The sequence below is a fragment of the Coregonus clupeaformis genome, chromosome 19, assembly GCF_020615455.1.
Source record: "Coregonus clupeaformis isolate EN_2021a chromosome 19, ASM2061545v1, whole genome shotgun sequence".
Taxonomy (NCBI): Eukaryota; Metazoa; Chordata; class Actinopteri; order Salmoniformes; family Salmonidae; genus Coregonus; species Coregonus clupeaformis.
In genome coordinates this window covers 26,974,254-27,198,707 of record NC_059210.1, presented here as the reverse complement: position 1 = coordinate 27,198,707, position 224,454 = coordinate 26,974,254, and the positions used below count along the sequence as shown (strand labels likewise).

Below are 224,454 nucleotides of genomic sequence, written 5' to 3'. Positions count from 1 at the left end.
AACTGGTTACCAACGTAATTAGAGCAGTAAAAATAAATGTTCAGTCAATCATCATTCAGGGCTCGAACCACCTAATTTTATAAAGGGAAATAATGCACGCTCTAGAATGTCCTTCAAGCCAATCAGAAAGGAGTATTCAACAATGCCATGGTATAAACTGTATTATAAAATGGGTGGTTCGAGCCCTGAATGCTGATTGGCTACTACAGCTAAGGGCTTTATCCAGGCATTCCGCGTTGTGTCGTGCGTAAGAACAGCCCTTAACCGTGGTATATTGGCTACAGTGGGGAGAACAAGTATTTGATACACTGCCGATTTTGCAGGTTTTCCTACTTACAAAGCATGTAGAGGTCTGTAATTTTTATCATAGGTACACTTCAACTGTGAGAGACGGAATCTAAAACAAAAATCCAGAAAATCACATTGTATGATTTTTAAGTAATTAATTTGCATTTTTTTGCATGACATAAGTATTTGATCACCTATCAACCAGTAAGAATTCCGGCTCTCACAGACCTGTTCGTTTTTCTTTAAGAAGCCCTCCTGTTCTCCACTCATTACCTGTATTAACTGCACCTGTTTGAACTTGTTACCTGTATAAAAGACACCTGTCCACACACTCAATCAAACAGACTCCAACCTCTCCACAATGGCCAAGACTAGAGAGCTGTGTAAGGACATCAGAGATACAATTGTAGACCTGCACAAGGCTGGGATGGGCTACAGGACAATAGGCAAGCAGCTTGGTGAGAAGGCAACAACTGTTGGGCGCAATTATTAGAAAATGGAAGAAGTTCAAGATGACGGTCAATCACCCTCGGTCTGGGGCTCCATGCAAGATCTCACCTCGTGGGAGCATCAATGATCATGAGGAAGGTGAGGATCAGCCCAGAACTACACGGTAGGACCTGGTCAATGACCTGAAGAGAGCTGGGACCACAGTCTCAAAGAAAACCATTAGTAACACACTACGCTGTCATGGATTAAAATCCTGCAGCGCACGCAAGGTCCCCCCTGCTCAAGCTAGCGCATGTCCAGGCCCGTCTGTAGTTTGCCAATGACCATCTGGATGATCCAGAGGAGGAATGGGAGAAGGTAATGTGGTCTGATGAGACAAAAATAGAGCTTTTGGTCTAAACTCCACTCGCCGTGTTTGGAGGAAGAAGAAGGATGAGTACAACCCCAAGAACACCATCCCAACCGTGAAGCATGGAGGTGGAAACATAATTCTTTGGGGGATGCTTTTTCTGCAAAGGGGACAGGACGACTGCACCGTATTGAGGGGAGGATGGATGGGGCCATGTATCGCGAGATCTTGACCAACAACCTCCTTCCCTCAGTAAGAGCATTGAAGATGGGTCTTCCAGCATGACAACGACCCGAAACACACAGCCAGGGCAACTAAGGAGTGGCTCCGTAAGAAGCATCTCAAGGTCCTGGAGTGGCCTAGCCAGTCTCCAGACCTGAACCCAATAGAAAATCTTTGGAGGGAGCTGAAAGTCCGTATTGCCCAGCGACAGCCCCGAAACCTGAAGGATCTGGAGAAGGTCTGTATGGAGGAGTGGGCCAAAATCCCTGCTGCAGTGTGTGCAAACCTGGTCAAGACCTTCAGGAAACGTACGATCTCTGTAATTGCAAACAAAGGTTTCTGTACCAAATATTAAGTTCTGCTTTTCTGATGAATCAAATACTTACAGTGGGGAGAACAAGTATTTGATACACTGCCGATTTTGCAGGTTTTCCTACTTACAAAGCATGTAGAGGTCTGTAATTTGTATCATAGGTACACTTCAACTGTGAGAGACAGAATCTAAAACAAAAATCCAGAAAATCCCATTGTATGATTTTTAAGTAATTAATTTGCATTTTATTGCATGACATAAGTATTTGATCACCTACCAACCAGTAAGAATTCCGGCTCTCACAGACCTGTTAGTTTTTCTTTAAGAAGCCCTCCTGTTCTCCACTCATTACCTGTATTAACTGCACCTGTTTGAACTTGTTACCTGTATAAAAGACACCTGTCCACACACTCAATCAAACAGACTCCAACCTCTCCACAATGGCCAAGACTAGAGAGCTGTGTAAGGACATCAGAGATACAATTGTAGACCTGCACAAGGCTGGGATGGGCTACAGGACAATAGGCAAGCAGCTTGGTGAGAAGGCAACAACTGTTGGCGCAATTATTAGAAAATGGAAGAAGTTCAAGATGACGGTCAATCACCCTCGGTCTGGGGCTCCATGCAAGATCTCACCTCGTGGGGCATCAATGATCATGAGGAAGGTGAGGGATCAGCCCAGAACTACACGGTAGGACCTGGTCAATGACCTGAAGAGAGCTGGGACCACAGTCTCAAAGAAAACCATTAGTAACACACTACGCTGTCATGGATTAAAATCCTGCAGCGCACGCAAGGTCCCCCTGCTCAAGCTAGCGCATGTCCAGGCCCGTCTGTAGTTTGCCAATGACCATCTGGATGATCCAGAGGAGGAATGGGAGAAGGTAATGTGGTCTGATGAGACAAAAATAGAGCTTTGGTCTAAACTCCACTCGCCGTGTTTGGAGGAAGAAGAAGGATGAGTACAACCCCAAGAACACCATCCCAACCGTGAAGCATGGAGGTGGAAACATAATTCTTTGGGGATGCTTTTTCTGCAAAGGGGACAGGACGACTGCACCGTATTGAGGGGAGGATGGATGGGGCCATGTATCGCGAGATCTTGACCAACAACCTCCTTCCCTCAGTAAGAGCATTGAAGATGGGTCGTGGCTGGGTCTTCCAGCATGACAACGACCAAACACACAGCCAGGGCAACTAAGGAGTGGCTCCGTAAGAAGCATCTCAAGGTCCTGGAGTGGCCTAGCCAGTCTCCAGACCTGAACCCAATAGAAAATCTTTGGAGGGAGCTGAAAGTCCGTATTGCCCAGCGACAGCCCCCAAAACCTGAAGGATCTGGAGAAGGTCTGTATGGAGGAGTGGGCCAAAATCCCTGCTGCAGTGTGTGCAAACCTGGTCAAGACCTTCAGGAAACGTACGATCTCTGTAATTGCAAACAAAGGTTTCTGTACCAAATATTAAGTTCTGCTTTTTGATGAATCAAATACTTACAGTGGGGAGAACAAGTATTTGATACACTGCCGATTTTGCAGGTTTTCCTACTTACAAAGCATGTAGAGGTCTGTAATTTGTATCATAGGTACACTTCAACTGTGAGAGACAGAATCTAAAACAAAAATCCAGAAAATCCCATTGTATGATTTTTAAGTAATTAATTGCATTTTATTGCATGACATAAGTATTTGATCACCTACCAACCAGTAAGAATTCCGGCTCTCACAGACCTGTTAGTTTTTCTTTAAGAAGCCCTCCTGTTCTCCACTCATTACCTGTATTAACTGCACCTGTTTGAACTTGTTACCTGTATAAAAGACACCTGTCCACACACTCAATCAAACAGACTCCAACCTCTCCACAATGGCCAAGACTAGAGAGCTGTGTAAGGACATCAGAGATACAATTGTAGACCTGCACAAGGCTGGGATGGGCTACAGGACAATAGGCAAGCAGCTTGGTGAGAAGGCAACAACTGTTGGCGCAATTATTAGAAAATGGAAGAAGTTCAAGATGACGGTCAATCACCCTCGGTCTGGGGGCTCCATGCAAGATCTCACCTCGTGGGGCATCAATGATCATGAGGAAGGTGAGGGATCAGCCCAGAACTACACGGTAGGACCTGGTCAATGACCTGAAGAGAGCTGGGACCACAGTCTCAAAGAAAACCATTAGTAACACACTACGCTGTCATGGATTAAAATCCTGCAGCGCACGCAAGGTCCCCCTGCTCAAGCTAGCGCATGTCCAGGCCCGTCTGTAGTTTGCCAATGACCATCTGGATGATCCAGAGGAGGAATGGGAGAAGGTAATGTGGTCTGATGAGACAAAAATAGAGCTTTTTGGTCTAAACTCCACTCGCCGTGTTTGGAGGAAGAAGAAGGATGAGTACAACCCCAAGAACACCATCCCAACCGTGAAGCATGGAGGTGGAAACATAATTCTTTGGGGATGCTTTTCTGCAAAGGGGACAGGACGACTGCACCGTATTGAGGGGAGGATGGATGGGGCCATGTATCGCGAGATCTTGACCAACAACCTCCTTCCCTCAGTAAGAGCATTGAAGATGGGTCGTGGCTGGGTCTTCCAGCATGACAACGACCCGAAACACACAGCCAGGGCAACTAAGGAGTGGCTCCGTAAGAAGCATCTCAAGGTCCTGGAGTGGCCTAGCCAGTCTCCAGACCTGAACCCAATAGAAAATCTTTGGAGGGAGCTGAAAGTCCGTATTGCCCAGCGACAGCCCCGAAACCTGAAGGATCTGGAGAAGGTCTGTATGGAGGAGTGGGCCAAAATCCCTGCTGCAGTGTGTGCAAACCTGGTCAAGACCTTCAGGAAACGTCACGATCTCTGTAATTGCAAACAAAGGTTTCTGTACCAAATATTAAGTTCTGCTTTTCTGATGAATCAAATACTTACAGTGGGGAGAACAAGTATTTGATACACTGCCGATTTTGCAGGTTTTCCTACTTACAAAGCATGTAGAGGTCTGTAATTTGTATCATAGGTACACTTCAACTGTGAGAGACAGAATCTAAAACAAAAATCCAGAAAATCCCATTGTATGATTTTTAAGTAATTAATTTGCATTTTATTGCATGACATAAGTATTTGATCACCTACCAACCAGTAAGAATTCCGGCTCTCACAGACCTGTTAGTTTTTTCTTTAAGAAGCCCTCCTGTTCTCCACTCATTACCTGTATTAACTGCACCTGTTTGAACTTGTTACCTGTATAAAAGACACCTGTCCACACACTCAATCAAACAGACTCCAACCTCTCCACAATGGCCAAGACTAGAGAGCTGTGTAAGGACATCAGAGATACAATTGTAGACCTGCACAAGGCTGGGATGGGCTACAGGACAATAGGCAAGCAGCTTGGTGAGAAGGCAACAACTGTTGGCGCAATTATTAGAAAATGGAAGAAGTTCAAGATGACGGTCAATCACCCTCGGTCTGGGGCTCCATGCAAGATCTCACCTCGTGGGGCATCAATGATCATGAGGAAGGTGAGGGATCAGCCCAGAACTACACGGTAGGACCTGGTCAATGACCTGAAGAGAGCTGGGACCACAGTCTCAAAGAAAACCATTAGTAACACACTACGCTGTCATGGATTAAAATCCTGCAGCGCACGCAAGGTCCCCCTGCTCAAGCTAGCGCATGTCCAGGCCCGTCTGTAGTTTGCCAATGACCATCTGGATGATCCAGAGGAGGAATGGGAGAAGGTAATGTGGTCTGATGAGACAAAAATAGAGCTTTTTGGTCTAAACTCCACTCGCCGTGTTTGGAGGAAGAAGAAGGATGAGTACAACCCCAAGAACACCATCCCAACCGTGAAGCATGGAGGTGGAAACATAATTCTTTGGGGATGCTTTTCTGCAAAGGGGACAGGACGACTGCACCGTATTGAGGGGAGGATGGATGGGGCCATGTATCGCGAGATCTTGACCAACAACCTCCTTCCCTCAGTAAGAGCATTGAAGATGGGTCGTGGCTGGGTCTTCCAGCATGACAACGACCCGAAACACACAGCCAGGGCAACTAAGGAGTGGCTCCGTAAGAAGCATCTCAAGGTCCTGGAGTGGCCTAGCCAGTCTCCAGACCTGAACCCAATAGAAAATCTTTGGAGGGAGCTGAAAGTCCGTATTGCCCAGCGACAGCCCCGAAACCTGAAGGATCTGGAGAAGGTCTGTATGGAGGAGTGGGCCAAAATCCCTGCTGCAGTGTGTGCAAACCTGGTCAAGACCTACAGGAAACGTACGATCTCTGTAATTGCAAACAAAGGTTTCTGTACCAAATATTAAGTTCTGCTTTTCTGATGAATCAAATACTTACAGTGGGGAGAACAAGTATTTGATACACTGCCGATTTTGCAGGTTTTCCTACTTACAAAGCATGTAGAGGTCTGTTATTTGTATCATAGGTACACTTCAACTGTGAGAGACAGAATCTAAAACAAAAATCCAGAAAATCCCATTGTATGATTTTTAAGTAATTAATTTGCATTTTATTGCATGACATAAGTATTTGATCACCTACCAACCAGTAAGAATTCCGGCTCTCACAGACCTGTTAGTTTTTCTTTAAGAAGCCCTCCTGTTCTCCACTCATTACCTGTATTAACTGCACCTGTTTGAACTCGTTACCTGTATAAAAGACACCTGTCCACACACTCAATCAAACAGACTCCAACCTCTCCAAAACGGCCAAGACCAGAGAGCTGTGTAAGGACATCAGGGATAAAATTGTAGACCTGCACAAGGCTGGGATGGGCTACAGGACAATAGGCAAGCAGCTTGGTGAGAAGGCAACAACTGTTGGTGCAATTATTAGAAAATGGAAGAAGTTCAAGATGACGGTCAATCACCCTCGGTCTGGGGCTCCATGCAAGATCTCACCTCGTGGGGCATCAATGATCATGAAGAAGGTGAGGGATCAGCCCAGAACTACACGGCAGGACCTGGTCAATGACCTGAAGAGAGCTGGGACCAGTCTCAAAGAAAACCATTAGTAACACACTACGCCGTCATGGATTAAAATCCTGCAGCGCACGCAAGGTCCCCCTGCTCAAGCCAGCGCATGTCCAGGCCCGTCTGAAGTTAGCCAATGACCATCTGGATGATCGATCCCCGGGACCACCCATACACAAAAAAAATGTATGCACGCATGACTGTAAGTCGCTTTGGATAAAAGCGTCTGCTAAATGGCATATTATTATTATTATTATCCAGAGGAGGAATGGGAGAAGGTCATGTGGTCTGATGAGACAAAAATAGAGCTTTTTGGTCTAAACTCCACTCGCCGTGTTTGGAGGAAGAAGAAGGATGAGTACAACCCCAAGAACACCATCCCAACCATGAAGCATGGAGGTGGAAACATCATTCTTTGGGGATGCTTTTCTGCAAAGGGGACAGGACAACTGAACCGTATTGAGGGGAGGATGGATGGGACCATGTATCGCGAGATCTTGGCCAACAACCTCCTTCCCTCAGTAAGAGCATTGAAGATGGGTCGTGGCTGGGTCTTCCAGCATGACAACGACCCAAAACACACAGTCAGGGCAACTAAGGAGTGGCTCCGTAAGAAGCATCTCAAGGTCCTGGAGGTGCCTAGCCAGTCTCCAGACCTGAACCCAATAGAAAATCTTTGGAGGGAGCTGAAAGTCCGTATTGCCCAGCGACAGCCCTGAAACCTGAAGGATCTGGAGAAGGTCTGTATGGAGGAGTGGGCCAAAATCCCTGCTGCAGTGTGTGCAAACCTGGTCAAGACCTACAGGAAACATATGATCTCTCTAATTGCAAACAAAGGTTTCTGTACCAAATATTAAGTTCTGCTTTTGTGATGTATCAAATACTTATGTCATGCAATAAAATGCAAATGAATTACTTAAAAATCATACAATGTGATTTTCTGGATTTTTGTTTTAGATTCCATCTCTCACAGTTGAAGTGTACCTATGATAAAAATTACAGACCTCTACATGCTTTGTAAGTAGGAATACCTGCAAAATCGGCAGTGTATCAAATACTTGTTCTCCCCACTGTATATACAACACCCCCCCGGGCCTTATTGCTTAAGTACCCCTCAACCACATGCTTACTTTAGAATTTTTAGATCGATATTGGACTGTTAGCTAACTTTACTGCTAGCTGCTAGCTTTGTCGATGCTGTTTTGATTTGAACATGCTGTCCTTGGGGAGCTCATTCCGGGGATTTCCTCTGAGGTTCCCCCTCGATCGTGTAGTGCTTGCTATATAATTTTGTAGAATACTATACTCCACACTGTAGTATCCCTTGATTGATTAAATAAAAGTTTACTATTTAAAAACACAATACATCCACAAAGAATAACGAGAATAACACCAAAAATAAAAATATTTCCATAGTTGTCCTAGTTCAAACATGTTACACATTTACAGCTAACCCACATGAAAAAATACTATATTATGGTCTAAATACTGTAGTATAACTATATTTACACTGAACAAAAATATAAACGCAACATGCAAAAATTTCAAAGCTTTTACTGAGTTACAGTTCATATAAGGAAATCAGTCAATTTAAATTAATTGATTAGGCCCTAATCTATGGATTTCACATGACTGGGAATACAGATATGCATATGTTGGTCACAGATACCTTTAAAAAAAGGTAGTGGCTTGGATCAGAAAAACAATCAGTATCTGGTGTGACCACCATTTGCCTCATGCAGCGCGACACATCTACTTCGCATAGAGTTGATCAGGCTGTTGATTGTGGCCTGTGGAATGTTGTCCCATTTCTCTTCAATGGCTGTGCGAAGTTGCTGGATATTGGCGGGAACTGGAACATGCTGTCGTACACATCGATCCAGAGCATCCCAAACATGCTCAATGGGTGACATGTCTGGTGAGTATAGAGGCCATGAAAGAACTGGGACATTTTTAGCTTCCAGGAATTGTGTACAGATCCTTGCGACATGGGTCTGTGCATTATCATGCTGAAACATGAGGTGATGGCAGAGGATGAATGGCATGACAATGGGTCTTAGGATCTCATCACGTTATCTCTGCCCATACCATAACCCCACAGCCACCATAGGGCACTTTGTTCACAGCCTTGACATCAGCAAACCGCTCGCCCACACGACACCATACACGCTGTCTGCCATCTGACCGGTACAGTTGAAACCGGGATTCATCCATGAAGAGCACACTTCTCCAGTGTGCCAGTGGCCATCAAAGGTGAGCATTTGCCCACTGAAGTCAGTTACGACGCCGAACTGCAGTCAGGTCAAGACCCTGGTGAGGACGACAAGCACTCAGATGAGCTTCCCTGATATGGTTTCTGACAGTTTGTGCAGAAATTATTTGGTTGTGCAAACCCACAGTTTCATCAGCTGTCCTGTTGGCTGGTCGCAGACGATCCCACAGGTGAAGAAGCTGGATGTGAAGGTCCTGGGCTGGCGTGTCCCCAGCACAAGGTGCACCTGTGTAATGATCATGCTGTTTAATCAGATTCTTGATATGCCACACCTGTCAGGTGGATGGATTATCTTGGCAAAGGAGAAATGCTCACGAACAGGGATGTAAAAAAATGTGTGCACAAAATGAGACAAATAAGCTTTTTGTGCGTATGGAACATTTCTGGGATCTTTAAGTTCAGCTCATAAAACATGGGACCAACACTTTACATGTTGCGTTTATATTTTTGTTCAGTATATAAAAGAGGACTCACTCACCATTGTTTGTTTTGTATAATTGATATCGGCTGATAATGGCTGTGAAATGCTAGGGGCTCAGTCATGCAGCCATTTTGAGTCTATTGATCTGTTCTCCTTGGCACTTGTAGTGTTAATGGCCACCTGTTTACATTTACATTTTAGTCATTTAGCAGACGCTCTTATCCAGAGCGACTTACAGTTAGTGAATACATTATTTTAATAAAAAATTTATACTGGCCCCTCGTGGGAATCAAACCCACAACCCTGGCGTTGCAAACGCCATGCTCTATCAACTGAGCTACCTCCCTGCCAGCCATTCCCTCCCCTACCCTGGACGACGCTGGGCCAATTGTGCGCCGCCCATGAGTCTCCCGGTCGCGGCCGGCTGCGACAGAGCCTGGATTCGAACCAGGATCTCTAGTGGCACAGTTAGCACTGTGATGCAGTGCCTTAGACCACTGCGCCACTCAGGAGACCTGTTAATGCTAACTAGGCCTGCTTTATTGCTATGCTTGCTACTTTTGTTAGCTTTGTATTGCTTGCTTACTTGCCATGCTATGCTATGTAGCCATTGATAAATTAGCCTACTGCAGCATGCTATTGAACCCCCTTTCTGGCCATTCATTGTTAACTGCTGCTTTATTTATGCATAGGGTTACCAACTTATATGCTTATTGCATTTACATTGTCATTGATTATTGTCATTAACAGCCAATTAATTATGTATGTTCATTGCTGTTATTGTCTGTTATTATTTGCACCTTTCCGTCTCCTTTTAGACAAACCATACTCTATACAAAGCCAACCAAGTCTCAATTCAAGACAAGTCTCATGTCAATAACTGTCACTCATTCCCTGCCATGTATCATCTCCATTACCTTAATCTATAAAGATTTTTAAACTGAACTGCATCTCTGCCTCTGCCTGCTCTTTAACTGGAGTCCCACAGTAGATGGGCATCACCATAACCCTCACCCAAACTTCAATCAGTTACAATCGTGTAACTGAAGAATATTGTGACAGGCTAGGAACCAAAGTTTTGGTCAGTTTCCCTGGGCACCCTTATTAGGGGAGGACATGCAGGAGATGTATAAAGGCACCCCTTGGTCATGTTCAGGCATGGGTCCTCAGATCTTCAAAAAGTTCTACAGCTGCACCATCAAGAGCCTGCTGACTGGTTGCATCATCGCCTGGTATGGCAACTGCTCGGCCTCCGACCGCAAGGCACTACAGAGGGTAGTGCGTACAGCCCAGTACATCACTGGGGCCAAGCTTCCTGCCATCCAGGACCTCTATACCAGGCGGTGTCAGAGGAAGGCCCTAAAAATTATCAAAGACTCCAGCCACCCTAGTCATAAACTGTTCTCTCTGCTACCGCACGGCAAGCGGTACCGGAGCGCCAAGTCTTGGTCCAAAATGCTTCTTAACAGCTTCTACCCCCAAGCCAAAAGACTCCTGAACAGCTAGTCATGGCTACCCAGACTATTTTCTAGGGTACATAGTTGGGTTACTTTGGATGAAGTATATAAGCAACGCAGGTGTGAGATGTTAAATGCTCATGTTAATGTGTATAAGAAAAGGGATACTGTTGACTCTTCTTTTGATGCTGTTTTTACCAAACATGAGATGCATTCAGCATTAATAGGCTGTGGATATACAGCCCCAGGTCATGATCAGTTATGCTATGTAATGTTTAAGCATCTACCTGAAAAGGTCATACATGTTCTCCTGGGATTATTTAATACGATTTGGAGTGAGGGGGTTATACCTTCTGGTTGGAAACGTGCAGTAATATTACCTTTTGTAAAGAATGGTAAGGACCCTTCATGTGCTGATAGTTATAGACCAAGCACTGACCTCTAACTGATGGAAAAGATGATAGACAACAGATTGTCATATTTCCTGGAACATAGAGGTTTATTGAGTCAATGTCAAAGTGGATTCCGTAAAGGTAGATCTACTTTGGATGCATTAGTAAAGATGAGCAATGAAGTTGAAAGAACTCTGGTCATGAAAGAAGTAATGGCTACTGTCTTTTTTGAAAAGGCTTATGATACTATGTGGAGAGGCCTACTGATTAAGATGGAAAGACTTGGTATTGGTGGGAGATTATATAACTGAGTTTTGGCCTTCTTATTTAAATCACTCTTTTTGAGTTAAAATAGGATCAATTTTATCTGATGCCTATGGAGTAGACAATGGTATTCCTCAAGGCAGTACTATCAGTCCTATTTTGATCAACATTATGATTAACGATGTGTTTTCGAATGTAGGTAGCGGTATTGGGGCTTCCCTATATGCTGATGTGGAGCTATTTGGAAGAGGGGAAGGAATGTATCTCGTGATTAAATCTATTCAACAAACTGAGTTACAGGCCTCCTGTAGCTCAGTTGGTAGAGCATGGCGCTTGCAATGCCAGGGTTGTGGGTTTGATTCCCACGGGAGGCCAGTATGAAAAATGTATGCACTCACTAACTGTAAGTTGCTCTGGATAAGAGCGTCTGCTAAATGACTAAAATGTAAATGTTAAATGTAAATATGTGAATGGATGATCTCCGCATGTGTGGTTCCCACCGTGAAGCATGGAGGTGGGGGTGCTTTACTGGTTACACTGTCAGTGATTTATTTAGAAAATATATTTTGATTTGTTTAACACTTTTTTGGTTACTACATGATTCCATATGTGTTATTTCTTAGAAAATAGTAAACATAAAGAAAAACCCTTGAATGAGTAGGTGTGTCCAAACTTTTGACTGGTACTGTATATATTTATTATTTTTTGTATCTTGTAATTTTTTTGTGATAGGTATTACTGCACTGTTGGAGCTAGAAACACAAGCATTTTGCTGCACCTGCAAATCTGTGTAAGCAACCAATAAACTTTGATTTGATTTACAGTATACTACAGTCATGTCTGCAAAAACACTACATCCTACAGTATGATGCAGTGTTTATCCAGATTTTGGATGGTGTTCTTTGGGTCATAGGCAGCATTCCTCCTCCTCCAAACACGGCGAGTTGAGTTGATGCCAAAGAGCTCAATTTTGGTCTCATCTGACCACAACACTTTCACCCAGTTCTCCTCTGAATCATTCAGATGTTCATTGGCAAACTTCAGACGGCCCTGTATATGTGCTTTCTTGAGCAGGGGGACCTTGCGGGCGCTGCAGGATTTCAGTCCTTCACAGCGTAGTGTGTTACCAATTGTTTTCTTGGTGACTATGGTCCCAGCTGCCTTGAGATCATTGACAAGATCCTCCCTCTGGGCTGATTCCTCACCGTTCTCATGGTCATTGCAACTCCACGAGGTGAGATCTTGCATGGAGCCCCAGGCCGAGGGAGATTGACAGTTCTTTTGTGTTTCTTCCATTTGCGAATAATCACACCAACTGTTCTCACCTTCTCACCAAGCTGCTTGGCGATGGTCTTGTAGCCCATTCCAGCCTTGTGTAGGTCTACAATCTTGTCCCTGGCATCCTTGGAGAGCTCTTTGGTCTTGGCCATGGTGGAGAGTTTGGAATCTGATTGATTGATTGCTTCTGTGGACAGGTGTCTTTTATACAGGTAACAAGCTGAGATTAGGAGCACTCCCTTTAAGAGTGTGTTCCTAATCTCAGCTCGTTACCTGAATAAAAGACACCTGGGAGCCAGAAATCTTTCTGATTGAGTCAAATACTTATTTCCCTCATTAAAATGCAACTCAATTTATAACATTTTTGACATGCGTTTTTCTGGATTTTGTTGTTGTTATTCTGTCTCTCACTGTTCAAATAAACCTACCATTAAAATTATAGACTGATCATGTCTTTGTCAGTGGGCAAACGTACAAAATCAGCAGGGGATCAAATACTTTTTTTCCTCACTGTAACAATGCAACACCACACCACTTTTTGGGTAAAAAGCTGCGGTATAGGGTTGGAGAAATGTAACCACACTCAAATTCACAGACAGAGCATTAGATACAAGGACTGACCATCCATGATATACAAATTATAGTTTTAACCATGTTTTGAGGCTATACAGTGTTTGTTTACATTTATATTGTTTACAAACATAGGAGTAAAACAAGGTTATATTTGGGGTTCTGATGGGGTAGTCGTACAACAGTGGAACTAAGCGCATTTGCATGTTATATTGTTCTAGAATCAATGGGTATATATCATTCTCTTGTAAGTCAAAAATGAATGTAGCAACTGCAGATTGAAATTGAAATTAATATTGACTATGACGAAAATAGTTCCCTATAAATAGCCTAGATACACTATAGCCTAATTATGAAGGGCATGATAGGCCTAGGCTACATTTGTAAATATGTTACATTTAATAGTAACACAATAAAACATCTAAAAAATAAGCATTACGTTCTCTTTATGACTTGGTGGTCTACAGTGTAGCAAATATATACAGTATATACACTGAGTATACCAAACATTAGGAACCTAGCACCTACTACCATACCCCGTTCAAAGGCACTTAAATCTTTCGTCTTACCCATTCACCCTCTGAATGGCACACATACACAATCCATGTCTCAATTGTCTCAAGGCTTAAAAATCATTATTTATCCTGTCTCCTCCCCTTCATCTACACTGACTGACGTGGATTTAACAAGTGACAACAACAAGGGATCATAGCTTTCACCTAGATTCACCTGGTCAGTCTATTACACCGTAAGAACATATGTTCTTCTTAATGTTTTGTATACTCAGTGTATTACAACTACATTTACAGATTTTCAGTGCGAGTTTGTGATTATCAATGCATTTTCAGCCAAGACCACAAGGGGGCTTATTGATCCATTCGCTTCGTTCTCCTTTCCTTCCCACCCTGAAAGCGAGTACCCTCTTTCTCCTCTCTTCTGCCGCACTCGTGCAGACTGCTGAACAGAGGAGCGTTTCAGGGACTGGTGAAGATTGCTTTGTTACAACCTCTATTGCCTACCCACCTGTGTCGCGGACTGACCGATGCCAGTAGTATAACAGACCTGTATAAAGTAGCTCGCACTGAATGGAATAATATCTCTTGGTGATCCGGCTTTCACAAATGTGGGATTTGTAATAGGCTACTGAGCTCTTGTGACATCGTTGGATTGAACAGTACTGCCTCTTGGAAGTGGACAAAACATGGACTAATTTTGAATCACAATGGGATTAAAACTATTTCTTGTCCTCGGTTTATTCTGCGTCACCTCAGGTAGGACACACATTTGCCATTGACCATAATGTCTCGTAGCTAATTAATGTCAACGACAAAGACTAGAGGCACCCACTTTACAACATAAATGATGATAGGCTATCATGAAACGGGGTTGTCAATTGTCGTGTAGTTTAGTATTTCTCCTATCCATTTTCATCTATTATTAAAAATTGCCGTTTTAACCTCTTAAGGATGGGACCCTTTTTTTTCAATTTTCGCCTAAAATGACATGCCCAAATCTAACTGCCTGTAGCTCAGGACCTAAAGCAAGGATATGAATATTATTGATACCATTTGAAAGGAAACACTTTGAAGTTTGTGTAAATGTGAAATTAATGTAGGAGAATATAACACATTAGATCTGGTAAAAGATAATCCAAACACATTTTTGGGGAGTATTTTTGTTATTTTTATCATCATCTTTGAAATGCAAGAGAAAGGCCACAATATAATATTGCAGTTTAGGCACAATGTAGATTTGGGCCACTAGATGGCAGCAGTGTGTGTGCAAAGTTTCAGATTGATCCATTGAAGCATTGCAATACTGGATTATATTGAATCAAGTCTGCCCAAATGTGCCGAATTGGTCAGTTGATACATTTTCAAGTACATAACTATAGAGAACATACAAAAATTATATGGTAATACAAAATGTAAGTTTACACACTCCCAGGAATGTCATACATGATGGATCATTAGCTTATACACTAACTTTCACACATCTAGATGGCCGGGTGGGGTGGGTGTGGAGCCAGAGACAGCAAGGGTTCAAACTGTAGAACCCAGTTCCTACATTTGAATATAAAAATGGATTTTATCAAACAAAACTATGTTACATTTTATCTCTGGGACCCTCAGGATGACAAATCAGAGCAAGATTACTGAATGTAAGTACATTATTTACCTTCAGAGGTGAATGTATCAAGCCAGTTGCCGCGCTAAGTTTTTTGTTGTTGTGCACTCCTCAAACAATAGCATGGTATTTTTTACTGTAATAGCTACTGTAAATTGGACAGTGCAGTTAGATTAACAAGAAGTTAAGCTTTCTGCCCATATAAGACATGTCTATGTCCTGGAAAGTTTGCTGTTACTTACAACAGTCATGCTAATCACATTAGCGCACGATAGCTCAACCGTCCCGTATACGGGACACCGATCCCGTAGAGGTTAAATGTCAGCTGTATTTCTGAACACTTAGATGCGCATCTACCCAGCATCAATAACCTTTCAGGACAGGTCACTGACTATGCTATGAATTGTGTCCATCATGCGTAGCCTATTGTGTTTGTGTTTCTATCAATAAGTTTTAGGTTTCGGGGTTGATCCTGCTCTACGCATCAATGTTTTCGATGAATTGACGCTTGGAGAGGGTTTTGATGGAGTTAATCAAGTCCAGGGCTTTCACAGCGAGTCTCGGGCGTTCCACTTTCAAGGTAAGATGCTCCCATAAAGACACCTAATATGCTATAGACAGGGCAACAATGATTGATTGCAGTTTTTTCTTTATAAGAATGAAGTCCAAACTCATCAAACATGGTAAGGGAAAATACTTTTTTCGTACTATATAATATTAGATTGACTAATGGTAAATGGGTGTTGATGCTCTTAGAAGCTCTCACATAGAAGGAAACCATTCAATTTATGCATATTCTCCACAATACAACCTGTTTGCACAACCATCTCTTTTGACATTACATTGTGTTGTCATTTTCTCTCTGAGTGAGGCGGGGGGCCCAGGATGCCACCTGCCCATAACAAAGGACATCATTCCCAGTGAGAGGGGGTGGGGGGGCAGATCGGGGCAGACACAGACATGCAAATTATGATGGAAAGACTGGGCATAATGAGATTAGTCAGCAACAACACCCCGGGCTCGTGGAGATGTATGGAGTGTGGATGACGGTGAATTGGCCACTCTATGGGCCCCAGTCAGACTGGCCCTTCAATGATCCCCCTATGTCTGAGGTAGATTTAATTATGGGTTGTCTAGTCTGAACCTGTAATAGTTTATCAGAGATAGGAGCCCTCTTGTAAGAATATCACTAGAAGCAATATCCATGTTTATCCCATTTTAACATGCTAGTCTTGATCATCTGACTGGCAAAGTGGTGGTGTATTGGACAGAGAAATGCCGTTTGTCACAGGAGTGCTGCTGGTGTCACGCTCTAACTGTAGGTTTTACTGCTCTGCCCTCGGACAGGCACCTTTTAAAATATCACTAAATAATACATCGTTTTAAATTAGGGTAAATCCATTTGAATTCAATTACTTTTTGACAGCACCCCTTTTGTTTCAAACGAAACCTTCCATATACGTTTGGCCATTGTAGAAGTGCTAAGAAAGTGACATTTTGGACCTGAATGCCAAAACATTTAAGAGATAAAGGTACACAAAGTTGACCTATTTTGCATATCCCACCATACCATGAGACATCCATGTCTTCATCACTGGAAAATATAAACTGTTGAGATTGATATAATTAAAAGCCACAAACAGTGTTGTCAAGTGCACATTTTTTTGTGGGGAAATATACATGACGGTGGGTGGACCTGCTGTCATATTTGTGGTCATAATTAGAAGTTACAATTTCAATTAAATGTACATTTCATTTTACATTGGTGTATCAGCTAAATTGCAGTGGTCTGAAGGGATAGGTTCATTCTATTTCTATGATTGAAATGACACCCACCCTGTATTCAAGAGCATGTTGTGTTTCAAACGATGGCGGGCACAAAACTAAAACTTCAGATTATGTGAAATAGGGTCTAAGCTACAACATATGTGAATATGAAAAAATATATAAAGAGTTTAAGCGTTTTTAGATAATTTAAATTAAAAGTTTAAAAAGTAAGACATTTTATTCTAGAAATAATACAATCGTTTGACAACACTGTTTTAAGCTTTTAAATGACATCAAACTCAGCCGTTGATATTTTCCAATGACGAAGACATGGATGTCTCATGGTATGGTGGGGTATGCAAAATGGGTCAACATTGAGCACCTTCATCTCCTGAATGTTTTGGGATTCAGGTCCAAAAAGTCACTTTCTGACCACTTCTTCCATGTGCAAACATGTTTGGAAAGAATTGCTTAAATCAAAAGGGATGCTGTCAAAAAGTGATTGAATTCAAATGGATTTACCCATAAGTGTTTCCATGGTAAAGTTCTCTGGAGAAGAATATCAACCAGTACACATTAACAGATAAAGCTCTATGCATCCAGATCAATGTCTACAAAATTTGGAGTTATGCCTTCAAAAGGAACATTTGGCATCTTATAGCACATCATCCAATACAAAAGTGATGAACATTGATGTTATAGGAATATCTCATTTCCAAATCCTACTACACATACGTTTACAAATTGGTGCATTCAACTTATGATAGCCAGGGGGTGGGGGGGGGGGGTAGAATGATTACTTTTATACTATTCCAGGTATTCCTTAAAGAGGTAGGGTTTCAAGTGTCTCCGGAAGGTGGTCAGTGACTCCGCTGTCCTGGCGTCGTGGGGGAGCTTGTTCCACCATTGGGGTGCCAGAGCAGCGAATAGCTTTGACTGGGCTGAGCGGGAGTTGTGCTTCCGTAGAGGTAGGGGGGCTAGCAGGCCAGAGGTGGATGAACGTAGTGCCCTCGTTTGGGTGTAGGGTCTGATCAGAGCCTGAAGGTAAGGAGGTGCCGTTCCCCTCACAGCTCCGTAGGCAAGCACCATGGTCTTGTAGTAGATGCGAGCCTCAACTGGAAGCCAGTGGAGTGTGCGGAGGAGCGGGGTGACATGAGAGAACTTGGGAAGGTTGAACACCAGGGGGGCTGCAGCGTTCTGGATAAGTTGTAGGGGTTTAATGGCACAGGCAGGGAGCCCAGCCAACAGCGAGTTGCAGTAATCCAGACGGGAGATGACAAGTGCCTGGATTAGGACCTGTGCCGCTTTCTGTGTAAGGTAGGGTCATACTCTGTGAATGTTGTAAAGCATGAACCTGCAGGATCGGGTCACTGCTTTGATGTTAGCGGAGAACGACAGGGTGTTGTCCAGGGTCACGCCAAGGTTCTTTGCACTCTGGGAGGAGGACACAATGGAGTTGTCAACCGTGATGGCGAGATCATGGAGCGGGCAGTCCTTCCCCGGGAGGAAGAGCAGCTCCGACTTGCCGAGGTTCAGCTTGAGGTGGTGATCCGACATCCACACTGATATGTCTGCCAGACATGCAGAGATGCGATTCGCCACCTGGTTATCAGAAGGGGGAAAGGAGAAAATGAATTGTGTGTCGTCTGCATAGCAATGATAGGAGAGACAATGTGAGGATATGACAGAGCCAAGTGACTTGGTGTATAGAGAGAATAGGAGAGGGCCTAGAACTGAGCCCTGGGGGACACCAGTGGTGAGAGCACGTGGTGCGGAGACAGATTCTCGCCACGCCACCTGGTAGGAGCGACCTGTCAGGTAGGACACAATCCAAGAGTGAGCAGCGCCGGAGATGCCCAACTCGGAGAGGGTGGAGAGGAGGATCTGATGGTTCACAGTATCAAAGGCAGCCGATAGGTCTAGAAGGATAAGAGCAGAGGAGAGAGAGTTAGCTTTAGCAGTGCGGAGAGCCTCCGTGACACAGAGAAGAGCAGCCTTAGCTGAATGACCAGTCTTGAAACCTGACTGGTTTGGATCAAGAAGGTCATTCTGAGAGAGATAGCAGGAGAGTTGGCTAGAGACGGCACGCTCAAGAGTTTCGGAGAGAAAATAAATAAGAGATACTGGTCTGTAGTTGTTGACATCGGAGGGATCGAGTGTAGGTTTTTTGAGGAGGGGTGCAACTCTTGCTCTCTTGAAGACGGAAGGGACATGGCCAGCGGTCAAGGATGAGTTGATGAGCGAGGTGAGGTAAGGGAGAAGGTCTCCGGAAATGTTCTGGAGAAGAGAGGAGGGGATAGGGTCAAGTGGGCAGGTTGTTGGGCCACAAGATTTCATCTGGAGAGAGAGGGGAGAAAGAAGTCAAAGCATAGGGTAGGGCAGTGTGAGCAGGACCAGTGGTGTCATTTTACTTAATAAATGAGGATCGGATGTCGTCAACCTTCTTTTCAAAATGGTTGACGAAGTCATCCACAGATAGGGAGGAGGGAGGAGGAGGATTCAGCAGGGAGGAGAAGGTGGCAAAGAGCTCATGTCTCCCCCTGCCTATCCTCTGATTTAAACTTACTGCTCTGTAGCCCTGCCCAGCAGGCCATGGCTAGAAGGGATCCAGCTTTTGTCAAATTAACATCAGATTTTACTTTTCGTAGCAGGTTAAGATAACTTGTTCATCAGGTTAGGATAATTAATGTAACAGGTTAGGATAATTAGGTGAAGGTTAGGAAAAGGGTTAATTTGACAAAAGCTGTAACCCTTTTAGCCATGTCCCTGCCAGCACATTTATGCATAGTGCATCAACATCTGCAGCTAGAGCCCCTCCTCTTCTTTGTAATGTCCCATCCTCTGCTATGCCACCCTCTCTCCTCCAGTTCGCCATTGATGTCACAAAATGGAAACATGACTCAGACTCCCGCGTACGTTCTTCAGTGTGCCTCTTTGTCAATACAGCCCTTATTTCTCTGGATTACCTTTGAGCTGAGTTTAAGCACATTCAATTACCCACCCGGCAGAAAGGAAAGCGCTGTGTTATTTATGGCTGCTTCTGCCTGCTGACATCATTCATTTAGGATGTTTCTGTTAAGTAAGTGATGCTGGGTAGAGGCACGGTGCGGAGCGGCAGGCAAACTTTCTGGCCTCTGTGTAGTGTAGTCACTGAGCAGGCTGGATATAGAACTGTCTGTCTGATTGGGGTTGATAGACTCTAATCCGGATGTGTGGCTCTGACTCGGCTAACATGGCTGCAAGGGGTCATTCCTACGCTCATTAGAAAGCAATCTTAACGTATACAGGGCTGTGGCTGCCTGTTTCTCTGCCTGCCTGCCCATGGGGATGGCTGGTATCTCTAGGAGGCGGGAGAAGGCGAGGAGAAGAGAGGATTCTGGAGGTGGTAAAGAGGGGAGGAAGATAGGGAATGTTTGTGTGTGCGCTAGCTTGCATGCACACGTGTGTGTGTAAGAGAGAGGAGGGAGGTGGGGATGGCATTTTAGAACTACCCCCCTGCAGCAGATTATCTTTGAAGGTATATGTCAGCAGTACAGTGAGGCGCAGTACAGATAGAGAGGCAGGCCTCAGGGACTGGTATGATAAAGCTGGATGAAGGAATGTCCCTGGCTATGTCAGTCGCACCTAATTGGGGCAGGTGGCACCCTGGAGAAGGAACTTCGTTCATCCTATGTTTTAGTTGCAAACAAGACATCTTAATGACTAAAATAGGTTTCAGAGTAGCTCCCTCTGTGCTACGTACGAAGCACACCCACAAACAGCACTGAACTCCTATCAGACACAGTCTTATTAACTGATGCTGGAAAAGCAGTCTGCCATGGTCACGACAGCAAGCAGTCAGTAAGCAGTGTCCTATCCACACAGCTGCATGCACGTGAACCCAGAGCCCTGCGTGCCGTGTGTTGCTTTTGTGTCACCAGCCAGCCAGAGCTGTGTCAAAGAGGCATTAGTTATTGTGGGATGGAAGAGACTCATTTATTATAGAGCAGCGCTCCCTGTGTGTGTCTGTGTGTCTCTGTGTGTGTGTGTGTGTGTGTCTACCAACCAAACAGGAAGCATCTTATAGGCTAACCTCTGGGGCTACAGACAGCTACTTAAGCTATTCCGGCAGAAACACAGCATTCCCATCTGACTGTTTCTATGTGGAAGGACTTGTGACAGTAACTTGGCCCACGAATCAAGGTGTTTTTAGCCCTCTCAGGCCAACCTGATCCTTTGTTCCAGAAGTGCTGATGGTGGTTGGGGGTATTTCTGTCACCTCCGGGCCACCATACACCATACATATACATAGATAAAGGACTGGTGGCTGGCTGACACCAGCTCAAAGACTCTGAATGTCAGACAGTCAGTGGCTGGCGGACTGACGGTCAGTGCAGAGTCGATCAGAGAGTTTTGGATAAAGTGCTGCCCAAGCAGTCCTGGAGGTGCCCTTGGCTCAGTTTAGTGTTTGTTTCAGTAGAGTGGACACACAGTAGATGGATAGACCATCCTCCGAATGCAGATTGCCTGAGCCGGCTGGAACCGGCGCTGGTATTGGATTATTCAGTCAGAAGCTGTAGGCTAGCCAAAGGGGGGTAATGGAGGGTTTGGAGTTGCTTTTGAGTTTATCATTACTGTTATCTCTCAAAAGAGAGTGAGACGTTCTTGCGCCCAACCCTCCCACGCAGATACCTCAGCCTCACCGCCAATGTTTAAAACAAAGAGTGTTTGGGGAAAATGCTGTCATTTTCTAACTGGCGGTGTTACACAATGTTGAGTGAGGCAGGAATGTATTTATCGGCTATCTGTGGTATATTTCTTTATTTGTTCTCTATTATGGCCGTTTGGGGATTTTTAGATGTTTGGACTGACTGGTCCCACTTGGTCTTTCCGTGCTAAACATATTTTATGCATGGTTCAATTTTGAGAGCTGAAGAGATTACATATTTGTGAAATGTTGGAGAGGAGTTGTTGTAAATACGTGGGCAGTGCTATTTTGTTCCAGTGGTCCACTTGATAAAGTAAACACTATCCTCATTATTTAGATCAAGAAATTGCTGTGATCTTTAACTTGCTATTATTGTTGGACTCTTGTTCTGGGTAAAGTCAGGCATCTTCATCATTTGAAACCAGGGCCACATATCACTTATGGAATAACTAAATAAATATATATATTATCTACACTACTGATCAAATGTTTTAGAACACCTACTCATTCAAAGGTTTTTCTTTATTTTTACTATTTTCTAAATTTTAGAATAATAGTGAAGATATCAAAACTATGAAATAACACATATGGAATCATGTAGTATCCAAAAAAGTGTTAAACAAATCAAAATATATTTTATATTTGAGATTCTTCAAATAGCCACCCTTTGGCTTGATGACAGCTTTGCACACTCTTGGCATTCTCTCAACCAGCTTCACCTGGAATGCTTTTCCAACAGTCTTGAAGGAAAAGCACCTGTTGGCTGCTTTTCCTTCACTCTGCGGTCCAACTCATCCCAAACCATCTAAATTTGGTTGAGGTCGGGGGATTGTGGAGGCCAGGTCATCTGATGCAGCACTCCATCACTCTCCTTCTTGATCAAATAGCCCTTACACAGCCTGGAGGTGTGTTAGGTCATTGTCCTGTTGAAAAACAAATGACAGTCCCACTAAGCCCAAACCAGATGGGATGGCATATCGCTGCAGAATGCTGTGGTAGTCATGCTGGTTAAGTGTGCCTTGAATTCTAAATAAATCACTGACAGTGTCACTAGCAAAGCACCCCCACACCATAACACCTCCTCCTCCATGCTTTACGGTGGGAAATACACATGCAGAGATCATCCGTTCACCCACACCGCATCTCAGAAAGACACGGCGGTTGGAACCAAAAATCTCCAATTTGGACTCCAGACCAAATAAAAAATGTCCACTGGTCTAATGTCCATTGCTCGTGTTTCTTGGCCCAAGCAAGTCTCTTCTTCTTATTGGTGTCCTTTAGTAGAGGTTTCTTTGCAGCAATTCAACCATGAAGGCCTGATTCACACAGTTTACTCTGAACAGTTGATGTTGAGATGTGTCTGTTACTTGAACTCTCTGAAGCATTTATTTGGGCTGCAATTTCTGAGGCTGGTAACTCTAATGAATTTATCCTCTGCAGCAGAGGTAACTCTGGGTCTTCCATTCCTGTGGTAGTCCTCATGAGAGCCAGTTTCATCATAGCGCTTGATGATTCTTGCGACTGCACTTGAAGAAACTTTCAAAGTTCTTGAAATGTTCCATATTGACTGACCTTCATGTCTTAAAGTAATGATAGACTGTTGTTTGCTTATTTGAGCTATTCTTGCAATAATATGGACTTGGTCTTTTACCTATAGGGCTATCTTCTGTATACCCACCCTACCTTGTCACAACACAACTGATTGGCTCAAACGCATTAAGAAGGAAAGAAATTCCACAAATTAACTTTTAACAAGGCACACCTGTTAATTGAAATGCATTCCAGGTGACTAGCTCATGAAGCTGGTTGAGAGAATGTCAAGAGTACAAAGCTGTCATCAAGGCAAAGGGTGGCTATTTGAAGAATCTCAAATATAAAATATGTTTTGATTGGTTTTACACTTTATTGGTTACTACATGATTCCATATGTGTTATTTCATAGTTTTAATGTGTTCACTATTATTCTACAATGTAGAAAATAGTACAAATAAAGAAAAACCTTTGAATGAGTAGGAGTTCTAAAACTTTTGACCGGTAGTGTATATCTATTTCATCTATAGATGTTACCCAGTGAAATAATCTTGTCCTTGAGAGGCTGTTTACATCCCTGTACAGTGTACACTTAAGGAGTCACAGTATACAGTGTACATGTGTACGGCGTAGGAGTTCATTCTGAAAATACTGGAAGATATGGGAGCAATTAGAAAGGATTGTGTGATAGTTAGGTTACTGTAGGGCAGGTTTTCAAATGGAGCTTTAAAGGCACCTGTTCCAATTGGTAAACCTATGAACCATTGATTAGATTGGCATTACCCCCAAGCCATAAGATTTCTAAATAGTTAACATTTTATATTTTAGTCATTCAGCAGATGCTCTTATCCAGAGCGACTTACAGTTAGTGACCAATTAGCTACCCGGACTATCTGCATTGACCCTCCTTTGCGCTAACTCTTTTGACTCATCACGTACGCTGCTGCTACTGCTTATTATCTGTCCTGTTGCCTAGTCACTTTACCCCTACCTATATGTACATATCTACCTCAATTACCTCGTACCCCTGCAGATCGACTCTGTACTGGTACCCTGTGTATATAGCCATGTTATCGTTACTCATTGTGTATTTATTCCTTGTGTTATTATCTTTCTATTATTTTTCTATTTTTCTCTCTGCATTTTTGGGATGGGCATGTAAGTAACTATGCACTTGTTGTTTACGAACCATGTGACAAATAAAATGTGATTTGATTAGCCTCATAATACTAATATTTCTTATACAATTGGAGGGGAGCATTCACCGTTGTGCACAGACTTATAGTTCAGACTGATACAAAAAAGTAGCATTACTCAGTTACAGAGTCAATCGCCTGGTGTGAAACCATTAAAGCTGTATGCATCCTGCAGATAAGATTAGTGTGCTGGCTAGGCTACCACAAAGCTCTACTTCCCAGGAACCCTCTCTGAGCCTGATGCTTTGAACTTCTCACTCTGTCAATGCATTTCTTGATGTCTGAAAATGAGTGTTTTTTTCCCCTTAATTAGTTCAATGATAGCATTGAAAGCGGTGCTGATGTGAGATAAAGTATGAAATGGATGTTCCTTTCCAGGCTATTTAGTGTCAGTTTCGCCCATGTTAGAGCAGGTGGTCGCCCCATGCAGACACCTGCCAATACCTAATCGACTGATGGCTCCTGCCTTGCAGTGCAGTGCATGGGGATGGGGCCTAGGGTATCGATTTGGCAGAGAGGGGGGAATCTGGCCCTTTCATCCACTCCTCTTTCATGTGGAGGGTTTTTGGGAGGGTTACTGGTAGGGTACTGTCTGGTGCTAATCTTATGCCCTGAGTGAGCAGCACCGTCGCAGGAGTCCTATCTCAGTGCTTTTGATGCAGGCATCTCCAAAGACAGACGTGCTCATCAGTAAGTCTGAGAGAGGGGTCCATCTAGCTCCCTAGAGCCCCACCCTGCCCCATCCTCCCAACCAGCCCATCCCCCCATTCGACCCTCCCCACCCCCCATGGGGAGGCAGGCTGTGTCCTGAAGAGGAGACGCTACCACCAGATCAAAGACTGATGGCTTGCTGTGGAACCCTGGGCTCAGTCCCAAGGCCCCTCGGCCCAAACTGCCCCCTACCTCACCTTCCTTCTGCCCCTCCATTGTGCCTGGGATTGAGATATCAGTGTGGTCCCCTTGCCTTGCCCAGTCACACCCACCATGCTAAGGTCTGGCACATTACTGACTAGCACAGCACTGTACCATCTGCGGGCTGGAGCCTTTTGCTTGGGTTCAGTTTTGTTTTTCAAGTCTGACAAATGGCAGATTGTATTTCTGTTGTTATTATTTATTTTCACTAAACCATTATGCGTCACCCTATTTGATCTGTAATTACGATTCAATGAGGTAGTCCACTAAGACACCTCAAAGCATTAATAATTTCCACCAATGTCCTACATTATTATGAAGAGTGGCCACTTAGATTTAATTATTCATTCAGAGGCTTTCTGTTGCTACCATCAGGTTACTGCTGGGCAGACTACTCTGGTACATGTCACCGCTGCATCTGGCCCACCTCAGCCAATGACACTTTAATGACACTAGCGGTAGTGAGAGGATGCAGTCTAGCCTTGCATCTGTCGAGTGCACCTAAAAACCAGACAACCTTTTTGTTTTGACAGAAATGTCTCAAACATGGCCTCCCCATGGAGTAGCCTAGCCAGCAACCGACAGATGCTAATGCTAGCAGCACACGTTACACTCCTTCCCTGAAGACTGAATAACGTGTTTCTCTCCTATCACACGCATCGTCGACTCAACTCTGTGTGCTCACCCTGCACAGTACCAGCCTTCATCATGGCCTTGTTAGCATTTGCAGATTGCATCGTGTTAATTCTCTACTCCCACCATCTGGAAGTTTAATGTTTATGCGCTGAGGAGAGTAGAGGCAGCGATGCTAGCTTAGCTTCCCGTAGCGCTAAAGAATGCCATCCTGCATGCGTCCCCTGGCTGGGAGTGAACCCTTTGATGTGATCGCTTCTGAGAAATGTCATAATTTATTGATGCTTCCATTAAAGTAGCATAGACGTCTGGGTAGAGTCAGGGGAGAGGGTGGCACACTGGTGGGACTGGAGAACAGAAGACTAGCTAGGCTACACAGAGATCTGAAAATAATATAATATGTAATATACTGTATATATACAGTGGGGAGAACAAGTATTTGATACACTGCCGATTTTGCAGGTTTTCCTACTTACAAAGCATGTAGAGGTCTGTAATTTTTATCATAGGTACACTTCAACTGTGAGAGACGGAATCTAAAACAAAAATCCAGAAAATCACATTGTATGATATTTAAGTAATTAATTTGCATTTTATTGCATGACATAAGTATTTGATACATCAGAAAAGCAGAACTTAATATTTGGTACAGAAACCTTTGTTTGCAATTACAGAGATCATACGTTTCCTGTAGGTCTTGACCAGGTTTGCACACACTGCAGCAGGGATTTTGGCCCACTCCTCCATACAGACCTTCTCCAGATCCTTCAGGTTTCGGGGCTGTCGCTGGGCAATACGGACTTTCAGCTCCCTCCAAAGATGTTCTATTGGGTTCAGGTCTGGAGACTGGCTAGGCCACTCCAGGACCTTGAGATGCTTCTTATGGAGCCACTCCTTAGTTGCCCTGGCTGTGTGTTTCGGGTTGTTGTCATGCTGGAAGACCCAGCCACGACCCATCTTCAATGCTCTTACTGAGGGAAGGAGGTTGTTGGCCAAGATTTCGCGATACATGGCCCCATCCATCCCCTTTGCAGAAAAGCATCCCCAAAGAATGATGTTTCCACCTCCATGCTTCACGGTTGGGATGGTGTTCTTGGGGTTGTACTCATCCTTCTTCTTCCTCCAAACACGGCGAGTGGAGTTTAGACCAAAAAGCTATATTTTTGTCTCATCAGACCACATGACCTTCTCCCATTCCTCCTCTGGATCATCCAGATGGTCATTGGCAAACTTCAGACGGGCCTGGACATGCGTTGGCTTGAGCAGGGGGACCTTGCGTGCGCTGCAGGATTTTAATCCATGATGGCGTAGTGTGTTACTAATGGTTTTCTTTGAGACTGTGGTCCCTGATCTCTTCAGATCATTGACCAGGTCCTGCCATGTAGTTCTGGGCTGATCCCTCACCTTCCTCATGATCATTGATGCCCCACGAGGTGAGATCTTGCATGGAGCCCCAGACCGAGGGTGATTGACCGTCATCTTGAACTTCTTCCATTTTCTAATAATTGCGTCAACAGTTGTTGCCTTCTCACCAAGCTGCTTGCCTATTGTCCTGTAGCCCATCCCAGCCTTGTGCAGGTCTACAATTTTATCCCTGATGTCCTTACACAGCTCTTTGGTCTTGGCCATTGTGGAGAGGTTGGAGTCTGTTTGATTGAGTGTGTGGACAGGTGTCTTTTATACAGGTAACGAGTTCAAACAGGTGCAGTTAATAAAGGTAATGAGTGGAGAACAGGAGGGCTTCTTAAAGAAAAACTAACAGGTCTGTGAGAGCCGGAATTCTTACTGGTTGGTAGGTGATCAAATACTTATGTCATGCAATAAAATGCAAATGAATTACTTAAAAATCATACAATGTGATTTTCTGGATTTTTGTTTTAGATTCCGTCTCTCACAGTTGAAGGGTACCTATGATAAAAATTACAGACCTCTACATGCTTTGTAAGTAGAAAAACCTGCAAAATCGGCAGTGTATCAAATACTTGTTCTCCCCACTGTATATACACACAATATATATACAAAAGTATGTGAACACCTCTTCAAATAAGTGGATTCAGCTATTTCAGCCACACCTGTTGCTAACAGGTGTATAGAATCAAGCACACAGCCATACAATCTCCACAGACAAACATTGGCAGTAGAATGACCTTATGGAAGAGCTCAGTGACTTTCAACGTGGCACCGTCATAGGATGCCACCTTTCCAGCAAGTCAGTTCGTCATATTTCTGCCATGCTAGAGCTGCCCCTGTCAACTGTAAGTGCTGTTATTGTGAAGTGGAAACGTCTAGGAGCAACAACGGCTCAGTTGCGAAGTGGTAGGCCACACAAGCTCACAGAATGGGACCGCCGAGTGCTGAAGCACGTAGCGCGTAAAAATAGTATTTCCTCAGTTGCAACACTCATTACCGAGTTCCAAACTGCCTCTGGAAGCAACGTCAACCCAATAACTGTTTGTCGGGAGCTTCATGAAATGGATTTCCGTGGCCGAGCAGCCGCACACAAGCCTGAGATCACCATGCGTGATGCCAAGCGTCAGCTGGAGTGGTGTAAAGCTCGCTGCCATTGGATTCTGGAGCAGTAGAAACTCATTCTCTGGAGTAATGAATCACGCTTCACCATCTGGCAGTCCGACGGACGAATCTGGGTTTGGCGGATGCCAGGAGAATGCTACCTGCCCGAATGCATAGTGCCAACTGTAAAGTTTGGTGGAGGAGAAATAATGGTCTGGGGCTGTTTTTCATGGTTCAGGCTAGGCCCCTTAGTTCCAGTAAAAGGAAATCTTAACGCTACAGCATATAAATACGTTGTAGACGATTCTGTGCTTCCAACTTTGTGGCAACAGTTTGGGGAAGGCCCTTTCCTGTTTCAGCATGACAATGCCCCAGTGCACAAAGCGTGGTCCAGAAATGGTTTGTTGAGATCGGTGTGGAAGAACTTGACTGGCCTGCACAGAGCCCTGACCTCAACCCCATAAAACACCTTTTGGATGAATTGGAATGCCGACTGCGAGCCAGGCCTAATCGCCTAACATCAGAGCCCGACCTCACTAATGGTCTTGTGGCTGAATGGAAGCAAGTCCACGCAGCAATGTACCAACATCTAGTGGAAAGCCTTCCCAGAAGAGTGGAGGCTGTTATAGCAGCAAAGGGGGGACCAACTTCATATTAATGGCCATGATTTTGGAATGATATGTTCGATGTTTGAGTCCACATACTTCTGGTCATATAGTGTGTATATATATATAGTGTGTATATATATATATATATATATATATATATATATATATATAAATGTCAGACTTGATTTGCCCTAAAGTAAAATGTATCAACCCATGAATTATAATCTGCACAATAATTCACATTTCCCGTTGCTGCTGATTTGAAAAACGGGTAAAATTAAGTTCCTGCATCTGTATGTAAAATGCAATCAGGTAATAATAGCAAGGATAACAGCAGTACTGTAACCAACATCTGCAACAATGATAGATAACCTGTAATGAATGCAAACACATGGAAATTAAATGAAATGAATAATGCTAATGTTTTTGAATTCTCAAGTGCTACTGCAATATTGTATTTTTAATTACCAAACTGCAACTTGTTATTTTCCTAGGTTCGTCCAGGGAGGTGAAGGCCCCTGAGGATGTGTCTGCGCGGATGCTCCAGAAGCTGAGGGGCCGGACTGAGTTCACCGTGCTGGTCACCCTGAAACAGGAGCACCTCAACTCTGGGGTCATCCTCTCCATCCACCACTCTGAACAGAGGTACGCCAGAGTCCTTACAATACGTACTGAATACAATGCTGGAGTCCTCACAATACACACCGAACACAATGCCAGAGACCTCACAAAACACAATGATCAGAGTATGAATGGCTCACCTTTGCAGTGAAGTCCTTCTTAAAATATGGGAGTGTCATTTGTGTGTAGAATGTGTTGAGGGTACAGTGCCTTGCAAAAGTATTGGCGTTTTTCCTATTTTGTTGCATTACAACCTGTAATTGAAATGGATTTTATTTGGATTTCATGTAATGGACATACACAAAAAGTCCAAATTGGTGAAGTGAAATGAAAAAAATAACTTATTTAAAAAAATTAGTACAAATAAATAACAGAAAAGTGGTGCGTGCATATGTACTCACCCCCTTTGCTATGAAGCCCCTAAATAAGATCTGGTGCAACCAATTACCTTCAGAAGTCACATAATTAGTTAAATAAAGTCCACCTGTGTGCAATCTAAGTATCACATGATCTCAGTATATATACACCTGTTCTGAAAGGCCCCAGAGTCTGCAACACCACTAAGCAAGGGGCACCACCAAGCAAGCAGCACCATGAAGACCAAGGAGCTCTCCAAACAGGTCAGGGACAAAGTTGTGGAGAAGTACAGATCAGGGTTGGGTTATAAAAAATATCCAAAACTTTGAACATCCCACGGAGCACCATTAAATCCATTATAATTTTTTTTGAAAGAATATGGCACCACAACAAACCTGCCAAGAGAGGGCCGCCCACCAAAACTCACGGACCAGGCAAGGAGGGCATTAATCAGAGAGGCAACAAAGAGACCAAAGATGCTGCAAAGCTCCACAGCGGAGATTGGAATATCTGTCCATAGGACCACATTAAGCCATACACTCCACAGAGCTGGGCTTTATGGAAGAGTGGGCAGAAAAAAAACATTGCTTAAAGAAAAAAATAAGCAAACACGTTTGGTGTTTGCCAAAAGCCATGTGGGAGACTAACAAAACATATGGAAGAAGGTACTCTGGTCAGATGAGACTAAAATTGAGCTTTTTGGCCATCAAGGAAAACGCTATGTCTGGCGCAAACCCAACACCTCTCATCACCCCGAGAACACCATCCCCACAGTGAAGCATGGTGGTGGCAGCATCATGCTGTGGGGATGTTTTTCATTGAATTGAAGGAATGATGGATGGCATTAATACAGGGAAATTCTTGAGGGAAACCTGTTTCAGTCTTCCAGAGATTTGAGACTGGGACGGAGGTTCACCTTCCAGCAGGACAATGACCCTAAGCATACTGCTAAAGCTACACTTGAGTGATTTAAAGGGAATCATTTAAATGTCTTGGAATGGCCTAGTCAAAGGCCAGACCTCAATCCAATTGAGAATCTGTGGTATGACTTAAAGATTGCTGTACACCAGCGGAACCCATCCAACTTGAAGGAGCAGGAGCAGTTTTGCCTTGAAGAATGGGCAAAAATCCCAGTGGCTAGATGTGCCAAGCTTATAGAGACATACCCTAAGAGACTTGCAGCTGTAATTGCTGCAAAAGGTGGCTCTACAAAGTATTGACTTTGGGGGGGGTGAATAGTTATGCACGCTCAAGTTCTGTTTTTTTGTCTTATTTCTTGTTTATTTCACACAAAAAAATATTTTGCATCTTCAAAGTGGTAGGCATGTTGTGTAAATCAAATGATACAAACCCCCAAAAAATCCATTTTAATTCCAGGTTGTAAGGCAACAAAATAGGAAAAATACCAAGGGGAGTGAATACTTTTGTAAGCCACTGTACATACAGTATTTGTGTGTTTTTGTGTAACTGATAGATGCGCACACACACACACACACACACACACACACACACACACTACAGGTTAATTTGTTTAACTGTGTGTACATTTGAAAGTATTTTGTCTGTTATGTATTTTTCGTTATTTGTCGGACCCCTGTAAGACTAGCTGTCACAATTGGCGTTGGATAATGGGGATCCTAATAAATTAAAAATCTTATTTGATACCTGCAGTACTGACAGACCAGACTTAACAATTCTGTACAGACAAAGCAAATTACCCTGTACGGCACGCTATCATTTTATTCCAAGTGGTTGTGAACAGAAAAGTGATGAGCCTCCCTTCCCTTCCCGGTTAGTTAGCATGCTGATCTGTTTTCCATTAGCTAGCTGTGCAGCCAACAGATCAGACTGGTAATCAGAATGCCACATAATGTGTTGATTGAACTGTGTATATTAAAGTCAGTGCAAAGTAAAGACCTCACTGCGATGTTAATGACTTTCCCCAGCTCTGATAAGCCAGGCTGTGTGTTCACTTCAAGCTACAGGCTTGGTTTAGAAATGGTTTGCTGAGTGATCTCGGAAGGCAGCGTTACAGGATTTGTGCAGCTGGTATATTGTGCAATGCTGGGGGAGAATAACTCATTAGATCGGATTGTAGATAAATAAACTCCACCGTTACAGTTCCTCTTCTAAGTGGTTGTTTTTCTTTTGTTTAATGCTTTGAAGCGAGTAGCTCCAAATAAGTCTCTGTCTTTAAAGCCGGAGCTGATGACTCTTTATTGGCAACTCTGGCAGCTCTTTCTATTAGTGTCACTTCATATGGGTAATCTCTATGGACTGGACAGATGGAAGGCAGGGGTTTCCTGGAATACCAATGTACCACTGTCCCCATGAGTTTACTACTCTCACTCACATCACATGGTTGTACTAGTGTTGTCTGGTGTTGTGTCTCGCTGAAGCTGTCCTTAACAGCCATAGAGTAGCATTAAACTTGCACATATTCCTGGGATTGGCTCTTGAAAGGGTTAGCAGATCTACAGAGACATGTGTCATGATTCTTTGAAACAGGGTGAAGCATTTATATTTCACCATGGAGTGAGTGTGGTGTGAGATCTACTTTACTGAAAGGATTTGGATTCTGGGAATGAACTGGAACTGTTCAGCTGTCTGTAGAACTATGGGTGTGTTCTGTCCTTTATTGTATTGCCTTTTACCTCTGTTAGTGATGTTGAGGTTGAATTGGGTAGAATGGGATGTGTGTGTGTGTGCGTGCCTACATCCGTGCGTTTGCACATGTGTGTATGTGCATAGCAATTCCTCTCTCCATATTCCAATTCCTTTTTCCATCCATATTCTGTCTGCTCGTCCCTTCAGGTTCCTGGAGTTGGAGAGCAGTGGGCAGCGCAGTGAGGTGCGTCTCCACTACCGCACCAAGGGTCAGCAGGCCCACACTGAGGTGTTCCCCTACAGCCTGGCAGACGGACAGTGGCACAAGGTCTCTGTGGCGGTCAGCGCCTCCCACATCATACTGCACGTCGACTGCAACAGGTACGCTTCATGAACAGAGCCATAATAATGACACTAATCATGTTTCATTTATTCCAGTATTATTTCCATTGTAAGCTACCTAGGGCTGGGCGGTAAACCGTAAAGAAACCCCAGATATACCGGTATTCATTCATGGACCGTTTAGGATTTTTACTTTACCTTCTATAACGGTATTTAAATGTTTGATTTGTTGCATTAAATAATTTGGTAAGGACTCGAAAAAATGATGGCAAACATCAGTTTTATCGGCAGTAAGAAAACTGCTAAGCTGAGAGCTACTAGCTAACTTTCTAGCACAACAAGTCAACAACTTCGGGAGGGAAAGCTTGCAAAATAGATCCACAGAAATCCGACTGTGTAAATGATAACAAATTAGTGCACGATATTAAGACATTTCAGAAAATTCTGGAACTGAATTGAACAAATAACTATGCAAACAAGACTGTCATACTGTCAAAAATGAAAAATACTGTGATATGATATTTTGGCCATATCACCCAGCCCTAAATATACTTATAAGTAGGGAGTAGGATGACAGAAGAGGGTGTTTTTAGTGTTAGGGGCATTATTACTATTCAATTTATTCAAATATTATTGTTACAAGTTTTAGTGGTTGTAGTATTAGGTGTGGTGTAGTTGGCAATTATGTTTCATGATGAGCGGTAATCATGTTTTGCTGAACCCTCTGTGTTTTGTTGACCTGTTTCTGTTTTTCTGTCTCTGTAGGATCTATGAGAGGGTAGTGGAGATCCCGTTCATGGACATACCTGATGACACAACTTTCTGGCTGGGACAGAGGAACAGCGCCCATGGCTACTTCAAGGTAAATATTACATATTTTGTAAAGCTGAAAACTCTTAATGGTGGTTTATGTTTGATGGTGGGCGTCATAAACGGTGATGATGCTGCTTGATAAATTATTCAAATCATTGAGGAGAAAATTAAGCGCGTTGGCTCATGGACCATTTTCCCACAATCCACCATGGTACGTACTCCCCACCCCCTTCCCATCCTTGGTTGTTCAACCATGGACTTTATTTATAAAGTCTGGGAATTTAATTGGTCACATTTCTCAAGTTTGCCAATGTAAATTGTGCATTCTTTTTCTCCCTTCTCTCTTATTAAGAATGAATTGACATGTTTGTCCCATATATTGTTTCCCCCCTTGTTTACTGCTGCTGTGCATTGCCTGCGTAATTATCCCAGGAACACTGATTTGCTAGAAATCGGTAAAAGCCTTGGCCTGGACCGTGCTCATTAAACATGCTCCATTGTTTATCAGACTTGAAGATGTATTGCCCCTCACAGCGGTTTAATCCCCTCAGGAACATCCTTCCCACAGGGAGAAGTTAGAGTATAATGTCAGCTTATCGGCTTTTACCTATTTTAACCACACTGGTGGTGCTTTGTGTTTGCTGTCGGGCAAATTGATCACCAGAATGTGTGTCTGTGCGTGTGTGTGTACGTACATGTGTGTGTGTGCATGCGTGCGGTGTGTCTGTGTGCGTATTGTGTCTTTGTGTATCGGTCTGTGTGTGTGTTGCTTCTGGCTGTTGCATTTCCTTAGCGTTAATTGGCAGATGAAAGAAGACTTGGAGGTCACCCACTAATCTTGACGTTTGCCCAACACACCTTTCCCTCCCTGCTTCTGAAGCCCTGATTAGTGCTGGGAAAGGAAAGCCACATCTCTTCTAAAGAGAAAAAAAACTCCTTAATTAACGATCAGATACACCCCCCCTTCCCTAGTCTAATGGGTTTTCTGCTTTCCACTGAGTCTAAATTACCAGGAGATGGAAACATGTTTAACAAAACACGACTCATGCCTGCTTCCATCTCACCTGATGTTGCCATGAGGAATCAGCGAATTGGTTTCTTTGGATTTGAATTTATGGCCAGTAAATTGAAGTAGCAAGACAATTTAAAAAAACTATTTCTCATAAGTTGCGCAGCTACAAAAAATCCATTCAAGGAATGGAAGGGGCCAGGTTTCCATGGTTACTGAGTGTCTGGATGTGTGGTTTGACCACAGGACGAAAGGCTATCAAATTAAGAGACCTATGAATCAAATTGAAACTGTATCTCATAGTTATGCTTATCAAAGGAAATCAGGAGAAAACAGAAATTGCTATTATATTCATGACTCCCGTATCATTGGTTCACTTTGCATCCAATTTCAGTCCAATTATCTCACCACAAATCAGACTGTACCAGTCCAGAGAACACATTAACTCAGAATAAACTTGTCAGACTGCCTCCCCGATATTGAAACACACATTTCCAGTAACATTCACTAAATATTTCATACATTTGTTTACTGATAACAGTATTTATTGAAGTTGTGCAAGATTTGAAGATGATGAATCGTGTGTGTGTGTGTGTGTGCATGTGTATGTATGTGCCTGCATGCCACAGTAAATGAACAATAAACTAGGCATATAGACCAAGTTTCATCCCTGTTATCTCTCCTCAACCATTCCTATTGCACATTAGTTTCCCTAGCTTCTCTTTATATAACACCATCCACTGCATTGATGATGGCTCTCCTCTCATTTCAGGTGCTATCTGTGATCAAGTAGGACACATTTAGTCTGAAGAGACAGTATGCTCTGTGCTGGCTGTAACTAAGTCTGTGTTTTTTCTGTGTGTGTGTCTGCAGGGTGTAATGCAGGATGTTCAGATACTAGTCATGCCTCAGGGATTCATCTCCCAGTGCCCAGATCTCAACCGGAGTGAGTCCACACTTATTTTATTATAATGTTATTCACCTGTAACATTAAGGTATGTGTACACATGTTGGATCTGTGGTCGGTTCTTTTCTAGCATGCCCAACCTGCAATGACTTCCACGGACTGGTGCAGAAGATCATGGAACTGCAGGATATCTTAGCCAAAACATCCAGCAAGGTACTGGGATGTATCCTGGTCATACACCTTTGTTGTCAAGGCTGATAGCTTAGGCTATTAATTTCTGCTTCAACAAGTTTCCTTCACCATCAAAGATGCAACCATACTGGCTATGATCTACCTCCATACTGGCCATCTATGGTCTACTTATATGAATATACTTTGATCATGTTGTACAGTGAAGATCTCCTTTAGTGCATGGTTGACTGTAGCGGGGCTTGTAGTAGGACTTGTTTCATGTGTAAAGAGATGGATGATATGCACCGATCTGAGGCTCACTCCCCCCTCTAACCTCCCACTCCCTCCCCCCTTCCTCCCTTTGTATCTGGGCTTGGCATGGCCAGCTGTCCAGGGCGGAGGAGAAGATGAATGGTCTGGATGGATGCTATTGTGAGAGGACCTGCAGTGTCAAGGGGGTCGTCTACAGAGAGGACGAGTCCTGGACAGATGGCTGCAGGAACTGCACTTGCTCGGTGGGCTGTGTGTGTGTGTGTGTTTCAATGGCCCCATTGTAGACCATGCCTTTGTTTTGGGCTTCAGTTCATCAAGTGTTGGTGGGGAGGTGGGGCAGTACCCCATTGTTGATGGCTTATGTTCTCTTTACTGCATTGGATTGAGAGGAGTGTTGCCCTAGATACCCAAATAAAAACAGGACAGAAAACAAGAAGGATAGAAAATGACCACGGTAACTTGGATTAGACAGATAGAGCAACAGGACTCAGCCATGCTGGCATACCCTCTCAAGGGTCTACTTTCCTCTTCACCAAGCGAGAATTATTCGACAATTGACTTTAAATACTTATGAGCAGGCTGGGGTTATTTATCAACAGACATATTTCACCCCCTGTCACTCTCCCAGCTATAATACATGAATTCCTCTCTATGCCACTGAACTAGGGATGGGGGTTTGAAATAATTTCACTATTTGAATAATATCATGAATTTATGTTGGATATCCGGATATTTTGGAAATAAATGTTTGTTTTTTTAACTTAAGTTTTTAAGTTGAGCACTGCTGCGCAAGGGAGAGAGGTTGGTGTTCTATTCCTGCAGCTGTGGTGGGGCTGTGTGTGCGGGAGCGAGCAGACGAAGGGAGAGAGAGAGACGCAGTAGCCGACTCGGCTACAGCCAAGACTAGCTAACTTGTAGCAGCCACAATGTTATTTATCATCCCATATAACAGTGCCTGTCTTGACTGGAGTAGCCTAGAGAAGCTAGCCAGCTAGCTAAGTTAGCCAGCTATAGCTAGCTAGGCTAATTGAGGCCACACGCTTCCCAACCCCATTCAGATAAAACAACAGCCTACCTGTTGCTTGCTCATTGTAGCCTACTCCTTCTCATTTTGCTAACTTTTAATTCCGTACTTTTATTCCATCTTGCATGGCATTAGTGAACTCTCACTCCACTTGCTACACATTGAGCCTCTTTGCCGCTTTGATTGGCCAACATAAACAACAAGCTACACACGTGAAGGCTACCGGTGGGCTACCAGTCTTTTTATGGAGCGCACATCATAAAAACTACATTGAAAAGTTTGTTGTTATATTAAATTAATCATTTGAAATGTCATGGTATATCCTTGTATGTAACAATGTCACATGGATATTTTAATTGACTTTAGAAAAAGCCTTTTCAGTGTTCAAGGTTAAAGGTCCAATGCAGCTGTTTTTATCTCAATATCAAATCATTTCTGGGTAACAATTAAGTACCTTACTGTGATTGTTTATTTCTCAAGCAAGAATTTTGCAACGACCGTCTGGGAGTTGTGAGGGGAAAACTAGCTGTTATTGGCAGAGAAGTTGTCAGAACGGCGACAGTGAAATGCGGTAGGCGAAGTCACACGCAGGACACAGAGCTACTGGAAACCGTACTTTAATGAAAGTAGCCAGTGAAAAGAAACTGTCTCCAACATCGGAGAAAACAAACAACCCGCACACTGCCGATGACGCAAACAATAACACACAACACACAATGCACGACAGAGGGTTAAATAGGGAATACAATACAACATAATGGGGAACAGGTGTACACAATCAGACACAACAAGTCAAACACCGAAACATAGATCGATGGCAGCTAGTACTCCGGGGACGACGAACGCCGAAGCCTGCCCGAGCAGGGAGGAGGAGCAGCCTCGGCTGATTCCGTGACAGAAGTTTAGAACTCTCTTTATTATTGTTCTATTAACTAATTTACCACCTGGTGATGTCATCAGGCAGGACAAAACTCCATCCCACCAAAACAGGCTGAAATTTCAGGAAGTCTTTTCAAACAGCTTGTTCACAATTTCACAGTATTATTCCAACCTCATAGTGTGTAAATATATATAAAACACAGGAAAATCACATTTTCGACTACACTGGGCCTTTAAAATAGGCCTACAGTGCCTTGCAAAAGTATTCATCTCCCTTGGCGTTTTTTCCTATTTTGTTGCATTACAACCTGTAATTTAAATTGTAATTGGACATACACAAAATAGTCCAAATTGGTGAAGTGAAATGAAAAAAAGTACTTGTTTCAAAACATTCTAACAAATAAATAACTGCTAAGTGGTGCGTGCATATGTATTCACACCCTTTGCTATGAAGCCCCTAAATAAGATCTAGTGCAACCAATTACCTTCAGAAGTCACATAATTAGTTAAATAAAGTCTACCTGTGTGCAATCTAAGTGTCACAGAACAGTATATACAGTATACACCTGTTCTGAAAGGCCCCAGAGTCTGCAACACCACTAAGCAAGGAGCACCACCAAGCAAGTGAGACCATGAAGACCAAAGAGCTCTCCAAACAGGTCAGGGACAAAGTTGTGGAGAAGTACAGATCAGGGTTGGGTTATAAAAAAATATCCAAAACTTTGAACATCCCACGGAGCACCATTAAATCCTGCAAAGCTCCACAGCGGAGATTGGAGTATCTGTCCATAGGACCACTTTAAGCCTTACACTCCACAGAGCTGGGCTTTACGGAAGAGTGGCCAGAAAAAAGTCATTGCTTAAAGAAAAAAATAAGCAAACACGTTTGGTGTTCGCCAAAAGCCTTGTGGGAGACTCCCCAAACATATGGAAGAAGGTACTCTGGTCAGATGAGACTAAAATTGAGCTTATTGGCCATCAAGGAAAACGCTATGTCTGGCGCAAACCCAACACCTCTCATCACCCCGAGAACACCATCCCCACAGTGAAGCATGGTGGTGACAGCATCATGCTGTGGGGATGTCTTTCATCGGCAGGGACTGGGAAACTGGTCAGAATTGAAGGAATGATGGATGGCGCTAAATGCAGGGAAATTCTTGAGGGAAACCTGTTTCAGTCTTCCAGAGATTTGAGACTGGGACGGAGGTTCACCTTCCAGCAGGACAATGACCCTAAGCATACTGCTAAAGCAACACTTGAGTGGTTTAAGGGGAAACATTTAAATGTCTTGGAATGGCCAATTGAGAATCTGTGGTATGACTTAAAGATTGCTGTACACCAGCGGAACCCATCCAACTTGAAGGAGCTGGAGCAGTTTTGCCTTGAAAAATCCCAGTGGCTAGATGTGCCAAGCTTATAGAGACATACCCCAAGAGACTTGCAGCTGTAATTGCTGCAAAAGGTGGCTCTTCAAAGTATTGACTTTGGGGGGGTGAATAGTTATGCACGCTCAAGTTTTCTGTTTTTTTTGTTTCACCCCAAAAAATATTTGGGAGGCATTTTGTGTAAATCAAATGATACAACCCCCCCCAAAATCAATTTTAATTCCAGGTTGTAAGGCAACAAAATAGGAAAAATGCAAGGGGGGTGAATACTTTCGCAAGCCAATGTAATTATTCGAATATTCGAAAAATAACCGTGCACATCCCTACAATGAACTCCTCGAATGAGCCAACGGAGTGGATCTGTGGCTTTGCACCAGCAGATGAGGTATACTATGAGGAGATCCCATATTGCTCAGTACATTATATTGGTGTAATGTGAGTAAATGTACATTTCTTTCACTATACTGCACCTAATTACTCTCGACAGATGATCATTATCGTCTGCGATTTGTTCCACCCTGCTCGTCCAATGAATCGTCGGTTCTCATAGACTTGTCGCGTCCCCGATGCAGACTGCAATTACGCCATTAGATAGACATGTTCGTTACCTTATGGGTGGCAATTAGCCGTGAACTTTCTAAACTAAAAGGTCACAACATTAAGATGGTATCAATTATAGTGGATGAGTCAAATCCAGGTTTCTTTGAGTAGAGTTAAATTCTCGGGCAGGAATGTGGGTGAGTTACAGAGCTAGAGATAAAAGCACCTCATACTTATTAAATCCTTAAAACTGAATATTCCTCTGACCTCTCCTATAGAGACTCTATGGGAAGAAGGTAGGGGCATCATTTCAGCTTAACCTAGGGTATGGCAAAGTGACAGGGAGTGGGGGGGGATATTTTTAAAAAATGGACGCTCATTTAAAAACTCTAAAATGCAATTTGGAGAATAGCAAAACAAGCAAAATTGACTCCAGCCATTATCACTGTGTAGCAGTAGCTTCATTCACCTCAGTCAATAGGAGACTTACCATTCTACAAACACATGTCATACAAGAATTAGCTGCCTGCTATGCACTAGCTCAGCACCGGGATTAAAACTTTAGTTTAGTTTCAAGTCAAGTCAAACAGCATTTACCTAGCCAAAGCCATCTACTACAGCCATCTTTACCTCTGCAATGTGTTGAGAAAAAGTCCCGCTGGTCCCTGTAGCTGTGTAGATGTGCTCTTCCACAGAGAGGAAGAGGCAATGCAAGAGGTTTCACTCTCACCAAAATCTGTCCAAAATAAGCCCAATGCATTTTATTGGATAATTTTGGACCTAAGCTTGTCGCCTGCCTTCCTGCCTTTGGGACAACGACTCCCATTGTTAGGGCAGAGACATGAGCCTCTCATCATTATATACAGATCTCTGCTCTGCATAAAGCGAGCCAGACATTACAAACAGCCGTCTCTCCCGCTGCCAGGCGTCCGCATGGTCCTAAAGTCCCAATTGACGCCTGTGGAAGAAGGTTGTGTTTAATACTGTTGCCTGTCAATTTCAGTGACTTCCTGTCTTTTCTCTCTCCCACAGAATGGCACAGTGCAGTGTGAGATCATCTCCTGCCCTCCCCCTCAGTGCCCAGCGGGCACCATGCCTGCCTACATGAAGGGCGCCTGCTGTATGGCATGCCAACGTGAGTGAAATGTCTTAACACACACACATGCACAGATGGACGTACACACATGGACGTACGCACCCAGATGGACGGACACACACACACACACAGATGGACACATGCGTATGCACACACATACACACATAAACACTCCACAAAGGCTGCTTGACAACTAACCACAGCTCTGCATTGCTAAGCTGCTCCCCAACACGCCTCCTGAGATGCTCCATCCTTTTGCATATACATTATTCAACAGCCAGCTTCTCAACACAGGTGGCCACGTTGACACAAATGGGAACCAGACACCAGTGGTCGCAGGATGTGAGATTAACTAGTTCCTGTTTACACTAGACAGGATGATGCAACTGTATGAGCCGGAGGAGCTCATCTTGGACTTTCAGATAGAAAAAAAAACTTGTTTGAAGTTGAGGAATTAAAACATGAAAAACATGTTTATCTGGAGAAAAAAAAAACGGAATTATGAAATGGATGCTGTTGGAGTAGCCTTGTGTCTGGCTGAGCGGACCATGAAACATTAAGATAAATGTCTGTATGTTTTATTTGATCAATAACCGCTTAGCCTGTGGATGTGTTCTTTTCAGATAAATAATTCTGTTTCAACACGTATCTACACAGAGAGAATGTTTTTCTATCAGACTCTGAAGCTAGCGCTGCATTCTTATTATCCTCCTACAGTGCCTTGCAAAAGTATTCAACCCCCTTGGCGTTTTTCCTATTTTGTTGCATTACAACCTGTAATTTAAATGGATTTTATTTGGATTTCATGTAATGGACATACACAAAAAAGTCCAAATTGGTGAAGTGAAATGAAAAAATAACTTCTTTAAAAAAATTCAAACAAATAAATAACAGAAAAGTGGTGCATGCATATGTATTCACTCCCTTTGCTAAGAAGCCCCTCAATAAGATCTGGTGCAACCAATTACCTTCAGAAGTCACATAATTAGTTAAATAAAGTCCACTTGTGTGCAATCTAAGTATCACATGATCTCAGTAAATATACACCTGTTCTGAAAGGCCCCAGAGTCTGCAACACCACTAAGCAAGGGGCACCACCAAGCAAGCGGCACCATGAAGACCAAGGAGCTCTCCAAACAGGTCAGGGACAAAGTTGTGGAGAAGTACAGATCAGGGTTGGGTTATAAAAAAATATCCAAAACTTTGAACATCCCACGGAGCACCATTAAATCCATTATAAGAAAATTGAAAGAATATGGCACCACAACAAACCTGCCAAGAGAGGGCCGCCCACCAAAACTCACGCACCAGGCAAGGAGGGCATTAATGAGAGAGGCAACAAAGAGACCAAAGATAACCATGAAGGAGCTGCAAAGATCCACAGTGGAGATTGAAGTATCTGTCCATAGGACCACTTTAAGCCGTACACTCCACAGAGCTGGCTTTATGGAAGAGTGGCCAGAAAAAAAACATTGCTTAAAGAAAAAAATAAGCTAACACGTTTCGTGTTCGCCAAAAGCCTTGTGGGAGACTCCCCAAACATATGGAAGAAGGTACTCTGGTCAGATGAGACTAAAATTTAGCTTTTTGGCCATCAAGGAAAACTCTATGTCTGGCGCAAACCCAACACCACTCATCACCCCGAGAACACCATCCCCACAGTGAAGCATGGTGGTGGCAGCATCATGCTGTGGGGATGTTTTTCATCAGCAGGGACTGGGAAACTGGTCAGAATTGAAGGAATGATGGATGGCACTAAATACAGGGAAATTCTTGAGGGAAACCTGTTTCAGTCTTCCAGAGATTTGAGACTGGGACGGAGGTTCACCTTCCAGCAGGAAAATGACCCTAAGCATACTGCTAAAGCAAGACTCGAGTGGTTTAAAGGGAAACATTTAAATGTCTTGGAATGGCCTAGTCAAAGCCCAGACCTCAATCCAATTGAGAATATGTGGTATGACTTAAAGATTGCTGTACACCAGCGGAACCCATCCAACTTGAAGGAGCTGGAGCAGTTTTGCCTTGAAGAATGGGCAAAAATCCCAGTGGCTAGATGTGCCAAGCTTATAGAGACATACCCCAAGAGACTTGCAGCTGTAATTGCTGCAAAATGTGGTTCTACAAAGTATTGACTTTGGGGGGTGAATAGTTATGCACACTCAAATGTTCTGTTTTTTTGTCTTATTTCTTGATTATTTCACCCCAAAAAATATTTTGCGTCTTCAAAGTGGTAGGCATGTTGTGTAAATCAAATGATACAAACCCCCAAAAATCAATTTTAATTCCAGGTTGTAAGGCAACAAAATAGGAAAAAATACCAAGGGGGGTGAATACTTTCGCAAGCCATACAGGGCCTTATCACTCATATCTTTCTCAATTTCTCTTTTCAACAAAGAAATGGATTTCAAAGAATATTAGATTTATTCACCTCCACATTTCTTTCCTATTGGCAGAAATGACATCCATAGTGAGTGATGTGTTTACCTTTAAATAGCAATAGGAGCACTATAGTCCCTGAGAATACATTCCTCTTAAATATGCATGCTGTATGTCACACATTCAAAGGTTCTCTTAACGTTATGTTTCGTCTCAATAAGGCTCTTGTTATTAAGAAGAGCTGGTTTCGCTGTATGACATATATATTTTTAGAGGCCTGGGTTGCACAGTACATCTTCTCAATTGTAAATTGAATTAACTTTAAACTCACTGCAAAACTCACACACACACACGTCATCAACACACACACAAACACTCCCAAGCTGATCCATGGGAATCAGACTCAGTCAAACTCTTCATACCATATTCAGTTTGACTCTTTATCAAAGGGAATCCATTAGCTTAGCTAGCTAATCAGGCTGTGTTGGCATAAACACTCCCTCTCCCTACCCAACTCTGCACTGCGTTGTGACGGACGGAGGGGGTTGAAAGGCCTGTAAGCATCCTAATCTGACATCAACACACTGGTATAAATCCTCCTTAACTCTGCCGTCTCTGTGTACAGCACTGAGGTAGACAAAGACAGGGCTCATTAAGCTTGCTTTGGTGTAAGAGACACAAAGGAAGACTCCCTTTCCAAATTAAAACCTTATCTGTTCACCTACTGTACATTACCTCCTCACGGAGCGGGAGGCAGGGAGCTAGGTTCTGGTTCTGATGAGTTGTCAAGAGCAATGTTTAATAGCTTTTTCAAAACTTCATCAATGCTTTTCCTGGTAATCAATTTATTCAGTTTGACTAGTTCTTGTGCAGATATAATAATTCACAGTTTGATTGATGGGTAAATGGCTTGGGGTTTAGGGTTTGGCCTATATAGTGCTTTCCTCCAACAATTCTGATAACCAGGTAGCCTATCCACTCAAACCGCCACATCAAACTGACATATTTAATATGATTTTCTGCCCAAGTAAGATTATCACCTTTCCCACAGTCATACTGTATACCAAGTGATGTTGAAGTCCAATGCTCCCATTCTATTTTCTGATAAGAAAGATTTTCATGTCTGTCCCTATGTGGCTTCACCACAGCAGGTTGCCACAGACTACCACAGTATACTGAATATTGCCTTTTTTTTGTGCGCACGCCATTTGTGTGTGTATCTGTGTATGTCTATTTCCAGCGGTATGCCTGTTCAAAAAAGAAGAGTTGGTGGAGGGAGATCAGAAAGCGGTGCGTGACAACTCTGGCAGATGCCAGCTGTCCGAGTGCAGGGTGAGTACACTACAGGCCTCATGAAAACATACTATTGGTGTTTTTCTACCTACAGCACTACTTGGTTTAAACAAACTCCCACAACTCCCACGAAAAGACACAATAATTCAAGCAACCAAGCACTTACAGTGTATTAATTTCCATCACAGGGTGTATGACAGCTTCATTAAATAGTGATTCCAGACTAGAGCTGCTCTCCTCAGGCCAGAGGCTAAATCAAGCCTGAATGAGAGACTGCAGTCGGCCGTCAACATTAGCTACATTTATTGATCTGTTTTTTCTTATGCTCTCTATGGGGAAAGTAAATGGGCAGAACTGAGTAATTGAGTTTCCAGGAGGGGACCAAACCGTCACAGCATGACAATCACTGTTTTGATCAATCATCATCAAATATATCTCCTATATTCCTGTATGACCATATAGATTGTGCAGTGTGAGACTGATGGCTGTATGTTGAGATCACACACCTGGCCCGTTGGCAGCCCTTGCTTTGTGACTGAAACTGCTTTCTTATATAGCTACAGGCACAGACACATATAGACACAGACACAGTCACAGACATAGGCTGCAGATCAAAGGACTGTGTAATGGGGATAGTGTCAGTCATCCTGGTCCCACAGTCTCAGGCAGGCCGGCGTTCTGGGTAAGCAAGCCTAAATATCTTATATTGAGTGATAATTGTTTTTCTTTCGTTTTTTTCTTATATAAACCTAAAAATGGCTTAATACAAGTAATATATCTTATTTAAAGGTATCTTTCAAGATATTTTACCTAATAAGACGATTAAGCTGCTGGTTTTGGGAGTTTTCTTTGGGTGGGGGGTGGGGGGGGGGCTGACTAACATAGAGATACAACTATTTGATTTATCTTTATAGTGGCTGAGCTAGCCTTGTGTGGAACGTAGCTAGTCATAGATGTGTTCTGAGTTGGTTTATTAGGTTGGTTTTCTCTGGTTGAGTGTTTCTCGGTCGTGTGTTAATGATGTTAATGATCATGAATCAGCATCAGTCAGGTAGGCAGAGCGGAGAGGAGCCAGGGCATTGAAGATGGATGTTAAAGAGCTGGTGGGAGAGGGAGCTCCCTAATCACATTTACTCTGTCTAATCACACAATCGGGGACAATTACACTGGTTTCATATCCTTCTCTGTTCAATTTGTTATCATAAACCTCAATAGATAAGTGAATCGACATGCAGAGTCTTACTACAGCGCAGCAGCGCTAAACTAAACTGAAATATGTATACGTTACTGCTATTGACCCATCATTATGTAACTTTAGTTGGGAAGTTGTGCACAGTGGAGAGGGAAGCACACAATGGATGCCTAATTGCCTCTGATTAAATTCTAGCCTTATCAAATCTGTGGGAAACCAGCAGCTGAGCTAATCTAACCCTTATGAGGTTGTGTCTCATATTGTTTCTCATTGTTTCCTTGTTACTAGGACACGACTATGCATCAGGTCGTCATGACTACCCCCTGTCCTGAGCTCAACTGTCCAGAGTCCGAGCAGGTCAACCTCACCGACAGGTGCTGCAAAGTCTGCAGAGGTATTGAAAAATACACATACCTGCCTATAAAGGCATTTCACTGTACTTGTGGAAGTGACATTAAAACTTAAAACTTTATATCAGTGGTTTCCAACCAGAGGTACTAGGACCCCTGGGGGTACTTGGCCTATCCACAGGGGGTACTTGAGAAGACTCATGAGACCATAGGCCTACTGGTAACATACAGATGAGGGGGTACTTCAGGGGTACTCCTGGCAGAGCAAAATTCAGTTGGTGGTACAGTAACCGAAAAAGGTTGGGAACCACTGCTCTACATTACAGATGTAAACCTAAAAAGAATCAGCAAATAATTACAGGAACCATTGCAAAAAAAAACACCTGGACTCTATTAAATCCAGTCTGAGAGGAGTGACCTGTGTGTAACCTCTGACCTCTGTGCCCTAGGTCATGACTTCTGTGCGGAGGGCCACGGCTGTGTGGAGCACTCTGACTGTATCAACTTGGAGGCTGGGGCCCGCTGCAGCTGCAAGGATGGCTTCCACCCGCTCCGAGATGACAACGCATACTGTGAAGGTACACAAAGGATTCTAATAGAAGAATAATAGAATTGATAACAAACACCTTCTATTGAACCGTTTCCCTCCAAGACTGGCAGAATATCTTTTCATTTTGTGCACTTTGGTTGAACTGTGAGGTATTTGTGACAGCTTAATTATTTTGTTGCAAAAAATGAAATCTTCCAACACATTGAGAGATGACATACTGTTAGACAGACTGTCTGCTGTAATTTGTGTAGAGGTATTAGTCATAGGTACGGATGCTGCGTTCACGTGCTAGTCGGAACTAGGACACTCGGAAATTTCCGACTTGCTAAGTGGTTGTAGTTATATACAGTACGTGCAGCGTTCAACCAGTTAGCAAGTCAGAAAGTGTCCGATCCAGGGACTTACTTTCACTGACATACTCAAATCATTGTATGCTTTTGTCTTCTTTTGGTCAGTCTCTACTCTGTATTGGTATGAAAATACAGAACGCCCCCTAGCTGTGTTTGTCTCACTGCCAAGAATGCATGAGTGATTTTTCATGAGCAGAGACCCTCATAAGTAGTGCTATTCATCATGTAGGCCATAATATTCATTGCTGATTGCAGGCCACACTGATGTTTCAGGCCATGGTGTTAACTCTAGTAAAACACATGGGGCCAATTCCAACCATCGATGGCCACTATATTATTCCCAGCTGATCTCTCGTTAAACCATCAATACGTGCTAAATTCACCCGCACAGCTGATCTCAATTGCAACCATTATTGGTTACCACATTACCGCTCCCTAAAAGCTGATGTCGGTGTTACATTAGTCTTGCGTGCTACCAAAGTCTTTCAAGATATTTTCGCCATCTGGTGGGTATTATCATCGAAACAACTTGGACCTACTTTTTGAACAGACTAAGGGCGATTGATCTATTTGACAATCATTCTGTACAACTGAAATAAAGTGTTTCCTCATTTACTGCAGCAAATCTACTGTGGCAATTTACCCGACACGTTGTATGAATGGAAAACTAATGCTGGTGTAGCTCTTAACATTTGATTTGTTTTCAGTTTATGTAATCCATTAAATACAACTGTCTCTAAAAGAAAATGGTCTGGTTCGGTTATTTCTTATCAAGATAAAATATCCCTGGACTATTCGAAATGTGTAACTAAATCAAGTTGATTGAGTTTTATAATCTATATTTTTTTATCAAATGAAAATGCAGGCTGATAGTTATTTCAAATGGCATATATTATATTATTTTGCAATTTAAGGTGAAACGTTTTAATGAAATATAGACCTACTAGTTCTATATTCTCATACTCAAATAAGATTTTGTTTACGTTCATCAGCCTTACGATTTCCGGTGCTCCTGATAGGTCGATATTTCATTGGGGCGGGAGTAGAGAACAGACGCAGCTGTCATAATCACTTGACACGGTAACAACAAGAGATCAAATGATCTGCTGGGTTTTTTCTTGTGGGTTTTTGGTTGCAAGCAAGTCTGCTTTAATACGCTAGTGCATGTAATCTCTCTGTTATTAGCGTTTGAAGAAATCCAGCTGTAATGCATAGCACATCGCTACATTCTGCCTGTTGGTTGCAATGCACCCAATGTGTTTGATCATCTCATGATTGTTTTCTTATAAAACAGATGCTTTATACTCTATGGCGATTTGTCCCTCCACTTTTGAAGATTGGAAAATGTGTTAATACTTCAAGGAAATTTAATCACATGGACTGCCTACTACAACACATGCAAATAAACATGCTATAACATACACGTCTTCGCCGGTCCTTCCCTTCCTCAGTGGAAATTCCCACATACGTCTTTGCTTCTTACTTTACGGAATCTTCCTGAGATGATCAAAGAAGTGACTACTTCTCCATCTGCAGGGCTGTAAAATCTACAGTGTTTACCCAACTCATAGTAATACATGTGTGGGTTCCCGTAGCTAAATCTATGGATGACGTTGATGACTAGTGCAAATAAGCCATCTTGACTCCATATCCCTTTCATCTTCGTTGCTTCACTCCGTGCCTGTATGCATACATGCCCTACTTTTACCAAGCTGATGAATTCCCTCCAACGTCTCTCTTCTGTCACCTTCAGCAAGATCAGTGCGATGTATTTGGTTACATGTTCATTGGCTCTGATAACCAGGGATGGAAAGGCACGTGTTAAAAAGAGAACAGCCATTCCTGACCTCCTCTCAGTCTGTTTTAACATGCTAAATATGACCAGTTGGTCAGGTAATTACAATGTATCAGGGAATCTGCATAATTGAAGATGCTATCAGCCCCCTGTCTCAAATTAATGGAGTGTAAGGTCTCTGGGCTGCAGGTTAAGCTCCTGCCGCACGGCACCACCACCACCTCAACTCACCACCTCCCTCCACTGCATACAGGCTGCACCGCTTCTTCAGCCAGCAGAGACTGGTGCTTTAGCCCACTCTAAGTTGGAGGGAAGAAGTTTGGTAAATACTTGTAAATCTAGGAGGAAGACGTGTCCAAGGTCCTGCACACCCATGGTAAACGTGAAGGTTGAAGTTGTGTGCCTATTTCAATGTAGGTTTTGGCTCTATTTCACTTACATGTACTTGTAGCCAGTATCCCCTGAGACAAGATGCTGAATCATCCAACAGCAGTATTGTGGTATGTTTTTTGGAAATGGATAAGCTCTATAGTTGTTTCAATGACAGTCATTCAACACAGTGGTGGTTAGAACCAGTCGACAGACACAGACTCTTCAGACCAGCAGCACGACTCATCTCGAGAGTGACCAAGGTCCCTGTATGAAATTGGATGGGGGTGTGAAGAGAATTTCTTCTGAAACTGCAGAGGGACAAAATTGACTCAATTTTCTGATGTTATTCTCACAAAGCAATTGATTTTTTGAGGGGCTTCTGGAAATCACTTACTCTATGAGAATTGTGCCCTGCAAAAAGAAATGGAACCGCCAACATAGTTGTTTTGAGGATCACACAAGTGTATGAGAATGTTGGTGTTCATATAATAGTTGGGACAAAGGTAGCTACACCATTTTGCTGGTGAGGGTTGGAGTGCATCAGTATACAGATGGAAAAGCTGTTTGTCAGCCTCAGTATCAGACCACAGAAGACATGAGATGGATTCCAATAGACAGGCTTATGTGCTACACACAATATACATAATGTACACAATGTACATAAAGTACACCGTGTACACATACAATTCCCTTCAGCCATCAGGTTGGCATCAGATCGGTCTAGTATCTCAGGAAAAGACAGACACTGGCTCTTTAAAACAGTCCTAGGTCACTGATGTGCTGAACATAGCCTATGAGATCACTCCTGTGTAAATGTTTTATAGAAGCAGTGGTAGCAGAGCCTCAGGGGGAGACTCTCCTCTCCCAGTCTCTCTCTGCTCATAGAGTGCTGTTCTCTCAGACAGAAAAGCACAGGGCCCCATTCCCTCAGAAGGCAGTCATGTAGAAGGTGTATCGTCCAACACAGATCCATGTGATGGGTAGTGTATTAAACATCTCTATTAGAGTGAAAGCCAAGCTGCTGTGGCCAAGTGACAGACTGTGATTGGCTCTAGATTGAGTAATCTGTAAAGCGCCCAAGGTTGAAGCTAATATTAGTATTGTAATACCACAGGAGAAAAGGCAAGGAGCAGCTCGCATTGTTTTCTTATACTCAAATCATTGTTTTCACGTTATTTTCTGGGGTATCTGAAAATGAGTATTGTGCCTCTTTTCTTCTAAGACCTCCATTATTTAGATGATTTACTCACACAGGCTTAATTACACCATTTTGTTCAAGATCAAAAGGACATCATTCTAAATGCTTCTCTATTTTGACCATCACTATTTGCACATTGGTGGCATTAAAATGCAAACCAATCAAAATTGATCCAACTAGAGTATGTTTTGCATGCATATCATCGCATTTGCGTAGTGGCATAGAGTAGTAGAGTAGAGGCGCTTGCAGAGGTTGCACACATGGGCAAGAACATTTTTAGGCTAGGGTCAGAATTTGTTTTGGCCTTTTATAAACTAATTTCATGCAATTCTACGTCATTTTACTTGACTGGAGACTTTAGCAGAATCCTTTTTAATACCGCACAAATGATCGAAATGACAGGCTACTTTGACACTGACAAACTGAGAATCTGAGATCAATAAAAACAACCTCATCTTGAATCCATCAATAGCCTAGGCCTAGGTGTGTGGAGACACACATATTGTACAATATGAAATTGTAGTCCTAAAAAAGCTTCCCAGCTTCACTGACTCACCCAATGATGCGCAGCTCACTCACCGGTGATGGCCGTTGCGCTAGTGCCAAAAGCCTATTTCTCTCTCTTGTTTTACTATGTAAAACAATGCTGTTCACTCAATAGGCCTATTTGGAAGTTGATACAATATTTTGGTAGCCTACAGACAGATTAGTCTTCTCTTTTCAGCAGGAGCCATTTGCTTACCAACCTGTGTTTTCCCGCGATTGTATTTGAAATATTGCGAAAGGCTTGTTTTGGCTGCATGCTGTTCACTGACAGATTTGCTGTGCGCTCCCGACTGTAGGTATCACGACTCAGGATATGACCCAGATGCAAACACAGGAGGCGGATAGTACAATTCTCAATGATAATTTATTAGAACACGGGGCAGGCAAAGGGCAGGTCGAGGACAGGCAGAGGTTCGTAATCAGGTCAGAGTCAGGTAGGTACAGGACGGCAGGCAGGTTCGGGGTCAGGACAGGCAGAGGTTCGTAATCAGGTCAGAGTCAGGTAGGTATAGGACGGCATGCAGGCTCGGGGTCAGGACAGGCAGAATGGTCAGAACCGGGAAAACTAGGACATTTGAGAAACAGGAAAACGGGAAAGCACGCTGGTAAGACCTGACAAGACGAACTGGCAACAGAAAAACAGAGAACACAGGTAGAAATGCACAGGGGAAGATGGGCGACACCTGGAGGGGGGTGGAGACAAGCACAAAGACAGGTGAAACCGATCAGGGTGTGACAGTATTATTATTATATTATTATTATATTATTACAGTAGGCTATGCTTTGTGATTAGGCTACACACAATCCACAGCTAGGCTATTTTTTTGTTGTTAAGATATTGATCCTCTGTGGTTAAATTATAGGCCTAGTAGTATTCTGAAATATTTCATTTATTTCTGAACAGACCATAGTACTGTAATTCTATAACTTTGGCAAATACATTTCAATTTATCCGGGATGCTACAGCACCTCCAGCATCCTTCCCGCAACTATGATTCTATAAGGAAATAAATGATGAAGTAACGCTGGAGAGATGAGAGTTGCAGGCTCATGTCTATCAGAGCAGAGAGAGGGAGAGAGATCATAGAAAGTGAATCTCATTCTAGTTCTGTGAGATACAGGCGCGCTTCTCTCTCTCACCACAGCAACGGCCACGCGTTGGTCTCTAGGCTACAATGTTGCGGAAACCAAAAACCTGGGCTGGCCCAACCCAAATCAATTCTTAGAATATCAGGCATGGGCTGAAAATCTACGTTTTCACATTAGGCAGGAGAATTACAGAGGAGGCAACTCGAATTAACTCTGATCGCTTTTATGATAATATTTACATTGCAAACGGTTACAATTATTTTTCATGCCACGAGAGCTACCGGATCCTGGCAAATAGTTTCCGGAACAAAACAGTCAAAAACTGAGAGGTGACGGATTAAATTAAGCACTGGTTGTATCCCATCCAGTGATAACTAGGTAGCCTGTGGCATTTTGCTGCTTGTTTTAATGTCACAAGATGGAGGGGGGCTAATTGGCATTTACCGAAAAGCATCCTACTGGGCACAGGCGCCAATTCAATGTCTTTTCCATGTTGGTTCAATGTGATTTCATTGAAATGACATGGAAACAACGTTGATTCAACCAGTGTGTACCCAGTGGGATGGCTCATTCCCCATCACAATCACTGCTGGGATGAGCCTGAGGTTTGACACACACACAAACTGCACCGTCCCAACCCGCTGTGTGCCAGCAACACCAAACACTCTCTGTGTGTGAGCGTGCCAACACCACGAGAGCTGACAAACACCCTGCCGTGCTGAAAACCAGGCCAGTGTGGAAATAGCAACAGTACACAACAACAACAGCGCTCCTATCCCTCAAATATCACCAGGCAGAGACACTTCCCTCTGTTTGTCAGCATTACCTACCGCTACTAGTACCTGTTATTCATTGGTTAGACCTCCGCCCCCTTCGCTGAGATGCAGAGAGAAGGATGACAGATGATGGTGGTAATTCATTAATTCATGCAAAGAGGCAAATCTTCTCAAGATGAATGAGTGTTGTGAAGGAGAGTAAGCCCATTCACTCCCTCAGCCAAATGTCGCCATCATTTCCTAACATCCCACTGGTCACAGATGTCATTTCGACGTATAGTTTTGATTTACATTTGTTTGAGTTGTCAACTAACGTGAATTCAACATGAAATCAACAAAAACAATTACCATGTCATTGTATTTAAGTTAAAGGGTGGGTGAAAAAAAGACGAAATTCTCTTATGTTGATGACTTTTTGCAAATCCAATCAGTTTCCCACGTTGATTCACTGTCAACATATTGAATTTTTGTTGTTGAAATGACGTGGAAACAACATTCATTCAACCAGTATTTGCCTAGAGGGATGTTTGATAGCATAATCAAGGAGTTTATTCCATAAAACACATTAGCATTAATCTAGCTTGTCATGGCACACACACACACACACACACACACACTTAAACACTGCATTCCTCATTGTCTGGTGAGTTCGTTCATACCAGTCCATTATTCTAAACTCAAGTACTGTGGTGGGATGATTCCTCTCACTTCATTCTCACTGTGATTTATCACTTGTGGTTATTTTCCTGTTAAAGAGACAATGCCTCTGCTTTTTAAAAGGAGATGGAACTGTTGTTGCATCCTAATGTGCTTCTTTTCACTCCATTATGTTAATTGTCTCGCTTCCCAAAACAGTTTGAGATGCTTTTCCATGTTTGTTTTGGTCTTTTTAAAGATCACTCATTGAGGACTTAATTACCTGGTGTTTGGAGGAGATTAAAAGATGTCGAGCACCACATTTTCTTGTCTCTTGCCCATTAAAACAAAAGCAGCAAAGCATATCATCTCCCCACCAATGTTTAGGTAATTGTTCTGAAGAGATAGTAATGGCTTCCTAGTTGTTTTACTGAGAGGCCCGTTTGGGTAGAGTGACTATATCATGTCGTTTGGAAATAATCGGAGGCTCTGGGGATTTTAACAATAAAGGAACAAGCGGATGAAAAAATAGTTCACTCCTTTATCAATTACGGCAGCAGACTTTGCTAAATAAAGAAAATGGAGTTACATTGACTCTCCCTCCTACTGTTGAGGTAATAGCGTCACAATAAGTTGGGTACTGCCTAGACATATTGAGCACCTCTTTTGTTATCATAATACATAAAATCGTTAGGAACAAAATACATACAGTAAGCACATAGTGAATTGTCTGAAAGACAGAAATGTCTGCCTAAAAGCTCTCCAAACAGAGTAACCTGTCTTTATACTCCGTTCACAGTCGAGGGCTAGCTAACTGTAAGAGTGACTGTCATTGAGTAGCTTTACTGCTCAGTCTGTTAGGACACACAGCCGTTGTCTTTCCTCTTTACTCTGACTACTAGCCCTGCCGTGGTGGGAGACTCTGGGAACTGTGTGAGAATATCAGCAAACAATCTGGCAGCCCATTTCAGTAGCGGTAGCAGTGATTTTACATCAACTGTTTGGGTAAATGAGCCCAGGCAGCAGAGAGAGGCTGTTGGCAGCATGGGGTGGTCCGGGAGTGTTTGTGGGCCCTCTAACAGGGACGCCACTGTTATCTCCTCACTCCCAGACTTCCACACAGCAGTATGGTTCACAGATATGAGGCCGCTCCACATTAGGAATCCACAGGGATGTTTTATGGCTTTGGAATGACCAGGATGTGCAACAACTGGAATATGAATTATATCTGAATTGATATGACTGAGTCTACACATTATGTCTGCCACTATTATGTTTTCATGTAATGACAACAAAACTACTCCAGCTATTGAGTTGAAACGATACTGATTACAATTATGTTCATATTCTTATCTTTTCTTATTTCTTATTGTTGTTGCATTGTCGAGAAGGAATCTGCAAGTGAGCATTTCGTTGAACAGTGTATACCATATGTATCCTGTACATACGAGTAATACAACTTGAAACTTATAGGCCTATATAAGACTGTCCTCTTAAACAAATTAACCTCTGGCTCATCTATATATGACTGTGATTGATTCAGCCTTTGTGGAGAGAGGGAAAAAAAGAGGGAGAAAAACGAAAGTCATTTTCTGCCCATCCATCGCGGCCAGCCTGCCTGCCAATGACTTGATCCAGATCATTCCATTGAGAGATAAAAGCCACCGGTGACTCGGCCATCCTTTTAGGGTGGCACATCGCATGTCGCTGTAGTGACAGGCCAATCAAGGAAATGGACTGGACTAATGGAGATGGAGATCGTTCATGCTCTCTCGCTGGCCGCTTGGACAGCGAGCCCCGTCGTCCCCCACGCAGACACGTTCCAACATATTGTTTCAGCGAGCGTTATGCGTGTCACGGGGGGAAAGACGGATGGCGTCCTACAGTTAATAGGCTCTACATCAAAGCCGCCGCTTAGACAGCCAATCGCAAGCCAGAACAAGTGTCACCTAGGGCCCCCGCTCAAGGTTACCGCCCGCTATAGCTGCCCGCTGCGGAGAAACAGTCCGTACCTCTCTCTTTCTCTCTCTCCTCTCTCTCTCTCTCGCGCTCTTTCTCCATCTGCATCTCACTCTCCATGCGCTTCTCACAGCCAGTAACATGGTTAAATAGGAGTCCAATTAATTTAGTGAAGGCCACGTGTTCATTCATTGGTAGGATTAATTGTGTGTTATCTGGTATTCAGAGGCTGTTTGAATAGAAATAATGATCAAGAGTTGGGGGTGATGTAAAAAGGAGAGAGTCAAGAAGAGTGGATTTGAATACAGCACAGCCAGAGATGGTGTATGCTGTAGTGGTTGGAAGAGGTAACCAAGGACATGTAAGCGGGTGAATGAGATGCAAATACAATGAATTTTCACATCAAATGATGATGTTTTCAAATATGGTTGGCAAGGAAGGAAAGTCTGTTTCATCAGAGATTGAGTAGCCTAAGGTGCACATGTTTAAATACAGAGTGAATAAACTACTTCAGGTCAAGGACCTCGATCTCAATTCCAGTTGGGTTTTCACTGTTTGTCTATTTATATTTGGGACATTGCAATCTACAGTAGCCCAGCTCCACTGCCATATTTATACAGTTGAGCTCTGTTTGCATTGCACTGCGTTGCATCACAATATGAACATTTGTTTACCCCATCAGTTTCGTGGAGATACTGCATCTCGCGTAAGATGTTTTTGACTTGGTTGTTTCTTTGTGGACCACAAATAGTTGCTGTTACTGAGGTAGCAGCTAATGGGATTAGGAATAAATGAATAAAATATTGAATCTACTGCCTTGTGGAGTGTCATGATGCATAAATAAAAGATATATATAGAGTTTTGGGAGGTTAGACCAAATGGGAATTGACTACCTGACTACCCCATTAAAACACTCCAGTAGCTACACTACAGTAAGAGTAAAGGATGTTCTTCTTTGAGTACATGGAACATCTACAGTAGAACCACAGCCTCCTCCAGTGTTTCCCTCTCCTCCCCCCTATTTCCCCCAGGTTCTCCACTGATTAAGATAAACTACCCCTGGGCTCTCCCTCCCTCCCTGTCTCCTTCTATGAGGAGTTAAGGCTGAACTGGGGCCTAGGTCTTTAGTGGTACCCCAGTTAGAGGAGCCTAGTGTTGACCATGCGTGACCTGCTCTCCCCTGTCTCCCTCTCTCCTCTCCTCACTGTAGATATCGATGAGTGTGCGGAGGGGAAGCACTACTGCAGGGAGAACACCATGTGTGTTAACACCCCCGGATCCTTCATGTGCATCTGTCACAGGGGATACATTAGGATCGATGACTACTCCTGCACAGGTGAGTTCTTTCTTATGGCGCACTGTTTTATAGCTGCTACCAGAAACCCATACTGTACTTGTTTAAAGTTTATGGCTTCACACTAAACTGTTGAAAGCTGCAAAGGGGAGCCTTTTCAACAGAAGATATAGGCAAGGAAAATTATTTAATAAGGCAACTTAATTGTGCAAATGAGGCTGTGTGTGTGTGTGTGTGTGTGTGAGTGTGCGTTTATGTGTGCGGTGTGTGTGTTTGCGTGTGTGACTCATGATTGTGAGCCTTTTTATAACACCTGCAGATCTATCATCATGTGAAAAACACTTTAAACACTGCATAGCCAATCTGCAGAATCTGTTGCCTCAATTGGCTACAGTAATTATGCATAGATCATTAATTTAATGCTCATGTATAGAAATGAATGTCAGGGTTTGATTTGCTCCTATTGGATTTGGTCTGATTACCGCAGGCCACATTAAAGTCATATACACACAAATCAAAAGGAATGTTTGTAATTCTGTCCGCTTTGCTGCTTTATAGTGTGGTAGAATTAGATGACATTAGCCCTGGCCGGTGCATCTTAGATGAATACTGGTATGAATTATTATTGATTTTGGGAAGCTATTGGCTGCGTTTGCTTTGATTACAAAGCAGATTGCTGAATATATTTGATAATGTAATAACTGTATGATTGAGAAAGTCCACAATTACACCATTCAATTCCAATGGTAGATTGAGTGAGAATTAATTCTGAATTAATTATTTAAACTGTTAACCTTTGAGTTGTTTCTGTTTTAACCCTGTAACCATGCGGAATTAACCCTGTAACCACGCAGAATGAAAGCATTAAAAATAGAATGCGTAAAAATTAGACGTTCATCTACAATATGTCGAATTGCGAAGGGAAACTACGAGATCTTGTTGATAGATACAGTATGGTCGTCATGTTCTCTGGGAGTTGCTTACAGTGTGAGAGTTATGAGACTAAGTCGATCCCTGTGTGTGCCATCTCTGAAGAGGAGGCTGCACAACACATTCCTTCTCTGTCTGTAATTAAAAAAGCAATTTGCACTAATGCACACTAACTCAGCATGGAGGAGAGGAGGCAGAGAGAGAAGAGAGGGAAGGAGGCAGAATGCAAAATAGAGGAGCCGAGCCAGAGAGAGAAGAGACGGGTAGCGTCCTAAATGGCACCCTATTCCCTTTATAGTATAGTACTTTTTACCAGAGTGCCGTAGTACCAATGGTGCCATTTGGGACGCAGACAGAGAGAGGATTCAGGCCCGCTGCGGTGCTGCTCCCCTCCCTCCCTCCATCCCTCCCTCCCCGCTGAGCTTCTGGGTTTGAATAAAGCAGTAAGAGTCTGTAAGTCCCACCAAGACAATGCAACAACACGGCAGAGTTTTGACATTTCCTGCCTGCCATCTATCCATACCTCTGGTGAGTTTTTCCCTTGTCAATGGGAATGGGAATGAGAAGAGGATATGGTAATAGGGGGTTTGAGGCTGTCTGTATTTCAGGAATGTTTCAGAAGGAATAATCAAGAGAATTCTCACTCATCTCACACTTCTTTTGTTCTCTGATTTATTCAGTGAAGAAGAGACACACCTTGCTTACTCAGTTTTTTTTCTAGTGTTTTCCTTAGACACACCTGGAATTTATATTCCACTCACAGTTATATTTCTATGTATCTATGAGCCGGATGCAAATGTTATTGTCTAAGTAATTTGTCTCCTCTTCTGCAACCCATTTGTTTCACCGATTTACGATGAAGATTAATACCGCAGCCCAGTGGATATATTTTTGTCACTATATTTTACACATAGATTCTTATTAAAATGCCTTCAAGTCACAATTCAGTTATGCATCTCCCTATAAAAGCCAATTTCATGATTAAACTGAGGCGTATTCAGGGGGCTGATGTAATGACATTCTGCCTGCTACAGTAAAGTTATTGTCGTAATCTCTCTGTGAGTTATTGGACTACCAGTGTACATTCACAATCATTGCCTCAGCGCATGATATAGAATCATTCATATAGAGCCACACTCCACCTCTTATCCAATATTAAAAATATGAATTATGGTTAAATTGGACTTAATTCAAAACGTGTCCGAGGACCCATATGTGGCTAAATCAAATCAAACCGACATTTGATCATATTAGAGCACATACACAAGGCACTCCATCCTACAATAGATTCATTTTTAGATAAATAAATAAATAAAATTGGTCATTTAGCAGACGCTCTTATCCAGAGCGACTTACAGGAGCAATTAGGGTTAAGTGCCTTGCTCAAGGGCACATCGACAGATTTTTCACCTAGTCGGCTCGGGGATTAGAACCAGCAACCTTTCGGTTACTGGCACAACGCTCTTAACCACTAAGCTACCTGCCGCCCCGAGATCCAGAGTAGGCTATCACCCTCATTCCTGTTGCTCAGTGATATATTTGAGATAGGGGTTCTGCGCTAAGCTAGCCAAAGGGTTCTGTTCGTTATTAATGGCAATCAAACATCTGTTTCTGTTTGAACAGGGTCCAGAGGTAATGGGCTATTCCCCAAGTGGCTTAGAAAAGAAATATTGCACCAGCTCAACAAAACACTAAACTAACCATATCATATCTCCCATGTCCATTAGAATAACTCATTCAGATGAAATATGAGGATCTTCATTATTCTCCATGGATTTGAGCAATTAATAGATTGCAACCTCAGCAGAATAATGTACATGTAGCCTAATGATACCCTTATTTCTCCATAAGTGCATGTATCTATACTAGTGTATCTATACTAGTGTAGCTATACGAGTGTAGCTATACGAGTGTAGCTATACTAGTGTAGCTATACTAGTGTATCTATACTAGTGTATCTATACTAGTCCACACATTGAGAAAGAAAGATTACAGTTACACATACAGGTATTGTGAGTAAGAAAGATTACACTTACTTAATTTAGTTATAATTTTAACAGTCATTCTGGAATAACATTTTACTGCCGTGGGCTAAATCAGGGTCACACAGAGTGTTTCTTGGTAGTCTTAAACACATCAACTTTGAAACAAAAGTATACACCTCACACACATGGTTATTGGCTTAAAGAAAAGAAGACACCCCGTACCATGTCAGTATTCAATGTATTCAATTTTGAGTTTGAATCTCAATATTACACTTTATATATATCACAGAAGACTGAAATATAACAAAACATTTGACATAGAAACACCGGATTTTCGGGGTACAAAATAAATACATGTTTATTAATTATGAAATGATGAAGAATATGAATAACATTCCACCTATGAGGCCACTAGAGGGCGATTTGATCGTTTAACTGCAGGAAAAGGCTGCAAGGCTAAACCCAGAGAGATGTTCTACAGTAACAGCATAAGGTTCTGGGTTCTTTGGAGCCAGTGGGTTGAAGTGAACATGACATTTACATAAAATACCCTGCAGTGAAGGAGGTCACTAGTTCACTTCCCAGCTGGTGACAGACTCACTCCGCAGCCACACTGACTTCATGTTCTTCTCCAAATGAAAATGTATTACCAAAGCCTCAACACAACCCCTTTCCTCCATGTCCAATAGAACCATGAAAGAAAAGGAGCATCCAACTTTCCCCTGCTCTTTTACTAGCATTTTACCCTTGATGTTGAAGGTCAAGATAGCCCTCCTCTCTTCCTCCCTCCCCAAAGTGCCTGGAGCGTGCTCCTCGCTGCTAGAGATTAGTGGCTTATCCATGAAAGGTAGCAGATTGGCTGTTTGCTGCTGCCTTTGAATGTTATTAGAGGACTGCTGTCCTGAGTTGTGTGTGGTGGGGTGTGAGGACAGTGTGTGTGCCCCCACTCTAATCCTATGATAACCAGACCAGCTCTGGCCTCAAAGGCAGAAGAAAGGGAGGGAGGGAAGGAGAAAGGAAGGGCGGAGGTGGGAATGGGGGAAGGGCGGAGGTGGGGATCGGTGGGCAGTGAAGATTACAGAGGATGACATCCACTGTGTGAAGTCAAAGGGCCTGGCAAGAGGATTATGGGAAAATAGTGTGCCTTGGCCCCAGTCTCTCCTCCCCGTCCTTTCACGCTTTGTTCCCAATCTATTCCATCTCCCTTTATCTCAGATAGTGAATCTTATGATGACTTTGATACTCTCTCAAATATGGAAAACAAACACTATTTCAACACAGCCATTACGGCGTAGTGTGTTACCAATAGTTTTCTTGGTGACTATGGTCCCAGCTGCCTTGAGATCATTGACAAGATCCTCCCGTGTAGTTCTGGGCTGATTCCTCACCGTTCTCATGATTATTGCAACTCCACGAGGTGAGATCTTGCATGGAGCCCCAGGCCGAGAGAGATTGACAGTTATTTTGTGTTTCTTCCATTTGCGAATAATCGCACCAACTGTTGTCACCTTCTCACCAAGCTGCTTGACGATGGTCTTGTAGCCCATTCCAGCCTTGTGTAGGTCTACAATCTTGTCCCTGACATCCTTGGAGAGCTCTTTGGTCTTGGCCATGGTGGAGAGTTTGTAATCTGATTGATTGACTGCTTCTGTGGACAGGTGTCTTTTATACAGGTAACAAACTGAGATTAGGAGCACTCCCTTTAAGAGTGTGCTCCTAATCTCAGCTCGTTACCTGTATAAAAGACACCTGGGAGCCAGAAATCTTTCTGATTGAGAGGGGGTCAAATACTTATTTCCCTCATTAAAATGCAAATCAATTTATAACATTTTTGACATGCGTTTTTCTGGATTTTTTTGTTGTTATTCTGTCTCTCACTGTTCAAATAAACCTACCATTAAAATTATAGACTGATCATGTCTTTGTCAGTGGGCAAACGTACAAAATCAGCAGGGGATCAAATACTTTTTTCCCTCACTGTAAGTGTGTCAGTCAGTTTGTTGGACAAAGGCTGAGTAGGCTCAGGGCTGGGCTGAGGCGCCAGTCTTTCAGTCTTTCAGTCTTTAGGTCAGCCAGCCAGCTAGTCAGCCAGTCAGCCAGTCAGCCAGCCAGTCAGCCAGTCAGCCAGTCAGCCAATCAGCCAGTCAGTCAGCCAGTCAGTCAGCCAGTCAGCCAGTCAGCCAGCCAGTCAGCCAGTCAGCCAGTCAGCCAGTCAGTGTGCTGTAGCTGTAGCAGCAGGAGAGGGAGCAGGAGAGGACAGCAGCACGCTACCAAGGGATCCCTGGTGACAGCCTGTAAATAATTGATTGTTTATCTGTCTGCAGCATGAGCAGCACAAGTCAGGAAGAAAAACCTTACACAGACACACACACACCTTGTCTGCCAATCCCTCATCCTGTCGATTCAGAGTGATGGCACGCTGCGCTACTGGGCCCGGCAGGCATAGACAGATGTGACCTTGGGCAAATCTCCTCTCTTTTTACTCCCCTCTTCTGTTACAGTTTTATAACTGTCTCTGTGGGGACTCAGACCAGGGATGCACCCTACTCCCTTCATAGTGCACTCCTTTTGACCAGGGTAAATACATCATATGCTCAAAGGAGGAGCTCATCACCATGTCACTTTCAATTTGTTTGAGCCTGATATTGTTCAGGATGTAATGGATGGGATGATGACAATGAAATGGATGGAGCTCAGGTCTCCCGTGGCACGCATTCTGATTCACATCCCATCCATCCTTCTCACATACAGTGCATTCCGAAAGTATTCAGACCTCTTGACTTTTTCCACATTTTGTTACGTTACAGCCTTATTCTGACATTGATTAAATTGTTTTTTTCCCTCCTCAACAATCCACACACAATGCCCCATAATGACAAAGCAAAAACAGGTTTTTAGAATTTGTTGCAAACTTATTAAAAATAAAAAACGGAAATATCACATTTACTTAAGTATTCAGACCCTATACTCAGTACTTGGTTGAAGCACCTTTGGCAGCGATTACAGCCTCAAGTCTTCTTGGTTATGACGTTACAAGCTTGGCACACCTGTTTTAGGGGAGTTTCTCCCATTCTTCTCTGCAGATCCTCTCAAGCTCTGTCAGGTTGGAGGGGAGCCTCGCTGCACAGCTACAGTGAGGGAAAAAAGTATTTGATCCCCTGCTGATTTTGTACGTTTGCCCACTGACAAAGACATGATCAGTCTATAATGTTAATGGTAGGTTTATTTGAACAGTGAGAGACAGAATAACAACCAAAAAATCCAGAAAAACGCATGTCAAAAATGTTATAAATTGATTTGCATTTTTTAATGAGGGAAATAAGTATTTCACCCCTCTGCAAAACATTACTTAGTACTTGGTGGCAAAACCCTTTTTGGCAATCACAGAGGTCAGATGTTTCTTGTAGTTGGCCACCAGGTTTGCACACGTCTCAGGAGGGATTTTGTTCCACTCCTCTTTGCAGATCTTCTCCAAGTCATTAAGGTTTCAAGGCTGACGTTTGTCAACTCGAACCTTCAGCTCCCTCCACAGATTTTCTATAGGATTAAGGTCTGGAGACTGGCTAGGCCACTCCAGGACCTTAATGTGCTTCTTCTTGAGCCACTCCTTTGTTGCCTTGGCCGTGTGTTTTGGGTCATTGTCATGCTGCAATACCTATCCACGACCCATTTTCAATGCCCTGGCTGAGGGAAGGAGGTTCTCACCCAAGATTTGACGGTACATGGCCCCGTCCATCGTCCCTTTGATGCAGTGAAGTTGTCCTGTCCCCTTAGCAGAAAAACACCCCCAAAGCATAATGTTTCCACCTCCATGTTTGACGGTGGGGATGGTGTTCTTGGGGTCATAGGCAGCATTCCTCCTCCTCCAAACACGGCGAGTTGTGTTGATGCCAAAGAGCTCGATTTTGGTCTCATCTGACCACAACACTTTCATCCAGTTCTCCTCTGAATGATTCAGATGTTCATTGGCAAACTTCCGACGGCCCTGTATATGTGCTTTCTTGAGCAGGGGGACCTTGCGGGCGCTGCAGGATTTCAGTCCTTCACGACGTAGTGTGTTACCAATTGTTTTCTTGGTGACTATGGTCACAGCTGCCTTGAGATCATTGACAAGATCCTCCCGTGTAGTTCTGGGCTGATTCCTCACCGTTCTCATGATCATTGCAACTCCACAAGGTGAGATCTTGCATGGAGCCCCAGGCAGAGGGAGATTGACAGTTATTTTGTGTTTCTTCCATTTGCGAATAATCGCACCAACTGTTGTCACCTTCTCACCAAGCTGCTTGGCGATGGTCTTGTAGCCCATTCCAGCCTTGTGTAGGTCTACAATCTTGTCCCTGACATCCTTGGAGAGCTCTTTGGTCTTGGTCATGGTGGAGAGTTTGGAATCTGATTGATTGATTGCTTCTGTGGACAGGTGTCTTTTATACAGGTAACAAGCTGAGATTAGGAGCACTCCCTTTAAGAGTGTGCTCCTAATCTCAGCTCGGTACCTGTATAAAAGATACCTGGGAGCCAGAAATCTTTCTGATTGAGAGGGGGTCAAATACTTATTTCCCTCATTAAAATGCAAATCAATTTATAACATTTTTGACATGCGTTTTTCTGGATTTTTGTTGTTGTTATTCTGTCTCTCACTGTTCAAATAAACCTACCATTAAAAGTATAGACTGATCATGTCTTTGTCAGTGGGCAAACGTACAAAATCAGCACGGGATCAAATACTTTTTCCCTCACTGTATTTTTAGGTCTCTCCAGAGATGTTCGATCGGGTTCAAGTCCGGGCTCTGGCTGGCCCACTCAAGGACATTCGGAGACTTGTCCCGAAGCCATTCCTGCGTTGTCTTGGCTGTGTGCTTAGGGTCATTGTCTTGTTGGAAGGTGAACCTTCGCCCCAGTCTGAGGTTCTGAGCGCTCTGGAGCAGGTTTTCATCAAGGATCTCTCTGTACTTTGCTCCATTCATCTTTCCCTCAATCCTGACTAGTATCCCAGTCCCTGCCGCTGAAAAACATCCCCACAGCATGATGTTGCCACCACCATGCTTCATCGTAGGGATGGTGCCAGGTTTCCTCCAGACTTAACGCTTGGCATTCAGGCCAAAGAGTTCAATCTTGGTTTCATCATACCAGAGAATCTTGTTTTTCATGGTCTGAGAGTCTTTAGGTGCCTTTTGGCAAACTCCAAGCGGGCTGTCATGTGCCTTTTACTGAGGAGTGGCTTCCGTCTGACCACTCTACCATAAAGGCCTGATTGGTGGAGAGCTGCAGAGATGGTTGTCCTTCTGGAAGGTTCTCCCATCTCCACAGAGGAACTCTAAAGCTCTGTCAGAGTGACCATCGGGTTCTTGGTCACCTCCCTGACCAAGGCCCTTCTCCCCCGATTGCTCAGTTTGGCCGGGCGGCCAGCTCTAGGAAGAGTCTTGGCAGTTCCAAACTTCTTCCATTTAAGAATGATGGAGGCCACTGTGTTCTTGGGGACCTTCAATGCTGCAGAAATCTTTTGGTACCCTTCCCCAGATCTGTGCCTCGACAGTCCTGTCTCGGAGCTCTACGGACAATTCCTTTGATTTCATGGCTTGGTTTTTGCTCTGACATGCACTGTCAACTGTGGGACCATATACTGTATAGACAGGTGTGTGCCTTTCCAAACCATGTCCAATCAATTTAATTTACCACAGGTGGACTCCAATCAAGTTGTAGACACATCAAGGATGATCAATGACAACAGGATGCACCTGAGCTCAATTTTGAGTCTCATATCAAAAGGTCTGAATACTTACGTAAATCAGGTATTTCTGTTTTTTATTTTTAATAGAAATGTGCACAAATTTCTAAAAACCTGTTTTCAGTTTGTCATTATGGGGTATTGTGTGTTGATTGATGACGGAAAAAAGTAATTTAATCCATTTTAGAATAATGCTGTAACATAACAAAATGATGAAAAGGTTAAGGGGTCTGAATACTTTCTGAATGCACTGTACAAGACGTTCAGTTTGAGGGTCCTGCATTTGTTGGGTTAGCTGTATAGTACAGTTGTAGAAGTTTGTCATATGGAAACGTTTAGACGAAAGGTTAGGACACAACAGTTCACCTGGCACAAGACTGAATTCAAACATTACACTTGATTTTATGTGCATTTTCCGTTTACTGTACTTTTTGCCGCATTTGTTGAAAACGAAATATGAAAATACTCTGGATACATTCAGTAACACGATAAGACTATTCCTGGAAAATATGGGGTAGTTGCAACATAAGGGACTGTACGTTATTTATAATTATGGATACCTGGAGAAAAACGGACCTCTGAAATGAAAATGGATGGCCATCCCTTCAGTAAAATATAATTTTACGTGAACGCTTGAAAGAAAACAAGTGACCCTCCCCTATACCTAAAATTATAATTAAAACAAAGTGGATAGCAGAGAACATGCCTACCGTTTACCTTAATTCCTAGCACAAAGTAGCCAGAAGGTTGTGGATTTGCAGACCACCGCGGCCATGGTAAGGGTGAAAAGATCTCCATTATAATAAAAGCACTGCATGAATCTATCATCTTATTTGCGGTCTGCATTTCATGAAATTCTACGTAATTTTACATGACTGGAGACAAGTAGAATCTTTTTTAATACCACAAAAGCACGTTTTGATTTCTATACAGGCTATTGTTAAAACCTTTTACTGCAGTGGGCTAAATCAATGTCACAGAGTGTTTCTTGGTAGTCTTAAACAAATCTACTTTGAAACAAAGGTATACAGCTCACACACATGGTTATGGGCTTAAAAAAAGACATCTGTACCATGTCAGATATAGAGTTGAAATGTATTCAATTTTGATTTTGAATCCCAATATTACACTTTATATACATCACAGAAGACGGAAATATAACAAAACCGTTTGACATAGAAACACCAGATTCTCAGCGTAAAAAAATTAATATATGTTTATTAATTATGAAATTATAAAAAATATTAATAACAATCCACCCCTGAGGCCACTAGAGGGCGATTTGGTCATTTGACTGCAGGAAAGGGCTACAAAAGAGGATAGTCTTAAGTTTGGAACAGTGCTAAAGTTGTCTATCAACTGTAAAAACAGAACCAACTGATGTATTTGATCAGCAATGAATTCGAGAAAAGTAGGGTCAGGTAGGCCTACACTGAGTGTACAAAACATTAGGAACACCTTCCTAATATTGAGTTGCACCTACCTTTTCCCTCATAACAGCCTCAATTCGTCGGGGCATGGACTCTACAAGGTGTCAAGTGTTCCACAGGGATGCTGGCCCATGTTGACTCCATTTACTGGATGTCCGTTGCGTTGTGGACCATTCTTGATGCACACGGGAAACTGTTTAGTGTGAAAAACCCAGCAGCCTTGCAGTTCTTGACATACTCAAACTGGTGAGCCTGTCACCTACTACCATACCCAGTTCAAAGGCACTTCAATCTTTTGTCTTACCCATTCACCCTCTGAATGGTACACATACACAATCCATTTCTCAATTGTCTCAAGGCTTAAAAATCCTTCTTTAATCCGTCTCCTCCCCTTCATCTACACTGATTGAAGTGGATTTAACAAGTGACATCAATAAGGTATCATAGCTTTCACCTGGATTCACCTGGTCAGTCTATTTAATTGAAAGAACACTCAGTGTTTATGCACTTGTAACTATTTTTCATTTGGGAATCTATCATTTTCTAATTTATTTTATTCTATGATAGTGTTGTTACAAAATAGATTTGTGTTGACTGTGATTAGGGCATGGGAATATAACAGCATCTGCTAGGCTAAATTAACAAACTAGGCATGCATAGCTCACCGCATGATCCTCAAAACCAAAGACTGACCAAACTCATGTTTCTAAAAGTGAATTCAAAGGCACTGTAGAATGTATAGCCTAATGAGGCATTTTTCATTTCATTACTATTTAATTCTAAATAAGAATTTTTTATACAGCCTAAATGCGAAATGTATAGGCATGTTGTTGAAGTGCTGTTGTTGTGTTGTTGAAATACTGAGCGCTCCTGCCAGCCTGTAGCATGTCACAAATGCTTCACAATTTATTTCTTAAATGGAAGGCTATAGCCTTGAAATAATAATATATCCTAAATAATTCCTTTTCGTTCCTTCTTAGGCTACCTGGCTTGCTCCTGACTGATTTAGAGTTTGTAAGTTGTTCAATAGCCTGTTGAAATGTTGAACGTCAATTGATAGTGACAGAATCACACATTACTTCCCAAGCGAAGTAAATGTTTTGTCTCCTTGACTATAGGTTGTAGCGCAGCCTCAATGTCAGAGACAAACCAAAGATATCCCATATGCGTCGGAGTCACGTCTTTCCTCTGCATTTTACAGCTTGTTTTTAGCATTGCATACTAAAGCATCATTAAAGATCACTTTATATAAATCAGGTCCATTAAATCTTTTCAAAATCTTAAGCTATTGTGAATCAAAATCTTGTAACTATTTTTGCACTATGGCCTATTTATTTATTGCCTTACCTCCTTAACTTACTACATTCGCACACACTGTATATATATTTTCTGTTGTATTTTTGACTTTATGTTTTGTTTACCCCATATCTAACTCTGTTGTTGTTTTTATCGCACTGCTTTGCTTTATCTTGCTTTTGCTTTATAAATGAGAACTTGTTCTCAACTGGCTTTTATGCTTTTAGCCATTTTCTTTAGCAAAAGCCACAATACCCTCACAAACCCCTTCAATTTGAGCCCTGGTTTCAACTTAAAACACCAAGCCCTTCACTGACTAATTGGCTGATAAAACATATGGATAGTAGACTGATTTGGTCTGTCAAACAGGTATGCCTACCTCATATTTCTTGAATAGGAAGAAATAGGCTCCAAAATAAAGCGCTGTTGTTGTTAGTAGCTTAAAGTCAAATTATGAATGTTTAAATGAATTAGGCCTTCTCAAATTAGCCTACTTTAAGCACCCATGCGCTGTCCATCTCCACGGCTGCCACTTCATAGTAATGTAAGTTATGTAAATTACTTGAATATGACTTATTGTGAGGTCAATAACTCTGATAAAGAGCTTCATTATAGGCAACGAAACAGTTTTTATTCAAATCTATTATAGCAGTAGCAAGCTTACCTCCGGTCCTCCTTCTCATCTCCGGGCTCTCCCTCTCAAACTGAACAGGACATCAGTAGGCCTACTTTTTATTTTTTGAAGCCTTTGACTCGCTTCTTTAGGCAGCACAAAATTGTTTATTTACATCAGCAAGAGCAGGGCAGGCCAGGGCTCATGATTGGGATAGCCTATCCATTGCAGTGTGTAATGTAGTGTAGCCTAGTTTTATATACACCATCCCAGCAGCGCAAAAACTTGAAGGAATGACATTTTCGTAGAAATATAACTTTGCCCTGTGCTTCTCCGAGCATGCTCTTCATATAGCCTAGGCCTATAGCCTATAGTATAGGCTATGGATAATTTGATTGAGATCATACTAGGCGCACTTGATATTGCGTGTCCATTAGAGAATCAGGGATGAGGGGCAGCATCGAGCACACATCGAGATATAATAAGCAACTAATTCTCAAACACTGAGCATTATGGGGTGTGCTCCCTCTGTTGTTTCCTGAAGTCCAAGATCAGCTCCTTCATTTTGTTGACGTTGGGGGATAGGTTATTTTCCTGGCACCACTCCGCCAGGGCCTTCACCTCCTCCCTGTAGGCTGTCTCGTCATTGTTGGTAATCAGGCCTACTACTGTTGTGTCATCTGCAAACTTGATGATTGAGTTGGAGGCGTGCATGGCCACGCAGTCATGGGTGAACAGGGAGTACAGGAGGGGGCTGAGTATGCACCCTTGTGGGGCCCCTGTGTTGAGGATCAGCGAAGTGGAGGTGTTGTTTCCTACCTTCACCACCTGGGGGCGGCCCGTCAGGAAGTCCAGGACCCAGTTGCACAGGGTGGGGTTCAGACCCAGGGCCCGAGCTTAATGATGAGCTTGGAGGGTACTATGGTGTTGAAGGCTGAGCTATAGTCAATGAACAGCATTCTTATAGTTATTCCTCTTGTACAGATGGGATAGGGCAGTGTGCAGTGCGATGGCGATTGCATCGTCTGTGGATCTATTGGGGCGGTAAGCAAATTGACACCCACCATGAGCTTCCACAAAATTTGCCCCTAAGAGCCAAACAAAACCCACACCAAACTTAAAGACAGGAAGCAAACGAAAAAGTTTAGCAAAACAAAAACAGGGAAGGTCAGACAAAGGAATGTTTTTCTAGAACTCAAATAGGGAGCACCAACTAAAAGTGTTGACCCTCCACATCTCTCAAGACAACTGGAGCACTGGGCCATCCACTCTTAAATATCACCTGGGCCAGAACAGGTGAAACACCTTCTGACTAACGAGATGGAAAAGCCAGCACAGGTGTAACACATACTGACTAACAAGGTGACACCAATCGGTGCGCCCTATGAGCTAATGTGCTATATGGGCTAAAAGTCCAACCTCAAAACATAAATAGAAAAACCAAAACCTGTAACAACTATAAGGTGTGTTTTTTAGCTCTTCTAGCTGTGCCGTTGAGGAACTTGAGCAAGCACACTTGTAATTGTTTTGTTTGGAACACAATCCTACATCCCCGACATCGCAATACAAAAGCTGTCCATTATAAATCGCAATCTGGGTCAGGTGGGCATCATTTGAAAGCCTGTTCTATTGCCAACATGACTAGCTACATTTTTTTAAACTATGTTACAGTGTTAGGCTTTCACAATGCAATTGAGGGAAACAGATCCACATTTTGGTGCGCATAGAAAGGAGCCGTGAGTGCATTCAGCTGCGTGTGCCCTGGCGAATTTTCATCACAATTGACAAACATAGGCTCATTCTGTTCAGAACAACCCAGGGTATGACGCCATGTAATCTTGTAACTGTACATCAAACATAGTGATCATAAACGTTGACACTGTATATGACAAGTTTTATGATATGGAAATGTGAAGTGCATTTGGAATCACGAGTGTTTAGCTTGTGTGTATGACATCAAAGCGGTATTTATTATCATCCTCAACGTCTTTGAAAATATATCGAGTCCTCTTAAGTTACAGCATTTCCCTCACTCAGACAACAAACATTTAGCTAAAGTTGCCCAATTAGCGGTAGGTATGGGGGCAACTTCTTGTAGCGCGAGGTGCTCATGTTCAGAGCGGCTGTCAGTCAAAACCTATACAGCGCTGTGAAGTGCAGAGACAGAGCTCTGAAGTCATGTATTGCATGTTACTGTACAGCCACTGCATCCAATTTAGCCGTTAATCAGTGCCCAAATCTGCAATTTTCAACCCATATATATATATGGGTATGAGTGTAAAGGGCTACAAAATATATGAATACTGTACTTTATTCTCATTGTTTACTAAGATTCCCGAGAGCTAGTATGTGTGTGAGCACAGCAGAGAGAGCTGAATATGATATTTTAGTCCCCTGCCAGGCTTAGGATGGCCCAGAAATCCACTACACAAGTGGAAGGAGGACAAAGTGTTACCCAGAGATAAGCAATAGAATGTTATGTCCCATAGGTTTTCCTCTAGTATTTTTGATAGATTTGGTCAACTATTTCTGGTTCTGTCATTTCAGTGCACACTGCAGAGCAGACTCAATCAGGCCTAGAACTTTCTCTCTGCCAAAAGGAGATGGATAGTTGGATAACTAATGCCAGGTTTGGGTCCTTTGGGACCTAACTTTTTTTGCGTCATTCTAGAGACTGAGTCATCATAACTAAGTTTTGTTTTGTTTATGTAATAATGGTTCACAGGAAGTTTCCAGTAGTTTTTGGAAGGTCACAACGCCAAAAAGTTTAGTAACCAACTGCCTTAAGTAGTAAACAGTAACCAAATACTTATCACGAAAAATCATTTATGAAACCTCTGCAAAGCTCCACACAGAATTGATGTATTCCTGTGTAATTTACAAAATCTCACTGTGTTATCAGTTTGAGGGCATGCAGCAGAAATTGCTTGTTCAGCTTTGCAAAGTGAGGGAGGGAGGATAGATAGGTTTGCGTGGGTGGGAGTCAGATACAGGTTTGTCTGCCTCTGTTTCCTGCTGTTAAGATGTGATTGGCCTCTGGATAGAGGGGAAGTGTGAATTTTTTGTTTTGTTCTTAAAGGTGCTGCTAAAGTGTGATTGACCTGTAGGAGGTGAACTTTAGTTTTGGTCTTAAAGGTGCTGCAAAGGTGTGATTGACCTGTCTAAGGTGAAGTTTTGTTTTGGTCTCAAAGGTGCTGTTAAGGTGTGAGTGGCCTCTGCAAAATAGAGGGGCCAGGTGAAGTTTTGTTTTGGTCTTAAAGGTGCTGTTCCGTCTGTTTGTTTTGCTGTTCCAGAGCATGATGAGTGTGTGAGTGGACTGCACAGCTGCGACCAGAATGCCCTCTGTTTCAACAAGGTGGGAGGGCACAGTTGCTCCTGTAAGCCAGGATACACTGGTAATGGCACCGTCTGCAAAGGTAAGCTCCACTGACCAGAACCACACACAGACAGATACAGTACAGATAGTCTCTCGTAGACCATTACTAACCATCCAAAAAGTATGTAATTCATTTACAGTGAGGGAAAAAAGTATTTGATCCCCTGCTGATTTTGTACGTTTGCCCACTGACAAAGAAATGATCAGTCTATAATTTTAATGGTAAGTTTATTTGAACAGTGAGAGACAGAATAACAACAAAAAAGTCCAGAAAAATGCATGTCAAAAATTGTATAAATTGTTTTGCATTTTAATGAGGGAAATAAGTATTTGACCCCCTCTCAATCAGAAATATTTCTGGCTCCCAGGTATATTTTATACAGGTAACGAGCTGAGATTAGGAGCACACTCTTAAAGGGAGTGCTCCTAATCTCATCTTGTTATCTGTATAAAAGACACCTGTCCACAGAAGCAATCAATCAATCAGATTCCAAACTCTCCACCATGGCCAAGACCAAAGAGCTCTCCAAGGATGTCAGGGACAAGATTGTAGACCAACACAAGGCAGGAATGGGCTACAAGACCATCGCCAAGCAGCTTGGTGAGAAGGTGACAACAGTTGGTGCGATTATTCGCAAATGGAAGAAACACAAAAGAACTGTCAATCTCCCTTGGCCTGGGGCTCCATGCAAGATCTCACCTCGTGGAGTTGCAATGATCATGAGAACGGTGAGGAATCAGCCCAGAACTACACGAGAGGATCTTGTCAATGATCTCAAGGCAGCTGGGACCATAGTCACCAAGAAAACAATTGGTAACACACTACGCCGTGAAGGACTGAAATCCTGCAGCGCCCGCAAGGTCCCCCTGCTCAAGAAAGCACATATACAGGGCCGTCTGAAGTTTGCCAATGAACATCTGAATGATTCAGAGGAGAACTGGGTGAAAGTGTTGTGGTCAGATGAGACCAAAATTGAGCTCTTTGGCATCAACTCAACTCGCCGTGTTTGGAGGAGGAGGAATGCTGCCTATGACCCCAAGAACACCATCCCCACCGTCAAAAATGGAGGTGGAAACATTATGCTTTGGGGGTGTTTTTCTGCTAAGGGGACAGGACAACTTCACCGCATCAAAGGGACGATGGACGAGGCCATGTACCGTCAAATCTTGGGTGAGAACCTCCTTCCCTCAGCCAGGGCATTGAAAATGGGTCGTGGATGGGTATTCCAGCATGACAATGACCCAAAACACACGGCCAAGGCAACAAAGGAGTGGCTCAAGAAGAAGCTCCAGGAGTGGTCCAGGAGTGGCCTAGCCAGTCTCCAGACCTTAATCCCATAGAAAATCTGTGCAGGGAGCTGAAGGTTCGAGTTGCCAAAAGTCAGCCTCGAAACCTTAATGACTTGGAGAAGATCTGCAAAGAGGAGTGGGACAAAATCCCTCCTGAGATGTGTGCAAACCTGGTGGCCAACTACAAGAAATGTCTGACCTCTGTGATTGCCAACAAGGGTTTTGCCACCAAGTACTAAGTCATGTTTTGCAGAGGGGTGAAATACTTATTTCCCTCATTAAAATGCAAATCAATTTATAACATTTTTGACATGCATTTTTCTGGATTTTTTGTTGTTGTTATTCTGTCTCTCACTGTTCAAATAAACCTACCATTAAAATTATAAACTGATCATTTCTTTGACAGTGGGCAAACGTACAAAATCAGCAAGGGATCAAATACTTTTTTCCCTCACTGTATCTCACTCAATTACATTAATCATTACTAAGAAACATTTGTAAGAACTGTAATGATATATTAAATCACATTAGAAAAGGAGCCCATCGATTGTATCCAAATACATACTACAGTCCTAATTAAAAAAATATCTAGCTAAGTTAATGTTGAATAATGACTGTGTGGTACCTGTGGTCCTCTAGCGATGTGTGACGGCCTGTGCCAGAATGGAGGAACCTGCATCTCGCCAAACAACTGCATCTGCCAGCAAGGCTTCACGGGGAAGAGGTGTGAGACAGGTAAGACTTCCTCTCTGCCCAGTCTGCAGTCCTCTAATTTGAACACTGCATCAAGACTACACAGAATAGACAGTAGGAGGGAAGAGGTGAGCCGTGGAGTTTTCTAGATAGATTTGATTTGTATTTCAAGAAGGAATGACTCAAGATGAGACGTTGTTTGCTGAAAATCTTAAGATTATACTTTCAGTGTTATCATCACTTTGGTGCCAGAGTGTATTTCATTCTCTCAATATAACAGCCAGAGTTCGGATCCTCAGAGCCCATGATGTCATCTGCATGCTTGTTTAAAATACTTATTGTAGCAACTAGCAAATGTCTTGTGTTCAATTGGAAGACATTTCACTGAGACATCAAATGAGACTGTTGTCCATTCTAAGTGTTGGCCCTATCTGTACTTACTGACCGTTTTTACACGCTCACTGTAAAAATGACGTGATACACTCTCAGTGATGTAAAGTTTAAGTAAAAATACTTTAAAGTACTACTTAAGTAGTTTTTTGGGGTATCTGTACTTTACTTTACTATTTATATTTTTTACTACTTTTACTTTTACTTCACTACATTCCTAAAGAAAATTATGTACTTTTTAAATATTTAAATATTCCCTGACACCCAAAAGTATTCATTACATTTTGAATACTTAGCAGGACATGAAAATGGTCCAATTCACGCACTTATCCCTGGTCATCCTGACTGCCTCTGATCTGGCGGACTCACTAAACAAACATGTTTCGTTTATAAATGATGTCTGAGTGTTGGAGTGTGCCCCTGGCTATCCGTAAATTCAAAAAACAAGAAAATGGTGCCGACTGTTTTGCTTAATACAAGGAATTTTAAATTCCTTTTACTTTTGATACTTAAGTATATTTTAGCAATTACATTTACTTTTGATACTTAAGTGTATTTAAAACCAAATACTTTCAGACATTTACCCAAGTAGTATTTTACTGGGTGACTTTCACTTTTACTTGAGTCATTTTCTAATAAGGTATCTTTACTTTTACTCAAGTATTACAATTGGGTCTTTACAAAAAGCACCAGTCTTCAGTTTCCCCAGAACCATTATCCATAAATACATGGCTCTTACTTTCTCAATTTCCCCTATTCATCCTCCTTCATCTCCTGTGTGGCTGGGTTCTGTTCTCTGGTGACTAATGAGCTAGTTTCTGTTCCAATGGGCCATTTGAGGATTTGAACTGCAGTCGCAGCACTATGGGAATGACACTGTGTGCATCACACCTGATATTAATTACAATAGCACACTAACACTGACACACTGTGCATTATAGTGCATCATTTTCATCTTTGGCTTGGCCAAGCATTATATTTGATTTGATTTATTAGGATCCCAATTAGCCAACGCCTATGGCGACAGCTAGTCTTACTGGGGTCCGACACATAACGAAAAATACATTACAGACAAAAGACTACAATTCACATACATTTAAAAACATTAACATGTAGTGTGTGTGCATCTATCAGTTACACATACAGTACATGTCAGTCCATACACACAACAAGTAGGTCGCATGGGGGAGAGGCGTTGTGCCGTGAGGTGTTGCTTTATTCATTTTTTTAAACCAGGTTTTCTGTTCACTTGCACTATATAAGATGGAAGGGAGTTCCATGCACTCATGGCTCTGTATAATACTGTACATTTCCTTGAATTTGTTGTGGACCTGGGGACTGTGAAAAGACCCCTGGTGGCATGTCTGGTGGGGTAAGTGTGTGTGTCAGTGGTGTGTGTAAGTTGACTATGCAAACAATTTGGAATTTCCAATACATTAATGTTTCTTATAAAAACAAGAAGTGACGCAATCAGTCTTTTCTCAACTCTTAGCCAAGAGAGACTGGCATGCATAGTATTAATATTAGCCCTCTGATTACAATAAAGAGCAAGACGTGCGGCTCTGTTCTGGGCCAGCTGCAACTTAACTAGGTCATTCTTTGCAGCATATAACGGGACAGTAATCAAGATAAGATAAATCTAGAGCCTGCAGGGCTTGCTTTGTGGAGTGTGGTGTCAAAAAAGCATCTCTTTATTACGGACCTCTCCCCATCTTTACAACCATTGAATCTATATGCTTTGACCATGACACTTTACAATCTAAGGTAACACCAAGTAATTTAGTCTCCTCAACTTGTTCAACAGCCACACCATTCATTACCAGATTCAGCTGAGGTCTAGAACTTAGGGAATGATTTGTACCAAATACAATGCTCTTAGTTTTTAGAGATGTTCAGGACCACTTTATTACTGGCCACCCATTCCAAAACAGACTGAAACTCTTTGTTAGGGGTTTCAGTGACTTCATTAGCTGTGGTTGCTGATTCGTATATGGTTGAATCATCAGCCTACAAGGACACCCATGCTTTGTTTAATGCCAGTGGCAGGTCAATGGTAAAAATAGAAACGAGTAGAGGGCCTAGAGAGCTGCCCTGCGGTACACCATACTTTACATGACATTAGAGAAGCTTCTATTCAAGAAACCCCCCTTAGTTCTATTAGATAGATAGCGATGAATCCACGATATGGCAGAGGTTGAAAAGCCATAACTCATACGTTTTCTCAACAACAGGTTATGGTCAATAATATCAAAGGCTGTACTGAAATCTAACAGTACAGCTCCCACAATCTTCTTGTTATCAATATCTTTCAACCAATGGTCAGTCATTTGTGTCAGTGCAGTACATGTTGAGTGCCCTTCTCTATAAGCACGCTGAAAGTCTGTTGTTAATTTGTTTACAGATAAATAGCATTGTATTTGGTCAAACCATTTTTTCCAACAGTTTGCTAAGAGCTGGCAGCAAGCTGATAGGTCTGCTGTCAGAACCAGTAAAGGCTGCTTTACTACTCTTGGGTAGCAGAATGACTTTGGCTTCCCTCCAGGCCTGAGGACAAAGACTTTCCTCTAGGCTCAGATTAAAGATATGACAGATAGGAGTGGCTATATAGTCAGCTACCATCCTCAGTAGCTTTCCATCTAAGTTGTCAATGCCAGAAAGTTTGTAATTATTGATCGATAACAAAAAATAATCCACCTCTCCCACACTAACTTTACAAAATTCAAACTTACAATGCTTGTCTTTCATTATTTGTTTTTTTTATGCATGAGTACAATGGGTCACTGTTCGTTGTTGGCATTTCCAGCCGATGTTTGCCCACTTTGCCAATTAAGTAATCATTAAAATAATTGGCAACATCAAATGGTTTTGTGATGAATAAGCCATCTGATTCCATAAAAGATGGAGTTTAATTTGTCCTTCTGCCCATAATTTCATTTAAAGTACTCCAAAGTTTTTTTTCCATCATTCTTTATATCATTGATCTTGGCTTCATAATACAGTTTCTTCTTCTTTTTGTTGAGTTTAGTCACATCATTTCTCAATTTGCAGTAAATCGGCCAGTCAGATGTGCAGCCAGACTTATTAGCCACTCCTTTTGCCCGATCTCTTTCAACCATACAGTTTTTCAATTCCTCATCAATCCATGGAGCCTTAAAAGTTCTAGCAGTCAGTTTCTTAACATGTGCATGTTTATCAATAATGGGAAGAAGCAATGTCATAAATTCATCAAGTACAGCATCTGGATGCTCCTTATTAATCATATCAGACTAAAAAATATTTTTTACATCATCCACATAAGAGTCACAGCTTTTGGAACTTTGGCTTTCCTGGATATAGCCACTATATTGTGATCACTGCATCCAATGGGTACGGATACAGCTTTAGAACAAAGTTCTACAGTATTAATAAAAATGTGATCAATACATGTGGATTATCTTGTTCCTGTAGTGTTTGTAAACACCCTGGTAGGTTGATTAATAACCTGAACTAGATTACAGGCACTGGTTACAGTGAGAAGCTTCCTCTTGAGCGGACAGCTTGATGAAAACCAGTCAATATTCAGGTCCCCAAGAAAGTAGACCTCTCTGTTTACATCACTTACAGGCATTTCACACATATTATTTAGATACTGACTGTTAGCCCTTGGTGGCCTATAGCTACACCCCAAAAGAAAAGGTTTTAGATGTGCCAGATGAACCTGCAACCACACCACTTCAATAACACTTGACATATGATCTTCTCTAAGCATTACAGGGATATTGGTTTGAATATACAGTGCCTTCGGAAAGTATTCAAACCCCTTGACTTTTTCCACATTTTGTTACGTTACTGCCATATTCTAAAATGAATTTTAAAAAATGATCCTCAGCAATCTACACACAATACCCAATAATGACAAAGCGAAAACAGGTTTTTAGAAATTTTTGCAATTGTATTAAAAATAAAAAACAGAAATACCTTATTTACATACAGTACCAGTGCAAAGTTTGGACACACCTACTCATTCAAAGGTTTTTCTTAATTTTTACTATTTTCTACATTGTAGAATAATAGTGAAGACATCAAAACTATGAAATAACACATATGGAATAATGTAGTAACCAAAAAAGTGTTTAACAAATCACAATATATTTTATATTTGAGATTCTTCAAAGTAGTCTCCCTTTGCCTTGATGACAGCTTTGCACACTCTTGGCATTCCCTGAACCAGCTTCACCTGGAATGCTTTTCCAACAGTCTTGAAGGAGTCCCCACATATGCTGAGGACTTGTTGACTGCTTTTTCCTTCACTCTGCGGTCCAACTCACCCAAACCATCTCAATTGGGTTGAGGTCAGGTGATTGTGGAGGCCAGGTCATCTGATGCAGCACTCCATCACTCTCCTTCTTGGTCAAATAGCCCTTACACAGCCTGGAGATGTGTTTTGGGTCATTGTCCTGTTGAAAAACAAATGATAATCCCATTAAGAGCAAACCAGATGGGATGGCGTATCGCTGCAGAATGCTGTGGTAGCCATGCTGGTTAAGTGTGCCTTGAATTCTAAATAAGTCACTGACAGTGTCACCAGCAAAGCACCCCCACACCATCGCACCTCCTCCTCTATGCTTCATGGTGGGAACCACACATGCGGAGATCATCTGTTCACCTACTCTGCGTCTCACAAAGACACGGCGGTTGGAACCAAAAATCTCAAATTTGGACTCATCAGACCAAAGGACAGATTTCCACCGGTCTAATGTCCATTGCTTGTGTTTCTTGCCCCAAGCAAGTCTCTTCTTATTGGTGTCATTAGTAGTGGTTTCTTTGCAGCAATTCGACAATGAAGGCCTGATTCACGCAGTCTCCTCTGAACAGTTGATGTTGAGATTTTATTTGGGCTGCAATTTCTGAGGCTGGTAACTATAATGAACTTATCCTCTGCAGCAGATAAGTTGTAATACATTTTAGAATAAGGCTGTAACCTAACAAAATGTTGAAAAAGTCAAGGGGTCTGAATACTTTCCGAAGGCACTGTACATAGTAACACCTCCCCATAAGCATTCCTGTCACTTCTATAGATGTTATATCCTTGTATTGCTACTGCTGTATCATCAAATAAATTATCTAATTGATTCTCAGAACTCGCTAATGTATGAATGTTGTCTGATGTTAGCAAGTTATTGATTTCATGAACCTTATTTCTAAGAATACATACAATATGGGCTATTTTCAGCCCTTTCCTGGGTAGCTTATCATAATATGGAAAAGAGCAAACAAAGCAAAAAAAACACACAAAAAACATTCAGCAGTCCATTAATCAGTTGGTATGTTTGTGTCGCCAGGTGGTAAAAGTGCGTTGCTGTATTCATTTATATCCACTAGACGGCACTGTCCCTTTAAGAGATTAATAAATAAGGTGTGCAAGTGGTTATGGGATTGAGCATGCACAGTGTGTAAGAGTGAGAGCAAGCAATTACACTGGAGAGATGTTGAAATCAATCGTGGGTCCAACATTACTTTAGATTGACATGAGGATGTTAGCTTCTTGCTAGCTGAACACCAGTGCTCTCATAACCACGTTGTGGAGTTCATGATAACATTATTTGAAGCTGCTGTTTGGGTGAGATGAGGATCTACTGTTCCATGTGGGGTTAGGGTATCATGTGGACAGTGTGTTTAAAGCAGAGCCACTACCGGTTATGTATTTCACTTTGTACTTATTGTACTTGGATTGTTTTATGCACTTTAATAACAGATTTATTTCACTTGATAGTGATTTAGACTGAACTTTACTTCATGGTGACTTCATCTTGTGGTGATTTCCCTTCTACATTATCCTATTTTAAATTTAAACTTTGACAGAATAAACAACCCCAAATTAGTTTGTGTCCTGTGCTGGGTTTACTTTCCAGGGCTACACATTTTTGTACCAGGAGTGGGGTTCTGATAGCTTTGTTAGGGTAGTGAAGTGCATAATTACGGTAGTGGTGAAGAGTGGTACGGGACCAGAGAGACCTGACGAGGGATGGTGCCAGGGGATCTGAGAACGGACAGTGAGGCCTGCCTGGGGTTGCTGTGGAACTTCTGTAATCAGACTGCCTGGATCCAGAGAACGCCGTGATTGTAGATCATTGCCGACCATCGCAGAGGACCATCTGCCATCATCTCCATCTATCCAGCAACTTTCAGAGACTGTTTCTACTCTACAGTATATCCTTGAACTGAGTTTGTGTGCAAACATTTCACAATATCAGAGCCAGCAGGTGATGGTGACCACGATGGTGGTGAGGGTAACCCTGTAGTTGACTTACAGTCACAGATTTCAGCGCTAAATAGGAAACATGATGGAGCAATGACAGCTATTGCCGCTCTGGGTAATGGGTCCACAAGGTCATATGTGTATGTACCTAGAGAGCGTCAGATCCAGCCTTTTAGATTTCTAAGGATGGTCGGTTAGTTGATGAGTTCATTGATGAGGTTGAACGTGTAATTCGAGCCAGAGATCAGAGGACTGATGAAAAGGTAGATTTCATACTGACTCTGTTGAGGGGGTCAGCCTTAGAGGAAGTGCGGTTACGCATGGGTGGGGAGTCAAAGCAGCCCAGTGACCTCTTCTCGTATCTAAGGGGGGCTTATACAGAAAAGAGCAGTGCATCTCAGCTGTTGCACACCTTCTATGGCCGCCATCATGGAGAGGGAGAAGATTTTCGTGATTACTCACATGCACTCTCGAAGATACTTAGTTCAGTACTGAAACAAGAACAAGACGCCATTCCCGAGGATAAAGTTGATAAAACGGTCAGTAACTAGTTCATTGAAGGCGTCATAGAACCTGCTCTCAAGAGAGAGCTGCGTAAGTTAGTCAGGAAGAGGCCTCAGTCTAGTCTGTTTGATGTACGTGAGGAAGCCATCACCTGGTCACTGGAGGACCAGCCCAGTAACACTAAGGTTGTCAAGAGTAGTAAAGTGGTGTGTGACAACACAGTGAGGGATTCTCAGTGTTCTGCCATTGATGTACAGGAGAAACCAGCTGTCTCATTGGAAGATGTTCTTAAAGTGGTGGCAGAGCAGAGTAAAGCCATTGGGGAGCTAACAAACGCAGTCTGGGTTCTTGCTCTGAACAAGGAGAAGACTGGTAATGATACAGGTGGGAAACCTAGAGCCAAACCGAAGTTTACTGATGATGGTCAGCCAAATTGCTTCAAGTGTAAAGGGGTGGAGCACATGGTTAAGCAGCGCACAAAGAAGAGCATGTCAGTAAATTAGTCCACTACCACACAAGCTGCTAGTGTGCAGGAAAACTAGCATCCTCGGTTGCCAAGAGCTGGGCAATTCCGGGAAAATGTGTATGCTTACCCGACAGTACTTATAGTCGTGACAGGTTTCTGGAGCATGCAGTGGGCAAATGTCCAGTTGTAGATCTCAAGATTGGGGGGGTCGCCGCAAACTGTTTGCTGGATACTGGGAGCCAAGTCAGCACTATCCATGAGTCATTCTTCAGAGAACACTTATTAGGGGAAGATGAAGACATGCTTTCTACAGCAGGATAACTGCAGCTAACGGGTTGGACATCCCTTACCTAGGTTACCTTGAGTTAGACGTAGAGACCATGGGGACAACTTTACCCGGGTGTGGCTTCCTGGTAGTCAAAGATCCTCCGCAGTCACAGACTACAGTACCAGGTCTCCTTGGAATGAATATCATCAGCAGATGTAGACAACTAGTCCATGCTGAGTTTGACACAACTCTAGGCTGTGAGTTGGATTCTGATTGGAGAGAAGCCTTTCAGCGAGTACAGAAATGTGATGTAATTGAAAAGTCTTCAGCTGCCTGTGTGGCTGGTAGGGATACTGTACATGTACCTGCGTCTTCCGTAGCCACAGTCTATGCAAGGCGACTTAAAACTCTCTCGGGAGACAGCACTAGGATGCTGTTGGAGCCAGCTAACACACCGTTGCCATGTGGTCTCCTGGTCATTCCCACACTTGTGGAGTCAAATAGTCATTTGTTTTCAGTTCAAGTTGTAAATTTATCTCAGGAGAATGTGTGGTTGAACCCTAGGACCCGACTTGGCCTTCTGACTCAAGTTGAGTGTGTTGACAGTGATCAATGTGAGGTGCGGTTCGAGCGTATCTCTGCCGACACAGAAGAAGTGACTGTTGACAGAAAAGAAGGTCAAACATCTGACAGTGACATTCAGTTGATATTGGACAGCCTACACATCGGTGGAACACAGGAAGAAACCAGCCGCGCTAGCTGCTCTTTAGGCCAGTTACTCAGACGTGTTTGCTTTCCAGGATGAGGACCTGGGTTACACTGATAAAGTCAAGCACAAGATTAATTTGGTCGATGACACACCAGTAACACAGCCCTACCGCCGTATTCCTCCTACACAGTACAAAGAGGTTAGGGAGCACATCATCAAGCTTCTGAAGAAGGGTGTCATCCAGGCGAGCTCTAGCTCATACGCTTCCCCTGTGGTCCTAGTGTCAATGCTGAGGTGTATGCGGCGGTGAAGTCAGGCGCAGAACACAGAGGATCAGTAACGACTACTTTACTTTCCAAAGTAAAAATACGCACAAAACAAAAGCCTCCAAACACAAGAGGAGAAATGTACGCGGAGTGCGTAATAAACAAGATGGTCAATGCCGAACACACATACAAGAGACGCGGACAATAACACACAAAGGCAAACATAAAACAAGGGAACTTATATGGTACATAATCAATACAGAATACGAAACAGGTGTACCAACTAGACAATACAAGACAAACATCGAAACATCGAGCGGCAGTAGCTAGTACTCCGGGGACGACGAACGCCGAAGCCTGCCCGAGCAAGGAGGAGGAGCAGCCTCGGCGGCATCCGTGACACCTAGTCCATAAAAGTGATGGGAGTCTTCGTCTATGTGTTGACTATAGGCGACTGAACGCAAAAACCAGACGTGATGCTTTTCCTTTGCCTCGCATCGACTAAAGTTTTGATGCCTTTCACAGTGCAAAGTTATTTTCGACTATTGATCTTGCCTGTGGTTACCATCAGGTTGCAGTGCAAGAAAGTGACAGACACAATACTGCATTTACAACTCCCTTTGGCCTATGGGAGTATCTTAGGCTGCCGCTTGGGGTTTGTAATGGGCCTGCGACATTTCAACGACTCATGCAAGTTACTATGAGTGACCTAGTCTTTCAGATACTGTTAGTATACTTTGATGACATACTCGTGTTCTCTCAGACGTTCTAGGACCACTTGGAGAGACTTGAGACAGTTCTGAAGAGACTGAAAGAGACGGGGTTGAAAATAAAGCTTGAGAAGTTCCTTCAGCAAGAAGTATGTTTCCTTGGGCATCAGATTTCAGCAACCTGTTAGCTGCAGTTATCTTAAGCCATCCTGCTGTAGAAAGCATGTCTTCATCTTCCCCTAATAAGTGTTCTCTGAAGAATGACTCATGGATAGTGCTGACTTGGCTCCCAGTATCCAGCAAACAGTTTGCGGCGACCCCCCCAATCTTGAGATCTACAACTGGACATTTGCCCACTGCGTGCTCCAGAAACCTGTCACGACTACAAGTACTGTCGGGTAAGCATACACATTTTTCCCCGAATTGCCCGGCTCTTGGCAACCGAGGATGCTAGTTTTCCTGCACACTTAGCAGCTTGTGTGGTAGTGGACTAATTTACTGACATGCTCTTCTTTGTGCGCTGCTTAACCATGTGCTCCACCCCTTTACACTTGAAGCAATTTGGCTGACCATCATCAGTAAACTTCGGTTTGGCTCTAGGTTTCCCACCTGTGTCATTACCAGTCTTCTCCTTGTTCAGAGCAAGACCCCGGACTGCGTTTGTTAGCTCCCCAATGGCTTTACTCTGCTCTGCCACCACTTTAAGAACATCTTCCAATGAGACAGCTTGTTTCTCCTGTACATCAATAGCAGAACACAGATAATCCCTCACTGTCTTGTCACACACCACTTTACTACTCTTGACAACCTTAGTGTTACTGGGCTGGTCCTCCAGTGACCAGGTGATGGCTTCCTCACGTACATCAAACAGACTAGACTGAGGCCTCTTCCTGACTAATTTACACAGCTCTCTCTTGAGAGCAGGATCTATGACGCCTTCAATTAACTGGTTTCAGACAGTTATATCAACTTTATCCTCGGGAATGGCGTCTTGTTCTTGTTTCAGTACTGAACTAAGTAGCTGCGAGAGTGCATGTGAGTAATCACGAAAATCTTCTCCCTCTCCATGATGGTGGCCATAGAAGGTGTGCAACAGCTGAGATGCACTGCGCTTTTCTGTGGGTGCGCTCCACCTCAATCTTCCTGTGGTCCATCAGTTTCTCCGAGATCATTTCCCCTACTTTGTCCTCAGACTCCATCCAGGTCTCATGCTGAGATTCTGAAATTCCGTAAACAACCATGTTGTTACGTCTTGATTGTCCCTACAGATAATCTGATTTCTCCATCATTGTTATCATGGATTCACATACAGAACGGATGTCCTCTCTCAAGGACGTACAGATGTACCGCTATGCATCAAACTCATCCTATATCCATCGATTGTATTCTGTTTTCGTAGATATTTGCAGTGGCTTATGTGGGAGCATCATGTGAAAGGTGCTCATGTAGCAGATTAATGCTCCTTATACCTGATCTATACAACAGATAATTTGCTTTCAGCCTGTCGTACATAGAGAATAGCTGTCAGGACAAGACAACAGTGAAAGCTAATAGAAATCAGAGGCATGACAGTTTGAAACTCTGTTTCTCAGGCTCTCAGTCAGGGCAGACAGAACAGAAACAGAGAGCTGCTGAGCTGCATGTATTGATTACACATAAAGGACCTTTACGAGGCGTACCCTTTTACTGCCTGTCTTAAAGCAAATTACCTTTCTCAAGGTGCTGTTCTGTCCTGTTCTGCTGAGGACGGACTGAATGGAAGGCTGGAACGGCTGAATGGAAGGCTGGAAAGCTGGCTGGCTGGCTGGTGTTAGGAGCATAATAACCATGATCTCTTATCCACCTCTGCAGTGGACCAGCTCTGATGACCATGTATCCTAGTAATGATACGGTCAGAGCTCTCAACCATTTCAATACCTTCACTAGGCTGGGCTTTGCCTTCACTAACTTTTCTCTATAGAATCTGGAACATTCTATTCTGTGGAACAAGGAACAGTTGCTAGAAGGGGAAATTGAATTGTGAGATGTTCTTTTATTTTTCATAGAACCGTTTAGAATGGAATGCTTAAAGCATAATTAGTGACAAACAAACAGTTGTGGTGCCCAATGACTGTCAGTCTAATCACAGAATGAAGGGAAACTGTGACGATGATGTAGAGCTCAGGCCTCTGTTTATTTTGGCTCCTATCTTCCCAACAGTTAATCATCAACGTTGATTATAACTCAAACAGTAAAGGTTTGAGGACACAAACACACTCAAAAAGATTCCCAGAGAGGGTGGCTCAGGTGACAAGGCGTTTGTCACCGCTTCTGCAGCTGTCTTTCTCTTCTCCTATTTCCAGAGCTGTGCCTTCCCCCTCTGTCTTTCCCGCGTTTCCACTCTGTCTCCAGCCCCGTCAGGCTTGTGACAGCTCTTGTCCTCATGTGCCATGAGTGCCCTCAACACAGAGCTGGAGCCACCTCTGGAGGCCTCTGGCCACTGCTACAGTACTGCAGAGACCTCACCAGGCAGTCAGTCCGTGGATAGACTGGAGGAGTCAGTCCGAGTCGTCATGTGTCTCTTAACACAGTGACATGTGCTCCCAGAGAGAGCTCACTCTGCTGGAGAGGAGCAGTTCATACTGGAGTTCATACTGTTCACACTCCTAATGTAAAACTCCACAGTACTCACTCTGGGAGAGAAATAGAGGGATGGCGAGAGAGCAGAGCGAGAGAGAGAACAGAGAGGGAGAAACAGAGAAAGAGAGAGCGATGGAAAGAGAGTGAGCGAGAGAGTGAGGGAGAAAGGGGGAGAAACAGAGAGAAAGAGAGAGAGAAAGTGAGAGAGAGAGACTAGGGAGAGGTGGGGGTAGGGTTAGTTCCATCCATCCTGCCTGTGGAGCGAGGCGGGTCGAGGTCGAGTAAGGCGGTGGCTGAACATGGAAAAGCTTTCACAGCGGCCCGCTCCCCACACCGACCCACTGAGCTGCTTTTAGTTTCCCCCCCTGGGACACACACTGATTCCAGAACAGTGTCAGGCTGCCTGCCTGTGACAGCTGAGAGAGAGGTCCTAAAATACAGAGTATAGACACACACATACACACACACGCACGCATGCAGCACAAAGACATTTAGGGACCAGGGAGAAAATGCAAAACATAAAAAAAATTCAAGTTAACACATTTTATTGTGCAAAATGTCCAAATGACCGGTTGAATGGAAATAGAAAGCTGTGAAAATGACAATGTCAACATGTTTCTGATAAGAATTAAGTTAAGCTTGGACGCATATTTTATGTGGTTGAAATACTATCACCTTTTGTTTACATTTACGTAGACGCTCTTATCCAGAGCGACTTACAGTTAGTGAGTGCATACATTTTCATACTGGGCCCCTGTGTGAATCGAACCCACAACCCTGGCGTTGCAAGCGCCATGCTCTACCAACTGAGCTACACAGGACTTTTATGATGCTGGTAAAGGTAGCACTTCTGCGCATTCACATTTTCTTAAGATGCTGAAATAAATAAATAATATTTCTCCACTCTTGTTCCCGAGGCAAGATTTACATTTGGTGTATAATTTTACTGCAAGAAATGCTTAATTCTGCAGGAGTTAATATTAAGGCTATGTGAGAGGTTGTAGATCTACAGTTAGTGTCCAGATTTCAGTTTCCGTTGAGCCCATCTGAACAGTAGGCTACAGTTCCCTTGATGTGCCGTAGGCCCATTTGAAGTAAGTCCCCATCTTGTGACTGTCGAATTTGCACAGAGCCTCACAATCATCACACATAACATTCACTGCTATCATCCTCTTTTACCACTTCACTAAATCTTTCCCAAACATTTCTTTCTGGTCCTCCCTTCTCTTTATTTTCAAATCTAAATTTCGCAGCTTTTCTCTTATTGAATTAAACTCAGACATTGTCCTTACTTTTTCTGCCCATTCCCAAAAGCATTTGGCTATTGGCGTGTAGGTTATTTGGCAGGCATCCAGTTAGGCCCTAAAGGTTAGGCTTACGAACCAAAGCCAGAAAGACTAAAAATAATGAAAGAAGAATCTCAATGTAGCCAATAGATTTTGCACAATAATTATACATTTATGTTTTTCTAATGTATTGTTTTCTCTTTATTCACCCCCGCCCACCCGCCCGCCCGCCCGCCCGTCACCCACACAATATTTCATGACCCTAAACCCGGCCACCCTGCGAATATAACCCAGGCATTACTAGTGTGTGTATGTCTCTGTGACATATCATACCTGTACAGAGTGATGGGCCGGTGGCACGTTGCACTGACTGACAGCAACACACGGTCAACTCTGACACAGCATGCATTATTCAGCATATGGCTGCTATGGGGAGGCTACTTACAGCTAGCGATGTACAGGAGTGACCATGATATGGCTGGCGTATTGCATAGTTGATTGATATGCACTGTAAGACTTTTCTGTAATTTCAATAGTAAAACACTAATGAAATCACTGTAAAATACCTTCAATGTGTTTTACAGAATTAATGCTGTAGATCACACTGCATTATGGGAAAAATGCTGAAAAATACTGTTATTAACTGTAATTGGAAGCCTCGTAAAAATTACTCTAACATACTTTATTTCTTTACAGTAATAGCTTATGCCTACAGTAGATTAACATTTTCAGTTTTAGGCGTCAATCTCATGCTGTCGGGGTGAGACGCATAAAGCTCAGTCCATTTTAGTAAAAAAAATAAGAATAAGAAAATCACCTAGATAATAAATTGTTGTAATGATGACTTCGCTGTACTGTAACCGTTGGGTGCCATAGTGAAAAAAACAGATTTATATCAGATTAGTGACAGTTATGTTTGCACCATTACTATAGAGAAAATGGCTAATTTATAGGCCAAACAGTTCAAAACATATGACCCATATTACCGGCGCAACATTTTTTTTTTTCTATAGCGACAGTAGGCTATTATACAATAAAACTAACAGCAATGTACCGTATCATTAATTTCAGTAAATCGCAATGCACTCTGGGTGATTTTAGATGTAACTGGTAAATTATACAGTAAATTCAGAACATTACTTTACTTTAAATAAGTACTGGATTTCAAATAGTACTGTAATTCCACAGTACCCTACCGTATTTTTGCACCAAAAACCTTTTGACCACTAGTGGGTGCATGCTATTGTTGTTTCTGACATATTAACCTATTTTGAGGAGTGCCTTGTAAGAGGCTACATTTGTTTTACCCGTGAGTGAGAGTGCTGTAACAATTTAACTGGAATGTGGCGCCAACAGTTAAATGTGTATGGGGACAGATTGGAGTGGAAGCGAGCGGCAAACATTTAATAGTGGAGTATTTACCATGTCCTTGGTCTGTTATGCCCTGTAGTCACCAAGTTTGGAAGCCTTTTAAGGCCTCTAGAAGTGCAAGTGATTCATACATATTTGGTGTGTATATATATATATATATATATGCTACCGTTCAAAAGTTTGGGGTCACTTAGAAATGTCCTTGTTTTCCATGAAAACATACATGAAATGAGTTTGAATAGGAAATATAGCAAAATGAATAGGAAATGTAGTCATTGACAAGGTTAGAAATAATGATTTTTAATTGAAATAATAATTGCATCCTTCAAACTTTGCTTTCGTCAAAGAATCCTCCATTTGCAGCAATTACAGCCTTGCAGACCTTTGACATTCTAGTTGTCAATTTGTTGAGGTAATCTGAAGAGATTTCACCCCATGCTTCCTGAAGCACCTCCCACAAGTTGGATTGGCTTGATGGGCACTTCTTACGGTCAAGCTGCTCCCACAACAGCTCAATAGGATTGAGATCCGGTGACTGTGCTGGCCACTCCATTATAGACAGAATACCAGCTGATTGCTTCTTCCCTAAATAGTTATTGCATAGTTTGGAGCTGTGCTTTGGGTCATTGTCCTGTTGTAGGAGGAAATTGGCTCCAATCAAGCGGCGTCCACAGGGTATGACATGGCGTTGCAAAATGGAGTGATAGCTTTCCTTCTTCAACATCCCTTTTACCCTGTACAAATCCCCCACTTTACCACCACCAAAGCACCCTCAGACCATCACATTGCTTCCACCATGCTTGACAGATGGCATCAAGCACTCCTCCAGCATCTTTTCATTTGGTCTGCGTCTCACAAATGTTCTTCTTTGTGATCCGAACACCTCAAACTTCGATTTGTCTGTCCGTAACACTTTTTTCCAATCTTCCTCTATCCAGTGTCTGTGTTCTTTTGCCCATCTTTTATTTTTATTGGCCAGTCTGAGATATGGCTTTTTCTTTGCAACTCTGCCTAGAAGGTCAGCATCCCGGAGTCACCTCTTCACTGTTGACGTTGAGACTGGTGTTTTGCGGGTACTATTTAATGAAGCTGCCAGTTGAGGACCTGTGAGGCGTTTGTTTCTCAAACTAGAAACTCTAATGTATTTGTATGGTACATAAGAAGTGCCCATCAAGCCAATCCAACTTGTGGGAGGTGCTTCAGGAAGCATGTGGTGAAATCTCTTCAGATTACCTCAACAAATTGACAACTAGAATGTCAAAGGTCTGCAAGGCTGTAATTGCTGCAAATGGAGGATTCTTTGACAAAAGCAAAGTTTGAAGGATGCAATTATTATTTCTATTAAAATTAATTATTTCTAACCTTGTCAATGACTACATTTCCTATGCATTTTGCTATATTTCCTATTCAAACTCATTTAATGTATGTTTTCATGGAAAACAAGGACATTTCTAAGTGACCCCGAACTTTGAACGGTAGTATATATATATATACAGTGCCTTCGTAAATATATATATTTTTAAATGTTACAGCCTTATTCTAGAATTGTTTTTTTCCCTCATCAATCTACACACAATACCCCATAATGACAAAGCAAAAACCGTTTTTTTTGTTAAAATATTTGCTAAGTATTCAGACCCTTTACTCAGTACTTTGTTGAAGCACCTTTGGCAGTGATTACAGCATCGAGTCTTCTTCGGTATGACGCTACAAGCTTGGCACATCTGTATTTGGGGAGTTTCTCCCATTCTTCTCTGCAGATCCTCTCAAGCTCTGTCTGTCAGGTTGGATGGGGAGCGTTGCTGCACAGCTATTTTCAGGTCTCTCCAGAGATGTTCGATCGGGTTCAAGTCCGGGATCTGGCTGGGCCACTCAAGGACATTCAGAGACTTGTCCCAAAGCCACTCCTGCGTTGTCTTGGCTGTGTGCTTAGGAAGGAAGGTGAACCTTCGCCCCAGTCTGAGGTCCTGAGTGCTCTGGAGCAGGTTTTCATCAAGGATCTCTCTATACTTTGCTCCATTCATCTTTGCCTCGATCCCGACTAGTCTCCCAGTCCCTGCTGCTGAAAAACATCCCCAACACCATGCTTCACCGTAGGGATGGTGCCAGGTTTCCTCCAGACGTGACACTTGGCAGTCAGGCCAAAGAGTTCAATCTTGGTTTAATCAGACCAGAGAATCTTGTTTCTCATGGTCTGAGGGTCTTTAAGTGCCTTTTGGCAAACTCCAAACAGGCTGTCATGTGCCTTTTACTGAGGAGTGGCTTCCGTCTGGCCAGTCTACCATAAAGGCCTGATTGGTGGAGTGCTGCAGAGATGGTTGTCCTTCTGGAAGGTTCTCCCAATTCCACAGAGGAACTCTAAAGCTCTGGCAAAGTAACCATCGGGTTCATGGTCACCTCCCTGACCAAGGCCCTTCTGCCCCGATTGCTCAGTTTGGCCGGGCGGCCAGCTCTAGGAACAGTCTTGGTGGTTCCAAACTTCCTCCATTTAAGAATGATGGAGGCCACTGTGTTCTTGGGGACCTCCAATGCTTCAGAAATGTTTTGATACCCTTCCCCAGATCTGTGCCTCGACACAATCCTGTCTCGGAGCTCTACGGACAATTCCTTCGACCTCATGGCTTGGTTTTTGCTTTGACATGCGCTGTCAACTGTGGGACCTTATATAGACAGGTGTGTGCCTTTGCAAATAATTTCCAATCTATTGAATTGACCAGAGGTGGACTCCAATCAAGTTGTAGAAACATCTCAAGGATGATCAATGGAAACAGGATGCACCTGAGCTCAATTTCAAGTCTCATAGCAAAGGGTCTGAATACTTATGTAAATGTAAAATTTTCTACAAACCTGTTTTTGCTTTGTCATTATGAGGTATTGTGTGTAGATTTCTGAGTTTTGTAAAAATGTAATCCATTTTAGAATAAGGCTGTAACGTAGCAAAATGTGGAAAAAGTCAAGGGGTCTGAATACTTTCCGAAGGCACTGTATATGTATGTATGTGTATATATAGATATGTAACTGCCAAAATAATGGAAATCATAGAGTAAATGAGGGATACGAGGTATACTGAAAGCAGGTAATTCCACACAGGTTTTAATTAAACAATTAACATCCCATCATGCTTAGGGCCATGTATAAAAATGCTAGGCAGGCCATTATTTTGGCCACTGTGGCTATGCCCCCATAGTGGTCACTAAATGGATTTGATGAGCATGAAAATGATGTAAACCATGTTATGCCATGGTCGTCTCAGTCACCAGATCTCAACCCAATTGAACACTTATGGGAGATTCTGGAGCGGAGCCTGAGACTGCATTTTCTACCACCATCAACTAAACACCAAATTATGGAATTTCTTGTGGAAGAATGGTGTCGCATCACTCCAATAGAGACACTTGTAGAATCTATGGCACGATGCATTGAAGCTGTTCTGGCTTGTGTTGGCCCAAATCACTATTAACTTAATTATCTTAATAGTATTAAGACACCTTATGTTGGTGCCGACCTGCTTGCACCAATCCCATGCAATTACGGAAATACAAACCAGTCTCTCCTCAGTAAATGTAATTCATTAATTCATTATAATTACCGTATAAATATTACTATATTGGTACAGCAAAACTGATTACAGTAACATGCTATACTGTACATTTACAGCATTATACTGGCAGCGGAGTTGCCAGCAAATTACTGTCATTATATAATACAGCTGGGTTGCTGTAATGATTACAGTAGGCTCATTTACAGTATAATGCTGTATTGTACAGTCTTGGTCAAACGTTTTGAGAATGACACAAATACTAATTTTCACAAAGTCTGCTGCCTCAGTTTTGATTATGGCAATTTGCATATACTCCAGAATGTCATGTCACAATTAATTGCAATGTCCCTCTTTGCCATGAAAATGAACTTAATCCCCAAAAAACATTTCCACTGCATTTCAGCCCTGCCACAAAAGGACCAGCTGCCATCATGTCAGTGATTCTCTCGTTAACACAGGTGAAAGTGTTGACGAGGACAAGGCTGGAGATCACTCTGTCATGCTGATAGAGTTAGAATAACAGACTGGAAGCTTTAAAAGGAGGGTGGTGCTTGAAATCATTGTTCTTCCTCTGTTAACCATGGTTACCTGCAAGGAAACACGTGCCGTCATCATTGCTTTGCACAAAAAGGGCTTCACAGGCAAGGATATTGCTGCTAGTAAGATTGCACCTAAATCAACAATTTTTCGGATCATCAAGAACTTCAAGAAGAGAGGTTCAATTGTTGTGAAGAAGGCGTCAGGGCGCCCAAGAAAGTCCAGCAAGCGCCAGGACCGTCTCCTAAAGTTGATTCAGCTGCGGGATCGGGGCACCACCAGTGCAGAGCTTGCTCAGGAATGGCACCAGGCAGGTGTGAGTGCATCTGCACGCACAGTGAGGCGAAGACTTTTGGAGGATGGCCTGGTGTCAAGAAGGCCAGCAAAGAAGCCACTTCTCTCCAGGAAAAACATCAGGGACAGACTGATATTCTGCAAAAGGTACAGGGATTGGACTGCTGAGGACTGGGGTAAAGTCATTTTCTCTGATGAATACCGTTTCCGATTGTTTGGGGCATCCGGAAAACACCTTGTCCGGAGAAGACAAGGTGAGCGCTACCATCAGTCCTGTGTCATGCCAACAGTAAAGCGTCCTGAGACCATTCATGTGAGGGGTTGCTTCTCAGCCAAGGGAGTGGGCTCACTCACAATTTTGCCTAAGAACACAGCCATGAATAAAGAATGGTACCAACACATCCTCCGAGAGCAACTTCTCCCAACCATCCAAGAACAGTTTGGTGACGACCAATGCCTTTTCCAGCATGATGGAGCACCTTGCCATAAGGCAAAAGTGATAACTAAGTGGCTCGGGGAACAAAACATGGACATTTTGGGTCCATAGCCAGGAAACTCCCCAGACCTTAATCCCATTGAGAACTTGTGGTCGATCCTCAAGAGGCGGGTGGACAAACAAAAACCCACAAATTCGGACAAACTCCAAGCATTGATTATGCAAGAATGGGCTGCCATCAGTCAGGATGTGGCCCAGAAGTTAATTGACAGCATGCCAGGGCGGATTGCAGAGGTCTTGAAAAAGAAGGGTCAACACTGCAAATATTGACTCTTTGCATAAACTTAATGTAATTGTCAATAAAAGCCTTTGACGCTTATGGAATGCTTGTAATTATACTTCAGTATACCATAGTAACATCTGACAAAAATATCTCATAACACTGAAGCAGCGAACTTTGTGAAGACCAATACTTGTGTCATTCTCAAAACTTTTGACCACGACTGTATAATACAGCACAATTTTTCTTACTGTAAAACAGGAAAATTACACATTTAGCGTAACTCTGCTGCCTGTATAATGCTGTACATTTACAAGGTCAGGTTTTACAGTGTGGTCATCAAATCAAACATTTTGTATTGTAGATAGGTAGTGGTGTAATAATGTTATATGATGTATTGTTTTATATTTTGTTCTATATGTAATGTAAGTGTTTTAATATGTTTGGAGCCCAGGAAGAGCAGCTGCTGCTTTGGCAGCAGCTAATGGGGATGCCTAATAAATACAAAATACAAAAAATCAGTGGTCATGGTTGATGCATAAAAATTACTTCATAATAAGATGATACATCAGTGCATTATCACTTGTCTAGCAACAGCATATTTGTCTGGCTAGCAAAACAACTTTGAAGCCATTTTTCTCAGTTTCGCTGTTGGCGTAGTTACTGTAGGGTAGTATGATAAACTGCATCCAATGGCTTCAATACCATGGCAGCTGCATTTATATAAACAATATCGCCTTAGTCTATAACCAGTATCAATGTCGACTGAATTATTTGTTTTCTGCTATTTAATTAAAGGCATGAGCTATTCCTATAAAATAAGCCCATTTTAATTGATGTGCTAACCTGCTAAGCTGTTCCATTGTGGTGAATCTTTATTTTGTTTTCAGATCATTTTCTTCTCCCTTCATTTCTGTTAAAAGCCATTCCAAGCTTGTTAGGCTTTATTGTTGTTTTGTTCTCTTCTCAGATAGCCAACTGTGCCTTCAGTTGCTAATGGCAACCCATTGTTGCCCTTGGCGGCAGTTTTCTGTGGATACAATAAGACAATGAAAGCAGCCAGAAGAAGAGTGGTCTTGGTATTGGAGCGACATCTTTTACTTGTCTCACTCCCTCTGTTTTGTTTCACACAAAAAAGTAGTTGGGCTACTCTCAAGAATGTGCTTCATGGACCATGATGCAGAAATAGGGGCTTATTTTAGATGTTAATTATTTGGAGAGCAACTTGGTCGAAAGCTTTGAAAAGCTTTTAACTATTCAAGGCTAGTTTTTCTGACTTTTACTGTACTTTCATACTCAGGCTAAATTATAATTGGATATATAAAGTCTCAAGAAGTGATCTCCCATTTTGGTTTTACTGTAATCTTTAGTGGACAGACTACGTAAACATAAATGGTGCCGTAGATCTGTCATGATAAAACGGGACATGTGAGATCAGCAGCATTAGTTCCGGTGCTTAGGTTTTTCGTCACTTATTTGGGCAAATCACAATTTCGCAGGTGTTAGCGTCTTTCGAATTTCGGAAGGGGAGGGGACATTTGGCTCATAGACTTGTCCATAACTTGCAAAGAGAAAGGGTGGAGCTCTTTGTTCCGGTTCCGATCCTCTCTTTTCTTAACATATACAGTGGGGGAAAAAAGTATTTAGTCAGCCACCAATTGTGCAAGTTCTCCCACTTAAAAAGATGAGAGAGGCCTGTAATTTTCATCATAGGTACACGTCAACTATGATTTTTTATGAATTTATTTGCAAATTATGGTGGAAAATAAGTATTTGGTCACCTACAAACAAGCAAGATTTCTGGCTCTCACAGATCTGTAACTTCTTCTTTAAGAGGCTCCTCTGTCCTCCACTCGTTACCTGTATTAATGGCACCTGTTTGAACTTGTTATCAGTATAAAAGACACCTGTCCACAACCTCAAACAGTCACACTCCAAACTCCACTATGGCCAAGACCAAAGAGCTGTCAAAGGACACCAGAAACAAAATTGTAGACCTGCACCAGGCTGGGAAGACTGAATCTGCAATAGGTAAGCAGCTTGGTTTGAAGAAATCAACTGTGGGAGCAATTATTAGGAAATGGAAGACATACAAGACCACTGATAATCTCCCTCGATCTGGGGCTCCACGCAAGATCTCACCCCGTGGGGTCAAAATGATCACAAGAACGGTGAGCAAAAATCCCAGAACCACACGGGGGGACCTAGTGAATGACCTACAGAGAGCTGGGACCAAAGTAACAAAGCCTACCATCAGTAACACACTACGCCGCCAGGGACTCAAATCCTGCAGTGCCAGACGTGTCCCCCTGCTTAAGCCAGTACATGTCCAGGCCCGTCTGAAGTTTGCTAGAGTGCATTTGGATGATCCAGAAGAGGATTGGGAGAATGTCATATGGTCAGATGAAACCAAAATATAACTTTTTGGTAAAAACTCAACTCTTCGTGTTTGGAGGACAAAGAATGCTGAGTTGCATCCAAAGAACACCATACCTACTGTGAAGCATGGGGGTGGAAACATCATGCTTTGGGGCTGTTTTTCTGCAAAGGGACCAGGACGACTGATCCGTGTAAAGGAAAGAATGAATGGGGCCATGTATCATGAGATTTTGAGTGAAAACCTCCTTCCATCAGCAAGGGCATTGAAGATGAAACGTGGCTGGGTCTTTCAGCATGACAATGATCTCAAACACACCGCCCGGGCAACGAAGGAGTGGCTTCGTAAGAAGCATTTCAAGGTCCTGGAGTGGCCTAGCCAGTCTCCAGATCTCAACCCCATAGAAAATCTTTGGAGGGAGTTGAAAGTCTGTGTTGCCCGGCGACAGCCCCAAAACATCACTGCTCTAGAGGAGATCTGCATGGAGGAATGGGCCATAATACCAGCAACAGTGTGTGAAAACCTTGTGAAGACTTACAGAAAACGTTTGACCTGTGTCATTGCCAACAAAGGGTATATAACAAAGTATTGAGAAACTTTTGTTATTGACCAAATACTTATTTTCCACCATAATTTGCAAATAAATTCATAAAAAATCCTACAATGTGATTTTCTGGAAAACATTTTCTCATTTTGTCTGTCGTAGTTGACGTGTACCTATGATGAAAATTACAGGCCTCTCTCATCTTTTTAAGTGGGAGAACTTGCACAATTGGTGGCTGACTAAATACTTTTTTCCCCCACTGTATGACCCAGAACTTAATCGAGCATCTGACCAATTACGCGTGACTTTAGTTCTGGGTTAACCAAGATTAATCTTACTGTAGTGTTTTCCACAGTGATCATGTTTGATCGACAGTATCTAGATTTACTATTGACCATAAGAGGACATAATGTACTGTATCTGGTTATAAGAGCTTGGCATTCTCCTTTCTACATTTAAATTAAGAAAGGTTGCAAGTTATTAGTCTCAATGCCATTTCTCATATTAGGGATGTGTAGTAAATCCCTCATAGCTCTCCAACAGCTCCACTGTTTTATATGACAGACACGCTTTGTTGCCTGGCTAAAGAAAGAGAGGAGAGGATACAGCACAGCTCTGTTACAGACCAGAGCAGACAACAGCCCTCTTTGAACACGGTGAGAAAAGAGCCGGAGCCCAGGGCTCACCCCGACACATCGACCAGGAGGAAGAGGAGTGGGTGGGTGGACGTATGCAATTTGTTACTGCAGACCTCATTAGCATGGAGGATGGATGGACAGACTGACTGACTGACTGACAGACTGACTGACTGACTGACTGACAGTCAGACAGATAAACATACATACAGATAAACAGACAGACAGACAGACAGACAGACAGACAGACAGACAGACAGACAGACAGACAGACAGACAGACAGACAGACAGCTGAAGGAGTCTACTCAGCAAACCGGGAACATTCTCAGAACATTAGCTAAGATTCCCATCCCAAGTTCTAGTTAGGTTTTTATTCAGAGAATGTTTTTGATCAAATCTATTTATTTATAAAAACATTTTTAGAATAAATATCCTTGGAGTGTTCTAACATTCACTAAAATGTTGTGCACAACGTCTGTAACAACCAGCACAGAACATTCCCCAAAAGTGTGTATGTTTGTATAAAACATTTGCCTGATGTTGAAAGAACATTCCTATAACACATTTAATCTGTTCTTGAAAGGTTCACATAATGTTTCATTAGGTTGTGGGAACAGTCTGGTGGGAACATTGTGGGGACATCACAAAAGATATGTTCCCAAAACGCAAAAACTGTCAAGTTGTGCTGACATTCAGATAATGTTTGTATCAGGGTGCACAAAAAAATAATTTTGATGTTACAAGAATGTTGACAAAACAGGTTTTCTGAGTTTCTTAAAGGTTCCCAGAACATGTAATTACGTTGTGGGAACAGTATGGGTACATTACAAGAGATAGGTTCCTAAAACACAAAATATGCTCAGTTGTGATGACATTCGTGAGTGCTGATCTAGGATCACTTATCAGATCATGAAAAATAAGCGTCTCAAAAATAAGCGTATCAAGCGTCTCAAAGTAGGAATTATATCTGGTGCGTTTTTTTAAAAGAGAGTGAAAAAAACAAACACATGGCCACAGCTATCCCCTAGTGGTGTAGGGGGTTAGAGATCTGGCTAGGGAACCAAACAGTGGAGGGTCAAACCCCATTATGTGCAGATTCTCAACATATGAAGTGTAAAAAATATGGTTATTTTTGTATGATTGAATGCTGTTCAAATGTCCTAAGAATTAAATAATGTGCAGATTGTCAACATATGAAGTCTAAACAATATAGTGCATTCGGAAAGTATTCAGACCCCTTGACTTTTTCCACATTTTGTTACGTTACAGCCTTATTCTACAATTGATTCAATTGTTTTTTCCCCTCATCAATCTACACACAATACCCCATAATGACAAAGCAAAAACAGGTTAGTAGAAATGTTTGCACATTTACATAAGTATTCAGACCCTTTACTCAGTACTTTGTTGAAGCACCTTTGGCAGCGATTACAGCCTCGAGTCTTCTTGGGTACGACGCTACAAGCTTTGCACACCTGTATTTGGGGAGTTTCTCCCATTCTTCTATTTTCAGGTCTCTCCAGAGATGTTCAATCAGGTTCAAGTCCAGGCTCTGGCTGGGTCACTCAAAGACATTCAGAGACTTGTCCTGAAGCCACTCCTGCATTGTCGTGGCTGTGTGCTTAGAGTTGTTGTCCTGTTGGAAGGAACACCTTTGCCCCAGTCTGAGGTCCTGAGTGCTATAGGCCATAAATTCAGTATAAGACAATATTTTTTGTTTACATGACTTAAACTTTGATGGATAATGCATTGCAAACATCTCAACCAGCCAGTTGAGTTGCACAATTAGAGTAAACTTATTCTGTATTGGAATTTGCATAGACTTTTTAAATCATCTAAAAAATGATACATGCATTTACATTATGTCTGCTTCCTTTACTTAAAATGGAAGATAGGTCTAGTTAAATGAGGATAATATTAATAAAATATTATACATTTGTGTGTCAAAATATGAATATTAGAATGCATGTAAATTAATGCATTTACAGTTTATATGCTTATAATACCAGTACAATTACATGTACAGAATGATATTATGAATCCTAATGAAGATAACAGGCATACAGTGAATAATCCCTTAACAGTATTTCAGGTGTAGACTAACAGTGAAATGCTTACATACGGGCCCTTCCCAACAATGCAGAGAGAAATAAATTGAAATAATATACAAATTATAAGGCGGGGAAAAAATACACAATGAGTAACGATAACTTGGCTACAGTTGAAGTCGGAAGTTTACATACACTTAGTTTGGAGTCATTAAAACTCATTTTTCAACCACTCCACAAATGTCTTGTTAACACACTATAGTTTTGGCAAGTCGGTTAGGACATCTACTTTGTGCATGACACAAGTCATTGTTCCAACAATTGTTTACAGACAGATTATTTCACTTATAATTCACTGTATCACAATTCCAGTGGGTCAGAAGTTTACATACACTAAGTTGACTGTGCCTTTAAACAGCTTGGAAAATTCCAGAAAATGATGTCATGGCTTTAGATGCTTCTGATAGGCTAATTGACATCATTTGAGTCAATTGGAAGTGTACCTGTGGATGTATTTCAAGGCCTACCTTCAAACTCAGTGCCTATTTGCTTGACATCATGGGAAAATCAAAAGAAATCAGCCAAGACCTCAGAAAAAAATGTGTAGACCTCCACAAGTCTGGTTCATCCTTGGTAGCAATTTCAAAACGCCTGAAGGTACCACATTCATCTGTACAAACAATAGTACGCAAGTATAAACACCATGGGACCACGCAGCTGTCAGGAAGGAGACGCGTTCTGTCTCCTAGAGATGAACGTACTTTGGTGCGAAAAGTGCAAATCAATCCCAGAACAACAGCTAAGGACCTTGTGAAGATGCTGGAGGAAACAGGTACAAAAGTATCTATATCCACAGTAAAACTAGTCCTATATGGACATAACCTGAAAGGCCGCTCAGCAAGGAAGAAGCCACTGCTCTAAAACCGCCATAAAAAGCCAGACTACGGTTTTCAACTGCACATGGGGACAAAGATCGTACTTTTTGGAGAAATGTCCTCTGGTCTGATGAAACAAAAATAGAACTGTTTGGCAATAATGACCATCATTATGTTTGGAGGAAAAAGGGGTTTACTTGCAAGCCGAAGAACACCATCCCAAACGTGAAGCACGGGGGTGGCAGCATCATGCTGTGGGGGTGCTTTGCTGCAGGAGGGACTGGTGCACTTCACAAAATAGATGGCATAATGAGGAAGGAAAACGATGTGGATATATTGAAGCAACATCTCAAGACATCAGTCAGGAAGTTAAAGCTTGGTCGCAAATGGGTCTTCCAAATGAACAATGACCCCAAGCATACTTCCAAAGTTGTGGCAAAAATGCTTAAGGACAACAAAGTCAAGGTATTGGAGTGGCCATCACAAAGCCCTGACCTCAATCCTATTGAAAATTTGTGGGCAGAAAAACTGAGTTTAAATGTATTTGGCTAAGGTGTATGTACATTTCCGACTTCAACTGTATATACATGGGGTACCAGTACCGCGTCCATGTGCAAGGGTACGAGGTAATTGAGGTAGATAATTGCATATAGGTAGGGATAAAGTGACAAAGTAACAGGATAGATAATAAACAGTAACAGCAGCGTATGTGATGACGCCAGGACAGCGGAGTCACTCACCACCTTCCGGAGACATTTGAAACCCCACCTCTTTAAGGAATACCTGGGATAGGATAAAGTAATCCTTCTACCCCCCCCAAAAAAAATTGTAAAGTGGTTATCCCACTGGCTATAGGGTGAATGCACCAATTTGTGAGTCGCTCTGGATAAGAGCGTCTGCTAAATGACGTAAATGTGCCCTTGAGCAAGGCACTTAACCCTAATTGCTCCTGTAAGTCGCTCTGGATAAGAGCGTCTGCTAAATGACTAAAATGTAAATGTAAATGAGTCAAAATAGTTAGTGCAAAAGGAATGATATACAGTACCAGTCAACGGTTTGTACACACCTACTCATTCAAGGCTTTTTCTTTATTTGTACTATTTTCTACATTGTAATATGAAATAACACATATGGAATCATGTAGTAACCAAAAAAGTGTTAAACAAATCAAAATAGATTTTATATTTGAGATTCTTCAAATAGCCACCCTTTGCCTTGATGACAGCTTTGCACACTCTTGGCATTCTCTCAATCAGCTTCACCTGGAATGCTTTTCCAACAGTCTTGAAGGAGTTCCCACATATGCTGAGCACTTGTTGGCTGCTTTTCCTTCATTCTGCGGTCCAACTCATCCCAAACCATCTCAATGGTGTTGTTTACGAAGCATGTGACAAATACGTGTTTGATTTGATTTGATTCCTTTAATGGACAACTCAACCGACTGGTAGAGCAAGAGTTCCTAAAATTGTAAAACAACAACATATTCGTCATTTAATCATGCTGAAAGGATGTTTGAGAGGTCAACAACATTTTACAATGTTGTCATATCCCATTTTATACACAGTTAGTACAAAAAATGGGTGGTAAATGAGGTATGGTTTTGCTCATGTTCACGTCAACCATCTTTGAATGTGTGTTTAAAAAAAATATGGGAGTCTGATAATGGAAACCACATGATCATTTTACTAAATGGCATTGGTTGAGATGATAAAATATTCCAAACAAAATTCATATGTTTAATTTCATTTAAAATTGGTTGTCAAATTTAGCTCAACCGTCAACATTCTGGGAACCTCTACACAACACATTAAATGTGTTCTAGGAATGTTCTACCATCATCAGGTAAATGTTTTATACAAACATTATGCAATCATCACCACGACTGGACAGTTTTTGTGTTATGAGAACATTTTCCGCGACCTAACAAATGTTCTGGGAACCTTCACAGAACCAATTTTGGTTTGCTGGGTAGTCTCTTCTAGTCACGTCACTGTTTCCTCACACAGTCTGAAGAAGGGAGTGAGTATTTGAACAATATTGCAGTGATTGCTTTTCCTCCCTTAAAGGCATAGTTCACATTTACATATTGGTTTCCTTACTGTATAAGCAAACGTTTGCATGTGGAAACAGTGCCAGGGAAACTAAACCAAAGCATGGATTGCTGTCATACCATGTCCATAGACTTCTTACAGGGTAAGGAAAGCAATGTTTTATTTTGTAATTTGGGTGAAATATCCCTTTAACAGCCCCCATGAAGCTTTCTCTCGCCCCCCCCTCCCTCCCCATGAGTATCCATGCGACTCATGGGTGCCACTCTAGTTGATCTCAAACGGGTTGTTTAAGCACAATGGTTATGTATTCATTATTTATTTAGAGCCTTATGAAGCAGTACTCACTCCATCACGGTTAATTAGCACGTCTTTAATTAGGCTGCCTGCTAATGGCCTGATGAGCTGTCGTTTAGCTAAGCACAACCTGCTGCTGCTGCTGGCTAAATGACACATCTAACAGGGGGAGAGCCGGGGAGAACACAAATACTGTGAACACTGTACTGTGGAAAGTATCGCTGCACTGTACATTTTTGGCTTAGAGCAGATAGCTTGGACCAATTCGCACTGTGGAAAGCACAGCTGCACTGTACTGTACTGTAAGCCTTTAGATATCTGGTTCTGTTCTGTTTTCTGAGCTGACACTAGCATGTACTAACTCACACTGTGAAACATCTGTACTGCACCTCTGTACTGTACTGAAAGATTAGGTCTCTGTTTCCATTCTCTAGGGCTGACTGTCTTTTACTCTGTCTTTCTGTCTGTGCTTCTTATTGTTCTCCTCTGTTGTCTGTCTGTCAGTCTATCTGTATGTCTGTCTGTCACTCCTAAGTGTTAATTGCTATTATAGAGCCAACATATTAAGGAACTGGCAGTACATCTGTGTCTCTCAGTTTTCTTCCTACCTCCACTGCACTCTCCTCTGAGCTGTCTCTGCTAAGACTAGCATCCTTTCCCACAGCACTGGTACCAGAAGACCATGGGACCACACTGCCGGTGCTGGGCCCAGTAACAACCTAGTTGTGAATGAATAAACACATTTATTAGATACAGAAGAAAGATTAATAAATGCCTAATAGATGACCATTGGCTCATAATACCTTATGAAACTACTTATATTGCAAAAATATACTGAGTGTATAAAACATTAGGAACGCCTTCCTAATATTGAGTTGCACCCCCTTTTGCCCTCAGAACAGCCTCAATTCGTTGGGGCATGGACTACAAGGTGTCGAAAGCGTTCCACAGGGATGCTGGCCCATGCTGACTAAAATGCTTCCTACAGTTGTGTCAATTTGGCTGGATGTCCTTTGGGTCGTGGACCATTCTTGATACACACAGGAAACTGTTGAGCGTGAAAAACCCAGCAGCTTTGCAGTTCTTGACACATTCAAACCAGTGCGCCTGGCACCTATTACTATACCCCGTTCAAAGGCACTTAAATATTTTGTATTCACTCTCTGAATGGCATACATACACAATCCATGTCTCAATTGTCTCAAGGCTTAAAAATCCTTCTTTAACCTGTCTCCTCCCCTTCATCTACACTGATTGAAGTGAATTTAACAGGTGACATCAACAAGGGATCATAGCTTTCACCTGGATTCACCAGGTCAGTCTATGTCATGGAAAGAGCAGGTGTTCCTAATGTTTTGTACACTCAGTGTAAGCGCCTGGTGGTCATACATCTCCCCCCTATCCTAAAGGTTAATGACTATTACATATACACTGAGTGGATAGATTTCCAGCGTTGTACTTTGTTTGACAGTATGAATATCTTTCTGACAAGAAGTGACGGGCCTTTCAAGTTTTAATGTCACATGCACAAGTACAGTGAAATGCCTTTCTTGCAAGCTCAAAACCCAACAATCCAATTATCAATAATAATGTATTACTAGAAAAAAACACACGAGGAATAAGAAATATGAAATACACAATAAAGTAAGTATGTAAGCATACTATATACAATAAATATTGGACTGGGCAACAGGATATAAGATAAACAGAGTAGCAGCTTGCATGTGAGTGGGTGTGTGGGTGTGTAGAGTCAGTATAAATGTATGTGCATATTATGTGTGAGTGAGAAAATGATGGAGTGAGTGTTTGTGTGTGTGTGTTGGAGTGACAGTGTGAGTGAGTGTGTAGGGCCCTGTGAGTGTGCATAGAGAAATATTGAAATAAAAGGTCAATAAAGATACAAGGTAAACTCGCTCCCCCGTTTCCTGTAGTCCATGATCAGCTCCTTGGTCTTGCTGACGTTGAGGGAGAAGTTGTAGCTCCGGCACCACACTGCCAGGTCACTGACCTCCTCCCTGTAGGTTGACTCATCGTCGCCAGTTGCAGAGGGAGGTGTTCAGACCCAGAGTCCTTAACTTGGTGACAAGCTTGGAGGGGATAATGGTGTTGAAAGCTAAGCTGTAGTCAATGAACAGCATTCTCACATAGGTATTCCTCTTATCTAGGTGGTTGAGGGCAGTGTGGAGAGCAATTGAGATTGCGTTATCTATGGATCAGTTGGGGCGGTATGCAAATTGGAGTGGGTCTATGGTGGCTGGGATGTTGGAGTCAATGTGTGCCATAACCAGCCTCTCAAAGCACTTCATGATTACAGAAGTGAGTGCTACAGGGCGGTAGTCATTGTGACATGAAACCTTAGAGTTCTTAGGAACAGGTATGATTGTGGTCATCTTAAAACGTGGGGAATACAGACTGGGACAAGGAGAGGTTGAAAATTACAGTGAATATGCCTGCCAGCTGTTCTGTGCATGCTCTGAGAACGCGCCCTGGAATACCGTCGGGGCCCGCGGCCTTGTGGGTGTTGACCTGATTAAAGACCCTTCTCACGTCGGCCTCGGAGAGCGAGATCACCCAGTCCTCTGGGTCGGTGACGGCCCTCACACCCAGCTCGATGTTGCTGTTGTCAAAGCGGAATAAAATGCATTGAGTTCGTCTGGTAGAGAGGCATCGTTGGTCAGATCATGGCTGGGTCTTCCTTTGTAATTCGTAATGGACTGTAGCCCCTGCCACATGCGGCGGGAGTCGGAGCCTGTGTAATATGATTCCACCTTATTCCTATATTGTCCTTTTGCTCGTTTGATGACTCTGCGGAGGTCATAGCAGGCCTTCTTGTACTTATTCCTGTCTTCGGCCGTAGCAACAGGGTGGTCTACGATAGCTTTGTGTGCAATAGCCCTGCTCTTTAGGTAAGTGTTAATCCAGGGCTTTTGATTGGGGAAGCAGCAATTTTTTTTGGCTATTGCAAGTTAGTGCCTGTCATATGTGTTCCCCCGAGTGTTAATTAGCCTACTATTTCATACGATATACAGCCAAAATATTAACTGGCAGCAGTAGGCTAAATCTGTGTCAGTGTGTGTGTGTGTCTTTTTCTGTTTTCTCCATACCGCGAATGAACTGTCTTCTGCAGCAGCAGCTGATCTGTCAGTGCTATAAGCCTAGCATCATTTCTCAGCATCGACACAGTCATAGCACTCAGACCAGCACAACCAGAATAAAATAAATAAATTGGTTAATTTCACACATTTAGCAGCTTTTTTTTTTTTTTTTAAGTCTAGTGTTCAGTCAAATACTGAACGGGAAATCTATCTATAGACTTCACTTCACCATGCTTTTCCTGTTACCAAGTGACTCTCAGTTTATTATCTTCCATGTTGTGGTGTTGCCAGAGGAGGCTGGTGGGAGGAGCTATAGGAGGACGGGCTCATCGTAATGTCTGGAATGGAATCAATGGAAAGGTATCAAACGCATCAAACATATGGAAACCATTCCAGCTATTACAATGAGCCCGTCCTCCTATAGCCCCTCCCACCAGCCTCCACTGGATGTTACTGACTAACTGTACAATGGTTGCTTTGTGCGTACAGAGTACTTTAACACAGCACTCTATTCTCCCGACACACTGCCAGGATCAGTAATCTTTCATGTCAACACCAAATTTTAAATCCATTTAATGCCAAAACATGTATACAGGAATCATATTTGAAGTAGGATTATGAAGTGACGTGTTATAAATAATATGTACTCCAAGAGCAGCAGATCAGGATTATCCTTCATTTCCCTGTGAAAACTGAAATATTGTAATCATATTGAACAGAATGTGAGATCTTCTGTCTGCAGCTGGTGCTCTGGGTGATAGAATGCTATAGAGGACTGTCCGGGCCCTGAGGTACTGCTGTCAGTCAAGACGAGAGGGGAGATAGCCTCTACCTCTGTATCTGCCTCTGCACAGAGAGATAGGGATATTGAGAAAAGAGAGAGATAGAGAGAGAGAAGGAGAGAGAAAGAAGAAAAAAAAGAGAGGGAGAGAGAGATGGAGAGGGAGGGTCAGAAGGACGACATGCCAGTGTAACAAGCAGAAGGAGGGAAGAGAAAGGAAGACATCAACCCACTATTTGAGTGTCCTTGGAGAGCTGTTTTAATAGAGCCTTTATTTCCAGCCTGTCGCTCACCATAACGAGAGAAATAACCATGTCTGTCCAATCAGCCCTCTCCACCTCCCTTCCACTCTCTTTCTTTATTCCCCCTCTCTCTCACTTCTTTATCCCTCTCCATCTCTCTCGCATTCGCCCTCTTTCTCTCTCTCCTTTCTCTCTCTTTATCCCTATCTCTCCCCTGTTTCTCTGTCTCCACCACTCTCTCTCTCTCAGTAGCCAAGGAGACCTGTGTTCACCACACCTGGCCTTGACCTGCTTGGAGAGAGAGATGGAACTCTTCGCTTTCTGTTGTGGGTTGCTGTTTTTCACTGAACATAAAATATTATACAATTCATGGCCAGGCTGTAATATAATGTGATTTTTAGACTGGAATCAGGCACTACCACTGCTTATTGGGATTCACAGTCATTCTACCTCACGCTTTCATATACACTGAGTATACAAAACATTAAGAAAACCTGCTCTTTCCATGACATACTGTACATGAATGTAGACTGACCAGGAGAATCCAGGTGAAAGCTATGATCCCTTATTGATGTCACTTGTTAAATCCACTTCAATCAGTGTAGATGAAGGGGAGGAGACAGGTTAAATAATGATTTTTAAGCCTCAAGACAATTGAGGCATGGATTGTGTATGTGTGCCATTCAGAGGGTGAATAGGCAAGACAAAATAATTAAGTGCTTTTGAACAGGGTATGGTAGTAGGTGCCAGGCGCACCGGTTTGTGTCAAGAACTGCAACGCTGCTGGGTTCTTCACGCTCAACAGTTTCCTGTGTGTATCAAGAAAGGACATCCAGCCAACTTGACACAACTGCGGGAAGCATTTGAGTCAACATGGGCCAGCATCCCTGTGGAACGCTTTCGACACCTTGTAGAGTCCATGCCCCGATGAATTGAGGCTACTCTGAGGAGGGGGGGGGTGCAAATCAAATTACGAATGTGTTCCTAATGTTTGGTATACTCAGTGTACATTCAATGTACTTCCTCTCACCATAAAATAGGTACTTTTCACACACAGCCACCATGTTGATTTAGCTCTTGATGGTAAATTGAAAATGTAAAGATGTAGTAGTGAATATGTGCTTTGCATTTGTGATGACATCTCAATTCAGATGTGACAGGAAGCAGTTAAAGAAGAAGCGTTTGTCTTTTTAGAAGGTATATTTAAAGCCACTGTCAATTTGACAAAGGCCTCGGAAGTGCTTTGCTGTAATTGTGATCAACAGCCGTGGTGTCACATAAAGGAAGTAGAGGGTGAAACGTTTCATTGAAAACGTAACCTCCTAGGCATTTAAGCTAAACAATGGAACAGTTTGAATGAATATACGCTGAAAATAGTTCAATTTGTGTATATTTAGAACTGCATTGCCTCTAGGTTATAAGTAGTAACTAACCGTTCTGTCTTTCTGTGAACAATTTCATGCAGTCAGATTGGAGAAACTATGATTTAAAAGCCCAGTGCAGTCAAAATTAAGTTTTTCCTGTGTTTTGTATCATATTGTACAACAGCTGCTTGAAACTAACACATAAAAGTGTAATTTTTTTATCAGTGTTATTTCCTGATAGTTGCTGGTTAGAAATACAATATTCACAGGACCTTCTAATGCGCAGGTTTGTATGGGCGGGAGTTTCGGCTTTCCATGGTGACATCAACATGCGGTAAATTGGTTAATAGGCCAATAACACAGAGAGTTCCAATCCTCTCTGCCAATAACAGCTAGTTTTCAGTTTCCCCCTCCCCACTCAGACCACTCCCTGACAGTCCTAGCAAAATTCTTGCTTGAGAAATAGTTTTTTGCCAAAAAGCTATTTTTGTCCATTTTAATGGAAATCTATTACAGTAAGATACTTAATTGTTACCCAGAAATGATTTGATATTGATATAAAAATGGCTGCATTGGGCCTTTAAATAGATTCAGCTTTTTTCCAGTTCTTGGCTCGAGATCACATACCGCTTCTCTATTTGAAAGCGTGTGAAGCTCTGACAACTGAAATTCACTGGCAACAAAGAGCATGAGAGATTTCACTATGACTGAGAAAAGAGAGAATATGCTTAATTTCAAGCAGAGTAATTCCTTTTGGTATAACCAAATTATATGCTTTTATCCAGTACACAGTTGACCGAAATACTTATTTCCTGAAGGGAGAAAATCACCATCCCCTAGCTTCTTGGATGGATCTTCAAGCCTTAAACATGACGTCTCTATCTCTCTACCTGCTGTAGGACTGTATACATGTAACATTTAACCACCTTTTGAGTCCCAGCATGAATACTTATAGTTCCCTTAAAGCCATGTTGAAATACGTCATGTATAGGAGCACAGAAAACCTACTGTGTTTGACTTAGACAAACGTTCACATCTCTTAAATAGATAAGGGCCTAATCTCCACGACATTTGATCAATGGTTAATCTGCTGGAGAAATTCTATTAAAGGGTTGAAGGCTCATTAGCCAATAGATCTTAATCCTATTAGTGGTTTGGCAGAAGGAGAAGACACGAGGAGAGATGAGAGGGGAGGAAAGGAGAGAAGAAGAGAGGAGAGAAGAAGAGAGGAGAGAAGGAGTAGAGGAGAAGAGGACAAGAAGAAGGGAGAGGACAGGAGAGAGAAGAGAGGAAAGAATGAGGAGAAGAGGAGGAGAGGAGGCCTGAGCTGTGCTCCCCAGGGGATCCTGCTGTTTTCTGTTTTGTCTGGGGGAATGGAATGGGAAGGTCACTGACAGTGCAGGGCCATTTTCATAATGAGGAACTCTGATAATGCATTACACATGCACACAATCATAAAGAAGCCATCAGTGCCTACACAGACACATTTAATCACTAAAACCTGGGCCCTCATATTTAGCCCCCACCCCATAATCACTAGCGTCTCTCATCTAATTAAATATCTGTTTAAATATTAGGGCATTTTCTCGTACGGTACAGTTGATTCAGATGATGTTTAATTCATTTCGTTCCTTTGTAAGAAATGGGTGCTCCCGTCATTGTTTGTAAAAACAAATTGGTTTACAATAGGCTAGTGATGAGAAAAAGAAGAGAGGGAGAGAGAGAGAGAGAGAAAGAAAGAGGGTTAAAAGACTGTTTTGTGGAGAGCAGAATCTGAGTCAAGGTTGAGGCATGGTTCCTGTGCTCTTTACTGTCAATGAGATCTACAACAAGTATGGATTCACAAGCTTCCAAGGTCTTCCAAGGGTTTTTACACCCCTCTTCAGGGGAAATTTGTTTTGTATTATAATGAAACAAAATCAAATAAATATGTAAGATTCATTACAATGAATGTACCCATCTCTCGCTGTGTTTTCTTGCCAGATCGATACAGCGTGCATATCCTATCAAATCCTGGACACGCTTTTGTATCAATTATGGATAAGTCAATGTTGAAAAAGCCTATCAGGCAAGAATGAAGCTAAGTTCAATATGTGGTTCCTGCTGACATCATTCGGAACAAAAACATAGGGAGATCGAGGTCTTGTTCTTACAGGTCTTTCTCTCTCTCTCGCTCTCTCTCTCTCTCTCTTCGCTCTCTCTCTCTCTCTCTCTCTCTCTCTCTCTCTCTCTCTCTCTCTCTCTCTCTCTTTCTCCTTCACTCTCTCTCATTCTCATTCTCACTCTCTCTCTCTCTCTCTCTCTCTCTCTCTCTCTCTCTCTCTCTTTCTCCTTCACTCTCTCTCATTCTCATTCTCACTCTCTCTCTCTCTCTCTCTCTCTCTCTCTCTCTCTCTCTCTCTCTCTCTCTCTCTCTCTCTCTCTCTCTCTCTCTCTCTCTCTCTCCTGATAGACATTGATGAGTGTTCTGATGGGTTCGTGGAGTGTAATGACAAAGCCATCTGTGTCAACCTGCCCGGCTGGTACCACTGCGAGTGTCGTGATGGCTACCACGACAATGGCTTGTTCTCTGCCAATGGGGAGTCGTGCATAGGTGAGTTGATCCACCCCTTTTCTCTCAATACTAAAATAATCTCTGTGGTTGTAGGCAAACTTCATTCAGCTAGTCACATGTTAACACCTATTGAAATCACATGTATAGAGTATATTAGCACACTAGTTTGTGTTTTTCCATTATTCTAGTGTATTCTAACATTGATCATAGCAGCACATCTAACTATTGCAGAGATAGACATTTCCTTGGCCTTCTTTTGACAATTTGTTTGCTGTCTGGTGTGGGTAATAGTATGATTGGACAAACAATTACTGGTACACTTTCCTCCAAATCCCTGTCTGCTTTTAACTGCTCATTGAATCTTTCTGAAACATTCTCTAAAGCAACCTGTCAAGAGCTTGTCACATGTCAAAATGGAAGAAAACCCTCAATCTAGCAGTGCGCCTCAGCAGTAACAGTGCTGCAGCTCTGTCTGTCTGTCTACTATATAGCCTCATTTTACCTGTCAAGTCTACCTGATCAACACAGCCCACTGGGCACAGACGTCAATTCAACGTCTGTTGATTCCATGGAAACAACGTTGATTCAACCAGTGTGTGGCCAGTGGAAGAGCACGTTAAAGGGGAAGTTTACCTAAAATCCAAAATGTTGTAAGTCCATACATTGAAACTAGTTAAGTGGAGCGATTTTATTTCGGGGGAGAAGTGAAGACAGTAGCCTAGCGTTACAAATGAGTTATATGAAGTAAAACAGCAACCTACAAACATATAATCACGAGTGATGAAGAAAACTACTGGAGGGCCTCTGATGCTTATAATCTGTAATAAATGTTTTATGGCTATTTATTTATTTTACCTTTATTTAACTAGGCAAGTCAGTTAAGAACAAATTCTTATTTACAATGACGGCCTACACCAGCCAAAACCGGACGACACTGGGCCAATTGTGCGCCGCCCTATGGACTCCCAATCACAGCCGGTTGTGATACAGCCTGGAATCGAACCAGGGGGTCTGTAGTGACGCCTCAAGCACTGAGATGCAGTGCCTTAGACCACTGCGCAACTCGGGACTATGGGGCTAAAAGTAATTATATTGTTAGGATACTCATGGCCACTATTCTGTCTATTCTTCGATGTAAGATGACGCAATAAAATAAAATAAAATTGTATTTGTCACATGCGCCGAATACATCAGGTATAGCTTTTACCATAAAATGCTTACTTACGAGGCCTTTCCCAACAATGCAGAGTTAAAAAGTAAGAATGACTGTCTATTACAATGTAAGGTGACACAATTACTGTCTAGCTCCTCAACATATGCTAACCGGTAGAGCGCTTAGGCTACAACACAATAAGATCAACTCGAAATGCAATGATTAGACTACATACCTTCGCACTCTCGCTTTGTCGCTGTCTCTTCTCAAAGGACGTGTGTGAAGCTAGCCACAATAAGGATTAGCCACAATAGGGGAATTTGCGGTTCACCTTTAAAATAAAAGTCCTCCATTGAAAGTGATTAAAACAGATACAAATAGTGGAATCATGCCATATTTGGACTCGATAATGCTAAATAAGGTGGGAATGTTGTTGTTTAAATTAAACAAAAGACAATCATTTATTTATTATTGTGGCTAGCTTCACACAGGTGGCTGTAGGAGTGTTTACATCATATTTCCTGTTTTTTATCGCTACTAGCCATCTTCTGCATCTGTCTGTATCTTTCAATGGAAAGCAGTGAAATGTTGTGCCTTCTTTCCTAGATTCCTATATAATGTGCAGCCAGGGACAGAACACCAGCTTGCTCTTGATGCCATCTCTTCGGATTTCCACTTTTCAGAACTAACTTTAGGCTACATCTTTCAACTTTTGCGCCTGCTCCTTCTCCCTCCCATAAAAGTCACACGTGACATCAAGCTCCAAATAATGACATATACGTCATAGAGTTGCCCCACGAGAGCTCACATTCGCAGTTGTTTCCCACATCTGCTGTTGTTGCAGTCGGCCACATAAAATAATGATATAAAATAATCGCAATCATTTTATGTGGAAAAGTACACATTTCCTGACTCAAAACCAATAGTACTTTTGATAAAAGTAGTTCATTTGGCCATATGCTTTCAATAAAACAAAGAATTTATCCACAATTTGCGGATTTCTCAATCGCTCTTTGACTGACAACAGAGACACGTCATGAGTGCACAAAGTGCACAAAGACACGTCATGAGTCACGTGACCCGTTTTTGCAGCTTTCCAGTTCTAGACTGTAGGAGAGAGGGGGAGAAGGCAAACTCCACCTAACTAGTTTCAATTTATGGAATCACTTTGGCTATTTTTTTATTTTAGGTAAACTTTCCCTTTTAAGAGACTCTCAGAGAGCTCAACATACTGTAAAGAACAAAGACAACTGCTCTGAGTTATAATTTGACCCCAAAAAACTATAGTTTGGATTCCTTTGTCTTTTTTAAGCAGTAAGATGTGTGGATTTATGCATAAACTACAGAATTTGACCTGTGTTGAGCATATGCGTGAAGTCATCTCTCTTGCTCCCTACAGATATCAACGAATGCAAGATGGGGAGGAACACCTGTGCCAATGACACGGTGTGCTTCAACTTGGAGGGGGGCTATGACTGCAGGTGCCCCCACGGGAGGAACTGCACCGGAGACTGTATCCATGACAACAAAGTCAAACACAACAGACAGATCTGGGTGCTGGACAACGATAGATGCTCCGTCTGCTCCTGTCAGGTGAGACAAAGAGGATGATGGGTATAAAACAATCAATGGTCAGATTAGCGGTGTTCTTTTGGTTGCTGTAAAGCAATATGATGATTGGTTATCAATTCAGTTTGATATGTTTAACGCAGAGGTCTGAAAATGTAAATGCATCTACCAGTTGTTTGGAAAACTTGGTTTTAAATAAACAAAACAAAAAACATATTTTTCCTCATGATTCTACGGCTACAGTCTTGAAACATTTAGTAATTTAGCGTTTCATTTTTGATAGTGTCTGGCAATGCTAGCAGGTGATTATAAAAGATTAGTAAGGGTATTGAACGATCAAGCATCACAATATTAATTTGATTACAGAGGAGGAGGGCAGAAATGAAGCTTTAATGAAACAAGTCATTTTAATTGATTGGAGAAATTGAGAACCTGCCTGTCAGAATTAGCAGTATTGAACGGCTGAGTGAACAGAGAGCGTAAACATGTTGTTGTTTTGGAATGGCACGGTCAGCTAGTAGAGAGCAATGGTAATTTTGAGTGTGTGTAATTAACCAATAACCAAGGTCAACTAGCAAATATTGAATGTGGGTTATAGAGCTCAAGACAGTTACTTACATACAGAACAGTACTTTGAGACTGTACTTGAGTCAAGTGTCGCTTGATAGACCATGCATCTGCCCACCCCTCTGTGCAGACTGGCCAGGTGATGTGCAGGAGAATGGTGTGTGACTGTGAGAACCCCACAGCTGACCTGTTCTGCTGTCCAGAGTGTGACCCTCGCCTCAGCAGCCAGTGTCTGCACCAGAATGGCCTGCTGACCTACGGCAGTGGAGACTCCTGGGTGGAGAACTGCCAGCAGTGCCAATGTCTGGTAAGTACCAACAATACACAGCCTATAAAGAGATAGGACACACTTACTGGACTCTTCTTTAGTGATTAATGTATGGGAGATACTGGACATCAGCGTGGTGGCCAAGGGAATAGTAAAGGTGTGTGTGTGCGTGCATGTGCAGGTCTCTGTGTCCACACAGTGGGTGGCCTCTGAGAAGTGTTGTGGATAAGCTTGTTAGCTTGTCCTGGCAATATATAAAACAGAATTATGACATGTCAAGAACGTTCTCTATTGAATCTTCCGTGAAGAAATATGCACTGTTTGCATCGACTCTCTCCACTGTGCCGACCTTTTCCAAGGTTCCCGCATCCCTGCTGTTCAAACAACAGGAAGGCTTTTTTACGAGGATTTCACACTAAATCTGACAGAACATCACAAGCTACCGCCTCCGATACGCCTTTCAGATGCACTTTACAACCAGCTATATTTTTATTAAATGCAAATGTCACGGTTGGCATTCTACCTGGTCATTCTGCTCCCGAAGAGAAGTAACACTTAGCTGCATTTGTGTCACTATGCCTTTGCGTCGATCCACAAATCATCGTTCTGTCAGCGCTCTCTCTCTCTCTCCCGCCCGCCCGTCCCCTCTGAGTAGTGGCATTACTCTTGGTTATTTCTTCCCTCAGATCAAACAGAATGTTGTAGAACAGACACACAGACAGCCTTCCCACATCACTCTCCTTCTGTGATTAGCATATGAATACAGGGACACCAATGGCGCATTTCCATACAGGAATTACCCCAGTGTTTTACCCAAAAGGCTCAGACTTTTCTGTTTCCATCTACTGGGCCATAGCTCCGGCAGACCTGCTCTCACTTGGGGCCAAATCCACGCCACTGGTACTTTTCAGCTGGCATTTACATCACAATGTCTAACTGTGAACTTTAACACCTTGTCACAAATCAACTGTTTTGATTATACAGAGGTTGTTGATTTTCCCCATCACAAGTCCTCACTGTCAGCCCTAGCTATGGAAACACAATTTCCCTAGTATAACATAAGGGTGTATACACTGGTGTCACAGTCGAAAAACAGCATAAGTCAGATCCATAAGTAGAGTACCAGGCAGCATAATTGTGTTTCCTTCTCCCATTGTGATGCTGTCCTTAAGGGCCTTGGGTGGATTACTTACAGCAGGCCATTATAGGGCTGAAAAAGTGTTGGAGAGGCAGGTAGATGCAGGCTGCTCTCTCTCTCTCTCTCTCTCTCTCTCTCTCTCTCCCCGAGGCAGGCATTCACGTATGCACGCACCCACACACACGCGCACGCATGCATGCACTCACACACACATTACGTTGCACACACACAGCCACCAGCCAGAATGGTATAAACAGCAGCACTTGAAAGAGAGGAGTGGAGGAGAATGCTGCGTAGAGATAAGCGTGGGATCCAGTAGCATGACAGGGACGTGAAATGAACCTTGAATGCCTCCACAGTTAGCAGAGCCAGAACCATACGGGCTCCGCTCAGCAGGAAAACGAACAAGCTTAGAATCTTATACAAAGATACAAACCAGCTTTTACCAAGTTCCAAACTGCCACTGGAAGTAATGTCAGCACAATAACTGTTAGTTGGGAGCTTCATGAAATGGGTTTCCAGGGCCGAGCAGCCGCACTCAAGCCTAAGATCACCATGCACAATGCCAAGTGTCGGCTGGAGTGGTGTAAAGCTCGCCGCCATTGGACTCTGGAGCAGTGGAAACACGTTCTCTGGAGTGATGAATCACGCTTCACCATCTGGCAGTCCGACGTAAGAATCTGGGTTTGGTGGATGCCAGGAGAATGCTACCTGCCCCAATGTATAGTGCCAACTGTAAAGTTTGGTGGAGGATGAATAATAGTCTGGGGCTGTTTTTCATGATTCGGGCTAGGCCTCTTAGTTCCAGTGAAGCGAAATCTTAACACTACAGCATACAATGACATTCTAGACGATTCTGTGCTTCCAACTTTGTGGCAACAGTTTGGGGAAGGCCCTTTCCTGTTTCAGCATGACAATGCCCTCGTGCACAAAGTGAGGTCCATACAGAAATGGTTTGCCGAGATCGGTGTGGAAGAAATTGACTGGCCTGCACAGAGCCCTGACCTCAACCCATCGAACACCTTTGGGATGAATTGGAACGCCGACTGCGAGCCAGGCCTAATTGCCCAACATCAGTGCCCGACCTCACTAATGCTCTTGTGGCTGAATGGAAGCAAGTCCCCGCAGCAATGTTCCAACATCTAGTGGAAAGCCTTCCCAGAAGAGTGGAGGCTGTTATAGCAGCAAAGGGGAGACCAACTCCATATTAATGCCCATGATTTTGGAATGATATGTTCGACGAGCAGGTATCCACATACTTTTGGTCATGTAGTGCATCTCTGACTTGCTACTATAGGTATAGAATGCTATGGGTATAGGATACTCTTTTAGCCATAGATCTGGAGGCATAAAACATGGTTGTTGTTGGCCACACTGTTGTCTAGCCAAGGCAACTCTCTGGCAAGGCTCACTAAACCAAATGTCACCAGTAAATGTAATTCTCACAGATGTTTTTTTGACGGACTCTGTGATGTGTACTGAGATTCATAATACTGGTCTTGAACTAGAAAAGGAAAGATTGAAGAAATTAGTTTCTGATCTAGAGAAAGTTTAAAAAAGAGAAAGAGATTTCAGTGAGGTGATTAAATGACATCCATATTGTGTAATGGAAACCTATAGTCTAAAGCTATACCCACTGCTTCTGGCAATGGGGAAAGAGTTCTGCTCCAGGGGAACCACACTTAAAATGTTTACTCACTAAATGAAGGCAGGGAGCACACATTAGCACATCATGGGCCTGTATTTTATAGCCCCACTAATTTACTACAATATCACTAAAATGCAGAGCTAGCTGATTTTCAGGGATATTAAATATCCCGATGGTAGACTTACAGCAAGCTAAACTCATAAGCAGTTTTGAGTTTCTGTGTGTTTGTGTGTGTTTGTGTGTGTGTGCGTGTGCGTGTGTTTTTCTTGCGTATGCTGATTTTCCATTTTCCAAGGAGGTATAAACCACTCACTTCAGGGATGAAAATGTTAGCAGAACTGGGTGATGCGGAATCATATCTTAGACAGGATCTAGAAAGTTCACCAGCATTATGACCTGTATTCACTGGCTTATTGAAACGGCTGCTGGAGAAATCCAATAAGGCAGGGATCTCCAGCTGGCGGCCCGGCCCGCGGGTGATTTTATTTGCCCCCCCCAAGTTTTCGGAGCAAAAAAACTAATAATATTTGTATTATTATTGTTGGACATAAAAAACTGGAAAGCTCCAAGTGATTTTAATTTTGGAAATCTGTTCCAAAGTTTTCTCACGCACAATATAGAGATACACTACATGACCAAAAGTATGTGGACACTTGCTTGTCGAATATCTCATTCCAAAATCATGGGCATTAATATGGAGTTGGTCCCTTCTTTGCTGCTATAACAGCCTCCACTCTTCTGGGAAGGCTTTCTACTAGATGTTGGAACATTGCTGCAGGGACTTGTTTCCATTCAGCCACAGCAGCATTAGTGAGGTCTGGCACTGATTAGGCCTCGCTCGCGGTCGGCGTTCCAATTCATCCCAAAGGTGTTCGATGGGGTTAAGGTCAGGGCTCTGTGCAGGCCGGTCAAGTTCTTCCACACTGATCTCGACAAACCATTTATGTATGGACCTCACTTTGTGCACGAGGGCATTGTCATGCTGAAACAGGAAAGGGCCTTCCCCAAACTGTTGCCACAAAGTTGGAAGCACAGAATCGTCTACATTTGACATTTTCAGTCATTTAGCAGACGCTCTTATCCAGAGTGCATACATTATTTTTTATTTTTCATACTGGCCCCCCCCGTGGGAATCGAACCCACAACCCTGGCATTGCAAACTGAGCTACATCCCTGCCGGCCATTCCCTACCCTGGACGACGCTGGGCCCTAGAATGTCATTGTATGCTGTAACATTAAGATTTCCCTTCACTGGAACTAAGAGGCCTAGCCCGAACCATGAAAAACAGCCCCAGACCATTATTCCTCCTCCACCAAACTTTACAGTTGGCACTATGCATTGGGGCAGGTAGAGTTCTCCTGACATCCGCCAAACCCAGATTCGTCCGTCGGACTGCCAGATGATGAAGAGTGATTCATCACTCCAGAGAACGCGTTTCCACTGCTCCAGAGTCCAATGGCGGCGAGCTTTACACCACTCCAGCCGACACTTGGCATTGTGAATGGTGATCTTAGGCTTGAGTGCGGCTGCTCGGCCCTGGAAACCCATTTCATGAAGCTCCCAACGAACAGTTCTTGTGCTGATGTTGCTTCCAGAGGCAGTTTGGAACTCTGTAGTGAGAGTTGCAACCGAAGACAAACTATTTTGCGCTCCCTTTCTGTGAGCTTGTGTAGCCTACCACTTCGCAGCTGAGCCGTTGTTGCTCCTAGACATTTCCACTTCACAATAACAGCACTTACAATTGACTGGGGCAGCTCTAGCATGGCAGAAATTTGACTAACTAACTTGCTGGAAAGGTGACATCCTATGACGATGTCACATTGAAAGTCACTGAGCTCTTCAGTAAGGCCATTCTACTGCCAATGTTTGTCTATGGAGATTGCATGGCTGTGTGCTCGATTTTATACACCTGTCAACAACGGGTGTGGCTGAAATAGCCAAATCCACTAATTTGAAGGGATGTCCACATACCTTTGTATATACAGTCGTGGTCAAACGTTTTGAGAATGACACAAATACTAATTTTCACAAAGTCTGCTGTCTCAGTTTTGATGATGGCAATTTGCATATACTCCAGAAAGTCATGAAAAGTGATCAGATAAATTGAAATTAATTGCAAAGTCCCTCTTTGCCATGAAAATGAACTTAATCCCCAAAAAACATTTCCACTGCATTTCAGCCCTGCCACAAAAGGACCAGCTGCCATCATGTCAGTGATTCTCTCGTTAACACAGGTGAAAGTGTTGACGAGGACAAGGCTGGAGATCACTCTGTCATGCTGATTGAGTTAGAATAACAGACTGGAAGCTTTAAAAGGAGGGTGGTGCTTGAAATCATTGTTCTTCCTCTGTTAACCATGGTTACCTGCAAGGAAACACGTGCCGTCATCATTGCTTTGCACAAAAAGGGCTTCACAGGCAAGGATATTGCTGCTAGTAAGATTGCACCTAAATACATAAAAAATCGGATCATCAAGAACTTCAAGGAGAGAGGTTCAATTGTTGTGAAGAAGGCGTCAGGGCGCCCAAGAAAGTCCAGCAAGCGCCAGGACCGTCTCCTAAAGTTGATTCAGTTGCGGGATCAGGGCACCACCAGTGCAGAGCTTGCTCAGGAATGGCAGCAGGCAGGTGTGAGTGAATCTGCACGCACAGTGAGGCGAAGACTTTTGGAGGATGGCCTGGTGTCACGAAGGGCAGCAAAGAAGCAACTTCTCTCCAGGAAAAACATCAGGGACAGACTGATATTCTGCAAAAGGTACACGTATTGGACTGCTGAGGACTGGGGTAAAGTCATTTTCTCTGATGAATCCCCTTTCCGATTGTTTGGGGCATCAGGAAAACACCTTGTCCGGAGAAGACGCTACTCCATCGGGAGACTAGAAAGTTGGAACATTTCTTTCTTCTACTACTACTCATACTGCTACTTCTATGCAATGACAATTCCTTAGTCCTATAGATAAAAATGTTGTCCTCCTATTGTATATCTCTATCTTTACATTATCATTTCTTGACGCCTCAAGGTAAAAAGTATTTGATCCCCTGCTGATTTTGTACGTTTGCCCACTGACAAAGAAATGATCAGCCTATAATTTTAATGGTAGGTTTATTTGAACAGTGAGAGACAGAATAACAACAAAATGAGGGAAATAAGTATTTGACCCCTTCTCAATCAGAAAGATTTCTGGCTCCCAGGTGTCTTTTATACAGGTAACAAGCAATCAATCAATCAGATTCCAAACTCTCCACCATGGCCAAGACCAAAGAGCTCTCCAAGGATGTCAAGGACAAGATTGTAGACCTACACAAGGCTGGAATGAGCTACAAGACCATCGCCAAGCAGCTTGGTGAGAAGGTGACAACAGTTGGTACGATTATTCGCAAATGGAAGAAACCCTCGGCCTGGAGCTCCATGCAAGATCTCACCTCGTGGAGTTGCAATGATCATGAGAACGGTGAGCAATCAGCCCAGAACTACACGGGAGGATCTTATCAATTATCTCAAGGCAGCTGGGACCATAGTCACCAAGAAAACAATTGGTAACACACTACGCCGTGAAGGACTGAAATCCTGCAGCGCCCGCAAGGTCCCCCTGCTCAAGAGAGCACATATACAGGCCCGTCTGAAGTTTGCCAATGAACTTCTGAATGATTCAGAGGAGAACTGGGTGAAAGTGTTGTGGTCAGATGAGACCAAAATGGAGCTCTTTGGCATCAACTCAACTCGCCTTGTTTGGAGGAGGAGGAATGCTGCCTATGACACCAAGAACACCATCCCCACCGTCAAACTGAGTGTGGTCTAAGGCACTGCATCGCAGTGCTAACTGTGCCACTAGAGATCCTGGTTCGAATCCAGGCTCTGTCGCAGCCGGCCGCGACCGGGAGTCTCATGGGCGGCGCACAATTGGCCCAGGGTCGTCCAGGGTAGGGGAGGGAATGGCCGGCAGGGATGTAGCTCAGTTGATAGAGCATGGCGTTTGCAACGCCAGGGTTGTTGGTTCGATTCCCACCGGGGGCCATTATAAAAAATAAAAAATAAAAATGTATTCACTAACTGTAAGTCGCTCTGGATAAGAGCGTCTGCTAAATGACTAAAATGTAAATGTCAAACATGGAGGTGGAAACATTATGCTTTGGGGGTGTTTTTCTGCTAAGGGGACAGGACAACTTCACCGCATCAAAGGGACGATGGACGGGGTCCATGTACCGTCAAATTTTGGGTGAGAACCTCCTTCCCTCAGCCAGGGCATTGAAAATGGGTTGTGGATGGGTATTCTGCATGACAATGACCCAAAACACATGGCCAATGCAAACACATGGCCAGTGGCCTAGCCAGTCGCCAGACCTTAATCCCATAGAAAATCTGTGGAGGGAGCTGAAGGTTCGAGTTGCCAAACGTCAGCCTCAAAACCTTAATGACTTGGAGAAGATCTGCAAAGGGGAGTGGAACAAAATCCCTCCTGAGATGTGTGCAAACCTGGTGAGCAACTACAAGAAACGTCTGACATCTGTGATTGCCAACAAGGGTTTTGCCACCAAGTACTAAGTCATGTTTTGCAGAGGGGTCAAATACTAATTACAATTTATAACATGCGTTTTTCTGGATTTTTTGTTGTTATTCTGTCTCTCACTGTTCAAATAAACCTACCATTAAAATTATAGACTGATCATGTCTTTGTCAGTGGGCAAACGTACAAAATCAGCAGGGGATCAAATACTTTTTTCCCTCACTGTAAGTATACTGAAATATTTGACAAGAGACACAAACTATTCAATTGTAGGGATAATTGACTGTATATAATATTGTCTATCCCTGTCCCAGTAATATGACTCCAGTCTATCTGTCTGTCTCTCCCACAGCAGGGTCAGGTGGACTGCTGGCCCCTGTCGTGCCCGCCAGTGGACTGTGAGTTCACGGTGGTGCCCGAAGGCGAGTGCTGTGCCCGCTGCATCATCGACCCCTGCCAGGCCGACACCATCCGCAACGACATCACCAAGACGTGCACGGACGAGCACGGCATCCAGCGCTTCAGCGGCTCCTCCTGGATCAAACACGGCACTGAGTGCACCCTCTGTCAGTGCAAGGTAACAGCCATGGATAATAATTATATCTATGTAGACTTAAGCCAACTATCCTCCATGTTGGTACCAAACTCTCCATGAGTATCGAAATTCTAAATGTCAGACCAAGTCTGCCTTTCAGTGAGAAAAATAGAAATAGCTCATTCTGAAGTAGAGAAAATTCAAAGAGAAGAACTGTATTATGGTTGAATTCTAACAGTGACTCACTCTAAAGTCTCTCTCGTCCCCCTCTTTCAGAATGGACATATCTGTTGCTCAGTGGACCCCATGTGCCTTTAGTTCCTGAAGCTCTGAAGGCACCACCTGTACATTGATATCCATGTAAAAACAACCTGCATTTTCCACCCTCCTGCCCAACTTCTTTATACCAAATACAAACATGTATCATAGAACACAGATGATGAACTACAGTAGTCCTTCCCACAAGCCCCCTCTCTGTGTTCAGCCTCACCAATCAGGGTGACTCGTGTGCATTGAGGAACACCCCCGAATCATCTGCAACATGACGCTGTAAAATACTATTATGCTGGCATGACTGTGCTCATCGTAGAAACGTTTAGCTGATTTCTAAACTCTTTTAATCTCTAAATGATATCCTAGGTAGTGATCGTGTTAGTCTTAATTTTTATTTGCCACATTATGAAAGTTGTCTATATTTTGTGGTCCTCTGTAGCATTACTTTCCATTGTGTCTTTATTTCAAGGCTTGTTATCGTGTAATGGTGAAATAAAGTATTTCCATTTACATTAATTGAGCTTGTTTGAGCTTGTCTTTTTTCATGACATTTTGGTGTTACTTATCTAGAACTTTGATATCCATTTGATTCCAGGCATTACCCTCACTACACATTCTGTGGTCATAATGATGTCAAAAACTCCACCTCCCAGGTCTCCTTGACCTGAATCTTCAATCAACACAGATCATGACAAACCGCTTGAACTTTGCCTTCCCAGACCTCCCCACTTGCTGTGATGAGGACAGTGAGGTGAGAGTGAGGTCCTGTCAAAACATATGTATGCTTGAAAGCGTGTTAAAGGAGAGTAGAGCTCATCCTGGATGTGACACCAGCAATCACAGCATCAAGGCTGACCTTTCACATCTATTATTCCTTCATTGTGCTGGTGGGCTTCCTCTGTCTACACTGCTGCCTGGGTACATGGTGGTGGTGATTACATAGTAATAATAATAATAATGTATAACAATTCTATAGCACTTTTCATAAGAATCTCAAAGCGCTTCAAAAGCAAAAAACAAATAAGCAATACATCATCATGAGTAGCCTAGCTGTAGTTAGGTCAACCAATAGAGGCTGTCTTTGAGTTTATCCTCCAAAGATGGAGAGGGACAGTTCATGGCTTGATCAGAAGGTGGTCAGGGAGCATGGCGTGTAGCTCAGCTTGCAATGCCAGGGTTGTGGGTTCGATTCCCACGGGGGGCCAGTATGAAAATGTATGCACTCAATAACTGTAAGTCGCTCTGGATAAGAGCGTCTGCTAAATGGCTAAAATGTAAATGTAATGAAGATTCTAGTGATGAACATGTAGAGGGCTACCCTGAGTCATGTAGCTACTCGACTTCTCCTCCTTCACAATGTGTAGCACCCACTTGGGTGATGCCTCAGCAGCTCTGGGCCAGTAAGCTCACCACACACAGTTCAGAATAGTAGCCAGTCGTCCTCACTATGAGCCCTCTGCCTCAGAACTGCATTCCTTTACTGCAGCTCCCATTCCTCTCAAGCTTCAGGCGACTCTTCAATTGATGTTTTTAAAAGACCAGGAACTAGCAGCCAGGTGAAACAAAAAAGCTGGTACAGTTTCCAGATGCAGCATTCAAACAAAAACAATGAGCCAGCTAGCTAGCTAGCTAGCCAAGCCAAAAATAGTTGACCTGCCAGTCCATCTACAAATCTGTGGGTCAAAACCACCAGAAATGTGCAATAAAACTCAATAAAAACACTTACAAATAATATATAGTATAGTGCAGTAGTCGAGCCCGGGATCAAGGACCATCAACATTGGTCTGATTTTGACTGTGTTTGAAGTTTAGGACTTTGAGGGTTTGTTACTCTGCTAATACACACGCAGTACTTGATTGAGTACTGGATTTGATTGAGAGCTCTCATTTGTTCAATACACATCTCATTTGTATTGTTCCGGGTGTTTCCTGCATCTCCAGAAGTAATGGTAACACTTGTATGATTCAGAGTACAGCACTTAAAACCCCTTATATAATTAGCATATCAATTTACGGGCTGGCTGGGAGGAATGAGTTGTGCCTAAAGAAGACTTTATATTCCTCCGGAGGGAGTAGTCTCTGTCTAACCAGCTAATTCCCTGAGTTTCTCAAGCCGCAGCTGCTTACATTAACAAACACCTCTCTCTCGCTCTCTCTCTCTCTCTCTCAACTTTTGACCTGTCAAAAGATACCTGTCAAAAGATTACAGGCTTCTGTGAACTTGTGCCTAACTGCAATTAGTGTGTGTGTGCGAGCATGCATATATGTGTGTCTACGTGTGCGTGCATGGGTTGTCCGGAGTGGCTGGTAACACATTTGCAAGGGCACCATCTGGCAGGCTTTGGTCCAGTGACCCCTTGCCGGTGGTGGCTCCTTGCCAGGGGCACAGGGGTAGTGGCACAGCGGGGCAGAGTGGTTGTCCAGCTGCTTCCTAAATGTCCAATTTTCCATGGCGGGGTTAAACCCACCGCAACAGATGTCTCCACCCACAGGGTGGCCACATTACTGCCTGTCGTGTGTTCATTATTAATGGACATTCATGTCATTGGGTTTGGCAAAGGCAGGAGGACTAAGGCAGTGGAGCAGTGCAATAGTTTTACATGGAGATCTGTAAACACTGTAGCCTTCATAAACCATTAGTTTACAACATGCGTGTTAGTTGACATTGACAACTCTCAGGGCATCAGAAGGATGGTCTAAGGCACTGCATTGTGCTAGCTGTGCCACTAGAGATCCTGGTTCGAATCCAGGCTCTGTCATAGCCGGCCGTGACCGGGAGACCCATGGGGCGGCGCACAATTGGCCCAGCGTCGTCCAGGGTAGGGGAGGGAATGGCCGGCAGTGGTAGAGCATGGCGTTTGCAACGCCAGGGTTGTGGGTTCGATTCCCACAGGGGGACAGTATAAAAAAAGAATGTATGCACTCACTAACTGTAAGTCGCTCTGGATAAGAGCGTCTGCTAAATGACTTAAATGTAAATGTAAATGTATAATGTATTGCAGGTCAGTCATCAGACATGATTGAACCCTTTCATAGTTCTAGGACGTACAGTGTAGAATGCTACAGCAGCTTGACTCCTCTCTGTAGGGGACCTGGTTAATATTCTCTGTGTGTCAGAAGGAGCAGCAGAGGCTCAACCTCAACTCTTTAATTATTCATTGGCAAATTTGTTCATATGTAAATCCAACACAGTGCTGACTCTGCTATGTGTAGCAAATCCACCAATTAGCACTAATATGTCCGGCTCCAGCCTCCATTTAACTAGATATGATATACAGCATGTACTGTAAGGATGTGACTATTTGTTGGTTGGTTGAATACACTAAAGCTGAAATCACTAATTTTGGATTCTCCCAGCAAGTGTTGTGTATTGCATCACTAAGTAGTTACAGTAGGTGCCAATATTGCTCAAAGCTATACTAGCTGGGAAACTACCTCTGCTACATAAGTATAAGGTATTTGTTCCACAGTATGCCACCACCATTGCTTAACTCAAATCCCTCAGGCCTAGCTGATAAAAGTGAACTCTCGCCACCTCTCCGTTTCAAAGAAAAGGAAGCAGAAGAAAATAAATTGGTGTAAAACTTTTTTTGTCTGTAAATCTCTTTTCCGAACGAGGGACTGGATGTAGGCTACTCAGGGACTAGTCTGAGCCTCCCATCCCACTGTTAAGCATCTGAGGCACAGTAGTAATCAGGCAGGGATAACATCACCCACAGCGGCAGACATAGCTGACAGACTGAAACCGTCTTTAGGCCAGTCAATCTCAGGGGAAACTGTCCCCTGTCCCCACTGATAGATTCACAGGAGACACACCTATTGTGCAAAGTTGCGTGACTATTCATCACTCACAGAAGGGCCTACTTTACCCATTGCAGTAACCATCTCATTTTGAAAGTACACAACTTGGGCACAGACGTCCCACTTTTCTTACCCCAAACATTATTGAAACTTGCTTTGATGTGTTCCCTCACTTACTGCATACTCCCAAAAAGATATATCTAATTTCTCACCACAGTGACAGACTGGGAAAGGATTCAGCGTAAGACATAGCACTCTAGCAGCAGGAAATATGTTTCCCTCATCTGATGACCTACACTGTAGAGTGCCTTGTTGATGGATTGACTGCCCAGTTTGCCTTTTAGATGCATTCTCGTACACCTTAGTCCCCCCAATGTTTGACATTGTCTGTATCTTTGGAAACTACACAAAAATACAGTGCATTCGGAAAGTATTTAGACCCCTTGACTTTTTCCACATTTTGTTACGTTACAACCTTACTCTGAAATTGATTCAATTGTTTTTTTCCCGCATCAATCTACACACAATACCCCAAAATTACGAAGCAAAAACAGGTTTGTATAAATGTTTGCTAATTTATTAAAAATACAAAAACTGAACACAAGTTCACAGAACGGGACCGCCGAGCGCTGAAGCGCGTAGCGTGTAAAAATCATGTGTCCTCGGCTGCAACTCTCATTACCAACTTCCAAACTGCCTCTGGAAGCAACGTCAGCACAAGGACTGTTCGTCAGGAGCTTCATGAAATGGGTTTCCATGGCCGAGCAGCCGCACACAAGCCTAAGATCACCATGCGCAATGCCAAGCATCGGCTGGAGGGGTGTAAAGATGCCATTGGATTCTGGAGCAGTGGAAACACGTTCTCTGGAGTGTTGAATCAAGCTTCACCACCTGGCAACTGCCCCAATGCATAGGGCCAACTGTAAAGTTTGGTGGAGGAGGAATAATGGTCTGGGGCTGTTTTTCATGGTTCGGGCTAGGCCCCTTAGTTCCAGTGCAGGGAAATCTTAACAATACAGCATACAATGACATTCTAACGATTCTATGTTTCCAACTTTGTGGCAACAGTTTGGGGAAGGCGCTTTCCTGTTTCAGCATGATAATGCCAACGTGCACAAAGCGAGGTCCATGACTGGCTTGACTGGCCTGCACAGAGCCCTGACCTCAACCCCATCGAACACATTTAGGATGAATTGGAACACTGACTGCGAGCCAGGCCTAATCGCCCAACATCAGTGCCCGACCTCACTAATGCTCTTGTGGCTGAATGAAAGCAAGTTCCCGCAGCAATGTTCCAACATCTAGGGGAAAGCCTTCCCAGAAGAGTGGAGGCTGTTATAGCAGCAAAGAAGGGACCAACTCCATATTAATGCCCATGATTTTGGAATGAGATGTTCGACGAGCAGGTGTCCACATACTTTTGGTCATGTAGTGTATCTCACACTGATATTCTTTGTCAATCCCACAAAGTATTATTAAGGGCACGTCACACTAGTATGTAGCAAAATGGATTCATTTTATTGATAGCATTATTCAACTGACATTTATTGTAGCCAACATGTTAAAAAGAGATATCCTTTGTTTATTAAAAAACACAACCACACACACACAAGGATACAAACGATCTGTCAGTTATGCAATACAATACCATGTATAACAGCAGGGGGAACATTCAGTTTCAACCGAAGCACAATACATTACATATATATCACTAGATTGGGAGTTAAACACACTCATTTAGCCATTGCCCCATACGTTTAGCAATTTGTTGCCTGTAGCACAGCCATATCTCCAAAATGAAAGAAGTTGAGCTGTAATGAGGTCTTTGACCTGTAAAGTGTAGAGGAGGATCACTGAACCGAGGATCATACACCACTTATGTTGACTACATTGACCTCTTCACAGAATTGGCCGTTCTCACTTTCTCTGACACCCGCACACACACGCACACGCACACACACAAGGCATTGTTAGAAAAGCATTGGTATACAGTAGTCACACACTTAACGTATGTGATATAACAACTTTCACAACTGATAAAAACTCCCACTATATTTTGCTTGTCAGCTGTAAGTAAATAGGTCACATTCTCTATGTGTCCTTCTCAAACCAAACCATGACCCCAATACTGGCTTTGAACCAGGGTCGTAATTGTGGTACATACAGTATACTGCTGGGGTATATGATTTGGATGCAGCAATTAGGTGCAGCAGTTAGATTTGGTGAACTTCTCTCCCCTTGTATAACAAAAGCACATTTACCAGGCCAAGGGCAAATGACCTTTCATTAATTTGCATTCGTTTGAGTATATTACCAGATAGATAAGTGATCATGAGGTGACTTTTATTTGTTATTTGAAAATAGATTATGCCTATTAGCTATCTTACATCCAGAAAATAAATAGGTAATCATCATATTATTATCATCATAATGACGTTTAGCAATCCGGTCATTTCTATGACTACAAGATAAGAAATGAAGATGGGATATGTGAGAATTATCAAGATAACAAATGAATTGATAAATCAGTCATGAAGTCTGAAAGGGTAAACATAGTCAAGTGAAACACTTAAATGAACAAGACAGACACACATACTATCTTCTGTTTTGATGTAGCTATAGACTGTAAGCTATAATACTGTATGTTGGACGTGCGTCCTTTAGTGGATGTGGGTTATCAAGGCACCTCTTCAGCTGTAAAATTATAGTGTTACAATAAACTAGACATGACTATTGAGTGTCATGCATCGCCAGACCTTGGGACTATAAGGTTTCTATCAGAAATGTTGGTCAAAAATGAGTTATTGACATACAGTGGGGAAAAAAAGTATTTAGTCAGCCACCAATTGTGCAAGTTCTCCCACTTAAAAAGATGAGAGAGGCCTGTAATTTTCATCATAGGTACACGTCAACTATGACAGACAAATTGAGAAAAAAAAATCCGGAAAATCACATTGTACGATTTTTTATGAATTTATTTGCAAATTATGGTGGAAAATAAGTATTTGGTCACCTACAAACAAGCAAGATTTCTGGCTCTCACAGACCTGTAACTTCTTCTTTAAGAGGCTCCTCTGTCCTCCACTCGTTACCTGTATTAATGGCACCTGTTTGAACTTGTTATCAGTATAAAAGACACCTGTCCACAACCTCAAACAGTCACACTCCAAACTCCACTATGGCCAAGACCAAAGAGCTGTCAAAGGACACCAGAAACAAAATTGTAGACCTGCACCAGGCTGGGAAGACTGAATCTGCAATAGGTAAGCAGCTTGGTTTGAAGAAATCAACTGTGGGAGCAATTATTAGGAAATGGAAGACATACAAGACCACTGATAATCTCCCTCGATCTGGGGCTCCACGCAAGATCTCACCCCGTGGGGTAAAAATGATCACTAGAACGGTGAGCAAAAATCCCAGAACCACACGGGGGGACCTAGTGAATGACCTGCAGAAAGCTGGGACCAAAGTAACAAAGCCTACCATCAGTAACAGACTACGCCGCCAGGGACTCAAATCCTGCAGTGCCAGACGTGTCCCCCTGCTTAAGCCAGTACATGTCCAGGCCCGTCTGAAGTTTGCTAGAGTGCATTTGGATGATCCAGAAGAGGATTGGGAGAATGTCATATGGTCAGATGAAACCAAAATAGAACTTTTTGGTAAAAACTCAACTCGTCGTGTTTGGAGGACAAAGAATGCTGAGTTGCATCCAAAGAACACCATACCTACTGTGAAGCATGGGGGTGGAAACATCATGCTTTGGGGCTGTTTTTCTGCAAAGGGACCAGGACGACTGATCCGTGTAAAGGAAAGAATGAATGGGGCCATGTATCGTGAGATTTTGAGTGAAAACCTCCTTCCATCAGCAAGGGCATTGAAGATGAAACGTGGCTGGGTCTTTCAGCATGACAATGATCCCAAACACACCGCCCGGGCAACGAAGGAGTGGCTTCGTAAGAAGCATTTCAAGGTCCTGGAGTGGCCTAGCCAGTCTCCAGATCTCAACCCCATAGAAAATCTTTGGAGGGAGTTGAAAGTCCGTGTTGCCCAGCGACAGCCCCAAAACATCACTGCTCTAGAGGAGATCTGCATGGAGGAATGGGCCAAAATACCAGCAACAGTGTGTGAAAACCTTGTGAAGACTTACAGAAAACATTTGACCTGTGTCATTGCCAACAAAGGGTATATAAAAAAGTATTGAGAAACGTTTGTTATTGACCAAATACTTATTTTCCACCATAATTTGCAAATAAATTCATAGAAAATCCTACAATGTGATTTTCTGGATTTTTTTTCTCATTTTGTCTGTCATAGTTGACGTGTACCTATGATGAAAATTACAGGCCTCTCTCATCTTTTTAAGTGGGAGAACTTGCACAATTGGTGGCTGACTATAATACTTTTTTCCCCCACTGTAAGAGTTGCTCTTCAGGAGATCCTTCACATGTGAGATATGTCAGATTTGTGAAAAAGTCCATTCACAATGGAAAGAATGAAAAATCTGAAAGTTCTATCTGCGCAAACACCTTTGAACTTGGTGCTATAAGGTTCTATCTGCAATTCAATCACACAATGCTGGGTTGTCAATAAAAAACTATTGTTTGTAAGGTGATGTATTTTTTGAGTCATGAAAGAGGAAGACATCACAAAACAGTTCTGAGATCTGGGACTTAAAAAATACTAATTATCTCAAAACCGTACATTTTGCAGATAGAACCTTATAGGCCAAAGTCCTCAATTATTGACATCATAGGTTCTGGTCCTCTTTTGCAATTACTTTGATTTTTTCATCCCTTTTTCATTAGAATGGCCACCACTTAAGCTCTTTATAAATAAACACAGGTGCCTTAGGCCCATTGGAGATGCATTGCTGTTTTTATCTTGTTCTATATCAATTCGAAAACCTCCTTGGAAGGAGTATTTCACCAAAATTACTAACGTACCACATTTGATTGATAACTAAAGACCAGAAAAATATGTCAGTTTACTCATCCAGAACTAAGCTTTAGCAATGTTGCTAGTAGGATATAGTGTATTTGTCATTTTAGCGAACTATCAGTTTAACAAATGTGTGATGAACATTAATTAATATATTTGATGATGTGATTAGAAAGAAGGAAGGGTATTCTCCTTATTTAATCATTACATGACTGTACTTTTCTTTTGAAATTGAAATAACTGTAACATTCTGTGCCAGATAGAACCTTATGGCTGAACCCAGATTGACATCTCAGAACCATAAGGTTCGATCTGCGTTTTGCACCCCCCTAAAAAAACAGATTTACAAATGTCTTAGGATTTTGATACTCTGCAATTTAGATACCTTTAAGGTGAGGACCTTAATGGGTTATAAAAGAAGAATTCACTACAAAACAGTTCTGAGTTCTGGGATGTGAAAACTTTGATGCTCAATATCTCAGAACTATGCTTTGCGCAGATAGAGCCTTATAGTCCCAAGGTCACGATCGACTGTAGAAGTAGTTCTCCCACATAGGCACCAAAATATGTCACGATTAGAAAAAACACCTTTGTATTACAAAAACGTAAAATCTAGCGATAGCACCATGTTGACAATACGACTTTGCAGTGAGGGAGGTTAAAATAACCTGTTTGTCATTGTGTTGGTGTCAGCTTAGAGATCATAAAAACACGGTCTTACAAAAAGACTGGTAGCAAAACCAATAGTCCAGAAGAACCCAAGAGACCAGTGTAGCTACATCCTCTGCTCCAGGAACACTCAATCGGTGTTGTGTTCAATATCCACCCAGACTGAAAAGATCTGGACTGAAATTGTCTTTCAGTTTGGTCTTATTCTCTATTCTCTGTCTCCTGTCCTCCCTACAGGCTGTCTGTCTGTCAGCAGCAGACAGTAGCAGTATAGCAGTATTTCCCCTCAAGGAAGTAAGGTCAGGGCGGTGACAGTTTACTGACTTCAAAGGAAACCGCCGGCTCTCCCGGCTCCGCGCTGTCGATGACTATGCTGGGGTGCGTCTCCTGGGTCTCCGTGGAAACAGGCGAGATGGAGTTGGTGGAGGTGGCGGTGTGTGGAGCCAAGTGATGCCCGTCCACTGACAGCAGCATGGGGGTTCCGGAACGTTTGAGCGTCTCGCTCATAGAGATGTGCACCTCCTCTGGCGTGACGCCCATGTCCTTACTATACTCCGACGGAGACTTCCTCTTAATCCTCTCGTAAGTCTTGTCCACCTGGCTCTCCGGGAAGGTCTCGCTGTCCTGGAAACGTCCCAGTAGCCAGATGAAGAAGCCGAAGAGGACGAAGGCAGCCAGGCTGGGGATGAAGGCCAGGCACTTGATGTCCAGGCTGGCGCCCACATAGCGGCTGTGCAAGAACATGTCCCGATGGACATACGAGCGGTTGGTCAGCGGGTCCACATTGCTGGAGCGCCACTTGTAGGTGAGCGTGCTACGGTTGAAGTCACCCAGCGTGTGGGGCTCCTCCACGGTGAAGATCTTCTCCCCTGGACCAACGTACTGGCCGTACTCGTAGGGCTTGTAGAAGATCTGGTTCTTCCACATGTTCAGGTCCAGGATCAACACAAGGAAGATGATGCCATAGTTGAACCACTTACCTGCAGGGAGAAAGAGACAGTATGGCAGTTATAGTAACTTCTTTATGGCAAAATCCAGATGAATTGTATATTGTATTGTGCCCAAGCTGACTTTGACATGTCCTTTCATTCACTGATTGCTGTACTGTTGGGACACATTATAAAGCTTTTAAGAATCTAATTCATTCAAGGTAATCAATTCACAAAACACAGACAGACAGACAGACAGACAGACAGACAGACAGTATGTATGTTAAGGCATTTGAGAATACATTTGCAGGTACCAGGTCCAACGTTGACTCTTAATGAAATGAGGTCATTACATTAATGGTAGCAATCTCTCCAGGTTTACTGATCTAAAGGCTGATGATTCCCTGGGTACATGTGACACCATTCCCTTCCTTTCCTGAGACGCACCACCGTTAATAAGCTTTTAGTCAAAGCAATCACATTATGTAAGACTGTTAACATAATGCTAAATGGGTGTGTGATGCATTAGGGTTAACAACCTAGCGTAAATCAGGGAGTGTTTGAACAGTTTAACATTTAGCACGGGAACATTAGTTTCTCTCCTCCTTGATGGTTGTCACTGGGAGCATGCTGTGGAACGTAATGAAACATGGGTGATGGTTTAAATGGAAGAGTGTACTCTCTGAGAATATGTTTGACTGTGTGATCACGTAGCCGATGTGAGTAAGACCTTTAAACAGGTTAACATTCAAAAGGCCGCAGGGCTAGACGGATTACCAGGACATGCACTCAAAGCATGCGCTGACCAGCTGGAAAGTGTCTTCACTGACATTTTCAACCTCTCCCTGACCCAGTCTGTAATACCTACATGTTTTAAGCAGACCACCATAGTCCCTGTGCCCAAGAACACCAAGATAACTTGTCTAAATGACTATCGCCCCGTAGCACTCACATCAGTAGCCATGAAATACTTTGAAAGGCTGGTCATGGCTCACATCAACACCATCATCCCAGACAGTCTGGACCCACTCCAATTCACATACCGCCCCAACAGATCCACAGATGACGCAATCTCTATTGCACTCCACATTGCCCTTTCCCATCTGGACAAGAGGAACACCTATGTGAGAATGCTGTTCATTGACTACAGCTCAGGATGCAACACCATGTTTTTGAGTGCTCCTGTACTCCCTGCTCAACCATGACTGCGTGGCCGCGCATGACTCTAACCTCATCATAAAGTTTGCCGACGACACGACGGTGGTAGGCCTAATCACCGACGATGATAAGACAATCTATAGGGAGGAGGTCAGAGACCTGGCAGTGTGGTGCCAGGACAACAACCTCTCCCTCAACGTCAGCAAGAAAAAGGTGCTGATCATGGACTACAGGATTGGCATGGGCCCTCAGATCCTCAAAAAGTTATACAGCTGCACCATTGAGAGCATCTTGACTGGCTGCATCACCGCTTGGTATGGCAACTGCTTGGCATCTGACCGCAAGGCGCTACAGAGGGTAGTGCATACGGCCCAGTACATGTCTGGGGTTGAGCTCCCTGCCATCCAGGACCTCTTTACCAGGCGGTGTCAGAGGAAGGCCCTAAAAATTGTCAAAGACTCCAGCCACCCAAGTCATAGACTGTTCTGCTACCGCATGGCAATGCACCAAGTCTGGAACCAACAGGAGGACCCTAAACAGCTTCTAGCCCCGAGCCATAAGACTGCTAAATAGTTAGTTCACCAAATAGACTATCTGCATTGACCCTTTTTGCACTAACTTACTTGACTCATCACATACGCTGCTGTTACTGTTTACTATCTGTCACTTTATTCCTAGTTACAGTGGGGGAAAAAAGTATTTAGTCAGCCACCAATTGTGCAAGTTCTCCCACTTAAAAAGATGAGAGAGGCCTTTATTTTCATCATAAGTACACGTCAACTATGATAGACAAATTGAGAAAAAAAAATCCAGAAAATCACATTGTAGGATTTTTAATGAATTTATTTGCAAATTATGGTGGAAAATAAGTATTTGGTCACCTACAAACAAGCAAGATTTCTGGCTCTCACAGACCTGTAAGTTCTTCTTTAAGAGGCTCCTCTGTCCTCCACTCGTTACCTGTATTAATGGCACCTGTTTGAACTTGTTATCAGTATAAAAGACACCTGTCCACAACCTCAAACAGTCACACTCCAAACTCCACTATGGCCAAGACCAAAGAGCTGTCAAAGGACACCAGAAACAAAATTGTAGATCTGCACCAGGCTGGGAAGACTGAATCTGCAATAGGTAAGCAGCTTGGTTTGAAGAAATCAACTGTGGGAGCAATTATTAGGAAATGGAAGACATACAAGACCACTGATAATCTCCCTCGATCTGGGGCTCCACGCAAGATCTCACCCCGTGGGGTCAAAATGATCACAAGAACGGTGAGCAAAAATCCCAGAACCACACGGGGGGACCTAGTGAATGACCTGCAGAGAGCTGGGACCAAAGTAACAAAGCCTACCATCAGTAACACACTACGCCGCCAGGGACTCAAATCCTGCAGTGCAAGACGTGTCCCCCTGCTTAAGCCAGTACATGTCCAGGCCCGTCTGAAGTTTGCTAGAGTGCATTTGGATGATCCAGAAGAGGATTGGGAGAATGTCATATGGTCAGATGAAACCAAAATAGAACTTTTTGGTAAAAACTCAACTCGTCGTGTTTGGAGGACAAAGAATGCTGAGTTGCATCCAAAGAACACCATACCTACTGTGAAGCATGGGGGTGGAAACATCATGCTTTGGGGCTGTTTTTCTGCAAAGGGACCAGGACGACTGATCCGTGTAAAGGAAAGAATGAATGGGGCCATGTATCGTGAGATTTTGAGTGAAAACCTCCTTCCATCAGCAAGGGCATTGAAGATGAAACATGGCTGGGTCTTTCAGCATGACAATGATCCCAAACACACCGCCCGGGCAACGAAGGAGTGGCTTCGTAAGAAGCATTTCAAGGTCCTGGAGTGGCCTAGCCAGTCTCCAGATCTCAACCCCATAGAAAATCTTTGGAGGGGAGTTGAAAGTCTGTGTTGCCCAGCGACAGCCCCAAAACATCACTGCTCTAGAGGAAATCTGCATGGAGGAATGGGCCAAAATACCAGCAACAGTGTGTGAAAACCTTGTGAAGACTTACAGAAAACGTTTGACCTGTGTCATTGCCAACAAAGGGTATATAACAAAGTATTGAGAAACTTTTGTTATTCACCAAATACTTATTTTCCACCATAATTTGCTAATAAATTCATAAAAAATCCTACAATGTGATTTTCTGGATTTTTTTCCCCTCATTTTGTCTGTCATAGTTGACGTGTACCTATGATGAAAATTACAGGCCTCTCTCATCTTTTTAAGTGGGAGAACTTGCACAATTGGTGGCTGACTAAATACTTTTTTCCCCCACTGTATATGTACATATATACCTCAATTACCTCATACTCCTGCACATCGACTCGGTACTGGTACCCCTTGTATATAGCCAAGTTATCGTTACTAATTGTCTATCTATTATTATTTTTATTATTACGTGTTTTACTTTTCTATTATTTCTCTATTTTCTTTCTCTCTGCATTGTTGGGAAGGATCCGTAAGTAAGCATTTCACTGTTAGTCCACACCTGTTGTTTATTAAGCATATGACAAATAACATTTGGTGCGTCTGCCGCAGCAGGGGTGCTATAGGTCCAGGGGGGAAGATGATGTCAGAAACAAGCACTGCTAGTAGGATGAAGAAGACACGTTACAACAGGTGTATCTGATCTCTATTCATCTTAGGCCAGTGTCATGGTGCAACCATCAACATTTCTCCATCACAGCTGGTCAGATGGAGTGCGAATATATTGAAATAAGTGGTATCCCTCTATACCATCTAAATAGTATGTTTTATATGTGATACATGTTGCTTGTTAATGTCCGTACCTGTGATATGGATGTGGTACTCCTCTTTGAAGATGCTCTTGCAGACAGGAAGTTTGAACTTGAGTTGTGTGGTGGACATGCCAGGCAGGTTCATATCAAGGTCGCCCATGAACTGAGGGAACTCCCAGTCCTGAAAACACATACATCATCCCATCAGACTATATTCTATGTATGGTTTATCTGAATAGGGACAGGTACAAACACATGAACACATGGCATACACAATCATCCAATGCGTTGCAACATAGTGTGTATAGCTCACGCTCATTTTCAACAACCATCCCAGGAGTCTATCTGATCAGAAGTCTTTCATAGTGAGAGCTTTTACTGAAGTAAACAACACATCATGTAAGACCAAGCATAAAATCAAAGACAACAATACATCATGTTCCAAAGTGAACAACAGGGATTTCTTTTCATGATACTAGCTAGGGATTCAGGGGAGTTGTCCATTGACGGGTAAGGTACCAAAGAGGTCAAAAGCCTAACTGTGAGCTGCAGTGCACAGTGTGTGTTTACAGGACCCTGTACTGTGCCTATGTGCATTGGGGTTTCCTCATGTCAAAACACATCACAAACCACTCAATACAGACGTCTATAAGGTGCCCTCTGTGCCTCCTTAGTCCTTGCTTGGGAAAAGTCAATACAGACTCAACAATGTAAGATCTTGAAACATAGTCTGAAATAACCCGAAGATAACGTCTGGGAAGAATACGTACAGTGGGGAAAAAAAGTATTTAGTCAGCCACCAATTGTGCAAGTACTCCCAATTAAAAAGATGAGAGAGGCCTGTCATTTTCATCATAGGTACACGTCAACTATGACAGACAAAATGAGAAGAAAAAAATCCAGAAAATCACATTGTAGGATTTTTAATGAATTTATTTGCAAATTATGGTGGAAAATAAGTATTTGGTCAATAACAAAAGTTTCTCAATACTTTGTTATATACCGTTTGTTGGCAATGACACAGGTCAAACGTTTTCTGTAAGTCTTCACAAGGTTTTCACACACTGTTGCTGGTATTTTGGCCCATTCCTTCATGCAGATCTCCTCTAGAGCAGTGATGTTTTGGGGCTGTTGCTGGGCAACACAGACTTTCAACTCCCTCCAAAGATTTTCTATGGGGTTGAGATCTGGAGACTGGCTAGGCCACTCCAGGACCTTGAAATGCTTCTTACGAAGCCACTCCTTCGTTGCCTGGGCGGTGTGTTTGGGATCATTGTCATGCTGAAAGACCCAGCCATGTTTCATCTTCAATGCCCTTGCTGATGGAAGGAGGTTTTCACTCAAAATCTCACCATACATGGCCCCATTCATTCTTTCCTTTACACGGATCAGTCGTCCTGGTCCCTTTGCAGAAAAACAGCCCCAAAGCATGATGTTTCCACCCCCATGCTTCACAGTAGGTATGGTGTTCTTTGGATGCAACTCAGCATTCTTTGTCCTCCAAACACGACGTGTTGAGTTTTTACCAAAAAGTTCTATTTTGGTTTCATCTGACCATATGACATTCTCCCAATCCTCTTCTGGATCATCCAAATGCACTCTAGCAAACTTCAGACGGGCCTGGACATGTACTGGCTTAAGCAGGGGGACACGTCTGGCACTGCAGGATTTGAGTCCCTGGCGGCGTAGTGTGTTACTGATGGTAGGCTTTGTTACTTTGGTCCCAGCTCTCTGCAGGTCATTCACTAGGTCCCCCGTGTGGTTCTGGGATTTTTGCTCACCGTTCTAGTGATCATTTTGACCCCACGGGGTGAGATCTTGCGTGGAGCCCCAGATCGAGGGAGATTATCAGTGGTCTTGTATGTCTTCCATTTCCTAATAATTGCTCCCACAGTTGATTTCTTCAAACCAAGCTGCTTACCTATTGACAGCTCTTTGGTCTTGGCCATAGTGGAGTTTGGAGTGTGACTGTTTGAGGTTGTGGACAGGTGTCTTTTATACTGATAACAAGTTCAAACAGGTGCCATTAATACAGGTAACGAGTGGAGGACAGAGGAGCCTCTTAAAGAAGAAGTTACAGGTCTGTGAGAGCCAGAAATCTTGCTTGTTTGTAGGTGACCAAATACTTATTTTCCACCATAATTTGCAAATAAATTCATTAAAAATCCTACAATGTGATTTTCTGGAGAAAAAAAATCTCAATTTCTGTCATATTTGACGTGTACCTATGATGAAAATTACAGGCCTCTCTCATCTTTTTAAGTGGGAGAACTTGCACAATTGGTGGCTGACTAAATACTTTTTCCCCCCACTGTATGTGTGTTGAACAGACAGAGGCATGCTGTACGTCTTAGATAATAATATAATAATAATAATATAATAATATAATATAATATAATAGTAGGATGAGATAACCCAAAGACACACACAGATCTTGCTATCTTTTTAAGAATAGCAGCATTTTCTCCGATTATGACAGTATAGCCTACACTGAAAAACAAAATGGAGTTGTTTAAACTAAATATTCTTAATTAACTGGTTCCATAGCCTTTTAGTCAGACTAACTGATAATTGCACAGACATTGTGGTGTAGCAGGAAGATTGGAATGCCAAGTTCAAATCCCAGGTGAGGACATGTTGAATAATAAATTACTGTATAAATTAACATGCAGAATGTAATCATGTATGTCAACATGTGTCAAATATTGAAAACATTGTATGTTAAAAGCACTGGTTGTGTGTGTGTAACCAGTTGCACAGCCTTTTTAGTTAAGATGCACAAATAATAATTTCTAGTTGAATGAACATATGAGACAACTTAAGCAAACACATTTTAAATTGACTGAATTTTTGCCAAAGTTTGGGCAACACATTTTTTGTTTGTTCAGGTAACACTTGGACCAAAAAGTTGAGTAAACAAAAAAAGGCTGTGGAACCAGTTACTTAATAATATTTTGTTGAAACAACTAGATTTGTGGGTGTTCTTTTTTACAGTGATAGTTATTTAACAGCAGCCATTTTCAATACTTACAAATTGAATACATTTTCATATGTGAGGATCTGAAGATAGATATTCCCCCCTAGATATTAATTAGGCCTTCCACTTACTCAACTATACTTCGTTTCCTGATACAGTTCCACTAATAAGCATGACATTTAAGCAATGTGCCCCCTCACATGAAATAATAAGTCTCTAGGACATCAACAGTGAGCATGCACACACACACACACACACACAGTCAATAAGTCTTTAAGTCTTTAAGTTACACACACACCTGGAAAAAAACAGAAGAATATACTAGACTATCAAATACCCAAATAAAATGAAAGCCTCACAAATCTCCATCAACTGGGAGGTCAATCCAGCCCGTTAATTGTGTCTGTTAATTACTTTGGGAATAAAACCTCAGTCTTTTCTCATGGAGGTGAGAGATTAACTACCAGCCACAACACGCCCACATGAAGGTGAATGAAGCCATTTGGAATGCCGTGGGTCGGAGTCGCGGAAGGAGGAGTTGAGGGTTTTTTATTGACTATGCCACAGTAGAGTGCATTGACAGCAGGCCTCAGGTCCATGTGAGCACTTACGGCGGGGACTTATTGAAATAATAAATAACCATAGTAAACGTGCTTGTTGTACACAGCGCAGAAAATGAGAGGGGGCTAGCTTTCATAAACAAAGGCATCTGAATGAGTGTGAAATACAGCCCAGTGGGGGAAAACAGGAGTGATGTGATTGGTGAGTAATTGGGTACTGGCTGGGGCTAGGGAGTCAAATGAGGATGTCACAACATGGAGACTTCTGTAGTCATATGGGATGATGTCTGAGGCAGGAGATGGGAGCTCCAACTGACAGCAGGCGGAATAAACTGGTCACTATGCATTAGCCTGTTTCTGAGAAGAGATGGGACCCCAGTGAAAAGCAATGAGGCCCATGCAAAGACAAAACTTGAAACAATGGAAAAAACGGACATGTTAATCAAAAATAAGTAATTCAACAGTTGACTATGTAATACATTATTTAAATATATCAAGTGAATGACTGAGGTGAGCAATAACAGGAAATAGCGATTAACAGTAATACAATTTAGTAAATTATTGTATGCTACAGATATATCATTGTTTACTAATCATCATAGCCCTGTAAAAACAAGAATTGTGCCATAACCACAGGTGTCGACTCTGTAGAGTAAGAGAGACTGACGTATTTACTACACAATAACGCTGTACAGTCATCCATGAGAAGCTAGTAATTATGTATTACATAAAACATTTGGAAACAGACAATTAAGGGATACTAAATATTAGACTACATAATCCTTTAAGCAATAAGAAAGCGGATGAAATATATCCAATAAACATAAGCAGAAGCCTGACTGAATTAGGCTTGCGTTCCAAACCACCCAGTCTGTATTTGGCTTGAGGCTACTGTGTTGAAAGCCTTCTCTCCTTGAAACACTGCTATGCATTTTCTACCCAGACAAATACATTTGCATATTCATGAGTTTGCCACTGACAAACACTTTATTGATGTATAGGCTCCTGTGGGATGGAGGGATGGAGGACATTTAGTGGAAAAAAGGAAAGAAAACATAAAATGTTATGAGTCATCATTAAAAAGGCCTGGGTTCACAGAAGAGGAGAGCAGTGGTAAGTCCTTGGCTGAAGCGTGGCCGGATGCAGGGAGGGATGGCTGGATAGAGGGATGGCTGGGTGGATGAGGAGATGAGGGGTAGATAGAACTCAGAAGCAGCAGTGGGTGTGTAGTCATGCAGGCTCTGACTGATCAAACGTCTCCCTCTCTCCCCCTCTCAACCCAGTGCCGCAGTGCCCCTGTGACTGAGGGAGGGGTGAGGAACGGGAGATATAGAGGAAAAAAAAGAAGGGGAGAGTAATGGAGCCCAGCTAGTTTTTAATTGGCCATGGGGGAGCCCCTACCTGCATGACAATGAGCAGGTCAAAGACCAGGATGAAGGAAGCCAGGAAGGCCCTGGAGACCTCGTCGCTAGGCAGAAAGCCGCGGTTCAGGTTGTCCCAGCTGATCCAGTCAGTACTGATGACCAGCAACACCACCGACGTCAGAGTGATCAGGACCGTCCTGGAGGAGTGAGGAAGTAGAATTGCATTAGTTTCCTGTTAGTCACCTGGGTAACTCCACAGATTTACTAATTACCATTTTATTTTTGTCCATTTGTTACGGCAGACAACGAAAATGTGTCTTCTGCTCATTCCTCTAAAGTACATAACAACAATACAATAATAAGAGGACCTCATCATAGGTGTATGTAAATATTGATGTTGGTTACTAATTCTCTTAGGTATAATTTGATGTTTATCTGTGTGTTATTGACTTTGGATTTAGCAAACTATATTTTGCTCTTCTTTGTACTTGTTTCAATGTCATTCAGTCATTCAATTATTACGTTGGTGTTGTGTGGGTTGTTCCATCCCCATGGTAACTGGCTGCATTGCAGATAGCTAGCGCCAAGCCATAACATGTTTCAAATGTTATGAGACACAGTTTGGTTTTTTCAATTCTAAAGTGGATTATTTTCAGCACTGTTATTGTGATTTACCAAGATTAATTGCTGCATAATGTCAAGATACATTCCTCAACATATTCATCAATCATACTTTCTCCTCAGTATTTGAGATGATGGCTCGTCAGAGTACAAATTGATTGTGACAGTCAGACTGGGGGCATCCATCAATAAGACAAAGGCTTCCAGAGTAGCCATGGAGACTATAGGTAACTCCCTTGCATCCTAATAGAGGAACAATCAATTGAAGAGTGTGGCTTTGAACTTCAATGTATTAGTCATTTATACATATGAAGAGTTTCATTCCCAAACTTTATATGTTTTTCACTATCTAATCATGGCATGGGGTTGTTCAATGACAGACATGTATTTGTTTAAAATCTATCACTTGATGGTTTGATTTCAGAGCGACAAATAATCAGAGAAATAAGTAGTACTGCAGTCAAATGTAACAAATAACTACATTTTTTATAAAGAAATGTACAAATGATACATTTGTGACATCTATACTGTATATATATTTTAATAATTAAATACAGTAATATGAGATCTGTATGTAAAACATTTAGCAGAGGCTCTCATCCAGAGCGACTTACAGTAAGTGCATTCATCTTAAGATAGCTAGGTGAGACAACCACATATCACAGTCAAATATACAGGATACGAACATTCCATTCCAGCTAAACAATGGATAGCATTTTGCAAAAATAAATAAATAATCATACACATCTAAAATCTATTAATTAAAAATCTGACAACAGTAATATTTTACACACATGAAGGTACCCATAAGAAATCATTTCGGACAAAAAACATAAATGTGAAAAATTGGTGGATATAGCGTTTTGGAAATAAACACTTCATATCGAACCACTCAGACAATACCACACTCCTTCAACAGTGTTCATGTTTCTACATAACATAAGCTAAAATATCCCTGACCCTGAAATGACCATAGTGTCCTCTGTCCTGTTCAATAACCACTACAGCATTAGGTTAATAGAAAAGGGCATCAACCTGTAATGTTTAACTGGCAGTAGCGAACAACATTCATGCTGACCTGGTGGAGTGACTGTGTGATATATCTTGGCCATTGATCGCTCCCTTGGGGTTGAGCATTATTGGACACAGTGTAACAGCTTGATCGGGTCATAGCCCTTGCTCTGGCTCAGTGAGGTAAAGACAGGTGTGTGTGTGTGTGTGTGTGTGTGTGTGTGTGTGTGTGTATGTATGTATGTGTGTTTGTAAAGGCAGGGGTATAGCTGGCCCTGTGAGCTTGCTGTGTCCATTGATTTCCTCTGCCTGTTCTTCTCATTAAATGTGCCGACACTGAGCAGAGGAAGATTAACAGGCCTATTGACTCTGTGTGTAACTGTGTGTAACCCCTAGCGGTTAAGAGCGTTGGGCCAGTAACCTAATTTTCGCTGGTTCGAGTCCCCGAGCCGGCAAGGTGGAAAAATGTGTGTTCTGCCCTTCAGCAAGGCAGTTAACCTCCAACAACAACTGCTACCCGGCCGCCGATGACGTGGACGTCGATTAAGGCAGCCCCTCGCACCTCTCTGATTCAGAGGGGTTGGGTTAAATGCAGAAGACACATTTCGGTTAAATGAATTCAGTTGTAAAACTGACTAGATATCCCCTTTCCCTTCCCTTCACACCTCCCATCCACACAGGGCTTTGTCTGAATACCCATACATGAATAAATGTATGCATGCTAATGCACACACACATACTCATGAACCCTAGCATACACACACACACTCATGAACCCTAGCATACACACAGGTGATAAACACACACACATACACACGCTGATCGTGCTCAGGGGCAGCATATTGTATGCATTAGACTGGAGACAGAACCTACCAGAAGAGGATTATCCTGTGGTTGCCTTGTTTCCAGAACCTTCTGGCAGCTTTGCCCCAGTCTGGGTAGTGCTGGTCCTGGAGCATCATGTCAGTAACCTGGGAAAGACCCAGGTTAACTTACCACATAATATGTGTGAGGGATAAATAAATTAACATGCTGTGGGTTGAAAGTACAGCACCAATACTAAGACTGCACTCAAACTGAGATGGCATTTTCAGTAATCCTGATTTTTTTTTTATTGATCTCTGAATTAAGCTCAAATATTAAATCACAGAATTCTGACACTCGTCAGGAATGGAATGAGATTGTGTTATTTCATTCTGAATACAGTGTCAAAATAGATGGTTAAGAATTTGCCATTCTGCATATGGAACACTGCAATGGAATGGCATAATCAATTCAAATAGTATTGCATTGTTTATATTCCTATTTTATATAGTCAATCATTAAAAGTAATCTAAGTTCATTTTCTTTGATCAACATCAATTTACATTTTAGAGGATTGTATGCACAATTACGCAAATCCAGACTTTCGGAGAAGGTACTTCATTGAGGCGAGGGTGCATTTTGAATAGGCCACATCTACTTCTATCAGATAGAGTGGAGAAGGATTTGGTTGAGAAAGTCAGTTAAATCTTTCTGGCATGAGCAGTGTTGCAAAAACAGCCATTTCCTGCTCACTCATCTAGCGATGACACATTCTGAAATATCTGTTCTGTCGAGGAGAAGGAGACACACAGAGGTCGTCTTGAAAGTGCTTCGTTGAATTAATCGAATGTAAAAACCTAGAGAGTAATGTCTGGATTCAGCAGTTTGCCTTGCCTGTCCTTGCTCTAACTCTCTCTTACCCCTCTATATCCCCTCTCTCTTCCCTCCCCCTCTCTCTCCCTCTATCCCCCTCTCTCTCTCCTCCATATCTCCTCCCTCTCTCTGCAGTGTGTACAGTAGAATACTAATGGAAACTCTGAGGAAGCTTGTCAAGTTTTCTCCCCGTTGGTGTTGTGTCAAACTCCTTTCTCTTCCACCACAGGCAGTCCAATCCCAGATCCCAGCGGAGCTCTATCCTCTCTTTATGTTGACAAATGAACAGGGATGGGCTGGTGTAGAGGCACCCCTCACTGTCTCTCCTCTACTCTAAACCGCTATGTTTCTCTGCGTTTCCTGTGACCTCGCACTGTCTCTGTTCTGTTCCTGGTGCTAAGGGTATAAAGACACATTCCACTGTCTTTGTGCTTACATTCTAGTTGCTGCTAATCAGTGTTGGGCTACTACAGGCTACAAATGGTTGTTGTCTCACCATCCACGCAGTCACAAAGTCCCCCATCCATGTCCCCACTGCTGCAATCTTCATGAAGCTCTCGTTCCTGATACCCATGTACTCTGTCACCATGTGAGGCCTAGAAAGAGAGAGAGAGAGAGGGGGAGTAAGCGAGAGAGAGAGACAGGGGCAGAAAAGGAAAGGAGAGGATAAGAGAGAGGTAGAGGAGGTAGGGAGGAAATGGAAGAGAGTCAACAGAAAATAGGAGAAACAGAAAATGGGCACTGCGGCTGCTAAGTGTCATGATGCTAACTGTCAGATCCCATCCATATCAAGCTGGCCCTGTGAAAACAGTGTGTGGCAGGCGGCTCTACCTTCGAGGGGCCCTCAGGGTTGTAAACAATTTACACTGAACTGCTGTGAAATTTATTCAACAATACCATTCATTTGGCCCTAATCTACCTTCCAAATTTTTATGAATTATCTTTCCATTTTGCAAATTCGTACCAGTGTCTAGGTGAATTTAAATCAGCATTATCCAAAAGCATGAAACGACACTGTTACTTGGCGACCGGCACCATCCCTGATACACAGGTCTTTGGTGCAGGGAAAAAGATAGCATGCATTCGCTAGAGTCCTAGTTATCCATCCTCTATCTCCTCTTGTAGGTAGAGACAGGATGGGAGGCTTTTGTTCAGGGACTTCAGTCATCTTCCACTGGGAGAAACTGGGTCACAAGCCTTGTCTATCAACTACCTACCCACCGCTCCTGAAAGAGGAGAAGAAAAGGGGGTGAGGGAGGGTGGGAGGGTGGGAAGGAGGGAGTTTGATCTCCTGGCAGTGTCTTAGAGGCTGTGGAGCAAATGAGCCTCCTCCCTCCCTCCCTCCCTCCCTCTCCTCCCCCCCTCCCTCCCTTCCTCCCTCTCCTCCCCCCCTCCCTCCCTCTCCTCCCCCCCTGCCTCCCTCTCCTCCCCCACCCCCCACAGGTCAATGCCTCATGAATAGAATAGATGGGCTGGCATGAATATAGCTCTGTAGGTTTTCCAGCGGGTCATTTCTGAAGTGAATAGCTCCACTCACCCTTGTTTGGCTCCGTGGCTGTTTTCCGACCTGCCACGCAATACCCATTAAATATTTCATAGGCTATGTCGACAGAGGCATCTGGAAAATGACAACCACGCCTGTTTTACTTTCCGATGCATGTATTTAATATGTTATTAGTGTTTACAGTGACATTGGTTTTGTGAATGAAAATACAATGGACCACACTTAACCAACTCTTTCAAACCGGTATAGGATTATCCCATTATATCCTATTAGGCAGAGCTTAGGCAGGTTTAAATGAAAGCTAATAGGCATTAATTTCCAATTAGAGATAATTGCTCCTCCCTTTTCTCACTCATTCACACATAATTCCACTTATTAACAAAGCATAATAAAGACTTGAAGATGGACCTAGGGCAGAACTGCCATTATTAGCTATGACAAACCACTAAACCAAATGGCACTTGTATTCTTCTGCTGTTTTCTTGTTCTTTGAAGTCATGAAAATGAGCTGGTTTTGAAAAATACTGTTAGGCAGCTGTATTAAATATGATAGGGTGTGGTATCATTTCTTCCTAGCCATAACTTTGTCATACTTTTTATACTGCGCATGCTCTGTGTAGTTTGGGCGGGCGTCTTCTGAAGCTAAATGTGATGACAGAGTAAAAATGCTACTGTCCTGTTTCAAGTGTCTCCTATAATCTATTACAAACCACTGACCCCAAATAGCACCTGTTTTCTTGTCCCTGTATAGATAGTCTCTGTCTCTAAAGTCATGAACAAAGACAGTTTGTTAAAAAATACAGTTAAGCAGCTGTATTAAGGGTATAAAATAAATTATATGGCATCAATAATCTATTCACTAGGACTCTATGACAGGGCTTCATTAATGGAAATGTGAGGGGCATGGGTGACTTATCACCTTGCTTCGCCCGCACATTAAAAAAACTTGATTAGAATCGGGATTTATACCTGGATTAAGTTAGTTCGATGCTCAGCAGCTTGGCCCCGGTCCAGTTGCCTAGGAGATCCCACAGGGAGTCGTTTAACCTGCCGCAATATTATAATCGATAGGCCTGGAAATGCTGTCTAGCCCCAGCTTGTCATTAAAGGTCCAATGCAGACGTTTTTATCTCAATATCAAATCATTTCTAGGTAACAGTTAACTACCTTACTGTGTTTTCAATTAAAATAGCCAAAAAGAAACAAAAATAGCTTCTTAGCAAAGAGCAATTTCTCAAGCAAATAGGACTGTCGAAGTGGTCTGAGTGGGGAGGGGAAAACTGAAAATTTGCTGTTAGGTTATTGGCAGAGAGGTTTGGAACTCTCTTTCTTATTGGTCTAACAACTAGTTTACCGCATAGTGATTTTTTAAAATCATCATTTTCACAATTTCACAGTATTATTCCAACCTCATAGTGTGGAAATATATATACAGTATTCAAAGTATTTATACCCATTGACTTTTTCCACATTTTGTTGTGTTACATCCTGAATTTAAAATGGATTACATTTATATTGTTTTGTCACTGGCCTACACACAATACCCCATAATGTCAAAGTGGAATTATGTTTTTAGACATTTTACAAATTAATAACAAATGAAAAGCTGAAATGTCTTGAGTCAATATGTATTCAACCCCCTCCCCTGTTATGGCAAGCCTAAATAAGTTCAGGAGTAAAAATGTGCTTAACAAGTCACATAATAAGTTGCACTCCATGTGCAATAATAGTGTTTAACATGACTTTGGAATGACTACCTCATCTCTGTACCCCACACATACAATAATCTGTAAGGTCCCTCAGTCGAAGCAGTGAATTTCAAACACAGATTCAATCACAAAGACCAGGGAGGTTTTCCAATGCCTCGCAAAGAAGGGCACCTATTGGTAGATGGGTAAAAATGTAAAAAGCAGACACTGAATATCCATTTGAGCATGGTTAGTTATTAATTACACTTTGGATGGTGTATCAATACACCCAGTCACTAGAAAGATACAGGCGTCCTTCCTAACTCAGTTGCCAGAGAGGAAGGAAACAGCTCAGGCCACCATGAGGCCAATGGTGACTTTAAAACAGTTACAGAGTTTAATGGCTGTGATAGAGGAAAACTGAGGATGGATCAACAACATTGTAGTTACTCCACAATAATAACCTAATTGACAGTGAAAAGAAGGAAGCCTGTACAGAATAAAATATAAAAAAACATGCATCCAGTTTACAAGGCACTAAAGTAATACTGCAAAAAATGTTGCAAAGCAATTTTTTGGTCTTGAATACAAAGTGTTATTTTTGGGGGCAAATCCAATACAACACATTACTGAGTACCACTCTCCAAATTTTCAAGCATAGTGGTGGCTGCATCATGTTATTTGTATGCTTGTAATCATTAAGAACTGGTGAGTTAATGGAGCTAAGCACAGGCAATATCCTAGAGGAAAACCTGATTCAGTCTGCTTTCCACCAAACACTGGGAGATGAATTTGCCTTTCAGCAGGACAATAACCTAAAACACAAGGCAAAATATACACTAGAGTTGCTTACCAAGAAGACAGTGAATGTTCATGAGTGGCCGAGTTACAGTTTTGGCTTAAATCTACTTGAAACTCTATGGCAAGACCTGAAAACGGTTGTCTAGCAATGATCAACAACCAATTTCACAGAGCTTGAAGAATTTTGAAAAGAATAATGGGCAAATTTTGCACAATCCAGGTGTGGAAAGCTCTTAGAGACTTACCCAGAAAGACTCACAGCTTTAATCGCTGCCAAAGGTGCTTCTACAAAGTATTGACTCAGGGGTGTGAATACTTATGTACAGTTGAAGTCGGAGGTTTACATACACCTTAGCCAAATACATTTAAACGCAGTTTTTCACAATTCCTGACATTTAATCCTAGTAAAAATTCCCTGTTTTAGGTCAGTTAGGATCACCACTTTATTTTAAGAATGTGAAATGTCAAAATAAAAGTAGAGAGAATGATTTATTTCAGCTTTTATTTATTTCATCACATTCCCAGTGGGTCAGATGTTTACATTCACTCAATTAGTATTTGGTAGCATTGCCTTTAAATTGTTTAACTTGGGTCAAACGTTTCGGGTAGCCTTCCACAAGCTTCCCACAATAAGTTCGGTGAATTTTGGCCCATTCCTCCTGACAGAGCTGGTCTAACAGTCAGGTTTGTAGGCCTCCTTGCTCGCACACGCTTTTTCAGTTCTGCCCACAGATTTTCTATAGGATTGAGGTCAGGGCTTTGTGATGGCCACTCTAATACCTTGACTTTGCTGTCCTTAAGCCATTTTGCCACAACTTTGGAAGTATGCTTGGGGTCATTGTCCATTTGGAAGACCCATTTGCGACCAAGCTTTAACTTCCTGACTGATGTCTTGAGATGTTGCTTCAATATATCCACATAATTTTCCTTCCTCATGATGCCATCTATTTTGTGAAGTGCACCAGTCCCTCCTGCAGCAAAGCACCCCCACAGCATGATGCTGCCACCCCCGTGCTTCACGGTTGGGATGGTGTTCTTCGGCTTGCAAGCAACCCCCTTTTTCCTCCAAACATAACGATGGTCATTATGGCCAAACAGTTCTATTTTTGTTTCATCAGACCAGGGGACATTTCTCCAAAAAGTAAGATCTTTGTCCCCATGTGCAGTTGCAAACCGTAGTCTGTCTTTTTAATGGCGGTTTTGGAGCAGTGGCTTCTTCCTTGCTGAGCAGCCTTTCAGGTTATGTCGATATAGGACTAGTTTTACTGTGGATATAGATACTTTTGTACCTGTTTCCTCCAGCATCTTCACAAGGTCCTTTGCTGTTGTTCTGGGATTGATTTGCACTTTTCGCACCAAAGTACGTTCATTTCTAGGAGACAGAACGCGTCTCCTACCTGAGCGGTATGACGGCTGCGTGGTCCCATGGTGTTTATACTTGCGTACTATTGTTTGTACAGATGAACGTGGTACCTTCAGGCGTTTGGAAATTGCTCCCAAGGATGAATCAGACTTTTGGAGGTCTACAATCTTTTTTCTGAGGTCTTGGCTGATTTCTTTTGATTTTCCCATGATGCCAAACAAAGAGGCACTGAGTTTGAAGGTAGGCCTTGAAATACATCCACAGGTACACCTCCAATTGACTCAAATTATGTCAATTAGCCTATCAGAAGCTTCTGACACACGTGTAAATATTGTACTGTAAATTTTTTGAGTGCCTGTAATTATTATATTCTATTTCATTAAGCTTAATATTGTTTCATTTTTTTCTTTCTTATTGTTGCCACATTCGAGAGGGAACCTGCAAGTAAGCATTTCATTGTACTGTGTACACCATAAACTTGAATTGACTTGACTAATCAGATCCAAAATGGCTCCCTCCTGGTAGAGGATCAGTACTGTAGCTACCATGAATAATCAGATCCAAAACGGCTCCTTGTGGAATATCTCCACAGTAGTACCATGAATAATCTGATCCAAAATGGCTTCTGTGGCTCAAAGCAGTGCACCAGTTACGCCTCAATCTGCCCTCTCTATCAAACACAATTGGGTTTCTAAGACATCAATGTGATTGCTTGTACTCCACTGAGTCATCAAATTCCGCCTTGCCCTTCCTTTCTCTTCCCTGCTCCTTCTATCCACTAGTTTCTAAGCTTGTTTCTTCTGCCTGTGTTCTAAATCTCATGGCTAGTGACCCTGGAGGAACGTGGCAGGTGTGTAACCTCTGAAAGCCTCTGGGGTGTCTAGTCTTCTTTAATACACAGATAAGGCATTGAATCCTCTGTCATCTACACTGAGATGTTTTTCTTGTCTCCTCTGTGTGTGCAGTACATTAGACCACACAGTACAAAGCGTTGGGGACTGGAGAATGGTAAACATAAGGACATAAAGCTGTCATGTAGGGCCTCTCTCCTATCACTCAATCTAAAACATCCATCACCCTCAGCCCACATATTGTATTCAACTTACTCCAGATAGAGTTCTTTAGTCTCTTATCACTCCACTGGCTAATACAGCGGGAGAGTGGGAGTGAATAACCAGCAGGCACTTTGCAGGCCACCACAAGTATCTGTCCACTGTATCAGTTTTCCTATACACTAGTCCTAAATTAAGTCTGCTAGTCCCAGAAGTAATACATCCACTTGACTTGGCCTTTACATGGTTATAAGTGATAAAACACACACACATGCACGCACACACAAACAAACACGCACGTACACATGCATGCATGCACACGCATACACACACAAAATCAACTGAGAAAGATTTTATGAAAAATGATTGCTTGTAGAAGCATTAAAATTTTTCAAATGTTAATTAAAAGTTTCAAGTTGTTTGATGTCCCTCGAGGGAAGATTGGTTCTGCACTGTGTGTGGAATTTAGAAATGTCAGTGCTAGTTTTATAAATCATATTTTATGGAAAATTGTAAAATAAATGATGGCACATTCCTTGCAGAACTATAGCCATTAAGACAAGATTTTGAAATGCTCTCAATGACATAAATGCCTGGTGTGAAACATAATGAAAAGGTGGAGATTCACACACACACACAGACACAAACTGACACTGTATTAGGCTTTTTCCTATTTGCAATTCCCAATGGACTCCCTGACACAGTTGTCAAGGTTACTGCGTTGTGCTGTTGACAGTAGCTGTCTGTAAGTCTTTGCATGAGGATGACCTGTTAGAAGCCAACTCCCACTTAGGCCCATCCCCCTGTCCCAGAAAACAGCAGGAGAAGGTGAGCTGATAATGCTGAGGTAATGCCAGAACTGTCTGTCTCTCTGTCTGTGGTAGAATCTGTAACCTCTTTCAAATCAAATCAAATTGATACAGGTTAGTCGAGGTTAGTCGAGGTAATTGAGGTAATACGTACAAGTAGGTAGGGGTAAAGTGACTATGCATAGATAATAAACAGCAGCGTAGAAAAATGCAAATATACCCTCAGCTAAAATAATAACACTAGACAATACTACACCTGTGCTACTACAAACAAAACTGTTTTAGAGGTATGTGTGTGCGTGTGAGAAAGAGAGAAAGAAAGAGTAATAGAGAGAGTTTGTGTGTTTTATTTACCACAAGCTACATGAGCAGCAAGTCACGGTGCACGCTTAGCATCTAGGTCTCTCCACCCCCTGGTCATGGTTATGTTTGCTCTGTCACCAACGCCAGAACTCTGGTAGAGAAACTCTCCCATCCCTCTCAGTGTGATCAACAGGAGAGAACATAAATACCATAACATGCCATTTATTCTGCCTTTTAAATAAGTCTGTGGCATTACGCCCGCTCAGCTAGACAGACAGACAGACAGACAGGGACTTGCACGGAAGGAACACAGAGGGATGGTGGTAAACAGAGACAATGCTCTTATGTGTTGCTATAACCCTGCTCAGTCAGGGGGTGGCTGCAGTCATCTGCCTCTCGTCCCTCCATCCCGTTCTCCCTCCCTCTACCGGGTGAGGAGAAAAGAGCCACGCAGCCAGCCGCCCCCCTCCCTCCTTCCGTCCCATGCAGTGGTGTCGCCTGGTTGCAGCAGAGTCCCCGCTCATCCACATTAGGCATGATTAATGTGCGCAGCACCACACATTGGGCTGTCTTAATTCAATAACACTGCCTAATTAGAGTCTGCTTTCTGCCGGTAATGGTGGTGTAAGATGTCAGAATGGGATTGGGCTGCGTCAAACTCCCTGGGCGTTCACACTCCTCTGCTTTCATGCAAACAGCTCCCTAATCTGAATGTTACATTAAAAGGTAACACTTCATTTTAAGGGGTCGTTATTACAGTGTATTTACATATGTAATTACAATGTAAGAAGTATTGTATTTAATTGTAATCATTCATAGTTACACTGTAATAACAACATGTAACTGATGGTAATTGCACTCTGTAATTACAGTGGCGTAACAACGACTGCTTGTTACCATGCTTGTTACAAATGTTTAAGTCTCCGATAGCATCCCAACGCACCATATTTCTGCCTGCACAAACCATGTGATACGTTTTTGCCAATTGAAAACCAACCACCTCATTGACAGAACTCTGCAAACACATCCCATGTGATGGATGAGCCTATCTAGACACAAGCAAAGTGTGAAAGTGTTTGCTTTAAGTCAAATAATGGCATTCTGGTTAGTCTACAGCCCTTTAGCGACTCAAAACGTTTTTTATAGTATTTATGAAACAAGGCAACTAATTACAGTATAACGTTATTTATTTTGTATAGGTAAAGATGGATGGAGACAAAGGCAGGTACACTTACATTACCTCCCTACAGAGGACGCCGCTGACAGCTCTGATAAGGTCAGGCTCATTGCAGACCAGCATGTTGAGGAAGAGGACCATGAAGGCATTGGTTTATTTGCCAATGCCTTTTATTATTATTATGTACTATTAGGCCTACACTACCGGTCAAAAGTTTTAGAACACCTACTCATTCAAGGGTTCTACATTGAAGAATAATAGTGAAGACATCAAAACTATGAAATAACACATATGGAATCATGTAGTAACCAAAAACATGTTAAACAAATCAAAATATATATTATATTGGAGATTCTTCAAATAGCCACCCTTTGCCTTGATGACAGCTTTGCACACACTTGGCATTCTCTCAACCAGCTTCATGAGGTAGTCACCTGGAATGCATTTCAATTAACAGGTGGGCCTTCTTAAAAGTTAATTTGTGGAATTTCTTTCCTTCTTAATGCGTTTGAGCCAATCAGTTGTGTTGTGACAAGAAGATAGGCCTATTTGGTAAAAGACTAAGTCCATATTATGGCAAGAACAGCTCAAATAAGCAAAGAGAAACAACAGTCCATCATTACTTTAAGACATGAAGGTCAGTTAATACGGAACATTTCAAGAACTTTTAAAGTTTCTTCAAGTCCAGTCGCAAAAATCATCAAGCGTTATGATGAAACTGGCTCTCATGAGTACCACTACAGGAATGGAAGACCCAGAGTTTCCTCTGCTGCAGAGGATAAGTTCATTAGAGTTACCAGCCTCAGAAATTGCAGCCCAAATAAATGCTTCACAGAGTTCAAGTAACAGACACATCTCAACATCAACTGTTCAGAGGAGACTGTGTGAATCAGGCCTTCATGGTCGTCACCGTTATAGTGCAATTCATGTATTGTTTAGTGTTGTGTTGTGGCTTTGCTGGCATGAATCTAAAAATTATTTTTTTTTTTGCCCCACCAAGATTTACATGCTAAAATCGCCACTGTGTATGGGATAAGGAAAGGAAAGCATACAAGGGTGAGGAACATGTAGGAGAGGGTCATGGAGGAGCCGAGGCAGGGGCCTCTGGTGGGCAGAGGAGTCAGCTATCTCGGAGTAGCTGCGGTGGACCTGGAAGCTGGTGTGCAGCCAGTGGTTGGTTGGCCGGCAGGAGTAGGAGGCAGGGCCAGTGGGTGAGTAAGAGGGGGGACCAGAAGGAGGTGAGGAGGGGGAAACAAGTGGAGAGGCGAGGGTGGAGGCGGTCTAGGGAGCATAATGTGTTTCTAAACCAGCCTGGCAAGCTCACATTCTGTTTCAAGGCAAGTGAAGGGAAACCAGTGGTCAATCTGGTTTCACTGGTTTCTATTCTATTCAACATCAATAAGGTGTGTAATCTTTAATATTTGCGTCATGTGTTTGGACATACTGACCCATCTGCTCGTGGGATGCCTTCCTCAGGATCTATCTATTTGACAGCCAAACCTCTCATATGACCCAGCTCCTCTGTCAGCTCAGTGTAGGCCAACGCCAGCTTACTACACAACATACACTTAGTATTACTTCATTGGCTACAATATACATATCCCTGGCATATTACATCATTAATGCAGCAGCATACAATACATTTTTGGACTCACCTTGTTGTGCTGTGCTCACTTGAACAGGAAGGTGGTGTGGCGGTCCTTCGTGGGCAAATTTTGTCCTCAAACTTTGTCATCAAAGTCTGGCATGCCCTGGATTTATGGTGATTTCAAGACAACTGGGAACTCTGAAAAAAACAAGGTTGAATCATGACGTCAGTGATCTTCAGGTCGGAGCTCTAGAAAGAGGCCTGAGTTCCCGACTTTGAATTCCGAGTTGGATGACCGTTCAAAACGTATTTTCCCAGTCTGAGCTCGTTTTTTTCCCAAGTTTCCAGTTGTCTTGAACTCACTGAAGTCTGAGATTTCCCAGTTCTGAGTTTGCAGTTGTTTTGAATGCGGCAGAAGACATGCTGGATTGACAGCATGGCCAATGTTGAATGTTTATCATTTTAGGCTTGGAAAAGAGACCCTTAAACCCAGACTTGGACCACACACCCACCCCACTGAATAGCAGGCTAGTGATTGCTTTGCAATGCTTGCCGTTAGCCACTGATTGCTTCCAAACCACTCATTGTTGAATTTGCGATTTAAATCTTGTGTAATGTTGTGTTAATGAGCACCGATACGTTTTATCCATAATTTCTCTTCATATGACAAGGATTAAAAAGGATTTGCCAGTAGATTGTCGACTTGATTCATGATGATGACTGCTAGCTAAGATTTTGAAAGAATGATGTTGACATGATCAGTCCAATCAAAGCTACGGTAGATATAACGTGATTTGACATCATTTTATCTATTGCCAATGACCTTGAGCCTTCTTCAATGGGCACTTCTAATGGAACTCTATGGCAGCACCCAAGGGACTTGAATTTTTGAGCTCTCCCCGTAAATTTTGCGGTGACATAGTGTCCCCATGAGTGACAGAACACTGAGCCAATCACGGCACAACTAGAGAACATTACCAACCCCTACACTCCTTATTTTCCGCTGGTTGCCCCACCACCACAGAAAGCACTGAGCTAGGCTGAAACACCTGCATTTTGGAGCTGCCTTACTCAAGAAAGCAAGAAAGAGACCATGTTTGTATGCAGCTTTATTAACTCAATGCTTTTTTTAAAAGTATTGTTTGCAAACTGATATGTGACACGTATTAACGCCAAAATAGCATGTTTTGCTAAACAGATGGGGCTCAAAACAGGTGGGGCCCTGCCCTGAATGACGGGTCGCAACTGCCCATACATCCTGCATTCCAGCCTGCCTGCATGTTTGATTCAAGACTCTCATGGCCTTGGAGATATAAAGAACTTGTAAAGACTGTAAATAATGTTGGGCTTTTAAATTGTTCCCGTTATGACGCTTCACTTGATAGGCTATAGACCTAGTGTGACGGATATACAGAAGAAATTGAAATGGTAAAAGCAGATTATCGTTATTAAATGCCTTATTCTTATCATATTATGTAATTCCAGATTCATTTTGATGACAATATCCCTGAGATGAATGTTGTATATAATGTTATGGCTATTATGCCGATAACTTGCACTTTTTTTCCCAGGTTTGAATGAGACAATGTATTCCCCAAATGTATCCTTTCGATAAAGTTCTTGTTTCATTAATATTATATTACTTGTTTGTCTTTCTTTCTTTCTTTCTTTCTTTCTTTCTTTCTTTCTTTCTTTCTTTCTTTCTTTCTTTCTTTCTTTCTTTCTTTCTTTCTTTCTTTCTTTCTTATGTAAGACTAAATGCTATTTTTTTATTGTTTCGGTACAGATTTTTGTTTAACATACTATCCAGATAAGAAAGTGTCTGATCTTCATTAGAAAGTTGTGTAAATGAGAAAAAAAACATTTCTACAGGTGTTATTTCTTGACTGATTACAAGTTGATTGATGGGGTGCCATTGTATGTCATATCATTTGAAAAATATGTATCATGTTTTCATATATATGGTCATGATCCAGCAAGAAATGTAACATTCTGCTCAGGCTGGAAAGGGTTAAATATCAAGGTATCTGTTTAAAAAATATCCATATCTACTCTCATACCGTTTGTTGATCACACATTCTCTACCGAAGCTCTCATATGGACAGCAAGTACGAGACAGCGCAGAGAAGCGGGGGGAACGTTATAGCTGTATTTTGACATTCATAGGCGAGAAAAGTGCTTTGATAATGCAACCTATAATGCAACCTAGTTAGGAATTTTCATGCGAGGCAGGAGTCAGGATTGTGGGACTTGATAGGAAAATAGCCTAGGCTCTAGGACAGGAGAATATATAATATTCCCTCATGCCTCTGAATTGTAAACAGTTTTTCATGTCTGTGAATTGTGCATCGGTCTATTAAATTTGTGACTGTCTGAAGAGTCACAATGAAAGCTCAAAGAGGCACACGTTCTTTTATAGGCTATAGGCCTACTGTAGGGGTTATTAACTGCATTCGGGTCGTGTCTGCAGTCCGGCAGTGTCAATTATGCGTGCGCTTGAATTAATGGTGACTTTGTGTGAAGTAAATACACTAGACTAAAGGCTTCCATGCGACAACCTCAATAATGTGCTATTTCATTTTTTGCTAATCTGATGGTGCGCATGTTGTGTAGGGTCTGCATTCGTGCCGACATTGGGGGAAGATGTTGTAATTTCCTGGCTCTTGTCATAATTGTTTTTCGGGAAATGTGAAGTGTGATCCTGGGACAGTTCCGGGATCCTGGTTACCCATGTTAATCCCTAGTTTGGACAGCTCTAAATCCTGATGGACACATCTAACATCGAGGTAAAGACACATGTCGCTCTCATCATTTATCATATTTTTTATGACTTGAATTTGAATAAGTAAGTAATAGGTAATTTCTAGTGAATATATACATTCTTGCCGTTGAATCAAGGTCAGTGCAGTCTGAATGGTCAAAGTATCTCAATGAGCTTGGGGTCAGGGACAGCACACAGTGACAGGTCAGAGAGATAGCAGGAGACAGACACACCTCCCCCTCAGCCACACACACACACACACACACACAGACACACACACACACACACACACACACACACACACACACACACCTTCAGATGGGTGTGAGATGGGAACAATATCTGGTATGTGGGGGCAGACCAGCAGAGCAACCTCTCCCGCACTGCTCCATCGCGGTTGGCTGCAGAGCGCAAGGCATCATGGTGTGTTTCAAAAAGACATCGTTACCAATGCCAGCAGATAGCCTTTACAGAGTCTTGGCAATAACAGTGCCTTGTCCTTTCTGAACAAAAAATACAAGGGAAAATACCATTAATTCCCACCCAGAGGCTTCCTATCCTAACCGCTCCGCCCAGTCAAAACTGTTCGCTGCTCTGGCACCCCAATGGTGGAACAAGCTCCCTCACGACGCCAGGACAGCGGAGTCACTCACCACCTTCCGGAGACACTTGAAACCCCACCTCTTTAAGGAATACCTGGAATAGGATAAAGCAATCCTTCTACCCCCCCTTACCCCTCCCCAAAGAAAGAAAGAGAAAAAACATTAAAATAATACATATTGTAAAGTGGTTATCCCACTGGCTATAAGGTGAATGCACCAATTTGTAAGTCGCTCTGGATAAGAGCGTCTGCTAAATGTCGTAAATGTAAATGTAAATGTAAACGCCACAGAGGGATGTTATTGTACTTCTCTTTTATGCTTTGCCTCAGTAAAATTACAACGACCTCATATTGAGTGAAGGAACACAGGGAGAGATGGATGCAGAAAAGCTTTGGACACGGATCAAAATACTTAAGTTTTACTGCACCATCCTTCCTCCTCCCTCTCTCCTTCCCTCCCCTCTCAGATAACTGCTGCATTGGCTCCATTCAGAGCCTGGAGCCCATCTCATCTGAGGTACATCCCGGTCCTGCCTGGCAGAGTGTGAAAACACTGCTCATACAGGTCCGTCTTAAACAGAGATGTAAAGACTAATCGTCTCTGGCAGAGCCCTGGCCTTCATAGGACACAGAGGAGGAGCAGGGAACAGAACAGAACAGTCAGGAGAAAAAGTAGAGGAGTAGAGCAGAGAAAGGGGGGGCTGCTGGCTCCTACTGCCTCTTGGCAGGCTGCTGGCTCCTACTGCCTCTTGGCAGGCTGCTGGCTCCTACTGCCTCTTGGCAGGCTGCTGGCTCCTACTGCCTCTTGGCAGGCTGCTGGCTCCTACTGCCTCTTGGCGGGCTGCTAGCAGGATGCGTTCACTTGCTTTACAACAGCACCATCTATCTTTCAAATAAGACGCTTACAACCTGAAATGGCTAGGTAATGTCATTGGAACTCTCATAGAGGCACTTTGATATGTCTGAGGGACTATTAATTGTTATGTCTAGTTGACATGACCAATTGAATGTGCCTAGCTCATTGTGTCTGCACTGTATCCCTGTTCTTTTACTGCTTAGGCTACATCACTCACAGTGAGGAATAAGTGAGTATTCCCATGTTGTAGTAGAATGACATTCTCTCAGACTCCAACAGAACAATGGCCACCAAAATACGGTAAAGGTCTCAAGACAACAGCTACTAGAACACACATCCAATAGACTAAGGCTGTGCGATATACACTGAGTGTACAAAATATTATGAACACCTGCTCTTTCCATGACATAGACTGACCAGGTGAATCCAGGTGAAAGCTATGATCACTTATTGATGTCACTTGTTAAATCCGCTTCAAATCAGTGTAGATCACGTGTCAAACTCATTCCACGGAGGGACGTGTGTCTGTGGGTTTTCGCTCCACCCTTGTACACGATTGATGCACACATGACTGTAAGTCGCTTTGGATGAAAGCGTCTGCTAAATGACATATTATGAATTAAGGTCACCAATTAGTAAGGAATTCCCCTCACCTGGTTGTCTAGGTCTTAATTAAAAGGAAAATCCAAAAACCTGTAGACAACCGGCCCTCCATGAAATGAGGGGGGGTCATGCAACTCAAGATTATGTTCTTAATGTTTTGTACACTGTATACTGGATTTTTACAATACAGTCTATAACAATATTTTGTTACAGTGCTAAATTAAATGAAAAGTTGAACAAATTGCACTAGCTCACTGTTAGTTTTGTCCTAGTTTGGTTGAGTATAAAACCATCAGAATGAAGAAAGCCCATTAAAATCACTTCGAATGTATTAATTTGTTGCCATTCAAGGGTCATGCACTACTCATTAAACATATTTAGGACTTTTATTATTCAGAAACATAAAACACACCAATACCACCATACTATAAAAAATCGGAATATCGCCCAGCCCTACCATACACATGCACAGACACAGACACACTTCTGTCACTGCTCAAGGCAGTACAGGCACTATATTGGACATTTGAAAGCATGACATAGGAGAGTGGTAGAGAGAAATCATCTTTGTGACAGACACTCAGAGAGACTGTAAATGTAACTTTTTCCTGAGCGGGCAACATTTATCGTATAATCGGACTTGCTGCTCTGCTCAGCCATGCGTCTCTGTGTTTCCCTTCCTCAGCCAACCAGAAAGAGCAGACATGATGGATGTCACTGTCACAGCTCTGGCCAGTGTGACTGATAGCCTGATTATAGAAGCATATCCCCCTCCCCTGTATAGAACAACAACACCTTACCGCTGGCAATATTAACCGGCTTGTCCAACCTTATGGATGGCGGAGGGTTTTTATTGCTATTGAAATGCGTTATATGACAGATTTTATTATGGCCCATGCTACTTCAAATGACAGCTTGTGTTTGCAATTGCTTGTGTCACGTGAATGTTATACAACCAAAACAAAACACATGGTAAATCATAAGCCCTCGACCTCGCAGCTGGCTGGATAAAAGGATACATTTTCTACCTCAGACTGACTGACACATCAAAATGCTCAAATGGATTCCAGTCACTGGCTTGATGTGTGTGACTGACATAGCTCTGCAGCTGGTTACCCACTAAGTGTAGGTAAAACACTAGAGTAGAAGGTAAAGGGGAAGCCATCTTGACTCTTGACTTGGCTGATGTAATCAATAAACCAAGATGGCCGACCTGATCATCATTAAAGTGTTATGGTGGTGCTGAAGGTGATCTTTCAGGTGCCCTCCCCCCACTCCATCTCCACCAACCCTGACTTAAAGTCGACGTGATTGATCGGACTGAGACTGAGCCTCCGCTCAGGTGAGACATTTGGATCTATCACACGGTTAACTCAGAGAGAGAGAGAGAGAGAGAGAGAGAGAGAGAGAGAGCGTGAGAGAGAGGTTCTAACAAATTAAAGCAGTGAGAGAATGAGAGAGAAGGATGAGACATTGAGTGTCTTACCCCATGCTTCCTGCCATCAAGAGGATCAGGTTGTAAATGTGTGAGAAGATGAAGAGGAAAAGGATGGTGCTGAAGAACATGGTCATCCAGGAGCCGTGATCCTCACGGAACATTTTCAGACGCAGATAACGACCTATAGGAGGGCATGAAGAGGAGACACCTGTTCAGTGGCAGGCTCCATTCACAGGGCATTCTATTCCCTCAGTCAGTCAGGGGTTGTGTCCCAAATGGCACCCTATTCCCTATATAGTGCACTACTGTTGACCAGGGTACTTTTGACCAGGGCCCCTGGTCAAAAGTAGTGCACTATATAGGGAATTGGGAATAGGGTACCATTTTAGATGCAACCCATGTCTGTCTGCCGTACCAGGACATATGATGAAAGTATGGGCTATGTTCATACACATCAATATACATTCCATCTGTCAGAAACTCACCCTTTAAAGTATTGCAATGATAATTAAAGATAGTTCTTTTTTTGTGACCAACTTTTTATTTAGTTTTGTCATTTTTCTTTCTTTTTTCAGAGTTACAGGTTCCAAATAAAATATAATAAATCCATATAAAGATAGCAAGATCTTTCGCAGCAGTGCTGCCTGCCAGCAGTAATCTTCTCTGAGATTCAAGGGGCTATCATCGTTAAGTAACATAATAGATGGAAAGAATTGAATATTTAAATTCATGCACTTCCAAATGAATTTTGTAAATTTTCCCCAGAAGCATTTAACTGCAGAGCACTCCCACATCATATGAAGGAATGTGCCTACCTGATTTAGGGAACACAGTATACAGTTGGGGCCAATTTCATCGTAAAACGTTTCCTTGGTGTTAAATACAGTCTGAGAACTATTGTCTGATAGTTCGGATTACGGGATGCCAAGGTCATATTTTTCAATTACATCTGTGGGCCATACTTTTTTAATGGCTAGCTCAGAATATGAGCTTTCCAAAGTTGTTGATATATTATAGAGATCAGTGCTTTCGGGTGCCCAGATAATTTATTTATAAATCCCATCATTGGATGTTTCGGTAGTTGGGTTTCCCAAGGGACTCCATAGGCCAGCATAGCTGACCTAAATTGTAAATTGAAAAAATGTGTTGCCTGGTAATGTGTATGTATCTTTCAAATCTTGGAATGTTCTCAAACCATTACTGTCCATGATATCGGTAAGGGTACGGATTCCACATTTGGACCATTGGGGAGATGCAAAAGGCCGCCCTCCAGATCGGAAGGCATTATTGTGAAATATTGGAGTATGGGCATGCCATTTTGATTCCCAGTTACATTGTTTTTCAATTTTGCACAAAATAGAGATTGTGTGAGCAATAATAGGATCAAAGAGTAGTTTACATAATTTATGGGATATATCAGTGAAGACCACTCTTCCAGGGCAATAGGAGACACCATATTTCGCTCTATACTCTATACACTGTGGCCCCGTGTAGCTCAGTTGGTAGAGCATGGCGCTTGCAACGCCAGGGTTGTGGGTTCGTTTCCCACGGGGGGCCAGTATTAAAAAATGTATGCACTCACTAACTGTAAGTCGCTCTGGATAAGAGCGTCTGCTAAATGACTAAAATGTAAATGTACTCAGCCAGGGGGGAGAAGAGTCATGTCTAAACCAATTTAGGATGGGGTGAAACGCTAAAGCCTAGAAATACAATTTAAAGTTTAGTACAGATAGTATTCGTCTTTCCCTCTTTGTACATTTATACAAGCATTATACATTTTATCTGGGATCGTTTACCTTGCCATATACATTTTGAAACCGCACTATGAATTTTATCCCAATAGCCAGAAGGGGGAGCCATGGGAAGCATTGACAATAGATATTCTTCAGGTTAAAGCAACTGGGATATTTTTCCATCTACTGAGTTCGGATTGAATTGATTTGAGCATTCTGTTAAAGTTTCTGCCAATGGTTTTATCTAAAGAAGGAAATATATCTACTCCCAAATATTTAAAATGGGAAACAATTGGGATTCCCTAAGTAGAGATGGAATCCTCCATTGGGGTCTTGAGAGGCAGTAGGGCTAATTTGGTTAGATTAATTTTATAATTTGAGATTAAGATGAATTTATCTATGATCTTCAATGCGTTTGGGAGCGATTGAGATGCATTGTCTAGATATAGTAAAATATTGTCTGTGTATAACGAAACGAAATTATCAGTACATTTGAGAGAAATCTTTGTTATTTCCTTCGATTGACAAATTTCCTGGGCCAGAGGTTCCATGGATAATAAGAATAACAGAGGTGAAATTGGATCTCCTTGTCTGCTGCTTCTAGTGATTCTGAACGGAACAGAGCAGATATTGCGTTATAACTATGGCTGAGGGATTGACATATAGTATTTTAATCTTTGATTGGTTAATTTGGGTTCTGATAGTAATTCTCCTGTTTCAGATTCAATAGTTGCTATATCAGCTAATTGATTAAAGACCATTCTGTAGCACTATGTCCTCCTTTCAGTGCAATTTCTTTTGGTGATGAACTAAGCCTTGCCAAATGAACTGAGTGTTCTAAAATGGTATCTGTTTAGTCCATAAAGTCAGAGAATATCACTGGTCTGTGCTCTTTGGAATCAAAAATAATGTTGTCTGTGATATAGCAAACTATTTTAAGCAATCTGACTGAGACCCTGTTCCAAGCCTCTGATGCTGCCTGGCTTGTGTTCCATGAGGACAGTTCAGCATGATTAGATTGATTATGCAGACATTTATGACCTGTGGTGTTTTTCCATTCTTCTGGCTGGGAATCAAATTACTAGGAAAGATCTCTCTGCTAGAGAGCATGAGATTGATTCAGATAGTCCACCTTCTGCCCTGAATACATAATCACAGCAGGCCTCTGGTGCCAGAGTTCCTCTATACAGTTTATGAAATTCCATTACACCATTGTTCTTTTGGATTTGAATGAATCGATCAGTTTAGCTAATGCATGGATGGATTGCGTTGCCCACAAAATGATAAACTAAGTGCATAGTTTGTATCATTTTGACAGCCATCTACATCAGATGAAATGTTGCTTGTGGCAATAATATGAATAAATGTAACCCAAGCAACTTAATCCATATGACAACACAACACTAATCATAAACATTTTGCAAGTAGTGGCTTAAACCAATGTCACTGCAAAACAGAAAATGTTAATTCATTGGATATGTATAATCAAACTGTAGCTAGTGTATAACAGCATTTTCTATTTCCCTCCTGCTGCTCGGTGCTCATTCAGTACAATGCCAGTCTGTCCCATGTCATTACCCCTGACCCCAAGTCCTCTCTCCCCACAGGGAGGCCATACTGTTGCTAACACACACAGCAGGCTTTCTCTCCTTCTGGTTCCCCCTCAGAAACCTCAGTCGTGTGCCAATACCAGCCTAGCGGCAGCATGCTCTCAGGCACAACTATTTGCTTTGGTCTCCCCCAGTCAGTCAGGCTCTTTTAGAGTTACAGCCCCTGGGAGGTGTTGTGTAGTGTTTTGTTTTGTTGTGTCCACACGCATAAGCTAGAGACAGGACACCACTGCTCCATTTATTTCCCCATTACCACATTTATTTCCCCATTACCAGAAGACCATGCTCCCACTCTCCGAGCGCCTTACATGCTGTTCAATCTCAGCTCACTCCCCTCATTCTCCCAATAAAACCAAAGCCACTGAGACTGCCTCAGAGAGGTGGAGTCCCCGGATGCTGTTTTACGACCATAATGAATAGGACACTTCTGTCTCTTCATGCGTTGACCTGGGTTTTCATACTGCAATGCATTCTTATACAGCCTTTGATCCAGCAGACAAATTGAGGTCTCCACTACACAAAGCACCATGTACTGCAGGGTTCTTCAATTCCGGTCCTGGAGAGCCGAAACACCTCTGTTTTTCATCCTCTCCTTCTAATCAGGGGCTAATTCATACCTGGGACACCAGGTGAGTGCAATTAACTATCAGGTAGAAATAAAAAACAGAAGTGTTTCGGCCCTCCAGGACCGGAATTGAAGAACCCTGATGTACTGTATAAGATAGAACAAAGAAGGGATGGAATACTATTTAGAACAAAGAGATTCAATTGGCTACATTCCCTGTAACCAAATTGTGTTTAACCCCATTCAGACAGTTGCATCAATGTGGTATTTTGTGGTATTTCGAGGTCCATCACAGCTCCATAATTGAATTGGTTTGCACGGATGAACTTAATTGCCTGCAGTGCCAACGAGCCACAGCTCTTCAGCGTGTGTATCGGCAGATCTGACTCTTAAAGTCGCCAGCATAGCCAGTGAGCACGGTGTCGAGCACCCTTCTCGGAGCCAATCAGTGTAGAATTTAACTAGGGGTGATTCAAGATTATTCAGTGGACTGCCTTGAGTCACCACACCTCCCCTCCTTAGAGAGGCCCGATAACGAGTGATTCATGAGCCACTTTTACAACGTTCAGCTAGGCTGGACACACAAACATGCACACAGGCATGCACACACACACACACGCACACATTTCCCCAGACGTTTGTCTCCCATCAAAATTCAAATATGTGTGCTTGTCTCCATCTAGTGGTGATATAGTGATAGTACCACAGAACTGACTTCAGATGCTGATAATGAATTGGAGAAAAAAAGTGCTCCTTCTTCAATTATACAGGATTCATATTGACCATCATCTAAATGTGATGTGGAAATCATTAAATGTGAAATGCACCTGACCATGGTCGTTTCCACTGTTTAAATCTAACAAACTAGTGGAATAATCAATTATCATTAACATTAAACAAAGGTCATGGCACCAAAACAGGATTTGAAAAGATGTGAGAAAAAAAACACTCCAATCCTGTCGGTTAACAAGCAGTTAAGCAGGAACATTGGTGCCAGACAGCTAAAATACAAACACACCTTCACAAACTGGAGCAGGCAATCAATCAAACACACAATAGGCGTCACAGCCCCAGCTCCAAACTGATGAAAAGCCCACAGCTGATGGAGGTGTTCTGACTGACTGACTGACTGGGGGAGACCTGAGACCCAAGCACTGTCCCTCCTGTCATCATGAACTCTCTGCTTATTAAACAGGGTAAGAACAGCTCTTCTGAGTCATTATTTCACACTCACATTTTGATTCAGACACATAATGATGTATACCTGTAAAGATACATTCATGTTATATTTTTTAGATATGACTGTAGTTTGTGGCCACCAAAACAGTATTTATGGTATAATGTGGTCTTTTGAATGGGTATAGTCTTAATTTTCTAAATGTTTTTCAGTATGTTTGGAAAGTTTTTGGTTTGTGTGAAAGATCCCATAAAAAATGTAAATGTCCACAGAAAAATGACTTAAAAACATCACAATAGTGAAAACCTTTAGGGTATGCTACATGAAGATCAGAATTTGTCTTTGCAACTCTAAAAATAGAAAACTCTTCTGGCACTCTGTCACAGATGCTATGTTGAAATGTGATGAAAGTAAATGTCACTTTCTGCTTGCATGACCAACATAAGGGTGATTCCACAAAAAGAGTGCTTCTGATATTTTAAGTAGAAATTGTGCACCAATATTGCATTTTGAAAGCGTTACATTAATATATTAAATGAAGTGTCCTTTAATATGCACCACATGGGGAACTCAATAAATCCGATTTTTTATGAATAAAGACTGATGTGCAAAATTCCCTCTGTCCATCCTCTGTGACTTCAAGGAGGAATTTAACCCACTTAAGCCCAATATTTCTTCAAGTTTTCACCATCATTGTAAAGCCCTAGTTATTTTGTTGCTTTGACAGTCATTTCTGGAGATTATTATTTATTTTATGTGATATAGTGATTCATTTACGTTTGTCCCTCATTTTAAGGTCATCCCTGTTACATGAACTGAACACTCGTTTTAATATGGTTAAACTATTCCTTTTTTAATTGTTTTATCAAAAGAAACATTGAACATCTAATAGTCAAATCATCGTGTAAAAGCAGGTGAGCTGGTTCTACTCTTTTTGGCCATTTTCTGGTGTTTTGGAGTGGAAAACGTAGCGGGTTGAGCATAACATGTCAACTCTGTACCCATAGATAGACAGGCTAGAAATGTTTTCACAATTGCACATTTTTTGTGAAGCTTGCATTCAATTGCCACTCCCTGTCGCACACAACAAGCTTCCATTCCCCCTGTCACAAGGGGTTTCATGGCTGATTCAAGATTAAATCATCAACCCTGTTATGGTCAACCGTTACATTATTTGGCACTTAATATGCAATTTCTATAGTCATTTTTTATATTTAACCTCTCGAGATGGGAAAACTTATTTTTTATTAAGTTGAACATGTCCTCTTTATGAAAGAATGTTAAAATTAGGTGAAATCAAACGTTTTTATTTGGACCAAGTTAAACTTCTCAAAAGGTACCGAATTGGTGAAACAACCCTTCAATAGCCAGTCTCTGATTGAAGGCAAACCATGCGTTTCCATATTGGAGTGGAATCTAGGCTTAATTATTCCCAGCACATACAGTACAACAGCCAGGCTGTCACTTCCTGGTGACTGGGCACAGGACTGAGGAGGTGGACAGGGCTGAGAGGGTTTAGAGACAAGCAGGCAGGCTGTCACTTCCTGGTGACTGGGCACAGGACTGAGGAGGTGGACAGGGCTGAGAGGGTTTAGAGACAAGCAGGCAGGCTGTCACTTCCTGGTGACTGGGCACAGGACTGAGGAGGTGGACAGGGCTGAGAGGGTTTAGAGACAAGCAGGCAGGCGACTCTACATTCATCTATTCATGATAATGGTATATCCTCGCTGAACCTTGGCTAGAATAACCTAGATGTGGATCAATTGAAATGCAAGTAATTATATATGGCATGAAAGACCACCCTTGATACTACAACAAATATATATATATATATTTTTATACTGTATTAAGTGATCTTGTAAAATGCCCCATCCCACAACAACAGAGGTAATGCTTTGGGGGTAAATACAAGCTGTTTGTAATCAACATGTTTTTTAAATGGCCGTCTATTGTTTTTCCCCACTCCACACAGTGCCATTCCTGCCCCTGAACCAGTCGGAGGCGTTCTGCAGTCAGTTTGAGAATGGCCAGTGGTACTGCTTCGTCATCCTGGTCCTCTTCACCTTTGCCCTGCCTCTGGGCATCCTGGATAACGTGGCAGTGCTGCTAAACTATACCTGCTTCAGGAGGACCAGCAGTTTGTCCACCAGCAACGTGTTCCTACTCAACCTGGCCCTGTGTGACTCAGCCTGCCCTTCACCATCTACTTCAGCCTCAGGGACATCCAGACCTTCTGCCAGCTCAAGAAGATTTTCTTCAACATCAACATCTACGGGAGTATCTTCTTCCTCACTCTGATCAGCTTCGACCGCTACGCCGGCACCGTGCACCCCATCAGCTCCCTCAGGTGGTGGGACGCGTGTAATGCCAAGCTCTGCTGCGCCTGCGTCTGGATCTTCCTCTTCCTGGGCTGCATCCCCGACCTCTTCGTGACCTTCGCCTTCCAGAGACCGGGGAACGTGACCGTGTGCATGGACCACATCCAGGGTCCGTTTGTCTTCGTCAAAACCATCTCCATCATCAAGACTCTGGTGGGCTTTGCCTTGCCATTCAGTGACATGCTGGCCTTCTATGGGATGACGGTGCAGGTGTTACGGGGCCTCCCCCGGGGGAAGAGGAGAGGGGGCGGGGGTCAGTGGGTGGGGAAGCCCCTGGTGCTCATCACCGCTGCCCTCCTGGTGTTCGTGGTGTCCTTCGTGCCCTACCACGTCATGATGATGACCCTGGTGTTTATGAGGATCCACGACCAGGTGACTCCAGCCAACGTGCACGTCCTCTATGCCTCCTGTGAGTTCTTTGAGACCCCGTGTAGTGTGAGCAGCTGCCTGGACCACGTGCTGTACATCCTGGCTAGTGACAGGTTCCAGAAGAGACTGCAGACCCTCAGGAGGGGCCAATATAGGGGACTGTGCTGTAGGTGTAGCAGGAGGGTAGTGGTGGAGGGCTGACGAAGGATAGAGTCTCCTACAATAGTTAGTTAGGCATATTCAATTAAATTAATTCAGTAATCTAAAAAATCTTTGTTAGATTGTTTTATTTGATGGTCTAAAAATACACATATTCACAAAAGATACGCCAACCAAGGAGGGAGAGGGGGCAAATACTACCTTTGTCAAGTGTCTGTGTTTATCTAAAGAGCAAGATAAAGGGTTGAAAATGGGGCCTTTGCCAGAATGTAACATCTTCAAGATAAAACAGAACCGGTAATGAGAGGAAATGTTGCTGTTGGGGGAACACAATATCCTCTGACGTCAGATATTCACTGACACAGAATACAGTGCCTTCAGAAAGCATTCACACCCATTGACTCTTTTTTCTCCACATTCAACACCTACAAAGTGTGATTAAAATTGATTTAATTGTCATTTTTTGTTAACGATCTACACAAAATACTCTAATATCAAAGTAGAACAAATATTCTAACATTTGTAAAAAATTTAATAAAACATGAAAAATAAAACGAATATATCTTGATTAGAGAAGTATTCAACCCCCTGAGTCAATACATGTTAGAATCACCTTTGGCAGCGATCACAGCTGTGATTCTTTCTGGGTATGTCTCTAAGAGCTTTCCTCACCTGGATTGTGCAACACTTGCCCATTATTCTTTTCAAAATTCTTCAAGCTCTGTCAAATTGGTTGTTGATCATTGCTAGACAACCATTTTCAGGTCTTGCCATAGATTTTCAAGTAGATTTAAGTCAAAACTGTAACTTTCCACTCAGGAACATTCACTGTCTTCTTGGTAAGCAACTCCAGTGTAGACATGGCCTTGTGTTTTAGGTTTTGGTCCTGCTGAAAGGTGAATTAATCTGGTGGAAAGCAGACTAAACCAGGTTTTCTTCTAGGATTTTGCCTGTGCTTAGCTCCATTCCATTTATTTTTTATCCTGAAAAACTCCCCATAACATGATGCAGCCACCATTATGCTTGGAAATATGGAGAGTGGTCCTGAGCTACAGTGCATTCGGAATGTATTCAGACCCCTTCACTTTTTCCACATTTTCTTACATTACAGCCTGATTCTAAAATGGATTAAATTACACAATACCCCATAATGACAAAGCGAAAACAGGTTTTCAGAATTGTTTGCACAGAAATACCTTATTTACATAAATATTCAGACCCTTTGCTATGAGACTTTAAATGGAGCTCAGGTGCATCCTGTTTACATTGATTATCCTTAAGATGTTTCTAGAATTTGATTGGAGTCCACCTGTGGTATATTCAATTGATTGGACATGATTTGGAAAGGCACACACCTGTCTATATAAGGTCCCACAGTTGACAGTGCATGTCAGAGCAAAAACCAAGTCATGAGGTCGAAGGAATTGTCCGTAGAGCTCCGAGACAGGATTGTGTTGAGGCACAGATCTGGGGACGGGTACCAAAAAATTTCTGCAGCATTGAAGGTCCCCAAGAACACAGTGGCCTCCATCATTCTTAAATGGAAGACATTTGGAACCACCAAGACTCTTCCTAGAGCTGGCCGCCCGGCCAAACTGAGCAATCGGGAGAGAAGGGCCTTGGTCAGGGAGGTGACCAAGAACCCGATGGTCACTCTGACAGAGTTCCAGAGTTCCTCTGTGGAGATGGGAGAACCTTCCAGAAGGACAACCATCTCTGCAGCACTCCACCAATCAAGCCTTTATGGTAGAGTGGCCAGACGGAAGCCACTCCTCAGTAAAAGGCACATGACAGCCCGCTTGGTCTGATGAAACCAAGTTTGAACTCTTTGGCCTGAATGCCAAGCGTCACGTCTGGAGGAAACCTGGCACCATCCCTACGGTGAAGCATGGTGGTGGCAGCATCATGCTGTGGGGATGTTTTTCAGCGGCAGGGACTAGGAGACTAGTCAGGATCGAGGGAAGGATGAACAAAGTACAGAGAGATCCTTGATGAAAACCTGCTCCACAGCACTCAGGACAGACTGGAGCGAAGGTTCACCTTCCAACAGGACGACAACCCTAAGCACACAGCCAAGACAACGCAGGAGTGGCTTCGGGACAAGTCTCTGAATGTCCTTGAGTGGCCCAGCCAGAGCCCGGACTTGAACCCGATCGAACATCTCTGGAGAGACCTGAAAATAGCTGTGCAGCGACGCTCCCCATCCAACCTGACAGAACTTGAGAGGATCTGCAGAGAAGAATGGTAGAAACTTCCCAAATACAGGTGTGCCAAGCTTGTAGCGTCATACCCAAGAAGACTCAAGGCTGTAATCTCTGCCAAAGTACTGAATAAAGGGTCTGAATACTTATGTAATGTGATATTTCAGTATTATTCTTTTTTATATTAGCAAAAATTTCTAAAAACCTGTTTTTGCTTTGTCATGATGGGGTATTGTGTGTAGATTGATGAGGAGGAAAAAACTATGTAATCCATTTTAGAATAAGGCTGTAATGTAACAAAATGTGAAAAAGTCAAGGGGTCTGAATACTTTCCGAATGCACTGTAATTCATTGCTTTGTCACATTTTTTCCAGTATTACTTTAGTGCTAGGTTGGAAATAGGATGCATTGTTTTGAATATTTGTATTCTGTACAGGATTTCTTATTTTCACTCTGTCAATTAGGTTAGTATTGTGGAGTAACTACAATGTTCTTGATCCATCCTCAGTTTTCTCCTATCACAACCCTTCAACTCTAACTGTTAAAGTCATTGGCCTCATGGTGAAATCCCTAAGCGGGTTCCTTCCTCTCCGGCAATTGAGTTAGGAAGGACGCCTGTGTCTTTGTAGTGACTGGGTGTATTCACCATGCTTAAAGGGATATTTAATTACATATCTACCAATAGGTGCCCTTCTTTGCGAGGCATTGGAAAACCTCCCTGATCTTTGTGGTTGAATCTGTGTTTGAAATTCACTGCTCGACTGAGGGACTTTACAGATAATTGTATGTGTAGGGTATAAAGATGAGGTAGTCATTCAAAAAATTATGTTAAACACTATTATTGCACACAGAGTGAGTCCATGCAATTTATTATGTGACTTGTTACTCCTGAACTTATTTAGGCTTGCCATAACAAAGGGGTTGAATCCGTATTGACTCAAGACATTTCGGCTCTTCATTTTTTATTAATTTGACATTATAGGGTATTGTGAGTAGGCCAGTGACAGAAAATCTATTTTTAATCTATTTTAAATTCAGGCTGTAACACAACAAAATGTGGAAAAATTCAAGGGGTGTGAATACTTTCTGAAGGCACTGTAGGCTACTGCAGCCACAGACTGTAGTTACCGTGGGCTGCAGCTCTGGGGACCCTGGCACTATTGTAATGGTAAATCATGTGGCGATGTGATGGATGATGGGGCTGCAGTTTGAACTCTGTGATATCCCGGCAGAGCGAAGCAGGGCTCTCTCTCCTATCCAGCCCATGTGGGATTGTGTTAAAGGGAAGTCGTCTGTTTTAGGGTCCCTAAGGAGGGCAGTAATGGTTGTTCTGGATGTGTTTGAGTGGACTAACAACCACTTGATGGTGCAATACCACAAAACAGGACACCCAGTTATAGACCAAACAGCATGTAAATGAATTGGGTTATTTATATACAGTGAGGGTAAATAGTATTTGATCCCCTGCTGATTTTGTACGTTTTCCCACTGACAAAGAAATGATCAGTCTATAATCTTAATGGTAGGTTTATTTGAACAGTGAGAGACAGAATAACAAGCAAAAAATCCAGAAAAACGCATATCAAAAATGTTATAAATTGATTTGCATTTTAATGAGGGAAATAAGTATTTGACCCCCTCTCAATCAGAAAGATTTCTGGCTCCCAGGTGTCTTTTATACAGGTAATGAGCTGAGATTAAAGGGAGTGCTCCTAATCTCAGCTTGTTACCTGTATAAAAGACACCTGTCCACAGAAGCAATCAATCAGATTCCAAACTCTCCACCATGGCCAAGACCAAAGAGCTCTCCAAGGATGTCAGGGACAAGATGGTAGACCTACACAAGGCTGGAATGGGCTACAAGACCATCGCCAAGCAGCTTGGTGAGAAGGTGACAACAGTTGGTGCAATTATTCGCAAATGGAAGAAACACAAAATAACTGTCAATCTCCCTTGGCCTGGGGCTCCATGCAAGTTCTCACCTCGTGGAGTTGCAATGATCATGAGAACGGTGAGGAATCAGCCCAGAACTACACGGGAGGATCTTGTCAATTATCTCAAGGCAGCTGGGACCATAGTCACCAAGAAAACAATTGGTAACACACTATGCCGTGAAGGACTGAAATCCTGCAGCGCCCGCAAGGTCCCCCTGCTCAAGAAAGCACATATACAGGCCCGTCTGAAGTTTGCCAATGAACATCTGAATGATTCAGAGGAGAACTGGGTGAAAGTGTTGTGGTCAGATGGAACCAAAATGGAGCTCTTTGGCATCAACTCAACTCGCCGTGTTTGGAGGAGGAGGAATGCTGCCTATGACCCCAAGAACACCATCCCCACCGTCAAACATGGAGGTGGAAACATTATGCTTTGCGGTGTTTTTCTGCTAAGGGGGACAGGACAACTTCACCGCATCAAGGGGACGATGGACGGGGCCATGTACCGTCAAATCTTGGGTGAGAACCTCCTTCCCTCAACCAGGGCATTGAAAATGGGTCGTGGATGGGTATTCCAGCATGACAATGACCCAAAACACACAGCCAAGGCAACAAAGGAGTGGCTCAGAAGAAGCTCATTAAGGTCCTGGAGTGGCCTAGCCAGTCTCCAGACCTTAATCACATAGGAAATCTGTGGAGGGAGCTGAAGGTTCGAGTTGCCAAACGTCAGGCTCGAAACCTTAATGACTTGGAGAAGATCTGCAAAGAGGAGTGGGACAAAATCCCTCCTGAGATGTGTGCAAACCTGGAGGCCAACTACAAGAAACGTCTGACCTCTGTGATTGCCAACAAGGGTTTTGCCACCAAGTACTAAGTCATGTTTTGCAGATGGGTCAAATACTTATTTCCCTCATTAAAATGCAAATCAATTTATAAAATTTTTGACATGTGTTTTTCTGGATTTTTTGGTTGTTATTCTGTCTCTCACTGTTCAAATAAACCTACCATTAAAAGTATAGACTGATCATTTCTTTTGTCAGTGGGCAAACATACAAAATCAGCAGGGGATCAAATACTTTTTTCCCTCCCTGTAATAATGTGGGATGGAAAAGGAGAAGCTGTGGTAGGTTGGCTATCTGAAGGCTGTATGTCTGCTATAGATAGATTAATAAAGATATCAGGACTTAATTTAATCTAAGGTTTTTTCAAAGCTCAATATTTGATCTCATTGTGCCTGGATTGATTCCATGTCCAGCTCGGTGCCCTGTCACTGGCAGCTAAATATTTGATAAGTTGGTGTTTTTATTCCTCTAGAACCTCCTCCCTTCCTCCCTCCTTCCCTTCCTCCTCCACTGGGAGATGGAAGGCAGCACTTCCAGCGCCTAGCCGAGGCTCCTTCAACAGAGACGGCTGGCTAGCGGGGCCAAGCTACTGTCAGAGAGGCTTGTTAAATCATTTCCCCAGTCATTTATGACTTCAATCATCCTAAGAAACCAAGCAATTTCCTTTGCCCATTTCATTTGTTTGCCTCCTCTCTCTCTCTCTCTCTCTCTCTCTCTCTCTCTCTCTCTTCTCTCTTTTTCTCTTCTCTCTCTCTCTCTCTCTCTCTCTCTCTCTCTCTCTCTCTCTCTCTCTCTCTCTCTCTCTCTCTCTCTCTCTCTCTCTCTCTCTCTCTCTCTCTCTCTCTCTCTCTCTCTCTCTCTCTCTCTCTCTCTCTCTCTCTCTCTCTCTCTCTCTCTCTCTCTCTCTCTCTCTCTCTCTCTCTCTCTCTCTCTCTCTCTCTCTCTCTCTCTCTCTCTCTCTCTCTCTCTCTCTCTCTCTCTCACAAACACCGGGACCGTTTTATCTTTCATTCAAAGCAAATGGATGTTTCGAATGAGTTTACATTATGAAAATAACACAATTTGTTTTACACTTTTACATTTTAGTCATTTAGCAGACGCTCTTATCCAGAGCAATTTACAGTTAGTGAGTGCATACACTTTCATACTGCCCCCCTGTGGGAAATGAACCCACAACCCTGGCGTTGCAAGCGCCATGCTCTACCAACTGAGCTACAGGGGACTACTTTTTTTTACTTTTCATTGTCAGAATACAATACTAATGTCGTTACGTGAAGATCAAAATCTTGTGAAAAGGGGGTTACTTATTCATGTTTTAGTGTAAACCAGTCTTGTGGATGAACATCTTCACTGTTTACAATTGATCCTGGACACATAATAGATCATAGACACATTAAAGATTCTGCTGAAGATAGCGTGGTAGAGAATGGACCTCTAGCTAAAATGTTGTTGTCTGAGCAAAAATGTATCAAACAGTAAAAACAATTCCCTCTAAAACAACAACATGCCTATGTAGAAAGCGCTACGGTCTCAGATAGTGGCAAATTCCCCTCTGCCTCAACGCTCTCCCACACACATCAATATTACATTACAACCCATCAGTCTCAACACAGCTACAGTCTGCTGGTCCATGTCTTAAATGCACTACTGTAAACCACAATAAAGCCATGAGGGCATTGTTCAGTCCTGGCACTGGTACAATCCTCTATTATTTACTGTGAAAGGCAGGCATCTGAGGGGCAACTAATAGAGGGAGGTCTGAACTGATCTGTTGTTGTGTATTAAACAGAGGATACAACGAGGAGGCATAGGGTTATATACATTGTATTTCAAAGAGGCGCACACACACACTTAAACCCACACGCTCAAGCAAACTCTGACCCTTGGCCACCAGTAGCGCCACACACAGGACCATCTTACCCATAATGCACCACTGTAACAACATGTGACAGAACCCAGGTGGCATCCCTAAGGCTACAGCTACAGCCAAGGATCAAATCAAATCACATTTTATTTGCCACATGGGCCGAATACAACAGGTGTAGACCTTACAGTGAAATGCTTACTTACAAGCCCTTAACCAACAATGCAGTTTTTTAAGAAAAAGAAAAAAAAGTGTTAAGTAAAAAATAGAAAATAGAAAATAATTAAAGAGCAGCAGTAAAATAAAAGAACAGGCTATATACAGGAGGTACTGGTACAGAGTCAATGTGCGGGGGTACTGGTTAGTTGAGGTAATTGAGGTAATATGTACATGTGGGTAGAGTTAAAGTGACTATGCATAAATAATAGACAGAGTAGCAGCAGCGTAAAAGAGGGGTTTGGGGTGGGGTGGGGGGACAATGCAAATAGTCCGGGTAGCCATGATTATCTGTTCAGGAGTCTTATGGCTTGGGGGTAGAAGCTGTTAAGAAGCCTTTTGGACCTAGACTTGGCGCTCCGGTACCGCTTGCCGTGCGGTAGCAGAGAGAACAGTCTATGACTAGGGTGGCTGGAGTTTGGCCCCAGTGATGTACTGGGCCGTACGCACTACCCTCTGTAGTGCTTTGCGGTCGGAGGGCTCAGGATCAGGCAGGAGGAGCAGTGTTTCAAAGGGGAGGGCGCTTTGCTTTAACAACAGAACAACCATATGCACCACTCACAGCAGGGCATTGACGTTAACTTGGATTTTAAAAATCCTAAATCATCAAAGTCTAACAAAACAAAAACTGGGTCTCCCATTTCAGTCTTTTCTCAAGCAGTTTATACTGTTCTGAGTGGCATGTGAGCTGGAGAATCCATCATGATGACTCATATCAAAGAAGCCCTGTTCTCATAGTACTGAATCAAAGATGAAGGATCTGGGTTTGATACAGTAAAAGGAACTTCCATGGTCAGTGGGATAGGCTGGAACTTCCTGGTAGGATGACTGGAATAATCCTAAACTAGGACCATTACTCTGCTCAATTTACAATGCTAAACATTCACTGAGAACACAAGCCTTGGAAAACGCACAGGAAACAAAGATGCATACATTATGTTAATCTGAAACTGGTGCAGCACAACGTAGAATGAGAAGTGGCTTCTATTGCATCTTAATGGAAAGGTGCCTTGTTTTACGATGAAGGCTGGAAGCATGAAATACTGAGTGCTCTGCTGGATCAGGGCAGACAGGGAACAGGTATGCTGTATGTACTGTATGCAACACAGAACATGCAGTATCCCAAATCTAATACAATACTGAGCATACAACCTCACACGGGCAGACAAAACCAATTCCCCATGTCCTTGTTTTAACCATGTCCTTGTTTTAATAACAAAGGCACAGAGACAGCCAAGCTCTCACTGAATGACCAGAAGACATGCCACTCAATTGGAGAGCACATAGCCTTGAGTGGCTGGGTGAAATAGCATAGGTTGTCCATGTGCCTGGGAGGTAGTCTTAACCCGCATAGTCTGTCACTAACCATCCATCACCTTGTGCTGTGTGCAGTGTGGCTGGCTGTGCTATTGGAGAATAAAAACACAACCCACTCTGCTCTTACCACCTCCTCTCATTCCCCTAGATAGCAGCCAACGTTATTACTAACACAACAAAAGCAGTGAATATTTGGAATGGGAACAAAGTATTGTGTCACAAATGGATTCATGTATGAGTGGGTTCTGGGTAAGTCACGTATAGTCCTCTGTGAAGAAGCCATATCGCCAGTGGGAGGAGGTGGTGTAATTCACCGTAAAATGACTGGTTGTGATATTCCGATTTTTCTAGGCCATCATAATGATAAATGATGCAGTGGAATGTGTCAGCAAGCAAAACAATGTCTGGTTTCCATTTAATTACAAATCGATACGTAGCTAGTTGAACACAAATAATAGCAGCATGAATAACTCCATCTATTATGCAAGAAAGACAATCTTCAATTGGAAAAAGAAAACAAACGAAAAGTCTAAATACCAGTGATCAGATAAAGAGCTTGGCATTTACTGTACAATGACTCTCATTACTATTATAATACATTTGCCATAAATAAGATATTACTGTACTTGTAGTTAAGTAAGTGTGCATACCTACATATCATGTTGTAGTGTAGGTAGGTATGAGAGGAGAGGAGCTGCCCTAGCTATACTTTAGTAATGAAAGCAACCAAGCGTGCTGCAGGATGGGGTAGGATGGGCATAGTGATCATGTGCCTGTGTTAACGATACATAATGGTTGATATCTCTTCACACATAAAGTCACTGTGGGCATCAGTGGCTCTTCTCTGTGCTCTGCTCATCTCTGATTTTTAGGATTACATAACAGCATTGCAAAATTGTTGTGCTGAACCCCCCTTTGTCCCTCACCATTGCGCTTCATTTTCCATTTCTACATTTCTATCTCTCCCTGCTTCTCTCTATCGCACACTCACTCAATCACCCAAGCCCACACATACACACACACATACCATCTGTTCCCTCTGCACTCTGTGCCCTGTGCTGCTCTACTCTGTGGCCTGTGAAGTGCATTAGTCCTACCTGGCTCCAGCTCTAAAGAGAGAGCCCAGCTAGCACATTTGGTTCCTTGGAAGTTGTGGGAACGTATGTTTTTTGTTTCACATTGGTTGTGGGAATATGCTTCCTGACCGGTAAAACTGAACGTTTTTGAAACATTCTGATTACAGGAGTGAACATTTCACCTGTTCTGGGAACGTTTGTTTTGAGGTTGCAGGGGGGGTTCTCAGAACAGTTTACTTTGGTTCCTTGAAAGTTTTCCTGGGAGGTTTTATTAACGGTCTGAGAATGAAAATGACAGGATATTTGAAGGTAATTAAAAAACATTCTGAGAACATTCTCTAAATGTTGTGAAAGTTTTGTTATGGTTATTATTGAACATTTTCTTAACACTAAGAACAACACTTTAAGGCTATTTGGAGGTTTTTGAATAACTTCCTTAAAACGTGCACTGAATATTTCAATAAGACTTTTAATAACACACAGACCACATTTCAAAGGAAACAAGCACTCATTAAGATCAGGTGTGGCCAATTAGTGGTTGTGGCCAACACACCTGAATACACTTTACAAGATAGAGTTTTGTTGACGCTGAGAATGTATATGTTTTTAAATAACATTCTGAGAACGTTCTCTGAAGGTTATTAAAGTTTTCTTGTGTTTTTTATGGAAAGTTTTCTTCATGTTCTAAGAATGGAATTTAAAGAGCTAATTGATGTTATTGTGTAGAATTCTTTTTTTTTTTTACATTCCCAGAATATTGGCAAGAACTACATAAAAGAGAACCATACCCATATGTTTCTTAGAGCTTGGTGAGAGCATGGTTGTCCTATGGTTATTTTGTATACAACCTTCCCATAACGTTTCCTAATGGTTTTATTTAAATGTATGTTCTCAAATTGTTCAGAGAACGTTAAGAAGCAACGTTCTTCTGTGGGAATTTCAGTACTTCAGCATAACATTTTCTACAGGTTTCCTCATGGTTCTATTTAAAGCCATGTTCTCAGAACATTCAGAGAACGTTAAGAAACAGCATTCTTCTGTGGGAATTTCAGTACTTCAGCATAACGTTTTCCTCATGGTTCTGTTTAAAGCCATGTTATCAGAACATTCAGAGAATGTTAAGAAATAACGTTCTTCTGTGAGAATTTCAGTACTCCAGCATAACGTTTTCTGCAGGTTTCCGCATGGTTCAATATAAAGTCATGTTCTCAGTACATTAAGAAAACGTTCCATAAAAACCACAAGAAAACATTAGTAACGTTCAGAAAAATGTTCTACGAATGTTATTTATAAACATATGCATTCCGTTCTCAGCATCAACATAACTCTCTCTATCCTCTATCTTGTTAAGTGTGTTCAGGTGTGTTGGCCGCGCCCACTAATTGGCCACAGCTGATCTTAATGAGTGCTTGTTTCCTTTGAAATTAGGTCTGTTTGAATAGACTAAAATGAACAGCTTTTTATGAGTTAAAAAAACATGGCATGCTAGCTCCATCCTGGTGTTAAACTGGACTAATCCCATGGATAGAGAGCAGAAGATCATAGGTTTGAATGCCACAATGCCACAATAAAAAAAGAAATGTGTTTGCTTGATTAATGCCTAAGCAAATGAATTTCCATGTGTCCTATCTGTGCTTGGAGTTCAAAACAGTTAAGCTAGCAGTTTCTTTTTTTTACCCCTTTTTCATGATATCCAATTGGTAGTTACAGTCTTGTCCCATCTCTGCAACTCCCGTACGGACTCGGGAGAGGCAAAGGTCGAGAGCCATGCGTCCTCCGAAACACGACCCTGCCAAGCCGCACTGCTTCTTGACACACTGCTCGCTTAACCCGGGGAGCCAGCCGCACCAATGTGTCGGAGGAAACACCATACAACTGGCGACCGTGTCAGCGTGCATGCACCCAGCCCGCCACAGGAGTTGCTAGAGCGCGATGAGACAAAGACATCCTGGCCGGCCAAACCCTCCCCTAACCCGGACGATGCTGGGCCAATTGTGCGTCGCCTCATGGGTCTCCCGGTCGCGGCCGGCTGTGACACAGACCGGGATTGAACCCGGATCTGTAGTGACGCCTCAAGCACTGCAGTGCCTTAGACCACTTCGCCACTCAGGAGGCCCCTAGCTAGCAGTGTTATTAAAAGTCTTATTGAAACATGTTCTCAGAATATTATATGCTAGCTGGGCGTCCTGCACCATTCCTAGAACATTGTGGGAAGGTTGTATGCAAAATAACCATAGGACAACCACGCTCTCACCAAGCTCTAAAAAACATATGGTTCTCAGAACGTTATGTGCTAGCTGGGTTTGAACGGATTATGATAGAGACATGAGGTTTGGACCACAGGAGGTTGGTGGCACCTTAATTGTGGAGGACAGGCTCATCGTAATGGCTGAAACGGAATCAATGGAATGGTATCGAATCCATTCCATTCACTCCATTCCAGCCATTATTATGAGCCGTCCTCCCCTCAGCAAACTCCTGTGGTTTGGACCATTGGTTTTCTTAGAGGATTATCTACACAATTAACATGTTATTTTACCCATTGGTCAAAAGATGCGTTTTTGATTGGACACCCTACATATGGTTCTCAGAACGTTATGTGCTAGCTGGGAAAGGAGCAGGCAGTCTATATTTTACATTTTAGTCTTTGCTTTCTGTTCTCGCTGTATGCCCTGAAACCCTGGGCTTTAAGTGTAGAGCGCTGACCTGAATACACTGTCCTCAGAGGAAAGCCACGCTGAGTACCGATTGAAGACCATGTGACATAAGATTCCTAGCAATTATGAAAGATCAACGGAACTGTAGTGCTGTAAATGCATTAAAGATGCCTGCTTTTGTGTAGGAGTAAAAAAGCTAAGTGGATTCAAACTCTCACATTTAGCTAATATGAAAATGAACTGTGGCGTCATCCAGGTATAAAAAAAAGTACTTTTTTTTACATTTACATTTTAGTCATTTTAGCAGACATTCTCCCATACTTATAATTCATAGGATAATTCAATAGATTAAGACTTGGAAGATCTGGAAGGGCAGAGCAGCTATCAGACATATACCCATTCATTAGCATAGAGGAAGCATAATGGGAATTTTCCCTTTCCCGACCTAAGTGAAGACTACACCATTCTATATTTATAGAGAGCAGCACATGGAATAGTCATGGTCCCCTCAGATTCTATTTATGCTCTGTGGAGACAATCAGAGACCGGAGAGACTCTGGAAAGATCATCCACGCTGTGACCCCACTAATTACAGGCATTAACATCTCATCTGAGGAAGACGGCCCGGGCCAATATCCTGGGTTAAGTGAGCGGGGAATGGAAGGAGTGAGTTACAGGAAGTCATCTGAGCCCCTTCACAGGGTAAACAGAGGAAATGCCAAGGAAGGGTCACAGTCAATGGTAGGTCAGTGGTAGGCAGAGGAGGGAGGTGGGTGGATAGGGAGGACAGAGGGGGGTGGCAGGGAGGTGAGAAGGGAGGAGTGAGGCAGGGGAAGGGGTGGATGTAGCCTGAAAAGGGAGGAGAGGTAACGGGGTGCTGCTGGACTGTGTGGCTCAGTTGGCAGAGCATGGCACTTGCAACACCTGGGTTGTGGGTTCGATTCCAACGTGGGACCAGTACAAAAATGTATAAGCGCGTCCGTTAAATGACAAAAATGTCAAATGTAAAAACAAAATGTGGAAGTGTAGGTGGCATGGGAGTGAGGAGATAGGGCGTGGGAGTGAGGAGATAGGGGGGGCGTGGGAGTGAGGAGATGTGGGAGTGAGGAGATAGGGGGTGGCGTGGGAGTGAGGAGATGTGGGAGTGAGGAGATAGGGGGTGGCGTGGGAGTGAGGAGATGTGGGAGTGAGGAGATAGGGGGTGGCGTGGGAGTGAGGAGATAGGGGGTGGCGTGGGAGTGAGGAGATAGGGGGTGGCGTGGGAGTGAGGAGATAGGGGGTGGCGTGGGAGTGAGGAGATGTGGGAGTGAGGAGATAGGGGGTGGCGTGGGAGTGAGGAGATGTGGGAGTGAGGAGATAGGGGGTGGCGTGGGAGTGAGGAGATAGGGGGGTGGCGTGGGAGTGAGGAGATAGGGGAGTGAGGAGATAGGGGGTGGCGTGGGAGTGAGGAGATAGGGGGTGGCGTGGGAGTGAGGAGATGTGGGAGTGAGGAGATAGGGGGTGGCGTGGGAGTGAGGAGATGTGGGAGTGAGGAGATAGGGGGTGGCGTGGGAGTGAGGAGATAGGGGGTGGCGTGGGAGTGAGGAGATAGGGGGTGGCGTGGGAGTGAGGAGATAGGGGGTGGCGTGGGAGTGAGGAGATAAGGGGTGGTGTGGGAGTGAGGAGATGTGGGAGTGAGGAGATAGGGGGTGGCGTGGGAGTGAGGAGATAGGGGGTGGCGTGGGAGTGAGGAGATAAGGGGTGGTGTGGGAGTGAGGAGATGTGGGAGTGAGGAGATAGGGGGTGGCGTGGGAGTGAGGAGATAGGGGGTGGCGTGGGAGTGAGGAGATAGGGGGTGGCGTGGGAGTGAGGAGATAAGGGGTGGCGTGGGAGTGAGGAGATAGGGGTGGTGTGGGAGTGAGGAGATAGGGGGTGGCGTGGGAGTGAGGAGATAGGGGGTGGCGTGGGAGTGAGGAGATAGGGGGTGGCGTGGGAGTGAGGAGATAGGGGGTGGCGTGGGAGTGAGAAAGAATGTGTGAGGTGGCAGGAAGGTGGAGAGGGGAGGACAGAAGGATGGAGGAGTTGAGGGTGATAAAGCTGATCAAATACATCAGAAGCAGCACACCAGTATCACCAGCAGTACATTTACCGTTATTTACCATAATTTTGTATCTACAATGTTTGTTTGGTTTTTGTAATTTCTGTTAACGCATTCAATATATTATTATTACAGTCTTGTTACACTGTTGTCATTGTAGGAGTGGACACGTTGTTTGTAGAGCGCACAACCTAGGCTACAGTTTTGATTTATTTCATTCCATTTACGAGTTGTCAAGTTATTAATTGTCTTTTGTTGGAGTGCTCCTTTCAATTTTTAGTAAGGACATGCATAGAAGTAGGCCTAGGCCATCTGGCCTGCGTGAAAATGTAGGCTTATAAATGTGCCCATTTGGGGATCTGATACTATTTCTGATTGTCTTAACTCACCATCACTGTAGAGCTTCTCAAAGTAATTTTTTCTTCGCCTCAAACAGCAAGTAAACAAAGCCTGTTTTTACATCCATTGAGAATGACAATAGTTCCTCAAAGTAGCCTATTTGAAAAATCTTTCCAGCTCTCTCTCTTTAGATAACCACTCAGCATGAAAGGGGAAAAAATGTAATGCTCTGATCCAGTAGAAACGTCATAAAAAAAGGCCTACCTGATTACTTCTTATCCCTTGCACAAACAGCCTACGGAAACTCTGAGGGCCCAGAATATTTTATACAATGTTGCAAGTTTGCTAGCATGAGCTTCAGGCCTGACCAAGTTAATAGTTGATACAATGTTTCAAGTTCCTTGCAGACAGGCCATGCGTAGCCAATGTGATGTATAGGATATATCAGGATATTTTCTACCTGCGGGCTGCAATGTTTTTATTTGTTGGCTTTATGTAGGCTATTTTTACATATTGGCAAAGGCAATAGAAGTTACTTTTAGATTTGTATAATTTTCCTTTAGATATAATTTTGATTAACCACATGACATTGATTTCGAGATATGAAGACTTTATTATAAATTAAATAAAACTGTTCCACAAAAATGTGCATTTGAAAATCATCAGTAGATGACTCATCAGCACGCAGATCAGTAGAAATGGTACGATAACTTGGCACTCCAAATGGAAAAGGTTGCTGACCGCTGGTGTAGCCTATTACCGGCAACTTCAGGAGCTTAATGGCAGAATCTGTGAAGGCCAGCAGCAGCAGGCAGCTGGAGGAGGAGGGTTTGGTCAGGAACAGGTTTTTCTCTTCTGGTTAGGCTATATTGGTCTCTGGCTCCCTCTTTAGTAATTTGTGTCTCTTCATTTTTAATCGCAGCGCTTAAAGCATCAGACATGCTCAGTAGCCTACATATAGTTGATTTTATTTAAACAAAGGGTGAGTCTATATATGGAAAAATACACGTTTTAAATTTTGACCAATCTATTGGTCGAAAGAACTGACGACTCTCGGTCGACCAATAATTGTTTCCGTCAGGGACAGCCCTAGTTTGTAGGGCTGCATTTCTCATTAGGGCGCGCATGACTTACCAAAGAGCCTGCGGTGGAATATGAACTTCCCGGCAAACATTCCAGTGACAATGGCCATCAGCCACGACATGACTTTGAGGACGCTCCATCCTCCGCCAGGGTACTTGTTCACTATGAAGGAGAAGCAGTTTCCCACCACAATCATGTGAGCCTCCGTCTGGCTGTGGGAGACAGGGTCCTCGGCGAAGATGAGGAAGTTGCAGAAGGTGACGAGGTAGGCCACGAACAGACGAGACCATGGGTGTTGGAAATAGTAGCGGAAACAGGGATCTATATCCATCTTGAAGGACCCCAAGCCACAGTCCACCTGAAGAGGGAGAGAAGATCATTGCCTGAGGGAAATCCGCAGTGGATTACAGTGGAAACATTACAGAGTTCCTGAGATTATAGAGTAAATACCAGAGATTGGGATTGGGATTATTCTAAATTCAGACTACTCAGAATATTCCATACTGTGATCATCACACTAAGAGCAGGACAGACAAGTGGTCCATCATCCAGACTGAGATTATCTGAGAAATGTCAGGGAGAGGTCCTAACTCCCATCTATCAGTCTGGTCAACAGTGCAGCCTCAGAGCTTCATCATGGTCGTCTACTCTTCAAAATGGTGTCCATTTGCATTTATTTTAGATTTCTCTTCTAATCCATTTATTTGCCAGGGATGACCTTTGATTTCAGAGGTTCTCCAGAGATATTCCCTCAATCAATAAGATCATGTAAAAATACAGTGTCACACAAGGCAGTCTCTTGGAGCTGTCTCACATTAAGTGCTTAGCTGTACATCCCTCAGATTTAGCACCATCATGCTGATATTTTGGTTCCACTGCCGGGCAGTGCTTGGGTCAGTTCCCAGAAGGACAGTAAACCCTCTGTATTTTTAAATCTGTGGACTATTATTCATTCCAGGACTCCACCTCATCACTAACTCACCCCTTGACTGCCTTGCCTTTTCCTGGTGCTTCCAAATCTGTCTCCTCCTGCCTCCGATCATGTTTCCTCAAATATCCACACTGGGAATTTGTATGATCATGTAAGACCCCAGATTAAGAGCAGTGTCAAACTGGGCTATGTGGATATTAAATTTCACCAGCATCATGTTTGTCTTGGTATAATGTGCTTCCTTGGGTGTTGTTGGTGTTATGGCTCGGCTTCAGTGGATGGTCTTTTATCAGGAGAGGCAGAGTGAAGCATCCCTCTATCAATCATTAAGACTGAGATATAATAATAATAATATGCCATTTAGCAGACGCTTTTATCCAAAGCGACTTACAGTCATGCGTGCATACATTTTTTGTGTATGGGTGGTCCCGTGGATCGAACCCACTACCTTGGCGTTACAAGCGCCGTGCTCTACCAGCTGAGCTACAGATGCATGATGCATCATCTGTGTGATGATGATGTTGATGATGATGATGTAGATTGCTCACTGAATAAATAAAATAAATAAACTCCCCTTCCACACCATGTTTTTCTTCTGGACCACCTTAAGAAATATATTTACTGCTGTACTGACCAATAAGAAGGACGTACCTAAAAAAACGACAGGAAATTCAGAACACGAGTTCCATCATTTTTAAGTCTCCCCTTCTCCCTCTCGGTTCTAGCAATTTCTGGTTCTCATGTGAGCTCAATCATTAAATCGATGAACACATGCATCTCCACATCGTCACAACAGCGATGCTGTGCTGTGTCTGCTAATGTCACCGCAGATTTAGCCCATCTCAGATAACACTCGATCCCTATACTTTAGCAACCCCGAATGGAATTATCTGATTACACAACTGAAGCCTACCCATTGCACAATAATGGTGTGTGCAAGCCATCTACATATAGATTTAATGAGAAAGCATCCCCTGTACTTTGATATGGATAGTCTACATACACACACCGACACAAGCACGCCACGCACACGTACGCCACGCATTTACCTGTTCCACGTTGCTTTGCGTTTCCCTCTTAATCCGTATTGTCAGGACGAGAAGCCCCGCTTCCGCACCGCTCTCTCTCCTGCCTCATCAAGCACCACTAGTCGACAGCGGCGCTCTAATCATCGTAACTAAGAGACGGGGTAAACACGGCTGGCTCGGCTGTGGCGGGATTATCCATGCGACCTGTTGTTGCTTAAACAGAGGCACCCCCAAATCCTCTGCCATTGTGCTGGTTGTCCATGCAGCGACGGGGCAGCCAGGCGCTGCTTTGTCAGCACGGCCGAAGCGGCTCGCTGGTCTCTGTCTGTGATGATGACGCTGGAGAGGCGCGCGGTGGATATATGCTTCTATCAGGACGGGCGAATACCATCAGTGCATTGCAATGTAACAAACACATTAAGCTTCCACTGGTGGCTGGGTGATTTTCCTAATGCATGCATATAAATATTTATTTATATCCAGAGGGGAGGGGATGAAATCAGCAGACAGGAAGCATTTGAAAAAAAGCCTCGTGGTACTGTACCGTCCCAGATGTTGTGTTAAGCAGGCTTTCACAGCTATGTCCTCACATCACCGAAATAATAAAAATATTTCGTGTATTAGGCTTACGCTAAGACGCAACTTGAATTAATCAAAACATCAATTGCATAACAAAAGGCAAATATTTGCAATAACCTATCGGAGTAAAACACAATTATATTAAGTATTGCATAATGCTTTTCAATTCCAAAGGCCAACATTCGTTAAGGCAATTTTAGGCTAAACAATTTAATCCATCTGGTTAATATTACAGTCCCCTGCCAAGATTTAGCAAATTATTTTTGATAAGGAGGAGATAACTGAGCCTACAAAAAAAGATGGAAATCACAGATGTAGGCCTGTAGCAGAGTTCTTAGTCACTGCAATGTGTGATAAATCTTCATATAGCCTAAATCTACATTTCATTATATTTAGCCTATAGTTCAAGTTATTGTCCACTGCCAACAAATAGCCCACTGATACTGATTATAGGCCTAATGTGTAGACTCCTATCTATAGCTACTAGATTTTAAACCGGAAATCTGAAAATATCTGAAGCATTGCATCACAAACAATAGGCTACATTGCAAAAGTTACAAATGTAACACTGCAGATGTAACATTGCAGACTGTAGGGTGTAGCCTATAAAATAGCTAGCTCCTCCGTTCCAGAGTGTATAGAAAATGTGGTGTCGAGAAAACTATGCTGAGATGCTGTGAGAACAAGAATTCCGCTGACACTGTACTTTGATTATAAAGGTTTATTTATATCAAAGGGTTACAGCGTCAATTTACAGATATCTGCAGATATCTGGAGAACAACGACCCCAATCTGTAATATGTTGTTCTGTCCTCCTTTGTTTTAACCGTGGTATTTATATCCTATGCCCTATGTAACATAATATGGGTGTTTTCCCTACAGACCAATCCCAGGAGGCCACCTAACAGACTTCCTCGGCTTTAGGGTACCCCTATAGAACTACTCCCCAGATGCTCCCTTTAAGCTGAGTCAACATCCTCTAAAACCATTTGAAACCATTAGCAAAGTCATAAATTCCTCAGATACCACAAAAACAAACAGACTTCCTGAATCCTGAGGTCAAAGCATCGCATATATTTTTTGGGGGCTCATTTGAATAATGCAGGAACGTAATAATTCATCCGATATGTTTTATTTCTTCTCGTGACAACATGTTGAACCACGTGACCGTGCTGATGCTGACGACACATGAAGTTACTTTAGTCCGCTTCCTACTTCCTTACCCTGGCTTGGTTCTCTCCTTCATCAACCTTTCTTACGATAAAAAGGACAAAATGTCCCACCAAACGGGCATACAGGGTAGCTATTTCATTTACATTCTGTTGTCGCTTTCTTGGCAAGTTTGAACTGTATATATCTCAATTGAAAGTCTGTTTTTAATCGATGTTAGTCGAATGTTTTAGCTAACGTTAGAGCAAGCTAATTTGAAGTGCTGATTCCTGTAGGTAGCGACTGTAGCTAGCTAGTCAGTTAACGTCAGCGAGCTATCTGTGATTATTGATTTGATTCTCTGCTAAGAAGTAGCAGCAGTAGCTATGTGTCTGAAAAAAATGGCCAGACAGATCTGCTCCTGCCTCTGCTCAAGCGAAAAAGAAAGAAACATGTTTTTCACGCTGGACATTTTGGCTCGGGCAACGCCTTCATTGAAACACTTGGCATTAAAATGTAAAATGGTCCTGACATCCGTAACCTGAACCTATCAGACGCACCTTCACATAGAAAATGAGCTCACTCACAGCCTACACCAAATTATCTGAGGGCTTTCAACCCAATGAAAGATACACTACATGACCAAAAGTATGTCCTCTGTAGCTCAGCTGGTAGAGCACGGCGCTTGTAACGCCAAGGTAGTGGGTTCGATCCCCGGGACCACCCATACACAAAAAATGTATGCACGTATGACTGTAAGTCGCTTTGGATAAAAGCGTCTGCTAAATGGCTTATTATTATATTTTATTATTATTATTATTATTATGTCGACATCTCATTCCAAAATCATGGACATTAATATGGAGTTGGTACCTCCTTTGCTGCTATAACAGCCTCCACTCTTCTGGGAAGGCTTTCCACTAGATGTTGGAACATTGATGCAGGGACTTGTTTCCATTCAGCCACATGAGTATTAGTGAGGTTGGGCGATTGGGCCTGGCTCGCAGTCGGCATTCCAATTCATCCCAAAGGTGTTCGATGGGGTTGAGGTCAGGGCTCTGTGCAGGCCAGTCAAGTTCTTCCACACCAATCTCAATGAAGAATTTCTGTATGGACCTCTCTTTGTGCAATGGGGCATTGTCATGCTGAAACAGGAAAGGGCCTTCCGCAAACTGTTGCCACAAAGCTGGAAGCACAGAATCGTCTACAACGTATTTATATGCTGTAGAGTTAAGATGTCCCTTCACTGGAACTAAGGGGCCTAGCCCGAACAATGAAAAACAGCCCCAGACCATTATTCCTCCTCCACCAAACTTTACAGTTTGCACTATGCATTGGGGCAGGTAGCGTTTTCCTGGCATCTGCCAAACCCAGATTTGTCCGTTGGACTGCCAGATGGTGATGCCTGATTAGTCACTCCAGAGAACGTGTTTCCACTGCTCCAGAGCCCAGTGGCGGTGAGCTTTACACCACTCCAGCCGACGCTTGGCATTGCGCATGGTGATCTTAGGCTAGTGTGCGGCTGCTCGGCCATGGAAGCCTATTTCATGAAGCTCCCGACAAACAGTTATTGTGCAGACGTTGCTTCCAGGGGCAGTTTGGAACTCGGTAGTGAGGACAGACGATTTTTTGCGCTTCAGCACTCGACAGTCCTGTTCTGTGAGCTTGTGTGGCCTACCACTTCGCGGCTGAGCTGTTGTTGCTCCTAGATGTTTCCACTTCACAATAACAGCACTTACAGTTGACCGGGGCAGCTCTAGCAGGGCAGAAATTTGACGAAATGACTTGTTGGAAAGGTGGCATCCTATGACGGTGCCACGTTGAAAGCTACTGAGCTCTTCAGTAAGGCCTTTCTACTGTCAATGTTTGTCTATGGAGATTGCATGGCGGTGTGCTCGATTTTATACACCAGTCAGCAACCGGTGTGGCTGAAATAGCCGAATCCACTAATTTGAAGGGGTGTCCACATAGTTTTGTATATATAGTGTATCAATATTTGTTCAGTTTCATTTGCACAGTTATATAATTATTTATGCAAGTGATAGGCTACTTAAACAGGTAACGTTAGATGGCGTTGTGTGACATGAATGTAGTTTTCACAACATGGGTGTGTGAGGATCCTATTCACAAAGCAGGTGTATATATGGTGACCTCGACAACATGCATGTAAATATTAGTGTTCAAATCTGTGATCGGCTGAACACTTTGTGGAAGGAGATTGCTTAAGGTCGTGTGCATTCATCTTACGTTGAATCCTACGTTGTTCTCTGTATGGGTTTATGTGAGGGCCAGAACCAGGATGGTGTCCTAGAAGGCTTGACCACTTTGTCTAATTTACTGAGTCTCGAATAGTCTATATAGATCTTAAAAACAGCTGGAACCAAGGTTGTTTGTGTAAGGATGACAATAATTGCATGGTTTACATTTGAGGCTTTAGCCATACTTACTCTGGAGTCTTTACAGCTGGCTGGATACCTTGTTTGACTAATTTCAGTAGAGGCTTCTTCCCATAATACAAGAAACAAACCCACTTACCCTCTGTTTTTCCAGCTGGTAACGACTTGAAGGATGTCTTTGCCAGTGCAAGGAGTGGAGACCAATATCGACTCCTAAAGATTGTGATTGAGGATGGTAAGAAGTGTTTATCTTTCTACCGATTTGATCATAAATAAACAGATCTAAAGTTTGTCACAAAGGTTGTTTCTTTCAAGGGTAGGCCAATATTTCAGATCCTTTTTAGAAGAAAAAAACATTACCATGATTTAGGAAAGCCCAAGAGATTTAATACACCAATATTAAGTTTTCACTTTGAATGCGCAACTACTGAATTTGTGTTACAGAGCAACTCGCTTTGGGCGTGACCAGGCAAGCATCAAAGACATGGGACCAAGAGTACGACTCGTTAGTCCTGCCTCTACTAGAGGACCACCTGCCGTCTTATATCCTGTACCGACTGGACTCCTCCAACAACCAGGGCTATGAGTGGATCTTCCTGGCCTGGTCACCTGACCATTCTCCTGTAAGGAACTCACCTGACCCAGAGATGAACTTCCCTGTTAACATAAGTTACCTCTTCAAATTATGTGGCACAGTCGTGTCAATGACACAGGTCTCCTTTGCAGCAGAATTGTTTTGAGTAGAATAGCCTACTTATCAAATAAAATATTATTTGTCACATGCTTCGTGAACAACAGGTGTAGACTAACAGTGAAATACTTATTTATGGGCCTTTCCCAACAATGCAGATAGAAAGAAAATAGAGAAATAATAGTAAAGTAATTACATTTACATTTGACATTTTAGTCATTTAGCAGATGCTCTTAACCAGAGCGACTTACAGTTAGTGAGTGCATACATTATTTTTATTTTTTATTTTTATTTTTTCATACTGGCCCCCCGTGGGAATCGAACCCACAACCCTGGCGTTGCAAACGCCATGCTCTACCAACTGAGCTACACAACATGTAATTAACGATAACTTTGCTATTTACACGGGGTACCAGTACCGAGTCGAGGTAATTGAGGTAGATATGTACATATAACTAGGAATAAAATTACTAGGCAACAGGATGGATAATAAACAGTAGCAGCAGCGTATGTGATGAGTAAAAAAAATTTAGCGCAAAAAGGGTTAATACAGATAGCCCAGGTAGCTATTTGATTAACTGTTTAACAAACTATTTAGCAGTCATGGCTTGGGGGTAGAAGCTGTTCAGTGTCCTGTTGGTTCCAGCCTTGGTGCATCGGTACCGCTTGCTGTGCAGTAGCAGAGAGAACGGTCTATAACTTGGGTGGCTGGAGTCTTTGACAATTTGTAGGGCCTTCCTCTGACACCGCCTGGTATAGAGGTCCTAGATGGCAGGGAGCTTGGCCCCAGTAATATACTGGGCCTTACGCACTACCCCCTGTAGCGTCTTGCGGTCGGATGCCACGCAGTTGCCATACCAAGCGGTGATGTAGCCAGTCAAGATGCTCTCAATGGTGCAACTGTGGAACGTTTTGAGGATCTGAAGGTCCATGCCAAGTCTTTTCTGCCTCCTGTGGGGGAAGAGGCGTTGTCATGCCCTCTTCACGACTGTGTTGGTGTGTGTGGACCATGATAGATCCTTAGTGATGTGGACACCAAGGAACATGAAGCTCTCGACCCGCTCCACTACACCCCCGTCGATGTGAATGGGGGCGTGCTCGGCCCTCCATTTCCTGTAGTCCACAATCAGCTCCTTTGTTTTGCTGATGTTGAGGGAGAGATTGTTGTCCTGGCACCACAATGCCAGGTCTCTGACCTCCTCCCTATAGGCTGTCTCATCGTCATTGGTGATCAGGCCTACCGGCGTCGCATTGTCAGCTAACTTAATGATGGTGTTGGAGTCATGCACGGCCACGTGGTCGTGGATGAACAGGGAGTACAGGCGGGGACTAAGCACACACCCCTGAGGGGCCCCCATGTTGAGGGTCAGCGCGGCGGATGTGTTGTCGCCTACCCTCACCAACTGGGGGCTGCCCGTCAGGAAGTCCAGGATCCAGTTGCAGAGGGAGGTGTTCAGTCCCAGGGTTCTTAGCTTAGTGATGAGCTTGGCGGACACTATGGTGTTGAATGCTGAGCTGTAGCCAATGAATAGCATTCTCACATAGGTGTTCCTCTTGTACAGGTGGGAGAGGGCACTGTGGAGTGCAATAGAGATTGCGTTATCTGTGGATCTGTTGGGGAGGTATGTGAATTGGAGTGGTTCCAGGGTGTCTGGGATGATGGTGTTTACGTGAGCCATGACCAACCTTTCAAAGCATTTCATGGCTACAGATGTGAGTGTTACGGGGCAATAGTCATTTAGACAGGTTACCTTGGCGTTCTTGGGCACAGCGACTATGGTGTTCTTCTTGAAACATGTAGGTCTCACTAGCCTCGTCGCAAACCAGGCTTCCCTAAAACAGGAAGCCTAGGGAAGTTCCATGACAGAAATCAGCTAAAGAGGGGTCGGAACCCGGTGTAAATCAGTGATGCCTCGCAACATGTCAAACCAATCAAATGCCTTGATTGGGCGGAGCTCCAAAGGTGCTCACCAGATTAGTGTCGTAGGAGCAACGGTGCGTGAGGACTAAAAATGTTTTTTAGGCTGCCTTTGGGGAGTTTTGACATCGATGGTTTCAATGGATTTGATAGCATTTAGCAACTTCTCCCACTCAATTCTGCAACAAATGAGAGTGGGAGAAGCTGTCTGCAACAGAAGTCACAGCAATGTCGCACACACAGGCAGAGAAGCACAAAGAGGGGGTGTGCGGTGGGAGATATTTGGCTGTAAATGCTAGCATGAGGGACAAGAAGTAGCAAGCCACAATGAGGTTCGTTTTGAGAAAAGTCAGCTAACCTTGTAAGCTACCTAGGTATAACTAACTAGCTAGCTACTTGATAGTTACATTTCTCTCATGATTATAAAGCCAACAAAATGTTGATTAAAAACAGCATATTATTGACCTAAAAGGTTAATAGCTGTGTTAGCCCAACCTCTAGCTTATCTAGGGTCAGTGATACTTAGACCAACCATGTACTGTCTATCTATGGGAACAACTGCAATCATTTTGCAAGCAACATTGCTAAAATGAATGAAAGAAAATGAACCTCATAAAATGTTACTTGTAATGCTCATCTCCTGTAGCCTGATTGTCATCTCCTTATTTTCATACTGTACCTAAATTACAAGGGTTGGATTTGCACTAAACAATTTTATGTCAGCACTTAAAAGGCTTGTACAAAATCGGGTATATGGTTTGCCCTCCTATACATTGTCTACTGGTGTCATTTTAAATTGAACATATAGCTCAACATGTAAACAATGTGAGTTTAGCTATTTTCTGCTTCAGATGCCCACAAGGCCAGGAATGCCATCATACTGTAGGCCTATGGATGCATTGGGTATGCATGCCATATGATAAGCTGTAAAATGGATTCACATAGCTGATATTGGAGGTCTTACAACTAGACAAAAATAAAATGTTAATTTGAGAAAACAACACAGAAACACAGACACAGAACCTCCTCCCCTCTTTATTGCAGGATTATATGATTAATCAACATTAACACTAGTTCATTTAGAATAATAGTTTAACAATTAAAACAAGTTGAAACACTTCACTTCAAAAAATTAACACTTCATCACTTCAAATGTACAAATAATGTACAAATGTACAAACTCGTATGTAAAGATCTAGACTAGCTTAGTCTAAACAATAGATCACTGAGTAGTAACCAGTAGGCTATTTTTACTAAAGCATCATTTCAGGTAAACAAAAAGAACTCCATACCAGTGTTGGCCAATCTTGCTCCACTGAGCCCTGATCTATGATCTACTGGGTGAGTAGACTTCTATTCCAGCTGAGCAATAGCACACTAGATTATCAACTCATTAGAGTTGATAAGTTGAATCAGGTGTGTTATTGCTGGGCTGAAAAATAACTGCACACCCAGCAGACCTCCAGGAGGGCTGGCCTGCTCCAATTATAATAGGTTTGTACATTGTGTGTGATCTTTAACTGTATTTCTGTATACAACAGTTGCTAATATACAGTACCAGTCAAAAGTTCTACATTGTAGAATAATAGTGAGGACATCAAAACTATGAAAGAACACAAATGGAATCATGTAGTAACCAAAAAAAAGTGTTAAACAAATCAAAATATATTTCCATGCTTTACGGTGGGAACTACACATGCGGAGATCATCCAGACCAAACGACAAATTTCCACCGGTTCATTGCTTGTGTTTCTTGGTCCAAGCAGGTCTTTTCTTCTTATTGGTGTCCTTTAGTAGTGGTTTCTTTGCAGCAATTCGACCATGAAGGCCTGATTCACTCAGTCCCCTCTGAACAGTTGATGTTGAGATGTGTCTGTGACTTGAACTCTGTGAAGCATTTATTTGGGCTGCAATTTCTGAGGCTGGTAACTCTAATGAACTTATCCTCTGCAGCAGAGGTAACTCTGGGTCTTCCATTCCTGTGGCGGTCCTCATGAGAGCCAGTTTCATCATAGCGCTTGATGGTTTTTGCGACTGCACTTGAAGAAACTTTCAAAGTTCTTGAAATGTTCCGTATTGACTGACCTTCATGTCTTAAAGTAATGATGGACTGTTGTTTCTCTTTGCTTATTTGAGCTGTTCTTGCCATAATATGGACTTAGTCTTTTACCAAATAGGCCTATCTTCTTGTCACAACACAACTGATTGGCTCAAACGCATTAAGAAGGAAAGAAATTCCACAAATTAACTTTTAAGAAGGCCCACCTGTTAATTGAAATGCATTCCAGGTGACTACCTCATGAAGCTGGTGGAGAGAATGCCAAGTGTGTGCAAAGCTGTCATCAAGGCAAAGGGTGGCTATTTGAAGAATCTCCAATATAATATATTTTTTGATTTGTTTAACACGTTTTTGGTTACTACATGATTCCATATGTGTTATTTCATAGTTTTGATGTCTTCACTATTATTCTTCAATGTAGAACCCTTGAATGAGTAGGTGTTCTAAAACTTTTGACCGGTAGTGTAGGCCTAATAGTACATAATAATAATAATAAAAGGCATTGGCAAATAAACCAATGCCTTCATGGTCCTCTTCCTCAACATGCTGGTCTGCAATGAGCCTGACCTTATCAGAGCTGTCAGCGGCGTCCTCTGTAGGGAGGTAATGTAAGTGTACCTGCCTTTGTCTCCATCCATCTTTACCTATACAAAATAAATAACGTTATACTGTAATTAGTTGCCTTGTTTCATAAATACTATAAAAAAAACGTTTTGAGTCGCTAAAGGGCTGTAGGCTGTAGAAATTCCACAAATTAACTTTTAAGGAGGCACATCTGTTAATTGAAATGCATTCCAGGTGACTACCTCATGAAGCTGGTTGAGAGAATGCCAAGAGTGTGCAAAGCTGTCATCAAGGCAAAGGGTGGCTATTTGAAGAATCTCAAATATAAAATATATTTTGATTAGTTTAACACTTTTTTTGGTTACTACATGATTCCATATGTGTTATTTCATAGTGTTGATGTCTTCACTATTATTCTACAATGTAAAAAATACTAAAAATAAAGAAAAACCCTTGAATGAGTAGGTGTGTCCAAACTTTTGACCGGTAGTGTAGGTAGGCCTACACATATAACCTATGACATATAGGATATACCCTTAGTCTCTTGGGACATTCATTGGGACCTCTCTCGTCATCTGCAAACAGGCTTTCACAGCTTTCCATATGAGGACAGAAAACATCACAAAGAAACAGGCTTCATTAAACTTAAATTAGACATCATTGTTGCTATTATCTCTGTCCTCATAGTTTTCCCCTCTAGGGACTGGAACTGGATAATATTTTCATTATGTCCTCCCACAAAGTTAACTGCACTATCCAGTAGCCTACACTCTCCCTTTACTGACAGCTGGAGCTGCAATGTCACCCTCTTCCGTGGCTGTTATCTACAAATGCATTTATAATGATTACATCAAGATAGCTAGCTAATAGGAAGTTAGCTATCTGCAGACATTTAATTCACTTAGCTAAATAGTGTGTATAGTTTGCTAGCTAGCAGCTCAGTTGAGTTAGCCTACAAAGTGGCCTACTCTAGCCAGCTAGCTAGCTACCTAATAATACATTGTATTTTTTTATATATTAAAAAAATACAATTTACTTTCTTGAATAGGTTCTCCCACTGCCTGGGTCAGGGAGAGGTTGAAAATGTCAGTGAAGACACTTTCCAGCTTGTCAGCGCATGCTCCGAGTACGCGTCCTGGTAATCCGTCTGGCCCTTGGCCTTGTGAACGTTAACCTGTTTTTAAAGGTCGTACTCACATCGGCTATGGAGAGTGTGATCACACAGTCATCCAGAACACCTGGTGCTCTCAAACATGGTTCAGTGTTGCTTGCCTCGAAGCGAGAATAGAAGGCATTTAGCTCGTCTGGTCGGATATACAGTGGGGACGACGTCATTGATGCACTTATTAATGAAGCCGGTGACTGATGTGGTAAACTCAATGCCATCAGATGAATCAGGAACATATTTTAGTCTGTGCTAGTGAAACGGTCCTGTAGCTTAGCATCCGCTTCATCAGAGCACTTCCTTATTGGGCACGTCACTGGTATTTCCTGTTTTTGCTTGTAAGCAGGAGTCAGGATAGAGTTATGGTCAGATTAGCCAAATAGACGGCGAGGGAGAGCTTTGTATGCGTTTCTGTGTGTGGATTAAAGGTGATAGAGTTTTTTAGTCTCTAGTTGCACAGGTGACATGCCGGTAGAAATGGGGTAAAATGGATTTCAGATTCCTGCATTAAAATCACCGGCCGCTAGGAGCTATGGATGAGCATTTTCTTGTTTGCTTATGGCCCTATACAGCTCGTTGAGTGCGGTCTTAGTTCTGGCATTGGTTTGTGGTGGTAAATAGACAGCTACGAAAAATGTAGATGAAAACTCTTAGTATGGTCTACAGCTTTTCATGAGGTATTCTAACTCAGGCGAGCAGAACCTCAAGACTTCCTTAATATTAGAGATCGCACACCAGCTGTTAACAAAGAGACACACACGTCCCCCTTGAGCTTACCCGATGCTGCCGTTCTGTCCTGCCGATGCATAGAAAAACCAGCTAGATGTATATTATCCATGTCATTGTTCAGCCACTACTCCGAGAAACATAGGATGTTACAGTTCTTCAGGTCCCGTTGATAGGATAGTCTCGAACGGAGCTGTCCAGTTTGTTCTCCAGTGATTGTACATTCGCCAATAGAACGGAGGGTAGAGGCTGTTTATCTACTCGCCAACGTAGTTTCGTCAAGGTGCCCGCACATCGGCGTCTCTTGTGCCGTCTCCTTCTCTTCTGAGTCTCGGGGATTAGGGCCTGGTCCGGGGTGAGCAGTATGTCCAGTGTCGCCGACTCATTGTAAGTAGAAATCTTCAATCAAATCGAGGTTAGTGATCGCTGTTCTGATGTCCAGAAGTTATTTCGGTCATAGGAAATGATGGTTAAAATCAACGCAAAAAACCACACAAAATAGCATAATTAGTCAGGAGCCCGTAAAACGGCAGCTATCCATTCCAGCGCCATTCCAGCCATTAGTGCTCAACTGTTTGTTAGCCTATGTGTAGTTTGTGCTGTAGTGTAGTGCAAATGTGACATTTAGCTTTTGGCCTGCTCTTAATACAGATAACATCACAACCGTTGCAGATTGATGTAATGACCGAGAATAAAATAAATTGAGATCTACCTGATTGACTGAAGTGGTTCAATTAAGACTGACGAATGTTGCAGGGACAGGGTGATACATGTGACTGGCATTCATTTGGTTGTACCAAGATCAAGATCATGTGGTAGAGAGATTATAGCATAGCATCCTATTCTAACAGACTGGCAGGGCTCGACATTCCATCCCACTATCCGGAGGCGGCGTGCCACAGGTCCAGGCTTGCACATGTTTTAAGACTGGAACATCCAAATGGGCTGCATTTATCTGGTGCTTATCCAGGCACAGTTTGCTATCCTCTGGAAAAAGAATGGAAGCCTGTGTTGAGTTAGCAAGAAAATAATAAAGAATTGTGTAAAACAACAAGAGTAAAATCACTGCATGTCATTGAGAGTTATAGAAAGGGGATGGAATAGATGCATGTAAAGAGACTGTACCCCTTGGTGTATTCACTAATACATTCTATTTCAAACAGGTGCGACATAAGATGTTATATGCTGCTACCAGGGCCACAGTGAAGAAAGAATTTGGTGGGGGACTTATCAAAGATGAGGTCTTTGGCACCACAAAGGTTGGTTAGATTATCTGTGTTAGATTGGGTTGTGAAATCCTCATACTCTGAGGATCTGATTTGCTGTCTGCTTTGCCATTCAACGATTATTGTAATGGAAATGTGTCCTTTTTTCTACTCAAGTAGAGGCATAAACATTGAAGAACTTTCCAGAATGAGATTGTTTTAAAAAGCTCATCGGTAATTTGGCATTCACATAATCACACATATAAGATGGAGAGTCAAGTATTGTCAAATATGTATTGTACGTGAATAGTAGTTGTAAATAGATGGCTAACTGTTATGTGGTCCTCTCTTCCCTCCGGTTTCTCCCCGCACTCCCAGGAGGATATGTCTCTGAAGGGCTACAAGAAGTACCTGGTGGCCGAGGCAGCACCACTACCACTCACTGCTGCCGAGGAGGAGCTGAGGCGGATCAAACTCAGTGAGGTACGCACACACACACAGAGAGAGAGAATGGTATTCACACTTCCTGTGATGTTTACATAGTAATTCTGTGTAAAAGTCATTTTGTTGGTTTAAAGTGTTAAAGGTTTTAATCCACACCCATTTATTTCAACTAAGACATGTATTGTAGGCAAACCTGTCTTAATATGGAATTAAAAGCTCATGAAGTGAGTGGTTCTGACCACTCAGGGCAATTCATAGAGAGAGCCTCTTTCACAATAAACTCATAGCATCCGCTTTTAATTGTGTTCAATCCAAAAGACACAGTGTTGAATATTAATGACGGCTGGTGATACCTTCCCCCCCCCGTAGACCACAATGTCAGCAGTACAGCTGTGCATAATGCCGACCTGGCACGAAGAGTCACTGGGAAGGTGCTGATGCATTGGAACTACAGGATGTTGGCAGATATGACTATTAGTCCTGTATGGGTCGAGACTCATAGGTTTATAAATGGGTTGTTTTTGACAGAAATGTCATGATGCATTGTAAGCATAGATGTTGTCTCACTGAAGCACAGGTCTTGCACTAAAATGTTATGAGGGGCCACCCTTGAATGTTGATGATGAATGATCATTCAATACTTTGCATTGATTCTGCATGGGAGAGCACTTGGTCAAGGTCACACCACTGTGCCTGTGCTTGGCTCCACTGATAAGATTAGGGGTACACTGCTATGTGATAGCCCAATGCTTTACTTGCCACTAATAAGGATGATGCTAGTTTGCTTTTGTCTGGTGTTTCGATATAAAATGTGATTAACCAAAAATAAGTAACACATAGAAGCACAGGTTACTATCTTTAAAAGCTCAGCCTCAACTCAAACCACTGTGAGTTCTTTAAAGAGGAAACAACATTATTGCTGTGCAGAGTGCACCCGGTCTGTCTGTCACATAAACAAGACCGGTCTCCAACTCCATAAAAGGAAATAGTCTGAGAAGCAGTCCGTCACACTCCTAAATACAGCCAGTAAAAATCTAGAAGGGAGAAAACAGGAAGTAAGGGTAGCATTTCTCCAAGTTGTTGAAGGAAGATAATACCAACATTAATCTGTGTGGGAGCAAAGTGGCTTTGAAATATGTATTTATCATTCATTTGCCTAGAGAGCGAGAGAGACTGCTTTGACTAAGTGGATGGATAAAACCCACAATCCTTTTGGTAAATGAGGTGGGTGCACTGCATCAGCTGCTCAATCATGAGTACATAACTGACAGCCTTTCATTCAGAGGGAACAAACAGAGCACTAAAAATAGATACAATCCATCCAGTATAATCCCCTTCCATTTCCAGTATTTAAGGTGATTTAGAAGGTGCCTCATCACTCCAGTGTCTCCTGTCCAGATATAGAAATATCAACCACATGAGTCATTATCCCCAATGTGGAGAATCTGAGAGGGGATGCATGTTCTAGATAATTTTGCCTTGTATTTGCTTCATATTAATTTAAGGTGGCCTGGTCTTCCTAAGGAAATAGATCTTATGACCTCAAAGGGACTTCCTGGTTATATGAAAATGATCAAATTGATTGAACCACTAGCACAAGCACTAGTGAGCTGCGTGTTGACTATGGTAAAGGTAAAGTTGTTTTAGTTTTTTCAATCGCTTTGGTGCTATTTTCACAAGTGTGGTGAATTTTCAAAACTCTTAGTACAGTGTTTGAAGACATCTTTTACCACACAACCATTGATCCAAAATATAAGTTTACTGTAAAATACCATGAGAACATTGATTTAATAATCAAAACACAACACAGTGATATCTTCTCAATTTAGTTATTTCCAACCAGTTAATCCAATAGCAAAAGATGCAAGATGCATGTTTCAAAATTCCCCTTTGTATGTAATATGCTACAGTACTGTAAATTGCAGTAGATTAAACTGTTTTCACATTAGACAATACACTTGCACTACTCATACATTTTGACAGAATTTACTTAATTTCTATCCCATGTGTGATCATTGAAGGCATCTTTCACAATCATTGATGCAAAAAATAAATGTAGATATAATTACAACATAGGTGTACTGTAATCAAGTGAAAGAAACATGTTTAGCAGGCACTAGTTTACATCAAGCCTGTGTTGAGCATTTGGCCATAGGTTCTCATCGACATCGCAGTAAATGTCCTAATTGTTCATAAACCTGGGGAAAAAACTTTTGGAATGGCGAATCCAAGCCTGACTTGGTCCGCCTTGATGTCATCGCATGCCTCATCAATGGCCTGAAGGAGTGTGGCACGTTCATGTGATTGGCAATCATACACCTTCCACCTGTATTGTAATCAAAACTACCACAGCGACTTCATTTTGGATACGTGTACTGTATAGGGGATGCATTTGTTACATACATTACATCTCTGATCTTGTCTATCAGATTTTTTAAACTTACTTTGAAGTGAAATCATAATAGTCATCATTATACAGTGGGGAAAAAAAGTATTTAGTCAGCCACCAATTGTGCAAGTTCTCCCACTTAAAAAGATGAGAGAGGCCTGTAATTTTCATCATAGGTACACGTCAACAATGACAGACAAATTTAGGAAAAAAAATCCAGAAAATCACATTGTAGGATTTTTAATGAATTTATTTGCAAATTATGGTGGAAAATAAGTATTTGGTCGCCTACAAACAAGCAAGATTTCTGGCTCTCACAGACCTGTAACTTCTTCTTTAAGAGGCTCCTCTGTCCTCCACTCGTTACCTGTATTAATGGCACCTGTTTGAACTTGTTATCAGTATAAAAGACACCTGTCCACAACCTCAAACAGTCACACTCCAAACTCCACCATGGCCAAGACCAAAGAGCTGTCAAAGGACACCAGAAACAAAATTGTAGACCTGCACCAGGCTGGGAAGACTGAATCTGCAAGAGGTAAGCAGCTTGGTTTGAAGAAATCAACTGTGGGAGCAATTATTAGGAAATGGAAGACATACAAGACCACTGATAATCTCCCTCGATCTGGGGCTCCATACAAGATCTCACCCCGTGGGGTCAAAATGATCACAAGAACGGTGAGCAAAAATCCCAGAACCACACGGGGGGACCTAGTGAATGACCTGCAGAGAGCTGGGACCAAAGTAACAAAGCCTACCATCAGTAACACACTACGCCGCCAGGGACTCAAATCATGCAGTGCCAGACGTGTCCCCCTGCTTAAGCCAGTACATGTCCAGGCCCGTCTGAAGTTTGCTAGAGTGCATTTGGATGATCCAGAAGAGGATTGGGAGAATGTGATATGGTCAGATGACTTTTTGGTAAAAACTCAACTCGTCGTGTTTGGAGGACAAAGAATGCTGAGTTGCATCCAAAGAACACCATACCTACTGTGAAGCATGGGGGTGGAAACATCATGCTTTGGGGCTGTTTTTCTGCAAAGGGACCAGGACGACTGATCCGTGTAAAGGAAAGAATGAATGGGGCCATGTATCGTGAGATTTTGAGTGAAAACCTCCTTCCATCAGCAAGGGCATTGAAGATGAAACGTGGCTGGGTCTTTCAGCATGACAATGATCCCAAACACACCGCCCGGGCAACGAAGGAGTGGCTTCGTAAGAAGCATTTCAAGGTCCTGGAGTGGCCTAGCCAGTCTCCAGATCTCAACCCCATAGAAAATCTTTGGAGGGAGTTGAAAGTCTGTGTTGCCCAGCGACAGCCCCAAAACATCACTGCTCTAGAGGAGATCTGCATGGAGGAATGGGCCAAAATACCAGCAACAGTGTGTGAAAACCTTGTGAAGACTTACAGAAAACGTTTGACCTGTGTCATTGCCAACAAAGGGTATATAACAAAGTATTGAGAAACTTTTGTTATTGACCAAATACTTATTTTCCACCATAATTTGCAAATAAATTCATAAAAAATCCTACAATGTGATTTTCTGGATTTTTTTTCCTCATTTTGTCTGTCATAGTTGACGTGTACCTATGATGAAAATTACAGGCCTCTCTCATCTTTTTAAGTGGGAGAACTTGCACAATTGGTGGCTGACTAAATACTTTTTTTCCCCACTGTAGTACATCAAATCAAATGTTTTTTGTCACATGTGCCAAATACAACAGATGTAGACCTTTCAGTGATATGCTTACTTTACAAGCCCTTAACCAAAAATTCAGTTTTAAGAAAAATAAGTGTTAAGTAAAAAATAGATGAGTAAACAAATTAATTAATTAAAGAGCAGCAGTAAAATAACAGTAGCGAGGCTATATACAGGGGGTACCAGTACAGAGTCGATGTGCGGGGGCACAGGTTAGTCGAGGTAATTGAGGTAATATGTACACTCATTCAAGGGTTTTTCTTTTCTTTTTACCATTTTTTACATTGTAGAATAATATCATCAAAACGATCAAATAACACATGGAATCATGTAGTAACCAAAAGTGTTAAACAAATCAAAATATTTTAGATTCTTCAAAGGAGCCACCCTGTGCCTTGATGACTGCTTTGCACACTATTGGCATTCTCTCAACCAGCTTCATGAGATAGTCACCTGGAATGCATTTCAATTAACAGATGTGCCTTCTTAAAAGTTAATTTGTGTAATTTCTTTCCTCCTTAATGCGTTTGAGCCAATCAGTTGTGTTGTGACAAGGTAGGGGGGGGGGTATACAGAAGATAGCCCTATTTGGTAAAAGACCAAGTCCATATTATGGCAAGAACTGCTCAAATAAGCAAAGAGAAACGACAGTCCATCATTACTTTAAGACATGAAGGTCAATAAATCCGGAAAATGTCAAGAACTTTGAAAGTTTCTTCAAGTGCAGTTGCAAAAACCATCAAGCGCTATGATGAAACTAGCTCTCATGAGGACCGCCACAGGAATGGAAGACCCAGAGTTACTGCTGCTGCAGAGGATAAGTTCATTAGAGTTACCAGCCTCAGAAATTGCAGCCCAAATAAATGCTTCACAGAGTTCAAGTAACAGACACATCTCAACATCAACTGTTCAGGTGAGACTGTGTGAATCAGGCCTTCATGGTCGAATTGCTGTAAAGAAACCACTACTAAAGGACACCAATAAGAAGAAGAGACTTGCTTGGGCCAAGAAACACAAGAAATTTGTCCTTTGGTCTGGAGTCCAAATTGGAGATATTTGGTTCCAACCGCTGTGGCTTTGTGAGATGCGGTGTGGGTGAACGGATGATCTCTGCATGTGTATTTCCCACCGTAAAGCATGGAGGAGGTGTTGTTATGGTGTGGGGGTGCTTTGCTGGTGACACTGTCTGTGATCTATTTAGAATTAAAGTCACACTTAACCAGCAATCCCCCGACCTCAACCTAATTGAGATGGTTTGGGTTGAGTCGGACTGCAGAGTGAAGGAAAAGCAGCCAACAAGTGCTCAGCATATGTGGGAACTCCTTCAAGACTGTTGGAAAAGCATTCCAGGTGAAGCTGGTTGAGAGAATGCCAAGAGTGTGCAAAGCTGTCATCAAGGCAAAGGGTGGCTATTTGAAAAATCTAAAATATATTTTGATTTGTTTAGCACTTTTTTGGTTACTACATGATTCTATACATGTTATTTCATAGTTTTGATGTCTTCACTATTATTCTACAATGTAGAAAATAGTAAAAATAAACAAAAACCCTTTAATGAGAAGGTGTGTCCAAACCTTTGACTGGTACTGTACATGTAGGTAGAGTTAAAGTGACTATGCATAGATAATAAACAGAGTAGCAGCAGCGTAAAAGAGGGGGTGGAGGGTGGGGGGACAATGCAAATAGTCCAGGGAGCCATTTGATTAGCTGTTCAGGAGTCTTATGGCTTGGGGGTAGAAGCTGTTAAGAAGCCTTTTGGACCTAGACATAGGTCCCCTGCTCAGTTGGTAGAGCATGGCACTTGCAACGCCAGGGTTGTGGGTTCGTTTCCCACGGGGGGCCAGTATGAAAATGTATGCACTCACTAACTGTAAGTCGCTCTGGATAAGAGCCTCTGCTAAATGACAAAAAAAATTTAAAAAAAATTATAATACAAAAAAATTATGTAGACTTAGCGCTCCTGTACCGCTTGCCGTGCGGTAGCAGAGAGAACAGTCTTTGACTAGGGTGGCTGGTGGCTGGAGTCTTTGACAATTTTTAGGGCCTTCCTCTGACACCGCCTGGTATAGAGGTCCTGGATGGCAGGAAGCTTGGCCCCTGTGATGTACTGGGCCGTACGCACTACCCTCTGTAGTGCCTTGAGGTTGGAGGCCGAGCAGTTGCTGTACCAGGCAGTGATGCAACCAGTCAGGATGCTCTTGATGGTGCAGCTGTATAACTTTTTGAGGGTCTGAGGACCCATGCCAAATCTTTTCAGTCTCCTGAGGGGGAATAGGCTTTGTCGTGCCCTCTTCACGACTGTCTTTGTGTGTTTGGACCATGATAGTTTGTTGATGTGGACACCAAGGAACTTGAAGCTCTCAACCTGCTCCACTACAGCCCTGTCAATGAGAATGGGGGCGTGCTCGGTCCTCCTTTTCCTTTAGTCCACAATCATCTCCTTTGTCTTGATCACATTGAGGGAGAGGTTGTTATCCTGGCACCACACGGCCAGGTCTCTGACCTCCTCCCTATAGGCTCTCATTGTTGTCGGTGATCAGACCTACCACTGTTGTGTCGTCAGCAAACTTAATGGTGTTGGAGTCGTGCCTGGCCATGCAGTCATGGGTGAACAGGGAGTACAGGAGGGGACTGAGCACGCATCCCTGAGGGGTCCCCGTGTTGAGGATCAGCGTGGCAGATGTGTTGATACCTACCCTTACGACCTGGGGGCGACCCGTAAGGAAGTCCAGGATCCAGTTGCAGAGGGAGGTGTTTAGTCCCAGGGTCCTTAGCTTAGTGATGAGCTTTGAGGGCACTATGGTGTTGAACGCTGAGATGTAGTCAATGAATAGAATTCTCACGTAGGGGTTCCATTTATCCAGGTGGGAAAGGGCAGTGTGTAGTGCAATAGAGATTGCATCATCTGTGGATCTGTTGGGGCGGTATGCAAATTGGAGTGGGTCTAGGGTTTCTGGGAGAATGGTGTTGATGTGAGCCATGACCAGCCTTTCAAAGCACTTCATGCCTACAGACGTGAGTGCTATGGGTCTATTGTCATTTAGGCAGGTTATCTTAGTGTTCTTGGGCACAGGGACTATGGTGGTCTGCTTAAAACATGTTGGTATTACAGACTCAGTCAGGGACAGGTTCAAGATGTGAGTGAAGACACTTGCAAGTTGGTCAGCGCATCCTCAGAGTACACGTCCTGGTAATCCGTCTGGCCCTGTGGCCTTGTGAATGTTGACCTGTTTAAAGGTCTTACTCACATCGGCTACGGAGAGCGTGATCACACAGTCGTCCGGAACAGCTTATGCTCTCATGCATGCTTCAGTGTTGCTTGCCTCGAAGCGAGCATAGAAGTAATTTAGCTCGTCTGGTAGGCTCGTGTCACTAGGCAGCTCGTGGCTGTGCTTCCCTTTGTAGTCTGTAATAGTTTGCAAGCCCTGCCACATCCGAAGAGCGTCGGAGCCGGTGTTACATTTCACTATATATCATACTTTATATGTTTATACTTTACAAACATACATTTTCATGATGTAGTTCTCAATCTGTAGTAGACAAACCAGTTTAAAATCTGTAGGAGTAGTCGGATTAAGTAATAGTAAAACGTATTTTAACAAATGAGAAGAGAATTATATAAAAAGTGAAGTGAGCATTGCATTGTGAAAGGCAATTACTTTATATGAACATGCATTGCAATATGTATTTGTAGATTAAACACTTAAATTAGGTGAAAAAGTTACTATGATTTTGTGTGTTGTACTTAGTCAATTGAAAATGTGCTTTTTGATGATCTGTTTTGAGTTTTGTATTAAGAGTTGACCATATTGACCATATACTCTTGAAAATTGCACCAAAGCAATTGAACAAAACTGTAAATAGTTTTCTCTGTGCTGTGTGTTCAGGTGCAGACTGACATCAGTGTGGACACCAAGCAGCAGACACTGCAGGGAGTGGCCTTCCCCATACATGGAGACGCTGTCGAGGCACTCGAACGATTCAGGGACAAACGAGTCAACTACGTACAACTTGTAAGTACTTCTCCCCCTCTGTCGCTTTTCCAGGTGAGTCCGTTGAGAAAAAGTGATGTTCCTCCTTTATACTCAGGCTTCTCTTCAGAATGACAAAGGAATTTTGGAGTCAGGAGTTTTGTTGAGAACAGTACGATGTGGTTCTCTTTTTGACCAAAGCGTCATTGTCAGCTTTCCTCATTGAAATTCAAGGAATGGTGTCACAAGATCAGATTTGGGGACAAAGGCATAATTGTGACACTTTGAGCTGGCACTGCCTGGTTCTCGCTCCCCTCTCTCTAAAGTCATAATAGGCAGGTTATCAAAAGAGCTATTCAATAAATCACACAGCACTGAAATGACACTTTATTAGAGGGTCGTTTTCCTACTGTCTTTCTGGTTCATTCATTATGGTTTCATTTCAATAGGAAATAGACTTTGCCAAAGAGCTCATTAGGTTGTCTAACACTGAACCGACCGAGGTGAAAGATCTGCCCAAGAGGATCCCCACTGAGTCTGCACGCTATCACTTCTTCCGCTACAAACATTCCCACGAGGGAGACTACCTGGAGTCCACTGGTAAAACACTTTTTCACAGAGAAGCACAACACAGCTTAAGACACCAAGCGGTCATTACATAAATCTCTTAACTATTTCACTGAATTTTATATTTTTTATATGTCACAATGTTGTATATCTCTGATTCTGATGGGACATCTTCCATTGTTATCTCTTTTGCAGTGTTCATTTATTCCATGCCGGGGTACAAGTGCAGCATCAAAGAGAGGATGCTCTATTCTAGCTGCAAAAATCCCCTGGTGGACATGGTTGAAAACAACATGCAAATTGACATTTTGAAGAAGGTAAGGACCAAAAGACCAAGCTATTTTATTAGGATTTTAACACAACCAATACAAAGTGGTGTTAATAACATTAAAAGTGTTCCATGCGTTTCTTTAGAGAGGGTCTTTCATAGGGTTCAGGAAAGTATCAGTAGGTTTGGTTCAGGTTTGGGGTTAATTTATATTCAGGAAGTAAATTGACACTCGTATTCCAATTTTTCTCAATGTGTTTCAATTAGGAACATTTGGAATTTGAATTTCAGTTTACTTCCTGAATTGACTGAATTTATATGGAATTGACTTCAACCCTGGTTTTGTTAACTCCTCACTGTTCATGTGTGTGACTGTCCACAGCTGGAGATAGACAATGGGGATGAGCTGACTGGTGACTTCCTGTATGAGGAGGTCCATCCCAAGCAGCATGCACACAAGCAGGCCTTCGCCAAGCCCAAGGGCCCTGCCGGGAAGAGGGGCGGACACCGCATCACCAGACCGGCTGGAGAAGATGACGACTAAACGAACCTCACCCTCCCCCATACACACTCAATAATGGAACATTCCATGTGATCATGGAGGGAAAGCTTATTTGAGGCAACCTCTCTTCTTCGAAACCCTTAAAGCCCATCCAGAGACTGAACTATGCACACCAAAGGACAACTTAGCTGAGACACACACTTGAGAATATCCATTTGTAGCCTGTCAAATGGAAGGATATATATATATATATATATATATATATATATATTCTCTCTGCATTCATTCACAAATTATTTTACTGTGCTATTCAGAGGTTAGAACAAGTTGAGTAAGAAAGGTTTTTACACTGTTGCTGAGACAAAAATGTTAGTGCGACTAATGTGAATTTGTGCCAATGTAATGAACCATCCATGAGTTGTTCACATGCTTGCAATTGTTCCTTGCATTCCTCTCAATTTGTTGTTTCCTGGCCCAAAGTTGAGACAAACGTCTCCATCGTTATGTGTGCACAACTAGAAGAGGTCCAAACCTCAAAATATGTCATATTTGCTCGTATCATTCTTCATTGTAATACAGTGCGGGGGTTTTTATATTGGAAATTCTTCTTTTTTGATAGAACTTTGGTTTACATAAAACACATCTGCTGAGAAATGTATTTTTCTATGCAAGTGCTGTACATATACATATGTGATTAAAGGTCTTGTCTGTACTGATCATCTTATCTGGTGTCAACGAGGGTCATGTGACAGAGAGAGAACAGGGGCTTCCAGTATTTCACATCATTGATACATCGCAGATTACTCCTTCAGAGGAAGCTAAGTTTCATATGGTGTGCATGCAGGGTGGAAGTCCCAGAGACGGGGATGGGATATCAAATGGAATCTGTTTCTGCCACAGTCACTTGTCTACTGATTATTAAGGCAAACCACTAGTTTAACACCTCATCTTCGGAAAAGGGAATACCTTCTCATGAGAAGTGTCATGTTTGGTCTTAAATTGTTTATTTTGCTTAAAACAGTTACTTTCTAAAAAGGAAAATAAAAATATTTAAATCACACATTGAATGGCCTATTTATTTATTTTATTTATTTTTTACATCTATGCCTTTACAGCCACTGTTGTCTAATGACATACTTACAGTACATATCAAGCAATTCAACAAAGTTGGAACAATGGAAAATAAATATTCTGTTTATTATTTTGGCCAAAAATACAAAATAAGACTGGTGTAACATGTTTGGTCCTTTTCTTAAGCAAAGTAAACTCGTTTAAGGAAAACGAGGGAGGAATAGTCGTTCTTCATGTTGTCTATGCGTCACTCTTGGGTCCCAGCTGTTCCAGTGAAATGCTTTTGACAACATCTTCAAGCTCTGTCAGGACCTATTAAAATATTGACATTTCAATGTGATAAAGACCATAAGCAGCTAGTAGTAACCATTGGCTCCCAGCTTGTAAGCGATTGTGTTGATCACTAACAGCTAAGCACCACAAAGTGCCCATTGCTACTGTATACCAGTGGAAACAGTACCGTAAACTAAAGTGCTACCAACTGTAATAGCGTCACACACCTCTTCCATTCGTGGCCGTTTGTTCTTCTTGTCATTGAGACAGTCGCTGGCTAAGAAGTAGGTCTTCTCCACCAATGGCAGGTCCCAGTCTGTCATCCTCTTGTCCACAAAGTCTTCCAGGGCCATCTCCTCCTCATCAATCTCATCTTTCATCTCCATCTATGACAGCCATAACAAATCATAACAGTCATAACAAGAAACAGCAGAAACACACACACATCCATCAGCCACTGCCTGCAGTGGTAACTACACTACCGGTCAAAAGTTTTAGAACACCTACTCATTCAAGGGTTTTTCTTTATTTTCTATATTTTCTTCGTAGTAGAATAATAGTGAAGACACCAAAACTATGAAATAACACATATGGAATCATGTAGTAACCAAAAAAGTGTTAAACAAATCAAATCATATTTTACATTTGAGATTCTTCAAATAGCCACCCTTTGCCTTGATGACAGCTTTGCACACTCTTGGCATTCTCTCAACCAGCTTCACCTGGAATGCTTTTCCAACAGTCTTGAAGGAGTTCCCACATATGCTGAGCACTTGTTGGCTGCTTTTCCTTTACTCTGCGGTCCAACTCATCCCAAACCATCTCAATTGGGTTGAGGTCGGGGGATTGTGGAGGCCAGGTCATCTGATGCAGCACTCCATCACTCTCCTTCTTGGTAAAATATCCCTTACACAGCCTGGAGGTGTGTTGGGTCATTGTCCTGTTGAAAAACAAATGATAGTCCCACTAAGCCCAAACCAGATGGGATGGCGTATCGCTGCAGAAGGCTGTCGTAGCCATGCTGGTTAAGTGTGCCTTGAATTCTAAATAAATCACAGACAGTGTCACCAGCAAAGCACCCCCACACCATCACACTTCATACTCCATGCTTTATGGTGGGAAATACACATGCGGAGATCATCCGTTCACCTACTCTGCGTCTCACAAAGACACGGTGGTTGGAACCAAAAATCTCAAATTTGGACTCCAGACCAAAGGACACATTTCCACCGGACTAATGTCCATTGCTCGTGTTTCTTGGCCCAAGCAAGTCTCTTTTTCATATTGGTGTCCTTTAGTAGTGGTTTCTTTGCAGCAATTCAACCATGAAGGCCTGATTCACGCAGTCTCCTCTGAACAGTTGATGTTGAGATGTGTCTGTTACTTGAACTCTGTGAAGCATTTATTTGGGCTGCAATTTCTGAGGCTGGTAACTAATGAACCTATCCTCTGTAGCAGAGGTAACTCTGGGTCTTCCTTTCCTGTGGCAGTCCTCATGAGAGCCAGTTTCATCATAGCGCTTGATGGTTTTTGCGACTGCACTTGAAGAAACTTTCAAAGTTCTTTACATTTTCCGTATTGATTTACTTTCATGTCTTAAAGTAATGATGGACTGTCGATTCTCTTTGCTTATTTGAGCTGTTCCTGCCATAATATGGACTTGGTCTTTTACTAAATAGGGCTACCTTCTGTATAGCCACCCTACCTTGTCACAACACAACTGATTGGCTGAAACACATTAAGAAGAAATTCCACAAATTAACTTTTAAGAAGGCACACCTGTGACCAGGTGACTACCTCATGAAGCTGGTGGATAGAATGCCAAGAGTGTGCAAAGCTGTCATCAAGGCAAAGGGGGGATATTTGAAAAATGTCAAATATATTTTGATTTGTTTAACACTTTAGATAACATGCATTCATGTGTACTGTATTGGGGGATAGTGAAGTCTGAAGAGTATAGAGAAAGCTTCCATTGTGCTGCTTTGCTCACCAGGAACTTAGGGTCACGGTTTTCATCGACTGGCGGGAGTCCAGACAATATTTCTAGCAACACCTGTAGATGACAGAAACCTTAGATTAACCACCTGGCTCCAGCTCCAGCAAACAACAGGCCTTTATAACTCTCCATTAATAATATAGCATGCTATATCTAAGATACTGTTCCCAGGGCTGTCAGGCTGAACACAGACAGTAGCTGTTGGTTTATGACCAGGTTCAACCAGTTCAACACACAGATGACCTGACCTCATATTAGACTGCTGACATTAGAATACATAATTTATGTCATACAGTACTGTTCCCACATTTTCCATTATTAGCATAAATCAACATTTACCAACATGTTTTTTTTATGTATCACTGAGGAGGAGTACCTTTAATGGGATTTAAATGTGAAGTTAGTTGGCTGGTAGACTGACAAAGGTGCATGATTCTGACTTAAGGGTCCAACAATTATGTGTGTCAGTAGTTTATGGAGTCTGGCACTGAGGTAAACTGCTGAACTGACAATTCAGTTTTATGAGTTTTACTTACGTTACAGTTTCTCAATAAATTCAATATTCTTGTCACTGTATCTTCTGGGCTATATGTAGGTCTTTAAAGTGATAGTGTGAAAGGCAATACTCTAACACTTTACCTGTTTGGCATAATGCGAGTGGTTTAGCCATATGAGGTGCTGTCTCAATTGACCCTTCGCTAAGCCCCTCTTGGTTACTGTTGCCATCTCGAACTTTTTCCCGGGCAGCCCAATTCCCCATTCAACCACTGGCGAAATCCCCTAACAATGATCTCAAACTGTGTTTCTAATACACAATGAAATTAAACACATACCACCCCTTGCTAATCAGGAAAATCTTGGGTATGTTGTGGTGGACTGTCATTATAATGACTTAATGGGAACCTGGTAAAATGATGTTTGTAGTGTAGCAACTGTAGCCACTGGTCCCGTGTAGCTCAGTAGGTAGAGCATGGCACTTTCAACACCAGGGTTTTGGCTTTGATTCCCACAGGGGAATCAACCAGTATGAAAAAGTATGCACTCTGAATAAGAGCGTCTGCTAAATGACCAAAATGTAAATGAATGGCTCTGAATTCACTGTCAGCATGCAGTCAAAGCTATTACCACTTTTTGGAGCTAACTAGTGCTCTCAAATTGTATCCTGATGGTCGACAGCAGATGGGAGTTATATTCATAACATTGCTAACTTAGCTAGCTAACATACATTTTGAGGAAACAAGTTATATTAAGTGGCTAGCTAGCGTTAGCAACGTTGGTGGTCAATAAGACGGAGAGCTAGCTAACCAGCTGAGCTAGCAAACAATGTAACAAAAGTATAATTTCGGATTTGAAAAATACTCCATCAACAGGCTCTGCATTTCAGGAATCACAGTAGTAAGTATTCCTGGTGAACTGTTCAATTATTTAGCCATTTAAACATACATATTTTGAAGAAAACTCTGTTTTTGCCATAACCCTCACTGGTTTTCATGCGATTTAAATGTGAGCTTGTCCGAGGTGTCGGACTTGGCGACAGTTGCTGGGGCTTAGTGAAGGGTAAATTGCACTTGTCATGTGTTGTCGCTAAGATGATCATCAAATCAATGCGGTGTGGATTTCACACTGTATTGTATAATGTCTGCGCATTGTGTTAGTTTCATACATTTGTGTAGCTGTAAAGAACAACTCACCACTCCAAAACTGTAGATGTCAGATTTGGGAGTGATCTCGCCCCTGAGTGCCTCGTTTGCCATGTACGCTGTTGTACCCACAATCCTCTCTGTCATCACTGTCGATGACGATCGCGTGGCCGAGGCTCGGGTCAGCCCAAAGTCGGAGATCTTCGGCACAAGCAATTCATTCAGCAAAATATTACCACTGCCAGATAGAAATTATTTAGCACTCATTAATAATATTGAGACTGATCTGACAAGGTTGTCTATCCATGATTAAAATGTCTAAAATGTGATTAAGTGCCATAGGAAATACATTATAAAAAATGTCCACAGTTACCTCTTGACATCTCTGTGGACATGGTGATTGCTGTGCAGATAATCTAAGCCTCTGGCTGTTCCCACAGCAATCAAACATCTCCTGTGCCAGGAAAGAGGAGGGCTACCATCCTACAATTACATAAACATATTCACAAAGAGCAAGTACCTGTAAAAGGTCTCTCTTGCAAAATATATTTTATCTCAATGATTCTGTATAAATAAAGAAAGGAAGTAAATAGATATGCCAGGCGGATATGGTACAGTCTGTATGCTTACCAAGCAAGCCAGACGATCTAGCAACGAACCATTGGACATGTAAGCATACACCAAACAGGGGTGATGGCCATCGCGTGAAAAGCCAACCATGTCTACCAGGTTTTCATGTTTCAACCTGTGAAAACAAGAGGGCTCTTATCAAACAAACAGTAGCCTGTTCTTTAAACTTTAAAGATAGTTGAAGGTAAATAAAACCTATTCAATCTAAAACCAATCTCTGGAGAGTTCCTAAGTAGTCCCTCTCTAAGACAGGTCGCTCAGGATATTTCTCTGTTGATTTTATTACAGTGGAGACATAAAAAGTAGATTTATTGTCAGATTGAGATATTGAGCACACGCAAGCTATTGCTTCCGTTAATGAATTAGAGCTGTAATGAAGTGGTCGCACAGTAGGTCAGCTAGCTTACAAGGACTCCTCACAAAACAACAATGGACGAGTAGAAAATAAACACTTACACCATAAGAGTTTGGACCTCTTGAATGAACTGAACACTTAGCTCTTTAAGTGAGATATCTTCCATCTTAAAAGAAGGTAACAAAAGTTTTAGTCACCTTTGAGAATGTGCTGGATAATTAAACATGGACAACAACTCAACTCATACATTGAACAAACAATAAGGTGTTATTGGCAGAGAGAATAATAGCACCTACTGAGTGTAGTTTCTTCACTGCCACAGGTTTGTCATTGATGAGGCCTTTGTAGACCGTTCCAAAGCCGCCCTCACCAAGTCTGCTCCCACCGTCACCCACTGGCCTCTCGTCAAAATTACCAGTTATCTTCTTCAGCTCATGGAAAGAAAGCCTGAGAAAACCTAAGGATCAATGAACAAACCTGTTTATGAGGAGAATTCTTAGTACAGTACTATAGTTTATTGAGCACTGCACATATGCTGCCATCTACTGGATGTTGTGTGTATTGTGACACACGTCTGAATAGGTTCAATCGATTTGTCTAATAGGCCTACTTTACACAGTTCATCTCACTAAACACGATCTATAACAGTATCCTGTCACTATATGTATCTCATTAAACCACAAGTAAAATAACCTATAAAGCTAATCTATATAGAATCTATATAACCACATGTATTACTATGTTCTGGACACTCATTACACTTCCAGTGATTATAACACATTTATATGCAGGCTATACAACATTAGTCCACCTGCAGTGTCATTGGGATCCTGGTCCTCCTGTGGCTCTGAGGTGCTGTCTGGTGGTGGCTGTTCCTTTGTCTGTGCCTCTGTCCTCCCCAGGGGTCTTGTTGCAGCATCGTTGTTGCCTATCATCTCTTTGTCTCTGGGAGAATCAGGTGGCTGGGGGACTGCTGGACGGGGGTTGTTTATTGCATCTGGGTAAAACATAGAATTTAGATACAAAATTATGACAGGACACTGTGGAAATAAATACACACAAAGATCAGACCAGAGATTAATAGGCAGTCAATATGCTAGAAAATCCTTGATCTATTGCATATTGACTACTGTAGTAGCCTACCTGGTAGCAGAATACTGGCTGCAGCCATTAACCTGTGGCTCATCAAAATGTCCACTAACTCTCCCACAGTGCTGTTAGATGTCCCCCAGTCATTCAGTAGCTCCATGGTAGGACTTCTCCCCTGTAAAACTACTGCTTCAAATCGCCTGTCATATGAAGGTTTGTTCAAGAATAGAGCAGTACATAAGAGAAAAAAACAACCCAAAACATGTTACAAAATATCCTGCAGGCTTGATAGAAAGTAACAATTTGTTATGATGGCAATGGTGTCACCCCCATCAGAGAAGTAGCTGATTGGCACATTACCTTAGATGTTGCTGAGAGTACCTCGGCTCCCCTGTGGGTTTATGTATTGAAACAATAACGTATTTCCAGCTGTCTTGAGGGTCCAAGAAGTCAGACAGTTTTCGTCGAACCCCATAGTTGAGGTTCCGAATAAATGTAGCCGATGTTATTGTGTTGCTCATCCTGAAAAATAATGATCACACATGTTCTACAGTTATTTTTTCCATCATGAGGAAACACTTCAAAGGCAAGCGCTACAATGTCATGTTACAATTGTCATTCATGGCGCTTACCTCGGTAACGCATAGAGTATAAATAGTTTTTATATGTACTTCCTTGTTCATTTGAGTACTCTAAAACAAATGTTATTTCCAAGATTGAGCAACTTCCCTAGTATAAAAAATGTACCACGTGACATGGTTTCACTTTTGTCATCACTGTAGCATGTATTGTAGATTAACAACAGTGTCCTCTTGTGGGCAATCTTGGGGACACAATTATATCTGCCAGGGAGTTTAAAAGCTCTGCTATTCTTCTCAACCAAATAGTATAGTCTTCCCCATTCCTATATCTGAGAATACCCTTGGAAGCATGCAAGTCGAGATGCTGTTGTGATTAAGTCTAGAGGTCTGGCGCATATACATCAACATTTATGATGAAATAACCAGGACAGAATGCTGCGCACGCTTTGGCAGCCAGAGATTGAATTGCTCTTTGGAAGTCGGTGAGAATAATTAATCATTAATTCTCTCTCTCTCTCTCTCTCTCTCTCTCTCTCTCTCTCTCTCTCTCTCTCTCTCTCTCTCTCTCTCTCTCTCTCTCTCTCTCTCTCTCTCTCTCTCTCTCTCTCTCTCTATAAGCAGAACCTGATCTGTTTATGGCCAGCTAGTTGCTATTTGCTCTGGGTGTGTTGGATGAGGATCTATGATCAGTTCCACATGCTGATGCTGCTGGTGGCCTGGATGGATGGATGGATGGATGGATGGATGGATGGATGGGATTGTGTGTGGGTCGGTTTGGGTGTGTGGTTGTATGGCTGGGTGTATGGCTGACTTGGTGGTTGAGAGTGAAGGGGAGGCCCAGGGTCCACTCTGTAGATGGAATAGATTAGATGTTGTGCTGTGCATGTGACTCAGAGACTCAGTGTCTGTAAGACCCTGGTTATGAACCCTCTGGTTGGTTAGATATGTGGAAGTACAGTCAGAAGAGTCAGGTCCACCTTGACTGTGACCCTGAGGCCACCCATGGCCACCTACGAAGACAGATTTATGTACTTTACCCATTCTGCCAGGACAGAGGAATACCAGCAAGCTTGGCTCTGTTTACTAAGCCTGCATAATCACACAATTAATTTTCTCCTTTCCCCCTTCTGATAACCAGGTGGCGAATCGCATCTCTGCATGTCTGGCAGACATATCAGTGTGGATGTCGGATCACCACCTCAAGCTGAACCTCGGCAAGACAGAGCTGCTCTTCCTCCCGGGGAAGGACTGCCCGCTCCATGATCTCGCCATCACGGTTGACAACTCCATTGTGTCCTCCTCCCAGAGTGCAAAGAACCTTGGCGTGACCCTGGACAACACCCTGTCGTTCTCCGCTAACATCAAAGCAGTGACCCGATCCTGCAGGTTCATGCTTTACAACATTCACAGAGTACGACCCTACCTTACACAGAAAGCGGCACAGGTCCTAATCCAGTCACTTGTCATCTCCCGTCTGGATTACTGCATTTACATTTTAGTCATTTAGCAGACGCTCTTATCCAGAGCGACTTACAGTTAGTGAATGCATACATGTTTGTTTTTTTCATACTGGCCCCCCGTGGGAAACGAACCCACATCCCTGCCGGCCAAACCCTCCCCTACCTTGTACGACGCTGGACCAATTGTGCGCCGCCCATGGGTCTTCCGGTCGTGGCCAGCTGCGACAGTGCCTGGACTCGAACCAGGATCTCTAGTGGCACAGCTAGCACTGCGATGCAGTGCCTTAGACCACTGCGCCACTCGGGAACTGCAACTCGCTGTTGGCTGGGCTCCCTGCCTGTGCCATTAAACCCCTTCAACTTATCCAGAACGCTGCACCCCGTCTGGTGTTCAACCTTCCTAAGTTCTCTCATGTCAAGTTATAAACACTGTATTTGTTTCTGTTCCCATAGGGGCCATAAGTATCTCTACGACACCTCAGAGAGACTACTAATGCACTTATTATGTCTACCGACTATAACACACATGATGACTGAATTAACGATGGAGACCGATGTGGAGACTGATGTGTTTTTCTATAAAAAATTAATAAAAACATAATTAGAATCATTAACAGATCAGCGGCGGCCAAAAATGTGGGTCTCTTTCATAGAGGCATTGACAAAATACATCACGTTTATGAGCTCATTGCTCAGTGTTTGTTTGCCCCAGTAAAAATACCCTTTTTACTATCCCCCCCAAAAAACACTTGTCGCTGTGTAGGTATTCAAGTGTGTGTGTGTTTGTGTTTGCTCATAGCACAGAGATTGGTGCCTGCTTGCATGTGTGTGTGCACAAGCTGGAGGTTGCAAGCACGTATGTGCGATGTTTGTAATGTAAATATATTGCATTGTGCCTGAGAGACCTTCAAAGGAGTTCCATGTTTGACAGGGGCGTGCAACTGACAAGCAGCCCTCAGATTAGAGCAGTGTGTCAGACGGCCCTCACACCTGCACACAGGGCTCCTTTGAAGTCCCTAATTGTCTCCTGCGTTCCTCCCCAAACCTCACTAGGACGATCTCACCACCGCACACACGGTTCACACGCAGAGTCACAGACGCAGGGAGCAAGGCCAGCTCTGGTTTCTCCTTTGTGTTGAGTCTTCGAGTAGAATGAGAGAGGGAGAAAGAGGGAAAGAGAAAGAGAAGAAAAGGAAAACGAGAGAGAGAGAGAGAGAGAGAGAGAGAGAGAGAGAGAGAGAGGGGGGGACTCAGTATGGGTCCAGAGCTGGGTTCTAATGTACAGTGACCAAAAGCCTGAGGAGAGAGACATGGTGGAACTCTAGGGAGAGAGGAGAGAGACAGGGTGGAACTCTAGGGAGAGAGGAGAGAGACAGGGTGGAACTCTAGGGAGAGAGGAGAGAGACAGGGGGAACTCTAGGGAGAGAGGAGAGAGACAGGGTGGAACTCTAGGGAGAGAGGAGGGAGACAGGGGGAACTCTAGGGAGAGAGGAGGGAGACAGGGGAACTCTAGGGAGAGAGGAGGGAGACAGGGGGAACTCTAGGGAGAGAGGAGAGAGACAGGGGGAACTCTAGGGAGAGAGGAGGGAGACAGGGGGAACTCTAGGGAGAGAGGAGGGAGACAGGGTGGAACTCTAGGGAGAGAGGAGAGAGACAGGGGGAACTCTAGGGAGAGAGGAGAGAGACAGGGGGAACTCTAGGGAGAGAGGAGAGAGACAGGGTGGAACTCTAGGGAGAGAGGAGAGAGACAGGGTGGAACTCTAGGGAGAGAGGAGAGAGACAGGGTGGAACTCTAGGGAGAGAGGAGAGAGACAGGGTGGAACTCTAGGGAGAGAGGAGAGAGACAGGGTGGAACTCTAGGGAGAGAGGAGAGAGACAGGGTGGAACTCTAGGGAGAGAGGAGAGAGACAGGGTGGAACTCTAGGGAGAGAGGAGGGAGACAGGGGGAACTCTAGGGAGAGAGGAGAGAGACAGGGTGGAACTCTAGGGAGAGAGGAGAGAGACAGGGTGGAACTCTAGGGAGAGAGGAGAGAGACAGGGTGGAACTCTAGGGAGAGAGGAGGGAGACAGGGGGAACTCTAGGGAGAGAGGAGAGAGACAGGGTGGAACTCTAGGGAGAGAGGAGAGAGACAGGGTGGAACTCTAGGGAGAGAGGAGAGAGACAGGGTGGAACTCTAGGGAGAGAGGAGAGAGACAGGGGGAACTCTAGGGAGAGAGGAGAGAGACAGGTGGAACTCTAGGGAGAGAGGAGGGAGACAGGGGGAACTCTAGGGAGAGAGGAGAGAGACAGGGTGGAACTCTAGGGAGAGAGGAGAGAGACAGGGTGGAACTCTAGGGAGAGAGGAGAGAGACAGGGTGGAACTCTAGGGAGAGAGGAGAGAGACAGGGTGGAACTCTAGGGAGAGAGGAGGGAGACAGGGGGAACTCTAGGGAGAGAGGAGAGAGACAGGGTGGAACTCTAGGGAGAGAGGAGAGAGACAGGGTGGAACTCTAGGGAGAGAGGAGAGAGACAGGGTGGAACTCTAGGGAGAGAGGAGAGAGACAGGGGGAACTCTAGGGAGAGAGGAGGGAGACAGGGGGAACTCTAGGGAGAGAGGAGGGAGACAGGGGGAACTCCCTGCTGATTAGAAACCAGGGCAGAGGAGAGAAGTGCCAGAGCAGGTTAAATCACCAGGGAGAACCCCAGTGGGTGTAGGAAGTGGCCATAATAAGTCATGTGATGGAAGGACCTCCATGAGTGAAAAACAATTGGGTCGTTGCGGTGCTGGGGCAGTGCAGGACCACATTGCCAGGGTTGCTAGGTTACGGTTAGAGAGCACATGTTTGTCACATACACAGACCTTGTGATATCAGTCCTTTTCTGGTACCTCACTCCTTTCGAACAGAGCATGCAGAGTACATAGAACAAGATAATGAAGAACCATAATACTCTACTCTGTCATATAGATACTAGCGCTAGTTAGCATTGGCTCGCAGAACTACTTCTAACTTTCTTCATACTGGACGCATAGACATAAAAAATTGTATACATGAGTTCAACTGACTCTGGGGAAGTCAATAAATGGCTTTATTGTCAAAATCCCTCACTATCCCTTTAAGAACATGTGATTTAAAGATACATTTACCAGAAATCGAACAGCTTTAATATACTGTATAGGCTGCCTACTTATGAAGGGTAATCAGCAGTCTTGTCAGGCAATGTAACAGTTCAATAGGCTGGATCAGAAGTCCTTTATCTTAGAATGTAAATGAGCCAACTCAATGGGATGACTCACTTGTGCAGAGAGAGGAGCAACAGGGGATAGGACGCAGTGTCAGAACCATAGAGGAGCCTCAGTGTGTGTCTGTATGAAGACTGTCTGGCTATATGAACGGCTTGGCAGAACACCACTGACAGACATTAAACGTCCTTAGTAAAGGGGGGCTTCTCAGGGGCATTCTCTCTCTTGGTCTCGCTCTCCTTTTCTCTGTGTCTCTCTCTCACCCTCCTTTCTCTCTCTCCCTCTCTCTGTGTCTCACCTACAAGCACCTACTTACTGTAACACATATGATTTGTCATATATGATCTGAAGACCATTCCGTTTTGATAATGGCTTCAATACTCTCTTATTGCAAAGGGACTTGGAAGCCCGTTAGGAAAACTTTACATTGCCTTATCTTAAGTACTGATATTTGTTTTATATGTTAGTGTATTTAAAATGTATTTTATTAGTGTGCTATCAAAGTTTATTGTCTATTTTTATAATTATATTACACTGTACACACACCCTTGAGTAACACAGGCCTTGTTCATATTAGCAGAGCTTTACAGTGTATTACTTATTGTAGTAGTAAGGGTAGACATAGAGGGCAGTAGTGGCCTGCATAAATGCTACCATTTTGTAACACTGACTGACCAAAAAGGACAAAGCATTTAGATCATCTACAACTCATAATCACCAAAAACAAATACAGAGAACAGAGAATAACATCATAATACTTGATCAGCTCAAAACAGCCAAAGCTTTCTGACAACTCTTATAGTTGCTCAGACTTTGTGTATTGCTATGACTGTTAAGTATGTGGTCTGACATGACCCCAGAGGACCAGCTAGTCTGTTATTGTGCAACACAACACTACCTGGAAAGGTATCAGGGATAGGTTAACTCACTAGCCCAGGCTCATTACTCTGCCCTGGATTGTGACATGTCCAGGGAAACATCTGGAACAGCTGTTTCGGTGGATGTGCCTCCTCCCCTCTTCCCCCACGCCACACACACACACACACACACACACACACACACACACACACACACACACACACACACACACACACACACACACACACACACACACACACACACACACACACACACACACACAGTACCAGTCAAACGTTTGGACACACCTACTCATTCAAATGTTTTTCTTTATTTGTACTATTTTCTACAATGTAGAATAATAGTGAAGACATCAAAACTATGAAATAACACATATTGAATCATGTAGTAACCAACAAAGTGTTAAACAAATCTAAATATATTTTAGATTTTAGATTCTTCAAAGTAGCCACCCTTTGCCTTGATGACAGCTTTGCACACTCTTGGCATTCTCTCAACCAGCTTCATGAGGAACGCTTTTCCTATAGTCTTGAAGGAGTTCCCACATATGCTGATCACTTGTTGGCTGCTTTTCCTTCACTCTGCGGTCCAACTCATCCCAAACCATCTCAATTGGGTTGAGGTCTAGTGATTGTGGAGGCCAGGTCATCTGATGCAGCACTCCATCCCTCTCCTTGGTCAAATAGCCCTTACACAGCCTGGAGGTAATAATAATAATAATATGCCATTTAGCAGACGCTTTTATCCAAAGCGACTTACAGTCATGCATGCATACATTTTTGTATATGGGTGGTCCCGGGGATCGAACCCACTACCTTGGCGTTACAAGCGCCGTGCTCTACCAGCTGAGCTACAGAGGTGTGTTTTGGGTCATTGTCCTGTTGAAAAACAGATGATAGTCCCACTAAGTGCAAACCAGATGGGATGGCGTATCACTACAGAATATTGTGGTAGCCATGCTGGTTAAGTGTGCCTTGAATTCTAAATAAATCACTGACAGTGTCACCAGCAAAGCACCCCCACACCTCCTTCTCCATACTTCACCGTGGGAACCACACATGCTGAGATCATCCGTTCACCTACTCTGCGTCTCACAAAGACACGGCAGTTGGAACCAAAAATCTCAAATTTGGACTCATCAGACCAAAGGACAGATTTCCACCGGTCTAATGTCCATTGCTCATGTTTCTTGGCCCAAGCAAGTCTCTTCTTATTATTGGTGACCTTTAGTAGTGTTTCTTTGCAGTAATTCAACCACGAAGGCCTGATTCACGCAGTCTCCTCTGAACAGTTGATGTTGAGATGTGTCTGTTATTTGAACTCATTTATTTGGGCTGCAATCCGAGATGCAGGTAACATTGTTTTTTATTTTTTTATTTTACATTAGTTAACTCTAATGAACTTATCCTCTGCAGCAGAAGTAACTCTGGGTCTTCCTTTCCTGTGGCGGTCCTCATGAGAGCCAGTTTCATCATAACGCTTGATGGTTTTTGCGACTGCACTTGAAGAAACTTTCAATGTTCTTGACATTTTCCGGATTTACTGACCTTCATGTCTTAAAGTAATGATGGACTGTCGTTTCTCTTTGCTTATTTGAGCTGTTCTTGCCATAATATGGACTTGGTCTT

General features: G+C 42.7%; 4 protein-coding genes across 4 annotated transcripts; 2 read left to right on the top strand and 2 right to left on the bottom strand.

The window, feature by feature from the left end:
- Positions 1-14,153: 14,153 nt before the first annotated feature.
- On the top strand, positions 14,154-123,303 carry LOC121531746 (protein kinase C-binding protein NELL2). The gene is made up of 20 exons (XM_041837165.2): positions 14,154-14,517; positions 15,825-15,953; positions 29,712-29,862; positions 33,010-33,183; positions 33,910-34,006; positions 35,840-35,912; positions 36,004-36,086; positions 36,431-36,559; positions 41,178-41,280; positions 44,858-44,949; positions 46,391-46,496; positions 46,902-47,030; positions 56,934-57,059; positions 72,290-72,412; positions 74,302-74,397; positions 111,030-111,170; positions 113,684-113,877; positions 114,551-114,727; positions 122,332-122,556; positions 122,791-123,303. The coding sequence occupies exons 1-20, from the start codon at positions 14,469-14,471 to the stop codon at positions 122,830-122,832; spliced, it is 2,439 nt and encodes an 812-aa protein (XP_041693099.1). The 5' UTR covers positions 14,154-14,468; the 3' UTR covers positions 122,833-123,303.
- A 7,664-nt stretch (positions 123,304-130,967) lies between these two features.
- On the bottom strand, positions 130,968-187,790 carry LOC121531747 (transmembrane protein 117-like). Its single transcript, XM_041837167.1, has 8 exons — positions 187,360-187,790; positions 185,431-185,737; positions 161,831-161,963; positions 145,735-145,834; positions 144,435-144,532; positions 141,967-142,126; positions 137,080-137,209; positions 130,968-133,175 (listed from the first exon to the last, which is right to left on the bottom strand). Exons 2-8 carry the CDS (start codon positions 185,708-185,710, stop codon positions 132,496-132,498), a joined length of 1,581 nt encoding a protein of 526 aa, XP_041693101.1. The 5' UTR covers positions 185,711-185,737; positions 187,360-187,790; the 3' UTR covers positions 130,968-132,495.
- A 1,316-nt stretch (positions 187,791-189,106) lies between these two features.
- LOC121531749 (twinfilin-1) lies at positions 189,107-210,691 on the top strand. Its single transcript, XM_041837169.2, has 9 exons — positions 189,107-189,216; positions 191,617-191,697; positions 191,907-192,085; positions 199,749-199,844; positions 200,169-200,273; positions 208,211-208,336; positions 208,744-208,894; positions 209,057-209,178; positions 209,512-210,691. Exons 1-9 carry the CDS (start codon positions 189,192-189,194, stop codon positions 209,671-209,673), a joined length of 1,047 nt encoding a protein of 348 aa, XP_041693103.1. The 5' UTR covers positions 189,107-189,191; the 3' UTR covers positions 209,674-210,691.
- A 107-nt stretch (positions 210,692-210,798) lies between these two features.
- Positions 210,799-217,408, bottom strand: LOC121531748 (interleukin-1 receptor-associated kinase 4). Its single transcript, XM_041837168.1, has 12 exons — positions 217,318-217,408; positions 217,046-217,207; positions 216,740-216,885; positions 216,408-216,593; positions 215,893-216,053; positions 215,698-215,762; positions 215,242-215,356; positions 214,985-215,094; positions 214,663-214,849; positions 212,966-213,028; positions 211,203-211,361; positions 210,799-211,014 (listed from the first exon to the last, which is right to left on the bottom strand). Exons 2-12 carry the CDS (start codon positions 217,204-217,206, stop codon positions 210,943-210,945), a joined length of 1,425 nt encoding a protein of 474 aa, XP_041693102.1. The 5' UTR covers position 217,207; positions 217,318-217,408; the 3' UTR covers positions 210,799-210,942.
- Positions 217,409-224,454: the final 7,046 nt, after the last annotated feature.

Coding starts and splice junctions, on each gene's coding strand:
- LOC121531746 (XM_041837165.2), top strand. CDS start 14,469: ATGGGATTAAAACTATTTCTTGTCCTCGGTTTATTCTGCGTCACCTCA. Junction 113,878..114,550: donor GCTCCGTCTGCTCCTGTCAG/GTGAGACAAAGA, acceptor CCCTCTGTGCAG/ACTGGCCAGGTGATGTGCAG. Junction 114,728..122,331: donor GCCAGCAGTGCCAATGTCTG/GTAAGTACCAAC, acceptor TCTCTCCCACAG/CAGGGTCAGGTGGACTGCTG.
- LOC121531747 (XM_041837167.1), bottom strand. CDS start 185,710: ATGGATATAGATCCCTGTTTCCGCTACTATTTCCAACACCCATGGTCT. Junction 161,964..185,430: donor ATTCCACCGCAGGCTCTTTG/GTAAGTCATGCG, acceptor GCCCTCCTATAG/GTCGTTATCTGCGTCTGAAA. Junction 137,210..141,966: donor ACCTGCTCATTGTCATGCAG/GTAGGGGCTCCC, acceptor ATGTGTTTTCAG/GACTGGGAGTTCCCTCAGTT.
- LOC121531749 (XM_041837169.2), top strand. CDS start 189,192: ATGTCCCACCAAACGGGCATACAGG. Junction 200,274..208,210: donor GGCGGATCAAACTCAGTGAG/GTACGCACACAC, acceptor CTGTGTGTTCAG/GTGCAGACTGACATCAGTGT. Junction 208,895..209,056: donor AGACTACCTGGAGTCCACTG/GTAAAACACTTT, acceptor TCTCTTTTGCAG/TGTTCATTTATTCCATGCCG.
- LOC121531748 (XM_041837168.1), bottom strand. CDS start 217,206: ATGAGCAACACAATAACATCGGCTACATTTATTCGGAACCTCAACTAT. Junction 216,054..216,407: donor GGATCCCAATGACACTGCAG/GTGGACTAATGT, acceptor ATTGATCCTTAG/GTTTTCTCAGGCTTTCTTTC. Junction 211,015..211,202: donor AACGGCCACGAATGGAAGAG/GTGTGTGACGCT, acceptor ATATTTTAATAG/GTCCTGACAGAGCTTGAAGA.